This window comes from Tubulanus polymorphus, chromosome 6 (assembly GCF_964204645.1).
Source record: "Tubulanus polymorphus chromosome 6, tnTubPoly1.2, whole genome shotgun sequence".
In the NCBI taxonomy this organism is placed as follows: Eukaryota; Metazoa; Nemertea; class Palaeonemertea; order Tubulaniformes; family Tubulanidae; genus Tubulanus; species Tubulanus polymorphus.
In genome coordinates this window covers 6668440-6919949 of record NC_134030.1, presented here as the reverse complement: position 1 = coordinate 6919949, position 251510 = coordinate 6668440, and the positions used below count along the sequence as shown (strand labels likewise).

The 251510-nt window shown below is 37.0% G+C and overlaps 21 protein-coding genes and 1 long non-coding RNA gene across 30 annotated transcripts; 13 read left to right on the top strand and 9 right to left on the bottom strand.

Moving 5' to 3' along the window:
- The first annotated feature begins 17646 nt into the window (after positions 1 to 17646).
- LOC141907031 (cytochrome c oxidase subunit NDUFA4-like) lies at positions 17647 to 19991 on the top strand. The gene is made up of 4 exons (XM_074796574.1): positions 17647 to 17781; positions 18419 to 18507; positions 18603 to 18660; positions 18805 to 19991. Exons 1-4 carry the CDS (start codon positions 17740 to 17742, stop codon positions 18868 to 18870), a joined length of 255 nt encoding a protein of 84 aa, XP_074652675.1. The 5' UTR covers positions 17647 to 17739; the 3' UTR covers positions 18871 to 19991.
- Positions 19992 to 24157: 4166 nt separating this feature from the next.
- LOC141907296 (uncharacterized) lies at positions 24158 to 26700 on the top strand. The gene is made up of 4 exons (XM_074796899.1): positions 24158 to 24163; positions 24898 to 25218; positions 25421 to 25643; positions 26456 to 26700. The coding sequence occupies exons 1-4, from the start codon at positions 24158 to 24160 to the stop codon at positions 26698 to 26700; spliced, it is 795 nt and encodes a 264-aa protein (XP_074653000.1).
- Positions 26701 to 27308: 608 nt separating this feature from the next.
- LOC141907067 (uncharacterized) lies at positions 27309 to 37559 on the bottom strand. The gene is made up of 2 exons (XM_074796636.1): positions 36584 to 37559; positions 27309 to 27910 (listed from the first exon to the last, which is right to left on the bottom strand). Exon 1 carries the CDS (start codon positions 37486 to 37488, stop codon positions 36589 to 36591), a length of 900 nt encoding a protein of 299 aa, XP_074652737.1. The 5' UTR covers positions 37489 to 37559; the 3' UTR covers positions 27309 to 27910; positions 36584 to 36588.
- Positions 37560 to 43268: 5709 nt separating this feature from the next.
- Positions 43269 to 58865, top strand: LOC141907295 (uncharacterized). The gene is made up of 43 exons (XM_074796898.1): positions 43269 to 43356; positions 43732 to 43840; positions 44013 to 44201; positions 44340 to 44375; positions 44866 to 45146; positions 45262 to 45523; positions 45653 to 45769; positions 45886 to 46002; positions 46296 to 46412; positions 46502 to 46615; positions 46706 to 46819; positions 46909 to 47022; positions 47093 to 47206; positions 47731 to 47847; positions 48001 to 48114; positions 48205 to 48321; positions 48484 to 48600; positions 48680 to 48793; positions 48883 to 49002; positions 49085 to 49198; positions 49288 to 49401; positions 50928 to 51044; positions 51181 to 51294; positions 51369 to 51482; positions 51566 to 51679; positions 51757 to 51873; positions 51985 to 52101; positions 52194 to 52307; positions 52415 to 52528; positions 52622 to 52768; positions 52856 to 53136; positions 53232 to 53493; positions 54209 to 55725; positions 55804 to 56065; positions 56148 to 56258; positions 56341 to 56621; positions 56711 to 56972; positions 57049 to 57237; positions 57336 to 57452; positions 57543 to 57668; positions 57806 to 57862; positions 58004 to 58266; positions 58419 to 58865. The coding sequence occupies exons 1-43, from the start codon at positions 43273 to 43275 to the stop codon at positions 58719 to 58721; spliced, it is 7794 nt and encodes a 2597-aa protein (XP_074652999.1). The 5' UTR covers positions 43269 to 43272; the 3' UTR covers positions 58722 to 58865.
- A 965-nt stretch (positions 58866 to 59830) lies between these two features.
- Positions 59831 to 66546, bottom strand: LOC141907907 (uncharacterized). Its single transcript, XM_074797665.1, has 4 exons — positions 66414 to 66546; positions 63476 to 63533; positions 62482 to 62640; positions 59831 to 60346 (listed from the first exon to the last, which is right to left on the bottom strand). Exons 1-4 carry the CDS (start codon positions 66492 to 66494, stop codon positions 60246 to 60248), a joined length of 399 nt encoding a protein of 132 aa, XP_074653766.1. The 5' UTR covers positions 66495 to 66546; the 3' UTR covers positions 59831 to 60245.
- A 10303-nt stretch (positions 66547 to 76849) lies between these two features.
- LOC141907902 (aspartate aminotransferase-like) lies at positions 76850 to 89620 on the top strand. Of its 2 annotated transcripts, none has more exons than XM_074797656.1 (13): positions 76850 to 76964; positions 78078 to 78399; positions 80703 to 80837; positions 82699 to 82826; positions 83557 to 83620; positions 85024 to 85063; positions 85564 to 85654; positions 86069 to 86134; positions 86501 to 86614; positions 87309 to 87391; positions 87573 to 87726; positions 88001 to 88177; positions 88262 to 89620. In XM_074797656.1, exons 2-13 carry the CDS (start codon positions 78105 to 78107, stop codon positions 88292 to 88294), a joined length of 1380 nt encoding a protein of 459 aa, XP_074653757.1. In that variant the 5' UTR covers positions 76850 to 76964; positions 78078 to 78104; the 3' UTR covers positions 88295 to 89620. The 2 variants fall into 2 exon arrangements, with proteins under 2 accessions (XP_074653757.1, XP_074653756.1); XM_074797655.1 differs by lacking the exon at positions 82699 to 82826 and adding an exon at positions 81635 to 81762.
- A 2254-nt stretch (positions 89621 to 91874) lies between these two features.
- On the top strand, positions 91875 to 95423 carry LOC141907903 (tubulin-specific chaperone cofactor E-like protein). The gene is made up of 6 exons (XM_074797657.1): positions 91875 to 92053; positions 92600 to 92748; positions 92971 to 93152; positions 93481 to 93856; positions 94140 to 94291; positions 94592 to 95423. Exons 1-6 carry the CDS (start codon positions 91942 to 91944, stop codon positions 94911 to 94913), a joined length of 1293 nt encoding a protein of 430 aa, XP_074653758.1. The 5' UTR covers positions 91875 to 91941; the 3' UTR covers positions 94914 to 95423.
- Positions 95424 to 95690: 267 nt separating this feature from the next.
- Positions 95691 to 102500, bottom strand: LOC141907901 (coatomer subunit delta-like). Its single transcript, XM_074797654.1, has 12 exons — positions 102356 to 102500; positions 100862 to 100901; positions 100444 to 100667; positions 99805 to 99984; positions 99149 to 99363; positions 98874 to 98965; positions 98411 to 98480; positions 98167 to 98332; positions 97844 to 97991; positions 97329 to 97437; positions 97033 to 97237; positions 95691 to 96550 (listed from the first exon to the last, which is right to left on the bottom strand). The coding sequence occupies exons 1-12, from the start codon at positions 102356 to 102358 to the stop codon at positions 96461 to 96463; spliced, it is 1542 nt and encodes a 513-aa protein (XP_074653755.1). The 5' UTR covers positions 102359 to 102500; the 3' UTR covers positions 95691 to 96460.
- A 449-nt stretch (positions 102501 to 102949) lies between these two features.
- Positions 102950 to 113694, top strand: LOC141907904 (porphobilinogen deaminase-like). Of its 2 annotated transcripts, XM_074797659.1 has the most exons (11): positions 102950 to 103089; positions 103735 to 103807; positions 104754 to 104803; positions 104916 to 105049; positions 105396 to 105473; positions 107202 to 107277; positions 107369 to 107482; positions 108486 to 108644; positions 108737 to 108796; positions 112223 to 112324; positions 113008 to 113694. In XM_074797659.1, the coding sequence occupies exons 1-11, from the start codon at positions 103048 to 103050 to the stop codon at positions 113203 to 113205; spliced, it is 1086 nt and encodes a 361-aa protein (XP_074653760.1). In that variant the 5' UTR covers positions 102950 to 103047; the 3' UTR covers positions 113206 to 113694. The 2 variants fall into 2 exon arrangements, with proteins under 2 accessions (XP_074653760.1, XP_074653761.1); XM_074797660.1 differs by lacking the exons at positions 102950 to 103089; positions 103735 to 103807 and adding an exon at positions 103957 to 103999.
- On the bottom strand, positions 105577 to 107130 carry LOC141907906 (uncharacterized). 2 transcript variants are annotated; one of them, XM_074797663.1, is made up of 2 exons: positions 106991 to 107130; positions 105577 to 106632 (listed from the first exon to the last, which is right to left on the bottom strand). In XM_074797663.1, the coding sequence occupies exon 2, from the start codon at positions 106613 to 106615 to the stop codon at positions 105758 to 105760; it is 858 nt and encodes a 285-aa protein (XP_074653764.1). In that variant the 5' UTR covers positions 106616 to 106632; positions 106991 to 107130; the 3' UTR covers positions 105577 to 105757. The 2 variants fall into 2 exon arrangements, with proteins under 2 accessions (XP_074653764.1, XP_074653765.1); XM_074797664.1 differs by lacking the exon at positions 106991 to 107130 and adding an exon at positions 106866 to 106946.
- An 11909-nt stretch (positions 113695 to 125603) lies between the features above and the next one.
- LOC141907905 (muscle-specific protein 20-like) lies at positions 125604 to 131685 on the bottom strand. Of its 2 annotated transcripts, none has more exons than XM_074797662.1 (5): positions 131527 to 131685; positions 127446 to 127576; positions 127184 to 127280; positions 126949 to 127086; positions 125604 to 126853 (listed from the first exon to the last, which is right to left on the bottom strand). In XM_074797662.1, exons 1-5 carry the CDS (start codon positions 131551 to 131553, stop codon positions 126203 to 126205), a joined length of 1044 nt encoding a protein of 347 aa, XP_074653763.1. In that variant the 5' UTR covers positions 131554 to 131685; the 3' UTR covers positions 125604 to 126202. The 2 variants fall into 2 exon arrangements, with proteins under 2 accessions (XP_074653763.1, XP_074653762.1); XM_074797661.1 differs by lacking the exon at positions 131527 to 131685 and adding an exon at positions 129379 to 129527.
- An 8657-nt stretch (positions 131686 to 140342) lies between these two features.
- LOC141907293 (uncharacterized) lies at positions 140343 to 142273 on the top strand. Its single transcript, XM_074796895.1, has 2 exons — positions 140343 to 140535; positions 141555 to 142273. Exons 1-2 carry the CDS (start codon positions 140343 to 140345, stop codon positions 142271 to 142273), a joined length of 912 nt encoding a protein of 303 aa, XP_074652996.1.
- A 725-nt stretch (positions 142274 to 142998) lies between these two features.
- On the top strand, positions 142999 to 146757 carry LOC141907292 (uncharacterized). Its single transcript, XM_074796893.1, has 2 exons — positions 142999 to 143068; positions 144245 to 146757. Exons 1-2 carry the CDS (start codon positions 142999 to 143001, stop codon positions 146755 to 146757), a joined length of 2583 nt encoding a protein of 860 aa, XP_074652994.1.
- A 2921-nt stretch (positions 146758 to 149678) lies between these two features.
- Positions 149679 to 155389, bottom strand: LOC141907577 (protein lifeguard 1-like). 3 transcript variants are annotated; one of them, XM_074797261.1, is made up of 11 exons: positions 155212 to 155289; positions 154912 to 155019; positions 153532 to 153610; positions 153382 to 153435; positions 153212 to 153302; positions 153069 to 153106; positions 152779 to 152824; positions 152631 to 152672; positions 152249 to 152338; positions 152107 to 152154; positions 149679 to 152019 (listed from the first exon to the last, which is right to left on the bottom strand). In XM_074797261.1, exons 2-11 carry the CDS (start codon positions 154952 to 154954, stop codon positions 151864 to 151866), a joined length of 687 nt encoding a protein of 228 aa, XP_074653362.1. In that variant the 5' UTR covers positions 154955 to 155019; positions 155212 to 155289; the 3' UTR covers positions 149679 to 151863. The 3 variants fall into 3 exon arrangements, with proteins under 3 accessions (XP_074653362.1, XP_074653360.1, XP_074653363.1); XM_074797259.1 differs by lacking the exon at positions 154912 to 155019 and having other exon boundaries at positions 155212 to 155389; XM_074797262.1 differs by lacking the exons at positions 154912 to 155019; positions 155212 to 155289 and adding an exon at positions 153704 to 153926.
- A 1530-nt stretch (positions 155390 to 156919) lies between these two features.
- LOC141907291 (solute carrier family 49 member 4 homolog) lies at positions 156920 to 162113 on the top strand. The gene is made up of 11 exons (XM_074796892.1): positions 156920 to 157385; positions 159023 to 159113; positions 159777 to 159940; positions 160109 to 160175; positions 160284 to 160393; positions 160471 to 160600; positions 160791 to 160899; positions 161046 to 161113; positions 161226 to 161344; positions 161474 to 161656; positions 161906 to 162113. Exons 1-11 carry the CDS (start codon positions 156920 to 156922, stop codon positions 162055 to 162057), a joined length of 1659 nt encoding a protein of 552 aa, XP_074652993.1. The 3' UTR covers positions 162058 to 162113.
- A 275-nt stretch (positions 162114 to 162388) lies between these two features.
- On the bottom strand, positions 162389 to 196724 carry LOC141907014 (solute carrier organic anion transporter family member 4A1-like). 2 transcript variants are annotated; one of them, XM_074796552.1, is made up of 14 exons: positions 196599 to 196724; positions 196265 to 196312; positions 195113 to 195376; positions 194724 to 194999; positions 194134 to 194295; positions 193931 to 194033; positions 193707 to 193828; positions 193485 to 193591; positions 193244 to 193397; positions 192941 to 193136; positions 192680 to 192836; positions 192309 to 192505; positions 192148 to 192212; positions 162389 to 162751 (listed from the first exon to the last, which is right to left on the bottom strand). In XM_074796552.1, the coding sequence occupies exons 3-14, from the start codon at positions 195366 to 195368 to the stop codon at positions 162471 to 162473; spliced, it is 2076 nt and encodes a 691-aa protein (XP_074652653.1). In that variant the 5' UTR covers positions 195369 to 195376; positions 196265 to 196312; positions 196599 to 196724; the 3' UTR covers positions 162389 to 162470. The 2 variants fall into 2 exon arrangements, with proteins under 2 accessions (XP_074652653.1, XP_074652652.1); XM_074796551.1 differs by lacking the exon at positions 196265 to 196312.
- LOC141907016 (uncharacterized) lies at positions 163179 to 186830 on the top strand. Its single transcript, XR_012619454.1, has 6 exons — positions 163179 to 163455; positions 165410 to 165507; positions 170059 to 170160; positions 171990 to 172091; positions 184767 to 184866; positions 185775 to 186830. It is a non-coding gene; the product is annotated as an uncharacterized LOC141907016 (long non-coding RNA).
- Positions 196725 to 220380: 23656 nt separating the features above from the next.
- On the top strand, positions 220381 to 223409 carry LOC141907242 (transmembrane protein 192-like). Its single transcript, XM_074796827.1, has 6 exons — positions 220381 to 220514; positions 220930 to 221082; positions 221455 to 221695; positions 222162 to 222305; positions 222556 to 222664; positions 222851 to 223409. Exons 1-6 carry the CDS (start codon positions 220479 to 220481, stop codon positions 222975 to 222977), a joined length of 810 nt encoding a protein of 269 aa, XP_074652928.1. The 5' UTR covers positions 220381 to 220478; the 3' UTR covers positions 222978 to 223409.
- Positions 223410 to 223826: 417 nt separating this feature from the next.
- LOC141907340 (dynein axonemal assembly factor 8-like) lies at positions 223827 to 236505 on the bottom strand. The gene is made up of 26 exons (XM_074796951.1): positions 236415 to 236505; positions 236101 to 236254; positions 235507 to 235794; positions 234867 to 235110; positions 234181 to 234453; positions 233833 to 233913; positions 233601 to 233751; positions 233352 to 233492; positions 232942 to 233121; positions 232715 to 232850; positions 232477 to 232618; positions 232038 to 232291; positions 230491 to 231547; positions 229834 to 230040; positions 229638 to 229744; positions 229403 to 229535; positions 228858 to 229037; positions 228682 to 228764; positions 228381 to 228565; positions 227318 to 227570; positions 226727 to 226922; positions 226427 to 226521; positions 225896 to 226134; positions 225607 to 225697; positions 225377 to 225462; positions 223827 to 225100 (listed from the first exon to the last, which is right to left on the bottom strand). Exons 2-26 carry the CDS (start codon positions 236251 to 236253, stop codon positions 224938 to 224940), a joined length of 5118 nt encoding a protein of 1705 aa, XP_074653052.1. The 5' UTR covers position 236254; positions 236415 to 236505; the 3' UTR covers positions 223827 to 224937.
- Positions 236506 to 236607: 102 nt separating this feature from the next.
- Positions 236608 to 241031, top strand: LOC141906885 (ankyrin repeat and SAM domain-containing protein 3-like). 2 transcript variants are annotated; one of them, XM_074796344.1, is made up of 12 exons: positions 236608 to 236668; positions 237199 to 237502; positions 237589 to 237787; positions 237972 to 238093; positions 238378 to 238459; positions 238546 to 238672; positions 238797 to 238958; positions 239054 to 239143; positions 239224 to 239572; positions 239856 to 239997; positions 240074 to 240246; positions 240366 to 241031. In XM_074796344.1, exons 2-12 carry the CDS (start codon positions 237324 to 237326, stop codon positions 240625 to 240627), a joined length of 1887 nt encoding a protein of 628 aa, XP_074652445.1. In that variant the 5' UTR covers positions 236608 to 236668; positions 237199 to 237323; the 3' UTR covers positions 240628 to 241031. The 2 variants fall into 2 exon arrangements, with proteins under 2 accessions (XP_074652445.1, XP_074652444.1); XM_074796343.1 differs by having other exon boundaries at positions 239039 to 239143.
- A 1453-nt stretch (positions 241032 to 242484) lies between these two features.
- LOC141906966 (clavesin-1-like) lies at positions 242485 to 247680 on the top strand. The gene is made up of 8 exons (XM_074796470.1): positions 242485 to 242800; positions 244670 to 244841; positions 244997 to 245055; positions 245355 to 245548; positions 246011 to 246121; positions 246248 to 246353; positions 246444 to 246527; positions 246616 to 247680. Exons 1-8 carry the CDS (start codon positions 242647 to 242649, stop codon positions 246696 to 246698), a joined length of 963 nt encoding a protein of 320 aa, XP_074652571.1. The 5' UTR covers positions 242485 to 242646; the 3' UTR covers positions 246699 to 247680.
- A 355-nt stretch (positions 247681 to 248035) lies between these two features.
- Positions 248036 to 249283, bottom strand: LOC141907286 (histamine H2 receptor-like). Its single transcript, XM_074796889.1, has one exon. It carries the CDS (start codon positions 249281 to 249283, stop codon positions 248036 to 248038), a length of 1248 nt encoding a protein of 415 aa, XP_074652990.1.
- Between the last annotated feature and the right edge of the window lie 2227 nt (positions 249284 to 251510).

Genomic DNA, 251510 nt, shown 5'->3' with positions numbered 1-251510 from the left:
ACCAAGGAGGGTGGAGAATCGGTCTCGGAACTGGTTACCGATCCTCTATCTTCGATTAGAATGGGACAGGCAACCAGTCTATTAGATAGGCAACCAATCTAACCCCTCGCATGCCAGGGTAAGAAATCTAATATAACCCTCGCTTCCCAGGGTAGCAACATTTTAACCAAACCCTCGCATACCAGAGTCCAGTTTCACAAGAGAACTAAAGACCCGGGCTGGGTTTTTCAAAGCGGTGATACGCCCCGTCCCGATGATAGTTTTCACTGGGAATTAAATGCTTTTTAAAAATGAGAATTTATCCCTGTGATAATCACCGGGATAGTGAAATTTAACACTGGGACTAGCCTTATCACAGGGATAACTTAAGACCGCTTTGAAACGCAGGCCAGGGTCGCAGTTTCACAAACAAACGACTAGCGATCTGTAACGGCCCGGGTAGGATTTGGTCTATGACGCGAGGGTTTCAATTAGTTCAATAGACGCGAGCAGTTTCATACACGAGTAAAGAGCATTTCATTCCCTGCCGGGTCCAGTTTCACAAAACTCCTAAATTGATTCAGGATAGAGTTAAACTATGTTTAGTGAAACCGGGTCTAGAGGACCCGTTTAACATAGTCATAATGTGTCCGAACGTATAGTACATGTTGTTGGTTTGTGAAACTGGACATTCGGCTCATTTTCTTTAAAACTTTACTCGATTCAATTTCAGTTTACCTCAATGAATGAATATCTTTTGAGTAAATCATTTCTTATGGAAACTGAACCTAGGTTTGTCACCTAGGTAAGGTTTATCGTGTACGTGACGCAGAGTATGAAACTGCTGGCGCCTGTAATCACGACAACTGAAACAACAAGAAAATATATATTTATTTCACATAAAACAATACAACAGTTCATAAAAAATAAAGTCCCATGATAAAAGAAAACCTATCGATATTTCAACTTTTTGGTTTCAATGATTGTGGGACTTGCCACATCATACAAAATAAGTCCGTTTACAATATTATACAAGTTTATACATACATTCCCAGACCAATGAAATTAAATTAGGTCCTGGGTACAAACAATCACAAACTTAGGCTAAACAAAGATGATACCTTGTTTCTCCAGAGCGGCCGGGTCTTAGTAAAATCTGATAAAATTTGACAGTTCATTTCTATGGCGGCCGGGTCTGTTAATATGGTAAAATTGATAAAAACTAAAATTTAAAAAAAGTAATGTATAGGGTAGATAGGCGGCCGGCCGGGTCAACTTGTAAGCTCAGTAGAGCGGAAAAACAAGGTATCCATATTTTAGCCGTAAACATCTCATGCATAAAATATCTAATGCCCTTGATCTATCTCAGAAAGCCCATCATCTTCAATCAATTTCAATTTTCAGTAAAAATCAAAATAAGATTAAAACCCACTGCACAAGATCTAAAGACAACTTTTTGGAGTCTCTCTAGAGACCATTGTCGGGTGTGAAGAAATAACTAAAACAGGGGGAATAGGAAGAACAAGTTAATTGAATGAGTGAGGGTGTTAAGTGCTTAGGTTGAGAGGCTAATCTGTTATTTGGTGCATAGGTTGTTCTAGTTATTTCTTCATTTCTATCATCTCGTTAATTTGCATAACTGTACACCCGGGTAGGATTTAGTCTATGATGCGAGGGTTTCAATCAGTTTAGACGCTGCAGTTTTATACACCTAGCAAGGAGTATATTTCATCCCATGCAGGGTTCAGTTTCACAATAACTCCTAAATAGATATTGGAAAGAGGTTTACTACGTTTGTGAAACGGATCGTTTCACAAACATATGATCACTGCTTGGCTCATTTCTTCAAATTTCGAATGCAATTGTTGTGAAACTGGACTTTCGGCTCAGTATCTTAAGGACTTTACTCGATTCAATTTCAATTTACCTCAATGAATGAATATTTTTTGAGTAAATCATTTCTTATGAAACTGAACCTATACGGGATGTAGGTTTATCACCTACGTAGTGACGCAGAGTCTATGAAACTGCTGGCGTCTGTAATCACAACTGGAACAACAGAGAAAATATACATTTATTTCAAATAAAATGATACAACAGTTCATAAAAAATAAAGTCCCATGATAAGAGAAAACCTGTCGATATTTCAACTTTTTGGTTTCAATGATTGTGGGACTTGACACATAATACAAAATAAGTCCATTTACAATATTATACAAGTTTATACATACCCAGACCAATGGAACTGGGGTACAAACAATTACAAACTTATGCAGTAACATGGAGTGCATAAAATATATCTCATGCCCTTGATCCATCTCAGAAAGCCAATCATTAATCTTCAATATCAATTGTTGGTAAAAATTAAAATAAGATTTAAACCCACTTTATACAAATGTAAAAGAACTTAAAGACAACTTTTTGGAGTCTATCAGAGACCATCGTCAGGTGTGAAGAAATAACTAAAACAGGGGGAATACGAAGAACATGTTAATTGAAAAAGTAGAGCAAGGGGTGTTAAGTGCTTAGGTTGAGGGGTTTTGTTATTTTGTGCATAGGTTGTTCTAGTTATTTCTTCATTCACTTAAGTCTACTTTGATTAGGATTCTTGATAAATGAATTACGTGTTTAATCTTTTATTGCGTATACGTTACAGGTTTAAATCATCTATTCTTTACGCCGGAGTCAGTGTACAGGCAAAAATGAAGTTACAGCATTTTGAGACAAATCAGGGAAGGACTCCATTGTTTTTATGGATATGTCAATACAAATTCGCAGTCAATGAAACCATCACAAACAGAATAACAGGAGGTCCGTACCGGCTGGCATAATACAACAATATTCATTTAGCTTTAAACTTTAAAATTGTAAATCTCTGACATAAGTGGCAGCATATCAATCTCCAGGTAGATGGTATATTGGTCCGTGTCCTTGTCAAATGGCATATTGGTCCCGACTTCTTCCTAGAATAGAGAAAACTTGTGTCTGCAAATCTTTTTCATATAGTTTGATTGAATTTCAAGAAATACTTTAGAAACAAAAGTTTCTGTGTGGATTTTAAATTGATTTACGAAATAAAGAGACACGTGTATGTCTGCTATTCTGAAAATTACGTTCTCTCTTACTTTTTTGATTATTGTAGCATATCGTCCACAGTATTTTCAGAGTAGATTTTATTCGTGATGCAGCTGAAGCACTTCTTACAAAACTTTCTAGAGAATCACACATAAAAAGACCGTATACGATAACGGTAATATATAGCTAGTTTATCATCAAATTAGTGCACAGCGGAGTGATGAAAAACTCACCATTTCCAAACTTGTATCGGATTAGTTTAGTACCATTTTTACCATGCAGATGATTTCCATTTCTAGCAGGATTTCACTACCAAGAGCCATAATGTCATTAATGATTTCTGATGATTTTCTGAAAATATGAATTTATGATTGTATTTAGAATTTTAAAACAACCAAGAACCAGGTTGAATTGTGTAAAGTAAATTACTTTATTTCTTACGATAATATTAGCAGCTTCAGCAACGAGCTTCTTCGTGATTATTTGAAAGTGAACATTTGATATTATTCCAGCGCAATTTGCGATGGGTGCACCGCACTGCATTCTGGAAAGAGAAAATTATACCAGAAAATAATTAGTGAAATAAATAGAAAATGCAGCATGTTCAAGTTCTATTGACAGAAAACCCACCAGGTTTTTTTGAGTAGTTTTTCACAACGTGTTGAGTGTATGCAGATATTTGAGGAGTCTGATGGTAGCTATAGAATGTACTCTAAAATAGAATGTACGAAAAGCATTGATATCTATTTACTGACATTGACTGATCAAAAGCCAAAAACATTTTCCTGACTTGATTCAAGATATATCTATTGAAACCGGACAAAAATGATAAAATAAAATTTGTAACTGATAAATCACCACAAATTACTGCAATAAATTGATATAAAACTCACCACTTCTGACTTGTGTTTGATTCGTAAAGCGCAATATGTTTACTGTTCGTAGATTTGCAAGGTTCAGCTTCATTTTGGCCCCTAAAATACAAAATTTGCATAATTTTGACTTCCTAATTTCAACTTTGACCAGAATAGAAGTTCCATGGTGTTTAATTCTGGTGGAATAATTTCAAATTCTCCACTGCTCAGAAGTTATTCAATCTATGTATGGTACTGGATGGTCATAAACGGAAAACTTTTTTTCAGGAAATGACTTCATACATTTACAGTCAAACGGCAGCAAGTTTTATAGATACTGGAATCTGCAGAGATATTTACCGGTACTTGTTTTGAAGATCTAAACCAGTGTGCATCATTTACAAATGTTCAGTAATTCACAATATTTACTGTTCACAGATTCTGTTAAGGGTTCCGCTTATTTTGGCCTAAAATACAAATGTATAAATGCTATAAATTGTCAGTGAAGTTGTTATGAAATTAGAGCTGTTTCAAAATAAAACTCACAGCTTTCTTCGCTTTTGTGTTTGCAATATTATTAGGATGCATGAGAGGAAGATCTAGCAATATGTTGAAGATGAACTTTGAACCAGGTCTTTTGAACTGTAAATTCTGGTGCTGTGTGGATTTTATTCTGAAAAGAGAAAATTGATTAGTGAAATAAAGAAACATCACATGTATGTCTGCTATTCTGAAAATTACAATTTTTCTTACTTGTTTTGATTATTGTAGCATAATGTCCACGATATTTCCCAAGGTGATAGAGGATGCAGCAGCAGCCACACTTCTTACAAAGCTTTTGAGAGAATGACACATAAAAATGCCGCATAGAACAATATATTGCTAGATTATTAACAAATAAGCACACAGTGGAGTGATGAAAAACTCACCATTTCCAAACTTGTATCGGATTAGTTTTAGTGCCTTTTGACCATACATGCAGATTTCCATTTCGAGCAGAATTTCACTTCAGAGAGCCATAATTTCATTAAGTTAAGGGCACTGATGATTTCCTGAAAAAGCTAAGACATAAATAATTGAAGCATACAGTTGTAAAACAAGCAAGAAATAGGTTGAATTATGTAGAGAAAGTTTATTGCATATAATACCACAAATTACTGCAATAAATCGATAGAAAACTCACCTCTTCTCACTTGTGTGATTCGTAGAGCGCATGTTTGCTGTTTGCAGATTTGTTAAGGGTTCCAATTATTTTGGCCTAAAATACAAATGTATAAATGCTATAAATTGTCAGTGAAGTTGTTATGAAATAAGAGCTGTTTCAAAATAAAACTCACAGCTTTCTTCGCTTTTGTGTTTGCAATATAATTAGGATGCATGTGAGGAGGATCTAGCAATATGTTGAAGATGAACTTTGAACCAGGTCTTTTGAACTGTAAATTCTGGTGCTGTGTGGATCTTATTCTGTAAAGAGAAAATTGATTAGTGAAATAAAGAAACATCACATGTATGTCTGCTATTCTGAAAATTACAATTTTTCTTACTTGTTTTGATTATTGTAGCATAATGTCCACGATATTTCCCAAGGTGATAGAGGATGCAGCAGCAGCCACACTTCTTACAAAGCTTTTGAGAGAATGACACATAAAAATGCCGCATAGAACAATATATTGCTAGATTATTAACAAATAAGCACACAGTGGAGTGATGAAAAACTCACCATTTCCAAACTTGTATCGGATTAGTTTTAGTGCCTTTTGTCCATACATGCAGATTTCCATTTCGAGCAGAATTTCACTTCAGAGAGCCATAATTTCATTAAGTTAAGGGCACTGATGATTTCCTGAAAAAGCTAAGACACAAATAATTGAAGCATACAGTTGTAAAACAAGCAAGAACCAGGTTGAATTATGTAGAGAAAGTTTATTGCATATAATACCACAAATTACTGCAATAAATCGATAGAAAACTCACCTCTTCTGACTTGTGTGATTCGTAGAGCGCATGTTTGCTGTTTGCAGATTTGTTAAGGGTTCCGCTTATTTTGGCCTAAAATACAAATGTATAAATGCTATAAATTGTCAGTGAAGTTGTTATGAAATAAGAGCTGTTTCAAAATAAAACTCACAGCTTTCTTCGCTTTTGTGTTTGCAATATAATTAGGATGCATGTGAGGAGGATCTAGCAATATGTTGAAGATGAACTTTGAACCAGGTCTTTTGAACTGTAAATTCTGGTGCTGTGTGGATCTTATTCTGTAAAGAGAAAATTGATTAGTGAAATAAAGAAACATCACATGTATGTCTGCTATTCTGAAAATTACAATTTTTCCTACTTGTTTTGATTATTGTAGCATGATGTCCACGATATTTCCCAAGGTGATAGAGGATGCAGCAGCAGCCACACTTCTTACAAAGCTTTTGAGAGAATGACACACAAAAATGCCGCATAGAACAATATATTGCTAGAGTATTAACAAATACCGGTAAGCGCACAGTGGAGTGATGAAAAACTCACCATTTCCAAACTTGTATCGGATTAGTTTTAGTGCCTTTTGTCCATACATGCAGATTTCCATTTCGAGCAGAATTTCACTTCAGAGAGCCATAATTTCATTAAGTTAAGGGCACTGATGATTTCCTGAAAAAGCTAAGACACAAATAATTGAAGCATACAGTTGTAAAACAAGCAAGAACCAGGTTGAATTATGTAGAGAAAGTTTATTGCATATAATACCACAAATTACTGCAATAAATCGATAGAAAACTCACCTCTTCTGACTTGTGTGATTCGTAGAGCGCATGTTTGCTGTTTGCAGATTTGTTAAGGGTTCCGCTTATTTTGGCCTAAAATACAAATGTATAAATGCTATAAATTGTCAGTGAAGTTGTTATGAAATAAGAGCTGTTTCAAAATAAAACTCACAGCTTTCTTCGCTTTTGTGTTTGCAATATAATTAGGATGCATGTGAGGAGGATCTAGCAATATGTTGAAGATGAACTTTGAACCAGGTCTTTTGAACTGTAAATTCTGGTGCTGTGTGGATCTTATTCTGTAAAGAGAAAATTGATTAGTGAAATAAAGAAACATCACATGTATGTCTGCTATTCTGAAAATTACAATTTTTCCTACTTGTTTTGATTATTGTAGCATGATGTCCACGATATTTTCCAAGGTGATAGAGGATGCAGCAGCAGCCACACTTCTTACAAAGCTTTTGAGAGAATGACACACAAAAATGCCGCATAGAACAATATATTGCTAGAGTATTAACAAATACCGGTAAGCGCACAGTGGAGTGATGAAAAACTCACCATTTCCAAACTTGTATCGGATTAGTTTTAGTGCCTTTTGACCATACATGCAGATTTCCATTTCGAGCAGAATTTCACTTCAGAGAGCCATAATGTCATTAAGTTAAGGGCACTGATGATTTCCTGAAAAGCTAAGACATAAATAATTGAAGCATACAGTTGTAAAACAAGCAAGAAATAGGTTGAATTATGTAGAGAAAGTTTATTGCATATAATACCACAAATTACTGCAATAAATCGATAGAAAACTCACCTCTTCTGACTTGTGTGATTCGTAGAGCGCATGTTTGCTGTTTGCAGATTTGCAAAGGTTCAACTTCATTTTGGCCCCTAAAATCGAGAATAGAAAAAAGAATGGGACCATAGTTGTCATAAAATAAGAGCAGATTGAAACCATATACAAAAACTCACCATTTTCATCAATGTTTTTAAGCCATCAGTATTTGAATGTTGAGTCCAAAACCTCCATAGCTCTGTCCACTGGAAATATGTATGAAAAACATAACACGTTGATATTTTCAACTTCAATCGGGATTTAAATGATTGAAAACTTACCTCAAACTGCTGTGATATGAAAAAATAAACAGATAGAATTTTGTAGAATTCTGTAGAGAAATTCATTCATAGTTTTAAAACTTAACTTTTGGATAGTTGATTCTATTGCTTTTATTTCATTCTGAAAAAAGACACAATCAGTGACAACAGAGCAGCAAGTAACATCTCAAAGTTTTCAATCAATCAGAAATTGGTCCCTAGTGCCGATAACAGTAAACAACAACTATCAACAACTGTTATCACTTATGTTCCTTCGTCAAAATCAGATGTCTTTACAATTTCTCCAGATTGTTGTAGATATCAGACTGTTTAAACAGTTACAGATACATGTTACATTGTGTTCAGATACAGAGTACAGATCACTATATTACTTCATCCTGTGATTGAACAGTGATTTGTTCTCTCATCTTCACAATTCCCATCTGTCTAACTAAAACATCGTAACACTTCAACTCACCTAACCTCCTGTCCCGACCCTCCTAGACCCCATCCCTCCCCCCTCCCAGACCCCTTCCCTCCCGCCCTCCCAGACCCCTTCCCTCCCGCCCTCCCAGACCCCTTACCTCCCGCCCTCCCAGACCCCATCCCTCCCGCCCTCCCTGACCCCTTCCCTCCCGCCCTCCCAGACCCCTTACCTCCCGCCCTCCTGACCCCATCCCTCCCACCCTCCCTCAATGCCCACCCAACAACCCTCCCTCAATGCCCACCCACCAAGCCCTCCCTCAATGCCCACCCACCTAGCCTCCCATCAAGTCTCCTCAACTCTTTCGTCTCTTCCTATGACTTTACTATCTCCAAAAAAACCTCCAAAATGATTTGCCATTTTTCACGAACATATCAATTTCATAAACAACTCAAAATCCTTAATCGATTGCATCATTCACAAGACTCAAATGATCAAAAACCATGTTCACAAACCAATCGAAAATCACAAGGCCTCATTTTCATAGGTGATTCCTTTATCAAATGAGGAATTGTTTTCAAATTATTCCTTTCTATTTTTTCTTAGCCATCCAACTAGTTATTATATGACTATATACTGACTATATTATGTCGGGAGTTGTTCAAATCAATTTAAGTTTCACAGCATGTTGCTGTTAATAGGTTTCATTTATCAATTCAGTTGTAGAGGTGTTTATCTCTACATTATCAAACCAAACCTAAGATACTAAATTAACATTGCTGCAAGGGAAGGAGGTATGGAGGGTTCACCAGAAGCAGCCAAACCTCTACACTAACGATGTTGTAAGGAAGGCAAACACAAACCAAGGACAAGAATGATGGCTGATTTGGATGAATCAAACACTAACAAGGCTATTTATGTTGCTTCACGAATTCAACATGGCATCAGTCTCATTATGAAACCATTGTGGAACAATGACAGTTGATAGTCAGATTAGACATTTCTATACTCTCCACTAGAGGCTTTTTGAGCAAGTTGTTCTATGGAATCCTTTTCATAAGATTTATCGATCAATCTGTTTCATTGTCTTTTTAAGATAAACTTGAACCCAGCGGAACGAATAAATGTACAACCATATTTCATCAGTTGCCATTTTTCTTTGTTTTTCTTTTCCAACTCTTTTTTGCGAATGTTTCAGCACACAGAATTATCCTTTTTTGAGTCGAGGTAGGAATAGACCCCTGCCCGCTCGCTAAGCCAGCAGGACACTAAACCTTCGAATTGCTCTCGGACCCCACTCTTTATATTATTCTCTGTGTTTTGGAGTCGAGGTAGGAATAGACCCCTGCCCGCCATCTAGGCCAGCAGGACACTAAACCTTCGAATTGCTCTCAGACTCCACTCTTTATATCAGCATTTTATGCTGTTTCACATTCGCTTCATATTTTTCTTTTCATATGGCTTTTTCTTTTTCGGCCTTTCTCATTTTATTAGTTGTCTTCTCACTGGCACTCACCAGTTCCAACTGGGATCAAGTTTGTATCTATTTTAGAGACAACTTAGTGACAGTAAAATATGTTAGTTAATTTAGAGAATCCCTTACAGCTGCCAATTAAACAGTAGCAGCCACAACGCTGATATACAATGTTGTATACGTTAACAACGTCATTAGTTCCACCTAAATCATTTCATTTTCAAATAAATTCGTGAAGACAAAAGAAATAACTAGTGTTCTTATAAACATTAATAGCTTTAGACATTTCATTCATGGCCCTGGTTTGGTGACCAGAGTCAAAGTTTGGTCCATTGCCCTGGTTTGGTGACCTAAGAGTCAAAGTTGGTTCACGGCCATGGTTTGGTGACCTAAGAGTGAAAGTTAGGTTCACGGCCCTGGTTTGGTGACCTAAGAGTCAAAGTTTGGTTCAGTCCTCATTTTGTGACCAAAGAGTCAGTTTGGTTCACGGCCCTGGTTTGGTGACCTATATAAAGATTCAAAGTTTGGTTCAGTCTTCATTTGGTGACCAGAGTCAAATCTTTTAGTCCACAGCCCTGGTTTATTGACCAAAGAGTCAGTTTGGTCCATATTCCTGGTTTGGCAACCTAAGAGCCAAAGTTCGGTTCACGGCCCTGGTTTGGTGACCTACTTGAGTCAAAGTTTGGTCCATGGCCCTGGTTTGGTGACCAGAGTCAAAGTTTGGTTCACGGCCCTGGTTTGGTGACCTACTTGAGTCAAAGTTTGGTCCATGGCCCTGGTTTAGTGACCAGAGTCAAAGTTTGGTTCATGGCCCTGGTTTGGTGACCAAATAGTCAAAGTTTGGTTTGGTGACCTCGGAGGGTAAATTTAGCACACAGCCTTGGTTCGATAACATGAGAATAAATTTTATAAGAAAGATGCTAAGTTGGTTTTGAATTTTGATACATTACATGCAGAGCCGTTGTTAGCCATTAAAATGGTCACTGCTGAAACAAACACACGAAATTGAGCACTGCATGTTTTGAAAACCGACCATAATTGGACTGATATATGATCACAAAGCTAAAGATTATACCCTAGATGGGTTCACAATCTGTGTAATAATCAATGAAGTCAAAAATAAGGAACTAATTAGAGTCTGGAATGATCCATCAATCTAAAGTCTAAGAGCTATGAATATAAACTGACAAATTGAAGCATAGATAAAATTTAAAATATAAACTGATATGATCATGAAAAATGGCAAAATGATTTAGCTGTCATAAAGAGAAATATACCTAACCTATGATAATACACTAAATCCATGTTCGAAATGATAACGAAAAAATAACATAAAGTCTGAAAATGTTTCCTTGGCGTGTGAAGTTTATTCTACGTTTCGACTATATTCTAAGTGATCTTCATGAATGAGAAATATAGCTGCAAGGCAGCAATACAATATAACGGGTTTTCTGCATTAATGATTCTGCTATCTTAAACAACTTGGAAGCAATAAAATCAGTAATGAATTAGTTTGTCCAAATCACAGTTTGTGGCATTTGAAACGATTTTAAGTGTCGTTCGATCTTAGTGGTCGTTGTTTTCTTTTGCTACGTCGCTTTTGCTACAATATCTCTTAAGTGAACGACTTATGTTATATATCTTACCTATCGGTATCTCTTGTTACCGATAACCTATTTGTAAACGATTTGCCTAGCTCCTAGAATCCGGGATATAAAAAGTATACTTAACTTAACTCAGTAGTTTGCCTTTATCTGGTATAATATGATATATGTTTATTCCATTATCCGATATATAATTTCTTCCATGGTGTGGCTACAATCCTATAGTCGACCCGTCTGATCCAGATCCAATCCCTCGGCTAATCTCCCGTACGATCCCGATCTGATCTCTCGGTTCTCCTCTCTCTACTACTCTACTAGTTCCCGTTCTCCTCTCTTACTTGGTCTCGTTCTCCCCGAATCTACTGAACTAACCCTTTTTATCCCCAGAATATCACCCCAAGTCTCAATCCCTTTCCATTAGTTAATTACTAAATAAACTCCCAAACATTCTATATACAATAGTATAACTAAAATACTCTATAAATCTCTACAAGTAGAGAGATCGCCACTCAAGACCATGGTTTCAACCAATGTTTATATAATAATAAGCCTAATGGATACTATGAATTGGAACAATGAAGCCTAAAGATGCCAGTGTGAAAGGTCTTGAATGTCGATCTACACTAAATGTTATAAACACAGCAGATGTTCTGCCCTAAAGTTACATGAAAAATATTTTACAAACAGCATTACTATTTAGCCAAAATAGCTAAATCGTAACACATTCAATTGGTGCTGCCAATTCACGCAGCTATGAACTGTACAAATTTGAATGGCTTCGATTCGAGGCCATAATTCCTTATTGAATTTATTTGTTCAAATCACAGTCAAGCCCCGCCCTCAAATCATAATTCATCATAATAGTTCAGCAGGGAATCTACGATGTCTCAACAGTGCTTTTATAATGCTAATTCTATAATATTCAAAATACAGATGGAGTATTTGTAGATCTAAGCGATCGCAAGGATAATCTATGGTGGCTGATTCAGGCAATACTGAAAATGTTTTCTGTATGGCTAGAGGAACGATGAAAAAGAATTTTTTCATTGGCATATTTTCTACACAAAACACTTTTTGCATGCTAAAATACAAAACATTTTGGTTTTCTCACACGAGAAAACAAAAAGGAAGAATATAAATGTTAGGTTTTCTTTTTTTTCAGATAGATATATCTGTGCCGCGTACTGCTCAAGGCAAATAAAGAGAATCTGAAAATCGATAAAAGTGAAGAATTAAATCAGATTGGTTTTCTTGCGCAAGAATTCAAAACTTTTTGTTTTCTCGCGCGAGAATGACAAAACTTTGTTCTCTTTTTTTCAGATTGTGATATCTGAAAATTGATAAAAGTGAGAAATTAAACGAGAAAAGTAAATCATTGGTTTTGTCGCGCGAGAATTCAAAACTTTTTGTTTTCTCGCGCGAGAATTCAAATCTTTTGGTTTTCTATTTTTCAGATAGTGATACCTGTGCCGCGTACTGCTGAAGGCAAATTAAGAGAATCTGAAAATCTAAAAATCAATGAAAAATAGAAATGAAATGAGAAAACAAAACAGTTGGTTTTCTCACACGAGAATTCAAAAAATTTTTGTTTTCTCGCGCCAGAATTCCAAAACTTTTGGTTTTCTATATTTCAAATAGTGATATCCCGTGCCGCGTACTGCTGAAGGCAAATTAAGAGAAAATCAATAAAATTAAGAAATGAAACAAGAAAACAAACAGTTTGGTTTTCTCACGCGAGAATTCCGAACTTTTGGTTTTCTATTTTTCAGATGATGATATCCTGCGCCGTGTTCTGCTGAAAGCAAATTAAGAAAATCTGAAAATTGATAAAAGAGAGAAGTTAAACCAGAAAACAAAACAGTTTTGTTTTCTCACACGAGAATACAAAACTTTTTGTTTTGTCACAAGAGAACTCAAATCTTGCGGTATTCCATTTTCAGACAGTGATATCTGTGCCGCGTACTGCTGAAGGTAAATTAAGAGAATCTGAAAATCTAAAAATCAATGAAAAATAGAAATGAAATGAGAAAACAAAACAGTTGGTTTTCTCACACGAGAATTCAAAACATTTTGTTTTCTCACGCCAGAATTCCAAAACTTTTGGTTTTCTATATTTCAAATAGTGATATCCTGTGCCGCGTACTGCTGAAGGCAAATTAAGAGAAAATCAATAAAATTAAGAAATGAAACAAGAAAACAAACAGTTTGGTTTTCTCACGCGAGAATTCCGAACTTTTGGTTTTCTATTTTTCAGATGATGATATCCTGCGCCGTGTTCTGCTGAAAGCAAATTAAGAAAATCTGAAAATTGATAAAAGAGAAGTTAAACCAGAAAACAAAACAGTTTTGTTTTCTCACACGAGAATTCAAAACCTTTTGTTTACTCGCGCGAGAATTCAAAACTTTCGGTTTTCATTTTTTCAGAAAGTGATATCTGTGCCGCGGACTGCTGAAGGCAAATTAAGAGAAAATCAATAAAAGTAAGAAATGAAAAAAGAAAACAAAGAGTTTGGTTTTCTCGCGTGAGAATTCAAAACTTTTGGTTTTCTATTTTTCAGATAGTGATATTTGTGCCGCGTACAGCTAGGCAAATTAAGGGAATCTGAAAATCAATGAAAGTGAGAAACGAAATGAAAACAAAGCAGTTTGAAAAAAAATTTGCCAATGTAAAAACATGTTTCATCTAGCCTCTACCCGTGCAGAAAAATTGTATTTGACGCGATAAAACAGGCTAATGTTAAAATTATAAGCCTTACAGAAAATTTTTTAGTATGGCCCACGTTAGCCATCATAATGATCTGATGATTTTATCGGAATCATATTTTCCAAAAGGAACATTTCACACGTAGGTCTCATGGGTTCGAAAGCCCACACGTAAACTTGGAATCAATAAATCTTCATTGGATTGCATTGTTATCAAAATGAATATTAATTACTCTCTAACCATGTGCATGGTATATGGAGGAAAAAATAGTATTTACAATTAATTATAACATAGGCCTACGCCAATTGCCTTAAAATGGATGGAGTTAATGAAAAAATTAACACGTTTCCTACTAGTAAATCGCTAAGATTTTAAATAATTCTCAAGGATTCTCAAAAACCTCAAACACAGCAATAATCTTAGATACGTAACTAAAAATGCGCTTTATCAAAGTGAACTACTTATTGTGAAAACTCAGGTAAAACTACATCTGGTTCAATTCAGTCAAAGATTTACAAGTACAATCAGTTCAGATCGAAGCCACCTTAAATTCTGTCTAGATAGAATAAGTCACAGCTTGAAATAAACTGATGTCAATAGAATATAGGCCTAATCCTATTCAGAAATGTAAGTTGTTGAATGTATGATAGAACAATAGTCACTCTGTGTCTTTGTCAATCCTAGTCATCATTTGTTCCACCTATAAATCGTACAGTTTATTTCAGAAAATATGTCCCCTCTTTTTGAAAACACTAGGATAACTAATTATTAATCACTTTTCTAATATGTTCAATGCTCTTTTTAAAAATAAAGAGTATGTTTGTCTTCAAATCTGCAGCCAAAGAGGAAGCAGCAATGAACATCAGGGGCGCACATGGTATATAGGGTCACTATTTAACGCTTTCATGTCATGTTATGACAACTCGGCAGCCATGTTTCAATTGCAATTATTTACATAAAAAATAATAGTTGTTTATAAATTGAATTGCTCATTAAGCTACATTACAATCGCAACAAGGGAGCAGTTTCTAAAATCATTCGAGTAAATTACTCATTCGTGGCCAACTTGAATAACGTCCCTAAGAATTGAAAAGTGCCCATTCAAAAATCTGGAGCAATTACCTCTTAACAATTAAGAGAAGTGAAAGTGAAATTATGCCCGCTCATCGGGGATCGAACCCGGGTCTCATAGACGGCAAACGCGCTATGAACCAGTAAATCTAATAGAAATAGTCCACGTGGCCAGTGGTTATACAGCTTGTCATTGCTCAATGACTGTAACATGACGTGTTCAAGTCTTAGGCGACAATTCCTAACAGTATAGGTGTTTTATACTAATTAATTCAATTGGTTATTAGAATATAATGAAAAATGGGACACATTTTCTGAAATATCCTGAAGTTCAAGACTAAAAATAACTACACAACGACTAAACCTGTACCTGACCCTAAACTACCATCCACCTAAATCCTTCATCCCACCCTCCAAAGTCCTACCACCGCCCATCCTCCTCGACCCACCACATCCCTCCCAGACAACTTCCGTCCACCCTTCCACTCAGCTTCCCTCCCACACAGCTTCCCTCCCACCCTTCCACTCAGCTTCCCTCCCACCCTCCCACACCCCTTCCCTCCCACCCTCCCTCACCCCTTCCCTCCCCCCTCCCTCTACCCCTGCCTCCCCCCAACCCTACCCACCCTCCCCGAACCCAAGGGTTAGATGAGTTGAAGTGTTACGATGTTTTAGTTAGACGGATGGGAATTGTGAAGATGAGAGAACAAATCACTGTTCAATCACAGGATTAAGTAATGCAGTGATCTGTACTTAGTATCTGCACACAATGTTACATGTATCTATAACTGATCAATCAGTTTGATATCTACAGCAGTATAATCCAGAGAAATTGTAAAGACATCTGATTGCGACAATGGAACATAATTGATAACAGTTGCATTATTGGCATCAGGAACCAGTTTCATATTGATTAGAAATAACGTTGATCACAATTTAGAAAACATGTAAACCCGCTTTATTCTTTTATGTATCCTTACCAAATATTTACACCAATATAAAGAAATTTGGATAGATTGAATATTAGTATAAATGCAAACGCTCAGATTTCATTTCAAAACATGGTTCATAACAAATACTATAAAACTGGTCCCGTAAGTTCAAATCAACAACTGATGAATAAGAAATAAATGTAACTTATCTTGAATTTCCATTTAGTAATTCCTTATGTCCTGTGCATAATCAAAGATAGCCTTATTGTAAAACAGTGATTCTTGATGCTTGCTGTCTTGTGCAGAATCCAAGGCAGTCATATTCCAATGCAGTGATTCTTGTTGTCCTGTGCTAAGTCCAAGAAAGTCTTAGGCCTATTGTAAAGCACTGATCTTTGTTGTCCTGTGCAAAATCCAAGAAAGTCTTATTGTAAAGCACTGATTCCTTGTTGTCCTGTACTGAATCCAAGTTCCCATTGTAGTGATATCTATGATAGACAAATCTAAAATTGTTTTCATTTCATAGATAACTGCAGAATTATCAAATTCAGAATTCAAACTTACAAATTAAATTTTACGCTCCAATATAGTTCATTTATCCAGGGGCTTTCTATCTACGGTTTCGGTTTTGCCATCAGAGTCCAACGCAAACATGAAAATAAAGTAATGAAGATACATGAAGTATAAATAATATCTGTTTCTGAAACCGATGAAGAAAACATTTAAAAGATTAAATAAACTTACACTGTTTTCATTGTCAAGTCAATTCTTTATAGGGCCTAAATGGTTTTACACATCTACAAATGAAAAATAAATACAGAATAAAAACAGAAAGAATTCACACAGAAACAAAAAAAAAAAAGGAAAATTCATTGACACAGTGGAGTTGGAAGTGCAGGGACTGTGGTGGTGAAAGCATCAGCAATTATTTATTGAATGACAGTTTTTTTTCTTTGAATACCATGTTAAGGACCAGTCAAAAGTCAGCATTCGGCATTAAAACATTGCTTTCACGTCACATTTTGAAGAATCAATTCAGAACAAATTACAACACAAAAAGACCATGGCCATGGTATCTGGGTCTAGAAATAGGCATCAGACTCAGATGACCGTATGTAATCTCAATCTAGGTTTTCAGCCTGGCTTTTCTAAATTCCTGGGGATCCACCCAATCCATCATCGCCCCTTTTTAGTTTCTTTTTCCATTTTTTTTTTCAACTCGTCTTGCTTCACTGACCGTCTTCCACAGTCACCTGTCACCGACGAAATGTGCACCTCTGGGATGCGCATCTCTGATTAAAAATGGTAGGCCTACTCGCAGCGCAATAGCTGAGATAAAATTTTTCTCACCATTCATTTGAACAAAATGACAATGTAAAATACTTACCGACTATTGAAATTCTGATATTTGGGGTCTTTAAAATGTTTGGAATGTACATACAAAAGGACTTGTCACACGTGGTATGAGGGTAATTTGGTGGTTTTCGCGTGTATTTTGTATGTTGAGAGCACGCCATTGATTTTGATATTACGTAATTGCCGCGAATGTCAAAATGTACAATGTCGGTATCGAATTTCGGTATCGAGGTCTCGAATCCTGATTGATAGCGAGTTACGACGAACCCGGTCCGAATTGTGCCGGATCGAAACCTAACCGTCTAGTGGCGCCATCTCTACTACTCCAAGGTTACCGACACCACCACCATTCGTGTCTTTTCGGTGTGCTGCGTCTAAATTAATTCCATCCAGCAGGTTATAACTGACCATCCTCACGATGCAAGGACTTTCTTGGGCCAGTTTGAAGAAACATCCATCGGTAAGATTTTAACCCGAATCGATTGAATTGAACTGTTTTGGATATTTTAGTACTACGTGCGCAATTGAACGGCTCATCCGCGATAGTCTTTGTCGATTGCGTTGGCGAAAAGAACTAGTTTGTAATGAAAGCCACTTGGCCAGCTGGGGACAAGCATATCTGAAATTTCACATGCCCCTCAATAATCTACTTGCATCCGTTATATCGATATTTTTTGAGACATAAAAATTGCACAAGCCTGGTGGGTAAAAGTGCAGATCCGCACCTCTCGTGATTGACGCAATCTACTAGTACTGAATGACAGAATCCAGGCTAAAATCTTTCTACTCTCTCTAGTGAAGATATCTTAAAATTAACCAATGGCAATGTACTGAATTGCTGATGACGTTTTGACCCTGAAACAATTATATTTAATGTAATTGATTGAACCGTTTACAAGGAGAGGTGCGGATCTGCACTTTTACCGCCTGGTGACAAGTGATAATAATGATAGCTTATTTGCTCTAATAAAAATGTCCCGGGCACTCGGACAAGTACTTAGATCGGACCGTGTGTCTTACCTTACTAAGCTTACCTTAAAAGGTTTTTTTGAAGATATGATTCATTGTATTGAAATAGCAGATCTCTTTATGCGCAGTTGATGCCTCTTTTTGTGTGTGTTGGTGTCGGAATGGCCGGAGCTGGCATGTACCTAGCTCGACTTGCAATCAGGAATCCTGATGTCAGGTGATGAAAATATAAAACTGCGGATCAAATATGATGAATGTATTTTGATTATTCTTACTGGATGTGTTAAATATGTAATGTGATCTTTATTTCAGCTGGGACAAGAAGAAAAATCCAAATCCTAACGAGCAATATGCAGGCAAACAGTACAAGGTAGGGTAATTCTTCTTGAGCCTTGATACCCCCTGACTGACAAATTGATTGATCCCTTAGAGTTAGATGTAATGTAACTCTAAAGCTTCAATTGCTTATGTTGTGAATGAACTTGATTTTGATCTATTTCTTGTTCTATTGCAGTTTTATTCACCCGTCAGAGATTATTCGAAAGAGAAATACCCGGACGAACGACCAAAACTTGAATAGAAAAATGTGCTCACACTATCATCAGCAGCTCATGTACAATGACAAAATTTCAAAAAGGAAAAAACTTCCATATTTATGAAAAAATAGTTTTTGGAACACCTTATTTTATAAACAAAAAAAAACTTAATTTGCATGGTCTGCAAAACTTATTGATAACAGTGCTGGGTTCGATGATATTCAAGTATTTATAGTTTAAAAGTAGTCTGTAAAATTTGATTGATCCGACAATAGTTGTGGTAATAATTGTTCTTTGAATGCAAAATGTTTGCGAATTAGATGTAGATAATGATATTTGCGTTCCCCCTTCCCATTGCACTAACTAATCGATCAGAAATTTCTGGCTTTTGTCTTTCTTCATGTTTTTGCATCATTAACCACACAAGAAGTTTGGATACTTAAAGCCTTATAGTTACGTTGAAAATGCCATTCCATTGTTTATTTTGATTGTTGTTAGGCTTAGTTTTTCTCGTATACTGTATGTGACTAAAATCAACTTCTCATTGTTTCCCTATCACATGCTATCAGTCGAAGTACTGTATATATTTCAATGATGGTATTCATCATTATGCCAGTACCTATATTTAAAAACTATTTAATATTCAGGGTAATATACTGTCAGTGGTGCGTTTTTTTGTGTATTTCAAATTGCTCAGTAACGGCCAGGGTTTGGTCCCAATAGGAAACGGATGCATTATGCTGGCACAGAACTACGCTCCACATATCTCCATATTCAGATCTGTCTTTTTTTTCTCGTAAAACTTCTCTAAAGGGTAAACCAACGTTTATGTACATTTAAAAACTCTAAACCTGAATCTTATTGAACCTCACATCTTTGTCGATTTCAAATCAGTTTGGATGAATTCTATTGGCTTTGAATTCTGTTAATCTATTATGGGAATAATGCTGCTTACAGCGCTCACCAAAGTCTCCTTTTGCTGATTGTATGGTGTTTAAAAGTTTAAAATGTTAAAGAATAATACGGTGTGTGAATCATAATAATATAACATTCTATGCAATAGTCCACTGTGTAGAATGGGATACATGTAAATTTTTTTGCATCGTTCATGCGAATGAACTTGCATGTATAGATTGATTTCAATAAAAACATGTGTTATACACATATTGAATTCCAGAAGCTTGTTGTTAGTGAATTGTGGATACTAAAGCGGTGAACATGACTGAAGAGGGAGGCCTTTGTCAAGAATTTGGTTCCAGTCCACAGAAATTGTAGCTCTTGAGGAAAAATGCTATGCAACAGATTTGAGACCATATCCATGGAAGCAAGTCTATTAATTCAGTAATACCAAAAATTATACTTAGTGCTATTTTTTTCGGAGAAAATTTGTCGGAGCTTTATTTGTACCTACTCTTCACAAAAATGTCAATAAGTGCTAATCCTTGATAAGTCGATCTGCCACGGCATTCGGTTAGTATAAGGGTCAGGGTTAGTGTGGATACAGAGACAGTGTTGACCAAAACATCAAAATCCAAGCATGTCTTAGTGCGTGCATGAGGGAGGCGTAAGTGAAATTTATTTGTCTAGTGAAAACCGAGGAAAGTGCTATGGTCCGAGAGAATTTTAATTTTTATTCATGTGGGATGCGAGGAGTCTGCCTTCGTTCGTTGAGCGGAGTTCTATCAAAAGTAGCTTGAAAATCGGTTTCAAAACCAGATTCCCCTTAAACAAAGCTTTAACGTCCATTAAACTTTCATTCAAAACTAACTACCAGCGTATTTTGAGTGATTAATGAAAAAAATGAGAATATGTATTCCTCACATGCCACAGTAGAATGGCGGGTCTGTATTTAATTTCAACCGTTCAGTGCTGCCCCTATGAAAAAACGTTAGCGGAATTTCTGTGAACTAAAATAGTACTATAATTCACCACCGGAATATCACTTTTTCCATACGTACTCAGTATACGGACCGATGTGACGCCCAATTCTAATTGACAATGTGACTGTGAACCCGTCCTAGATTTTAAATAATATTTCCATATTTTAGAGTTTGTAGGTACTTTCTTTGCTTTAAGTAACAATTAGAATGTCCAGATGAATAGTTCATTAAATCTTTTGAAAGAATTCATCAAAATTGACCCTCTTCCACCTGACTTATGCCCAGGCTGTGCGAGCCCCCGGCGTAGCAGTCTCCCCAGGTAAAATACAAATACCCGATACCTGAAATTTTCTCTTTTAAAACTGATTCATTCATTCATAGAAAAATTATCAGTTGGGTAGTTTTAGTGCTGTTTTAAGAGTCTGAGAATTTTCTCGTAATCCGACCCGCCAAATCGGTATGTTTGTCTAATGCCTGTCAAAGACGTTGGCAAGCGAGTATTATGTTAGTTCACGTTTTTCCCGCTATCGCTATACAAAGTGGCAGCACTAGACAGTCGATTTGGCTATTTGCACTGTTGCGGGCAAATTGTTTCAATCGCCCTATTGCTTTACTAAAGACGTAAAAGCCAATTATTGATAGAAATGATTCCAATTTCTTTTATCTGATTTTTATTTTCATCAAGAAAATTAATTCACGTGTAGCCAGCCACATGAAGGTTCGTGATGGTTTGGCAAATCACGATGAACAGTTACACAATGGCTATCATGGGCACAAAGTGCCACCACTTTTTCCGTACTAAAAACTCTTCCTTACAAACCATGATATGGACGCTTGTATCTGCGGGTCGATCTAGGATTACCTGGATCGGTTGAATATGAAAGCGTTAATTTTGGTTGGAAAATTCTGGCATTGAAGCTGCAATTTCCTAAGTTTTTGTGGGGATGGCCGGTCTTTTTAGTACCGGTAAGTTTTTTCGGGAACGGATCCAGACGGAAGCACTCGTCACGAGCCATGTTGAAGATAATCGGAAACACCTGCGAATACCGTAAGAAGAAGCATGCTAAATGCCCAGGACTGGCCCTATACTCATATTCTTTACAATGTTACTCCATTGACTTATAGCAATTGCATAAAAATGCAATGAATTTCCAAAATATTCCAGACCCCTTTTTTGGCTTGGTGGATACTTGCCCTAGGAGGCCTATTCCCTTTCTTCGCGCTCCTGGTAAAGTATGCCCCATATCCGCCCCTGTTTTGTAGATGCCACATAAACCTGGTGATTAAGTGGATGTGTAGTCTACTGGTGTCGCCACTGCTGCTAATCTCACCGCCTCTGATGCGAGTGTGCGCGACAACACAGTTATTAGAAACTAAAAGTGACGACTGCCACAGGGCATTTACTAATGGTCATTAATCATGCGTCAAGGTGGGGGAATTTTGATGACGGTATTATTTTCATGGATTATTCTACTAATAGGTATGTTATAGAAAATTTGCTAAATGTTAAATCACTTAATTTGATCAAAATTGTTAAACTCAATTAGAAATAATGAGACTAACCGTAATCAACTTCAAACATGAATTTTTTGAAGGAATTTATTGGATGTAGGCCTATTTCTAAATAATAAAAGTTGCTTAGAATTATCAAACTTAGTCCTATACGGCATTATGATGAGCTTCGCGTCATTAACGCGTTTAAGTTCTGCATCACTCTCCTATCGGTTTTGAAGGCTCAGATAGGATTTGAGGGGTGCAAGGTTTGAAAGTGGAATTTCGATCTCTGGTACGCCAAATAGCTAAATCTAGATCTCAATATTCGAATAGTATGATATCTAAATGCAAAATTATTGCCTACAGATCAATTCGTAAACTAGAATAGTAGTAAAATAGTGGTGGAAATGTCTGTATAATGAGTCACGACATTTTGGTGGATGTTTCATACGTTCTCTAATAGTGGGTCCTTTAGGGGAGGTCTTGCCCCGGTTTTACGAGACTAACTAATGAATATCTGTATGAAATGATGATGCGTAAGTTTGATGAATAGACTGTCATCATATTGTTATTAACTCAAAATCAACACGCAAACTTTAATTAAGACGCTGCTGCACGACACGGAAAACTGTCATTTCCAGCATATGTGTTATAACCACACAGTCCCACAATGAAGTTCCGATCCACAGATTCTAAATGTAATCATCGAATATTCAAATTTCTGCATCCGGTGTTTTGAAAACTACACCGCGCCACCTTGCATGCGGTAGTTGGGAGCTTTCAACTACACGGCAGTGGAGGAATTCCTTAAGAAATATCCTATCCTAAATTCAGGAATTAAAGACGAATTTATTGACGACAACTGTAAACATCGGACGACGGACGGATAAACGTAGTTAGTTGTATCCATCAGCTGTGACGTGGATCGTCTGGAAACGTTTCGATAAATCCTTCAAGATTATTTTTCATACCTCAATTTTGGAAATATTCACTTGAATATATCAGCGCGGATAATTCAGGAAGTTTTGGTTAATTTTGAATTTTGGTATGAATGCGTGGATTCGTGATCCGTCGCAAATTTCACATTTGAAGTATAGCTAAATATGTCCGAACTGTGGCGTTTGTTTAAATTGACAGTTTTTTCGTCACGTAGAATGATTTACGAAGGCGATTTATATTGGTTTTCTGAGTGGCTTTACTGATTGGAGTAAACCGTTGATCGATAGGCCTGCGCGTTGTTGTTCGTTGGAAGCTTGTGTTTAAACAGAAATAAACGCACGATCAGCGTATAAATTTCCCGTTTCGGAATATTCAAAAGCTAACCGTGTGGTTGTACTCTAATAATGTCGTTGCCCGCCCAATGACTCCGCGATCGTCTCGGATCGTAAGGAAACCCCTAAGCATTCTCGTGAAGGAAAATTACGACCTCCATTCGTCACCCGTTTCCGCCCGGGACTCAAAACCGCGAAGTAAATTTGCACTACTCAAGGTTGCCTTCTGATGTCTTACAGCAATCACTACGGTACTCGAATCGACCATCTGTAGACTGACAGACAGCAAGCACTGCAGAAACTCTGAATAACAATAGACGCGCAGCAATTAAATAGCAATGTAGAATGAAAACTCGGCGAGATGTCTTTTGAAATGTTAAATTTCATTTTGAAGCCGACGTTTATGCGCACAGCTTCTGCGAAATTTCTAAAGATATCGAACTTCAAATTTGAGTACCCTGAGAATTTCTACGCGTGTGGCAAACATTGGTCACGGTTTTTTTAAAATATCAATCCCGTGTCACATTGTTGCAAATGTATGTGTGAAATGAATTTCACATAACTGAAAACTATAATTTTCATAGGGTTCTAAAAATCCACGGAACGATTATATGAAATAAAACGTGAATAGTCTTTAGGAAAGAGAAAAATTACCGAACAACGCAGGGCAAAAGTGCCGTAACAAAATGGCGGTTAGCTAGGTTGAAATGGTTTACTGTTTTCATATTTATAAATCTATCATTTCGATAGATTCAGTTAATGAAATTAGATTCTCATTCTATTGGAAAGGCGAGTGAATTGAGTGGTTCGGGTCCTACGGAAAACAGTTGACTAAGTAAAGATTGAAGTGTCATCGGTTTATACATATTCAAAAATGGAGTTGCTTGGATAGAAACGGTGCCATAAAACGTCGCTTGCGTTTTATTTAATTAAGCAGCGTCCGGGTAAACAGTATTCGAAAGAAAATGCTCCAAGCTATAAGCTCTCCGTTGAACTGAGGGTTGCCTTAGTACTCCAAAGAGTTTAAAACCATTGTAAACAATAAGGCATGTCATTTTAATCAAATCGGTGCGCAATAAAATTTCCATTTGCCGCTCGATGTAAAAGGCTTGTGATTGTCGTGTTAATATTGCCGTAATTGCGAGAGTCTAACGTTAATATAAATCAATCATTTTACGATATAGAAACAACCGACCTACTAAATTAACGCCAACGATATGAACTACGTTTTCTCAGGGAATCATGAACGGTGAATCAATATCTAGGAAAATAATTTATAAGGTTAAAGATCCTCGGTGGTAAGAAGTATACCTATACCTCAACGGCGGTCTAACGTTGATTGGAAACATTTCTGTTGTATTTGTGTTTTTAAATTAGGGCTGATCTTATCTAAATTTAACATATCTATTCATGTATGTGACTTCAGTTAGTTCTCAATTCAGGTGGAAGGGTAGCCATAACGCCTTGTAAAAGAAAGGTCGGTCCGACTGCGCTCCAAATATCGTCAACCGCCTATTTTTCTGTCGAATACTTATTGATATGCAAAGGTTCAACTTATACGATACCGGAAGCGTCGGAGCTGGTCGCATGGCAGTATACTACTCGGGCTCCGGATAGCGAAGCCGTTGGATTTTTCGCCACAATATGGAGACCTTTTGAGACGAACCGATACAGATTAATAACGAAACAATTCTTGAATGTAACCAGAGATGGAAAGCAGTCACACGCACTGGCAACTCCTGTGAAGGTATCTATCAAAGGATTATAACTGAAACAACTGCCAGACGAGACCGAACGTCCGGCTATTATTTCAAAGAATAGATGATTGGAAGAATACGTCAACGAATTTACAAAGCGATTTCTACTATGATGCTTTAATTAGGTGTCCTCATCTTGGTTGGTCTCTTATCTAAGTACCCTTCTTGTTAATGTGGTCATATTCATTGTAGGTGGAAAAGGGCGATTTAATCGGGATGCACACCGCACCGGGCGTTTCCGCGCGGCTCAGATATAGTCAACAGTCACGGAGCATTAGTAATGACGTTATTATGAGCAGACATATCCAAGATGACAAACTTCCTGTCGATTTCGTTCTGACGTCACCAACAGGACCGACTTACAACGTCCTCACGTCGATATTGCTCGGTTTAAGAGCCATAGTCCGACCATTAGGTAATATAAGATAATTCATTTTTACTCAAGAGATTTCGAGTCCTGCGTGAAATTGTTAGTTCCGTCGTGAAACGGCTTTGGTTTTATTAAGCTAAGCTCGGTTTGCACGCACCAGAAATGATCGTTTCTTGTTCGGCCATCGATTTGCCTTCATTATCATTGATTAAGCAACATCAACTATGACGCAATACATTCGTGTAAATGTCTGGTCTATTTTTGCGCAATATCTTTTACCGATCAACACGCTTTCACACTAAAAATAATAACCTTTAAGGAACTGTCGTTTCAATAGACGGCAGAGTGGAAAATCTTGCTCTCTGTATTTACTTTAAAGGACTACATCAACATATCAGCCGTTATATATATCCTCATCAATACCCGTTGATCTGTGTTACACCAGTCAATAAGATAATACCAAATACCGAAACAGTTGCTCGTAGTAAACAATTATGAGAAGTAAATGATGAATATACCTGTCATCGATAAATTATATGAAAAGTATTCCAATCATGATACAGAAATTGGATTCTTTCCGGTAAACGTCCAAAAAGGTGTACATATTGTGATCAGTGTAAGATAGATAAACACCGCTCATTGTCTCAGCTTGTTGGTTTTCAGGTATATTTTCAGATATATTAGGTCACTAAAATACTAATAGATAATATACAAACTGAGTAACCATTAATGTCGCCACCACAACATCGTTTTTGACAATCTTGACATAACTGTTGCATTTTATGGCCAATCATTTTTGTCTTACTCTGTACTCAACGTTTACTAGGTGATGAAATTGTATTCTTAATTTTTCGTAGATACCGTAATATGCGAAAGGTTGTTCAATGCAGAAGAAAACTTTCATCTGAAACCGTCGGTTCCGGTACACGAAGAAATCGTGACGTCATCACTGCAGTGCGCGTTGTTGTGCATGGATAATGGAGCATGTGAAAGTTTCCACACATGGAGTGATGGCTCTGGTAGTTTGAACTGCGAACTGAATGGCTTTTTACCGATCGAAGTCAACAAAGTCGTTACTGCCGGTTACTTACTGTTTTCCTAGTTTCCTAGTTTTTTTTCATGCCGCCTGTTCAAATCCTCATTATTGTGCATAAATCAATTAAGATGACGGAAATCATTTGGTTTTTTCTGCAGTTAAGAAACTATCTATATCTAGATTATTCAGTTTAACGTATAATCCTGCAAGAGACTATTCAAGATCACGAAGCCATGAAAATAAGTAATTTAAGCATTGTTGCAGCAACTTTATGAATAAGTTATATCATTAAAAGGTAATGATCAGCTGAGTTTATCGATATTTTTACTGTGTTTCTATCTTAATCAAGTCCAGAGATATGAAAGAAATAAGAAAATCAAACGGGGAAAAATAGGGACACAAAATTTAACAACGCGGACACAGCGGGTACTCAAAAACATGACGCCTGGAAACTGTAGAAAGGCTTATTAAGACAATTAAGTTGATGATTTAAAACGAGGGGGTGAAATGATGATGACGCAGTTGATATTTCCCGAATGCTGCTATTTCTACTTATCTTCCGTTGCTTTAACTGCTATCAACTATCGTGGGAAAATGTCTTCTTGTCGTTACTTGATTGAAATAGAGGATACAGCTTTGAGAATCTCGTAGTTTCATTGAAATGATTTACCAGAATCAGTTTTACTATATTACATTGATATTTTACATTACATTATTGTATGTATATCATAACATGTAAGCTTATACGGCAATAATCAATTGTAATAAATCGTAATAATTTAATACATGCCAATCGTATATCGTATAGAAGTATTGTAGATATGTTTCACTATATCGTTATTGTACTTCCCAGTTGGGAAACGGAAAGCGGCTCACAAAACATATGATTGCTTTCATTGCACCTTACTGTCAATTTCAAGCATTTCAAAGCATTCAAGTGCAAAACTTCCATTCGTAGAATCGTAGTTTGTGTAGATAAACGTTGAAATATTCCTTCATTCACTCAGTGAAAGTATCGGTGGCGCAATTTTCGTAGAAGAGTCAATGTTTACACACGCAAAGAAGAAAAATACCAAATCGGAAGTGGACAGTGTTTATGGATCTTCGATTCATTGTTACGTGTTGTGCGTTCACGTGTGAAATTCACTCGGTTAAGTTGACACTGCTGACAGGTGATGGGTTGACCGAGATGGTTTCTGCTTCACTGGTCGACTTCGGTCCGAGATGTTTCACAAGTTATCGAGCAACGCCGCGTTTCTCACATACGACATGCAACCTGCAATCAAACAGAAAATTGGATGAGTAATTCTTCCCGACCGATTTCGTTGTCGGTTCCGACTGATGGTGACGTCGCACTATAGATTGTCATTGTTTAATTCATTCACCCAGTAACCGCGCCTAATTTTTTGTCATCTTCGGTTAAGAACATATCAAATCAAACAGACTTCGAATAATATGATTCCGAAGAACTACTATGGATACTATAAATCTAATCATAGTGAGGGACTTGAAGTACAAACTTGAAAGTACTTGAAAAAGAAATATAATTTGGGTTCACGCAGAAGAAAGACCGGCAAAGCCTAATATCTTCGATAAACTATTTAACTATCATTTGACGACTGAGTCTGATTCTCGAATGCCTTAAAGATTCGAATGATTTCAAGTCTGTCTGCGAAATAGAATGTCGGGCATATTCAATTATGGACATGTTTGTCCTGTAGCTATTTAAACTCGTACCGTGAACTTCCGTATCTGGCAACGTCGATTTTATTTGCCTATCAAACGATACTATTGGTAATCACCACGCGGAGGTTATGAATGAATTTATGATTATGTCTTGGTTTTTAAACAGACCTTATAAGAAAATAAACCGAAACAAAACTCACTAAAATTTGAAGTATGGAGTTTTTCGAAAAATTCTTTCTCGCGGAAGAAAAAATAGGGAATGTAGGTTCTAGAGAAATATTTGTATATTGAGGAAACGACCCTTCACCGCATGCGAACCGTACGAATATCGTATGTAATGGGGTACCCGCACTGCTACTGTGGCAATCGAGGATTCCACGTACGGCAGGCGAGGATCCGCCAGGTTCGCTAGTACGTAATTAAACGCATTCATATACAGGAACGTTAGAATGCGTATATAAATTGAATGATAGATTTGAAAACCGTCCGAGTAAAGAACGAGACAACAGAGCGATATTTTGTCATATCTGTTATGTCGGAAGAAGGAAATCGCGAGCGTCGTCTGGGCGGAAGTCCAAATCTGATTCAATTTGTGCGCTAGTAACTCTGGCTCTTTTATCAAGCAATGTAGCATGGAACTGGGAAGCTTTATCTTTTCATTAACGTTTATGCCGAGAATCTGCGAAGCGATCATGTGCCAATACTTTCCAGTTGGGGGAATTGTAATTTTTTCCATTGAAACTATTTCAAACATTTCGCATGATAAGTGAGCCGCCTCAATTGTACTTTTGTTTGATGGAATATATATTTTGTTTCAATGAATACTAAGGTGTTGTTCCATTTCAGCGATCGGTCAAATTTAAATTTGCGAGCAAACGTGCCATGATGAGATGGAAAAATGACGAAGTAAGTTATATAACATCGAGATTAAAACGCATATTTTTCATTTTGATTGAAATTAGTAAATATCCTAAAAAAAATTGATCGCTCCGTCAAATAGATAGCAGCGATTATTCTCTTACTTGATTTTCCTTGCGTGGAAAAGTAAAATATTGCGTGTGAAAGTGAAATAGAAAACTGGCACCGGAACACCGAGACACGGGTACCAATTAGGTTTGTTCTGACGCATTGATTTTCAGTAGCGGTACACCTGGGAACATCGAGACACTAGTCTACATATGTTTGAAGTTCATTTGAAATTATTATCAAACACTATGGATATACGTGATCAGATAAAACTACTGCGTCGAAGCTACGACGCAGGAGTTGATCTTATGGACCCAGAACTTCCCATCGAGATTGTTCTTTTCCAAGATGCTTGCATCGAGCGGATCGAACGCATTATCGGGCACCTCTTTCCAGTTACCTTTCTCTTTTAGTCGGTCTTCTAGATCCACCCCTGGTAAACGATCGGAAAAATAACTGAAGGGGATAATTTTTAATGCGAACGCGATTTGAGTTTGAAATATCGAGCGCGCTTTGTGTTCGAACGAATCGGGCGTCGCTGTGCGATAGGCTACGCACGGCAAGAAAATTAATTTATTTTCACGCTCAAGAGAGTCCCGGCTATTATACGCCTTTACGGCGGATCTTATTTTAGCGAACAATGAATGATTAGAAACGGTATGTATACGGCTTCGCATTCTCTTGGGCATTCTGTTGTTTCTTTAATAATAAAGGACGAATTTCACCGTTTCACTCTACGCCGATGTAGTCGTGAATGCGATGATAATAAACTAAAATTGATATGTTTCCCGGGTGGATTCGTCCTAATCAGAAGATAGTTTGTAGTTATTTCTATTCTTTCTGATACACCGTATTCACCACGACGCGCAGTGTTTACTAATCACGTACTTAATTGCATATTGGATACGTTCCGCGCACTTTTTGAGGCGGCGCTGCCCCCGTACCTCAAAGGTGACGACAACTAGTCTCGGCGCCAATTAGGCCGTAATAACACGTATCCAAAGCCGGGTTTGTTCTCACTTGTTCAATAAACCGAAAGATCGATTTGTCATCGGCGTTCCTTTCAAAAGTGAGAAGGAATACATGATCTACAGTCTGTAATTGGCAAACGCGGTTTTTTATTTTACTTGTTAATAATGTATATTATAATTTTGCGTCGGAAAACGAGATGTTATTTTTGCAGAATAACGGCATCATAATATATAATATATACATCGTGTAAACACAAATGATTGAGCTCGGATAAAGTCCCCGACTTCCATTGAAATGCCTGACGTCATTAGGATATCGAAATCATACACGGGAAGTTCATTGATACACCAAAACATTTCAAAGAGCTGTATATATGCCGTTATTTGGTGCATTTTGTTTTTGTAATAATGATTGAGTAGTCGGTAAGTAATCGGCTACTGGATCGAATATACTTGAATTTTGATGAAAGATTTTCAAGTATAATTGTCTCCGAAATAGTATCAAAGAAAGAGTTCAAATTGTTAATTGGGATTTTTGGAAGTATTTAAATATAGCCACAACAAGACATAAATTGATCTTCAACCCAATCGATGAAAATGGGATGGAGCAATCACGAAATCGATCGGTTTAAAGACGAATTTTGTTACAGTTTTTGTCTTGTTGTGGCTGTTTGAAACATTGCACTCTCTACCGAAGATATATTTGGCAGGTTCAAAGCTACAAAAACACAAAGCTATATTCTTATTCCATTCGAATTCACGCACATATTATTTTCGTATCTTCTCTTCCTTTTCAAATATGGCCATGGATACTTTCTCAACTACGATAGGCCAGCCTGCCTCCGAGGCATTGGCTCTTTGTTTTTTCTAGAAGCGGCCCGTGAGTCGATTATATGCTACAAGAAATCGTTTATAGATCGACGTGTTACGTTTGATTAGAGGCTATCTCGACGAGACTTGAATTACCGCCGCATCTCGAGGTGAAACCGAGGTGGCGGAAAACTTCTGTAGTACTCACGTGACTCACATCCGACAATACCCGATTCGCCAAATCGACCACGGTCGAAACATCAACATTAGTAAATCACGAATTGAACTATAGATGATGACCGTCAGATTTTACAAACTGCAATATTCGACGCTTAGGATCGAGTTCTAGGGACAGTTAATAGAATATACGTCGTTTGACTCGGACAAACTGGGGCCGGCAATATTGGTTAGCTGGTTTGGAAGTCAGATAAATTATTTCGTTATTGTCCGAATTATTAGTCAAAAGTCCGATTTGGGCGTGTTCGAGTAAAACGAGGTTTACTGAAATTCGTTATATTATTTCACAGAAAATTAGGCATACGTGTTGCAAGCATGACGTACGTTTTTCATCAATTTGGTTGGAGACCATAAATAGAGAATTTCCTTTGGACGCTGATGGGAAGCGCGTAAAACTACTACCTGCAGGAATATGTAGTCGGCGTAAAGTAAAGAACATATATTAAAACACGAATAAAAAGCGTTTCATCGACGGACATTACACATTATAAAGCGGGTAGTGTTGGAGTTGTATATTTGGTTTGGTGGTTATTAACGTCCCATGTACGTGGCGAAAGTTATTGGCAACGTCACGATCAAAAATCGTTGGCGTTCTACAAACATTATCAACCGCCATCTTGCTTGAATTCCACACAAAATGAAATACGAACAGATTCATCGCTGGATTCGGAAACGAATGGCAAATTGATTTTGATCATAGTCCGGATTCAGAATGTCCGAGAAAGTTATTGAAACTACCCGACCAAAATAATGTGCGGCTCGACAGATACTTGCCAATGGATATTCTTAGCCAATGACAAACTTCCACTGTCGATAAAAAATGGCATATCTGACCATTGCAGTATATTTTGTGACAGGTCAATTTGTGAATGCATCAAGCAGAACAGCTTCATCTTGTGTACTCGAACTCTCTTCGGTTTCGATATGAACGTGCGGGAATGATGCTGAGATCCGTATCGTTAGTATTTCCACGAAGGTATACAAGATACTCTCAGTTCACTCTTAGTCTGATTATGATGTTTTCGAACAAGATTTGAAAAAGAAGAATTTGACTAATTAGTTAAGTGCGTGTATGGATATAAGATGACAAGTGGACAATACAAAGCAATTCATTATTGTCAGTTTGTAGACATATTGATATGGAGAGAAATAATTAAAGTTTTTACTTTATTTGACCCATTATTCCACAAAATAACCGAAGAAAAAGTATGGTGGAAGTGGGGTGATGGATAACTCCAGAAATGCTCTACTTGCAGGCTAATCTGTATCATACAGTAGACTTCGCTTAAGTTGGATCTTTTGAGACCATTAAACGTGTCCGATGTTAGTGATATCCGAGTTGGTTATTATGTATTTCATATCAGTTTCACAAAAATTAAATTTAGAAAACATCCGAGTGAGTTGAACGGCTATCCGAGTTGACTAGAGCGGAGTCTACTGTAGTCATAGTGCCCTATTTCTTCATAGTAATCGATGTCTACCTGGAAACATTAACTGGTATTTCGATGTAATTATGGAACTCTAGGGTCTGATGTGGCGTAACCTCTTAAAACCCGAGCTCATACTTTGCGTCTATTACGGTGCATTATATCAGCGAAGCGTGAGATCTGATGAAATTAACGTCGAATCTTCGTGAAAAAATCGAATCAATCTCAGCAATGTTTGAATCAATTGCGGTGTATGTTCCGTTAGCGACGGTCAATGAAGTAGAAATTGTTTCACATTATGACCAATCGGTTACTATCGGATTGTACTTAGTGCACGATTATTTTCGTCTGCTGTACGGACGACGTGCTCGCAATTCCGATGTAGCCGACCGTTTTCCGTGCGTCGACGATAATATCCGAATTGGCGTCGGTTGTTTTACGTAGAAAGCAGGACAGAAATATTCGGTATATCGAGGACTGAAATATATTTACTGCCGCACCGATGAATACATCAATCAGATGAATATCACTCTTCTTGCTGCCTACAGTACTAGTTTTTGTTTTACTTTGAATTTGAATCATAATTGGTATCACTGCTGTTCATTTTAGAATATCGAAATGCAATTGCTAATAAAGGAAATGATATAGCGATTTTTTCCAATTCAGTTATTCGATTCTTGACTGTTTTGCCATGTTTTGGAAACAAAACTTGCTCCCTATATCTTAATTCGATATTCACTTCCTTATCACTGTTGGTGACGGTTAAAGAAAAGGTACTTTTAAAATAAGTGACACGAGTTTTTAAAAAAACGTTTGGTGCATAATTGGTTTCATTATTCACACGTAAGCCAATTCCTGAGCCTTGCTCTGCAGATAAATCTGACTAGGCGAATTCCATCGGCAAATTTACTCAGCGAATCGATTTTTGCCGAATTCTGCGTAGTGGTGCCAAGGGACGCAATGCGAATATTCTCTAGTCGGCGAATCGATTCACACGAATCAAACATGCTAAATATTGCGCCCGGCGTGTCACCTTCATCGAATAAATTCGGCGAAAAATGCACACTGAATCGTGTGATCGGCAATTCTATTCCGAATTCGCCTAATTGTGTCAACCTTGGTTACATCATAGGCGAATTCTAGGGCGAATGCTGGTATGCCGAAGAATTTGCCTTGTCTGCCACGAGCTTAATTTACGCTCTCGACTAACTTTTTTTTGCAAAGAAAGCAACTGACTTTAAGATACCGGGTTCCATTTTAGTAGCAATCCTACATAGTACTTGATTGAATTAAAAAATGAATTTACTTTCGTATTTGAAATTTGCGAATGGCGAAGTGCGTCGATATGACGTAACTATATTGACTAAAACAGTTTTTTTGTCACCATGTTTCGTTAGAATGTCATTTCCCGACAACAACTTCGTTATCAGTGGTTTCATTTCAAAAATGCAAAAAAAACCGTCGAATTGTATCGTGCGCGTAAATTACTGTAGGCGTATGTTATCTCGTTATATGCATGGTGAAGTGTGCGGGGCTTCAATTGACGTAGTAGAAACTATTACGGATATCACCCTTAAGGAGTTCAGCAAACTGAAAGTGAATACCCTCGTATTTAACGAAACAGCCGCTGTGTTTATTGTAATAATTTCACGAACGCGACGTTCTAGACGAACTACAAATCTTTCGGGAGGTCCGCCGAATATGAAATTAAGATATTTTTTTCTCGCCACTTCACGATCGAGTCATCATCACACGCGCGCGCGACTGTTAATACACGAGGACATACTTCGAATCTAGATTGTGAAAACTTTTTAAGTGAATTACCAGAGAAAACAATTTCAACCGAGTAAGGAGGCAAATATATTCCATAATCAGATCATATATTGCGTTTCGTATGTGTCGTGTACGTTCGAATTTCCTTGCGACGTCACGGATTATATCAAGCTATGAGAACCGACAAGAACTATTATTGAATCACTACTTTTCATTTTCCTTTTCGGTAGAATGTATCTTCACCTGAAGAACTGTACTATACTAAATACTACTAAACTTTACTTTCCCAAAAAGGATTACAACATAGCATTAAATTTTCTTCAAGTTGAAATAGTCAAATTATGTTGGGGGGACCTTATACATGAAACACTGAAGTCAGGCTTATTAAAGACCGGTTTGAAATTGGACACCAACCCGGTGCATGTCATATAATCAATGCAAGTTCATTCGTCTCGGTATTGTCCGGATCTAATTTACGTGATAATATTATATACGCGATAAGAAATCATCACTAACACTGATTGCAATAGCTATAAGCAATTTCAACCGAGTGAAGAATCGAATTAACTTACGATTCAGATTTCTGTGCACAATATTCTAATCATTATCTTGATTGCGACGCTTGTTGATGGCTAATTTAAACCAGTCTAATTGATAGTTTCGCAATTCGGAATTAATACCGAATTTGATGCGAACTCGATGGAAAGCGATCAGATTCTAAGATAATCAGAACCGATCAAGATACGTATATTACACGCCTACACTATCTGATCATTACCTTCGTTTTGTGTAAAATGTGTCTATTATCTAGTTGCACATGATTGATAATGGGTAACTATGCCTATTTTTTTCTCATTCCAAATCTGATTAACACGCTGCCTGTCAAAATGTTTCAAACAAACTTTGATATCATTCTGATTCGAATGATATCCCTCATTATAGAATTCCTCTGATGGAAAGCTGCTGCTCTTTTTACTACTTTTAGTTATTTCCAGGTCCAAGTCTGGTTAGAAAACTTGACATAAATGTGTCACGAACCGAACAAAATCTATAATCGTAATAATCTGGAAAAAAATGAAAGCGGTGATACGTAGCAGGATGAGGAATGGGGGAAATTTATCACGTTGAACCCACACAAACTCACACGATTACTGATGGATGTGATTTATCTTAATACACACGAAAAGAATCGTAAATGGCAAATTCAAAGTGGAAAGCATACATTTTCTACTGACCATATTGATGACTTTTTCCAACGGCAGAAAGGTACGTCGAGGTCAAACTTGGGGATTACGCTATACTTATACGTGTGAAAGATGGTGAAAATTTTGAAACGCGCCACTATCAATCAAAAATCCTTATGAATCTATAAAGTTTTAACAAACCATAAATTTCACCAACGAAATAGTAAACTATAACCTCTTCAAACGCGTTCTTGCACTTATACGTGTTTGACCCTTGTAACGATTTTCTTTTTCCTTTCTATTGTGATGGATATGTACTTGATCCAAATAAGTTGAAGATATAAATGAAATGATTGATACGTACTTATCCTTTCTGTGAGGATTTCACCAAATCAAAGGATGGCATTTAGGACGTATGGGTATTTTGCGTGTTAATTAATCATCTATACGTACTACGTCATTAGAAACCGTTAACAGTACTTGGCAGACTTCAACTGACGGTTCGTCCAATATTTCAAGTTGTTGAAAAAGTGCGCCTCGTATCCACGAGTGTTTGTCGTAAATTGCCATCCCATTTGAAAATGTTTACTTGCATACGTAAAATGTTTCCTTACTGCAGACAACTATGTTTGTGAAAATGCTTCATGAAGATGCACTGGCGTGCAGTGCCAACATTTCCATCGTCATAACAAAATCGAAGACTTGTTTTCTTATCCCTTTTTCCCAAAAAATTGTAAAAACTCCTTCGATATAGATACAGAATTATACTATCAAATATTAACTAAACTCCATTCCTTCTTCAAAAACTAGAGTATACAATATTGCCTATGGTTATTAGTTAATAGCTTTCGATTGTTTTCGATTGTCTCAATATATACATAATTTCCTAACTTACCTCCTTTATTTGCCTCCCCAAGGTTTAAAACCGCGTGTCTGCGGTTTTTGTACGAGCGGTGAATCGTCGCTCAGTCGCCGGTGTTCAGAGTTAGGCGGCAGTTCTAACGAGTTTCGCTTTCCTCCCCACGGTTTAAAGCCGCGTTTTATCTCATCGAGTTCCGCATGAAATTCATCTCGTTTTCCGCCCCACGGTTTGAATCCGCGCTTCTCTGCCGATGTACCGTCACCCGACGTTCTCTTTCCGCCCCACGGTTTGAATCCGCGTTTTCCGCCCCACGGTTTAAAACCCCGCTTTACGTCATCAGCCGTCCAGTGTCTCTTACCACCCCATGGTTTAAAGCCTCGTTTATCTGCGTCATCAATTACAGACCGTTTACCGCCCCATGGTTTGAAACCCCGTTTGGATTGGTCTGAATTTACTGCGTTAAGGTTTCGTTTGCCACCCCACGGTTTAAAACCTCGTTTTTCGTTTTTCGCCTCGTCTGCTATGCTTCTTATCGCGCGCATTTGCAACGAAACGGGAATTTCCCAGTCTATATTTCTTTTACCTCCCCAAGGTTTGAACCCTCGTCTTTCCACCTCAGCGTTTACGAATCTTTTACCGCCCCATGGTTTAAAACCCCTCCTAACGATAGCCGCTTTATCGTCGAGTAACTCGTCCATTTCGGCATCTTCGTCATCTCGGTCGTTTTTCGCACTCCATACTCGTTCCAAAAGTTCGTTGAAATGTTTGTCGTCTGTCGCCGGTTCCGGAGCGCGTTTTCCTCCCCACGGCTTGAAGCCTCTTTTTTCGGCGGCGTTCATCACCTCTGCGTTGGTCGCTGCCGACGAAATACCGTCGATGTAAGCAACATTTACACAAGTTACTAGCGCTACTATAACAAAACCGCGTCGTGGAAACATAATCACCGTTCACGGTCGCAGATGAAATGGAAAGAAAGCCGTCGGTTACCGAGTCGTTTGGGAAAACTCACAACCAGATGATAAAACGTTTTGCTCATTCGATCGTGCTCTTTCTTATTATCCGTATTCCGTACGCATTGATTGGAGAGCCGCTACCCGGTGACGACCAATCAGCGAGCGACGCGCGCTACGAATTCTTCCACTGCAACTATCTAGCTGATTGAATCATTCTTAAAAAACATCTACCGACGAATTTCCCACAGGGATGAATCGCAAAGCTATAAGGTGCTATTTCAGAAACTGACATGGCAATTGAACGACAGACATTTACATCGATTGCGCAGAATGAAATGATCAAAGACCGTTTTCCAAAAAAATTAAATATCTTCAACCATTTATATAACACGTTGTTGCGACTAAAGGCCACATCTATCAAGAGATATATAGATAGCTTCATAACCGGTGTACAATATCATAATGCGGTTAAAAAACATAAATTCTACTCGGAAGGAATCTTCATTTTACGTAGCATCAGTGAACGTATATCAGAAAGAAACAATAGTCTTCATTCGTTCATAGAGTGTGCGAAAAAAAAAACAAATGTCTTCAGCGTTTTCCTGTGTAATATAAATGCTATATTAAAACGACTGGAAAGAAAGATGCACCCGATGCGCTGTAACGTCGGGTCTTCAGACTACTTCAATCGGACATGCATGCATATTAAGAGATTATTAAGAATAATTAATAAACCTCGTTGAACCTGTGTGTATGCGGATATAGCTTCATAGATTCTGCGTTAAGCTATAAGGCCTTTTTAGTAAAGAATCTAGAATACGTGATGCCAGCCATAGTTTGATAAAGTAGTATTTCCGATAACCATTAAGGCAGAGAATAGTGGCGTAACTTTTGCGATTAAACTTGTATTTTTTTGTCGAAGTGAATAGTATTGAGAAGCTTATGATCTTCGCCTTCACAATAACCTATAAAATTCATTCCGAAGAAAAGGTATCATTTACAAGTAAGTTTGACTGCGGGTTTCTACTTGTTAATTCTAGATACCAATGTCAGTCTCCCAGTGAGGTATCATTAAATTTCTCTCTCATTATCATTAAATTTCTGACTGTTTCATCATTTTAACGCCCCGTTGCCCCGATGGGGGCGACGGAAATATGCGGCGCTTTAAATCTCACTAAGTTGATGGGACAAATATTTAACTGATTCACGTTAACGCGCGTTTTAAAGAGATTTCTCCGTAACGCGAAACGGTTCGTTTGTTGAACACCTGAAATCGAACATATTCCGCTTGTTCGGTTGTGTTTAGTTTATACACATTTAGATCGATCCGAGTGGAATGTGATGAATGAAATCCGCACGATGTTGTACGCCTACGAAATCAACATCCTAAAATCATTTTGGTTTCCTGTATTTTTTCAGGAAAATGGGGAACCTACGACCTCCCGTGGCCATCGAGGATTCCACTCATGGCGAGCGAGGATCCACCAGGTTCGCTAGTAGTTATTCAGTGGTCCGCGTTCAATCTCCTTTTGCTTTTCAATTTCAAAGCTGATTGAACATTTCCTAATTAAATCAATTATTAATGAAAACTATACCGATATATGAGTAGAAAAATTAATTCATCGTATACATTGTGTGGGCCCTGTGATAATTTATGGATCAACCCTAGCCTAAAGATTCAATTCAAAGTTCAATGAAAATGAACTAATTTTGATGGCGCGGACTGAGAGCTCGTCGCGCTATCTGAGGGGATACCCGGCATTGCGGTTAATCATTGACATATGAGCATTTACAAGAACATTCATCTTATTCTAACAAGCTGTGACACTACGATAATGATCGATATATATATATATATATATATATATATATATATATATATATATATATATATATATATATATATATATATATATATATATATATATATATATATATATATATATATATATATATATATATATATATATATATATATATATATATATATATATATATATATATATATATACGATTAGAACAATTTACAGGAAACTTTCATCGTTTCAACTGAAATTAGTCTTTTTTGTTTTCTTACATCATAGCTGCGAAAATCAACTTCGATTCCTAATTTCGGCCTCACCTATGCGAACCGGTATGCATTTTAAATATCGCATTGGATAACACTACTGTTGGTGATCGTTGGTAGTTGCTCGTGGGATGTCTGTATACGCATATACAACTGAAATGATGTACATACATTTGAAATATAGAATTGATTATCAATACGAATTAAACAGCGTATAGTTTTTTTAATTTCTAACTAATTGTCACCACCTGTCAAGTATGACGATTTCGTATAAGTATTATGTCGACATCTGTTTCATCTTGGTCAAGACCCCCATACTGATATACACAGGGATATAGTTTTATGGGCGGCGGTATTGGCTAACAAGAAGGATTATCGTTTTCTATATTGACAAATGGATTTAATCTAAGAAGAAAGTGATGCTTAATTTAACAAAATTTAAAATTATGAAAAGAATATCTCTAATTTCAAGCGGTATGATAAATTATGTACTTTTTGTGGTATTGCTACATTTTCATACCGCAAACGCCGGTCGGCTGTCAGGTAAATGTTTTTTTGGTAATATGTAATATTTCTCTGGGAAATCCAATATTAAGACGCAAATTTAAAAACCAATCTATAGCTTATTGTTAGGTCAAATATCGTCAGGGAGAAGGTCCTATATATATCCAATAAATCAATAATAGTAATATTCTATTTACGAAATAATTTGCAATAGGATATAATATTTAGTAGATAAAAGATATTGTAAAATAAGACGCTTCACAACACTGGTGAAATTAAAAGATAACTTATGTTCTTTATATTAAAGGCCAAGTCGCCCAATAAATCGTGATGAATTATAGAATTCACGAATAATTTCAGTTCTAATAATTTTCATGAAAACAAAATCTACGCAAAAGGTGCAACTGTGAAATATTCTGAATTTCAGCGTGTAAGATCGATGTAGCATTTCTCGTGGATTCATCGAGCAGCGTCAACGAACATGAATATTCCTACAGCAAACAGTTTGTCCTAACGTTCCTCGATAGTGTGACGATTGGGGCAAACGGCGTTCAAATGGGTCTCCTGAGATTTAGCAGTAAGCGCAACACACAAGTTATCTTTGACTTCTCTGAGCGAGAAAAGGGCCCCATGGAAGATAAACTATACGGCATGAAAAGGGCGTGGGGCCAAACATTCATCGGATACGCTATGAAGATGACTAGGGAGGTAGGTTGTCAACAAAAATCGATAAACAACAACAACATTTTTTTTAAAGTTACTCGAATTCTTTGTGAACGTTTTTCGGGAAAGAGTTTTGGAAATCAGCTTTTGGAACTAGTTAGAGTTTAATCCCTTCGTTGGCTCACGGCCATTGATTTTATCACTTTACCGATAACTGATTTGCAGCCAGTGCCACTATTTATTCCACGCTTGCACTATTTTTTATAATAATGATTTCACGCTTTTGCTTCTCTCGCGTGTATATAAACCTGTACATATCTAGACGATTGAGCATAAAACTCAACTTGTGGCTTGCAACCGATCGTTCCATTTTGTCTCCTATAGGACTCGGACACAATTCATAGAAGGTGCAAAAATTATGTTGTTAAGATGTGATGATTATGAAATATGAATAAAAACGAGACGGATATTACTTTATAGGTTAACTTGATTATTTGCAGTACGAGCTTTCGCTTCTAATTTATGGTAGCTTCATCATGCTGAGTAACTTTAATGAATAGCTGAGTAGCTTCACTAATCTACCTGTAATAAATTACTATCCGTCTCGTTGTTAACACAGCTCCTCTACGAATAATATCTTCTTTAAATAACCTTAATTTTCATCGACATCTTTTGTAGAAAATATTCAACAAGGCGCGACCAGGTGTCCAGAAAGTAACCATCGTCATTACGGACGGTGTACCGTCAAACAATGGCAACATGCAGAGTGAAGGTGCAACATATCGAAAAAACAATAATAAAGTGCTGTTCGTCGTGGTTAAAGCTAGGACTGACAAATTCAAAACGGCAGCCTATAATCCGTCCTGGGTTATCAAAGCTGCTGCCTATGATGAATTACAGTTGGTCATCAGAAAGGTGATGAAAATGGCTTGTGGTAGGTATTGGATGTCGCCCTTGCAGTTTTAGGCCTCTGCGATGTTTGGTCAGCATCGTAACAGAAACACACGGTCGTAAATGAATCGTTGTAATGATCTAAATGATTTAGGGGACACACGTAGGCCTAAATGTTATGCATGTTCGAATGCAAATATTTAGTTTTTCAATACATAGTTTATTTTTCGATATTGAAATATATGTCGTTGGCTGATATTCAATTTGTATTCGATCTAAAAGAAAACTTGTTGACCATCAGCTGCCAGTGTTCTTTGGGCCGGCAAAATCTCCACCCGATTACTAATAATCTTTCAGAAAAACCTTGCGAGAACAAACCTTGCAAAAATGGCGGTGTCTGTAAGGTAGTCGGATTGAAGTATAAATGTACTTGCCCAAAAGGATACATTGGAACCAACTGCGAGAAAGTCAAAGGTCAGTACATAAGTATGTTAAGCACCTCACCTCAGTCGTTTAAGTCCGTATAATTTGCGAGTGTATTAAGAATGTTTCAACAATTTCATTATAGACAGAACTTGTATTTGCACCGGATGGGGAGATCCGCACTATAGGACAAATGACGGAGCGCGTATAGATTTCATGGGGAAATGCACGTACGTTCTCAGCGAAACGACAAAACAGAAACCTAAAGATTACTGCTACTTCCAGGTATTATCAAAGAGTACGGATCTTCCAAACTGGTACAGTGGCTTAACGTGGACAAAGTACATCGACGTAACGCTTACTGGCGTACCCAAGGTTCGCATGTTTAACGGGAAACATTTAGAGGTAAATATGAGGATAAGTATGCCTACGTTATGGCATTGATATTATGCCGTGTATGCTGTCCAGAATTTCACCATACGTAAACATTGTGCGGTCATTGATTACTTTCAGATCGGAGGACAGAACATTTACATCGGCGACAACGCTATTTCTGAGTATTCAAACCTAGCATCTAGTCCTTTTAGAAAACGCGGTATTACTTTCAAAGTTGAACTCGGACAGATTGTGATGGAAGATACGGTCTGTAAGCTGAAAGTACAATTCGGTAATTATGTCGTCAAGATCACGTCCGTAGGATACCAAAATGCGTTAAAAGGTACGTTTTCATACGGTTCTAATTGAGAGAAATATAAATCAAAGTCGGTTCTTTATTAGACCCAATTGGTCCACGTTCTAATTAACGTAGGTTTATGTGGAAATTGTAATGGCATTGGCAATGACGACTACACTACCTGCGACGGTAAAAATCTGTATAATGACAAAGACCGAGATCGAAAAGTTGGCGATAGTTGTAGAATAAAAGGAATCAAGGGTGAAGATGGAAAAAGGTTGGTCTCAGCGAACAAACATATACATATAGCAGTTACCTGCAGGCGTATTGATCGGTGCAGTCAACATTCTTCGAAATAAATATGTCTTTGTTGTCGTCGGCGTATGCACCGCTTCCTTGTGCATGATATTATAACATGTAGCTGCGTATATATTCAAATTTCAGCTGTGTCACGGCTAACATACCGGATTGTGCACCGGCTAGGAAAAAGGTGATTCGCGCTGAATGTGATGGCATTTCGAACTTATCGAATGACGTCGCTAAGTGCATGAAATCCTTGACTCCCTCCGGTACAGAAGGCATTATAAGCGCTTGTGTTTTAGACGCATGTGCGGCTAGTTCTAGCGCTCAGGTATGAAACTCAATTCCATGTTTTTGATAATACGACTTCGTGTGTGTACGTCTCATTTGTATAAAGAGAATCTCGCACTGACATAACGAGAAAGATGAAGTCCGAAAAGTTTCATTTGAGCAAGATTTATTGATTCGACGTTTCGACTTAAATGTGAGTCATCTTCAGGAATGAGCTTAGGTTATAGTCGAAAAGTCGGATCAATAGATGAATAATGACATTTTTCGGATTTCTTTCTCTTTATATTAGTGTGGGATTCTGAATATATAGTCACAGCACGGACATTTCACCAATGGTTGTCTCGTACAAGCCCTTTCCCTCCTACTCATCTCTTAGATTTACGCCGATTGGAACGTGCCTATGTTCCCATTACAGGTTTCATACGTATTGTGTCGAACGGCCGAAGAACTGATGTCCTTATGTACGGATATCGGAATCATCAAATCGACGAAAAAAGACTGGAAAACGGGCACAAAATGCGATGGTGAGTTTTTAAAAAGCCGTCGCAGTTAGCCATTATTGTTATATCCATTATCTGCCGTTAGTGATGCGATGGTTTCAAAAGCTCTCCAATTTAATTGTTTCTTAACAGAAATATCGCGATCTCTCGCGAAGCAAACAAGAAAACTTGACTCAATTTTCTTTCGTTCGTTTAGAAAATAAGCACAAGTGCTCTGGCAAGAACCAACATTACGTCGTATCGGTGAATGAAAAATGCAAGCGAACGTGCCGACATCCAACTGGTGATCCTGCTTGTAAAGCTGGAGAATTCACTACTGGCTGTGACTGCATTGATGATTACGTTTGGACAAAGGACAACACGTGTTCTCCAGTCGCACAGTGCCGTAAATAAATTTTGATCTTGATCAAGAGAACTTCCAACGCAAACAGCTTTTTTTACCTTCTTTAAAGCCCATTGACTTTCTCTCTGTTGAAAGCACTGCTGTAAATTTTGATGAGTAATTTTCGTTTCTGTGTTTCAGCTACGCAGCCGCCGCCAACGATGGGAGAATTAAAAGGTACGTTTTGAATACCGTCATTTAAGCGTCTCGTGGAAACCTCCTGTGGTAACGAGGATTCCACTCATTGCAGGCGAGGATCCACTAGGTTCGCTAGTGGTTCTCGGTCTCCGCATTCAATTTCTTCTACATTTCGGTTAAAAGAACTGAATGAACTTTTCTTGAAAACTATATTAATACCTGAGTAAAAAAAAAATTAATTTTATGTATTTTCGGCGGGTTCTGTAATAATGTGTGGATTGCGGAGCCCAAGGTTCAGTTCAAAGTTCACTGAAAACGAAATGATTTTGACAACGACGTGAGTGAATGCACGTCACGCCATCTGGTGGGATAGGTGGTATCGCGGTTCCTCGTTATTCTGGACATTATCAAGCGACGACTTTATCTTCATATGTCTATATGAACCGTATATTTTTATGTAACCACTAGAATATGCAAATACGACGGGCCTAAATTTTAATCATTTTCTTTTTCATCTACACAATCGAAGCTTGTGAGATCGACGTCGCATTCCTGGTGGACAGCTCTCTCAGTATGAGACTATCCGAGTACAACGAATTCAAGAACTTTGTGAAAATGTTTGTCGATGTTGTCGATGTCGGAGACAAAGCAGCGCAAATTGGTGTCATACGGTTCAGTTCGCGCTACAAAACGAAGATTTTCGTACCATTCTCCGATCACGATAAAGAAACAATAAAGCATAAAGTTGATGCTATGTCGTTTGCAGGCGGGTCAACTTTTACTGGTTACGCGTTGACAATGGCAAGAACGGTACGTTTATAGCACGATCCCAAGTTTGCATCTATAACTATCTCACTATGTCTCTATACCTCGCATAATTTATGGTTTTGCTAATGCATCGTATTATTGTTTTGCCAATCAACAGAAATTATTTCCGACCGGTAGAAAGGATGCTTCACAGGTAACGATTGTTCTGACGGACGGGTTCCCTTCTAATAATAGAAGTATGCAAGAAGAAGCGGTAAAATTCCGTCAGGCGAACAACAAAATTTTATTCATATTTGTTGGAGACTTGTCCCAAGACAACTACATGAAAATGGCTGCCTTTGAAAAGGATTGGGTGGTAAACGTCAAGGATTTCTCGGAACTGAAGAAAGTACTCACTGAAATTATGAAGAAAGCCTGCGGTAATCCCTTATTTGTAATAATTCATGTAACACGAACTAGTTGCCTCATATGTGTAATTTGTGAAATCACCAGCTGAACAGAAAACTTTGGTAAGCGGAATAAAATATGGGACGTTTTCCATTTTTCAGAAAAGAAACCTTGCGATTACAAACCATGTAAGCACGAGAGCCAATGTAAAAATGCTGGAAAGACTAATTATACATGTATTTGTACAGATGGATATAGAGGAAAGAATTGTTCATTAGGTGCGTGTTTGGCTGCCCGTGCAAAAAACATCTAGAATATAGACGGTCTTAAAATGTTCATATTCGAAAAATGTCATTTTAAGATTGGTTAATTTTTGCGTATATTTTTCCGATAGATCCGTTACCGTGTTATAGTGAACCGTGTAAAAATGATGGCCGGTGTAAGAACAAGGGTGATAAAGAATATTCTTGCGAATGTAAAAAAGGGTTCATAGGAAAAGATTGCGAGAACAGTAAGTCCAACCCGTAGAGTTCAGTGCCACGAATCAAACTTTCATATAGGCCTAAGACTTTTGGTAGAGCTTATTTCATTGCGTGGCTAATTCAAATAAATGAAAATACATTTTCCGAAGTCCAGTTCTTGGATTTTGCACCAGGATCATTAACGTGTTTAGTTGAGGAGAAAGAGTAACAACGAAGAACTTAAAACGAAATACTTTTCTCTTTTGCCATCGCCCGCAGTATTTTCGGATTATGTATTTCATGTTCTCATACGTTTCACGTTAACTGTGTTTACACGTTTTAGAGGAGATGCCATGCGACAAGAAACCGTGTAAAAATGAGGCTTTATGTACGAACAAAGGCGAAACTTCATACACCTGCAAATGTAAACCTGGCTTCAAAGGGAAAAACTGCGAAAAAAGTGAGGTTGACAACCTGGAACGTTGTTGGATACGATTAAATCTTCAAATATAGTTTACTGATGTTCGAATATCAAAATTCAATTTTCAGAGGAAAAGCCTTGTGATAAAAAGCCGTGCAAAAATGACGCTAAATGCATAAATAAAGGCAAAAAATATGTTTGTGAATGTGAAAAAGGCTTTAAAGGCAAAGACTGCGGTGAAAGTAAGCTCCCGTAAAATTATTGAACAATATTAGTGAGCCTTACTCATTCACACGTTTTGAACTTATTTGGAGCAACTCTATGTATTGTAGAAGTAACCCCATGTGACAGCAATCCATGTAAGAACGGCGCCAGGTGTAAAGACAAAGGTAAAGAGTATACTTGCACATGTAAAGATGGATTCAAGGGCAAAAACTGCGGAGAAGGTAATAGACGTAAATCGTCTTAAATCTCACTTACATGTTAAAGTTACATATACGTGCAAAATTACGTGCATTCACATTTATTATTCCAGAGGAAACTCCGTGTGATAAAAAGCCGTGTAAAAACGGTGCGAAATGCACGGATAAAGGCAAAACCTACGCGTGTGAATGTAAAAGAGGTTTCATTGGCAGAAACTGTGAAGATAGTTAGTATTGTTTGTTAAGATACACATGAACTCAAGTGATCGCAATACTCACCTACGTTACTCATTTCAGAGGTGACGCCTTGCGATAAGAAACCATGTAAAAATGGCGGTGAATGTACGAACAAGGGAGATAAACATGTATGCAAATGTAAAAATGGTTTCAAGGGAAAGAACTGTGAAAAAGGTAACGTTTCATTTTTATTAATATGATTTTCTTTTCGCAATTTCACTAGGCTATCTATCATGATCGACTTATTTATGTCTTTGCCTATCTTTTATTGGCTAAGCTTGTTCTATCATGTGAAATGTTCATCAGTTGTTATCTGACGAGAGTTTAATACTGGTAGTCCCTAGAGTCTAACATAGATGTTCACATGGGTAATGAGTTAGAGGACAACATCCGGTAATTTACAAACAACAGGATCAGTGTAATATATACGTGATGCACTTGTTGCCGATAAGTAAATTTGCAAATGCGTTAGATATTTTTGATGGCGGATTATCGAACGAAAATGAACTATTATTATCATAAGATTTGTTCAGAAAATTGTGTTGTGGTGGATGGTGGATATGGAATGTGGTGGAAAATCGGAAGCTCAAGCCATTAATTAATTCGGAACCAAACTTTTACTAGGCGGTAGCCGGGAGTTGTGGATAAAACAGAGGGCGGATGACCCGGGGATGACTGTAACTATTCTCTCCTTTCAGATGTGACTCCGTGCGATGCCAAACCGTGTAAGAATTCTGTCAACTGTACGGATATCAGTAAAACTGATTATAAGTGCACCTGTAAAGACGGTTACAAGGGAAAAAATTGTGACAAAGGTAACCCACGCGCTTTTGTCTTTATTAGTTCTTTGTTTTCCCAATTGATTAGTCTGTACGGTGATGCCAGAAAAAGGAATGATTCAATAGAATAATTTCCCCCATTTTAATCTTTTATAATCGAAGAATTCACATCTTGTTTCGATGTTTTAGAGACGACTCCGTGCGACGATAAACCTTGTAAGAATGGTGGCACCTGTACCGACAAAGGAAAAAACTATACATGCGCATGCAAAAAAGGTTTTAAGGGAAAAGACTGCGGTGAAGGTAAACTGCAAGGACCTGCAATAGTCGAATGTAGCAAACATTCTTCTCTCTGATTATTGATATTCTAATGGTCTTGCATATTTCTTGCAGATGTTACTCCCTGTGATGCGAAACCTTGTAAGAATGACGCCACTTGTAAAGATATCAGCAAAACTGATTATAATTGTACTTGTAAAGCTGGTTACAAGGGAAAAAATTGCGATAAAGGTAAATCGCTTTGAAATATGTTTATCGGCAATATATCATGTGCTTGGAACCGTTCACTTCCATGCAATCGTTATCTTTTGAATAAAAGGTACATGAATATATCTTTTCAATACACAAACCCTGACGATTTTGATAAACGTCCGTTTTTTCATCTATTTGCAGAAGAAAAACCTTGTGATGAGAAACCCTGTAAAAATGGCGCAAAATGCGTTAACAAGGGAAAATCTTCGTACGTCTGTAAATGTAAACCTGAATACAAAGGAAAAAACTGCGATCAAGGTATGATCAATTGTAAAGAAATAATAACGATTTATGTAGGAGTCGGGGAAAAATGTTACTATTCGAATCTGGTTTTCAGATGTAACTCCTTGTGACAAAAAGCCGTGTAAAAACAACGCTAAATGTACGGATAAAGGCAAAAAGTACACTTGTGAATGTAAAAAGGGGTTTAAAGGCAAAGATTGCGGTGAAGGTATAATGATTTCGTTCGATGCATTAATCAATTGATTGAATAAATAAGCTTCTTGTTTCACTCATTCTAACCGATTTTCAATATGCTAGTGGTAACGCCCTGTGACAGTAGTCCATGTAAAAACGGAGCTAGGTGTAAAGTCGAAGGCAAAGACAAAAAGTATACTTGCATATGCAAAGATGGATACAAGGGTAAAAACTGTGAAGAAGGTAATTGCTGCACCATTTCGTTGTCTGTTGATACTCAATTAAATGGCACGTGTACAAATAAAATCTAATTTCGATATTCAAGACGTGACCCCATGCGATAAAGAGCCTTGTGAAAATGATGCAAAATGTATAAATCGGGGAAAAAATTACACGTGTGAATGTCAACAAGGTTACGTTGGCAAAAACTGCGAAGATAGTAAGTATTCGTTGATGTTACGTTGTTTGGTTAGTTGAAATCATAACCGAAGTCCCAAACTTAATGATGTTCCCTCGTTGATTTTTCAGAGGAGATGCCTTGCGATAAGAAACCATGCAAGAATGGTGGAGAATGTTCAAACAAGGGTGATAAACATTTCTGCAAGTGTAAAAAGGGTTACAAAGGGGACAACTGTGAACAGGGTAAATATTAGAAATATCTCACGTTGTCTTATTAACAAGACTGGTGGATTAGCCCGTAAATATGCGAGAACCGCATAAACCAAAAGTTACTACGAATACCAGCGTTTTCCCGAAACTTCGCCTTATTCCTAGGTAGATGAATATATTTATCGTGGAATTAATAGCGGTGAAGGTACTCGTAATAAAATGCGGACGATATTTTCCCAATGCGGGCAATATCGTGTCCACAACGTCAAATATATAAACCAAGAAATAGAAATAGTTCAGCACGAGTATGACGCACGTTGTTTGTAGTCCATTGCGGACACTTTTGCCTTTGCAAGAATTGGTTAATTTGTGCCTGTGAACGATTGATTTCCGTACTAAGTGTAACATGTGAACGTTGCAAATGAGAACGACCGTGCCGGGGACCGTCAATAACAGGAAACTACCAAACACCGTGTTGTAAATGAAACTATAGTGGAAGTTGGCAAGTAGTAGGTAAAATTTGACTGGGAGCCCTCTACAGTCGGAGCGTAAACTAAAAACGTTATCCCAGAAAGTTGGAATATTGAAAATAAACGGCAAAACGAAACAGAGAATGGATAAGAATCTGGCATTTTTGGCCGTGCACAGTCGTCGAGCGGCAAGAGGTAATATAATGGCGATATAACGGTCTACGGATAACGCGAACAGTAACCAAGCGCTGCTGTTTAGAAACGACTGATAGAAAGCGTCGATTGACAACATGTAACGCAGTAAAAACTCGTGGAAAACTGAGTCCAAGTTGAATCTGTGGAAATACCTCACATAGATCGCCAGATACCACAGATCGCGACCGAAAGCACACGTTATGCAGCTGAACAGATCAGAGAGCGCCAGACATTTCATATAAATGACGCTACTACTGGCTTGCGATTTGGTGATGTGCAAAGTGACGAATGTGAGAAAATTTGCCGGTATTCCGACCGAAGAGATAAGGAAATTCGCGAACACGACGCCGGCCACGTAGCTGTAGGCAGGTGTGACGCGTTTACAAATCGCGCAACTACTGTTTAAGAAATGCATTCGCAGCATTTTCGGTTCAGTTAATGCGCGCATTAACGGCGAGCGCAAAAATTTTACACAATCGCAATTCTGGTTAAAAGATCCGGTTAGAAAATCAACGCCTATTTTTGATAACGCCACATCAAGCAACCACGTGAAACAAACCCATTAGATCGGATATAATCTTATTATTTTTATATCACCAAAATTGGTTTTTGTTTTTCGTGTAGGAATATTGTCAAAGCCGATTTAACCATGCGAACAAATCAATAAGATATCGTATATATTTGAAACATTCAGCTGCATGAACTATTTGACATATTTTCAAAATATGAAATGCCTCACATTTTCAGCGAACCGATTGTACACAGGTTTTGATCGTTTTTCTCCGCCCCTTTTGCCTAACGATTTCTTCTTTTATTATCATCATTTTCATTGTCATTATTATTTCTTTACTAAGAAGTACGATACAATAACTATTGTCATCGCTGTTCTTATAGAAGTGACTCCATGCGATGCCAAACCGTGTAAGAATTTTGTCATCTGTAAAGTCGTCAATAAAACTGATTATAATTGTACTTGTAAAGACGGTTACAAGGGCAAACATTGTGATAAAGGTAATTGATGAAATGAAAATTACTCAATGAAAATTACTCAATGAAAATTACTCAATGAAAATTACTCAACTAATTCAATACATTCAGTGTATCTGAGCAAGTTTTGAAGCAGCAATATATTTTTTTCCATTCGCAGAGGAAACACCGTGTGATGATAAACCTTGTAAGAATGGTGGCAATTGTACTGACAAAGGAAATACCTACACATGTAAATGCAAAAAGGGTTTTAAAGGAAAGAATTGCGATAAAGGTAATTGATGAAATGAAAATTAATCAATACCATCAGTGGATTTGAAGCAGCAATATGTTTTTTTCCATTCGCAGAGGAAACACCGTGTGATGATAAACCTTGTAAGAATGGGGGCAAATGTACTGACAAAGGAAATGCCTACACATGTAAATGCAAAAAGGATTTTAAAGGAAAGAATTGCGATAAAGGTAATTGATGAAATGAAAATTACTCAATACCGTCAGTGGATCTGAGCAAGTTTTGAAGCAGCAATATATTTCTCCATTCGCAGAGGAAACACCGTGTGATGATGAACCTTGTAAGAATGGTGGAAATTGTACTGACAAAGGAAATTCCTACACATGTAAATGCAAAAAGGGTTTCAAAGGAAAGAATTGCGGTGAAGGTAAAGTCAATTCGAATTGTTAATTTTGTAGGTGAGTAAAATCTATCCTCCCTAGCCATAATATACATTACTTGCAGATGTAACTCCCTGTGATGCAAAACCTTGTAAGAATGACGCCACTTGTGAAGATATCGGCAAAACTAGTTTTAAATGCACTTGTAAAACTGGTTACAAGGGTAAAAACTGCGATGAAGGTAAACGTTTATACATCTTGTTTCTAAACTCGTCACGTGATACGTCCGCAGACCCAAAATTAGTTCAAAATCTATATGAAATTTTCCATTTTGCCAATATTCGATGTTTAGAGGAAAAACCTTGTGATGAGAAACCCTGTAAGAATGGTGCAACATGCGTTAACAAGGACAAATCCTCCTACAGCTGTACTTGTAAATCTGGATACAAAGGAAAGAAATGCGACGAGGGTGAGTTCGGCAGGTTTTGAGTTGAAGTATAGAGTTTTACACAGAAATGATAGCATTAACTTTCGTGCATTGAATACATACGTATTTTGTAGAGGAAAAGCCTTGTGATAAAAAGCCGTGCAAGAATGACGCTAAATGCATAAATAAAGGCAAAAATTACACTTGTGAATGTAAAGGAAAATATAAAGGCAAAGATTGTGATGAAGGTACACATTTTTTCATACAGGCTGAAGGGAAATTTGTTGATTGTTTAAGAGGGTTGATTTTTCAGTGTGTAGATGTAACTCCAATGATTATTTTATACTCATTACAGAGGAAAAACCTTGCGACGGAAAACCTTGTAAGAATGGCGGTACCTGTACTGACAAGGGAAAATCTTATACATGCCAATGCAAAGTCGGCTTTACAGGAAAGGACTGCGGTAAAGGTGAATATTCAATCCGATTTGTACCAAACCATGTAAGAATATGTCAAATCAGTTTTACCAACAAATATGATAAATCGTTGATTCTCAAATCAGAATCAACGAAAACGACGAGGACGACAACGCCACCAACTAAAACACCAGGAAAAGAGATAACTTCAACTACAAAAACGACGCCGTCATCCAATAATCCAGCTCCAACTCCGAATAGATCAACTACACCGAAAACTTCTGGAGGATCAGGTATGAAAGTTTACCGATGGTAGGTTCTGTAAGAGGTATCACAACGTTTCGTACGGAAATATGTGTGTATAATTCTATATCTTACAGAATGTCAGCTGGATGTAGCGTTTCTATTGGACAGCTCAAAAAGTCTGCCTAAGAAAGATTTCGATTTGGCAAAAACGTTCGTGAAATCATACGTAAAACGTGTTAAAATCGCCAAGGATAAAACGCGTGTTGCTCTGATCAGATTTAGCAGTAGAAGCAGTATCAAACAGTTCGTCGGTTTCGACGATCTAGATAAAAAATCTATCGAAAAGAAGATCGATGAGATGAAATATGCCCCAGGACAGACGTTTACTGGAACCGCCATGCAACTTGCAAGAAAGGTAGGGTAAATAGATCTGAAATATACGAGATGAATAAAGTGAATGAAAAATTATTGGGATATAGTGAAATATTCGTGATAATACTATTTCACCAGAAAACCTTCAAGAAAGCCAGAAATGACTCAAATCGTGTAACGATTATAATAACCGATGGTGTTCCGAGCAACAACGGCAAAATGCAAAGCGAGGGGGAAAAGTTCCGCAAAAATGGTAACCGAGTGTTGTTCATTGTTGTGTCAGGCGGCGTTAATACTTCAAAAATGAAATCGGCTGCATTTAAGCCCGAATGGGTTGTAACACTTAAGTCGTACAGTAAATTGATGGAAACATTACCAGCACTCCTATCTATGACTTGCTGTAAGTATATCATTTTTGAAATTTCATCAACACGGTGATTGATGTATGCGAATCCCCTAGGGATTACTATCATTACTAGAAAAATTGGATCAATCGAAACCAAAATTGCTATCCTTTCACCTTTATTTGCCAAAAGGTCAGAATTCTGAGGTCTGTAGATTCTTTCTGGGATTGGTATACATTGAAAAGGGAGCTTTAATATCTAAAACGGGCCCAGTCGATTATTACGCAATCGGCAGCTTTCTTGTAGTAATCAGTCCTCATTCTTCGGATGGGAAGGGGATTTTTAAGGGAGGGGATTTTTTGGACTACATAGTTTTTGTTCTACCAGGTGGAGTAAAATATTGCATTATACACAATATTTTTTGTATTTGTATTTGTATTGGCACCCGTGCGTATTCTATATTCACAATCAATTACAATATTGTAGCTAATGACATTTTCACTATGTCATCGGTTTTTGTTTACTATGAAAGATAAGGTGAAAAACATTCTATTTCCATATATGTACATAATAAATGTATATTGGTACCTTTGCACTTCTTACATCTTACAAGTACAGATAATTGCAACATTGAACTAACGACATGTTCTATGATTGTGGTGATTGTGTATTTATTCACCAGGGAGTGTTTTATATTGAAATTGGCAGATTGTCAAGCATTTGACCAAGTGGACGTAGTGTCCCTAGTGGACCCCTAATTATATGTTGCAGTGTCATCAACAACGATTAAATCTGGAAATACAGCAACGACGCCGATTAAATCTGGAAATACAACAAAAACGCCGATTAAATCTGGAAACACAACAACAACGCCGATTAGATCTGGAAATACAACAACAACACCGATTAAATCTGGAAATACAACAACAACGCCGGTTAAATCTGGAAATACAACAACAACGCCGATTAAATCTGAAAATACAACAACAACGCCGATTAAATCTGGAAATACAACAACAACGCCGATTAAATCTGGAAACACAACAACAACGCCGATTAGATCTGGAAATACAACAACAACACCGATTAAATCTGGAAATACAACAACAACGCCTGTTAAATCTGGAAATACAACAACAACGCCGATTAAATCTGGAAATACAACAACAACGCCGATTAAATCTGGAAACACAACAACAACGCCGATTAAATCTGGAAATACAACAACAACACCGATTAAATCTGGAAATACAACAACAACGCCTGTTAAATCTGGAAATACAACAACAACGCCTGTTAAATCTGGAAATACAACAACAACACCTGTTAAATCTGGAAATACAACAACAACGCCGATTAAATCTGGAAATACAACAACAACGCCGATTAAATCTGGAAACACAACAACAACGCCGATAAGATCTGGAAATACAACAACAACGCCGATTAAATCTGGAAACACAACAACAACGCCGATTAGATCTGGAAATACAACAACAACGCCGATTAAATCTGGAAATACAACAACAACGCCATTTAAATCTGGAAATAAAACAACAACGCCAATTAAATCTGGAAATACAACAACAACGCCAATTAAATCTGGAAATACAACAACAACGCCGGCTAAATCCGGAAATGAAACAACAACGCCGATTAAATCCGGAAATACAACAACAACGCCGATTAAATCTGGAAATACAACAACAACGCCGATTAAATCTGGAAATACAACAACAATGCCGATTAAATCTGGAAATACAACAACAATGCCGATTAAATCTGGAAATACAACAACAACACCGGTTAAATCTGATAACACACCAACGCCGATTAAATCTGGAAATACAACAACCACGCCGATTAAATCTGGAAATACAACAACGACACCGATTAAATCTGGAAATACAACAACAACGCCGGTTAAATTTGATAACACAACAGAGGTTGTACAGAGCAAAACAACTACGCCTAGTAGTACCAAAACGACGCCTCCGTCTCAACCCGACTGTCGAGTTGATATAGGATTCCTCATTGATACTTCAAATAGAGTGAAAAAGTCTTCGTTCGTAGATGTCAAGAATTTCGTGAAAGCGTTCGTCAATTCAGTTCGACTCGGTAGTAATCATACTCAGATCGGCGTTATCAGATTCAGCGACATGGGCTCGACGAAAGTATTTGTAAACTTGAGTGAGCATGATAAGGAGATGGTCGAACGTAAAATCGATAGTATGGAATTTGTCAAAGGAATGGCTTTCATCGGTCACGCTATGAAAATTGCAAGAACGGTATGACAAGTTAACTTCCTCATTTAACCTATTAAGTATGTTTGTAATTACTGATATTATTTTGTATTCGTTCTTCAGCAACTTTTCACCAATACAAGAAAAGGTATCGAGCGTATGACTGTCATTATAACCGATGGCTTGCCGACTAACAATGCCAACATGCAAAAAGAAGCCGAGATCTTCAGGAAAAATAGTAACAAGATTATCTTCTTCCAAATCGGTGGCGCTAAAGACAATTCCATACTGCAACAAGCGGCATTCAATTTTGATCTTGTTGTTCGTCTGAAGCATTATAGCGATCTAAGACAGGCCCTACCTGCTCTGCATAATTTGACGTGTCGTGAGTAGAAAATGAAACGGCTTGATATCTAGATGAAAATGTATTCAAGTAGCTTTTTTATTTTTTTTGTCGTTAACTCTAGTCGCAGGACCAGTGACGCGACATCCTACAACTACAACAATTAGTACCAGTGAAGCCACCAATACATGTCCGTTTAGCCAGTCCAAAACAACCACTGAAAGTCCATCGACCGGTAATAATCCAACGTGCTTGAATCGAATTGTATGTGTTATTAGTACCGTTATAAAACGATCAATCCTTCTTTTTGTAAGCAGGGTGTGTCGCAGATGTGGTATTTTTGCTCGACAGTTCGTCAGATCTCAGAAAAAGTGATTTCACCGATGGCAAAAGATTCATTAATAGATTCATCAGCTCTGTTGAACTAGGAAAGACACGGGTACGGGTCGCCGTGATAAGGTTCAGTGATAAGGCGACTACTAAGCAGTTTGTCAGTTTCACCGATGTCGATAGGCCTTCCGTAATAAAGAAAATAGACAAAATCCCATTCGTAACGGGCAAGACTTCCATCGGCAACGGCATGGAATTTGCGAGATTAGTAAGTTCTGTTCATTTTTCTTTCTCTAAGACCAGAAATGATATTCCCTCTTCGAAAATACTTGACTCTAGGAAATTCCGAATTTCCAGAAAACATTCAACGAGTCTCGCAAAAATGATCCACGATTTACGATCATAATTACCGATGGACAGCCTCATGATAATGAACATCTACAGCGGGAAGGTGCTAAATATCGTCAAAGCGGCGATAAAGTCATATTCATACGCGTTGGACGTGGGGAGATCAACGACAAACTGCGAGCTGCGGCGTTTCAACGAACCTGGGTCGTACCGATTGTATCCTACGACAAACTTCTTCTGATATCGCATGGTCTGCGCAATGTTATTTGTCGTAAGTGAACAAATTTTAGATGATACTAATTGAAACGTCATTTTTCCATACGTTAGACTCAATGAAATATTTTCAGCACAAAACAAGTCCACGATAAAAACGCCCACGGAGACGACAACTCCTTCGTATCCAGGACAGGAAAAAACAATAACAACAACAGAACCCCCAAAATCGACTTCTCCCACAACTTCTCCACCAGCAACATCTACAACTACTCTGAATACCCCGTCTCCATCACCACATCAAAGTACAGTTACAACCACAGGTTAGTTTCAGGTTATCAATCTAGAATCTAGAACAGGCGCATTCTTCCCTTTGTTCGTGCACCTTTATCCTACATTGAATGTGTGATTCGCTTTTAAGGACCAAAAGACCCTTGTTCTACCAATCCTTGTAAAAATGGCGGTAGCTGTAACCCAATTGGACAGTCGTATATTTGTGATTGCATTAACAGTTATCGAGGGAGACGATGTGAAATAGGTGATTAGAAATAGATAAGTAAAATAAATTGTATGAGTGTCCTTCAGATTTCTTGAACTGACGTTAGCAATAATTTTTTTATTATTTAAGGGCCAGAAGACCCATGTTCTAGTCATCCGTGTAAAAATGGTGGAAGGTGCACTCCAATCGGTCACTCTTTCATTTGTGATTGCCGCAGTGGCTTCTGCGGAAGACAATGTGAAAACAGCGTGACGGGTAAAACTTACTTTGCTTCATTGTATCCTATTCAATACTTCGTTATTTCGTTAACTCATTTTGCTCTTGGAAATTACGGAGTAATCAAAATCAAATACTACTCTTAGATTGCACCATGAAAATCTTGATTATTACAGCCACGTCGAGACGCACATCGGTGACACCTACGCTACCACCTAAGGGCCCAAAACCACGTACGTTTATTGTAATCACTTCTTTCGATCAAAAGGTTTAATCGGGTTTAAAAGGTTTTAGCCTGGTAGAAGTTCTGTGATGAAGTTTTACTGGTATTACTGAGTTAAGTCGTCATTAAATTTCTGATCTTATTCTTTAAGCTACCTGCATTTCGGATGTCGTGTTCATTATAAATGGCGCTACTTGTTCGAGCAGTGACGAATATACGGTGGCCAAAATATTCGTCGCGGCGTATGTAGAGCTGGTGAACTTGCAGAAGATTCGTGTTGCTGTTATGGGTGCCAACAACACCTATGTAAACTTGGGTGACCGGTCGAAGGCAGCAATCACGCAACGTTTGGCGGCTGCGTCGTTCGCGCGAGGTTCTGTTGAGTTCGGTCAAACTTTACGCAAAGCAAGAAAGGTTTGCAGGAGAAATTCATTTTATCTTAAATCTATTTTTATAATGTGGAAAGCGTAGAATTTATGATAAATGATACATCTTTTGAGTTAGAAGCCTTAGGACTCATTGTATTGTTCGATAATTTTATCTCATAAACAATCTTTTATTTTCAGGACATATTCGAAAAACACTCGAACCGGTCTAAGAATCAGTTTACCGTCATTATAGCCGGTGGACGGCTGCAAAATTCGGCCCTTCTTCAAAGCGAAGCTCATCGCTTCAGAAAACTCAACAACAAAATCATCATCGTCCGTATAGGTGGTAGAGTTGAGGACTTCCTGAAAGCAGTGGCGTATCGACCGAGTTTGGCTTTGGCTCTTACCAACAGTTACTCACTCCTTGACCGGATGGTGGCGTTCGTGGAGAAGATCACGTCACAGAAAACATACAACTCGTTGACCATTTTCGAAGTTTAGTTAATATTATTAACTGAATAAACTTTTTGGGCCGGGCCATTTGCTGCATATGTTTCTTAATCATTCGGTGTTCAGTGGTAAATGTACACGTAATCCTTTCTCTTAATAAAACGCGTTAGATAATCGGTGTTCTTGCGCAGGCTATGAAACTCTATGAAAGTTGACTTCAATCATAAAAGTTTTCCGTCGACTATTTGTGATGCAAGTTAATGCACATAAATTGATGTTAATTCCTGCAGATGTAACGCGTTTCGGGCGATCGGGAGTAATAAAAGAGGAATTAATCCACTTATTATCCTCTATCAGTCAAGTTTACCGATGTCGTGACTAGAATAATCATAATCCTTATAACATCCGTAAAAGTATACTTTAGACATCATACGAGAAGTCACTGTTAAACTTTTTAATGCCTCTCCTCCGCATAAGGAAAAAAGAATCATCATTTTTTTACATGCATGCTGAGGGGTATTTTCACTGCTTAATGGCTTTGGGATTTCATTTCATTTTTCCTTATACGCGCGATTTTAGGGCGCACACAGTGAATTATCTAGACATAGAAAAGAAAACAAACAATAATTGATCATTCTTGGCAGTTTCTACGACATTTTCCATCTGATAAATTGTTTAATGTCGCTCACAGCAATCGTCTGGCGTACGAACTTGAATAGCTAATCGGCTGACAGGGGTTTGTTTAGGAGACTAACGTGAATGGACAATCTATCTATCAATTATTCCGCAATACAAATGTCAATACTTCAGACACCAAGGCACAATGACGTAAAAAGGTTGGCTGTTCCCAGATCCTGCGTCGTTAAATACAACACTCGGTAATTCTATCAAATGTATATTTAAGGCAAACTAAAATAATGCGACGGCGTTGTCCGCGGTTCATCACACTATTTACTTCGCCGAAAAATACGGCTGTGTGATGTATGGAATGAAGTGGCTGAAAATAAGCTGGAAAAACCTTTCCAGCCTTCTAGAGACCAAGTCATCATACCGCTATCTCCGCGTCATTCGTGCAAAACAAAGCTATAACTGACATTGTTGATTTTATTTTGACGATAGTTCAATATATGTAAAACTGATAATTCATTACATGTACAAGCAAACAAATATAATTGATTGGTGTAAATATATCAAGATAAAAAACGATACTCAAAGAATCACGAAATGAAAATTGATCGGCAAATTTATATGGATAAACAATAGTTTTAGAAGATAGCGGTAAACAATTTCAGCATTTTTCAATCGCTTTTACTAGAGTTTCTAAGGTGAATACTTTTTCTTAATCAGATCTTGATGACTATGGTATATCAAATCATTCCCTAGCTACTTATCGAAACATAATAATCTAGCAGCTTTTATCCCGTAGCTCAAGCAAATTGATAATTACCAACATTAATAGGACAGTTCAACTTGTTATTTCAAAAAATACTTTCACGATTCACGATCGATGTTCGTATGCATACTATTTGAATAAATAGTTCAAAAATGATTATAAGGTTATATACGTTTTAACCACTAGCACAACAACATTCCGTTTTCGTCGTAGCATCTTCTCATAGGAATACTAAACATCGACTGATCCAAACAAACACAGCCGAGTGGCTCGTTGAATATCGCTGAAAATGTGAATAAAAGTTCATTAATTTACTTTCATTTGTTTGATAATAGATTTTTGATGAAAATTGTATAAATACAAACATGAGTCTCATATAAAACATTCGTCTACAAATTATCTCAAAAGAACGAAAAACTAAGAAACAATTCTACGTTTACTAAGAATGATAACATAGAAACCATCACCAGAGTATTTTGTAGAGAATTTTTGTAGAGCGCACTCTGATGCTTGTCGACGAGACTTGAGAGCTTATTCGTAAGTGTCACTTAAGAAATGAACGAACGCTTTCTTTGACCTTGGTCACTTTGATCAATAAGCGTTGCATCGAATATATTTAAATAACATGGTAAAAAGGCTGTTTAAGTGATGAACAAACTAACACGCTGACATTTAGCTTTTTCACCGATAAAGAAACTGCGTTACTAGTTGAATCGCAGCGTCCAATGTGACATTTTTTCCATGTTTTATTGGTACAACTATTCACATCTATGGTGGCTGATAAGGGCCATAGCGTAAAATTCCTGGTGTGTAAATGAGGGCGCCAGAACGCCAAAACGAAAAAAAACGTCCAATTTTCTCTGAAAGTTCGTTTTGGCGCGCCAAAACAAAGAAAATTCCATTTTGGCGCCCCCGCCAAAACAACGAAAAACGTCGAAATTTCTCTAAAAGTTCGTTTTGGCGCGCCAAAACGGAGAATATTCCGTTTTGGCGCCCCCGCCAAAACAACGAAAAACGTCCAATTTTCTCTAAAAGTTCGTTTTGGCGCGCCAAAACAACGAATATTCCGTTTTGGCGCCCCCACCAAAACGAACTTTCATTTTGGCGCCCCCGCCAAAACAACGAAAAACGTCGAAATTTCTCTAAAAGTTCGTTTTGGCGCGCCAAAACCAAAGAAAATTTCTTTTTGGCGCGGTTATTTCCGTTTTGGCGCCCCCGCCAAAACAAGCATTCAACCACAGTAAAATTGTTTTTCAATTTGGCGCGTTGATCTTGTGTGTAATTTGCATAAATTTGCATATATGAAAATATTTAACGTATATATAGAATTATTTTACGTGGTTTAAAGTTCGTTTTGGCAGGGGCGCCAAAACGGAAAATTCGATGTTTTGGCGCGCCAAAACGAACTTTCAGAGAAAATCGGACGTTTTTCGTTGTTTTGGCGGGGGCGCCAAAACGGAAAATTCGTTGTTTTGGCGCGCCAAAACGAACTTTCAGAGAAAATTGGACGTTTTTCGTTGTTTTGGCGGGGGCGCCAAAACGAAAGTTCGTTTTGGCGGGGGCGCCAAAACGGAATATTCGTTGTTTTGGCGCGCCAAAACGAACTTTTAGAGAAAATTGGACGTTTTTTTTCGTTTTGGCGTTCTGGCGTTCTGGCGCCCTCATTTACATACCAGGAATTTTACGCTATGGCCCTTATAAGCCACCATACACATCTGATGCCTAGTTTTAGCGAGAACCTTTTGATATTTCTTCTTATGAACGTCGCTTGAAGGAAAGGTTGTGCTCGATGTAATAAACAGTGGGGCCCTAATGAGATAATGGTGTAAGCACTGACAGACAATCCACTATAAACTTAATTATTTAGAAAACCGAATATGGCTAATGGCTACTTTAGCTCTCATCGTGGTAGCAGATCGGATTTCTGGGGTTAGCCGCTTGCCGGTTCAGACTGGTTGAAAGATTATGATAATGAACCGGAACAAAAATTTGCTTCTTGTACTTCGATTAAAACAAAAGATTCTGTAAGTTTGAGCGGCGATCATACAACATTTCTGCTACTTCGGTCTCCAATTTCAAATGTCCCCTGTTTTGTTCCCGGCAGGTGATGGTAGGTTTGTGAGGTAACTAAACTAAACTCAAATCAAATCAAAAATTAATCAATCACTCAAAAAAACAAGTGGGGAAATACTTAAAGATAAAATCAATTCAGTTTCTATAGAAACGAATGATACTGACCATCATGATTCATTTCATATATGTTCGTTGATTATCAAGAGTTTAGTTTTTTGTGATACATTTTTACTGCATTTTTGGGCGACATCCACTTCATGCATCACAAGGATACCCGTTTCTAGAATATATGGGTTCACTTTACCTAAATCGCATTAGCTACCGCACTTGGCGGTGGGTACTTACAGTATCTGCGTCCCCTCTTGGCAACATGTCTGTACGGAACAAGCTGCGCCGATTCGCAAGGGTTTCTGCCGTATTCAACGATACATTTCGCTAATGGTTCATTGGTCCAGTACTGCGAGTAACACCGACAACCGCTGTCATCCTCGTAGATAAACGAACCTGAACACAAATGAAACACCAATTATGAACTTCATTTCTATACAGTAGATAAGCCAATTAATAAATCAGAACAAGTCATGTTGTTACGTCTTTTGGACGGAAACTTAACGTAGATGAACTGAACTTTAAAAGATGTTCGCTTCCGCGGCTGTTAAATCTCTTGTCACTTACAACATTGACATTGATATCACGCACTAAACCATTGAACCAGTTTTTTGCAAATATTTCTGTGGACAATAAAATGATCTTATCTACCTAGATCTTTCTAAATTACAAATGTTCAGAGAAAGATAATTCTTGTGATATCATCATAGACATATAGACATGTCTAATTGTTTTATCATCAGACTACAAAACAATTAGATAACCTTAAGGCTACACAAACTAAGCTGTTTATAACTCATCAGGATCTTCATACATGTTTATAATCTTGGAAATATCACTAATGTCCCCAAGCCGCCCACGTTAAGACCATATTAGTCATCATTTGTGATTCAAGAAATTCCCTTTCGAAGGAACTAACAATAAAAAGTTTTTTCTTTCTATCTTCGTAGAAAATGAAAGCATCTGATGCTATCGTTTCTGGTGAATCGCGACTAAAATTTCTCTTCACAAAAAGTAGTATCCGTATACGCCATTCAACGGATTTTCTGATTAATGATTTAGAATCTTTCATTTTGTTAATCGACGTTGCTAGTGATATCATGACTACAAACCGATAGAATTACCTAAAGAACGAAGCTGCATAGTTTCGGAAATTTCGTAATAAGCGATGAATGAACAATCGTCCGTTCTAACGAAGATCCTGACGAAGGCAAGATGAAAGTATACTTACCTCCGGGTAGTGGCCATGTTTTATAATCTGAGTAGCTTGAAATCGGAAATGCATCCACCTGAGGAAAGGCAAATCATTATTCATAAAATTCATGTCTGTCATAGATTTTTTCATGAAGTTTGCTAACTTATTAATATTTTCGAGAATGCTGTGTGGTTTAAAGGAACCCAGTGAACTAGCTTGACACTGGAACGATCAGATAAGCACAATCATAGCTCCGCGTGCGCGCGCAAACAAGGCTTTATGAGATATCAAATGTTAAGTTTACACTCGAGATGAGATTATGAATTGTATAGTGGTTTTTTTTACAAAGACTCGCAACGCACCGCGCCCCACGTGTCAACGTTACTCGACACCGTACAACATCAAAAGCGCAATTCAAAAATTGAATCGAAAAACCTACGACGTATATTAAAACTATCTAACACTCAATGATCATCTGAACTGGCCAAGACCAGGGAACCGTACAAAGAGGGAGAGGAAGATATAGAAAAAAATTGGAATGGACTGGCGTGAATTGGAACACCTTGATACGGATGTCTGAAGACAGAGAGAAATTTCAAGATGTCAGCCCCAACGGCCAACAAGACGGGATAGGTGAAGAATAATTCAATACGCATCTCTAACTAAAATCTTATTGAACCATTTTGGCCGATATTTATTAAACTTAAAGCGGGCAGACTAGTATTCTTATTTTATCGGCGCGGTAATCCGAGATGATTACATGGTATTTTAGTTCTCACCGATGATATCGATAATCATTTCCGTCTATTCCAGATGCGTTAACGAATAAGCATTAATGAAAACCTCGCTGGTCAGCTAAACTACAAATGGATTCTATAAAAGCGAAGTTAGAAATTGAAGTCGCACGAGCTCCCAATGATTGCTTCACTGGCCGTGCGTGGTTATCATTTTGACTCCTGTTAAGATCAACGTCGGGTTTGGAATATGTTATCATATGATGATGGCTCCGGAATCTAATTTACTTATTGGCAAAATAAGAATAACTATTAATCTTATTGATAGGATAAATTGTTAACCTTTAATCTAGAGCCCCAACTGGGTCTCACCCTTCTGAGAATCTATAGACGTCAGTCGAACAGTCTAATTAAAGTTATTTATTGGTTCCTTATTAAGGCATATGATGGGATATTACTGTGTATCTTTCTCTTCGGGAGCTTGACGTAATAGAAACCGTCAGGAGATTAAACACATTTACGTAAGCGCATGTCCTGTCATGGTCGTTTTAATTGACAAAGTCAATCAAAGTCTGTGTTCAAAGACATGAGTCCATAATGATTCCCGAATAAACCAAAAAGCAAGTCTAATTCATATACAATCTGCATCGAATGCGAACAGATTTGAATTTAAAAACCGACTTCACGATAAATGCATAAGCATAAAATATTCATAATTCTATAAGACAGATTTGAGTGGATTTTCTTCTCGGTCGATAAAACTGGACCGTATAGATTTTCATTGCTGCCGAGATGTGAATATGGTGTAGTTTTTCCTCCTTGAAGTAGCATAGGCAACAGCTAATATTTCGCTTAGAGCATCACCGATCGTTAATTAAGTGTGGGTCTAGGATTGTTGTAATGACATAACAGACGTTTAACGTATCTAAGTGTGGTATTTCACCGATGATTTCAGAATGCTGACATAACCAGGTGTTTGTATCCGTGATGAATATAAACTACCACGCAATGCTTGGCGGCGATTAATTTCGCAAATGACGTTTGGCCTTTCGGGGATTCACGCTTCAAAAATACGATAAGAAAATATTGTGTAAAAGGAATGCGCGGCCTTATTTCGCTTGCTTCCACCATTTCAGAATGCGAAAAAAATGAAAATAAAATCTCTAACGCATGACTAAACTATTCACTGAGGGACATAACAAGAAAACTAAATTTAAAGTTTTTTGACACCTTGAAAAATAACACATATATTGCTTTATATTGTCGACTATAAATAACATAAAATAAATTCTCTAGGATAACCATCAATCAAGTTATTTGGATTTGAGTATATCGACAATTGAATTGACCGGCTACCAGTCTAGCCCCGATATATTGATGACATAGTGCACATCCTCTCAAATATTATTATTGAAATTTATCCAAAATGAAATATGAGTTATGAAATGTCTAACTACAAAACAATCGCCAAAAGTCATAGTTTATATTTGTTATTTTGAAACGCCTATATTGATGACGTAGTGCACATCGACTCTCACAGAACCCCCAATAATGCCTACTAGGTATCAGTGTATATAAACATTATTTTAAAGGCTTTTGCGGCGTCAAAGAATAATAACTTGCTTCTTACGAGATTGGTGAGTATAGCTGAAATAACGCCTCTCCCTTTTCACATTTAATTCGAATATTTTACGTTTACCGGTGATATAAATAGAATTGACGCGTAAAGTCGTGAGTGGGAGATAATGAGTTTTTGTTGATTAGAAAACAATTCGCCACACGTCGAATCGTGGCAGCGGAACCCCCTTAATTAGAACTTTAATTGATTTTTTTTGGCGGCGGCAAATTGACGCACGTTGAAAATTTAATCAACCTCCGTCTGAAATTCCATACGAAGACAACGCCCCCGCTAAGCCGAAAATTTTGCGACTAAGAGCCTGAGTATTTCTCATCCTAGTCCACCCGATCTATAAAAGCTAATCAACAACGACCCAAAGAGCAGAGGATTTTAGATGTTGTTGTGGAACTATCGAAGTATATATATGATTATTGTAGAGTATTTATTTGCGTCCTAAAACAATGCAACAGCCGTTATATAGATATACCGGTATTTATCGAGTTTCTTTAAAAGATGAATCCAGTACAACCAAGAGCATGCGATAAAATATACGTTCACCAAAAATAATCTTCGGAATTTCAAAAGTATCGCTTATTGTCGGTTAAACAAAACTTTCACTTACCAGCGAAACTGCGAATATGAAATTAAATATCACTAACAACGGAGCCATAAAAATAATTCCAGCTGCGTGAATCGTTTGCATCGTTTAAGTTTCTTACAGTCATCAGTCGAAGAATGACAACATTTCCTGCTGAGAGAGACTGCGACACCCGAATGCGGAAACACGAGACAGTTCGTATAACTACCAATCAGCGACGACATCAGACTCAGCTGCACAGTTTCCGTGACATCAAATGCGAAGGAAATAATAACAACACAATACGATGACTAAACGGCTACTAGTTTTATTAATCGGGTAAACATGAATAAATGAAAAACAATTTTTCCGAAGAACCTTTCATTGGTAACTGCACTCGGAAAATTCCGACTGAAGTCAATCTATAGCTCCGCGATCACACGAGCTTTTTTGGCCTGTGCCAAATTTGGACCGGAACAACTATTCACATGGGTGCCAAATGGGCCCGTGTCTGTTTGGCACGAGCAAAAACGTCGGACCAGAAATTTTAGCACAAATTTTAGGGTCAAATTATTGCGTTTGAATTGAAACTGGTTCCGAAAATGACTCACTTCGCTTTGTTTAAGCATTGTTTAGTATCGAAAAGTGGTTTCCGTGTGAACGCGCTTTCGTATTAGACACGGGCCAAATTTGAACTGGGCTTGATTCGCGCCAAATTGGCCCGGGCCAAATCGTCTCCGCGTGATCGCGGCTATTGGTGCGTTGCTCAGATGTAGCTTGGCCCACCATAAATCTTACGGATTGATTGCCAAATGACACGCGGACAATCAGTCACACATGGACGTATAAACTTATGTCCATGGTCACACCCATCACCTATCCCAAACAGAACCAGTATAACCACCGTAACATCTCAACCTTCGCAACACGCACGCGCACATAAACAACGGCCTTGGATAATATGAGGAATATGCACAATTACAATGAGAAATCATAAGCGATGATGGAGCATGCATTATTATTGATACAGTAAAGTATATAATTCTAATCACTATATTTAAGGCCCTTGAATATCAGAACTGCATTGCTTAAAGACGCCCCGTTCCCTTGTCCAGCCACGTCCAAAATTGTCTGGTTCGATTGCTTCGTCTACAAGGCGCCTTTTCTGAATTAGCTCCCTCATCATTTACAAATTCCCAATCTTCATCGTCATCAGGAAATTGTCCTTAAATATACATTATTCATTGAGGCACAACGACACTGAGGTCACGTGAGTGACAACAGACGCGTCAACGATTGACCGGTCTTTACGATGCCTTGGTCGCTACGGTGTCGTCGCAGCGCGTCTTGTATCAGCGAATGGATTCCTTTTTGTGTTTCGAGGACGATTTGTCCTGAAGAAAAATAGAAGAAAAAATCAACCCCGGTACAAATAGCCGCAATCACACAATACTTCGACCCGGGCTGAAATTGGGTCTGTTCTGACGTTTTTGGTAAACAGTTCTGTTGTTCAATTCCGGGCAAAAATGCTCGATCGCGGCTTATTTAAGTCTGAGCTACGGATTGCTCGTAGGTCTGAGTGAGCACAATTATGTATAGTTAAGTCGGTAGACTGTACCCTAGTAGTACTGTCATCCCTAACTACAAGTACAAATACTGAGAGACGACTTATCTTCTGAGGTAATGAACTCGGACTCAGGGATCTAATTCTAATAGCATGTCTCCAAGGCATAATTACCTTTATCTATAACATCTTGAAGCAGGTCAAGGGCAGTCGTTTGGACGTCTGCGTTTTCTGGGAATCGTTCCATAGCGGCAAGAACAGTAACCAGCATCTGATTGTGATATTTCTCGAGAACTGGACCTATTTCAAGACATTACGCTATTACAAATCATTTCATCCAGTTGTGAGAGCAAAGAGCAGTGACATTTTAAGAATGTTCAATGTCACTTACGGTATCGAGTGGTATATTTAAGTGATAGCAGTCCTACGACTTGTATTCGCACATCCTTGCAGTGCATCTTCAAAGTTTCTAAGATAGCACCGGCGATGTCTCTCATCAACCATCCACTGACAGATATTCGCTCTGGAATTGAAATGTTAGAGCTGGCAATGTTCGATTTTTTCCGAAGCCGGGCGTGCACACACGTACGAAGATATGCAACTAATTGATGTTTTCTGTTGCGCGAAACAAGAGAAAAACAATCAATGTCCTTTTTGTTTCTAATACTGCACAATGCGAAAAAAAACGGTCTTTCAGTTGGAAACATGTTTTTCCATTGCTTTTTCAAAATTGAGCTAGTAGTTTATTCAAAATTTCTATATTCTCATAGTCATCTTCAGGAATACTGAAATAATAGAATTAACTACTAGCTCAAGGAGACATTTTCGGATTTAATATTGTAATATTATCTTTTCATTTTGATTGTGGGATTCTCAATACATTATAGTCGCAACAAGGATATCAATGGTTACTATCAACAAATCGATCTGCAAAACGTACCGACTTTACCGAGAATTTGCTCAAACGCACCGCAGCAAACAATTTGAAGGTTTACATTGTGCTTGAAATTACTCATCACGTGAAGAACGAGTGGAAGAGCTCGCATTGACAAAAACATTGCCTCTGTAACAAGATAACACTTTATGCTGATAACGATAGCTCTTCGACGTCAATTTATGGTTTTTAATCAAAATGAAGAATACCGTCTGGTTTCGTCGGTTCTAGATCAACCAAGATATTGAAAACACTCTGATGAATATCCTCCGAATCGGGAAACCTCGCAACTGCGTCGCTAATCACTTTTAGACCATCTACGGTGTCAAACAATTCACGGCTACCACCTTGTAAAGAATATCATAACTTAATCAACTCAAAGCTGACGGATACATGACATATATTATAACGGGTACATATATATCAAACATAACAAGAATGTCTGATACGAATGAATTAGAGAAAAACGAATAATGATTTTCACATTGCCTGAATTACATTTGATATGTTTATCGCGATTCTATTTGAAATTCGTGCGTACTTGTAATTACATTCTCCAGTCCTTGGCAGACTATTTTGGTTATGTCTTCTGATTGCGAGTAGTCGAGATATTTCTGTTTCAAGTGTCCAATTATACGCAGCTTTGTATCCGAAGCCAGCTCTGAAAAGGTAAATCGTAATATGTAATAGGAATACTTTGCTAATTGTTCACATTCTATGGATTCTAATCTACTGACCTTCCATGTAAAGTAGTTCACCTAATATCCGACAAGAGAACACGATGATCTCGTTGTCTGAACTATTTCCAAATTTATCCAATATAGTGCAGTGGCCAGAATTTTGCACCAATATCCAACAAGTTGCGTCTGAAATACATTTGTATTTTCCATAACATTTATTTTCAAAGTAGATTCTATTTTCATTTCTAAATGATATTGTGTCAAGGAAAACCTTTGTTGAGGAATGAATATGTTTTCTATGGTGGCTGATAAGGGCCATATACAATAATTTTCACACGACCTCGATTATAGAAAAATACAAAACGAAACTAATAGAGCAAAAACGAACTTTTCGTTTTTGCTAGGGTGCAAAAACGAATATTATGGAGCCAAAACGAAAAATCATAGAGCAAAAACGAATATTTTCGTTTTTGCTCTATAATATTTCGTTTTTGCGGCCTAGCAAAAACGAAATTTTCGTTTTTGCTCTATTGGTTTCGTTTTGCATTTTTCTATGATCGAGGTCGTGTAAAAAGTAATGCATTTGGCCCTTATCAGCCACCATAGTTTTCGGTTCGGTTTACTTCTTGAAATTACCACGATTGTCAGCTCAACATTTACAAAACCAATCCACATGAATCATATGTCAACCAATAGACTCACCTACTTCGATCAAACTGTTGAGAGCTTTCAAACAAATGGATGCCAATTCTCTATCGTTGTCATGTTTTCTAATCGTATTCAGTAATGCGATTATACCTCCTGAGTTGACGATCTGAACCTTATGAGCGTTTGCTGTGGAAATAGGGCAATTTATGTGCGGTTCGATTAATTTCCGGTTTTTCTCGTTGTTTCTAATACCCATATTTTTCTCGGTTCTTTGGACCGTAACATTTCGCAATAGGTCTTTGAAAACGATCATGAGTTTATGAGATGAAGCGAGCCATAGGTGACAATGGCTCTGCTTCAAACTCAAACTCCGAAATCATTTTGTTAGTTCCCAGTGCATTTTCATATATTGTAAGGGCCAATAGCAGAACTTAGTGAAAACAACTTTTTGAATTTCGACCACCCGTTCCTCAGTAATGAGGTCATCTTCAAGGTCATATCGCTGAAATACAGGGTTTTCAGTACCTATTTCTGTCGCTAGGTAGCGCACTGGGCCCATTTTTACACTGCATAACCCGACCCCCCATATTATCATTGTATCCGCCAAGTTTCATCAAGATCGACCGACTATTAACTAAGCTAAGTAGCTGAAAGCCAGACCGCACACACACAGACCGGTATTAGAAGGGTCTCACGGAAGTCCGAGAATCAATAAATATATACTCACATTTTGTAATCATACTGTTGAGCACTTGGCATCCGATTAGTTGGATGTTATCAAGATCGTCAAGAGTCAATAGCGCGCTTATCGTCGCACGACCGGCGCCGTTTTGAATTAGAATTCGCCTTGATTCATCTATGATAAACGAAGATGGCGCATATATTACGGAAATACATGAGTCTAATCGGTTGGGTTCTATGAATTAGATATAGTTAGCTTTTCGTTTTGTATCCCTTTGAAAACAAATGTATATGAAACTGGTCTCAGTTCCGCATCCGGTATTGAAAACGTATAGGAATAATCAGAATCTTGTTTGTCAGTGAAACTTGGACAAGCGTCAATAAGTGCGCGAGAAAAAAAGATAGATATGCAGCTATGTCTGAAGAATTGATAGGCAACTACCTTCCCGGGCGAATACTGAAAATATTTGACACCCGTAGAACTGAATGTCTGGTTCTTCGGGGAATGTATCCATAGCTCCTATAATTGTGAGGACACCATTATTTGCAATCATCATTCTGCGGACTGCACCTGTAAGTAACAAGTCCTCGGTAAGACTACATATGAAATGTTTGTCATTATCGCGCATCTCAGCTGACAATTCTATAAACTCGCTATCCTACTAAATAACCTGGTGATAAACAAAACGCCAGGTGAACAATTTGTATCCTTTTTGCTACATCTTACATATATACTATGATAATGTTAACATGTTTCGCTAACCCATGTTGCCTTCATCGGAAAAGGATGAAGTTCGCTTTGGCGTTTCGTTTATTATTGACATTCAAGACTGTTTCGTAGCCGGAATAGCCTGGTGAAAAAATCAAACTTTAGTCAATTCGTTTGGACTTTAATGTAAAATGTATCTGAAAACAATACTTCGAAAATACTTAAGTTCGTGTACGTTACGATTTTTAAAATACTTAACTTGTCCCGACAAACGAGTAAAAATAGCAAGACATTTGGATTGAATAGATTCAAAGTCAACCATTAACCTTGTATATCTACCTGTTTGCTGAATGATATTGCAAATAGTTTTACAGCCATACTGGTTGATGTAAACGTTATGTTGGTGATTCTTCATTGCCGTAATTATAGACGTCCCAGATCTCTTAGCCAAATCTTCCGCCAATTCTGCGAATCATTTAAAAAGAAATAAAATTAGATAAAATGATGTCGCGACTTGATAAAATGCGTAGCACTAACCGAGAAGATCACAAAGACCGACTGAACTACGTAACGTACTCTGTCGTCATTCGAGTCAGAATATATCTTAATACAGAAGAACGTGTAAAAAATGAGCGAATTTCCCCTTAATCGTATAACATTCAAGATAAGGCTAAAAATGATACCTTGTTTCTCCTTTCTGCTGAACTTAAAAGATGACCCGACCGGCCGCCTATATGCCCTGTATATTACTTTTCTTTAAATCATGATCAGGTAAACCATAACTATGTTGGCTGATTCGGGCCATTACATAAAATACCTGGCATGCAAATAAGGGCGCCAGAACGCCAGAACGCCAGAACGCCAGAACGCCAAAACGAAATAAAACCTTGGCCCTTATCAGCCACCATACATAACAGACCCAGCAGCTCTAGAAATGAACTGAATACAAATTGTATAACGATTTACAAAATGACAGCCGGTTAGGAGAAACAAGGTATCATTTTTAGCCGAACATTGATCAAATACAAATAATGCGGCACCTACGTATATTCGTTGAAAATAGAAAGACCACTGTAAGACAACAAACGAGCTCAACGCCTTCGCATATATAGGCTACGGAATCGACGACTGTCCGACAAAGGGATGATTTAATTGAATCGGCCTTGGAATGCGTGAAACCTATTTCTATCATTCAGATTGTTCTTAATTCGTACCTTTTTCCGACAGAGACATGAATATGGCCGTGCCTTGAAGCTGTATCGTTTCATTGCCCGGAAAGCGTTTCATCGCCTCGAGTACCGTATCCAACCCGCCGGAATTCGCCAGCTGCTGGCGACCAGAACCTAAATGAATTCATCTTTTTTAGAAATTCGATAAACCCTTCTTCTTGAGAAGGACTTACTTAAGATGTGTAATATCGACGTATACAAAATGTACAAAATGCGACGATTCATACCTTTACTATAGAGCCGCGATCACACGAGCGTTATCTGCCCGGCCCAAAAACGTCGGACCATGTCCGGACCAAAATTCAGCACTGGTTATTATTGCGTACTTATTAAAACTGCATGGTTCCGGAAGTGACTCACTTCCCTTTGCGTAAGCATCGTTTAGTATCAAGTGAACGTGTTAACGCGCTCTCTAATTAGGCAGGGGCCAAATTTGACTCGGCTCGGAACTGTGCCCATTTGGCTCGGGCAAAAATCGTCTCCGTGTGATCGCGGCTTATACTTACCATGTTTGCATACTTGAGCCAACATGCTACACCCATTCTCTTGAACGGATTTACATCTGGTCGACGTACGCAAGGTTTTTACAACCGCAAATACAGAACCAGCGACTATGATCTCCTTTGAACCGCGGCGATCTATAAGGAATACGTACACTATAATGCTGGCTAATTATGATGATTATCATGCATATCTTTAGCGGTTGAGAGACAGATTTTAAATCGACGAGAACGATTTCCATCTGGGATGAGAATTACCTTCATTTGCTAGATAACCGAGCGCTTGTATGGCGTACTGAGCCACCCTCGCGTCGTTAGAATTCGTAAGTAAAGTTTTGACTAATGCGTGAATAGCGCCATCTTTGATGAGTTCAGCTCGCGCTCCGTCTTTGAAAAAGGTTAAAACGTGAAATCAAACATGCATAAAATCGGACTTTTATATGGATGGGTCGTTTTGCTTTTGTTACAAGTATTGCAGCAGCTTTATCAATCAACATTTCCTGAAATTGCTTTCTTTTATGTTCGACAAATTGTACTTACGTACCAAGTCTAGCGCAATTTGACAATATCGAAGTTAAATAAACAGAGGCTCCATCTCTCGTTTTAGTTGTTTGTAGATACCACAAAATATCTTTGTGGTAGGCATCACTCACTACTCGCATAGCAGCTCCTCCTAAAATTGCGGGAGAACGATAGACATCTATTTATTTTAAGCGATTACGTTATTAAAATCTTTGTCTCGGGGGTATATACAGCGGGATGCCTATTTTGGTTAATCAATCTCTAACAACAAAATGCTTACATAACACGAAAATCCGTTTCATATGGTGGTTGACTCGGGCCATATCAAAAGAGATATGACACTCGATTTGCACCAATTTCTTATTAACATTTTCAATTTTCGATTTAACGCCACGTTAAAGCCAGTTTTTAACTGGCGTCAAAACGAAAAGGGGAAATTTTTTTGTGGAACTTGAATGTCATATATCTTTTAATGGTGGCCCGAATCATCTACCATAGTTTCAACCTCGTGTTAAAAAACATTTCGTTTTTTTCTCATTTTGGCCCGCAACAATATTTCGTATGTCACGCGTTATTATGAGAGAAGATTTGTCGTAACTATACGGCGAATTCGTACCGTCATTGGTCATCGTCGAAATGATTTGTGATAGTTGCGTCACGATGAAATTTTCAGATATAAACGCGTTGATAAGGTCGAACAATACCCCGATTCCTCCAATCTTCGCAAAATACCTACAACCATCGGCTGTGAAACAACAATATTAAAGGATATATCATAATTGAATTTGTTCACACTAAATCGTTAGAAATTAATGTAACTAAACAGTACAGAATTGCATTTAGAAGTATGTTGTTGTGGTCGTACTCCGATATGACCAAAATTGTTAAATCGCCATACCGAAGATTTTTTACAATCGAAGTCTATACTAAGTGCTCAAATCAAAATGAGGATAAAGAGGTGCTTGCGTAATACGTATAGTCAAATATTGATAATAACAAAATAAGCAAAATTTAAAATAAACGGAGGCCGTGCTCTTTTCAGAATTTTCAATCTCGCATTTCTGTCGTGATCATTATATTTTACCCCGGAACTTTTTTTGTGATTTCTTTTTTGGAACTGCGTGCTTTTGGTTACGCCGTACTCTAGCAACGAATTTCAGGAATTTCGTTTTAGTTAGAATTCACGGGCGGGTTACGCATTATAAATCTTACGATCACCGTGCCGTCAAGAATGAATTGAATAAAAGAATATCTATCTATATTGTCTCAACCTGACGTTTCCACGACTCGTTGAAGCGTTATAGATATTTGCTGTATGAGATGTGGCTTGGTTGAGAAACTTTTGATCGATTCCAAAATGTAATCAATCATCTCCTTGTGCAATAAAAGAATTGTGACGTCGTCTACAATAGGAAAATAGAATCTTGTTAATATGAAACTCAGTTCTTTTAGTATTTTTGTTTAAAAAAACTGCAAGGTGTTGACATAATATTGATAAGCTTTGTCAACTTTCCTATTAATCATATAGTGATAGCCTACACTGTAAAAAATAAATCCGGTCATAAACGTGAAAATTACGGAATCAACGTTGACAATCATTTTTATCCGTTTCAAAATCAAAATTTCAGTTTTAAAGCGATTTATTCCTCATAATGACGGAAATAGGGCGTTTAATCACCTATTTGGAGTAACAAAAAAACGGAATTAGTCCGCTACTTTTTTTTACAGTGTAAATACAACACCAACCTAAATTGGTAAGAGTGTTGAGCGCCTTGCAACCGTCGAGATGTAGAGCGCAATCGGTCGGGTGACTCCGTAATTTCTTCATCAATGTCGTGAGTGAACCAGTCTTATCCGAAGTGTTGTTTAGATTAACTGTGATTGAATTTGATAAAAAAATATCTATATTATATTCCGTACAGTTCGATTGTTTGAGAATATGACGGAGGGTTGAAAAATCTTTAGTAAAAAACTTTTCATTTTGGATGATCATCTTCTACGGATTTTATCATAGTGCGGTTACGATGAACTATTTCAACGTATTACTGTGGCATTCAATATATGAGAGATTTAGATCGATTTGACACACTATCAAAATGTTACATCGAAGTTAACCTTCACAGGAATGAACAGACATCTTTAAGTACTTACAAAATCTAACCATGACCGGAGTTGCTAAAACAGATCTGTCGAATTGGTCTGAATATTTCCGTTCGATATTTGGTCTGTTTCCGCATTTATCTTTTTGCTTGGTGCCGAAACAGCCTCGAAAGAATCGAGTGAAATATTCCGTTTTCCGCTGGCCTTTCTTTTCCATATTCGCGTGGCGCTCAATACCGTAATTTGCGGAGTTCGAAGATGAACAGAGTTGAATATTGTAGTCGTCGAAAACCTAATGCAATTAGATAAATGCACCCAAATATTCCAATTTTCGAAAACCCAACCTAACTAGCACTCATGTGAGAGTGGGTATGTAATTCTCTCACTACGGTCAAATGGATTTACGTTTTCGTCTTGCGTTCGTTTAAATACTAGTGGTAAATGTAACGCATCATGTGGGAGACATTGGCAAAACGATAAAAAACAACAACCTCGGTGGTATTAACGAGAGAAAAGAAAGGTCAATCACCATACGCGAGCGAGCGAGGTATTGGGTTAATTAACCTTTAGAAAGGACTCAAAAAGTCTTCCCAGGTATTCGTGCCAAATCAAAAATAATCGGACGTTTGGCGAACTTTGGAGCGAACGTGAATAAAAGCTATCAGTGCATTATTTATGGCCCCAATTTCTGCCGTAGAGTTGTACCCAAACGTCTGTACTAATACATATATATAGGATTAGGGATGTGGTTGAATTTCAAGATTAACTTTGACGCTTATCACGCATATTGATACGTATAGACACCGATTCATATCATGTCCTACAATAAACCGATTTATAGATCGATTAAACTGAAGTGTGTAGTGGCAAGATGACAAGAATGAGAACTCGACATAACCACTTGTGAATTGGAGATCTATTCGGCGGTTTCCACACTCTCTCGTTTGTGCTATCGGCGAGACAAAAATCAAATCATTTACAGCTGTTTAGTTCTCTCGACATCGTCATAACACGACTTAACTGATCCCGGTAAGGATAATTCGTAACACTGAATTAACTTCTATGGATAGGGTGGAGTCAGTACGTACGTACTGCAAATTCGAAATAAACGTTTTTTTAATCATGAAAAATTGTAATGATAGCATTTTATTCTCCCTAAAACGCGTCGGGGAGATAATATTCTTTTCCTTTTTTATGCGATCATGCATGTTGTATGCCGGACGGACGAAGCCAGGGCGACGTCGGCTCCAAAAACCACCGGGCTGACATCACACGGGAACGATTTGGCCCGGTTCAGGCCCGAGTCAAATTTGGCCCGTGCCTAATTAGAGAGCGCGTTCACACGTAAACCACTCATTCGATACTGAACAACGATTGAACAAAACGAAGTGATTCACTTCTGGAACCAGCAATCTACACGCAATGATTTGACTCGTGCTAGAATGTTGTTCGGGCCTGGTCCGACGTTTTTTGATTGGGCCAAATTTGGCCTGGGTCAAAAATAGGTACAAATGTCGATCAATTTGTTACCTGTGGCATTCAGATCATCAGTTCAGTTCATGATATTGATACATCATAAAATGAGGCTACTTAATTCACGGACATGTCTGTTTGCTATCTATAGTTCTGTTACCCGGGGCCTCCACGGGCATTTCATATCTTCAATAGGTGATCGAACGACCAAGTCTCCACAGACACAGGTCAAGTCCCCGCAATCCCGTATGGTATACGGGTATTGGAGATCACATGCCACATTTTTATGCGGGTTCTTTACAATATAATAACGTGCAATGAATCGAAAAAGAGGAAGTTGATGATGAAATAAATTACTATTACTATTACTAAGTTCTACTAAGCAAAGTTATCATCAGGTCCTAGCATAATTTCTCACAAATACATTCATGCAACCGTCAAATTCGAATACAAGTATAAACGTCATTACTAATTATTCGTGAGTGTCGCGTTAGTTGCGCGCGTAGAGCGATACAAATCAAGTCATCGCGTTGCTGTGCTATTCGTAGGCAAACTTTCCACTCGCACCAGATCTGTTGGCATTAGTGTAATCCCTGTAATTCTTTACTTACACAACATTGCAAAATACAGTAAAACAGGATTTATTTGAATCTATTCATGCTATTTCAGAAATAATAGCAGTTCGTTGTATTCGCTATGTCGTATTCTTATTCGTCTGCATATGATGCCGTAACTAACGGAATTGAAAATGGAAAACACGAGGTCGAAAAAAACGCCAGAATATCGGCAAAACAATCGCTTATATCGTCGCACCTGCAGAATTACAGTCCGGCATCGAACCTGGCGTTCAACCAACGAATTAAGAAAATGATGGCGTCAGGTGAAACGGTGTACCATTTCGGGTTTGGTCAGTCACCGTTTCCAGTTATCGAATGCGCGGTAAAAGCGCTGCAAGAATCGGCACACGAGAAAGACTATCTTCCCGTACAAGGTAAAGCTTTTTCCTATATATCATAACTATATACTGCACTTCTACAATCGTATACATTTCTGCAATGGATGTTGTTATATTTTTGTTCCTTTTTCCGTGAATGATTTCCCCGGTGACTTATAAACTCGACGCCGTTAATTACATAAAACGTCACTATGTATGTATGCACATCAGTATTCTACGCTAAGTAACATTTACCATGAGGAGGGGTCGTTCATTATGCATAGAATCTTATTTACGCTGATAAATGCATATGTTTTTCAATATCAATTTTCCCTGTCCAGATATTGGCTATTGGCTGCTGGCTGTGAAACATGTATTTAGGTAGAATGTCGTATCGGGTCTATATAATATTCGACTAACGCGAGAAGATACTTCGAATCATTCTTTTAGATGCCAACGCAGAATTTACGGAGCATTGCCCAACACAATGTATGGATATGAATGAGAAATCATTGTATCCGCATTTTATTCCTTATAGCACCAGCTTCTTCATTCTTCATTAAGGCCTTGGGGTCATCCACGTGTTGGCGTCATCATTGAATTAGTAACACAATACATATCAATATAATATTCATTATCAACATTTGTATATGTATATACGGTACGAAGAATTAGACGCATGGCAAATGTTACATATGAAAGTATCGTGCCGTGCCGTGGTATAAACTTTGAATTTTCCTTATGGCGTTTGAAACCTTTTTAGCATTTATCAAAAGGCAAACATTAATGTCATCTCGTGAAATGTGTCGTTTGATTTGTGTACTTGTTGCCATTGAAATGTTAAACTTAACTTTGACCCTATACAAAATTACACTTGATTCCTCGTGGTACATAGCATTATTTCAATTCTGATGATTTACAACATTAAAAAACCTGTTGTGACACAATGTCGCAGATATCATTTGATGGTGAAATATGTCAAACTGTTGTCAATCACATGATCCAATCAAGGCATCTTCCGCGCATCTTCCGAATGCAGTAGAAGGTTTAATGTCAGAAGCAAATACCAAGCAGAAAAAGAGAAGGTAAGAAAAAAGGATTCAATCTGATGGTGAAATAAGCCATGTTGTATAGGGTGACACCGGTGTCACACCGGGTCATGAATGCTGGTTATAAAAAATTATCATACTTTAATAACCCCTATTAAAATATAATACTTAACAATGCGAATTTTCGTAATATTCTGTTTAATCTACATCGGTATGAAGTTAGTTATATCTTTACAGCAACATAAATAAATCCTCACACCCGTGTGTTTTTTTTTTCAGTTCACCAGGTCGAGAGGTTCTGGAAAGTTGGAGCTGTTTACCCGAAAATAGTTATGTTTATAACGTCCAAAAAAACTAATCACTGTCACTAAAATATAGAACTATAACTGTAATTGATTGAGAATTTCTTGTAAAGAAGTCGTATACAGATCAGAACATATCATTTTATTAATCTATGGCGAATACTGTTCCATAAGACGAATGCTCAGTACACGTGACCTGAACAATGAAAGTCTTGTGAACTTGTCATATGGTACTCTGTATCAGGTGTCTGTCAAATGTCAGGTAAAAAGTATTTATTGGGAAAAACCCGTTTTCCGCCGGTCACCGAGAATGTGATGGCTTAAAATTAATTCCAGTTATACTGCTCTCTTCAATATGTTAATAATATCATATTTTTATAAAATTTATGTCTTCAAAATGTGTTTTCTTTTTGTATTTCCGAGGCCCCAGTGCACATAGGATATTGATTACTTTTCATTGATGAAAAATATGTGTCTTGGTTTCAGAGGGTTGAAATTATGCAAAATGCGATTATGATTTAGATCACATTCTAAAAAGGTGTACAGCCTGTTTGAGCTCGTGTCAGACACATTCAAAAAGGCCCTCTCGCTTCGTAGAACAACTACTTTGCCATTGATGCGTGTATGCTAGATTAATTACGATATTAGTTTAGGATAACAGCCAAACACGTGCTAATATTTGATTCTTACCTAAAACAATCAATAGTACATGTATAAAATGATACTTTTTATACTTTAACATTTGGTAAGAAGAAAGTTCATTCAACTTATCATATTACATGTACGTGTACGTATCGACATATTTCATCGGTTCGGCTTCGTCAGGCTCTTACGTAGGTGTTTCGAGAATGTAAAGTTCTTCCGCTAAAGCATATTTTCAAGATTCACGTTTTTAGAAATATCACTTGATAGTGTGATTTAGTTTGCTCATATAGAGAAATGTTTTTGCGCAGAACACTCTGGTGCTATATAATGATATTCATGGAAATATCATCAACTTCTATTTCAGGAATTCCTGAACTGAGACAGACGATTTGTGATTTTCACTCACGATTTGACGGCACCAGCCTCAAACAAGAAAATGTCATAGTAGGACCGGGATCCAAGGAGCTCATATATTTGCTGATGCTTGTTTTCAATGGAGGTATGCATTTGAATCTTCGAAATGAGAGACACCTTTGAAACAATTCTCGAAATGGTACAGAGAAGTCTATCTTGTGATCAGCGTCATTTTTACATCGCTTGTCGAAACTCTGGTTTCGCAGTGCATCATTTCAATAATTCAATTTGAACGCCGAACTTCAAACTCAGGTGCAGGTACGATTGATTAGTGTTAAAGCCGTTGCCGTCTGTGCAAATGTTAATTACTGCTTGGCGTCGACAAATTTTCCCCCAACACATACAAAATTGACATGCCGAACAAACTGTATGAGTTTGTCTCCGTCATAGCTCGATAGCGGTACTAAAAACATCGATATCCATCAGCAAAAAAGTATTACTGAATCTTGTATTCCACCTTTTTCCGAATTTTTGAAAATATGATAACGTGGAAAATAGAAATCCATTCGTTATCTATAAGATGTTGTTTTGGCTGCCGGCATCGTTGGATCCTAAACTTGGTGTCGGGGTGAACACGTGTTAATTGACTGCATGTATCTATCAGAACCAAAAAATTGTTATCAATGAATTTTCAAAACTCGGAGGGTCAGCTTCTCCTTACTATAAGTAACTGATACGTATAAATATAGATGATAATTTGCTAAAAAAACAATACATTTTAACCAGCTGCTATTCGTCTGATGCTTGAATACAATACTTAAACCGATAAGATGCAAATTAGGAAGAAACTGTCATTCATAATATGACATCATCACGCATAATAAACTAAATATTAAAAAGGTAATTATCATTTATGACAGAATTTATGAATTTATTTGACAGATATTCTGGTAGTTTCACCAACATGGACAACTTACCGGCCACAAAGCCACCTTTCTAGACATCGGTCATTCGTTATTAACACTTCCCTCGATGGCCAATGGAAAATCTCTTCCAGCGCCATCGAGAAGGTGAGATCGCCCTTGCACCATCGCCTGCATTTAATCACAAATCTTTTTGTATATATATTATCTAATTGATTCGCTTTCTTTTATCCGTCATGCTACTTACTAATAACGAAATCAATATTGGCGCTATAATTCATCTATTGATATAATCAGACCTTACTCGATTTTTTGAAATAATCAGAACTGACCATGAGCGGGAGTGGGAAGACTGTTGCACTTCAAATTCACGGGCATTAATTTCAAAATAAGCAAGAGGCATATCAAATTTAGCATATCAATTTCAACGGTATATTCCTACTAGTGATAACAGTTGATCAGATAATTGGCCTCGATGCATGTTTCCGCCAATATTTAGATCATAACAATTTACCTTTCCGATACAACATATTTTAGATAATGGAAGAAAAGCCACACTCAGACGTGGTGAACAGATAGTACGTTTAAAACCCATTATGTACAGAGTTTAAAAGAGTGAAATCGAATCTTAATTATCAAGAATTACAATCAAAATGCACGGCGTTTCGGACTCCATCTCTAGAGACTTTCGTCAAGTGTGGGCGTTGTAGATTACATCATCGCACCTGACGATGGTCTCTAGAGAGAGGATCTGAAACGTCGTGTATTTTGATTTAATTCTTGAAAAATAAATTTAGATTTTAATCTTTTATGTTATGTATATAGTGGGTTTTAAACCTAATATCATAGACAAGCCCCGACAGCTTTATACAACAATATGCACATGTATATTGCTTATATAGAAAATAGTGGCAATTCAAAACGAGAATTTTCGAGGTTGTTTGCCGCCTTTAAATCCAATGATTGCTATTTCGCAAGCTATATCTCTGCCCTTTACCTTTTTGCGGTATAGAATTTAGCTAATTCAGCTTATTTCAAACACCCACCCAAGTCGTACATCGTGATTTACTCTGTTGCTTACAGATATATTGCTGGCCTCCCCTAGTTGGTTAATCTACAACGCCCAGGTTCGTTACAATAGAAGACATTTAGTTACCATCCCCACTAGACAACAGGATGATTGGCGAGTAACACCGCTTGGGCTGCAGCAGGTAATTAAAATCGTAGCAAGAATGACGTAATTCAAGATGATTCTTTAATTAAAATAAGAATGAAATTTCATCAAGATTTTACGACATCTTTGACAAATTCCACCAGAAAATAACGCTTGCTCGACATGCCTTAAATCATAAGTTGTATCGCTTCGCGTTCCATTTGTTTCCTGTTTACTGAATGGTTCATTGCTGTGCGAAACTTTTCGAGACGTGTTTCTTCAACGCGTCATCCTTATTATATGTAAGTCAAATTAGGCAAGAAAAGTTCATTCATAATTCATTACAACGGATTATTCAATTCAGTTTCATTCGAAAACATCATCAATTATAGAAACGTGTAAATCAATACATGAACGAGGATTTGATTATGTACATGAATGATATTAACAAGTAATTTTGGTGAAATTTTGGACCAGCCTTGTTTCTGGAAGAAATTGACACTTTTATCAAGTCCACAATGGTTATCCTGTATAAAGGGTATACTTGAATGTGTTGGATGGCACTTATTAATTTGTAAATGTGCTAAAATCTGCGTCCGTAAGAAGAAATAGCCATATTTCTATTACTTGTATTACATGTATATAGTTGCCAACTGTGTTGCTCTCGACTTTCGTGTTAATGCTGCAATTTCAATATGTTCTACTTTGTTCCGTGCAAAATTCATGTCGATGGACATACTGTATATATTCTATTCGAATCGTTTTTTTTTTCAATTTTCATTTTTTAGGTGTTCGAGCAAAATGATTGTCATCCGAACAGACTTCTCATTCTCTGTAATCCCTGCAATCCATGTGAGTGAATATTTTGTACAAAAAATCACAGAAATTGTAAAATCTATATCATAGGGGTAGTCTATCAAATATATATTATAGGGGTAGTGATATCATTAGAGCGCGTGTAGAAGATGTCACTGAACATACCCCAATAGTCATATCGAATGAACCTTTGGCGTTTTGACCTATGCAATTGGCCCAGAAATTACGCCAATTATATCTGATTTGAAACTATATGACCGAAGTGTTTATGACAGCGATTCGTCCATATTTCTGTTATGATATTTACGGCCTACGACATTCGTCTGTTGACACAGCGCGAAGATCGTGACTTGAAGCCATGCGGCTGCTGTCGAATCGGTATGATGGATAAATACAGATAAATTAGTGAAAACGTCCGCGGGCGGCTATTTTTGAGAATGCTTTCACCTGTCGCTGATGCGAGGTATGCGTGAGTTACAACGAAATTGACCGATTGCTCATGCGTCACGAATCATTCTCTGCCACATCGGCGCAGTGTGCACGCGATAGAACAACTGAAATATTCATGATTATTTCATCACAACACAATCGACTCAATATAACGTAATTTATAATTACAACTACTGACTGGCCTGTTGGGGCGGATGGAAAATCTCGTAAAATCGTGCCGTAGCATTCACGAACGAGATTCTATTCAACCTACGTCACCGATATTCATAAAATTAACAACAACCTGACTCTCGAGTGACAGTTCTCGTTTATGAGACGTCACAACTATAGGTGTCTGTCAAAGAACTTGTTTTATTCAATGTTCGATGAGTTCTATAAATTAAGTTCGGCTTGAAACGCGGGCTATCATAAACGATATTGTCGTTAGTGCGGGGTACTCGGGGGAAAATGCCGGAAGCATCATGCGCAATTCCTCATTGACGAGATTGAAAAAGTGTCGTCATTTCGAGTTCAGATACGTGGAAAATTCTGAGGGGAATCCAGCAGTTTCTTCATTTTGTCGATGAATAAAACATAAATGACTGTCAGCGCAATGTGTTTATTTCCCTCGTGTCTATTCGATATAGTCCCGCGTGAAAGATGGTTCATTCGTTTAAACTCTTTCCACGTGCTCTCGTCTGATACATCGTTATACCGCACTAACAACTCTATATATGGGATATGAAATAGTATTCAAGTGAAAAAAAAGCTATAATCGTTTTGTCTTGTTTTAAGTCTTATTTGCTATCATGTGTACCCAATGAATCACACCAGGCACCACTGATTCGATACGATTCCGTCGGAAGATAGACCTCACACAAAATTTATTCATGCTATACCCATATTCACGGAATATACAATTGATATATTTGAGGACGCCCTACCTACTTGTGACTCGTTTGAAGCGATACTTTTTAATGTTTATGACTTCCAATGCTATCATTTTTCAGCTGGTACAGCATACTCCGCCGACGAGCTTCGAGAACTAGCGTAAGTGGCTACCTTGTTGCAGTGGTGAACAAGGCAGATTGCAATCATGTTTCTGCATATTAGTGTGTTGAATACCGAATGGAGAACGATAGTCATAAAACATTCAATTAACTCGTAAAACATCGGTTTCTGGTTTAGCTATGATGGGCAACGCGCTAGCCGACTTAGTTAATAATTTTCCCAAATGTTAGACTAAATTAAGAGTTCCTACGGATTCGCGTGCTATGTTGGTATATCGGTGTCATGTCACGAAATTCTTGTTAAAAGAAGAATACACTTGCGTCTGTTTCTGTTCGTGACTAATGTAAAAAGAATATGATAAGATATAATCATTTGCTAAACAGGCTATCATTTTCCCACGGTTAAAATACCTCACAAATTGAAATCTGAATCTGAAATTGAACTGAATCTGAATCGCAATCTGAAATTTCTTACGCATTTAAGTATTTATTCATTTTAAATGCAATTAATTTTGTAAAAATTAATCGTATTGTTTTTAGCGACTGTTTCCGCAAAAATAATATCTACGTCATAGCAGATGAGATTTATGGGTTTATGAACTACGATGGCACTCATGAATCTCTAGTGAAGGTAAGATACGGTGTATCAGACCTTGGGAGAATCATCCGAATATTCAATATCAAACATACTCGAGTATAGAATAGATAACTAAAAGAAACAGCCATACTTAAATTTTGCAAAATCAAATCCTTCATGTAAGTTTGTTTTCTGGAACAATTCAATTCGAGTACAAGTTTAAGCTGCATGTCGAATAATGATTAGGTGAACTTCCAAAGATAAAGTGTATAAAATAATAGATTAAAATGCTCTCATTGTCCATCCATGATACGGAATTTTAAGATTTAGGCTATCGCTGATGAAAAACATGGTTAAAGCTATCAATGTTTTCTATATGCAATGGTATTACGTGATTGCTTTCACAAAAGATGTGAAAAATTAATATTTCAAGAGAGATTTAAAAACAACTTGCCTCTTCATTTACAGTATTACCCTGAGGGCAGTATTCTTAGTTCATCATTGTCAAAATGGGCAGGCGCAGGAGGTTGGCGGGTAAGTTGGCACGGGTGCGGTCCTGGCCCTGACATATATGTGAATTTATGAATATACATTTACAGCCGATATGACTACAACTACCTTTGATATTTCATGAAACAAATCGGCTGCAAAGCAGGATAAATAAATTAGACAGTCTCTATTTACAAACTTATATATGTATTGTTGTAATATAACATTACGCTCGCCTCGCTGGTGCTTGTTTCCGTCCTTAATATACTGTCGACGTTCATTTTTGTTGTCGCTAAAACTGATTTGTCATTTATAACAATTTAGCATCGAAGAGAGGTGCTCCTGCATTTCCATGACTAATGGCGTATTCGATAAATGCGATAATAGGATAAATGTTTCTCCTCCATGTAGCTCGGCTATCACATTTTCCCCGATGAACTAAACGAGTTGAAAAATGCAGTGATCAGCGCTGGAACGCACACGTTTTCGTGTGCCCCCTCCCCGATGCAGTATGCCGCTCTGAAGGTACGTACAAAGTGGCTGCAGAATAATCAAAGAATAGATTATTCCGATGAATATTATTCCAATGTATATCGCAAAAAAGGCTTCAAGCAGCAGATCAATGGTTGAGAATGATCATGGAAGATAACCATTAACCACTTATCAATATTGTACCAATATTTACCGTGGCCTTTTCGCTATGCTATGACTCAATCAACTGGCTATAAATATATCTCTCAGCAGATTTGAAACTAAGTTATCATATGAGTCCCATGGTACATTTTCTCTTAAACTAGCTTCAGTTTATGTAATATGCAACTCGGACGAACTCGATAAGATATCGCACTTAATCTATTGATGACAGCAATATGAAATACGCGTTACCTCGAGGGATTTGAGATAAAGTTGCACTAATTTCACGATATTGACACCCGACTGGTGGGTAATTATTAGCTCTGTGTATTTCGAACATAGCGTCTATACAATGAAATTCACGATATGCCAAAACGAGTGCATAATAGATCAAAATAGTTCTCATCACTTGAAATTAGAGATCACATGCGTAATGACGAAAACGTTACTTCTTGATATCGCTGGATCGGTCTTTGATTTGTTGACAGATTACTCTGTGCATGGCGACGTATCAGTGATTCAAACATCTTCATCTTATGACGAATTTTAAAATTGACGGGTCTTCGATGTTTACATCGTTTTTTAGGTGATGAAAGATATTCCACAATGTGAGGAGTACATGAAACATACAACGAGAATTATGGCCGTCATTGCTGATTTTTGTTACAGGTAATAGTCGCGATATAGTCTGGGGCGGTGGATTTATCTTCATTTTGATCAGCGTTCAATATGGCGTGATTATTTTTCTATTCTTGGATAATTTCTGTATAAGCCGCAGAAAAAGTATAACCAATATCATTCACCATTATTCAATATCATTTCCAACCTCTTTTATGCCTATATTCCGCAGGGAACTAACATCCGTTGGTGTAAAAGTCGTGAAACCACGAGGTGGATTTTACATGTTACCTGATTTTGAGATTATCCGCCCGAACTTAACTCGACGTGGTATTTCTACCGGTAAAGAAATGTGCCAAGCAATACTTCGAGAATGCTCAGTTGCCGTAAGTTGTGGATTTTGCATCTTAATCTAATTAGACTTTATTTTTAAAGTTGAACAAAGCTGCCATCTATCCCGTGGTGACGGTAAGCTTAGTAAAAGTTTCCAACCTCGTGCCACAGGGACTAATCAAGTTTGATAATGGTAGTGGGTCCAATTACCAAAACCGTTATATCCCCAGATGCAGCCTATAGTCGTATAGTGCCCAGTACCCTGATTAGGACAATGTAACTGTATGGCACATCACAAAAACGGTTTATCTCTATCTGTTCGTATAGCTGATGGCTGGTGGTCCAGCATTCCTGCGGCCCAGCACTGAACTTACGGTTCGGTTATGTTTCGTGAACTTTGACGGGGCTCTAGCATTGAAAGCAAGTCGTGATATAGGATTGGATGTAAACCTAGATGATCAGTTTATTCAGACTTACTGCCAGGTTACCTATGACGGAATCAAGGTAATTTCACTTGATAGCAGTAATAGAAAATCACCAACTTCTTATTTTCGAATATTGATTGATTCTTTTTTTAATGCTTTACAGGCTCTAGTGAAATGGGTCGTCGAATGCAACTGACTGCCCGGTCTTCCCAGTGTTCAATCTGTCTCACATGCAATAACATCAAACGAAGCGTTCAAATAGTACATACGGCCAATATTTCTCTAAACTGAAACCCCTCCCGCCCCACAGCCATGCGAGGTTAACAGCGTTCAATTCTTTTACCCCCACCCCGTCCACATAAAAAACATAAAATCGTATTGCGCTATTTGAACGCTGTCAAAGACAATTGAAAAGTAACAGTCAAGAGATCACAATTCAATAATTCGTGATTTCCCCAACTGGCACAAATCACATTTAGAACCATGTAGACCGGGGAATAACCTCGACGTAGAGACCAGCAAAATATCATCGTAACATTTATTCTGTATGCAGTAGCAATTAATAATCAAAAGCTGTAACACATATACATTCCAAGACGCAGATCGTGCGAAATGATGTGACCGTGATCAAAATTTGATGTATATTGAGGTAGACTATTATAGTGTGGGTTACGCACATGGATAGAGGGGAAGTTTACTGGAATGATTAGTGGGTTAAAATAGTATTATCAGATTTTATTAAGTTTGTAAAATGGATGGGATATTTCCTTTTTTCATCATCAAAAGGTTTGGTCTTGTCAGTGTCTGTTTACGCTTGCGATTGCAATAAATCTGTTAGATGTCCAGACCTTTAGCGTTGTGTTGTTACTGCGTCGTTGCGTCTCATAACCAGATTAAAGTTCATTTTAGCAGGGACTATAAATAGAATCATTTTAGAGTCCACGCTAAAATGAATCGATTTAAGTAAACGTCATTCGAGTACGTGGCGCATATCCTCAATTGGTGTAATTAATGATAATATTGCATATTGATACACGTAAATGAGTATTGTTGATTATCGTGCATTTTCCATTTGAAATTCGGCGAGGTTTTGGTTAGGTGGTATTTTTGAATTTTGATTATGGACTTCATGATTCAGGGTCATCAGAATCGATAGTATTTACTTAAGAATATTTTAATAATTTATATCAAAGTGACATAAAGAAGAAAATATTTTTGTTTAACACTTACATTTTACTTAAGCGTAAATAAGTTGTAGATACATAGATCTCCATCTATTTGTTTGATTGTGATTTAGTTTGTTTGCCTGTTTGTTAAATGAACGAGGATTTCTTCTATTTTTTTCCAAATTTGTTTTCGTTCCCACGGCGTGCGTTGGCTAACATCAAATTCTGTACGATACAATGATTAAAGAACGGTTATTCAGGCATTATGTATATATTCATGTTATAGGTATGTTATAAAAACAATTGTACAGTCTAGTGGCAAAAACGAGTATAAATAATGTATAAATATTGTAATACTACTGTAATAAAGATGAAAATTGAAAAATTATGAACGGGTAAAAAAAACAATACGAACAAACGTTTTATCATGATATGAATTGATATCGATTCGAGCAGCGTCAGTCTTCATCAAGAGGATGTTGAGCATCCAAAACACCCGGTAAAAGGGTGATAAAAAGCCCAGTTGATCGTCGGCTCTTGAGGATTGACTTCCTGTGAACGTGCCAGTACATTTCCACGTATCATACTTTAAAATTTGGAACTCAATTGACCACACGGCGATCGAAATTACCTGCGGATCCGAGATGCGTCTGGTAAAACAACGCGAGATAGCTCCCAATTCGATTTCGTGAGCTTGAGCTTGCGGTTTCTGATTTCTCGGTATAGAATTGAAAGATTCGGAGAGTCCATTGTTTGATGTTCCTTCGATATAATGTAGATTAATATGAAAATTTCAACGATCACAATTACAACCATGATGATAAAAAACCTTCGTTTCTGCGACGGTCCATTCATCCACATGGACATTGTCAATTGGTTAGTTTTAGTATTCACTTGGAAAGCGCACTGAGTAGGCTACCGGCATCGGTTTCCTCAATTGACCACACGGCGATCGAATCCGATGGCTTTATTCAATGATTCCATCACCATAGAGATACGATTGTCAAGAATGCCCGTGGGAACCTCCAACACACGACAACGTACATAAAAACTACAAAGCAATGAAGAATTTATGTAAATTATCGTACCTGATCTCAAGGTCCAGCTGCACACTGAAAGATCGCTCCATCGGAACATCCCGCAAACATTCTTACTCATTTTAAAAGAGTTTGAGAATCAAATGATCCAGTCTGAACAAAATAAGACCAATCCTGAACCACCGACACGACGGAGATATTGCTTCCCTTACAGGAAATCGATTCTTCAGACATTTAAGCTGAATAAGTAGGCTGAATAATTTCATAGAACTTGTCAATTTTGACCTTACACGACCACATAGAGACATACCCGGGCATACATACCTGTTATTCCAGCGTCAACTATGCCTCCTCAGTACAGTGCCGGGTAGGCATGCCAGCGACTAATGGTTGCCGTTCCTGCAACTGCCATGGCTCCTGATATTGATTGTCAATAGCAACGCACGGCACACGAGAACCGTGATGATGCGCACCACGCGGAGAAAATTTAGAATTTATCTTGATGCAGGGATCGAAGAGGGACCGCTTTCTAGACATTAAACCTGGCCATACTGTAGACTATAAACTCTATGAAATACATTTATGAAAAATATCAAAAAGCGATGATATGAACTTAAGCATGTACACTACATTTCATATCCGAACTCCGGTCTTAAGAGAATCGCGTACGCTCACTTTACCGCTAAAAGCAATAGCGAATAGTTTGAATTCTGCAATCCATTCAAAGGTTAATCATTAAAGCCAATGTCATATAATTATTCAACAGTCGCGAAAAACTGATCCGATCTACTATTGTCCCCTATTGAAGGCTTTCCATTTAGGCTACCTGATCATTGCTCTCATTATCAACAATTCTTTAACCGTTAGTGCTGCCGCTAGATATATCGTAGACGGTTAATATGTGAACTAACTTATTATTCGCATGCCACAGTAGGAATATGGCGCGGTAAAGTTAGTTCATGTATTCACCGCTAATAACATTTCTAGCGGCAGCACTTAACGGTTACGGTCTGCCAGTCACTTTGCCGGTTATAGTGAAATTGTTTTATGAACCTAACTCAAAATTTCCTATATGTTCGATAAACAAAACCTCGACAACCAATCCCACAACTATACATATCTTTACTTCGATGTCGATTTCCGATTTCAAAATCAAACCCCCTGTTTCGTTCTGTACCGTACGGCTCAATCATAGATCGAGACGGAAAGATCTGACCACTGGCTGGACCCAATGCCTATTTGCTTACAATTTCCTGTTTAATAATGTGTGATATTTTCTTTCGTTTGCCGTGGATCATTTTTTGCAATGAATCAATCGTGTAAGAACTTATCACGGCGCCGGGTGCTGGCCAGGGGGCCGCGCGAGAAGCCTTTACTTAAGCCTCCCATTAGATCCCTGCGAATCCGTTTGTACGTCTAAATTCTTTTTAGCGCGCCATCATTTCATTTTAGACAATTCAGTACATATTCGTATATTTATGGATTCGAACCCAACGTGTGATGCCAGAATTCAAACATAATGACGTCACGAGTTCTGGGGAGCTTTGTTAAGCACTTCCGGGTTTATGTCAAACTCGTAAATAGAAAACTGACTCACTCCAAAACGCCACACTAGTATGTAAACACCAAAGAGAAGAAAGATGACTTCGACTTTGGTGAAGGAAATACATGATAAATATGCAGACGACGCTGCAGACCAATCTATCGATGTTTCGTGGAAGATTTTAGCTCCAAAGAAACCCGTTGCAGCAGGTAACAACATCTACTCCAGACAGAACTACCGTAACTGTGTGTCCACAGCAGTAGTGTCTGTCATAGTTAGTAACCTACTCGTTGGTGGTAAGCTTTTTATAATCGGATGGGCTTATACCAACCGATTATAAAATGGTATGTGGTTTGTGAAAATATCCGATCGTGAAACTAAACCAGTCAGGTTACTGACTATCAGTGAGTGAGAATATTTTGATAGTTCTAAGCTAAGTCTAGTACCTAGCCGCAGTTCCTGAGGGGAACCCGTAAAAATGACTGGTATTCAGACTATGCAAAGCTTTAAGTGCCTGGTTAGTGACCATCTTACTCAATTTTGTATTTCACAAGGGCTCATTAGGTATTCAGATGCCTTACACTTACATCCTCTCAAAAATATGTTCAACCTTTTATGATACCTTTAGATTTCCCTATTCAAAGCTGATGTCTTCCTAATAGACCTCTGGTTGGAATCCCTGTCGAGGGAGGGTGTTTCTTAACATCATATCGGAATACCATGTAATTACAATAAAACTTTCAATTCTTTCCTAGGTTCAGGAAATTTAAGATTGCCACCGCTTGTGTCTCTAGCGAGTCGTCGTATCAAATCAGCTGCAGAAAACCTTGAAGACTTGCGGAAATTTAGTCAATCAATCACTGAACTTGATCTCTCAAACAATGAGATCAGCAGCTGGGAAGAGGTACCGTTACAACAGAATAGGCTACACGAAAAATACTTATATTACACCACCGCAATAAAACTAGAAAACTAGCACGAATTAGCTAATTTAGTATCTAGCCATTATTTCCAAACAATGGGTTCGTAGGGGAATTCGAGATTGTCTGGTATTCAGACTTAGTCACAGGGTTCATTCTGTGAAAAAAACCAGAGCTCGACTGGTAAATCATTGATTTGTTTGCAGGTGATGAAAATCCTAGAATGTCTAACATCGCTTAAACATTTGAATTTGAGTTTCAACCCACTGAGCAGCGTTTTGAATGCAGATCACTGCAAGCACCCATATCCTCAACTTACTCATCTTGTTCTTAATGGTTGCCAAGCATCATGGGACACTTTGTTCATAGTTTTGGACACATTGCCGAAGTAAGTTGTCAAATTATAAAGCTATGTAGTGCTATATCAGAAAATAAATTATCATTACAATGTATCATTGATATACAATTACTGCACATCAAAGCTGAAATGTACAATTTGAAGCGTATACTCCTTTAGTACACCGACCAGTGCAAAGTCATCAGGAATCTACTATTTCCTAATTGGAAATTGCACCAGTTTTCATATCGATTTCCTGAAGCCAAGATGCATAAGTTTCGAATGGTACCCAATTTATCCATTGTGTCTCTGTTGAATGGAACTCAATTTCTAGAGGACTTTTTCATTTACTTTGTTGCCTGTCTATTTATTTTTCCAGGCTAAAAGAACTGCATTTGAGTTTGAACAGTTATGATTGCGTGAAATTGCCAATGACTCAAACAAATAATGATGCAAAGACATTCCGTACATATGATACTGTAGAAACCCTGCATATGAACAAAACTGACATCACCAAATGGTGTGAAATCGGCAAACTAGGCAATATGTTCCCAAAGCTTCAGAATTTAGTCGTAACCGAGAACAAACTGGAAGATTTTTCGATTGATGAGTTGGGAACGAATGCTGATACATTTCCTAATTTGAAAACACTTTCGGTCAGTAACACGCTAGTATCGAACTGGGAAGCCGTGCAGGAATTAGCATCATTCCCAAATCTAACGGAAATTAGACTGCAAGGAATTCCACTGCTTCAGGTATACTGGTAGTAAAATGGAACCTCGTTACAGCAAACTTCAGAGGACCACAAAATCTGTTCGTCATAACCGATAGTTTTGTTATATCCAATTTGAATTTATCAAAACGTAAAACATTTTTAGCTGGGGCGAAATTCTAGGTTTCTAATTATCCATAAATCATTATTACCGAGGTTGTCGTAACGAGGTTCCACGGTATATGTCTACTTGCTCTAGCAGTCTCACTGTATCTAACTGATTATATTGATAAATCGTACGTAGTGGACCCGGGTAATCATTTCAGGATTACAACGAAAAACAACGGCGCATGTTTGTCCTAGCTCGACTTCCAGCCATCACCCGACTAAACGGAAGTAGCGTTAAAGATTTAGAACGCGAAGATGCAGAACGGGCTTTTCTTAGACACTATATGAATAAAGCTGAAAAGCCAGCAAGGTAAAGATTTTGCAGAATGAATCGGGGGCCAGGGGGTTCACAAACCGGTATGCAACGCATGCTCCAAAATTGTCAGATATTTCCAAATCATTGCTTTTTGGTGTTTTCATTTACGCAACTCGTATCAACACGGAACAAACGCAGCCAAACCACTCCTCATGACGCTTTAATTCGATTTGCAAGATGCCACTTGTGACAGTAGGATTCATCGATAGATCAAAAAACAAAATGGCGGCTTTTTCGATCGCAGAGAATTCAGGTCTGAGATGACGTTTTAATTCCTCTTTATTTTCGAATCAGATTCGACGAATTAGAAATGAAACACGGCAAATTAAACGCTCTGGTTGAAGTGGATTTAAGTTCGCATAAACAGACGACTGTTCAAATCAAATTCGAAAACAAGGTGAAAGTGTTCAGGGTCGATTTGAACTGGACTCTGTCCGAATTTAAGGAACGATTAAAAGGATTCACGGACTTACCGCCGAGAAAATTCACCGTCAGTCATTTCAGCGGTGATGCACCTATATATTTACATATGGATCATGCTACTGGTCGTTCTCGTAGGTTGCATTCCTACAGAGTTGATGACGGGGATATATTTGTGCTGACGCGAAAGGCATAACTGTGATACATGCATTTTTTAATTTCGTCCATGACCCGTGTGTTGTTATTGCTGGTTCCACAGAGGATTTAATACAATAGAATCTTGTTACAATACATATAGGGGACTAATAAATCTTTGTTGTTGTAACTGATAATTTGTAACATCTATTTGTATGAGTTGCAGGGGAACCTCATTACAACGAACTTAACCATAATTGTACCAGAAAATCTGTTCATTATAACCCACAGTAAGAAATTAATTCAATCATCGGGATAGAATTCTACATTTGTTACATCCGATGAATCGTATCCAAGTTCGTTATAACGAAGTTCCACTGTTATTTTAAATAACGTAATTACTTGTTACTGTGATACATATTTTGTTAAATTCCGTCCATGACCATGTGATGTAATTACTGGTTCACCGGAGATTTTGATACACTCTGTCCGTTGTAACTGATAATTTGTAACATCATCTTTTTATCATGTGCATTTCCAATAAAAAATGAATCTTACATAGTGTCTGCCACATTCTTGAAGTTTTCTTATGAAATTGAACTAGGACCATTATGGCGATTGGCAGAACATACGTATAGTAGTCAGAAAAATCTCAGGATCCATCTTTCAGATTTTCTCAAGCTTTCTCCTTTTGAAAGTGTGTTGATATACCCATAATAATTCTTTCATTGAAACTTTCAGAAGTTTTAGGGATTCTCTTCTATATTTCTATCACTATATTGGATTTTGGTATTGACCCTATGCAACAAAGTTGACACTTTTTTTGATATATTATATGACAATTTTATTCGATCATTATATCTCCCATTGCGTAAAATATAAATAAACCTTTGCACAAAAATTGACACTTTCTGTTTAAACAGTGAAAACCCTGACACAATAAACTCATTGTTTCAAATGAATGGAGATTGAGGATGATACAAGAGCTTTAATACTCTGGGGGACCAGAAAATCTGTTCATTACAACAAACCCATAGATCACTTTATCCTGTATGAAATTAATTAAATTTTCTCATTTGGGTGAGATCCAACAGTCAAAAGTTAGTGAAAACAAAAGTTTAATGGTTTAGTATATACAAGTTGTTTGTCCAGATCAATTAGATGCCTATTGATACAAAAAATAAGGACAATAATGATTAGATTCAAAACATCATAGCTGGTACCAACCAAAACCTCAGAAATCACATAAACATTAAATCAAAGAATAACAGTCTCATAAAAATTAAACACTCGTGTACAAATGTCTAATCTTAACCGACAAGTGTGAAGCAGTCTCCAAGCTTTCAAACTAAAACTGACGTCTAACAAACTTCCCGTCGTGCGAGAGAATCCTGCTTTCTCAATAGATCGCTTTTTTTCAACATTTTACGCAACTGTAAATATCTTCAATAGCACAATTGGATTGAAAAATACTTGCAATTCCGTTAAATGCAGGAGATATAGTTCGAATATTTGGCTTAAACTAACCAACGTCGACGTATCGACATAATATGTAGACATACGCATGTATTATCAAGAGTTTGTAAAGTTCGAAGCAGCACAGCGAATTTAAACTATTTCGTACTTTTCCACGTAGAATAGAATTTCCTTCGAGAATTTGACGGGTGAGGAGTCATCGATTGTTTTAACATCCATTAGCTGTAAATAGAATACAAAGAAACATCATTTTAATTCTACTCCCATTTCTATATCACTTTATATATATCCCAATTACAGTAAACTCCTCCAAAATAGGTACTGTTTATCTCAGTAAACCTGTAATTCAGTGGTTTTTTAAGCAAATTTTTATCCTTTATCCCACTAAACATGGATTCCAATTCGGTAACTGCCTAATAAGGTAAAGAAAACATCCTGGTCCCAACTCGATCAATTTAGGTTGTAGCCAACCATGCAACTACAAACATTTCTAATTGCCTCAAAATTGAAAGAGTTTTGGGCATCTTGCTCAAATTAAAGAAGTTTCAAGCACTTTTAAAAACAATTTCTGTTTAGAAGGAGTTTTTAGGGAATCAAAGAGTCGTAGGGACCCTGTTATGGCTTAGTACAGATTCAAATGGGTAATGCGCAATGCAGACCAAGACAAGGTTTACCGCATCGACAATAGGACTACGATGGCTCACCTCTAATTCACAGAACGGTCGTTGAGATGAAAACGTTACATTCACTGGGAAGAAGTCGTCCGGGTGCCCGTTGATGCTGAATTCCATGCTACCGCTTTTATTCGAACTGTCGATAACGTCGAGGTGCCATTCGAGGATATTCTTACGACTGTCATGCGTGTATTCACCTTCGCATTCATTCACAACCGGAGCGCCGACTCCAGACCTGCGTCAAATACAAAACTAACAATCCAATTGACGCGATCGATTTTCTTAGATTTCGTATATATCTGAAGCGACACAGCGACTCTACTTACGGCACTGGTATACTAATAACAACATTGTTCAATTCGAGGTCTTCATTTTCCAATTCGTATTCGATATTTACATCACAAGTTGGCCCATTTTCCGATGGCCAACAATTAACTAAATTAGAAATGTAACGAATGGTCAGCAAAAAATATGACAGCAGAATTCTGACACCGAATGGCTGAAGCAGGGTTCATGCGACTAACAGGACCTGATAAAATTCGTGAATTTTACTTTTTCGTCCTACAGAACATTAACTCATGATTTGACCGAAATTGTTATTGTTTTCAACAAAAGAGCTTTCAAAGGTTTCTGTTGAGAGTACATGAAATGGTTCATGACTAGACATTTTCTTCCCAGCTCAGGGAGAGGGTGATAGCTCAAAAACCTTTTGTTTGTAGGCAAGCGAGGAAAATTGTAAACATTATTGCCATTGGCCAGAGCTCATGCTTTTCAAGGTCTAGAATCGACCACTTGGACTAACTGCCACGAACCCTAATAAATCACAATTTGATAATCTTACTCGACAAAGGTATGTTCGCTTCATCCTGTGTTTGGAATCGCCATTTTAAAACACCGACGTCTTGGTTTACGGGGAACGGCTTGGATGGATTTTTCAAAGCAATCGTCGATTGAGCTTGGAAAAGCTTTTTGTCAACATTGGGATGTGTCTGAAAATATGCACGCATGAAATTCTATAATGCTGACTAAAAAGCTACGCAAGTCAGAACTTAAGTTTAGAAATAGTCAAGTTTCGAAGTTTAGAACTAGCAAAACGTGAAGCAGACACACAAGGTTCTCATGCATTTAAAGCCTTTCATTATTTCGCGAATGTGAAAAACCTACCTGCAACTGGATTCCTCTCGTATCATTATTAATGACGCCGATTTTAATTCGCCCGAATGTATCATCGCTGATGCGCAACATGACTAGACCATGAACTTCCATATTCTGAAGGCCACCATCGCGGCCGGCTGTCAACGATATCTTCTCTTCCATTCTCAAATGTACACTGAATCGGCAAAATATTGACCGTTAATATTATATTGTGAAAAGTATTTTTTTCACAAAAACACCGACGAACACTCACCTTTCTTGATTGACAGCGGGAGTAGAAATCTTCTGTACTGCTGTTGGTTTCGCGTTAGTACTGGTAACCTCTACAAATTAATAATGATAAAGTCAAAATAATAATGCAGGTGTCCTAAGCAGAGTCGTCTAGTTCAAATGCGCTCTAAATTCGTACTATTACCCCCAGCCTATCACTCTATTCCAAGCATCGGTCATCACTGCTTGGGGAGAAGCAACATCCGAGCAACTACCAGGCGCACAGGAGTCATCTATCAGGCCAGTACCCATATACTGGTGGGTGGAGAGAGGTAATGAGGATTGCCCGAGGACACGACGGTCATATACAGGGTTCGAACTCACTACCTGGCATCCCAGAGTCAAGCCCTCTAACCAATCGCCCACACCACTCGCTCAAACAATGACCAACGAATATTAGATTTGATATCAACAGAGAACAGTAAGTTATCAACTCAGATACTAACGTTGTCCTTCAGATTTCAGTTGATCGACAAACATATCAACATCTTTGCTTTTGCTACCCAATTTCATAGCCCGGCTGGTTCCACTTGGTTTGCTAAAACAAATAGGTCGAAACATCATTCATACAGTTTTGTTCACATCATTACGCAAATAACAGGGTGCCTACTTTACGCCCATTTACCAATTCCTTGATTTTTGCATGTGATTACGCAAATTCCCTGATTAAATCTTAGGAATTTCTAAGTTTAAAATGTTCACTTAAAACTTTTACAATTACCTTGGTGCTGAAGTGTAAGATTGTTTCGGAATGTCTGGCATCGTGACTTCAACAATGCCTGAATCGACGCCAACGCGGCCACTCATCGAACTACTACCGAAGCCTCCGCCGTAACCGACTGCCGATTTACCGCCTCGTTTCTGTATTTCGCGGCGTTGTTGTTGCAGTTCCTTCGCGCGGCGTTTCATGTTCTCCTTCGCTTCACGTTCTTGCGTCTTAATGGAATGAATTATGAGAATCTCAAATTAAGATCTTCATGCGCGAGTAAGATGTACTATAACCGGGGATTGCCTGGTCAAACTAAGTGACGTAGGTCCAAATAGCTAAGACTGATTAGCCAAGCTAATTCCGGAGTATTAGGAGTGCTGCCCATAGGTCATCATCATCATGGCAAGTGGAGTCTAGTGTAGTGGACAATGGTGTCACCTATCGTTTACACAATGTACATCAATACCAGGTACGCTTCTCTACTTTCGACATTATCTGACTTTTGCTGGTTGTAACACAAGAAACAGTTAGACCATCTAGTAAGAATTATTTCAAATTAATACCTGTCATCAAAAGCCGACACCAGTACTGTTTGCCATTACTTAGCTCTATGGAACAACCTGTTAAAGGCATTCATTGTGCGACCACCTGAATCAAGCAGCTCTTACCTGTCGTACAGCCTGGAAAACCTTTTCCTCGTGGGAGTCCATTTCTGTGAATGTTCGAATCTGCGCCAAATTAACATTCTCGCGATAACCGAGAGCTACAATTTCGTCGAACGCGAAAATTAGAGAAAATGCGTTATTGATGATCTCATTTTCTTCCAAATTACGCGAATATTCAGGAATCTGTCATAAACAGAAAAATATCAAATGTTAATATATTTCTGGAATTCCTTTATTCGGGTTCTTACAGATCAGGAATAGAATATTCTGTGATATTTTACTGACCCCTGACCATCAAGTTCCCTGGTTAAATTTCAAACATATGCACTTGTCACAAGCAAAAACAACAAGACACTAAAAGTGAAATACCCTGACTTTTCTATGATTTTCAGAAAAGTCAGAACATTTGAGGTATTAGCGGTTGTTTTACTGGTGAAAAGTGGCACCTCTTTTCTATGATTTTCAGAAAAGTCAGAGCATTTGAGGTATTAGCAGTTGTTTTACTGGTGAAAAACTGGCGAAAAGTGGCACCCCTTTTCTATGATTGTCAAGAATTCCTTGATTTTCCTCGTAGGGAAAAATCAAACCGGAATTCTCTGACCTATAAAAACCCTGTTGATTAAATCTTTAAAATTTACTCACCACACGCGCAAATAGACGAAGAGTTTCTAGATCCTCGAGAATATTGCTAGCTTTCGTCGTGATCAAAAGCACGTAAAGTTTCTCTAACGGTTGATACACGTAGCGCACGCTTTCAGTTTCAACGAACGTATGCTGTTTACCAGTGTTCATTAATTTTGGAAATGCCGCCAACAAGCCTTCAATGCGCGAACGGGTCATCTCGACAAATTGTCGCGACACAATGGCTAAAATAAGAAAACATAACACATTAGTTTTAAAGTCCATTTCATGGCGTTCAAATAAAATGGCCACGAACAGTCCAAACGCCCAGTCTTTTAGACCAAGAAATAATTTAAACAAGCATTAGGTAAATCTGGTGGTTCAAGTAATCCACCAAAAAATCGTTGCATAGATGTTAGTTCTTTACAGCTTTGCTTACCTTTACCAGCCTTGTTGCAAACAGCCGCGGCCAAAAGCACCTAAAATCAATGAAAACAGTTGTTTTCAAATTCTAACTAAATAACAAATATACCACCTGTGTGTAAGATCCCTGCAGTTTTGCACTAACTTTGTGGCGCTTGTGTTATAAGGGTTAGACAGTAGGCTTTGAATGATAGCAAACCTTCGTTGTCTCAAGATCGAAAACGAAATTTGTTCTTGTGAAATCAAGAAATCAGTCCTTGACTTGAACCAAATGAACCAACAGACAACGGCGTCTATCTTTGATCAGTTCCAGTATATGATTGGCCTGTGCTCAAAGTGACTGACGCTCTCCTTCCAAGTGCCTAATAAGACTACTCGCATCTATCAAATTCATTACACTGATAGATTCAGATTTATTTGGGGTCACACCTGTTAACCTGTCTTATGGCCACGTAGCGTAGCTAGGTCTTCCATCCCACAGGAGGTATGGTATAGTTCCAATCCCATATTCATCCAGCACTTTACTAAGCTAGAAGATGGATTGTGGAATGATTGAGCCAAAGAGAGGTGACAGAAAATCTGTGGACAGGAATGGAAGTGAGATTTGAGAACACGGAAGTGTTTTTCCAACCCAAGCCCACAGGGGTTTGGCGATGGGCTTGGATTTTATTTCCGGGTTGTTGATAATCTCGCGAGAATGGCGCTAAATATGAATTGCGAATAAATTCAAAATATCACGGAAATACCTTGTGTTTATATTGTTTATTTATCCGCTATAAAGTTTCGATAAACAATTGGTCGTTAAGAATCATTATCAGACGGTCGTCACGCTACTATATAAAAGAACAAGGGATGAAACGCCTTCAGAGTTGTGCCAGCCAGAAAGTTGGGACAGTCACGTGACTTAACGCTTCTTATTTGACTGAACGCGAACCTGAAGCTATATAAGATGGAAACTATGATACGAAAAATATTTGAGAATAACTTACATTCAAATGCATTTTTTACTATGAATTATATATTTCGTCATAATTTATTCCTTATAAGTTATTTATTTCATATGAATCATAATCTGACAATTGATATCGGTCTGTGAATATGTTAACTTTTCGTGTTGAAGTTTTAAATGCGATGACGCCATCAGAATGTCACGTGACTGTCCCAACTTTCTGGCTGAAAATTTAAGTACAGCGGAGGCCTGGCGTTTCATCCCTTGTGATTTTATATAGTAAAGCATGACGACCGTCTGATAATGATTCTTAACGACCAATTGTTTATCAGAACTTTATAGCGGATAAATAAACAATATAAACACAAGGTATTTCCGTGATATTTTGAATTTATTCGCAGTTCATATTTAGCGCCATTCTCGCGAGATTATCAACAACCCGGAAATAAAATCCAAGCCCATCGCCAAACCCCTGTGCCCAAGCCACATATCGGCAGATTTTACACCGATTTTACCCAACAATCATCGAAATTGAAAATGCACATATCAGAAAAACCTTACCATGTTGTTAAAAAGCGTAGTTTTGATCTAGTCTTGGGTGAAAACGCCGCAAAATATTGAAATAATACACCTCTTTTAGACTTCACTTGAAATTTTTTGACATCCGTGATGGTGTAGGAGCCGAACAACACTTCGTCCTACGCGACGTGTTTACGGCCACGTCGTCGAATCGTATCGCTCCACCGAAAGCATTCAAAAGCTATTGAATCACTAGGAAATACAATCGTATCTCTAATGTTTGAATTACCAATTCACCGTTTATACAATATGTCATTATTTTCGTGAAAAACATGCCTAATTATTTCAGCGGCTTTTGCGCACTATTTTGTGAATAATGGCCCGTCTAGTGGCGCCACCATTAGTATCCACAATTCAATCATTGCCGGTTAGAAAAGGGTGAATGTTTACTTTTCAGCGCTGTATTGTAGGTTCGAAACCCACTGCCGAACATCTAGTTTTCAATGTAAATACTTTTCCTAATCCAGCAAATAGATTTTCTTTTCGCTTTTCCTCTTTGATCAGATGCCATTGTAAACCCAGAGTTGGCGTTGATGTTGTTGTTTTTTAAACGACCCCCAATATGAGGAGGGCGCTACTTCACTTGACCTACACAAGCTGATAAACCAACTTCAACATCTCAACTCATCAACTTGAAGAACTTCACACTTCATGGGCCAAAAACGGTACTAATAATGGCAACAGGTACAATACGAGTTGGATCGAGGAAGAGCCAGGTATGTGCATATGCGAGAGAGATTCGACATCACTTGAAAATTAAGCTTTTTTGACAATTACAGTAGTTAAGTTAGTAGGAGTCGAGAATCGTGCATCCCATCGCATAACTGAATCTGTTGATGAGATTCAGCAGTTCGTCCACTGACCACCGGCAGTACCAGTGTCCAGTGACAACCTTTCCCTGTTGCTGTTATAATCAAGCCTTTACCCAGGAAGTTAATGTCAAGATGTTATTGTGACGTTACGTGCATAGGGTGTGAACGCACCTCTCCACAACATCCTGAGACACTGCACTGTTTTTTGTCAAAGATAATTTATTGGATTGGGTATATAGAGTATTTCAGTGACTTTGTTAGGAAATATTCACCAACATTGGCTAGAGATGTCTTTAAAATGCTTAGTTCAAATTATCCAAATTTTCTTGCAGGGGAATCAGTGAATGTGATAGTATGCTCACAGGTGCTCACATTATAGGTTTGGGGGCGAATTGTAGCTTTCAGATCATCCAAAATCCCTCATATTGTGGGATATTGGATGATCTAAGCTACTATTCGTTCTCATGACAAACAAAACACTGGTGCATGTTTTCGCCCAAGAATTTGATGATATAAAAGATCTGTTAGTGTAGAGTATTTTCATTGCAGTTGGCCTTGATACAGTCAAATCATGTAGCCGAGCTGCTGAAGAAGGAATATCCAAACATGGAATTTGAAATAGGTGTGTATTCCGCTACCTTACCAAAGATTGGCTGAATATTTTGTCATCGAGTTAGAAATTCATAGCTAAAGTCAAGAGAATTGCTTAAAACTCAGAAAATATTTCAGGTACATACCTCTAGTATTCATTAACCCATCAGCACTCAGGAATTTCACTATGTAGTGTCAATTACTCGACCTCAGAAAATTCAAGGTAAAATCCTAGTTCATCACAACAGGGAGCGTCCAGATATTACGTACCTCAAAACCTCCCGTTTTTCCTAGCCCCCTTCCTCCCCCCTTGTACCACCATAGGTGCGCACCATGGTACCCATGACCCCCCCCCCCCCCAATTATATTGATGCAAAGAACACAAATCAAAACAAAATATAAAAAATATAAATACCTGATTCCAACCTGTGCGTGTAAGATCAATACCGGTACCTGGTATGGGGAGTTCCCAGTTGAAGTCTAGGACAAGTCACTAAAAGCCGATAAAACACCAGCGTCGGCTATTTTCATTTGAGTTTGGTAAAAAAAAGTACGTACCAAGATTGATTAATACCCCCTCCCTCAAAGTACGTACCTTTTTTGCTGACCTTTTTTTATGAGGTGGGCCACCAAAATCTTGTCATTTTGGCCCTGAAATTCATCCATACTTACTTGGATTGAAAGTGAGCGCTCAGATGTGTCATGTTCATACTCGAAATACTCGAGAAATTGAAATAGGAGGATGTTGATTTCTGTTCGGTTTTTCGAGGACTTAGGTGTCTAGTCAAAAAAAGTGCCAAGCGCATTTGGGCAGCTTGAGTGCTAATGGGTTAAATTAAATACGTCCACGTCCGTGGGTGAAGGGGATCAAAAGATGGTCACTCCCTAATGCTATGAAGTGTATTACTATGGTTAGAATTGGGCATGCATTACCAGTGGCCTGAACTTTTGATTAATTTGGTCTTTTCAAATTCCAGTGTCCATGACAACTGTAGGAGACAAAATTCTTGATGTAGCTTTATCGAAGGTATTTGACCGATCCAGTTAGAGAATTTCTATTTGTTTTTGGACTTTCTATTTTATTGTGGGTCTTAACAACAACGATTGTTGATTCTCTTTCGTATGATTCTGCTCGGCAGATAGGTGAGAAGAGCCTGTTTACGAAAGAATTAGAACGTGCCTTACAAGATGATAAGGTGGACATAGTCGTTCACTCGTTGAAAGATTTACCAACTGAACTTCCCCCAGGGATGACTGTAGCAGCTGTTCTTAAGTGAGTAAGATCTCATTCTCCATTCAGAAAGATTTGAATTATAACGTTCTGCGTACAGTAGACTCAATTTTACGTGTTGTCCAGTTAAGGCTGATATTAACTTTTGGCGTGTAGCCTGTCTGAAAGATCCAAGTCATTACAAGTTCGGAATCTATTTTTATCGAGAGATTTTCATGGGGAGATTTTACTTAATTAACCAATATTGATTATTCTTGCCATAGTAGGGAGTTAGCCACAATGAAGTAGTCTTTGTATAGTTAAGCTGTATGTTGATAAATGTAGCTGGTCAATAAGTTGGCTATAAAGTTTATCAAATAATAATGATCGATGTATTTTCTTGTTTCAGACGAGATAGTCCCTATGACGCCGTGGTTCTTCATACAAAGCATAAAGGAAAGAAACTTTCAGACTTACCAGATAACAGGTACAGATTAATTTCGAACACTTATAATGTATTTGTTAAAGCGATCAATATCACCACTGGAATGATGAGAAACAGTTACATACATATTAACCCCCCCCCCCTCCATTCAATCTGATTAGTTTCAGTTAATGATAATTATCACTTTTAAATCACCTATTTCTCAGTTCTCTGGCACTGTAAATAATGAAACAAGTCACTGATTAGGAAAAGCGAATGCTTCAGTAATAGTTTGATACAGTTTAGATCCAAGGCAGTTGAATAAAGTATAGCCCCTTAGTAGACGATCATTGTTGCAAGTTGTGGTAAAATGCCTCCAACTCGTTGCGATCTTCTTCCAACGCGAGTTTTTCCATCACTATGTCGTAGATCGCGACCGACAGCGTCGACTCTCTGTGCAGCTCCTGCGCCGATTTCACCAATATGTAAACATCGGCGACGGCGCCGACGATCGAGCCGGCGAAACCCAACACGGTCAGAACTCTTGACGAAGTCGTGAATACCTTAAACGCCGTTGAGCCAGCCTCGGCAGCCGTACCGCTGAACTGTGCCGTTCTAGCGAGAGCTGCGCTGCCTGCCGTACTGTGAGAAATCACTTTAGCCGCTGTGGCCGTCCCTTGTTTCTGCGCGTCTTCGTTTGAAAGCGGTTCCATCGTGACGCCTTCGACCTGTATGTCCTCTTCATTCTTCTCGTCGTCAGAGTTTCCATCAATTTTCTCCAGGCACTTGATGAGAGTTTGTATGTTCTCCGCGTCGCGTTTCAAAGCTTCGTTGATCTTGTTCTCGGTCGATTTAGAAATGATGCCTTTCGCGATCAAGCTACCGGCTGTCGTAAGACCGGATGCGACCCCTACGCCCAAAGCGATGCCCCCGACGACCGGAGCGGCAATTCCACCCGTTACAAACACCAGCGTAAAAGCGGCGATCGATAAAGGTAGTCCGACTGCAAGTCCGACGCTTGATCCCACTATTTGTGAAACGGCTGTATTTCTATCATGTTTACGGAATTCAGCGGCCAGTTTCAGCAGTTCTCTGCAAAGTTCTTTACGTTCGTTGACGAATGTATTTACAGCAATTTGTACGTCACCTTCGTCGGCGATTCTGTGCAACCTCTCCAGGTCAACCCAGTCGCACAATTCAGACATGATGGATTTCTGCGAATCTATAATTAGAAACACTTGAATAATCAATTGAACATTGAAAGTAATCAAAATAGAAACTTGAAATATGTTCTCTATGGTTTCCCAATATTGCTAGTTTCATTTTGTTGGTGAATAGTGATATCAACCAAAATAGTTCTAATTCTTTCTAATTCCCCGTGAAAGATTACGGTATACATTGCCCATCCTGCAAGATATATTGAATGTATTACTTGAAAATTAAAATCACTCGTACACTGGCTTAATTGACTCGAGCCTTGTGAATACGTTAAAAGATGAAGTATTCACCACTGGTTTGAGTAGTTAAAAAGAGAATATGTCATGGCATACTTTCATTGAATTGCGTAAAAATGAACTCACTCTTTATGTTGTGCTCTATTGTTATGTCCTTTCCGTGTATTTATTCCGCATTTTATTATCAACATACGTAGTATATATACACTGACATAGTGAACACCTGTTTATCTAAAGTATACAGGAGCCATATTGCTTTTTACTTCAGTATTAATCCACTAGATGTCAGCCTGATCAGGAGCTGTTTTTCAAATTGCTGTATGATATATACTTTCAGTGTTGTTGGGACCAGCTCATTGAGACGAATAGCCCAGCTTAAAAAAGCCTACCCAAAGCTCGACTTCCAAGATATTGTATCTTTTAATCATGGTTATTATATATGCACATTGAAAATTAAGTCAAATGAAAAGATATTTCTCGAAAAAGTTCCTTGACATTTTCAAGCGCGGAAATTTAAACACACGATTGAAGAAACTAGATGAAGGGAACATATATGATGCCATTGTCTTAGCAGAAGCTGGTCTTGTCAGAATGGGTTGGTCACATCGTATTTCCCATGTAAGTCTCAAATGAATCTTGTGTCAAACTATGAATTTGAATTTCATGAGAATCTTTCTACATCTTGATTAATGAATTTAGGGAGCCATAATTGACGCATCAATATTCCTGTGTGAGGCAGGCCTTTTATTTGGTACATTTCGAGTAGCAAAAATTGTAAAAAAAGAAGCTCTTAACATTGTATAGTAATACGAAAATGTGGACAGGTTATTGTCACTGGAGAAATAATGCTGTACTGCATGGGCCTCATTCGTACATGTGCCTTGAAATTTTGTGTGGTAGTCAATACAGAATAGCCACTGACCTGAAGAAAAAAGAACCTGGAAAACTGAAGTTCTAGAAAAAATCGGGAATTTGACAAATTTTACCAAAAAACCTGGAAAACTCAGGGAATTCGGATAATTGGCCTGTTTCTTTATCAGGATGTGATTCAATGAAAAACGAATGAATTGTAACATTTTAAACCTAGAAATTTCTCTGATTCACTCAGGGGGAATTTTGTAAATGGGCAGATAATGGGAACTAATCAATGCAATAAATATGCGCTAAATAGATGTGAAAACATAGGCAAACAAAATAAGTTTGAAGTTCTGGGCTAAAGAAACACCTGTGGTTTCCACAGGTCGTTTTTGCACTTGTTGGGATCAATTTGAGAAGGACCGTGGAGAGTTACTCAGGTTTGAAGTGAATGTCATATGATCCATCAAATACATAGACACAACCTACACAATATTTCAAGCCTAACCTACTGATAGGACATGGCATTTTACATTATTTCACTTGACAAGGGGCGTTTATTTTCATATACCTATACAATTGATATTTAATTTTCATTACTAATTTTCATTTTCATTACTTAAATTACAACTGTTGGAGACAGACTTTTGTTAGACAGACTCATTTTAGGCGTACCCCTAACAGGAATTTGTCACTGGATCTCACGAGACGAGGGTTCTTTTTTTTCGCATGTCCATGAAACTGATATTTTCATGACTAATTGTAGGTATTGGAGACAGACATTTGCATGTATGCAGTGAGCCAAGGTGCATTAGCCGTTGAATGTCGATCAGAAGATACTCGAATTATAGATTTATTGTCTGTTTTACACGATGAAGATACTCTACTGCGGTGTATTGCCGAAAGGTCGCTTCTTTCAACTCTGGTTAGTGTTTGTGCGATTGATAATTTCTAGTATCAGCCATTTAAGATGTCTTCGCAGTACAAGTGGGCAATGCTAATTCTGTTCCATTTTAGGAAGGTGGATGTTCTGTTCCTATTGCTGTACATACGACTGTTGACAAAGAAATCCACCAGGTACCTAAATGAATATTATCAAATATTGAATCGTTTTTGCGGCAGGTACTTACTGGTTTTGGAAAATTGGAATTCTTTCCAGGCCCTGGAAAAGCTATAGTAATCTTTTTTTTCTCTATGACTATGGAAAATCAGAAAATGGTCTCAAAATAAAATCTCCCTTCTATTTTGAATTGTCTTACTACATATTCGATAAAACTTTATGAAAACGCTTTGTCAATGGTATTGATAATTGGCACTTATTTACTTTGAATGGGCCCACGTACATTGCCTGTTCTAGGTTGGTGATGTGTAAATTAAGGGTATGGAAAATTTATTATCTGGGTTTGGAAAAGGTGTGGAAAATGAAAATTGGAAACCTGTAAGAACCCTGTTTTAGATAAAACCACTACATCAGCCTCTGCGCGCCTCAGATCTCGCGGAACCTAATGAGTTATCTCATAGCAAGCTAATTCTAGGGCATGCAATGTTCTTTGCAGGCCTGATAGGAGCATGAGAAAAATGTGGGTGGGCTCTAATTGATATAAGTAATTATTTAACCTTGATCAAATTGAATTGTGAAATCACGTGGTATAGGCATATTTTGTTATGAAAATCGATCACAAAATCTTTGCTCAAGACACGCTTTATGATTATGGTGAGTTTCACGAAGTGATTGACTTTTGTTTGTGGTCACAGGGGGGCGTTAGCGGAATAAAATGGTATTTCCATATTGATACCTACCGGTATGCATATTTTGTAACCACAATCAATTGAAAAATTCAAGCTCGTGACAAATTCTTTGAGTGTGTGGCAAGTTTCAAGCTCATCGATTACTGTATTTGTTCACCTGGTCACAGTGAATATTGAAATTGTCACATTGTCAAGCATTGAACCAAAGTGGGCATGGTTTTCTAGTTGGAACTACTATCTATCTATCTATCTATCTATCTATCTATCTAACTATATATATATATATATATATATATATATATATATATATATATATATATATATATATATATTTTATAATATATATATATATTTTTTTTTTTTAATAGTTCTAATATAGTACTAGTGTAATACAACTCAGCTATAAGATTGTTTTTGAATTTCTAAAAAAGAGTGGAACTAAATCTTTATATGGGAGCGGGGTAGGGTGCAAAAGGCTCTATTAATTTGGATTTCGGACTTCATCCAGTGTATGATACCTGGTTTGAGAATAAAACACAAGCACATTCAATGATATCGATTAAGCTGACTGTAACCCACACTCGCCAGATGGAATTGGCCACCGTGTGATAGGGTCTTCCAAACAGAAAAACAAAATTCCTTAACTCAGATACCGACAAGAAAATTGAAAACTCAAACAATTGAATAAAATATTAGAGTACATACAGTTTATTTAATCAGAAAAAGTTAATAGATGTAAGGACTTAAAATCTAATGTGATACTTATTATGAATTTATATATCAGATGAAATCAGTGTTAGAAATATACAACGCGATTTGACGAATCTCAATGTACCAAAGTTTTGTTGTATAAATAGTGATATATATGCATAAATATGTTATACAATACTGAAGTCCTAATTGGGCATTATTACGTAGTACACTGAATCACCGGGACAAGTATAACGTCACATAGCCAGACCACTGATACGTTATATATATATATATATATATATATATATATATATATATATATATATATATATATATATATATATATATATATATATATACAGTCAAAGTCGGCGTTATGATGCCATACTTTTAAGAAAATAGGATTCATTATAATGCCAAGTTTTCCATTGGTCCCATCAATGGCATTATAATGGACATCAACTGTATAAAACTGCCGTAACATAATAATGAGTATTAAAGTATTAATCATAGTTAATGAATAATAGAAATCTATGAATAATAACAATAGCAATAATTAATTAATCAATGAACGGTAATAATGATGATATTAATCTTTTTTAAATGGCTGGCTGCTGTTTATGGTAGTCTCTGGCAATTGACTCTTCACAACGTATTCCACTTAATGCTAAACGGACAGTCAGTTAGGCAGTTGATTAAACAAATTCATGCGCTAACTTGTGCAGCATTCCATATGATACTCAAAAAAACCAATTAAACTAGATATGCTGTCCTGTTTCAGTACGGTCGCAATCGATATGAGTAACCATTCTAATACGGAACTAGTACTGATACGGAACTAGTACTGCAACGTTCAATTCACTAGTGATCAGAGTTCAAGATATACTCGACCCAGTACCATAGTTCTGTGTTCAGATTTGATTCAGAGTTAACTCATTGAAAATGAACTACCAGACTTTTAACTCAAACTCTAACTGTGGAACCGGGTCCTGGGTGATAAGCGAAGCAGTCTGAAAATATTGTCCAAGTTGATATACAGCCATACTGAGAATTTCAATGAGTGTACTATTCATATCCATTACTGAATAACAATATCATTATTATTATGATCATTATTATTGTTATCATTGTAATATTAAATAACTCCGTAGTTCGATCAACTTTTACAATACAATCTTCAGACGACGCAAATACGAGATTTAACGCTAAAAAATCCCCTTAGACTTGTCCAGTTAATCAATCCAAACACCGGTTTCGTAAAAGGAATAACTCTTAGTTGTTCCTATTACTGAACTGGTGATTGGATTTACAAATGATACAAATTAATGAATGATTAAAGTCCATTTCAGTTCACGAGTAGTGGAACTTTGTCTAAATTCGAAGGCATTTTGTAAGGTCTTCAGTCAGTAACCTTCTAAACCCAGTAATATGTGCGCGGTTGCACCCCTGTACTCACGGGGACCCCCTACCTTGCAGGATTTCACAAGACCCACTACAAAAGATAGAAATAAAATTGTTACATGGGGCATCTCGGCAGTGAATGATGACTGTTAGTTAAGGATAGATTTATTGATTACACTTTTCAGAAAAATTCATTTCAAAATAACTCTCGAGACTTTACTAAAAAAATATAACAAAATGATTGAGTTATTCCAATTGACTTCTGATCCCCCAATTAAACCTTGAAGAAATGAGGATATTTTGAGAAATTGTCATATGACATGTGATGGATCACTTGGTGACTGCGGGCATTTCCTTAGGGTCCACTCCATAGTAGAGTTCACCAGAATTTTAGTGCGTACTGCAGTTACAGACCTGCCCTCAGACACTGTGTGATTCACAAACAATAAAACATTATACATGTGTACTAAATGGGTACAAAAATGTGAGATGAGTATTGAATCAGAGATAATATGACTCGAGAAATATAACTCCCATTTTCATGAATAATTGGTATGGGTTCTCCAAAAATATTTGAAAGATTAAAAGATGCTTTCATGAATAAGAAAAACACAGTAAAGTCAGGATTTTAAACAGTTTTTGGTTTCCTTTCCATTTTAGTTGGTCATGAAATGTGGGATATTTAGTTTAGACGGCTCTGAATGCGCAGTTCGAGAGACGTACGTTCAAATTGAAGATGAGGAGGAGGAACCATCGCCAAAGGTAATAAACATATGTGTATGCACATTCAACTTGATCATTTATATCCTGTCAATTGTAGACCAGTACGTAGTTACTTTGTACTGTGCCTGCTCAAAAAGGAACCAGATATGGCACATATGTTCGTCTAGAACCTCTCAACACTTCCACGGCCACATGTAAACTAAAGATCAAGTTGCTGTAGCTTGGTTTCAATTGCACCGAATCATTGACTAAGGTTGATTAATTACGCGATCATCTTATTGACTTAGGTTGATTAAATACGCGATCATCTCGTCGTAAGGACAGCGGTAGTAAACACCTGACCGCTGATTACCGATTCGTTTGTGGCAATGTCGAAGCACTCGGGTCTAATTGCCGTGTCTAAAGGTCGTGTGGCGCATACGCTAACTCGTCACTGATTGGCTATTACGATCTGATTGGGTCATAGAAAAAGAACTTGTTCTATTCTTACGAATAGGCCTATGACTGGCCCGTAAGCACTCTCATGACGAAAAGGTTCCCGATGAAAAAAATCGCAAACCATTGCGACGAGATGATCGGGTCAAAGTCGGCCTGAGCTTAGCTTAAGTTTTTGCTTTTTAATTCTGGGTTTTTTCCTCTTGACAATCACTACTCGTCTATGTTAAAGTCAGCGTTGACGATGCTGATTTTCTGATATTCCTTTTGTTTCTTTTTTTATGCAGAAATTGTGTCCGACTCGAGAATTTGCATCTGTCGTCGCTAAAAACATTCGCCAAAAATCGCTTCGCGCCGCCGATGAGCTCGGCAAGAAATGTGCCGAATTACTACGCGAAATCGGTGGACAAGCAATTCTGACAAAAGCAAAGAATCAAACTGCTGAAACCGTCGTGGGAATGCCAATCAAAAATGAGCAAAGTTAACCGCGTAATAGACTTTGGACAGACTGAAAATTTCGTAATGTTCAAAATTCTCTGGTTAGAAGACGTTTACTTACCGAGTTAAGTATTCGGAGATTTTATCTCAGGGAATTAGGAATTTCAACTGAGTCCTGTCACAAGGTTTTTCCCACATGATTGGTAACGAATTGGCCAGGGTCAGGGAGTAAATGATTCAACGATTGATTTTGGTTTTGCTTGCAGTTCATGAACTTTTTCAAAACAGGTTATTTATATTTACTCAATTATGCTTTGCTTCGCATAAGTACAATTTGTGTTAGGGTTTGCAAATCTGCTTTAATTTTGTAAATTCAAACATGCTATTTCGAAAGAGATTCCATCTATCCCATCAAAGTCCATGCGCTCTAGTTTAAAAGACTTGTGCCAATATATTTGTCAAAATTTTGAACTTTTTTTCTTTTTACTTACAATTTTTAAATGATCTAAAACCTGTGCATGTAATACATTTATATGATGGTAGTATTTAATAAATGTTCTTTTAGACATGAAAGATTTAAATATGTGTTTATGGTTTTATTGTAAAGATTTTGAATTAGTGTTATCAGAGAAAATCAGAATTCGAATACTTATCCTGTTATCTTGCATTATTAGGGCTTTTGACTTAATCCCGCGTATATTTCCTGATATTCCATATTTATTATGTTGAGTAAATGTATGGCGATGGATTTTCACGAATTGGTACGAATTAGAAAGTATATGGACTTTCTTCAATATTACTGGAAAATTATGGTTATTATATATGCACATAAGACGACTTATCGACTTATTACATCATTCGTTTGGTTCGTGAAATTTCACCTTTGAGGACTTGTTTGTTCGCCATATCGAAGAAGTATACCTACACTCGACTCTAACGGTACCCACTAATTGAGTTGGGTACCATGTTAGACTGAGAGAAAACTTGTTACTATTGTCGAATTATTGGCGCTTTGTCAATACTTTTTCATAACGACTATCGATAATTCGAAAGTAAATCCATTCGTTTTAATAATCAAAACTACTGATGGGTTTGTGCAAACATTTTCGTAAACGATTTTTTCAGTAATCAATAAAACAAATCGTAAACGTGCTCGCATTGGTGTGACCGGTGAATGGTAGAACAGAACACGATGGTATTTATTGTCGCATCCCGCTTTATCCATGATTTGTCATTCACTTTTCTAACTACCTATTTTTCATGGTATGTTGTTGGCTTTCAAATGATGAATTCCGTTCGCCTTAGAATCGCCCGTAAAATGGTTATTTCATTTTACAAGCAAAAACTATTTTAAGAAAAAGAAATTTAATGTTGTTCCAGAAATTTAGTTTGGACGTTTCTATGTTTTCCCCTTAAATTAACTCGCAGAAGGTGTTCTATGATGACCTTACCGAATCCAGTGTCAAGTATATCATAGAGCCTGCTCCCGACATCGCGGGGGATCATCTGAAACTTTCGGAAATGGACGCCCATTGACTACGATTCAACTTCGCACATAACAGTACCGATACCTTTATCATCTGTGTGATATTAAGACAGACGGTGGCACTTTTCTTCAAGTTACAAAAATCGAATGCATCGCTCTTTTTCACCTCCCCAACTAAAATTAAACGCCGATTTAAAGCCCAATTTTCGAGAATATTCATCAATCCTTCAACTCGTTACAAAATGGATATAAAAACGATGATTTATCTGGACTGCACAACTCTACTGATTCGATTAAGACCTATTTGAGGTATGCACGTCGAAAATTAAGCGAAATATCCAAAAAGATAGTGGACAAACAAAAATGAATAGACTTAAGACAAGTAAGTTAAAACGCCATTCATGTCGTATTGAGATTACCAAGGCTATGGGCCTATTTACAAACCCGGAACCTCTAGTTTCGATATATACGTCCTTTTTGCGATGAATCAATCCCTTCGTCGATATCGTCGATACCCTCTGGTTCCGTGAATCGACGGCTTCTTTCAGCCTATTGTCAATAAAGTTTCCACTATTGCGATTAGATTGGGTCACTCCACGAAATAAGTTTTTCCTAAACGTTGTTATCCGTAGTTATCGGATTCAGCCCCCATCTGCGTTCGATCAACGAATTATACAATTGCCTTTGTTGAAATATTAGATTGCTGATATTATTTCCTATCGGTCTATTGACTATTTTCGAAATCCTATCCAGACGACGTCTTGAAATATATTCAGCGCTGGGGTATTAGGTAAACATTTACATAAACGATTTTTCTGCAAACGAACAATTTACACATGCTATAAAACGCGTGCTCGCAGCTAGTGTTTTATGCCAGTTTAACCGCGCACACGTAGGATTCGACACTCGCAGAAGATAGTTATAAATTTGTGAGTAGCCAAGTCATTTTATTTCTTAGAGAATTAACCTAGCTCTCAATTTGATTTGGTGACGTGGTCGGAGATCAGGACCCAGTTGTCTCGCAATGACTCCAGAATGTTCATACAAATCTACACTGTTCCATATTTGCATTGCATAATTCAATTTCGTCCAGCCCGCTGTTAGTGAAAGTTTTCTTTTAACGCCTTAAAAACTGTTAAAATAATGTTATGATAACCACCGTGTGAGTAGATGTGCACTGCGCCATTGATATTGGCGTTTCAAAATAACAATTGAGTGAATATTGTTTAAAAGAAAAGGTTCGGCTCAAAGGCATGAAAATTCATTACAAAGAAAATTAAGTCCGGATATAGCAGTATAAAGGGGGCGGTGAGTTTTAATGGCTGTCTACAATCCATCAAAATTCAGTACTACCTACAGAAAGCTTTTGATCCGCCGCAGCTGGTCCTTAGTAGATCTCTGCACCACGCGTTGAAGTAATGTAAATCACTTTTAGAATATTGCACATTTTGCTGAGAAATTATTGTGCCCATTTTCAAGTGAGAACGTCCCCTACAAAATCCTTGGTACGGGCATGAAATTGACGATCTATTTATTGCGTGCCCGTTTGTATTGCTCTTATTTAGATTTAGATTTAATTCGTCGTATATTTCAAACATATTACCGGACGTAGATTTAACACCCTTACAATTCGAAACAAAGCATATATGCGAAGGCACGTACGGTAGAAGCGACCGTAAGAATTCCGCCAATATCAAAGGAAAAATGTTGCCAAAAACCTGTGGAAACCTATTAACTCTATCCAAAATTATGCCTAAAACCTGTAGATAAATTTATTCTTTTGATCCACAACAAAAATAAACCATATAATCCTTTTAACTTTTATTATCAAATTTTCAAGTTGGTATTCTTGTTCATAGCAGATTACGACCGCAGAACGCATGATGGGGAAAATTGCTTCACTTATTTTGGTGGTTCTGGCGGCAGTCTTTATTTGGGAAACCTGTGGTGAGTGCATATTTACTTTTTATTGATTCTAAACAAAAATGAAACATTGCTAAAATATTGTTAGAATCCCATTCTACTATTCACTTACTTAAATTGGAATAAGAAATTTTTGGGGATGTAAGGTAAGTAGACGTGTATGTTTGTTAGATAAGGATTAGTGCATACGATTATTAATTAATGGCCTGCTTTCATTTGACAGGATTTGAGACATGGCAATTATATTAACTAAGACAGATATCTCCTTAATAAAATTGTTCCTCCGCTTTACTTATTAAGCTTCTCTGGAGCTTGTTCAATATGATAACCATTTCAACCAATACATTGTGAAACGTCCGAATTTGACATATCAGATTCACTTATTTCTCAAAATCGGTTACTTTTCCATCATCAAAGTCTTCGATTTCTGCTGGTGATGTATTGAATCCGGTGATTTGGTAATTTCAAATCAATTTTTCTAAACAAATGTCAGCTGGTCATTTAAGAACAATCCGCAATTTTGGTTCCGCACCATTTTCATAGCCATTCGTAAACACGCTAGTTCTCAGCCATTTCGACATATCATCCTCGAGCAAACATCCAGGTCTACCAACTGATACGATTATACTAGTGAATCGATATCATTGAAACGTTATCGCTACGATATCTCTCGTCGTTTTTACCTATCGGTGTCTTTCTTTACGATGTCTTTGAGGCTCGATAATCTTTTGTAGACGGTCGAGCCCTAGCTCATAGGATCCGGGATATAAAAAAGTATAGGCCTACTGAACTTAACTCAACAGTTGCCTTAATCTCGTATGATATGTATATATGCTTATTCCATCATCCCGCATCATTAACTCAACCCGCCTGATCCAGATCCAATTCCTCGGCTATTCTCTACACGGTACGATCCCGATCTGATCTCTCCGTACTCCTGACACGCTTTCCCTGGACTTAGCTTCGCTCTTACTCCGTCTTGTTCTATCTCCCGTCTAGTTCTCCTTCTCGTTTCGTCTCCCCGAATCTAATGAACTAACCATTTATCCCCAGAATATCACCCCAAGTCTCCATCCCTTTCCATTAGTAAATTACTAAATAATCTCCCCAACATTCAATACAATAATAACTTAGATACTCTAAAAAGCTCTACAAGCAGAGAGATCGCCACTCAGGACCATGGTTTTACCAATGTTTATATAATAATAAACCCAATGGATACTAACCATGAATTGGAACAATAAAGCCTAAAGATGCCAGTTTGAAGGGTCTTGAATGTCGATTTACACTAAATGTTACAAAAACAGCAGATGTTCTGCCTAAAGTTATATCGAAATACTTAACATACATCATTACTATTTAGCCAAAATACGCACAGTAGGTAAATCGTAACACAACATCGTTTTAGCTTCTAAAAAAGTATTTCAATTGTGGTTTATGAATAGTTAATCTTAAAAGTTAGGCAACAAATTTTCTGAGACACCCTGTGTATACTTCTTTTTCTATTCGAGGACATTTTATCTTTGGCTGAATAAGCTGAATATAACGCAGAATTTCTCTCGTTTATTCGTATATCTCACGCGGATATCGCGTATCTTCTCGACTCATCAAAAAAATCATTAATATGTTTTTCAGCATTGAGACTATATCGTATAAATAAACGTGAAACTTCATACGCTCTGGCCCAGGATTATTGTGAACGTTATGATATAGAGATAATGAATGAAACAATATACGAATTATTAACAAACGGAGATTTATTAACACTTGAGTGAGTATAAAGACAGTTCGCAGTCAACACGAAAACCCAAAAACTGGGTTTGATCGGTCGAAGTCTGTTGGCTGCGTAGTTATCTTTCAATACACGGCAATACGATTGAAAAAAGTCCTCGATATTTGATTTGATTACAGTAAAGGCAAGGACAAGTATTGGATCGACGACTACAACAACGATCCCGATGAGACAAGCGGGGAGCATTACGCCCTCTGTTTCAAGCCAGACCCTAACTTTGATTTCAAAGGAGGTAAGTGAATTATATATATATATATATATATATATATATATATATATATATATATATATATATATATATATATATATATATATATATATATATATATATATATATATATATATATATATATATATATATATATATATATATATATATATATATATATATATATATATATATATATATATATATATATATATATATATATATATTGGCTGATTATGATGATAGCGATGCAATTTCTCTTTACAGAAGCATTCGCAGGGAGAAGCAGCATGAATGGAAGGGCAAACAGTTAAATCTACACGATTATGCGTTATGCGCGTTTAGAAAATAAAAAATGATACGTTTCATAGTACCATGTTGGAAAATCCATATTTCTTCCTATCGTCATAGGGCCTACAGTCGGTCGAATCTTGATACATCCGGGGGTATTTCTTCCACCTCCCTTGTACATAACCTTGGTAGATAGATAGAATTGTGAATTAAAGTTCCTTTGTTAGAAAATAATTGCACGACACGTTCGCCACTCGTTCGTTATTCCGGGCGCACGCCTTCACGAACACCGTATCATCGCTTCGATTATGATACGATCAATCGTTAAGTGCGCCGGGAATGAATGCGCGGATCATGAGAATTCACGCCAAGTGAAACAGCTAACCGGTGAGACACTTCATAATTCGTAAGATGAATTAACAAAATAGGACAGGACTCTCACAAATTACCAGGCGGTCTTACGAGTAATGATAGGATAGAAAAATGAGGTGATTTACCGATTGCAGTTTAAGGTATCGGGGCAACAAACATGATCAATAATATCGGTAGGCCTTTGTCGATGTGCTATCTTGTCTTCCATATTAACGATATTCTAGATCTCTAGAAATTCAAAATTGAAATGCTTTAGTAACTGTACAAATTGAATATTGAAATAAGGTAGTATATGAACTACAATCAAATAGAAAATGAAAATATAAATCATATTTTTTATGTCAGAAAAACGAAAGATAGCTCTCAGCAACTTACCTAGCAACCAATTATTCCGAAACGTTGCCACGCAAACCGTTATCAGCCACACAAACGTCGTGATTCCAAAATGTAAGTTTATTCAGGATTATTGCGAAACGTGATAAAGTTACCGTAGTTGCTTGCAATCATACAGCGGAAGAATTATGTGTTAGGCAGTAGGCTATTATATTTATACAATAGGCCTAATTTTTCCTAATGGCTTTCTAAAATGATAAATCTTTTTCACCCATATGCGCTGCACACACAGACAGAAAGAAAGAAAAGCGATTGTTTAGAAATTTTTCGGGACAAGATTATCACCTGATTATGATAATGATGATGCAAGTTGATCAGACTACCGCAGAAAAAGAACTCGGACTTCCAGCAGGGTTCCAGAAGGTGTTGGAAAAACTCAGCCGAGCCGTTCTCAGGTCACAACCGGCAAATATTCTGACATTTGCGGCTAAATATCTAGATGTAGAAGTAATAAAACGGAATGAAGCTCTTACAGGTAAACAGATAACACGATTGTTAAAGCGAGAATCAACCGATTTAGCGTGTCCCTTTCGTATTTTACTATGAGTTAGACCTACAGAGAGCTGGGTGGAACTTCCATTCTAGCGACGCGATCCGCGATTCCGATTGTCACGTGGCAACAAAAAATGGCACCAAACAACGCAAAGATATTATTTAGGCTCTTCTGAAGTAGTAGAGACTTGAAGCTAAAAGACTCGGCTTAAAGCTTTAAAGACTCGGACAAGTTGCTATAATCTTGGTTGAAAATAACCAGCGGAAAAGAACCACTGTTACAATGAACTTTTAATAGCACTACGTATATGTCAGTTAATTAAAGAAATTTTATGATGCCTTCTTAAAAAATGATTTCAAAACATAAGATCGCGTCTCATTTCCATTTGGGTTCGAATCCCAGCATGTCAGAAGAAAATCGCGTCGCTCCCAGTCGCAAGAGCGTGTAGGTAGGTTGCAACTGGGAGAGATGGTCACGTCGCGTCGAAGTAAGTAAAACATTTTGCGACTTGTTGCGGCTGACGTCGCTAGCAGTCGCAAGGGAGTCGATGGGTCGGGTGTGACGGCCGGAGACAATCGCAACGAGTCGCAAAGCCGACCTACGCCCACCTATGTCTGTATCGATCACTTTGAATTGCTACTATAAATAAGAAATACCAGCGGTTCCTCATCATTCATCATTCCAGCGCAAGGTATTGAGTCATTTTCCGATTTCCCGCTGACACCTAAGAGCCAAAAACAAGTATACGACGCCGATGAGCAGGCGAAAGGCGTGGACTTGGCACCGGACACCCAGCCGAGTGTTCACGAACATATAAGTGACACACTTGTTGCTGCAGCGTCATCAATTGAGACAGGTAGAAAACACTTTGTTTAACCTCCCGTACACCAAGACACCTTTCAGTCTAATTTATAGTCGATACTTTTACATTCATTGATAGACGAACCATCGATACAAGAAATCGAAATCAAAGAAACGGCTGTTGCAGCTCCGACGACAGAGGACGATACAGATCTCCTCATCATAAAGGGGGTTGTCGTTGATTCAAAGGTTGTCTCGTCGGTTCCAGAAATCAAAAGTGAAACAGACGCTACTAAAGAATTACCAGAATCCGACCAGCATATGCAAGATACCGAAGCAACAGCAACCGAAAGTGAAGCAAAACGAGTCGAGTCGGAAGTACCATGTGAAGTTCAACCCAGTGTACCTGGCATCGAGCAGGGAGCACCTGCTGATGAGAATGGTGCGTCCCCGGTTGAACTACAAACTCAAATGGCCAACGATGAATTACTTGCTAAAACAGACGACGAATCCCCAGAATCGACACCAATTGAGCAGGGTGCGCCATTAGAGGAGCCCACACCATCTGCACCAGTCGAGCAGGTTAGTGAGACAGCACCAGTAGAGGAGGCTACTGAGGCAGCACCAGTCGAAGAGGTCACTGATGCAGCACCAGTCGATGAAGCTGCTGAAGCAGCACCAGCCGAGGAGGCTACTGAGGCAGCATCAGGCGATGAGGTCACTGAGACTGCTCCTGTCGAGGAGGTCACTGAAGAAGCACTAGGCGAGAAGGTCACTAAGGCAGCACCAGTCGATGAAGCTACTAAAGCAGCACCAGTTGAGGAGGTTACTGAGGCAGCACCAGTTGAGGAGGTTACTGAGGCAGCACCAGTTGAGGAGGTTACTGAGGCAGCACCAGTTGAGGAGGTTACTGAGGCAGCATCAGTTGACGAGGTTACTGAGACGGCACCAGGCGAGGAGGTTACTGAGACTGCACCAGCAGAGGATGTTACTGAGACAGCACTAGGCGAGGAGGCTACTGAGGCGGCACCAGGCGAGGAGGTTACTGAAACAGCACCAGTCGATCAGGTTACTGAGACAGCACCAGTCGAGGAGGTTACTGAAACTGCACCCGTCGAGGAGGTTACTGAAGCAGCACCAGGCGAGGAGGTTACTGAAACAGCACCAGTCGAGGAGGTTACTGAGGCAGCACCAGTCGAGGAGGTTACTGAGACAGCACCAGTCGAGGAGGTTACTGAGACAGCACCAGTCGAGGAGGTTACTGAGACAGCACCAGCCGAGGAGGTTACTGAGACTGCACCAGTCGAGGAGGTTACTGAGGCAGCACCAGTGGAGGATGTTACTGAGACAGCACCAGCCGAGGAGGTTACTGAGACTGCACCAGTCGAGGAGGTTACTGAGGCAGCACCAGTGGAGGATGTTACTGAGGCAGCACCAGGCGAGGAGGTTACTGAAACAGCACCAGTGGAGGAGGTTACTGAGACAGCACCAGTCGAGGAGGTTACTGAGACTGCACCAGGCGAGGAGGTTACTGAGACAGCACCAGTCGAGGAGGTAACTGAGACTGCACCAGTCGAGGAGGCTGCTGACACAACACCAACCGAGGAGGTTACTGAGACAGCACCAGTCGAGGAGGTCACTGAGGCAGCACCAGCAGAGGATGTTACTGAGACAGCACCAGCCGGTGAGGTTACTGAGACAGCGCCAGTTGAGGAGGTTACTGAGGCAGCACCAGCAGAGGATGTTACTGAGACAGCACCAGCCGATGAGGTTACTGAGACAGCACCAGTCGAGGAGGTTACTGAAACTGCACCCGTCGAGGAGGTTACTGAGGCAGCACCAGGTGAGGAGGTCACTGAGACAGCACCTGTCGAGAAGGTTGCTGAGATTGCACCAGTCGATGAGGTTACTGAGACAGCACCTGTCGAGGAGGTCACTGAGGCAGCACCAGTCGAGGAGGTCACTGAGACGGCACCAGTCGAGGGGGTCACTAAGACAGCACCAGTCGAGGAAGTTACTGATGCAGCACCAGGTGAAGAGGTCACTAAAACTGCACTAGTCGAGGAGGTTGCTGGTACGGTACCGGTCGAGGAGGTTACAGAGGCAGTACCAGTCGAAGAGATCACTGAAACAGCACCAGTTGAGGAGGTTACTGAAGCAACATCAGTCGCGGAGGTCACTGAAACAGCACCAGGTGAAGAGGTTATTGAGGCAACACCTGTCAAAGAGGTAAACGCTGAGGCACAAGCTGAAGAGGAGGTCGAACCAGCCGAAGAAACTCCGCCAACTGAGAAGACTGCAACAACCGAGGAGACTGTAGCAGCTGAGGAGTCTGTACCAACCGAGGAGACTGCAACGACCGCGGAAACTCCGACAGTACCAGCTGAAGACATTACTGTAACACCAAACGAAGACACAACCGAAAAACTAGTTGAAAATGCATCAGTGGCAATGGTTGTATCGGCAACCACTGAAGAAATAGTTGAATCCTCAACTGACGCAGCGGAGAAAGCTGTCGAATCCACAGTACATGTTGAATGAATGAGGTTGAAAGACTAACCATACTGTACTCAAACTTAGCGTCCCGTTTATAATCTTGTCCCCTCACTTGTGCGTATACATCATGCGATATTTGATAAATTATTGTGTCTATATAAATAATAATGAGATCGTTTATGTTTTCGTGTAATCTTTAAAGATGTTCTTATTCTTAACTGTAATTTTATTGATTTCTACTACATAAATCAGCTCTTATTGGTGGTCGTCATTTCAAATCCAGTCTTGTTTTTTTTCAAGAGACCAAGGATAATGATCATGGCCAGTTTATCTAAGGTTGTTGAATTAACCAGTGGATAACTGACATAGTCACCATTTGATTTGATTTGAACACTTTATTTTTCAAATATAATTTACAGCATAGTGTACAAAGCATAATACAAAATACAGTAAATTAGACCTGGAGGGGCCTGTAGAAACTAAGGAATAGTTTGTATAAAACAGGTCCCTCAAAAGAGAAAAGAAAAAAAGAGAAATGCAATAAAGAAAATAATATGCTCACAGTCAACCCTTAACACACAAAATGCAATCAAAGTAAACTATGATAACAGCTTGATTAAGATATAATCATTTAATAAGCCAGTTATTTTCTGAAATATTCCAAAAACAATAATTTTAGTTCGAATAACTGTATGATAAAATCAAGCACAAAGTTGCTTTCTATAATTTCTTAGGAACAGTTTAGAATTTTCTATGTTTTTTAGATTTTCACTGATGTTATTCCAAAGTAAAGGGCCGGATACTTTTACTGAAAATTTTCTTCTTAGACTATTGAAAGAAAGTGTTTGTAAATCTTGACGTCGCCGAGTATTGTGACTGTGGATTTGAAAATTTTGGTTCCAATAATTTTCGAATGATTTCGGTAATTCGGAGTGGACAGATCTGTAGATAAAAGTACCTAGCTGAAGTTTATTAATATCTTTGAGCTTGAGGATATCAAAAGCTTTGAATAAAGGGTCAGTGTGCGCCAAATAATAGGAATTAGAAATTAGCCTGATAGCTCTTTTTTGCAATACAATTAATGGCTGAAGTTTATTTTCAAAATTTCGTCCCCAAACTAAGTTACAATACTGGAGGTAAGGATCAATAAGCGACAAATAAAGGGTACGAAGAGAACTCACTGGCAGCTTATGTCTTACTCTATTTATTATACCAATGCTTCGAGAAACTTTTTTTTCAACTGATTTTATTTGATCGTCCCAGGTTAAATTTCTGTCAATAAAAACTCCAAGAAAATTTGTGACATTGACTTGTTTGATCTCTATATTGTTAATTGATATTCTCAAGTTATGTTTCAATAGTTTACCGAACACCATAAATGACGTCTTCTTTACATTTAATGACAGCTTGTTTGTTTGAAACCAGGTATACAATTTTGATAATTCAATGTTTACTGTACGTACTAATCTGTCTAAATTAATGTCACTATAAAAGGCATTTGTGTCATCGGCAAACAATATAAGTTTTAACACATTAGAAAATTTAATACAGTCGTTTACATATAATAAAAAAAGCAAGGGACCTAAAATTGAGCCTTGGGGTACTCCAGTTTTAACGGTACATAACGAGGATTTATAATTTTGAATTTGAACAAATTGTTTTCTATTCTTCAAATAGTCTTCAAACCAGTTGTTAGAGATGCCTCTTATTCCAGGGTCAGCTTTATTACCAACCTATGAGCAAATGAACATCCCAACTGGCAGTCAACAAACAAAAACACCCCAACTGGCAGTCAATTACGGACAAAATTAGAGCAGCCGATTGAGTCTTTTAGCATTAGTGTATGAAAGATCTGCTAACGTCGAGCATAGCGGCAGCATCCATGTGTGTAGTGAGGCAATCATCGGAGTCGGTTCATAGAACTATTTGGACTTGATTTTTAAAGCATTATTTTGAAATTTTTCTACGTGTATTTTGATAATTCTAGTTTGCTTGGTAGATTAAAGACATTGCTTAAAAACGAAGCCCGACGAAAGCTTCACGAAGAAATGCAGGTTTTGGAAGTTGTTTATATCTCAGTCATTTCATTTTACAATTTCTTTTTACTATAAAATTATAAATTATATATTTGTAAAGAGCAGAATCCAAAATTCACAGCCTTCCTTTCGAGAGAGAAACATCGCAACACGATTTTTTGCAAAGAGAACGTTTTATTCAGTACATTAACAATAAAGCTTCTATTTTGAACGTTTTGCATAGAGATTCTGATGACTCCGCATTACGCACGTAGATAAGAGGTCATGCAAAATGAAGCATAAGACGTCAAAGTCAACTTATTTTCATTACGATTTGTTCAAATAGATATTTTTCTGTACTTCAGCACATAATAAAATGCCGTTTGATGTGAAAAAAAGTTTTTGATACATCCACTGTGCAAAGTAGATTCTTCTTACATCGGTTGTTAACACAGTAGATAACATGACTGATCGTAAGTTCTGCAGTTACAAAATATCTGATATTCTAAAACCTTTTAGATTGTTTTGAATTTACAATAAATTTCATATGACAACTAGTTTTCCCCTTTTTCACCTTCTGTGAATACATAGACAAAAAGAAATGAAATAGTTTATTTGTAGTAGTTTAAAATCAATATCATCGTCATTACCGTCAGAAACGTCACTATTTTGATAGTCGAAACGAAAAGAGAAATCATTGAAGATCGTTTATCGAAAGATCATATATCATTATAAGATCTGCGACGGTGGACGCGCGATGCACAGACGACGGATTTAATCAACAATATGTCGAGTGTTCCCGATGTTCATGCCGGATTGGTTGGCTCCCTGGTTCGTGCCCATTTGCAGACCGATTACACCTTGACCTTCTCGCGATGCACCGTCTACCTTGATGTCAGAAATGTGTCTCGTAGCTCCAATGCTCATGCCGGATTGGCTAGCGCCTTTGTTTGAACCAGCTTGGAGACCGATGACTCCTTGACCTTCAGCTGACATGCTATCGACCTTGATATCAGAAATATGCCTCGTAGCTCCAATGCTCATGCCGGATTGGCTAGCGCCTTTGTTAGAACCAGCTTGGAGACCGATGACTCCTTGACCTTCAGCTGACATGCTATCGACCTTGATATCAGAAATATGCCTTGTAGCCCCAAGACTCATGCCCGATTGGCTAGCACCTTTGTTTGAGCCAGCCTGAAGCCCAATGACGCCCTGGCCTTCTTTGGACATATCGTCCACCTTGATATCAGAGATGTGCCTGGTAGCACCCATACCCATACCCTTCTGCGAGGCGCACTTGTTTGTACCAGCTTGCAGACCAATGATACCTTGTCCGGCCTTCAGTTGTGCGTCAGAGAATTCGCGGAAGTTTTTCTCGGTTGGTTTCGGACCGATTGTCATTCCGTTGAAACCATGTCGTTGCGCCTATATTGAACAAAATGAATAAAACATATCTCTGATTATAGAAAATGATGTGGAAGCAAATTGAATTGGATAATGGAATTGTTACAACTACTCACTTCTGAGCCTAATTGAAGAATGGAATTTAACACTTGGGTCATGTTACGTCCTTCGTATAAATCGACTGTTTGGAAAAGGCCGGTTTTTGGTACTCCGTAAAACTCGATGGCTTTCAAGAAGTTATTGATATTTTCCATCTAGAAATACATAAATGATATACAGAGGAACAATGATGTGTCTTTTTTCATATCAGATTTACGATCTTTAAATGAACGAAGTCAGTTGAAAACTGACCTTTTTGAAAGGTGCATCGGATTCGTTGAGTTTGAATTTGAAGTTGGCTGCCTTGGCCGGAAGTTGCGGTGTCCCTTCGAAGATACGTTTTACCAGTCTACAAATAATCCAAGAAATACATAACTTATGGCATTCTGAATTAATTACACTTCCAATTCATTCAATGATTTCGTAACGTTATTTTATAAATTTATAGTTTGAAGATTTCAAAAAACTCCCAAAGATTCCATAGACAAACGTTTTAATTTTCTAATCGACTTACTTCACTAAAATCTGCCCATTTAACAGCTGATTTTTCATTTCGGTCATGCCGGGCTTGAGTTCAATACTGAGCAGATTTTGAACCCAGTCGATGACATCGCGCTCGTGGTTCGGGTCATATTTTGATGCCAACTGAAAAATACCATAATCCGCGAATCAAGAATAGTTTTATATACACAAGTAAGATATACACTTGCATAAATTACGTTACATTTACGAACTGACATTAGAATTGACACCGAAACGTGTCAAGTTAAATATGACACATGAATGTCGAAAGTATTGATACGTAGGTTGATAGTAAATTCAATTGGATTCTTTAGCGAATCGATCCATTTATCCCGAGTCGTCAGGAACACAAGTCACCGATGATTAAAATTCTTCCAATTTCGGACTAAATGATTTTGTAACTGACTATGCAAGGCTACACTTGTGGTCATCCAGCCAGCCAATGCTGAACTCCTAATAAAGCCTTTAGTACAAGATGTTGACATCACAGATGGTATGTAGCTAAAATGGTAGACCCTTACATCACACAAGGAGTATACATACTTATCAATATCATTCGCAATATTAGATTCTGAATACCATTAGATTTTGTTTTCGTGGTGTCTATTACACTAGTCGTGTTAGTTAATTATTAGTTTCAGAAGCGCTATACACAGCCACTAAAATACATTTTTATGAAATAATTAATGTATACAGTACATGCGTCACGTTTAAAAAGAAAATTCATATGGAGTCTCAACTTCAGATACAAAAAAATGCACACATTAAAAGAAAATATTAAGAACGCTATACATGGAAGAAAGTTAATAGAATAGCTCGAATTTGCCTCTCTGACTGCGCCATAAACTTCGGTTCTAACTGTTGTCGGTCTCAACACTATAGCACGGAGAAAACGTGTTTGCTGGTTCGTATTTCTAAAACATTGGGCTGAATAAAGGATGCATTCTACAAAGTATTTGCCCACCTTGAGCCTCGGATGAATCCACTATTTGCCGCACGCCTGTAAGAAGTATTTTTATATAGTTCAGTGAAAGTTTTACGATGCGACTAAGAAAATGGTTGGTATAGCCTGCTATAAAATAGCAGTTTTCTGCGCTACAACACCTGCCATATACCACGAACATATCTATTCGACGGTAACACCTGATAAAAACCTAGCCTGCCAGATATATTTAAATCTCAGTATTCTGAGGAGGTAAATCACTCGCGGAACCATCGAGAATTTCTTTTTTCGCATCTCCAATAGAAGTTGGGTGTTAACGATAATAGAATAACAATTCGGCAACCGTTTCGTATAAGCAGGGAGAATTTAACTGTATCTTCTAGTTTGGGGCGTAGCGGGGAGGTCACGTGCCCTCGGCGGAGAGTTCCGTTATTTTGGGTCGCCAAACTTTCCTTTGATATCAATACATATACAAGCTTTTATAAAGCTAGGAGACCCATCTCACTTGCTCTTTTGCCGTCGCGATTGGTTGGCTTTCCACCTACTGACTTTTAAGTAGAATATAGCCATCGAATATAAGAAAAAGTTCAACGATATAAAACTATATATGAATACATGTAGCGTTTTTTGGAGACCGAATAAGACATCCTCATACATATTGGATGAACGTCGCGAATCTTAAGTTCTACAAGAGAAAGACACTACGGAAGAGTTCGTTGTCGTCGATGTAAAAGGAAGCACCTGATAAAATACCGGTCTATACGTTTCCCACAGAGCACATAACATAAACACAAATATTGTTTCGAGGAAGAGGAAATATTTCGAGTTACTATATTTAGAGTTTGTTTATAAGGTGGTCACGTGTGATTAGCGCTAGCCTATGAGGAGGCGTGAAAGAGAAAATTCACCACAGGGTCCACACTGAAAACACTGAACGACAAGAAACTCACTGCATCACGACAAAACGACGGCCTTTACTTACGTAGAACATGCGATCCTTGAGTACTTGATGGATGTCCACCATTTTTTATCTTTGCTTAAATCCTGCAAGTTTACAAGCGTTTTAAAATGATATTATATGCATATACTACACTCACGCACTACATAACGAGATATGTTTTTCCATCATCTACGCGATGATCTCAACATCGCTGCAGAGTTCTCCCAGGTATAGATAGTCTGTGTATATATGTCTCCGAAAATAGAATAGAACTGTGGTTCTGCCGACACCTGATATCCTGCCTTAGAACTATTCCGCGCTTCCAAGTTTTATTTCACGTCGCTCGGCGCCGAATAATATTGTTCTCAATTTATTCCTTAATAAACTATTTGTAAAAAGTATTTCTATATCGCAGGCGTGCTCTCGTTATGTGTAGATCTTGCAATAGCCCCAACCCGATCTATGTGATAAAGAGGGGCACCTTCCTTCGCTTCTAGATCGTGAAAACGTTGTTCCTTTCTCGCTGATTATAAATATTTGTTTCGGAGTACATCACCGGGTTTTCGTCTGATGGTTATTCGCGCGCGTGTGTTCCCTTTGCGAATCTCCTTGCTAACGCTCCATTGCGTTACCATTAATAAGCATGCATACGCCTATCTTGAAATATAAAAATATACAACCACGCGAATAAAAAAACATTGATTCGGTTTCTTTACTTTATGCTTTTACATGACGTCATAAAAATTTCTCGCCTTTTTCAACATAATGATTTAAGTCCGATGGATTGAAGTTCTTTCCTTAAATGACAGGTGCCCTTCCATAAATGCATTTCTTACAGTAATGCTGAATAATTGGGCTAATCGATAGTCTCAGGTAATAGATCTATAGTATAAAGTTTAACTTTAACTGGCCGATGCTCAAGAAATTGAACCCAGATACATAATATATATATTACCAAAAATGCATAAAGATGTATTTTTTTGTATTTTTGATATTACGTAGTTCATCAATATAGCGCAGCAAAATTACTTCCTCGTAAAAGAATCTGTTTAAACCTTTTGATTCGATACTCAGGTACAAATTTTGATTTTTTCTTTAGAATTGTAATGTTGATACGATTGCGACCGAGCTGTATTTCATATCCTTTATCTTATCTCGAATTTTACATTTTTACAGCCTGTATCTATCCCCACAGTACAGCAGCAGACACTGCGCATTCCACGCTCAATCAGGCCTACGCAAATGTTTTAAGTTTCGTAAAGGTATGAACGCCATTTCCTATTAAATAGACAGCTAAAATTAGAGTCGATATTGCCGCAGGATTGCTGCATCGTCTACAAGAAAATATTGGGTGGAATTCCTCTGCTAAGACGTGAATGCTGCTGTTTTCCCCCAGACAGAAATGTTTTCCCGCCGTGTATACATTTTCTAAGTTTTGCTACACATTTTAACAAGTACACACATTTTCCGAACAACATGAGCGGAAGGTTCGTGTAAGGTGTTATAATGTAGACGACACGATGAATCAAATTTTTTATTTTCACCGCATTGCATGCGATTGTCGTTGCCCGATTCGAGTTACAGCTTACTTATTTTCAATGCAAGTGCATCAATTCTTAGATAAGCGCATTAAAAATTATATCTCCACATTTACTTCTGACTTATATCTTATATTTCATTTTCGTATTATGTTATTTAAGTTACGTTCCCGTACGTGTAAGAGATCGAAAGAAATTAGCATCATAATTTCACTCATTATCTAAAACTACAGTAGTCCCCGGTATACTTTTTTTCGATGAGATTTTTGCAGGCAGAAAATATCCAGTAACGTTATCCAGTAACATTACGTAATTTTGTATCTCCACGTTTGTCTACGACTAAAAGCATCATATGTTAACATCTATTTATCAATGCTATGTTAAAATTATCATATAAAAAGAAGCGGTTAGTAATAGAGTTATGCACAGAAATCATAGTTAGTAGCGAAACTACAGTTTGTAGACTATTTAGTCGTGAAGGATAAATTCCGAATAAACATAGATCTGAATTTTGAGTTAAAAAAGTAAATCCGATTGACAATTTTCAATCTACAGCCGGTATTTATCCTTCAAATGAAAATGCTAACTATTTATTCAATTATCAAAAATATAGATTAATAGTCGATATGTTTTCTAATATACGTAGACTTACAGCAGAATTAGCTGCGTGCGTCGACATTTTTCAAATGTTTAAATCCGAACAGCCGAGAAGGTAAAAGACACGTACGTATCCTTGCAGTGAGAACAAACTGAGACTGAAAACAACCTCGGACAAACTCTACTTCACCGCTCTATAGATAAATATAGCCACCTACACTAACAGCAAGGTGCCCTCGACATGATGCATTGCGCATCAGGAGATAGAGAGAGCCCCTATCTCGTTACTGACGGATCGTCATCTGATTGGCCAAATATCTTGTTTTAAAAGTTTTGTGTTGCATAACATTTTTTCTCAATATTTTTCTCCACAAGTTATTGGATTTGGTAAAATAGACATATCGCAGGCAATAAATTTGTATCTCTCAAAAATCCGAGAATAAATCGCTCGGGAAACTTCTATTCAGCGTCTCGTGATATTTCTTCCAAAACTCAATTGTGATTTTGAAATATTTGGCCAACGTGTCTTAGCCAGAAAAAAAATAGCGCAGTTGACAGCGGGTGTCTTTTGTACGTAGCTTGCGTTACCCAGGGGGAACCACCCTGAAACAAATAAGGATTTCGGGGCGCATGATCTCTCGGACGATTTATAGGTTTCTACGGCGTGAACTTTGGAAGGATGGAGGAGGTAAAGCTATGTTGATAATTTCAACTAAACCGACAGTTGCGTTCAGATTTCCAGACCAAACAGAGAAATTCCTGCGAGAGTAGAATTGTTACACACCTGGTGTATAAACATTCGTTACTTATAGATGTGATTAATAGACGCTTCAGTTGAAATAGTAATCGATGTTTTTACACAAGTCAAAGACGGCGGTTTGATAAAACGCGCTAATTTCTTGAATGGAGTGTAGTATCATCGGACGGACTAACCTAATCATCAGCTCTTCGTCTATTGACTAATAGTTAATTAGCTATAAGCTTAAAGCCTAATACACACGGCATCGAAAAAAGCGAGCAAAAGAAGCGACACAAGAGAATGCTATTCTGGTGAAACAGCGAAACAAGTTTCGCGAATCAAGGTTCCAGTTCTGCGAAACATGTTTCTCTGAAGTCTAGTGAGGCGCACTTTACCGTGTGTATTGGATTCGAAAAGTTAAATTGGCTAGCATGGATCCATGGATCCACATTTCATCGCAGAATAATTTGAATGAAAGTAACAAAATCATTGCAATTCTGGAGAATCCTGTGGAATCTAAATATATCACGCTGAAACCGCCTATTTATGTAGAGATATTCTCGGTTAGCACAATAATTGTTAAGCATAGTTGAATAGTTCATAAAGATGCAGATAATGTCTGGAATGTTTCCAGGAATTCTTAAGTACTTGATGTTACCTGTATTTTTACACCTGAAATAATGTTGCTGGTTTCTACCTCTTGTTAACGTATGTTATAACGATGAATTATGCATAGGTATGTTTAGCTTGATTTGAATATTTTCGTACGATCGGTCACAATATTACGCCGCATTTTAGAGAAACTTTGTTATGAATGATGTTTCTCTGCAGCATAAAATGTATGAATGGTCCACGACCTTCCCATGTTAGATAACAGCCAATAAATTTTGGTGTTATTAGAACTATTAAATTACTTTTGATTTTAAATCATCTTTTTTTCGCCAACAAAACTGTTCCCCCATGTCACTTATCAATTATTATATCTACTTCCGTTTTTTTTGTACAGCATACAAAGTTAAGCCTAAAATAAGTTCGAGAACGTCGGGTGCGTGTAGAATCTGTAGGTATAGTACTGGAAAACATATTAGCTGCTTAACACTTACGTGTATCGAAATCATCAAGTTATGCGGGTGTATTTATACATTGAGACGTAAGAACGTACACGGGTTTGACAAAATGCGTGATTCGATATTAAAAACATGAAATTAAGTTTGTTATGTACTCCAGGACAATGGGTTTGTCGTTTAAACATCAAAACCGTTGAAACTACAAAAAAAGCGTACAGAATTTTAACTAACCTTGCCGTGTAGTCCATTTACATGTGCCATGTCCTAATAGTATTTCAATGGCCGAATGACATTTTTCATGAAAAATAACGATACGTAGGTTATGCGGATAAGCTGACGTTTCAATATAGATAACCGAACGTATTTCAAGCATAGCAATAAATGTGCTATAGGTATGTTTTGACAAGGGTTTTGTTTTTTTATCTTTCATCTTCTCTTGGTTCTCGGTTGGGTAAGAGTTGCGGTTTGAGGCTAAGACGGGGGATGCAAGGTTTGCATATGTAGGAACATCGATATCATCAGAAGCTTCCAAGGATTATGTACGGAATACGTAAAAGCTCACTTTATGAGATGGCAATTGACTGCCAATAAACTGCTGTAAACTATTGCCAACTCGAAGTGATTTTCATTTGTTTCTACTATCTCCAGCGGATCCCGGCGGTAAAGTTATACCACTAGGATAATATCACTATACAATTTTCTCGTAGCTTTTGTTGTTTTTTTACGAGAGAAAATTCAAATTCAAGAGAATTCAAGCCAGTTAGTTTGATTAGGAATACATTTGCTATACCTGTCTTGTAGCGATATATTTATCTGCTGATTCATCCTTTTTTCCGTTAAATGAGAATTCTTTCATACCTTCCACATCACCTAAAGTTCGATATCTACCCAGACCCTTTTCCATGCAGGGAAATGTTGGGCGATTATTTTTACTGGCGGATATATACTCAATTCTAATCCCTGGAGGCTGTTCCGCGGTCGCTTAGCTAAACTTCACTTTGACAAGCTACGTACATGTACTATATCAATATCATAAGAGTAAATTATAAAGCGACGATTGCAAAATCGTAAAAGTTTTTTTAAATCTAACCAAAGACTTTACCCGATGAAGAATATCGAATGAGTTCCGAAGATATACAGGGTTTTGTTTTTCATTAGAATTGTCTGCTATTGTTTGCATCTCGGGGATGGAACATTCAAGACTTATACTGCTACTCGAGGAATTCATTCCCGCGTTGTTTCTAGAAAGATATAAAGTAGACCTGCCACGCAAAAATGTCGGGGGTTCTCGCCAGAAACGTTTGGCCTTGAGAGAGAAATACATTATTTGAAAAACTAAGCGATGGGTTGAGCAACTTCGAAGAACAAGACCAGAACGTTCTAAACGCCGGCGAAGTTTCTTTTTAACATTACTAAAAGTTTTGCGCCTAAGAATAAATAAAAGCGATGGTCGTTTTTTTGTTATCATCGTGTCTACGAAAACAAAATAAAAACTCGAGCATATCTAATCTAGAGCTGTATACGAGCGTCTGATTTCTATGGCGATCTATTTTTTGACGCGCTCCAAGTCGATCATGCAGGTGATTGAAACGATACTCGTGTAAATATGTAGTATAAATCTACTAAACTTTGAATGAATGAACTACTATACTACGTGCGTTGAAAAAATACTCACTCGTTTATGTAAAGCACTGTCCATGCCATAGTTCATAGTTCGGTTGGACATTTTTGATGAATAATGTAGATTGGATAATGATGATAAAAGGTGAATATGTGAATGTCGGGAATGAATCTGATGAAATGTTCACGGCTTTCTTCCTTCTGCAGCTGTGGTTTATGTTCGGCCGAGTGGAATTGAATAATGTTAATGATGATGATGGTTAGAAATATACAGATCTGCCCCTCCCGGTATCCCACCCTCGTACATAAACCACAATTAAATATCGCCAGACGTGATTGATCGAGGCCATTGGCGGGTAATTCGTTTTCCGAGCGTATTTATGAAATCGTAGAGAACTTATAACTACTCATATAACTACTATCATTATTTTTTTCATTATACTTCTCATCATTATGAACAAATTCAGCCGTCCCCAGAGCTATAAGTCACGTAAAGGCATAGAAAAATATCGGTGGTGTTCATTTGTTTTGGTTTGAATTGTGTTAAACTTAATCATTAATTATTTCTACACAATGACGAAGTTTAAGTGTAAATTCGTTCTCGGAATAGAATTGGCGATTCGATTAAGTACGGGTACGTATAGTGGAACTCATGCATATACGAAGTATCCCAGCTTTACCCTCTCTATCTCTCGTATAACATTCTAGCTCTTTTCTTGCCTAATATGCGCCAGGTAATCTTTCCTCCGCTTACGATGACTAGTCGGATAAATTTAGCCCTCAATTCCGAAGCCTCTCAGCGCGTCGATGGTAGGTAGGTGGTAGGTGGTAAAACCGAGAACTTCCACCTCATACCGATTTCCCCTGGTATGAAATGGATTCACCACTGTAGACAGTGTAGAAGAAAGAATCTATCAGAGTTGAACATCTGATATGATACACAATTGAATTACTACGAAACTCCTAAATCATTTCGTTTTACAAGTTTTCGAATGGATACAGACAGATACAGACAGTTTTTCTTAAGGAATATATGTAGCAACTTCCGATTAGGTTTATGTAATAGGGGACTATAAAACTAATCAGTAACCAATTAGTACTCAATCCCGCAAAATCCCACACAAATTTTTTTTGTTTGAAGTGAATCCCAAGACATTGACATTGGCATTTGCTCATTTGCTCTCGTAATAAACTCGTGAATAAATCAGCCATTCATCATATATGCAGCAATTGCATAATTCAGTCAGAAAAAGACATTTTATCGAATACAAACATTTATACGTTTAGTTCATTCTATGAATAAAATATCATTGAAGACAGAAATATCATAGAGCGAATCGAGGTTCCCCCGGTCCACGCAGACGTGTGTGACGTATGACACGGGATGAGATACGTCATGCAATTACAGTGTCAGACTGTAACTGCTACTATCAGATGAAAAACAGACACGAGATTGAAGATCAGACCAGGTAAGTAAATCTGTCACTGTTTTTATGTGTGTCTTCTTGGTAAAAGTGATATTTGTTAATCGCTTTTAATCGATTTAGTTCTTTCTGAACATTGAATATTCTTTTGACCGATTACTGTATTTTCAATTGCAATTTCACAACACCTTTCAGTGTAGATTGAACCTCGCTTTTACTTAAACCTAGCTTTATACTACATGTATAACTTTACGTATCTATTGTCATTGTACCGTATAGAACAACGTTTAGAAAGTTCATTTTACTTACTAGGATCATAATATGTGCGGAAACGTGAATACCCGTACCCGCGTCATATTCCGAGATGTCGACATTACGTTCGTGACAATTTGTAGAGACCGGAAATATTTTTGAAATCATATGAATTTCGCTTGCTCGGATTCATCCTACATCACTTCCTTATTTAGCCTGTTTATGCTATTATCGAAATGAAATCGCACATCGGAAGTTTTGATAATTTGAGTGGTTTATTATTATCTTTGTTGACGTCGATTTTGTAATACATTTAGACGCATATTGCGTTAATGTTTATCATGATACTTTAAGTGAAATTATACCTTTTCATAGGTCCTAGCTTTATGAGCCTTTATATAGGTGATATTAGATGATTTCTGCACAAAAACTCTTATAACATTGAAATTCACAACGCAATTCGGCTCATAATAGATAATAATATACTGAATGATGTTTCCGGGTGTAACTTTTATTAAACACGAAACTGAAAAAAACCATAAAGAATATAAATTCATAGTTTCTTCATATCGACAGCTTAAGCTTTCATTTCTTATTGTGTTGATTAACGATTATAAAATGTTCGATGAAGTTGCAAATTGTGGAACCTTCTCAATTAATTAGATCGTGTTTCACTGCAATGTTTTCATTTTGCCTCCACCTGTTAACACGATTCATTACAGTGACTGATCTCCGAATATGAATAACAGCAAGTCTCAGTTCAAAGTGTCAATCATATTGTTTAGCTAATCATTTACAATGTTCTCGAAAAGACGTCAACGGATTCACGTTTGGTCTTTGATTTTTTGTATAGACATTGCTTGAAGCCGTTGTTGATTTTGGAGAAGGGCGCGATACCTTTAATCGCGATGCTTCCATTCTGCATAAGAAAACTGAGCTCAGCGCTGGGCCTATTTAGAAATGTTTATTACATGAATGGTTTCACTTTATTGTCAAAGAACATAACACGATGTCATGATTCATTGACGACAGACGGGCAGTTGGGGTTCTCCATATTATGTCGGTTGAAATCTGTTGAAAAATAATCAAATGATAACTTACTACAACAAAACGGAAAATGGAATAAGTTACTACTTGAATAGACAAACGGTATTCAAGACGAGGTATTCAGTCACCGTACTAATCGAGCATCCCGATCTTTATTTCAAGATACGCATTAATTTTAGGACGTAGCCGTCGTCTCGCAAAATGCAGCGCAAAGGATCTATACCTGATGGACATTTTATGCATAATGTATAGTTACCAACTTCTTATTGTACTAATAGGGAAGGTTTGATAAATCGAACAGCTTCCGGTCAAATATAAGCTGGTTTAGAACGGAAAGTATAACGCGGAAAATTAAAAGACGAGATTCGAATCGACTGAGAAAATGATCTAAAATGCAAACGAAAGAATTTCGCCGACATCCAACCTCACGCTATTTATTTGTTGAGAATGTCGTCCGCGGCGTTTTGAAATATAATTAATCAAGTCTCCATTTGATCCGTCGGTTCTGATAAAGCAGATAAGCTCTTCAAAAAGGAAGATAACTTTTCGCACTAATTGAATAAAGAAAAATATCGCGCGTTCTGACAAAAATTAATCCATCCATAATAAATCCATTGAGATACGTGGTTCTTTCGAGCCTCACGAAGATATCGGGCTGATTGTTCACGCTGGTTAATTTCGGAACTCACACATTGAGATCGTGCGGTAAAGTCTCCTGTTTGAAATTATGAATATGTCCCGGTAATATCAGAATAGATGATTCGGTTCAGAGTTTAGGCTTCATTTTGATACCGAAATATTCTTGCGTAAACTGATCAAGTTGTAATCGAGAAATCAAATCGAACTAAATGCAGCATCAATTTTACGCACTGTCTTCCTGCAGGCAATTTTACCAGTGGTCGTTTAAATGTCAAATCCGCAGATTTCAAACAAACAATTTCCACGATGAATTTGACGTTAGATTTATATTCGAGGTGCACACTGGTCACGTGGGGGCTAATGACCCTTAATCGGATATAATGATTGGGACGGAAATAAAACCGAATCACGAACTAATAAGCTTCGTCAGAGCGAATTCGCACGGGAATGCCACGGCATGGCATTTGGTGTGTGCAGTTAGGACCGGAAATGATATCATTTCCGAAATTGTTCGATGTGGTACAAAAGTTTCTACAAATAACTGGTTTCATCCTTTACGAAGCTTATAAAATAAGCTTCTTCCGTCCACGTACGCAGATTTTAGTTTCAGGTGTATCAAACGTAGATTATCAATTGATTGATAGCGTGGAACACGTTGTGGCCTAAATGGGCGATTTGTTTCTGAAAGTGACAAATTGCCTGATTTACCGAAAGGATTTTTTTCACACAACACGTACACGCTTAACAGTTCGTAAGAGATGTGACATCCGGGATACAGGACACCGTGGACTGCCTAACGTACAATGTGAAATGGGTTAGATCATTGAAAATGAATCCATCGTAACTATTAAGTCAAACTTACCTCACAACAACAACTTTTTAATAAACAAACGTTGAAATCGCTACCACGCACTTTGTATAAATTTCATAATGTAGCTTTTAGTAACCTATAGATCAATTCAGGTAATGTCAGTCCGATTCCATTTGTTCTGCGTCAAGCGTTAGCTGATGACATTATTTTAAACTTATTTTTCTTCATCTCCCCTTCTCAATGTACAAAACCATCAGGAGTTAGTTTCCCGACATAGAGTTACAGTTCGGCCCTTCTCAAACAGTGCTGTTGAATGTACCTTCTAACCCCGCAACTTCAAGACCTTCCAATGTGACAATATGGTACGTAGGTGATCTTCGATGCAATTTAGGAACCCTACCTCATCAATATGGTGTAAAAGAACCTGTTAACCCAAGCGAAAAATAACACCAACTTCGAAAGTGGGTTCATAATTCGTCTTTTTACACGTAGATGCATATTTTGAATGAATCCGTAATTTCGTGTAATTTCCTGTAAAATGACTGATGAATGAATATTTATTGGAAGTCATTAATTATCTGACGATGGAAGGTAAATATCGTAGCTAATCAACAGCTATTCATTAAGGATGTGTAGTCGATCAATTTGACTTTCGCGACAAATTGTATTAGTGAGGGAAACTGTGCGTTTCCAATAGAAATCCAGCTTTGCTATGGACGGTTTAAATGTCAAACGATTCGCGTTCAGTCATTAGGACTGATTACTTTCCAATCCAGCATTTTGTGGAGCAGTTTTAGATGTAAAGAATAGAATAATAGGATTATATGAGGTGTTTGACGTGAGGATTATCCATGCGTTTAAAAGTTCGTTTCCTTGTTTTTTGCTGCATTGATCAGTTCCAACTTTACCACCAGTTGCGAGTATTGTCTCGTCGAAACCATCAAAGTGAGATCGTAGCTGATCGCATATATCTGTGATTTTCTCGTATGATATTTTCAGGTACCGCTTTTTGCAGTGTTTACGGCGGAAGTGACGTCGGCCAGAAGAAAGATAGTCGTAAGAATGACGACATTCACCACCATTCCAACGGAAACCATGACGCCCCCTAACGGTACAACCGCCGTAGGATCTCAGACGCAATGGATTCTCGAGTATTGGCCAGCTTTGATTGCCAACCTCTACTGGGACATAAATCAGTTGCCCGAATGGGTCCGGTGGATGAGATTCATCGGGACATTCATGATAATTTTGGTCGGGTTTTTCGGTAACACGATGACCCTGGTGATAATGATGGACAGCGCTATGAGAAAGCACACATACGCCTGGTACATCGCCACCTTAGCTGTTTGCGACAACGCCATGCTGTCGGTACGGTTTTGTTCTTGGTTGAACATGATTTTATTGGCTATGGGAAAGAAAGCGGTTATTGGTTTTTATAACGATGTCGGCTGTATCCTCGGTGAAGGTATGCAAATTCTGTATAAGTTAGGGCCTATATTACATTTCTTTCAGGAGCGTAGCCAGAACATTGTTGAGAGGGCTGCCACCTGTCCTGTATGATCAGGCAAGGTTGCTATGGATACTGCTGCCGAAAAAAGTAGGAGCCTATAACTGTTATTTTTTTAAAAGCTCCCAGAATTTCCCAAACATGACTCAGGAATATCATTACAATTTTCTAAATATATCTTAGTTGTTTCAGACCTAAGCTATGTGTGTGAAATATAAGAAACTAAAGAAGTTAGAGACAATTGTGATAACGATTTATAAATCTCTTATGGGAGTGATACAAACTACCAATGACTGTTTTGCTTGTAGGGATCTCGACATTTCCCCCTTATACAGAAGATGCAGATTCTTATTGTTTAAAAGTATTAGGTGAAGATATTAAAATCCAAACTTAGAAAAGAAGCATTCGCCACATTGATGAGTGATGCTAATAATATCTATAATTAGAATTGATATGAATTATGACAGTTATTTCCTCACTCACTGGTATATTTTTGACAGTGAATTGCACTATTGCAGTAATACGGATACAAAGCGAGAAAAAGTCTTCAAACGATGTGCTATTTCCTGTCTCCCTAGCTCTGTACAAATATACGGAGGGGATTAGTACCGAGAGAGAGAAAGGGAATTAGCTCTGTATTCATCAAATTCGCGTGTCGCCAATGCGAAATAAGTCCCGATATAATACAGGTGCCAGTTCCACCGTTCTGATTTAAACGTAGCTCACATCTGTTGAACTAGGACCCGATTCGCTTGTGAACGTTGGTATGACTACAAAAAGCCATAAATACGAAGCCTACGTCTTGAATATGTCGATGATGGGCGCTGGCAATCTAACCAGTTGAATATATGATTGAAGCGTTAAATTCTGAAGCCTAGACTTGGACGACAAAGTCAATATATCGGTATTCTTATGTTCAAAAAACAGGGTTAAGACAAATTCAGTAATTAATGATGGACTGTTTTGTTCACTCGCAGGTATTCCAGATGTGATGCAGATAACGGGTGCGTGGATGATGGCTACTATTGCGTTCGAGCGTTTTCTTATCGTCTGGTTCCCGTTTATTACGACCAGGCTCAGTCCAAAGGTCGCAAGATTGATTATCGTCGGGGTCTTCATATTTGCCATTCTGTCCACGCTATATTATATCATTTACATCCGTTTCGTGAGTGATGTAAACTTCTGCGCGGTCCCGCAGGAAATCGGATGGATTACCCAACTCTATCTCGGCTTTCCCATGGAGTATATACCAGCACTAGTCATCATAATAAGCAATGCTTTGGTAGTTTTCTCGCTTTTCCGCCACAGGCCGACCGACACCAGCAAAGTTTCGTCCAAAGCGCGTAACAAAATCACCGCCATGTTACTCTTGCTAACATGCTCGTTCTTGATTCTGACCCTTCCCGCCTGGATCTTCGAAGGTGTCGTCAAGCGATATTTCGGCTCGATCAGCGGCGAGTTACCGGCTCGTGAAATCATCGAGTTCTTCTATCAGATGAACTACGGCATAAATTTCTTCATCTACGTCATTTCCGGCAACGAGGTTCGTCTGGTTATGAAGCGCAGGGTGCTGTCGTGTATGAGATTCGTCGGTGTGTCGTTCACCAGAAACCCGGCTTCGTCGATGTATGAAGATTCCTTGAGCATTCAAACGAAAAGAACGATGGCCGACATAAGCAGCAGTAATCATATGTGAACAACGAACACCCATGGTTACTGAACGTTAAATCAAATTAGTTGCATTCACTACATTCCACTATAAGGATACAATCGCCACTTCACAATTAGTATAGAATATAGAAAGGAATAGACAGACGGATTCTCTGCTGGTTATAAACAGAATGCATGTTATAAGTTTTAGAAGAAAGTTAAGTTGCAGGTACAGTGTCATTATATGGAATCATTTGGCAAATGCATTGTCGCGATTAAGTTAAATGGAGAAATTGTCTTTGTAGCTCACGGTTACCACGACGAAATAAAATTAATGAAAATATTTCATTAAAAAAAGGAATTTTAACTGCGGTTCATGATGGTAATGATGATAGTCGTGTTTTCTACCGACTCGTCCACTTAGGTCGTTACCAGTTCCCGCTTGTCGATGTTCGGCGTTTGATTCCCGTTTTTTTTTTTTAGAATGGCCAGGAAACGCATCTAAAACGTTCAAATTTTCTGATTTTTCTGTGGTTCCAACTTATAAGCTACAAGCTATAATCGAGAATACGTAGGTTTCATACGCTCGAGGCGTGCTAAATTGTTATCGTTTTTCGCCTCGAATGAGCTAGAGAGCCGAGGAAATGTCGACCCCGGCCAATTAAAAACATCACAGGAGATCCGCAATAAAATGGAATTTTGCAAATTTTAGATGCTGAAAGGAAGAATGCTGCAAGGAAGAGCCTTGCTCGCATGAATGCACATGGTGACATGGCGCGCGTTCAACAGCAAGGAAAATCAATGCCGTTCTTGTCCGAGAGCAAATGGTGGTACTTCCCTGGTTCGTCCAATCATTTGTCAAATAGCGGAGATTGGTACAACAGGCTCTATTTTACGTTTTAGAAGAATCATAGGAATTAGGTTTGTCATCAGGTCGTCGGGTTGACAATAGATAGTGTATTTGTATTAAGGCCTTTTCTAATTACCTGGAATACGGGTTTTTTCATGAACAAATTTGGAGGGCGATGGAAAAAAAGCTTTTCTTATCATCGGCGGTTTGAAATGGGGGCAAGAAAATTAAGAAAATAAATTTTTTTTATAACCTCTCATGGACTGCAGAAAAAAAGTTAAAGAGGGAGTGAAAGTTGTGATTAACTTGATTCAAATGATGGGAAAAAATGAAAAAAGCAACACTTTTTTGCAAATCGCGAAATTGAACATAACTTTTACAAGTTACTAGATTGAAAATCAAGACATATAAAAAGAATTACTTCATTGATAAAATGTGATGAAAACACAAAGCAGGGCTAAAAAATTCTTTTTTAATTTGATGATCTTTGCAGAACTCTGGCAGGCGGATGCGCAGACCAAGTAATATATTTTTCCTACATACATACAATAATGATTTAAATGGAAAGATTGCGTGAAATTATTCTAAAGCTCATTTAGTAATTTTCGGTAGAAGAGATTACCGAACTAAAAGGTCTAAGAAGCTAAATCCTAATGACAAACAATCGTTGATTGAATTTCATATAGCCTTCGCCAGCAGCTGTAGATGCCATATAAGTGTTGATGAAATGGGTCAAAATGAAACAAAAGATGGGTGTGGTTTTAAAGTCTTAGTTACAGAGGGTCTTTTGATTTTGGTATGAGATGATATTTCGTTTCGTGGGTAGACAATATCCTCCCTTCAAAACCGCACGTCGTTCAAGGAAGATATTTCAAATCACCAGTTCAAAACCATTTATCTATTCAGTTAGAGAATGATTTTCCGAGATGCGTGAGAGATCTCTGGTGTTATGGACTCTGAATCAATAGGCTCGTAGAATTCGAAAATTTTAAGGATATTGAGTGCCTAGCGATACAAAATGGCATCGAAAAATTGGTTCAAATTATGTGGGAGTGTTCTAACATTGGTTTTAGTGGTAAAATCAGGTAATGTCGAAACTATTTACAGAAGAGATACATAACATCGGGTATGTAATTCAAACGCTGTTTTTTCACGTTTATGTTCTAGTCGTTGCGGATGGCGATATTCTGCCAGTAGGTGCTAAAGAACTTCGAATTGGCGACGAGGTAATCTACGTCAAAAATGTAACCTGGATAAAAAACGGCGAGGCTGAACTGGAACCAACTTGTACGGATTGTGTCCAGTCGGATTACTACTGTCATGTGTTTGGAGACTGCTGTGGACCGGTTCCTAATGCGAAGACTGACCAGAGCAAGAGGCTTCATTTTCAGGTGAAACACGCCTCATGCATACGCATCAATTTCCTAAAACCAGGTTATTACTGGATGATCAACACGTGCGCCAGTGATTTTGATGGTGACAATCGCATAAAACTTAAATGCGAAAATTCTACCGACCACGTGTTGCAGTCGTACGCTGTTTTTAAAGCAGGTTGGCTACCGTTTAAAAACATATTTTGCGCACGATGTCATAGTCTTCGTAACGACCAGGTAACTCTGATCAAACCGCTTATATTCTGTCCTGGTCTTCGCGAGGAATTGCATTCGTCGGTGAGAGAGGCGGTAGCTGCAGGAAACATTCCCACAAATTGCTCATTACTCTTCAAGAATCCTGATCCCAATGCGGTGAATGAACAGCAACCGATACTCCGTCAATGTGCCGAAGATTGGGACCATGAACTTGTTACAGAAATTCGCCCCAAAACATCTCCGGTAGCACTTTTTATAACCACGCAGGCCCGCCTCCCTGTGATAACGAACGTTTTATCTCCGATATGTAAGGCTTGTCAGCAAATCCTGAATCCGATTATAACGTTCAACGATTCCAGAGCACTCGCATACAAAAACTATTATTGCATCGAATGTTTTAATGCTGGTCTCAAGGTCGATGAGGATCAGTTGTTCTGTCTATTGGTAAAGAAGAACCCATATTCACGTTACAAATTAGGCCTGAAAATACTTCTCGACTTCAGTTTAACAGATGGTCTGCGTTATCAAACTCTAGACAATACATTTACACCAATCGTTTCTATCGATAGCGAATGCACAGCTGATGAAATATTCGATCATAATTTATACATGTGTACAAGCGAAGCGTGCCTGCTTGGCTATGAAAGGGATGGAAAATTGTGTCGTTTGAACACGGAGATCTATTTCATGGAAGTAAATATAGAAATTGAATTGAGGTTTTTATTTCCTACAGACCAGTATGAGACACCTATTACACTTCCAGGGGTGAATTTGTGTTCCGATCATCGGAAACATCGTCCACTTCAGCAAGTCGGTGACATTAAAAAGCTTGAAAATGATAAATATGAAATGATCGTCAAGTATCTATATTCTGAAAGGAAATTATACAGTATAAACGAAACATTAGGTTGGAAACTAATCAACGAAAGTCGAAATTATATCGGCTGCGTATTCGAAGGTTTCGAATACTTTTTCATCGAGGAAACGCTAACAACGTACGACATAAATCCGAGGACGGTCTGCGCCGCAGAACCGATCTACACGCATCTACCAGAAACGGCCGATATGAAATCCGTAGAACGGTTTTCTGTAGAAATGGAGGCAGAGACGGGTCGACTAGTTTTGCATAACATAACAGCGCGTTACGGTCGTGGTATTATTGTCGCAAGTCGAACCTGCCACACTCCACTTACCGATTGTATTAGAAAAAGGTATGGCAACTCAACAACAAAATGTGTCATCAGACCTGGAATCAATACTGAAAGTGACCTGAGCAGGCTGTTTTCACATATAGTTCCAATTAGCAGTTCACTTTCGATACTAAGTTTAGGTTTTACAATAATAGTATTCATACTATTTGCCGAGTTAAGAAATATACCGGGATTGTTATTGATGAATCTCTGTGTAGCTCTACTGATCGCCTTAGTACTTCAGTTGACAACTACTACTGTCAATCATTCTGACGTATGCATCTATGTATCCGCCCTGAAACACTATTTATGGTTAGTTGTTTTCGTTTCTATGAGCTCCATTGCTGTTAAAATGGGCCTAGCGTTCACTACATTTAAAAGAGATTTCAATGAGAAAACGGCGTTTTGCCTATATTTACTGTCAGTGTGGTTCATTCCTCTTTTGATCGTCGTTCCTCTGATAACGTGCGAATTCACCGGCTCGCTCGCTATCTACGGAAGATTAGGTATTTGTTGGATCAGCAACAAACAAGTTATGCTTTACGGATTCGTCTTGCCGATCTCTTTTTTGGTCCTAATTAATTACATCTTGTTCGCTGCGATTATTTGGGGTATCCGCATGTCGATGATGAAAGGGTCGAGTCTAAGTCACATGCACACTCAGTTTAGAATCATCGGCCGAGTATCGATAGTTTTGGGTCTTACGTGGATCGTTGGATTCGTCGCCATCGCTGTCGATCACCTGATCGTTTGGTTCATATTTGACGTCATCAATTCGATGCAAGGCGTTTTCATCGCCGTAGCATTCGCGTGTAACAAACGCGTTTTGAGTCTGTTCAAACAACGGTTTCAAAAACCACCGAATGAAATGTCGACGGTTAAAACCATGTCTCGAAAATGAATAGGCCTAGGGATCAAGTTAATTAAAATGAGCCAGAACCAGGGATTTTAACTTTATATCGGCACACTGGTTGTAGTATTTTTTCTAGAAAAGCGCTACATTTGTGAAAGAGTAACGACATTTTCTATACGATTATATCATTTCCTTTACAAGATGAACTATATATCATGTAAAATGAATTAATTGACGTAGAAGTAATCATATACTAGTTGCTGTAAGTTTTCCTTGTGTTTCCGATATCGGTGGTTAGTCCATGATATGTAAGTTTATTTTACAAAAACACTCTTAATACGTTTAATCGTTAAATCATCGTTATGTTGAACTTAAACTCGGCGTTGCAGCGCTACTCGAGAGACCGATTTAATAAATCTATCGATATCATATTTAATAAACGGATATATTTAATGTATTTCGATATCGTGTTGACAATAAAATTCGTATTAACCGTCATTACGTACCTCTCAATGATTGTATAGAAGTTGAAGTATCGAAACATGTGTTGCCTATGGGCGAACTTCGGTGCATTTCGGTGATCAGTTCTGACCAATATAGCTGCCATCACATGCAGACGAATTGGCCCGGGCCAAATTGGCACGGATCAGGCCCGAGTAAAATTTGGCCCGTGCTTAATTTGAGAGCGCGTTGGTCGGGTCAAATTTGGCAAATGCCAAAAGTGCCCGCGGCTATAGACATCGTCCTCAAAATAATCGTCCTGACCAGGGCAATTGGCGCCGATTTTGGCGATAACAGCACTGTTCGAAATAATCGGTTAAGAATTAACCGATTTACAAATCAACACCCCCCCCCGTCCAAACCCGACAGGTGTGCTGGATTTGTAAGGGTAAAATACCGAGATAATCATCCATATTTCAAGATAAATGGTTTTAAATGAAAATAGCGTTTTCGATTATGAAATCGTCAATGGTGATTGAGACATATTCACGCGTCACCTCAACGAGGTTTCAAATCGGATTAAGTAAAATCCAATTCGCAGATGGGGATCATTTTCGTGTATATAAAACAGGTGACATCACGACCCGTATGCCAGCGAAACTCCGTTCTCTCGAAGCGAATTTTGTCAACTAACGATAAGCCTAAAGTAAGTAAACCTATTTCGTATTTCTACTTTGCCGTCGGCGTTAGTTTTATTTCAAAATACGAGGGTGTTGGCTATATCTAGAGAACATATCCACACTATTATCTTGAAAAGTGAAGACTGGGAATGAAAACTTTGGAATAATCTGTGTGGGGATGTGGATATCAATTTTGGGTTTGGAAGCTGGAAATCATTCTTCATATAAAGGAGTCTCTGAAAAGTCGATAATAATTGCTTACAAGTTTCTTGAAAATTTGAACTGAGAACATTCTCAAACACAAAGGCTTTTGATTTCAGCCAAGAAAAGTTTCAAGATGAGGTTTTCTGTGACTATAGCGACTATAGCAGTAATTCTGATCGTCAGTATGGTCGAAACCGTGGTAAATACATCTAAAAATCGTGATCCAGTTCCACAAATCTGAGTTTTGATTCGAGAGTTACAACATCGAAAATGAACTGATTTTTTAACTCATATTAATTACGGAGGCGTCCTAGTGACATAATGAATTTTTTCATTTTTCGTTGATTGAAAAATCATAACATTGAATGAAAATTCGATTTTGCATTAAATGTTATGTTTTTTCAACCGGCGTTGATTTAATTCCGACTTCTTTTCACGGAATTAAATCATTTTTGTATTTAATTTTATGGAAAAAACATAAAATTAAATCAAAAATGATTTAATTCCGCGAAGAAAGTCATTAAAGTCATAAAACATAACATTTAACCAAAAAAAACGAATTTTTATCTAATTTAATGATTTTCCAATCAGCAAAAAAAAAATTCATTATGTCCCCAGGGCGCTTCCGTACATATTTCTAACGTCATCATTAATCACCCGCATGATGATTTTCAACAGCGTCCTGAAGAATTCGTAATTAGATAGAAATGTAACAACGCACTGTACATGTATTCTGCCGAATACGTCTGCCAGCAGACGAACAATCTTAATTCATTCATTACACACGGGGCCCCTCCGTTTCTGCCTGCATACCGTTGACAGTCATCGTTTCTAATTTATACGTTCTGGTGTATTAATAGTATTCGGATTGTCATTCTTACTGTACACAAAATGGCGTACCTGACCAGTGTGTCACATACGCTGAGAGATGCAACGTCAACCGTATTTGTGATAACGGTCAAGACGAATTCGACTGCGTGGGTAAGTTCGAAGTATTTGAATATTATCAGATTTTTTCGTAAAGCATTCAGAAGGCTTTGATACATAAAAATCATCATATAGAACTCTCATGAACACTACTAGCACTACTAGAAGGGAATGATAGGGGCAAGTCACGTTTGAATGGTTTCCAGAAATTGAAAACGACATAATTTCTCAATTAATCTTTAAAACAAATTTAAGGCACATCACGATTATTTTCGCTTTCAAGGGGTGTTTAGAAACATTATGTTCCTCATCATTACATTGTCCACGATCGTCCCTACGTAACTTGCCTGCTTATTCGCGAGTGATTTTGGAAGATAGTCTACATATCAGTAAAGAATTGTCATACGCTATTATTTTCGGTTCTTTTCAGTGAAGGTTGACTATTGCGAGCAACATGGCGGACAGGTGTGCCAGTCAAACAGTGAATGTAAACAGTCGTGTCCTTAGACCTCGGATTCTGCTAAAAAAAACGCCAACCAGATATGCCTGGTATCGCGTATATAAATTTGCTCGAATATTTTGGTGTCTAAATACAAAAGAATATCTTCAATGAGCTCATCAAATGTAAGTTTGTCTTCGAATGTTTTTAGACTGTCGGATCTTCTTCAAATACAAAACACAAACAAAATACGAAATATTATAATTTTACTAACTACATATATTTTTTCTCAAAGAGTTTCCATCCAATAAATATTCATACATTACGAATTACCCGGTCGTAACACAAAACTCGTGAAATAACTGAGAAATCCAAAATAATTCGATACGAGCCTACTACTGTGTATTCCAACACTTGAGACCAGACTCAACATTCAAGACTAGTCTAATCACAGTTTCGTTTAACTGCGCTGTTGCCTCGGAGGATAAGATACATTTTTTGTAATTATATTTTCAACCGCTTCACCTTTAACTATATAAATATAAATATTCTATTTCATAGACATGCAATATCTTAGTCATTCAACAGTTTCATGCATAACGAACACATATCATTATACAGTAAACCTAGCCTTACTCGGAAATCTGACAAACTCGGGAAAAAAACAAAATCATTTTCCCGACTTCTTCTTAACACATTTCCCCATCGGACCAATTTTTCCGGTCCCAGTTTCATCTGAGTTAGGCGAGATTCACTGTATAGCCTACCGGAAAGCCGTTTTCGAAGATAGAAATGCAACGAATAAATGCAAGGCAACAAACATCATTCGATAAAGTTCATTAAGATAAATATGAGTATCATAGAATTAATCTACATCAAACAAATTGAAGTACATAAATACATGTTAAGACCTGGAAAAGATGTTAACACAACGCGGATAGCTGCGAGTAGCGGTATTTAGGGCTGATTATATCGAGTTAAGTTTCACCATTCTAGAGGTACAGTTAACTTAGAATCATCAATCGTCAGATCTAGCAGTTTACTTCGAACAACCCAAAAACCAAAAAGCACAAAAACATGTATCAAAACAAGAATACAATAATACTCATAGTTCGTTAAGGTTGGTTTTTTGGTGGGATAGAAACATAACCGATTCAGAACTGACTCGGCTTACCAAAGGTAGAATGAGGAAAGTTTGTCGTCAGCCAAAGTGTACGGTACTTTCTTTTTCGCACATCTATGTTCTCTCGTTAATACATGTACTATAATTCACTGGAAAATTACGCACAAGTCAGATCAGAAAAACAGTTTTCAACTACAGCAACCGAGTCTATAAATCAGACGGGATTTTGCTACAGTAACCACTATTTTTAACATACACACAACACGTTCAGATCCGTCAGTAGAGATATCTAAGCGGATTCTAATACATATATAAACTATGATATATCGCTTGTTATATTTTGTATAACTTTAATCTAAAATTCATAATAATTAGACTTAACTAAGACTAGTGCAATAAGACTAGATATTTCAGCGATAGTAAGTACTATTAACATTCTTAGCGTATACAACAAAAATAAATCTGTATGACTCTGCAGTTTTACTGGACACATTTTAACAACGCTTAAGCCCAACGTACACAACATAGAGACACACGGAAACAGAAATATGTTTCCGAGCATGTCTTTGTGTCCCTTGCGTTTACAAGAAACATGGTTTCGGGAAACGATGTTTCCAAGATCAAGCATGTTTGATTCCATGTTTCCCTATGTTGTGTGCGTTGGACTTAATTGTGAATGATATTCGCATATATATCTTAATCCAAATTAACGCCTTTCGAAGACTCTTTGTTTGATATTAATCTTGCCTACAACCAGTTACCTCTCTGACGAGCATAATCGATAATCACTCAGTGTAATGGCAGCTTCAAGAAACAACAACTACAGCTACCTGGACATTTTAATGACAGAGATGTGGATATGTACGGTAGACTCCGCTTAAACCGGTACAGTTGGAACCTAGGTGTTTTCACCGAATAAAGCGGTTACCAGTTTGAAGAACCACGAAAATCGATGGATATGAATACGGATTTACTGAACTACTAAGCAGCAATCTAAATTGATGGTATTTGACACTCATCTCTTTTTATTTCTTATCATCATCAGACAAATCACCGAGGGTTAGCTTCTTCTATTGTACTACATGCGAGTTACAGGCCTAATATGAACCACCTATAGAGAGCTGTTGCGGTTTATTGGTTTAGGCGCTGAATGAATGGAAATGAAGTCAAAATTTTACCAGATAAGGCGGATTACCGAACAGAGCCATACCGGACTAGGCGAAATATAATATGTATTGAAAAACAGTAGCAAATGGAAATCTTATATCAATTTTGCCAAAATTGAACGGATAACCCAATAGACCGGTACCGGGTTAGACAGAGTCTACCGTAATAAGAGGCTAGTTTCCACCGGACAGTCCGATAATCGATAAAATGAACATGAACATGTTGACGATATCCAGATACAGATTTAATGCTGCGAAGATGTATTCCTCAGGCGATAAAGCGTACTTGTGTTTACCTCCGATCATCATTTGAGTGTCCATTACCAGATACTGAAAAAAAATCAGTACCAGTTTGTTTGTATGTATTTCGCTTATTGAATAATGAAAACGAATAGAATTGAATTTTTCCAAACTCACCATTGCAAAAATCAGAGCTCCCAAAGATGCATACGCGATTGAGGCATACTGAAAATAGATAGATGGCGTGTGAGTAACTGATTTCGAAACAACCGAACAAACATGCGAATGTAATTTGTAATAAGTATCATTTCGTACTAACCCGATTCCTTACGATCAGACAAATTATACCGAAAACAAGAAGGACAATCGTCAAAACGAATAAGGCACCGCTGCACATAGTAAAATCCCACTGCAAAACAATCATACCGGTAAGTAAAATAAATCTCACCAAAAATCCACCATGTACAGTAGAACTCGCTTAATTCGGATCAACTGGTACTGGAAAATTGTTTTCGAATTAAACGAAATCCGAATTATGCGCTCTCATTTGAATAGAAATAACCGAGAGGATACTGGAATTCTAGTCCGAAATGAGTGAAAATCCGAACAAAACTGATCCGAATTAAGCAAGTTTAAGTTTTTTCTGGTTTTATATCTAAAATTTTGATGATCCAGATGTAGGCCCACATTCATTTAATTACCTTTGTTTGGAAGGAGAATATTGTCAGACCTACAGCCACAACCTGAAATTATACAAGGAGGAACTACTTTTAGCAATCATAAAGTACGTATTTCAAAAATATCTTAGCAGAAGTGAATTGAAACCAGAATGATATTGTCTAAACTTACTGTTGTAATACCAGCGGCCATAAGAACGGCATCAGTTTTGTATCGACTGGAAATTCAGAATTGGAGATTGAAGAAATGTTGTATTACTAAGTATTCTCTGGATCTTGGTAAAAGACCGATTCTAATGTAAAGTTTGAAGGTAGGATGATGACATGGCTACTTTCTCACTCACACCAGTTTAACTGTTTTTGAGTTTTACAACAAGAGATTTTTTTTACATTTTTACAGCCATAACTTAGACACTAATATGAGGAGAGGTTTCATTAGATTCAGTGAAGCCAAATACTCACCATGAAACTGTTCCAAGTAGAATTCCTTCGCAAAGTGTCTAAAATTATTACAGAAAAGGTATCAAATTGGGATGCCTGACCCCATATACCCCAGTAGTACTAATTCAACACGTAAAACGCCTTCAAAATACCAAGTAACTTACAAAAATTCCGAGAAAAATTATGTTCATCGGAAACTTTCTACGGACATCTGCACAACACGCCAAAACTATCAAACAAATAATTGTGACACCACTGAAAATAAAACGATTCCCTTCAATGGAAACAAATAATTGAAAGTCTAGTCTCTTATCCGAATTCCGGTAATACTTACAAAGCAACCAGCCATACCCAATTGTTCTCAAAAGCCCATTGTTTTACTGGCTCACTGCAAATAAAGATAATATGTTGCATTAAAGAGAAAATGCAGTAACCTTTAGCATTGAATCAATGTTTTATGGCTATTTTGACAACAAAAACTTACATAAATATGAAACAACACATTATGGATATTGTCACTAGAAGTTGTATGGTAAGAATGCTGTACACTTTCCGAATAAAACCTGCAAATTCAAAAGCAAGATATATGGCTCAATACTAAGTGCTTGGCTGTTTGCCCAGGATAGTATTATTCTATTCGAGCATAAGATCCCTACCTAGTCCACCGGACATTTCTATGTCCCACAGGCATATTTCCCAATTGATTCCCAATTCAATTTATTCATAAGATACGGCAGATATTTAGGTATTCATAGTATAATTGTGTGTGATGTCATTTTGTTTTGGGTCACCGGAACTAAGTATCAGTGAGACTGCCTGCTGCCTGCCGGAAATGCGCTGAAATGCATGTGGAGCAGGTATCCAAGCGTCCACTCAGAGCTGTCATCATTGGCAACATGTTGATCCGATCACAGTGCAGTTCATATGAACAGCATATATAGTCCTGTAGTCCTATGTTATGTCAATGCATAGTATGTAGACCTATATGTATTGATATGGTCAAACCTAAACGAAAAGACCTTTTTTCGAGAAAACTCCTTTTTCAAACATTTTCCTGTTAAATTGTTATTCTATGAAATTCTATGGAAAATTAAGCTTCTAACAGAGGTTTTTATTTCAAAAATATTTCTTTTGTACTGCAGTATCTTCTTATTTATTTTTGTTATAGGGAGTACAAAGTCCTGGGCCCAGATTCATGATTAACCCTCAAGCCTAACCCTTTCATTCCCAGCATTGTTGAATTGATTGACAACATTATGTTTCGAGCCAGGAACTGCCATGGTGATTGAACTAGGAACAAATTCATATCGTTAATTTACATCAGTGGGATATAAAGGTTAAAAAAAATATTGTTCCACTTATTTGTAATAAATTTGTTCAAAAAGTGATGACTGATCATTTCAGCTTCCCCGGACACAAAATCAATGATGTGAGACGTATATCTACATTATTAATGATAAGAGTTGGCCAATAAACCACACATGCTGACGTAGTATTATCAGAGATTCCAATGAGCTATACTGATATTCTCAAATTTATTCTGCTTGTCATGTGGGAGTTTTCCATGAACAACAGTGGGAAGTAATGAATATCTTTTGTGGCATATATATTATTTGCCATAGGCCTATGCACTATTATTGATAGCAAGCATTTCTATTATTTTGTTATGTCAAACGAACTATCCCATGTAGGGCCTACAATTTGATTCTATACAGGGAGGTAGGCTACATCTTTTTACGCTTCTGTGGGCCCTCGTCAATACGCAGTGATTGTTGAAATGAGAAGGATTTCTACCACCCCCTCCCCCAAAACATTGTGTCTTTTTTAAGTTTAGTAAAAGTGACACATTTCTTTGCGTCTATACTTTTGATTTCGTTATCTGTTTGTGGAAAGATTTGTACATTCATTCATCCCCACTCTTGTCTCCTGACTCTTGTCAATCGAATATTGTGAATTGCATGCAGATGGTGGACTACAATGAAAATGTAAAAACAAAACGGGATTCTGTTTATTTGGGTTCTAGCTTCAACATATTTCTGGTTGGACATTCTTGCCATTCGCAGTTTTGTCAGGGAAACACCGACATGTCATAGATAGGCCTGGGAAGGGAAGGAATGAATAGTGAAAATCGGACTCTGACAAGATTAAGTATCAAAATAGTCACCTTGTCGAATGGTTTTGTCAGAAAATTCGAAGGTGTTGAAGTCATCATAACTTGACGCCTCATCAGCTATCGGCGAAGTATCAGCCATGGCTGTTTACTGCTAATCTTCCGCTCTATTTCCTGTAAAATAACAGTGGCGAAATGAATAGTTTCACTTCGGGGAGGAGATAAAATACACTTCCTGTTTCTCCACCGTAAGCTGTCGGTTTCGCGCGCTCGAGATTCATGAGTGCGCTACCGAACACTTTCCCGCCATGATAAAGAGGACCCAATCAGCGTTAGAACCACGCCCAAGCAAAACTCGCACGATTGGTTTAATGTTTTGTCGATTAAATTTAATTGGTTGGTGCAGTACGAGAGAAATAGGTTTGAATCATATGAGAAATAGGTTCGAATCCCATAAACTCGGATTATTCATTCACCGATTACAAAATGGCCTAGTTGCCAATGGCGTCTTATTCGGCATAATGAATCATAGTATCGGTAACTAGTATCTCGTTACCTTAATTGACAAACATACAAAATTTCTTCCCCGACAGAATTCTCGATAGTACAAGCGAGAGATGAGGGCCTTTCCCGTGGCACAGATGTCACAGACAGGTCGCATGCCATTATCGAAAAACGCTCATAAAGCCATTATCGTGAAGTGACGGTTACTAAAGGAAAAGATAATTGCTTGCATCGGTGGCTTCCGTTCCGCGTTGTCGACAAAATGTAACGATGGATGTCACAACAGCCAGACACCATGGCCCCTTTCTTATGAAATCAATTGAAATTGAAGCCCCCAACCAGGCCCCTGTGAATCTGATCGCCGACGATTTTTTAATATTCTTTCGCTGTGAAAGCCAAGGCAATTGGGCAAAGGTCATTTTTTGGTTTTCAAACTGTGTAAAATAAAATTTAATATGTTTTGGTGTGGTTAATCTGAACCAGTACAGTAGCCCCCCCCCCCCCCCTAAAATAAAACGAATATTCTATGTATGGTACATGCCTATCTCGAATGGGCCCATATTTTTTTCCTTCCGATACATATGAATCTGATAAGCGCAAGGTATTAGCTATAACCGAAATGAAATCTTGTTCGCCTGAAGCTCTGCTCTTCAATGAGACCTCGATGTTTTAAATTGCACTCAAATTAAAACTACTCTCAATCAGCCTACGAGCCGGCAGTGATTCCAACATCAAAGGCACGATGTCGATTCGATATGGCACCGTGACGTTTCATCAATAGCCAACATCCAATGATCGCGTGTGGTTTTAAATTGAACATCTCAATCGAGCCGTTGACGGAGCTGCACCGACAGCCCGCAGGAACGCATACGGTATTGCGCGGCGGCTAACGTCTGGATCGCTGTCGTTGTCGTTAAGGTTCGAGTGTTCGATAAGCAATCATAACCATCAATGATTTATTGCATACACGTCGTTATCGCGAATAAAATCATCTTATATTAAAAACCATTATCTTTGCGTTGAATCATTTTTCTTCGCGCCGTAAAATATTGGAATATTCTGTAATCAAAGTTGTGGAAGCTGTTTCGTAGCGGCGCGGAAGAGTTTAATAGGCGTTGAATCTGTATCCAGAAGCACGAAAAACATACGTATCTACAGGACTGGACTTGTGGAACCCTTCCAATTCGAGGAATATTCTCATTAATTCAGGAAATATTTAGGTCTACATAGTTAAAAAGGTACGATAAACCCGTCGAAAATGCCGGCCATCAACCACATGCGATTAACGAGAACTATGAGTCTCCGGGAACAACCCGTCGTTCGTACCTCGAGTATGTCGGCCATCGATAAAAAGGTGAACGACAGGACTAGGCGCTTGCAGAGGTACTATTCGGAGGGTGGTTCGGTGATGGACGTGCGAGAGGCATTTTATCGGACACCTCCGGCTACACCACCTTACACGACCATCGCCGAAGAGGAGACGAGTCCGTTTATCTGGGGCGAATTAGCCACTGATGTTTACCCGGTGAGGTGGTACATATTGTTCTTATTCTCGTCGCTGGCGTTGACCCAGTCGGCCGTTTGGAACACCTGGGGACCGATCGCTGAGTCGGCTGAAATTGTATTCGGAATACAGAAGAAAGAAATAGCCCTATTGTCGAATTGGACATGTATTACCATCGTTTTGTCTATGGTATTTTTCCTGTGGCTCATGGAACAAAAAGGTACTGATTATGTCGATAAATGACTGCAATTTGTATTTTTCTAATTAATCTTAACATTCTATTTTTGCTTAGTCTTAAAGATATTTAACACGACAGCACCAAAGAAAAACACAATCTTTTGTAGATAGAATCATTTTAATTCAACAGTCAATTATTTTTCATTTCTAAATTCAATTCAAAAATTGTTCCAGATACTTTTAAAAAAAACCTGCGACAGAAATTTATCTGCGAGCGTGTTTTTCTCGTTCTTGTGTCTCGGCATGACGTCAGTTATTACAGCGTGTTTTCGATCGGATTATTGCAGTGATTGGTAGCATCAGTCTTTATCTAATAGACGTCGTGGTGAGAGAACGGCCGGTCGAACGATATTTTCTAGCCTTATTTATATGCATTAGCTGTGAACACGATCTTGATTTATAATTGACGTTATTCATCGAATTTCTAACCTTTGCTCGACAAGCGGCTGGCTAATGAACGTTAGATTCTGGATACAGTCGACATGATTCATTCCGTATCCGCAGATTCCGACTACGCGGGCCTTGACAGGTCTGATAATAACATAGAGTAACTTTATAGATCGGTTCTTTAATTAATCATTAGATCTGTCGTCGAGCCTTGTGTTGCGCTGTTTGTAGTTCGTCACATTTAAAGAAACGATCCTGCTGTGTCGAGGACACGTATTTCACTTTACATGCCTTTCATTTCCTCGTCATCTCTCGCTTTTCGATTATTTCTAGTCAAAACTATTCAACTAATCACCGTTGTCATTCTTCGTGATATTTTTAGCGTGCTGTGACCTATTAACGTCGCAGTAGTCTTTCATCACTAGCCTCCGATTACCGAAGCAGCACAGTGCGAATAATCGAATCTATTTCGTTGATTTATCAATTAGTTGTAATAACTATCAAAAGCTATATAGATGATTGAAAAAAAAGAATATGTACTTAATATCCTCGTTAATCGAACGAAGATCGCAGATTCGGCGAACTTGCGCCCCTCCTCTCAACACAATGGATGCATAGGTGAAAGGTTGCAAAGTATTTATTAACTGAATGAACCCTTGCATCGATGAGACTACAACACCGACAAAAAGGTTCATGCTGATGATTTCAGTCCAAGAACCTTTGTATCAAGGCATTAAAGGTGGGCAGACCTTTTCAGGCAGACCTGGTTTCATGAACACACACTCTCAGGACTCGGTGTGATGCAGATACAAACCATTCTACTTCAGACGAACATGGACACCGCAATCGATCGGTGCGAACCAATCAATCATTATTCTCCCATTTATTGGAAATTCATGTAATTTCTAAATTCTTGTTCGACGTCTTCGGTCGTTCTAACAGCACGCAATTATTATCATTACACGACACGCATTCGATGCAAAAAGCTTTTAACGCATTAATTATTAGTAGATGAAGCAATATCCATCGTTTATGTAACGCAGTGCTGTGAGCTGAGACCGCAAAAGAATGAGACGAAAAGTCGAATTAATGGCTACGAAATGAATGGAAGACTGTCCATTCATTCAGTAACTCCAGTACCAAAACCCCCAAATAACGTGCATTCAATTTGAATGCGTAGATAGTCTAAAATTGAATTCTTGGTTTTTGTCTATTTCAAATATCATTTTATAGGATTGCGATGGTCTGTGGTAGTTACGGCTGGGTTATTAACCCTAGGAACCGGTATACGATGTATAACTCCTAAACCACCGCTTGTTTCGTGGTAAGTTTAATTTTTCTCCGCTGATTTTAATGACGTCATTCATGCTGGCTATTTCATCGTGACCGCTGTGACCGCTCTTTGTTATGTATAGATGCACTAAATTGGAGTAGAAAAATTGCTGTAGAATAAAAATCGAATGATTCTGGTAGATTTTCTATGGCATTCTTTTCTCGCGGAAGAATATATTATCCACAATTCGTAAGAATATAACATATAACTGTAAAAACACTAGCACAGAGTGTTTGCATATTTATCATATTCTCATATTTTATCTATATTGCTTATTATACTTTCACGTATTCATCCCTGAAAACCGCATATATCTTTGTACATTACTCTCGCAATGAACCCATTCCCAGGTTTCCAATGATTGCATTCGAGCTATATTTGATGTTGTTAAAAGCTTCCTCACTCACCAGTGATGGTTATTGAGGGTGAATAATTTCCGGTAGTCGACATACCCAGGCGGAATTCTATTGTTCCCTGTGATGTTGGTTATGTTCAGTCACTAGCTCCTACTCGAGTCTAAATTAGGCCCTAATTGGGAGACCGAACCTGTTAGGCTTTCAGTGCAATTGATTTCACAGATGATATTCTTTTTGTTTTAATTTGGATCCATTCATCGTAGAAACGAAATATATGGATATACTATATATTATGTAGGTTGATGCATATAGGGGCCATATTGAATGGGCTCGCTGGGCCCGTTAGTATGGCGGCGCCACCGGTCATATCGTCCACGTGGTTTCCGGCTACTGAACGCACGACTGCCACAGCTATAGGCAGCATCTTCATCTACATCGGTATCGCTATTCCATTCATTATAGGTAACATTCTGATAGCTTTCATTCATTTTTTCGGTTTGTACATATTTTCCTACATAAATCACATCGTTATTTTGTGTAAATTAATCATTTATCGTATTATCCATTCGCTCAATACATAATAATGACGGTTTGGAGTTTCTTCATTCTATGAAAATGTATACTTTTTAGGGCCGATAATGGTATCATCACCACCGTTGAACTCGAAACTAGTGAATTTCACCGCAATCAATTCGAGGTACAGAAATTTCAGAAATAAAACCCGACGTGCAAAATATTGTAATCAAGTCCATGTCAATAAATCACATATAATTCGAATTGAAACCGTTCAATATTGTTCACACAGTTTGCAGCATCATCCAAGCCAACTGAAAGAGCTCATTAAGTCGCTGAAAATGCAAGACGAAAACTACGTTCAGAATCAAGAAGATGGCATCATGAAACTGATGTATATTGGTACGTTCTTTGTTATCAGCCTCGTATAGGAAATCAGGTGTTTCATTCCCAATCTAATGCATGTCATGATTTTGCAGAGTTTGGGTGGACGACGTTGTTGTTTATAGTGATATGTATATATTTTCCGGAACACCCACCAAAACCGCCGAGTTTAACCGCTTCCACCGATAGAGTCGATTTTAAAAGGGGTATCATTGAAATATTCTCGTAAGTACGATCTCTTGCATATCGATTAGCAGTGAGCCCAGGTGATCCATCTTCCATATCTATGTATTTAAGGGTCTAATATTTTTTTTTAAACAACGTATCATCTCATTTCGAATTAAAAGCATAAACAACTACAAGACAGCTTTAGAGTAGCATCTGAAGTATGCGTGAAGAATTATTTTCGTTACAGAAATACGGGGTTTTGGTTGGCAGCAACGCCGTACGCTTTGTCGGGTGGTTTCTATATAGGATGGAGTGGAGTTTTAGAAGTTATTCTTAGTCCTCTTCACGTGTCGCAGGTTAGTAAATAGAAAGAAACACTTTCAATCTACTACTATGATCGTAGTAGTTTGAAAGTGTTTCTTTCTATTCTGTCTTTCACTTGTTTCCATTTTAATCAAATATAGAATATCCTCTAGATTGGTGTACGATTGTTTTGTCATAGGATGTAGCGGGATGGTTAGGTTTCTACTCAACTATCGGAGGCTGTATAGCAGGTCTACTCGTCGGCCGGTAAAACGAGATTATACGTGCACATTTACTAAATTTCAATATGAATAGACCTCGATAATCTTTAATTGATTATCATTTTAACTCATTTTGATAATATTCTATAATCTTTAAGGTTGGCGGATCTGTTCGCTGGGAGAATGAAAGAGTTCATTATAGCGCTGTTTACTGGTTCAGCAATTATGATGGCCTGGTTTACTTGTATTTGCATGGGGTGGACTAAACTGACGATACGTGAGTTCGCGATTTATCAAATCAGCACAGATTTTATTAACATAAAACCCTTCATAAGAATAACAAATATTTTGTAAGGTCTGTCTTAGTTTCAGAACTTAATCAATTGTATTAACTTGTATTTTTCAGCCACGCTATATATATCATGTATTTTGGGTATATCGTTTTTGAATGGCACTATACCGTTATTTTTCGAGATGACGTGTGAGACGTGTTATCCGATTGCTGAATTCGTCACCTGCGGTTGTTTGACTATGTCGGTCAGTCTTATGGCGTCTATACTATTGTTCCTGTTTTGGATACCCGGTATCGGTAAGTAACTCCCGCCAACGTTGATGAAAAATTGTATACTTTGTACTTAGCAGGAAAATCTTAAAAAATGATCATTTTCTGGGCATCTTGAATGATATCTTAACAAAATGACCGGCAATTATTTGCCACGGTATATGTGTAACTTTGTTAAGCCAGGTTTGTGAAAAGGTTATATTGACAAAATAGTGGGGGGTACCCTGCCCCTATGATCCACCGCTGTGAATCTTGCATTCGATTTTCTATTCGCAGGAACGGCCTGGGTAAACTGGTGTCTGTTGTGCTCGATAATTCTATGTATACCGCTGTTAATGCTGTTCAAAGCTCACTATAAACGACTCGTAATTGACCAGATCGGAGACGAGAGACGAGATAGCATCAAGAGTATGATGACCGAATCATGATCGACGACGTCGTTCGCAAATAATGGAATAGAGTAAAATCAAATCTCAATGAAATGATGTCGATAACGTTCAAATAGATAGTATTGACATGATCCATGTGTAAAATAATAGATTAAGAAATAATACTTTAAATATATATATATGATAGAGTAAAAATAGGTATGCATCAATCATTGAAGGCGTTTTGTCCTGTTTCTCTTTATAAGCCCCATTCTTTACCAATATCCTTGATACATGTTAAAACCCACCAGGAACCTGAATCAAAAGCGGCTTTTGAGTTTTATTGAGTATCAAAAAATATGTTCATAAGTGAAGTCACGATGTATGGAAATCAAAAGTTGTTTGGTGTGGAGATATAAATTTCCGGACAGAATATTTATTTCTAAAAAATACGCGTCTATATTACGTGTATACTATAAAGAAATAACGGTTGTCGTATCTGATATCGCGTCCGGGGACGGTGAGGTGGATGGCTCCGATACGGAATCCGGCTTGGGGGGTTTATAGAAAAACAAGGCCAATGCGTATAGAATCCCGCCTAAACTCGACAGTCCAACTCCCAGTCCAAAGACGCACAGCGACATCATTCGGTTGTCATACATCCAACATGAGCCGGTTTCACCGCATTTCTCCTGCCAAATCAGACACGACTGATCCATCACTACACCAAACAATAACGGCCCCGGAATCGAACCTAAAAAGTAATTGATAACGATGTAATGATAATATCTATTAATTATCAAAGTTATCAAATACTTGTATGACAATCGTACATCGATTTTACAGCAGGCGTCTCATAAACATCTATAGAAGGCATTTTCCATTGCGCTATTTATATATATATGTATATATATATATATATATATATATATATATATATATATATATATATACTTTCATATTTCCGAGATACGCGCTATTTTTCAATTTAAAACCTTTGTTGTGCGCCAGATTTTTATAGCGCGTCAGCCAAAAGAACGCGCACCAGATTTTGACTTAAATCATCTTAAGATAGATGGCAGATTCGTTTTAGGGTAGTTCGCGTAATCGAGTTTCATACCGAAAATATATACATCGCATCGTGCGGTGGTGCCTCTAGCGGCCGAATCTCGAACTTGGCGGCGCACTACTCTAGTAGGTCGTCATGCGCTATGAAAATAGTTCTAAAATTAAGCTGTCACTCACGCAGTTCTAAAAAGTTTTCAGCGTCTAAATTACCCTACAACGATCTACGTTTTCCAACAAAGCGGTGTGAAGAAAATGTAGCACCTAAGAACGAAGTCGGATAACTCGAATCAGAGCCGGTGAATTGAATTGAATTGATCACCAAACCGTTGATAATGGCGGCAGCTGTTCTCCCTGAATTTTGCTAAATTTCGTTGGTAGGCCTAATCGCAGGTAGGTTAGAAGTGTCTCTTCTTAATCATGTAATGTAAAAACGTCTTTCATCCGAACCGGTGGTCCGTGGTACCTTGAGAAAGCAATTATTCCCCAATTATTAGAAGAGAGTGAGAGAGTGGGTACCGGCTATCAAGTAAGCCGCAATGTTGCTTGCCGTATCGGATCCCATTATTGTAACCTAAAGTCTATTTGTTTTCGATTGGCAGTGATCTTTTTGGGATACCTATAGGCCTATCACTTAATTTTCTGGGTAGGCATAAGCATCGAAATACAGTCGAAGTCAAGTCTATCTTAAATAGGCCTAGCCCTAGGCCTAGTTCTAAAATCCTGTTTGTCGGCTGATCGTTCTTGTCTATTCATTAATCTGATTGGTGACTGATTGTACTCGACGAAAATGTCTACAATCCTGATTGACGACCAATTCTACTCGTCGACAATGTTTACAACCCTGATTGTGAAAATCAACTGATGGAGGTAGGTGACCCTCGATCCCAGCCACTTTATAGACCCTATAAGGTTAATCCACACACACACACACACACAGCCTTACACACAGAAATTGATTTACAGTCAGGATTGCAGACAGTGTCGACGAGAAGAATTGGTAAGAATCAGGATTGTAGACAATGTCGATGAGTAGAATCAGCCAAAATTTGTCGACCAATTCTACTCGTCAACACTGTCTGCAATCATTTGATTAACAGTCAATCAGGATTGTTGACATTGTCGATGAGTAGAATCAGACGACAGTCAGATTGTAGACACTGTCGACGGATAGGCTAGAATTGGTCGACAATCAGATTGTAGACATTGTCGACAGTAGAATTGGTCGACAGGTAGAATCGGTCGACAATTAGATTGTAGACATTGTCGAGGAGCAGAATCGTTCGAAAATCAGGAACCGAACCACTCACTTCATAAAAGAAAACCCACCATGACATAACTATATTGACCTAATCCGGAGTTGAACCGACACCATCTGCAGCCTAAAAACTGGCCCGATCATATTCAAGATGGGCGACTGGCAGCCATTGTTGTTTGCCGAAATCCGCACTTTTCAGTAGTTTTTAGACCACTTGGACTTGAGTTTATTGCGTTCACTTAAAGTTTTCGTTTGTGCTTAGGCCTATGCGGGTCAATAGTTGGACTCCAGCTATTTAAGAATTGGAAGAAGTTTCAATTGATCGTTTAGGAATTGAAATTCAACATGCATCTAGGCCTACCGTAGGTACATCTTCAGTCGAAAAAATTGGCGCGGTCAGAAACAAGATGGCCAACTGGTGGCCATTTTGTTCACTGAAATCAGCACTTTTTAAACATTTTTGATGTTTTCAAGGCAAATGTTGAAATCGATTCATCGTTTGTCTTAATCTTTCAGCGATAATTGTATCCCCCCAAGGCCCATCAGCATAAGGCAAATTGAGTCGAGTGGATGTGTGGTGGTGGTCATTTGCCCAAAAAGGTCAATTTTGCTCTGAATGCTGAGACAGCAGCTTCCTAGTGGTTTTGCATTTTTTATTAGAATCTGCACCGTAATGGATATTCTTTGAGAAGAGATCATATTAGAGCGCTTTTGCAATCAGTCAATTATCGTGCAATTGGCCACCATCTTAAGTGTCATCAGTCTTGAAAATGACCTCTGTTGAATTTCGATCACAATTTTGTTTCCACAATCAATTGTTAAATTGTAAGCTTGTGACATGTTCTAAGATTATGGTTTCAATTAAGCACAGTATCTGCTCTCATGGCTCTGGCAGTTTGATAAGTAACTATGAGGAAGTCTCATTTGATTTCCTTCTGTATGAACAATGTTGTGCACTTCGGCCTATATTGGTAGGCCTACATGTAGGCCTATATGATGATTGACCATCATGAAGCTCAATGCAATTTTGTAATTTCCATCGTTATCATTAAGGCGCCTATGCTAAATCAATTTTTTTTACATTTTCAGAATAAACAATGAGGAGATCAAAAAGATCGGAAGGGAAAAGGTCTTGTCACCTCTCCCAAAACACAATTTCGACGTGCAAGTTGTCAGCCATGAAATAGGTAAGTCGTTACTGAGTCCTAAAGTTTTTTTTTAGTTATACGCATTTTATACTAGTATAGAAATGACTCCTAGTATTTCCATAGGCCTAGTAGATTGGTAATGAGGCTTATTTTGTTATCACAATCAATTACAAAATCGTAGCTGCTGACATGTTCTATGATTGGTGAGTTTTGAGGTCATTGGTTTTTGAATATGGTCACCAGGGGGTGTTGAATATTGAAATTGTTAGATAGTTGAGCAATTGAAACCACTTTCTAAGTGGACATGGTGTCCCTGGACCCCTAGTTATAGTGTTTGAATATTAATTATCAAAAACCTTTAGTCAGTTTATTTGAGATGAGTATAGAAGCGACTCTTTCGAGATTAAGTCTTTTTTAGGCCAGCCATAGGCTGAGTCTATTACTAAACAAATGGAGCGAATTTAAATGACATGGTTTCCAGATGAAAGGCTCTTTGTGCAACTGAGCATATATTCATACAAATCATTCATTAGAGCATTATCCATTCTCCAACCCCTGTGAAGGAATTTTTATTTGCACTACAGAAAATATAATTGACAATTGTGCAAAGTCAAGGAAAAATAGCTTTTTCTCAAATCGGATGGATGACCTGGATATGCTAATTAGCCATGTGTTTCATCCCTTGTGATTTTATATAGTAAAGCGTGACGACCGTCTGATAATGATTCTTAACAACCAATTGTTTATCGAAACTTTATAGCGTATAAATAAACAATATAAACACAAGGTATTTCCGTGATATTTTGAATTTATTCGCAGTTCATATTTAGCGCCATTCCCGCGAGATTATCAACAACCCGGAAATAAAATTCAAGCCCATCGCCAAACCCCTGTGAGTGTATAAGTATTAATTATAAAAAACCAGTTTATTTGAAAGTCAGTTTATTTGAAATGAGATTAGAAAGAACTCCTACTATAGGTTAAGCTTTTTTGTAGTGTATAAATATTAGTTATCAAAAACCAACAGTCAGTCTATTTGAGATATGTATATAAACAACTCCTACTATAGATAAAGCCTTTTATGGTGTATAAGTATTCATTATCGAAAACCAAAATCAGTCTATTTGAGATGAGTATAGAAACGACTCCTACTATAGATTAAGCTTTTTTATAGTGTATAAATATTAGTTATCAAAACCAGCAGTCAGTTTATTTGAGATGAGTATAGAAACAACTCCTACTATAGATTAAGTCTTTTAATAGTGTATAAGTATTCATTATCGAAAACCAAAATCAGTCTATTTGAGATGAGTATAGAAACGACTCCTACTATAGATTAAGCTTTTTTATAGTGTATAAATATTAGTTATCAAAACCAGCAGTCAGTTTATTTGAGATATGTAAAGAAACAACTCCTACTATAGATTAAGCCTTTTTATAGTGTATAACTATTTGTCATCGAAAACCAAATCAGTGTATTTGAGATGAGTATAGAAACGACTCTTTCTATAGATTAAGCTTTTTTATAGTGTATAAATATTGATTATCGAAAACCAACAGTCAGTTTATTTGAGATTAGTATAGAAACGACTCCTACTATAGAGTAAGTCTTTTAATAGTGTATAAGTATTAATTATCAAAAACCAAAATCAGTCTATTTGAGATGAGTATAGAAACGACTCCTACTATAGAGTAAGTCTTTTAATAGTGTATAAGTATTAATTATCAAAAACCAAAATCACTCTATTTGAGATGAGTGTAGAAATGACTCCTACTATAGATTAAGCTTTTTTATAGTGAATAAATATTAGTTATCAAAACCAGCAGTCAGTTTACCGTACCGGTATTTGAGATATGTATAGAAACAACTCCTGCTATAGATTAAGCCTTTTTATAGTGTATAACTATTTGTCATCAAAAACCAAATCAGTGTATTTGACATGAGTAAAGGAACGATTCTTTCTATAGATTAAGCTTTTTTATAGTGTATAAATATTAATTATCGAAAACCAACAGTCAGTTTATTTGAGATGAGAATAGAAACAACTACTCCTATAGATTAAGCCTCTTTATTGTGTCTATCAAAAAACCATAAGTCAGTTTATTTGAGATTAGTATAGAAACGACTCCTACTATGGAGTAAGCTTTTTCATTGTGTCTATTAGTCATCAAAAACTAAAGTCAGTTTATTTGAGATGAGTATAGAAACAACTACAACTATAGATTAAGCCTCTTAATTGTGTCTATTAGTCATCAAAAACTAAAAGTCAGTTTATTTGAGATGAGTATAGAAGCGTCTCCTTCTATAGATTAAGCTTGATTATAGTGTTGAATATTAATAATAAAAAGCCATAGTCAGTTTTTTTGAGATGAGTATAGAAACAACTCCTACTATAGATTAGGTATTTTTATAGTATATAAGTATTCGTTATCGAAATCCAAAGTCAGTTTATTTTAGATGAGTATAGAAACAACTCCTACTATAGATTAAGTCTTTTGATAGTGTATAAGCATGAATTATCAAAAACCAAAATCAGTCTATTTGAGATGAGTATAGAAATGACTCCTACTGTAGATTAAGCTTTTTTATAGTGAATAGATATTAGTTTTCAAATCCAGCAGTCAGTTTATTTGAGATATGTATAGAAACAACAACTACTATAGATTAAGCCTTTTTATAGTGTTTAACTATTTGTCATCAAGAACCAAATCAGTGTATTTGACATGAGTATAGGAACGATTCTTTCTATAGATTAAACCTCTTTATTGTGTCTATTAGTCATCAAAAACTAAAGTCAGTTTATTTGAGATGAGTATAGAAACAACTCCTACTATAGATTAAGCCTTTTTATAGTGTATAAATATTTGTCATAAAAAACCAAATAAGTGTATTTGACATGAGTATAGAAACAACTCATACTATAGATTAAGCTTTTTATAGTGTATAACTATAGGCCTAAGTCATCAAAAACGAAAATCAGTCTATGCGAGATGATTATAGATACGACTCCTATTATAGATTAAGCTTTTTTATAGGGTATAAATATTAGTTATCAAAAACCAACAGTCAGTTTATTTGAGATGAGAATAGAAACAACTACTCCTATAGATTAAGCCTCTTTATTGTGTCTATTAGTCATCAAAAACCAAAAGTCAGTTTATTTGAGATTAGTATAGAAACGACTCCTACTATAGATTAACCCTTTTTATAGTGTATAACTATAGGCCTAAGTCATCAAAAACGAAAATCAGTCTATGTAAGATGAGTATAGAAATGACTCCTATTATAGATTAAGTTTTTTATAGTGTCAAAATATTAGTTATCTAAAACCAACAGTCAGTTTATTTGAGATGAGTATAGAAACGACTGCTTCCATAGATTAAGTCTTTTGTATAGTGTATGAATATCAATTATCAAAAACCAAAGACAGTTTATTTCAGATGAGTATGGAAACGAATCCTTTTATAGACTAAGTCTTTAAACTGTATAAATAAATATTAGTTATCAAAACCAAAATCGGTTTATTTGAGTTAGGTATTATAGAAACGACTCCTACTATAGAATAAGCTTTTTAAAAAAGTGTATAAATATTAGTTATCAAAAACCGAAATCAGTTTATTTGAGATGAGTATAGAAACGACTACTACTATCGATTAAGCCTTTTTATTGTGTATAAATATTAATCATCAAAAACCAAAGTCAGTTTATTTGAGTTGAGTATAGAAACGACTCCTACTATGGACTTAGTCTTTTTAATATTGTATAGATATTAATTATCCAAAGCCAAAGTCAATCTAGGCCTATATAAGATAAGTATAAGAATGTGTCCTACCATGGAATGGATTCAATTATAGTGTATAAGTTATAATCTTTAAAAAACAGTTTATTTGAGATTAGTATAAGAATGTGTCCAATCATAGAATTAATTAATTTCAGTATTGTGTATAAATATTTATCTTTAAAACCAAAGTCAGTCTATTTGAGATAATTGTAAAAACGACTCCTACTATAGATTAAGTCTTTTTCATGCTGTATAAGTATCAATCATCAAAAACCAAAGTCAATCCAGATCTATTTGGGATAAGTATAAGAATGTGTCCTAGCATGGAATGAATTCAATTATAGTGTACTATAAAAACTACTCCTTAGATTGAATCTCAGTAAAGTGTGCGAATATTAATTACCAAAAACCACAGTTCAATTGAGATGATTATAAAAAATGACCCTTAGAATAATATGATCCAGAGAATAGTGTTAAACATAAATCTTCAAGAACAAGAGTCATCTCAAAGGAGATGATTGCAGAAAAACAACCTCCGTCTAGAATAATTCACAATAAAGCGTGTCATGGTATCTTCAAATACCTAAGTCAGTCTGTTTGTGATGAGCACATAAAGGTGACACCTTGTATAGAATAAATGTAAATATAGTATTTCTATATAAATAGGTATCTTCAAGCAGCAAATTCAGTCTATTTTATATTTAGGATATTGATGCCCCAGTCTATGCAATTTTGTTAATTTCTTTGTTATCTTTGTAAATTCTTATCATTTAGGCCTGTGCCTAATCAGTAATTTGGTTATTTTCAGAGTGAACAACAAGGAGGAGATCGAAACGAATAGTTTGCGCAAAGGATTTGTCTTTATTTTCAAGATGTAAATTTGAAGTAAAAAGTGTCAGTAAAAAAATTGGTAAGTCATTACAGTATCCTTATTGAGCCCTCGGTTTTTTTTGACCAATTGGATATCGACCATTTTAGTACTACTTCCCATTTTTGACCAGAAGATTGTCACCGATTCACCAGCTATCATGAGCCTGGGCTAAGCAGGTGATTTTAAGTCATAAAACGGTCAAATACATGGCTTTTGTTTCTACATTTAAACCCTTCCGTATAACGATTCACAATATTTCTATATAAATTATGTATCTTAATGTAGAACGACTGGCAGTAAAGTATTCCTATAGAAATATTACTCTTCAAAAACCAAAGTTGGTATGAGTATACATTGTATATAAAAATGACCCCTACTATAAAATAATTCCAAGTGTAGTATTTCTACATGTATATTACTATTTAAAACCAAGTCAGTCCTTTTGAGATGATTATTAATCAACTGACCCCTACTTCACAGTATAGTGTGTCATGTTTTACTCTCCAGAAACCAAATTCAGACCATTTGAGATGAGTATATAAAATGACCTTTTTCATAGTGTATAAATATTAACTATAAAATACCAAACTCAGTCTAGTTGAGATATGTATAGAAACGACTCCTACTATAGATTTAGTCTTTTGATAGTGTATAAATATGGATCATCAAAAACCAAAGTCAATCTAGGCCTTTTTAATATAAGTATAAGAATGTGTCCTACCATGGAATGGATTCAATTATAGTGTATTAGTTATAATCTTAAAAAAAACAGTCTATTTGAGATTAGTATAAGAATGTGTCCAACCATAGAATTAATTAATTTCAGTATAGCGTATAAATATTTATCTTTAAAACCAAAGTCAGTCTATTTGAAATAAGTGTAAAAACGACTCCTACAATAGATTAAGTCTTTTTTCCTTCTGTATAAATATTAATCATAAAAACCAGTCTATTTGAGTTAAACTGTAGCTGTAGTGTATAAATATTGATCATCAAAAACCAAAGTCAATCTAGACCTATTTGAGATAAGTATAAGAAGATAAGTTGTATAAGAATGTGTCCTTCCATAGAATGAATTCAATTATAGTGTATAAGTTACAATCTTTAAAGAAAACAGTCTACCTGAGATGAATATAAATACTACTACTCCTGTAGATTGAATCTCAGTAAAGTGTGCGAATATTAATCACCAAAAACCAAAGTCAGTCTATTTGAGATAAGTATAAGGATGTGTTCTACCATAGAATTAATTTCAGAATAGTGTATAAATATTTATCTTCAAAATCAAAGTCAGTCTATTTCAGATGAGTATAAAAATGGCTCCTACGATAGATTGAATCTCAGTAAAGGTGTGCAAATATTAATTACCATAACCGGAGTCACTTTATTTGAGAAGAATATGCAATGACACATTGTGTAGAATGACTCGCAGAATAGTCATTCTCAATATATGTTATTTCCAATAACCACAGTCAGTTTTTTCGAGATGATTATATAAAAATGACCCTTAGAATAATATGATTCAGAGAATAGTGTTAAACATAAATCTTCGAGAACCAGTCATCTCAAAGGAGATGATTGTAGAAAAACAACCTCCGTCTAGAATAATTCACAATAAAGCGTGTCACGGTATCTTCAAATACCTAAGTCAGTCTGTTTGTGATGAGTACATAAAGGTGACACCTTTTATAGAATAAATGTAAATATAGTTTTTCTATATAAATAGGCATCTTCAAGCAGCAAATTCAGTCCATTTTATATTTAGGATATTGATGCCCCAGTCTATGCAATTTTGTTATTTTCTTTGTTATCTTTGTAAATTCTTATCATTTAGGCCTGTGCCTAATCAGTAATTTGGTTATTTTCAGAGTGAACAACAAGGAGGAGATCGAAACGAATAGTTTGCGCAAAGGATTTGTCTTTATTTTCAAGATGTAAATTTGAAGTAAAAGTTGTCAGTAAAGAAATTGGTAAGTCATTACAGTATCCTTATTGAGCCCTCGGTTTTTTTGACCAATTGGATATCGACCATTTTAGTACTACTTCCCATTTTTGACCAGAAGATTGTCACTGATTCACCAGCTATAATGAGCCTGGGCTAAGCAGGTGATTTTAAGTCATAAAACGGTCAAATACATGGCTTTTGTTTCTACATTTAAACCCTTCCGTATAACGATTCACAATATTTCTATAAAAATTATGTATCTTAATGTAGAACGACTGGCAGTAAAGTATTCCTATAGAAATATTACTCTTCAAAAACCAAAGTTGGTATGAGTATACATTGTATATAAAAATGACCCCTACTATAAAATAATTCCAAGTGTAGTATTTCAACATGAATATTACTATTTAAAACCAAGTCAGTCCTTTTGAGATGATCATTAATCAACTGACCCCTACTTCACAGTATAGTGTTTCATGTTTTACTCCCCAAAAACAAAATTCAGACCATTTGAGATGATTATATAAAAATGACATTTTCTCATAGGGCATAATTATTAACCATGAAACATCAAAACAGTCAAGTTGAGATACGTATAGAAACGACTCCTACTATAGAGTAAGCTTTTTCATTGTGTCTATTAGTCATCAAAAACTTAAGTCAGTTTATTTGAGATGAGTATAGAAACAACTACTCCTATAGATTAAGCCTCTTTATTGTGTCTATTAGTCATCAAAAACTAAAGTCAGTTTATTTGAGATTAGTATAGAAACGACTCCTACTATAGAGTAAGCTTTTTATTGTGTCTATAAGTCATCAAAACTAAAGTCAGTTTATTTGAGATGAGTATAGAAACAACTACAACTATAGATTAAGCCTCATTATTGTGTCTATTAGTCATCAAAAACCAAAAATCAGTCTATTTGAGATGAGTATAGAAACGACTCCTACTATAGATTAAGCTTTTTTATAGTGTATAAATATTAGTTATCAAAACCAGCAGTCAGTTTATTTGAGATATGTATAGAAACAACTCCTACTATAGATAAAGCGCTTTATAGTGTATAAGTATTAATTATAAAAAGCCATACTCAGTTTATTTGAGATGAGTATAGAAACAACTTCTACTATAGATTAAGTCTTTTAGTGTATAAGTATTAATTATCAAAAACCAAAATCAGTCTATTTGAGATGAGTATAGAAATGACTCCTACTATAGATTAAGCATTTTTATAGTGAATAAATATTAGTTATCAAAAACCAACAGCCATTTTATTTAAGATGAGTATAGAAACAACTCCTACTATAGATTAAGTCTTTTTATGGTGTATGAGTATTAATTATCAAAAACCAAAATAAGTCTATTCTAGATGAGTATAGAAACGACTCCTACTTTAGATTAAGCTTTTTTTTAGTGTATAAATATTAGTTATCATAACCAGTAGTCAGTTTATTTGAGATATGTATGGAAACAACTCCTACTATAGATAAAGCCTTTTTATAGTGTATAAGTATTAATTATAAAAAGCCATAGTCAGTTTAGTTAAGATGAGTATAGAAACGACTCCTACTATAGAGTAAGCTTTTTCATTGTGTCTATTAGTCATCAAAAACTTAAGTCAGTTTATTTGAGATGAGTATAGAAACGACTCCTACTATAGAGTAAGCTTTTTATTGTGTCTATTAGTCATCAAAAACTAAAGTCAGTTTATTTGAGATGAGTATAGAAACAACTACAACTATAGATTAAGCCTCATTATTGTGTCTATTAGTCATCAAAAACCAAAAATCAGTCTATTTTAGATGAGTATAGATACGACTCCTACTATAGATTAAGTCTTTTTATGGTGTATAAATGTTAGTTATCAAAACCAGCAGTCAGTTTATTTGAGATATGTATAGAAACAACTCCTACTATAGATAAAGCCTTTTATAGTGTATAAGTATTAATTATAAAAAGCCATACTCAGTTTATTTGAGATAAGTACAGAAACAACTCCTACTATAGATTAAGTCTTTTAGTGTATAAGTATTAATTATCAAAAACCAAAATCAGTCTATTTGAGATGAGTATAGAAATGACTCCTACTATAGATTAAGCATTTTTATAGTGTATAAATATTAGTTATCAAAACCAGCAGTCAGTTTATTTGAGATATGTATAGAAACAACTCCTACTATAGATAAAGCCTTTTATAGTGTATAAGTATTAATTATAAAAAGCCATACTCAGTTTATTTAAGATGAGTATAGAAACAACTCTTACTATAGAGTAAGCTTTTTCATTGTGTCTATTAGTCATCAAAAACTAAAGTCAGTTTATTTGAGATGAGTATAGAAATGACTCCTACTATAGATTAAGTCTTTTTATGGTGTATAAGTATTCATTATCAAAAACCAAAATCAGTCTATTTGAGATGAGTATAGAAACTACTCCTACTATAGATTAAGCTTTTTTATAGTGTATAAATATTAGTTATCAAAACCAGCAGTCAGTTTATTTGAGATATGTATAGAAACAACTCCTACTATAGATAAAGCCTTTTATAGTGTATAAGTATTAATTATAAAAAGCCATAGTCAGTTTATTTGAGATGAGTATAGAAACAACTCCTACTATAGATTAAGTCTTTTAGTGTATAAGTATTAATTATCAAAAACCAAAATCAGTCTATTTGAGATGAGTATAGAAATGACTCCTACTATAGATTAAGCATCTTTATAGTGAATAAATATTAGTTATCAAAAACCAACAGCCAGTTTATTTAAGATGAGTATAGAAACAACTCCTACTATAGATTAAGTCATTTTATGGTGTATAAGTATTAATTATCAAAAACCAAAATAAGTCTATTCTAGATGAGTATAGAAACGACTCCTACTTTAGATTAAGCTTTTTTTTAGTGTATAAATATTAGTTATCATAACCACTAGTCAGTTTATTTGAGATATGTATAGAAACAACTCCTACTATAGATAAAGCCTTTTTATAGTGTATAAGTATTAATTATAAAAAGCCATAGTCAGTTTATTTGAGATGAGTATAGAAACAACTCCGACTATAGATTAAGTCTTTTAATAGTGTATAAGTATTAATTATCAAAAACCAAAATCAGTCTATTTGAGATATGTATAGAAATGACTCCTACTATAGATTAAGCATTTTTATAGTGAATAAATGTTAGTTATCAAAACCAGCAGTCAGTTTATTTGAGATATGCATAGAAACAACTCCTACTATAGATTAAGCCTTTTTATAGTGTATAACTATTCGTCATCAAAAACCAATTCAGTGTATTTTACATGAGTATAGGAATGACTCTTTCTATAGATTTAGCTTTTTTAATAGTGTATAAACATAAATTTTTTCGAAAACCAACAGTCAGTTTATTTGATATAAACATAAATTTTTTCGAAAACCAACAGTCAGTTTATTTGAGATGAGTATAGTTATACTCCTTCTATAGATTAAGCTTGATTATAGTGTTGAATATTAATTATCAACAACCAACGGTCAGTATATTTAAGATGAGTATAGAAACAACTCCTACTATGGATTAAGTATTTTTATGGTTAAAGTATTAATTATGAAAAACCAAAATCAGTCTATTTGAGATGCGTATAGAAACAACTCCTAATATATATTAAGTCTATTAATAGTGTATAAGTATTAATTATCAAAAACCAAAATCAGTCTATTTGAGATGAGAATAGAAATGACTCCTACTATAGATTAAGCTTTTATATAATGTATAAATATTAGTTATCAAAACCAGCAGTCAGTTTATTTGAGATATGTATAGAAACAACTTCTACTATAGATAAAGCCTTTTTATAGTGTATAAGTATTAATTATAAAAAGCCATAGTCAGTCAATTTGAGATGAGTATAGAAACGACTCCTGCTATAGATTAAGCTTTTTTACAGTGTATAAATATTAGTTATCAAAACCAGCAGTCAGTTAATTTGAGATATGTATAGAAACAACTCCTACTATAGATAAAGCCTTTTTAATAGTGTATAAGTATTAATTATAAAAAGCCATAGTCAGTATATTTAAGATGAGTATAGAAACAACTCCTACTATGGATTAAGTATTTTTATGGTGTATAAGTATTAATTATCAAAAACCAAAATCAGTCTATTTGAGATGAGAATAGAAATGACTCCTACTATAGATTAAGCTTTTTTATAGTGTATAAATATTAGTTATCAAAACCAGCAGTCAGTTTATTTGAGATATGCATAGAAACAACTTCTACTATAGATTAAGCCTTTTTATAGTGTATAACTGTTTGTCATCAAAAACCAAATCCGTGTATTTTACATGAGTATAGGAATGACTCTTTCTATAGATTAAGCTTTTTTATAGTGTATAAATATTAATTTTCGAAAAACCAACAGTCAGTTTATTTGAGATGTAAGCTTTTTCATTGTGTCTATTAGTCATCAAAAACTAAAGTCAGTTTATTTGTGATGAGTATAGAAACAATTTCTTCTATAGATTAAGCCTTTTTATGGTGTATAAGTATTAATTATCAAAAACCTAAATCAGTCAATTTTAGATGAGTATAGAAACGACTCCTGCTATAGATTAAGCTTTTTTAAAGTGTATAAATATTAGTTATCAAAACCAGTAGTCAGTTTTTTTGAGATGAGTATAGAAACAACTCCTACTATAGATTAAGTCTTTTTATGGTGTATAAGTATTCATTATCAAAAACCAAAATCAGTCTATTTGAGATGAGTATAGAAACTACTCCTACTATAGATTAAGCTTTTTTATAGTGTATAAATATTAGTTATCAAAACCAGCAGTCAGTTTATTTGAGATATGTATAGAAACAACTCCTACTATAGATAAAGCCTTTTATAGTGTATAAGTATTAATTATAAAAAGCCATAGTCAGTTTATTTGAGATGAGTATAGAAACAACTCCTACTATAGATTAAGTCTTTTAGTGTATAAGTATTAATTATCAAAAACCAAAATCAGTCTATTTGAGATGAGTATAGAAATGACTCCTACTATAGATTAAGCATCTTTATAGTGAATAAATATTAAGTTATCAAAAACCAACAGCCAGTTTATTTAAGATGAGTATAGAAACAACTCCTACTATAGATTAAGTCATTTTATGGTGTATAAGTATTAATTATCAAAATCCAAAATAAGTCTATTCTAGATGAGTATAGAAACGACTCCTACTTTAGATTAAGCTTTTTTTTAGTGTATAAATATTAGTTATCATAACCACTAGTCAGTTTATTTGAGATATGTATAGAAACAACTCCTACTATAGATAAAGCCTTTTTATAGTGTATAAGTATTAATTATAAAAAGCCATAGTCAGTTTATTTGAGATGAGTATGGAAACAACTCCGACTATAGATTAAGTCTTTTAATAGTGTATAAGTATTAATTATCAAAAACCAAAATCAGTCTATTTGAGATATGTATAGAAATGACTCCTACTATAGATTAAGCATTTTTATAGTGAATAAATGTTAGTTATCAAAACCAGCAGTCAGTTTATTTGAGATATGCATAGAAACAACTCCTACTATAGATTAAGCCTTTTTATAGTGTATAACTATTCGTCATCAAAAACCAATTCAGTGTATTTTACATGAGTATAGGAATGACTCTTTCTATAGATTAAGCTTTTTTAATAGTGTATAAACATAAATTTTTTCGAAAACCAACAGTCAGTTTATTTGAGATGAGTATAGTTATACTCCTTCTATAGATTAAGCTTGATTATAGTGTTGAATATTAATTATCAACAACCAACGGTCAGTATATTTAAGATGAGTATAGAAACAACTCCTACTATGGATTAAGTATTTTTATGGTGTATAAGTATTAATTATGAAAAACCAAAATCAGTCTATTTGAGATGAGTATAGAAACAACTCCTAATATATATTAAGTCTATTAATAGTGTATAAGTATTAATTATCAAAAACCAAAATCAGTCTATTTGAGATGAGAATAGAAATGACTCCTACTATAGATTAAGCTTTTATATAATGTATAAATATTAGTTATCAAAACCAGCAGTCAGTTAATTTGAGATATGTATAGAAACAACTCCTACTATAGATAAAGCCTTTTTAATAGTGTATAAGTATTAATTATAAAAAGCCATAGTCAGTATATTTAAGATGAGTATAGAAACAACTCCTACTATGGATTAAGTATTTTTATGGTGTATAAGTATTAATTATCAAAAACCAAAATCAGTCTATTTGAGATGAGAATAGAAATGACTCCTACTATAGATTAAGCTTTTTTATAGTGTATAAATATTAGTTATCAAAACCAGCAGTCAGTTTATTTGAGATATGCATAGAAACAACTTCTACTATAGATTAAGCCTTTTTATAGTGTATAACAGTTTGTCATCAAAAACCAAATCCGTGTATTTTACATGAGTAAAGGAATGACTCTTTCTATAGATTAAGCTTTTTTTATAGTGTATAAATATTAATTTTCGAAAAACCAACAGTCAGTTTATTTGAGATGTAAGCTTTTTCATTGTGTCTATTAGTCATCATAAACTAAAGTCAGTTTATTTGTGATGAGTATAGAAACAATTTCTTCTATAGATTAAGCCTTTTTATGGTGTATAAGTATTAATTATCAAAAACCTAAATCAGTCAATTTGAGATGAGTATAGAAACGACTCCTGCTATAGATTAAGCTTTTTTAAAGTGTATAAATATTAGTTATCAAAACCAGTAGTCAGTGTATTTGAGATATGTATAGAAACAACTCCTACTATAGATTAAGCCTTTTTAAAGTGTATAAGTATTAATTATAAAAAGCCATAGTCAGTTTATTTGAGATGAGTATAGAAACAACTCCTACTATAGATTAAGTCTTTTAATAGTGTAAAAGTATTAATTATCAAAAACCAAAATCAGTCTATTTGAGATGAGAATAGAAATGACTCCCACTATAGATTAAGCTTTTTTATAGTGTATAGATATTAGTTATCAAAACCAGCAGTCAGTTTATTTGAGATATGTATAGAAACAACTTCTACTATAGATTAAGCCTTTTTATAGAGTATAACTGTTTGTCATCAAAAACCAAATCCGTGTATTTTACAAGAGTATAGGAATGACTCTTTCTATAGATTAAGCATTTTTGATAGTGTATAAATATTAATTTTCGAAAACCAACAGTTAGTTTATTTGAGATTTAAGCTTTTTCATTGTGTCTATTAGTCATCATAAACTTAAGTCAGTTTATTTGTGATGAGTATAGAAACAACTTCTTCTATAGATTAAGCTTGATTATAGTGATGAATATTAATTATCAAAAACCAACAGTCAGTTTATTTAAGATGAGTATAGAAACAACTCCTACTATAGATTAATTCTTTTTATGGGGTATAAGTATTAATTATCAAAAACCTAAATCAGTCAATTTGAGATGAGTATAGAAACGACTCTTACTATAGATTAAGCTTTTTTAAAGTGTATAAATATTAGTTATCAAAACCAGTAGTCAGTTTATTTGAGATATGTATAGAAACAACTCCTACTATAGATTAAGCCTTTTTATAGTGTATAAGTATTAATTATAAAAAGCCATAGTCAGATTATTTGAGATGAGTATAGAAACAACTCCTATTATAGATTAAGTCTTTTAATGTGTATAAGTATTAATTATCAAAAACCAAAATCAGTCTATTTGAGATGAGAATAGAAATGACTCCTACTATAGGTTAAGCCTTTTTATAGTGTATAAGTATTAGTCATCAAAACCAGCAGTCAGTTTATTTGAGATATGTATAGAAACAACTTGTACTATAGATTAAGCCTTTTTATAGTGTATAACTGTGTGTCATCAAAAACCAAATCCGTGTATTTTACAAGAGTAAAGGAATGACTCTTTCTATAGATTAAGCATTTTTGATAGTGTATAAATATTAATTTTTCGAAAACCAACAGTCAGTTTATTTGAGATGTAAGCTTTTTCATTGTGTCTATTAGTCATCATAAACTAAAGTCAGTTTATTTGTGATGAGTATAGAAACAATTTCTTCTATAGATTAAGCCTTTTTATGGTGTATAAGTATTAATTATCAAAAACCTAAATCAGTCAATTTGAGATGAGTATAGGAACGACTCTTACTATAGATTAAGCTTTTTTAAAGTGTATAAATATTAGTTATCAAAACCAGTAGTCAGTTTATTTGAGATATGTATAGAAACAACTCCTACTATAGATTAAGCCTTTTTAAAGTGTATAAGTATTAATTATAAAAAGCCATAGTCAGTTTATTTGAGATGAGTATAGAAACAACTCCTACTATAGATTAAGTCTTTTAATAGTGTATAAGTATTAATTATCAAAAACCAAAATCAGTCTATTTGAGATGAGAATAGAAATGACTCCCACTATAGATTAAGCTTTTTATAGTGTATAGATATTAGTTATCAAAACCAGCAGTCAGTTTATTTGAGATATGTATAGAAACAACTTCTACTATAGATTAAGCCTTTTTATAGTGTATAACTGTTTGTCATCAAAAACCAAATCCGTGTATTTTACATGAGTATAGGAATGACTCTTTCTATAGATTAAGCTTTTTTATAGTGTATAAATATTAATTTTCGAAAAACCAACAGTCAGTTTATTTGAGATGTAAGCTTTTTCATTGTGTCGATTAGTCACCATAAACTAAAGTCAGTTTATTTGTGATGAGTATAGAAACAACTTCTTCTATAGATTAAGCCTTTTTATGGTGTATAAGTATTAATTATCAAAAACCTAAATCAGTCAATTTGAGATGAGTATAGAAACGACTCTTACTATAGATTAAGCTTTTTTAAAGTGTATAAATATTAGTTATCAAAACCAGTAGTCAGTTTATTTGAGATATGTATAGAAACAACTCCTACTATAGATTAAGCCTTTTTATAGTGTATAGGTATTAATTATAAAAAGCCATAGTCAGTTTATTTGAGATGAGTATAGAAACAACTCCTACTATAGATTAAGCCTTTTTATAGTGTATAACTGTTTGTCATCAAAAACCAAATCCGTGTATTTTACAAGAGTAAAGGAATGACTCTTTCTATAGATTAAGCTTTTTTGATAGTGTATAAATATTAATTTTTCGAAAACCAACAGTCAGTTTATTTGAGATGTAAGCTTTTTCATTGTGTCTATTAGTCATCATAAACTAAAGTCAGTTTATTTGTGATGAGTATAGAAACAACTTCTTCTATAGATTAAGCCTTTTTATGGTGTATAAGTATTAATTATCAAAAACCTAAATCAGTCAATTTGAGATGAGTATAGAAACGACTCTTACTATAGATTAAGCTTTAAGTGTATAAATATTAGTTATCAAAACCAGTAGTCAGTTTATTTGAGATATGTATAGAAATAGTGTATAAGTATTAATTATCAAAAACCAAAATCAGTCTATTTGAGATGAGTATAGAAACGACTCCTACTATAGATTAAGCTTTTTTATAGTGTATAAATATTAGTTATCAAAACCAGCAGTCAGTTTATTTGAGATATGTATAGAAACAACTTCTACTATAGATTAAGCCCTTTTATAGTGTATAACTGTTTGTCATCAAAAACCAAATCCGTGTATTTTACATGAGTATAGAAACGACTCTTACTATAGATTAAGCTTTTTTAAAGTGTATAAATATTAGTTATCAAAACCAGTAGTCAGTTTATTTGAGATATGTATAGAAACAACTCCTACTATAGATTAAGCCTTTTTATAGTCTATAAGTATTAATTATAAAAGCCATAGTCAGTATATTTGAGATGAGTATAGAAACAACTCCTACTATAGATTAAGTCTTTTAATAGTGTATAAGTATTAATTATCAAAAACCAAAATCAGTCTATTTGAGATGAGAATAGAAATGACTCCTACTATAGATTAAGAATTTTTATAGTGAATAAATATTAGTTATCAAAACCAGCAGTCAGTTTATTTGAGATATGTATAGAAACAACTTCTTCAATAGATTAAGCCTTTTTATAGAGTATAACTATTTGTCATCAATAACCAAATCAGTGTATTTGACATGAGTATAGGAACGCTTCTTTCTATAGATTAAGCTTTTTTATAGCATATAAATATTAATTATTGAAAACCAAGTCAGTTTATTTGAGATGATAATAGAAACAACTACTCCTATAGATTAAGCCTCTTTATTGTGTCTATTAGACATCAAAAAACCAACAGTCAGTTTATTTGAGATAAGTATAGAAACGACTGCTTCCATAGATTAAGTCTTTTGTATAGTTAATGAATACTAATTATCAAAAACCAAAGACAGTTTATTTCAGATGAGTATGGAAACATTTCCTACTATAGATTAAGCTTGATTATAGTGTTGAATATGGATTATCAAAAACCAACAGTCAGTTTATTTAAGATGAGTATAGAAACAACTACTATTATAGATTAAGCCTCTTTATTGTGTCTATTAGTCATCAAAAACTAAAGTCAGTTTATTTCAGATGAGTATAGAAACAACTCCAACTATAGATTAAGCCTTATTATAGTGTATAACTATTTGTAATAAAAAACCAAATCAGCGTATTCGACATGAGTATAGAAACAACTCCTACTATAGATTAAGCTTTTTATAGTGTATAACTTTAGGCCTAAGTCATCAAAAATGAAAATCAGTCTATGTGAGATGAGTATAGAAACGACTCCTATTATAGATTGAGCTTTTTTATAGTGTATAAATATCAGTTATCAAAAACCAACGGTCAGTTTATTTGAGATGAGTATAGAAATGACTCCTACTATACATTAAGCAATTTTTATAGTGTATAAACGTTATTTATCAATAACCAGTCAGTTTATTTGAGATGATTATAGAAGTGACTACTTCTATAAGTCTTTTTAAAAGTGTATAAATATAAGTTATCAAAAACAAAAATCAGTTTATTTGAGATGAGTATAGAAATGACTACTACTATCGATTAAGCCTTTTTATTGTGTATAAATATTAATCATCAAAAACAAAAGTCAGTTTATTTGAGTTGAGTATAGAAACGACTCCTACTATGGATTAAGTCTTTTTTATAGTGTATAAATATTAATTATCTAAAGCCAAAGTCAATTTAGGCCTATATAAGATAAGTATAAGAATGTGTCCTACCATGGAATGGATTCAATTATAGTGTATAAGTTATAATCTTTAAAGAAACAGTCTATTTGAGATTAGTATAAGAATGTGTCCAATCATAGAATTAATTAATTTCAGTATTGTGTATAAATATTTATCTTTAGAACCAAAGTCAGTCTATTTGAGATAAATGTAAAAACGACTCCTATCGATTAAGTCTTTTTCATGCTGTATAAGTATCAATCATCAAAAACCGAAGTCAATCTAGACCTATTTGAGATATGTATGAGAATGTGTCCTAGCATAGAATGAATTCAATTATTGATTGAATCTCAGTAAAGTGTGTGAATATTGATTACCAAAAACCTCAGTTCAATTGAGATGATTATATAAAAAAATGACCCTTAGAATAATATGATCCAGAGAATAGTGTTAAACATAAATCTTCGAGAACCAGTCATCTCAAAGGAGATGATTGCAGAAAAACAACCTCCTTCTAGAATAATTCACAATAAAGCGTGCCATGGTATCTTCAAATACCTAAGTCAGTTTGTTTGTGATAAGTGTTAAAACGACTCCTAAGTCTTTTTCATACAGTATGAAAAATACTATACAGTATTACTGTATAAATATTAATCCAAAAACCAGTCTATTTGAGATAAACTGTAGCTGTAGTGTATAAATATTGATCATCAAAAACCAAAGTCAATCTAGACCTATTTGAGATAGTATAAGAAGATAAGTTGTATAAGAATGTGTCCTTCCATAGAATGAATTCAATTAGGCCTATAGTGTATAAGTTACAACCTTTAAAGAAAACAGTCTATTTGAGATGAATATAAAAACTACTCCTCCTGTAGATTGAATCTCAGTAAAGTGTGCGAATATTAATCACCAAAAACCAAAGTCAGTCTATTTGAGATAAGTATAAGGATGTGTCCTACCATAGAATTAATTTCAGAATAGTGTATAAATATTTATCTTCAAAATCAAAGTCAGTCTATTTCAGATGAGTATAAAAATGGCTCCTACGATAGATTGAATCTCAGTCAAGTGTGCAAAAATTAATTACCATAACCGGGGTCACTTTATTTGAGAAGAATATGCAATGACACATTGTGTGGAATGACTCGCAGAATAGTCATTCTCAATATATGTTATTTCCAAAAACCACAGTCAGTTTAATCGAGATGATTATATAAAAATGACCCTTAGAATAATATGATCCAGAGAATAGTGTTAAACATTAATCTTCGAGAACCAGAGTCATCTCAAAGGAGATGATTGCAGAAAAACAACCTCCGTCTAGAATAATTCACAATAAAGCGTGCCATGGTATCTTAAAATACCTAAGTCAGTCTGTTTGTGATGAGCACATAAAGGTGACACCTTGTATAGAATAAATGTAAATATAGTATTTCTGTATAAATAGGGATCTTCAAGCAGCAAATTCAGTCAACACATTTAGGACATTGATGCCCCAGTCTATGCAATTTTGTTATTTTCTTTGTAAATTCTTATCATTTAGGCCTGTGCCTAATCTGTAATTTGGTTATTTTTAAAGTGAACATCAAGGAGGAGATCGAAACGAATAGTTTGGACTAAGGATTTGCCTTTATTTTCGAGATGTAAATTTGAAGTAAAAAGTGTCAGTAAAGAAATTGGTAAGTCATTACAGTATCCTTATTGAGCCCTCATTTTATTTACCAATTGGATATTGACCATTTACGTACTACTTCCCATTTTTGACCAGAAGATTGTCACCGATTCACCAGCTATCATGAGCCTGGGCTAAGCAGGTGATTTTAAGTCACAAAATGGTAATATTCACTGGCTTTTGTTTCTACACATAAACCCTTCCGTATAATGATTCACAATATTTCTATATAAATTATGTACCTTAATGTAGAACGACTGGCAGTAAAGTATTCCTATAGAAATATTACTCTTCAAGAACCAAAGTTGGTATGAGTAAACATTGTATATAAAAATGACCCCTACTATAAAATAATTCCAAGTGTAGTATTTCTACATGAATATTACTATTTAAAACCAAGTCAGTCCTTTTGAGATGATTATTAATCAACTGACCCCTACTTCACGTAGTATATAAAACATATAAAAATGACCCTTACTATAGAACTGATCCCTACTTCACGGTTTAGTTTTTACGTGTATTACTTTCCATAAACCAAATTCATTCCATTTGAAATGAGTGTATAAAATGACCCTTACTATAGAATTATTCTCAATATATACAGTATTCCTATATAAGTTTAATTTCTTAAATTACAACCTCAGTCTATTTGAGTTGTACATTTGGGAGGAGTACATGAAAATGACCCGTACTATTGAATGATTCACATGGTGATCATCCTGATAATCCCTAAAATCAACATATTGTTGTTCATTCCTTCAATTATTGCCGATATCGAAACATTTGAATACGACTCCCAGATGTGTGCTGCTACATCAGAAAATTGTTTTTCTTTGGAAAAGTACAATGCGTATTAAAATTGAATGGGCTTCATTTTGTCATACTCATATTTGAAATTATCATATTTTTTTCTAGGGAAGAAGTGATGGAGCAAAACCGAAGAAACGCGTTTTATGGACCTTTTTGAAATTATATCGAGCAGAGGCTACTTTGTCCAACTTCTATTCTGTTTACACAACCTTTAGAATGTTGTCCATTATCATGCAGAATGTCATTTGTTTTGATACACTCGGACTGTTGATCATGTTGTGATTATGTCATATAGCTAATTTACTCACTTTAAGATTGTTCATTCATAATTCCTTTAATGTTTAGTTGTTTTGCGGTTAAACAATTTTACCATATTGTGTTAAATGTTTGGTGGTTTACAGTGGCAAAAGATTAGTTCAGTGTATGTTCATCTGGGGTGTTGCATATAAAATTGTCAGATTGCAATTGGAATCTTCTTGATTGGGCAGTGTCTGGACCCCTTGTTTTTCATACTATATACCTTTCATGAATGTATCTCTTTTGGATGAATACACTTACACAAAGACTTGAACCCATTTATTATTGCGGAAATTATGACTGTAATGTTTATTCTGCTATTTGCTCTGTAATTCTGAAGAAGTTAAGAGATAATGGTTAATAATATTTTATAGATTATCACAAGGGTTAAGTTGGACCACCTGTGTAATGTGTTTAAAATATATAATCAGAATTAATGTACTTTGTAATCTGGGGTCAGTTAATCAAAAGTTGGTTAGGGCAAACCAGTAGATAGTTGACACGGTAACAATTGAAAGTTCATTGTTACTACGGTATCTGTCTGCCATTTATCTTTATCGAACATTTGAGTTACTGACTCCACTCTGACTTATGTGTTTGGCAAAGTTAAATAAATATAACTAGCTTCTGTATGCATACTCTGAACGGTAAGATTTTAAGACAAATGGTAATCGAAGGATCTCATATGCTCGCGAAATATGAGGTCATAGGTTGGAATTTTCAATGAGTATCGAACAAAGCACCATCACCAAGTTGCACCAGTCACACGATCACATATTATGTTTGTAATTGAAAATATTTTTTCTAATTGTACTTGAAGACATGTACACTTAATTATATATAAATAAAAATAAACATGCTGTTTCCACCATAACTCGTGATATAAGTCTAATAGTTTTATCGATCAATAATTTTAAAATGAAGCATCAGGCAGTGTAGAAGGATTTCCTAAAGGATGTGTGCAGATCTATCCCAAAGTTTATCCACTCCCTACCAATACTCAACTTGATAGCAGCGTAAAGCATGAGCATGTATAGCAAGGATTGACTGACTTCTGGCAACATACTATGGACGTTACCGTACTTAAGGCCCCACTACCATGTGTTATTAAGGAGCTTATCCGAGACCCTCAATCTCCAGTATCCGACAAAGATTTCAAGCGAATGATGCAGGTGACATAAGCGAAACTACCAATATATGTTTGAGAAGATTCCATCAGGCTGACGTTGGTTGGAGAAAATATGTATGAACTATATGGGTCGTCCTATCCTACCCATCTTAAATACCGGTACTCATACCAAATACGCTGGGGTAGAGTCATTCTAAACTATAAGCCATTTAATATGCCTTAAATTGGCTGACGATATGTGTTAGCCACAATTTAAAGTAAAACACAAGGAGTATATCTATGCTAGGAGTCATTTAATACTCATTTCAACAGTGCGAAGATAGATACAGCAATCCCCATTATATTCTTAGTCAGTGTCGCGCATACTCTCGTGATATACCATATTTATCTGATATTGCGAGCTTGTGCTGGCCAGACATATTGCAAAGAGTCATACTCATACTACATATGAGTATGTACATTTCATTCTAGTAATCTCATTGGTCTTTCGTTGCCCGCCAAACACCATACTTTATCATTTTATCTATTATATTATATATAGTAATGTGTAGATAATAAAATCACTGTTTAAACCAAGCGGTCGGAGATTTACCAATTTCAGTCCTGGTCTGTGTGACTGGCACGAGGTGACTTTGGGTCACCACCCTGTGTCTGGTCAAGCACACTATACTGTAACCAAGCAACAGCCGACGCTCACCAAATCTTTGTGTAAATGTTTTTTAATCAGCTTGCGCGTAGTGACAAAACGCAGTCATTTTATACGGTCAATAAATATATCTATTATCGTATCGGCAAAATGCTACCCTAGACATACACGCGGCCAAGCTATGTACCCGTCCTGTGTTATATCATGATTGAGTTAAGTTGATTATTTTGCTATAAAATATGGTCCCATTTATTTGATTTGAAGATTTCACTTGATTTGGATGAATTTACTTTTTATGTTTCTTTTAAATCGAAGTAATTTATTGGAAAAACATTTGAGTCCATTTTCCTAAGATATTTTGTGAACCCCTGTACTGGACGGGAGAAACTGGATAACACATTGTCGGGTATTTCATGGATATTTTAACACCGGTCCTTCACCAACCAAAGCGCACAGACGACGTCAACCCGTGACAATGTTTCGCTGTTTGTCTCTTATAGTTTAGATATAGACACTTCAAATTGATATAGATACATTTCAAATAGACTGACGCGGGCTCGGGGAGATTTATATATAGTAGGTATACCCTGTGCGAAGATTCATTAAATCTACTCATCAATTGGCTCACCTTGGGCTAAAAAGGTGATACCTTGTTTTTCCGTTTGCTGAGCGTAAAGGTCGACCCCGCTAGTTTATACATCCATGGATGAACGTGGGTCAAGTTTGCCAATGATGAATATGGGAGAAATATATGTAGCAGATATACGACGAGTGATCCTGAGTCGTTTTATACGTTATATACTCAATCCAATTAGGTTTATGTTGGTTTTTGGGGAAAATATGTATAAGTAGGCCTGTTACATATACAACGTGTCATTCAATGTTAGGAGTCAGTGTAGTACGAGTTAAGTGTACTTATTTAGTGTACTCATACTAGATCACGAGTCATCCTATGTGATCAGTTATTTGATATACTCATCTTGAATAGGCTTTGAATAATAAGATACTCATTTCAAAATTGGCTGACGTTGGGGTAAAAATGTATGTATATACATATTAGTTATACAACGAGTCATTTGATTGTGAGAGTCATTTATTATATACTCATATCAAATTAACATACAGTCATACATCGATTTAACACCATCCTTGGGGATTGCCGATTTTGTCGGTAAATTGCATCTGCGGGAAATCAGACTTTAGTTCAGGTTGATCAAATACCTAATATACCTGCTCAGAACGATCCGTCGTTATTGTGATGGATTATGGCCGATTATTATTATCCAATTGTACTTTTTTTAGAATGAAATTTATATGTAAATCGGCCTTTCACAAACTTAAAACAAACATACATTTATGATACCCCTTGCTCCGTGAGGATAAAACACAGAACTAGGTTTGCCGTTACAGCCAATATGAATAAAAGCCACATCATAATCGATGTCAGATGGCAGACATCTCTTGAATGGATGATCGACCGGGCAAAATAGTTGCGCCACGAAAACCAAGAACTGTATGTCAACGCGATTGGATTCGAATCCTTAATTAGGAAAGGATTAGTACTATTAGCCTGTGTATAAACGAATGATCGAGGACCACAATTCTAACTGCCACGATTGAAATAAAACGTATGCGTCTAGGAAACTCAGACGGACTTAATCGCCACGAGGTTACTCAGTGGGCGGAGTTCAACAAGTGATAAGACACGTGTTAGATCACGTGATAGATAAACGACGCTGGCTCTCATAAAACATTTTCATTTCCTACCGTAAAGAAATTCCTTTATGAATCTATCGCTGATCGAGTTATACTTACTCTACCTAAGGACCCATTAATTATTATAATTAGAAGTTGTATATTGGCGAACAGTTAGGTCTCAAACTTGTTTTTCAGTTAACTTCGACGAGAGATTCCGGTTCTGAGGATAGATCTACCTATTTATACATTTTTGAGCATGAACAGATATGTTTCCGTGCGTCATTATATACTAGGAGCCATTGGTTTTTTTACCCAAATGGATTTTCTTTAATTTTTGGAGAAATTCTTGTGAAAAAGTGTTGCACTCAAATGGATAATTATGTTCTAGGAATCATTGTGTATACCGGTATTCACCTTGAGTGAACTGACATGATTTCTGTATATTATTCATGCTCATATATATATTTAAATATATATATATACATATACACTTGACTGTGGGTCAGTTCAGGAGTCCTATAATCATCAATGGATTTTCGCTTTTGAAGATATTCAATTTAAGCATAAATATTCTATATTTTTTTTTCAAATGGACAAACTTAGGTCTGTGAACAATTATAATTGAGCAGGAAGATCTGCATACCTGTTTTAGTTGTATTGTTTTACTAGAAGAACATTTGTTATAAGGAATATGTAGAGCAAAAGAAGCAATAATCATGCTATTCTGCAGTACACCCCATGTTGGCCACATTTTATGATTCATGTCTTATTTTAGGCTAGAAATGATACCTGTTTCCAAACATGACGGAACTTTTTTGCGATCATTTACCGTAAAGTACATGGGGGCGTGAGTTTTCGACTAACGCTTGAGTTCAACCTTGGTAGGCCGTATAGGCGTGAGATAAATATATAGTTAATCAACTTTCAATCTCAAAATTGCCCGACACAATCACACAACAACCGATATCAAAATCAAACCTTGGTAGGTTTGTAAGGGACACCAAATCCAACAAATCAAATGATATCTACCAATCAAATGAATAACAGGATGAATCCCCATTTTAAGATCAAAATATCATGAAGCTGAAAATATGAAATAGAACAGGTGGTTCATGTATTGGCTGCATCCCTTTTGATATCCACTACACGCCAGAAGATAAACAAGGGATTTGAATTTTGAAATCGGAAATGCAAGTACATAAAAGATGTCCATGTCTATGAAATCGAAGTGCAGAAATAATTATCATACTTTCTTTCGTATTCGTTTTCACGTGTATGCTGGTACATCTGCGTATTCCGAATGGATTGAAGTCTTCTTTTGAGTAGATCATGTAGAATGTTTTCGTTGAATATGTTACAACATCACTTATCGCACAAGCCAATATTATCTAGACGAATGCGCTACGTCTACGTGTGATTCAATCGGAAATGTCTACTATTACTTCGGTTAACTAACAAGACCGTGAATGTCAAGCATAAAGCCCTTGCTTCACTGATCACAGAGAAAGTCGGGCCCTCAATTTAAACCACCACGAAAATCTCGAAGTCTTCTTTAAAAACACATAAAACCGATAAATAAAACATATTTTGATTGTGAAAATAATTTTGTAATGTAGTAAAATGAAAAAATAATTTAATATTATCATTGTACTGAATTTTGGCTAATTTCTGTTAAATCTTGTCGGAAATGAATACTGATGCGATCTTCAAGTATAGCCCTCCGCGTCAGTGATAGTGATATCCTTGCGCCATTTTGAAATGGGTCATATTCGAGAATGCGTCATATATGTATATATATGTATACGACGCATAACTGGGCCTTAAATCAAAACCCCCTATGTCGGTTTTAAGATGCAGGCGCGTATCTCGGGTAATGTCAAAATATATATATATATATATATATATATATATATATATATATATATATATATATATATATATATATATATATATATATATATATATATATATATAATATTTATATATATAAATATATATATATATATATATATATATATATATATATATATATATATAATATATATATATATATATATATATATATATATATATATATATATATATATATATATATATATATATATATATATATATATATATATATATATATATATATATATATATATATATATATATATATATATATATATATATATATATATATATATATATTATATATATATATATATATATATATATATATATATTTATATATATATATATATATATATATATATAAGCAGGTTGTTGGATGTTGTATTCATCAAATTCATAAATTCAGAAACGCTCGGATTGTTCCAATAATATTGGGGGATATAATTGCTTCTCGTGTTGTTATAGTTCAGCATAGTAAAGCTAATCTCAGGTCGACGTACGACCCGATCATCTCGTCTTGGGATCAGCGGTAACACGCGACTGTGTAGATGATAACTCGAACTAAATCGACGATAAAAACATGATATTCATCTTCGATTTGGTTTTTGCGTGGGATCTGAGGCCTGATTAATGCATGGGCGTATATTGTGAAAATTCTGACAGACTTTTATTTAATACGCAATTTACCGTTTTCTGGCACGCGCACCAGGTTTGAAAAGAAGCGATCGTAATTCGGTTTTCGGATAGGATAACGAATCGTTTATAAATCTAATCTGATAAGTGAAAATGTGGCTGAGAGAAATCAGAATTACCTAGAAATCGTATGAATACCCACTGGATACCGAGAGCATATGATTTAGCGTTGTCCGGCACACACCTGTAAGAATCGATGATTTTTATCGTTAATCGCGCGTGGTCAACCGTTTGAAAATGAAAAATCGCTTTTTTGAATGAGTGTGAGAAAATCTCGTACCTTAGCGTTGCGCTGACGGCAGGTGGCGCTGGCAGTAGAATGAGAAATACGACGACTATAAGAAAGACGAGAAATACGGGAAGAATGTGTCCACAGTCGGTATCACACAACCCAACTCGAGCTGAAGACGTTCGATTCTGATATAACTCCTCGTTGCTGCTGACAGTATCTCCGACACATGTACAATTCGTGTATAACTGTCAAACAAAATATCTATTATATCGACACAATATCAGATGTATTTCACGTAAATTTCCGGACAGAATATTCTATAGAAAATCTCTCAAATTACGAATTTTCCATGTCTTATGAAATATATGGAACCTAGTGTTGTAATAATGGCTTACGTTGGCGTAAGTTGGGATTCTTACTTTAGTATCGGCGTTTACATTTACGGAGCTAACACAGCCAGCGTGACAGGCAGAAAAGTATTCGACACCGTCTGAGCCGCAGACCGGAGTTCTGCTGGCAGTACTACATCTACAGACCTCATTACAGGGAGCTGCAAGTGATACACCGTTTAATGATCTGAATATAGAGTTAGTGTCGAAGATGAGTTCATCGTCCAATTTTCGGGAACAAGTAAAATGAGAAATTTCTTATCGAATTCACGCTCCTTTTTGACATCATACCTCTTGTTATATCCTGAGTTGATGCCAGCCATTTTTGGAGCGTCGCATCGCGCAAATAATACTCCGTTAGCGGCTATTGCGAACACCAAACTCAATATGCTCAATTTCACCATGCCCCGAACTTTCAATTTCATCTTATTTACTATCAAACCACCGATAAATAGACCGCCAGCAGCCCCGGGGATTAAAACGCCACCTAGCGACAAATAATAGCAAATATAGAAACCAAGTGAATAACACGGCGATGTTTAGAGGCCTATACTGATCATTGGAAGCCATACGGCATCGATTTTTGCTAATAACCTGCTAAAAGGGCGGCGTGTGAAGATGTTTGGTAAAGCTGATTTTCTATGTATTTGGCAATGAATGTGCCGAATCCAGACACCAGAAGTCCCAGTGCAGACGAACCAAGTGTAATCAGCATAAATGACGGGTTCTTCAGCAGTATCCAAGTAACCTTAATGAACAATGATATAAGAGCTTTTATGAAAAAGTAGGGGAAATAGAAAATGATAAACTGCTATACTTCCGAGCTCGGTTATACCTTTGGAAGATCTTTTAAATTCGTACCAAAATCCGTTAATGCGAAAATTTCATCTGATCCATCTTGATGAACCTGAGATATTCTATTTTCACGATAAATCTTCGCTTCTAAAATTATATAAGATAGAAAAAAATATCAAATGAATTCAATTCAAAATTGAGCAAATTAGAAAATTGATGATGCACTTTCAATCGTTCTTTGATTGAAATAATTTTCCCTTACTTGGCGATTCACGACCAAAGCAGAAGAAAGTAATACCACTTAAAAACGCCATTACTGTACACAGTATAAATCCTAACCACCAAGCACCAACCCACCTTGGATCTTCGGGTGTCATATCTAAACTATAATATGCAGACAAAAAAATATACCGCACATAATATTATATATGAATTCATTGCATCAAGAATTGATGATGCGTTCACGTGTTTATTTTTTCTGGCGACCTTTTTGCGTCGATTTTGTCGAAATCTACGTAGAAGTCTAGAAATAAACCACCGACAATGAATCCTAAAGCCGGACCAATAGCGGTAAATGCTTCAAATATGCCTATAAACACACGAACAACACGCATGATTGATCAACAGTAGAGTAAAATGACAAAATATAAATGCGGTGATGTATGTAAGAAACCGGATTTCATGATTACCGTAATAAAGCGGCAGTGTGTTCGTGGAAACATTTTCGTCCAAGTAGATGACACCTGTAGTATAAAGCGTCGTTCCTCCGATACCCAAAAATATCTGCCCCAATATGAATACGTACATATAATTCTGGAGATTACTGTTGGAGATACAGATTGATTGACCCGCTGAAACACGACGTAAACGGGAAAAATACTATTATCACTTTAATGAAACATCATTGTTTAGTAAAATCAACGTTAATGTCTTAATTTCGCAATTACTTATTAGGCATGGACATAATAGGAATAGGATGATTGGGGAAAACCAACTCCACTGTGTTGAAATCGTTCATCGAAAAAAATTCTTAGTCATTTCTTGTTTGAAAAAAATCTCTCTAAACTATATTCTATATAATGTACGTAGTGTCTGTGTAATATTTTCTATGTAAATTATTCTATAGTTTAATCGCCTGAGGCTATTTTCGTAGTACTTGATATGAATATTTTTAGAATACTTGGAAATTAATGTGGGCAATTGTCATTTCAGGTGGTAATCGAGAGAATCAATTTTTATTACGTTCAAAACTAGTTCTACTGAACAAGTATCGCCTTACCGGGACATGTGTCCGCGACCCTCAGACCGGGTTGATATAGATCAGAAAAAACGTGAGGTAATACAGTGATAAGTGACCCGATACCCAGCATCCAGGCCGAGAAACCAACCCATCGAGGCATATTCCCTAATCTGCTGAAGTAAGCGACAAAGGCTACCACTAATCCTGACGTAATATCATAGGAACTTGCTATCAATCCTGTCTGGTAACTGGACAGTTCAAAACGTCGCTCTAAACTCGCCATATTTACACCGATCAGTCCAATACACGCAAATCCTTCAGGAAACAAAAAACATGACATTTTTAGAGTTATCATTATATGTTAAGATAACTGATTTGAGCTAGGTAGAGAAAAAAGAAGTTACACCGCAATTATTATGTTTGTTTACCTTGAATCGTTCCGTAAACGCACAACATGGCTAGAATCATTTTGCCGTTGTTCCACGATTGCATACACGCCGGTTTAAACGAAAATATGCCGCAAGACGTATCGACATCCGACTGAGATTTGTTGACGTCCGGGTGAGACGATAGTTCGGAGTTCTCCGTGTGTTGTATAGTGGCGAGGTCGATATTTGACGGTTCCCCGGCGGTGGTAGCCCCATCTGTCGCCGTATCGCTCGTAAATTCAAAACTCGCCGTCATCTTTTAACCTGATATCGAAATGATTACGATTTAGCAATGCAATGTTAATTCATGTACGTTAGAAATCAAGGTATTGTTTCATCTCAAATGCATATTATATCACGTATGATCATGTATAGGCACATTAAGACGATTCACATTTGATTTATTGCGATTGTTCTCATTTAGTACTGAATACATTACAATTCGAGACATTCAGTGTTACGTTTATCGTGTGTTGATTCTGAAACATGTTTATGTATTAACATTTCGTTATCGAATGTGGATTTATAGCCACGTAATTTTCGTATATGATGACAAATATTCAGTGAAATCTTGATAAACAAGATCATGTACATGTGTATATTGATGAAAACTACCAGATTTTGTGCTCGTTGCTTTTGAGGTAAACTGAGACCAGGGGCACATTGGCCATCCGTGCATCGATTTTATGACGAACAGTTATTAGATTTCCATGAAATAAACTGCAAGTTTATTGTACATATCGTTGTGATTTTGTGGTTTTGAACTGTGGTTGACCTTTGAGTGAGAATAAATTGAAACAAATTTGTCCCGAAAACGGGTTTCTTTCGAAAACGGGTTTTTTACTTTTTTTAAAATGCTTATAAAACGTTGAAATGTCAAATGATTCAAACATGAATTCACCGTTATAAGTGCGAAAGTTGACATCGAATTTGGGTTATGACTTGATTGTGTATTCAAATTTGGGTTCCGCGTTTCTAACGAATAGAGTAACTACAAATTTCGAGTGGTTGTTTTTCTGCGGTCATAGATTTAGATTATGGAAATGCGGATTTTAAGAATCTCGGTAAACACACTTGTAAAGACCATTCATATAACATATTAACGTAGCCAAAAGCGTTAGAAATATTTACAACTCGAAAGTGTATACAAACCGTAAAATTGTGGAGATCTAGTAGGGTCTAACTTCCATACTTTCAACACTTGAGAAAATGGAGAGATTGTAATATTGACCCGAATATTCTTAATTTCATAGATAAAAACTCTTGATATATATCAAAGGCCTGGTTTTCATTCAGAAACCACCAGGTACGTATGTGCTAATTGCCATTGGCATTTTGGCGAGTATCTCACGCCTGACCCGAGTTCGATTCCTATATTGCCGCAGCGACGTTTTGTGATCTTTTTTTTCACTAGTTTTGTCTACCGCTCGTTTTGTCCACTGCCGACTGGCCTAAAATAATAAATTCAAGATGATATTTTTCTTACCTGTGAAAAGGTTACACACAAATTCATGTAGTCGTTGTCGCGTGTATGTCGAGTCGATATTGTAGACCTAATGGAAAGTATAGTACGTCGATACTGGATTGATCTCCATTCAAAACAAGGCCTTTATAGTCATATCAACGACACATGACCAAATGGTTTGTTTGAACGGTAATCATACTACTACGTATTTTTTTCACTTGTTGACTCAGTGCGTAAAACAGTTCCAGTCCTCTCAGCTTTGCGGCACTTACTGCTCAGCCAGTTATATAACGGGCTCGAATGCTTGTTTCCGTGCGTTTTCTCTGGTGCAGCCGGTCATTTAATTCTTCTCGTTTAAACGTACAGTCAACCCCCCGATACATCGCCCACATCGGAACAGAATGATTTTGGCGGTATAGAGAGTATGGCGGTATATCGGGGGTGTTTTACTATGTATGTACATAGAGATGTACACCTGGCGGTAAGCGGGGGTGGCGGTAAATGGGAGGGCGGTACCGGTATATCTGGGGTTCACTGTATTCATTTTTTTTAAATATAAATTAATAAAAATCATTAATGATGTGACGACCAGACTGGACTACTCCGATTACGGGTTTCGGCAGATGCGTCTCTGGGGCTCGGCCACTACATGGAGCATTGATACATTGGACTGCTTATCTCTTCAAAAATCTATTTGCGATTTGGTGAAGTGTTCATTTAGTGAAACCAGATAGATCAATATTACGGGGCGTTGAAAGTATCTATACAACTATGAAAAATGATGATATCTTTGCCATCTCTCATTGGATTTTGATTCCATTCCAACATGTCAATTCTTCAAAACGACCACCAGAGATGAATCGCCAGTTTGTAGATGCGTACGTCGTGTGCCAGCCACGTTCTGCAGTCGCGCATCACAGGAGCAGTAACAATATCATCTTCAAAACCTGCAGTTGCCAGAAGTAGGGCCCAGTTGCACAGTCGTGACTTTAGTTGAAAAGTAGTCTTAGATCTTGAGACTGGTCTTAAGTTGTAAGATTTACAAAAGAACTAAGTTGGTCATGCCGTGACTATGCAACTGGCCCTAGGGGCGGATTTAGGGGGTGGTCTCGGGGTCCGGATCCCTGCCTTCCCATTGAGGTTGCCCTTTTCGCCAAGTCAAAATATTGTTAAACCTGCTAATTTAGGAACTCATCCTTTCAAAATTGGCCTTTTTAGAAAACAAAATCACGTTAATTCAACTAGCCCCTTTTAAAAGCATTGATCAGATCACGTGGCCTCGTGCCATTTCGAGGGCATTTCCAAATCCTTCGTCAACAGGACCAATAACCATCAATACCCTCGGATACAACGGGTTGACAACCATAGCATCGCAGACGATTTCTTTCGCTAGACGTAAGAACAATAAACTCACGTGGTCTATCTACACTACGAATAGCGATTAAAAAGAAAGGGACCTCTACTTGGGTGAAAAAATCACACAAAAGAAAGACGCAATCACTGAATCAAAAATACAATACATTAACATTGAAATCTCGAGTACAGGGATATTCATATATACATAACATTCGCCCATGAAGGGGTTAACAAACAGATAAGGCTAAAAAATTATACATGTACCTTGTTAATCTAGATTAATTAACGGACCGTTAATTAATCATAGATTAACAGCTATGAAATACCAATCTTTTTTTTTATCTAGTTGTCTAGGGAAATATTGCAGCACATAAAATTCGAAGTTGATAGTCGAAATTAGGTCTTGAGCACACAAGCTTATGGATGCTGTCCGGCACTCGGCCGTAACTGCACCTCTAGAAACACTTAACTACGATTCAATATGCCGCCATTTTGTATCGACGATCTAACTGAACCTAGACTGGTCGCCGGTCTCTACCTTTAGTTAGCTATTCAGACTGGTGGCGCAGAATTGGACAGGGGACCAGTCTAGACTAAACCTAGCAATAGCGTAGACGGGTCGCCGGTCTCTAGCAGCAATTCTGTGAATGCAGGCGTAGGCAACCAGTCTACACTGGAGCAAGAATAATTTTTAAAACTCTCGCGTACCAGGGTCTGGCTTCACAAAAAGGTTTTAACTCTTGAATTGAAGAAATTAATCAGGTACATGCAGTCGGTTGGATTTTCTTTTTTGTGTAGCCAGACCCGGGGCAAGAATCAATGAGACCCTCGCATGCCAGGGCCCAATTTCACAAGACAAGAGGATGATTTTGTGCTGAACACCAGGGGTTAATGTTTCACAAAAAGAATCAACGATCCCAAGATCAACTGAATTTGTCCTGGGTTCAGTCTCACAAAAAGATCATTCGGAAAGATAAAATTTCATTTTAACTCGGTTAGGAACGCATTTTTGTGAAACAACCCCGAGTAGAATTTGGTCTATGATACGAGGGTCTCGATCAGTTTAGAAGCTGCAGTTTCATACACCTAGCAAAAAGTTTTTCATCCTATGCAGGGCTCAGTTCCACAATAACTTAAAAATTGATTTTGGATAGAGGTTAACTATGCTAGTCAAACCGGGTCAACAGGATCCGTTTCACAAACATACGTAGTTATGATCAATTTATAACTTTTTTCTTCAAAGTTCGAATGCAATCATTATGAAAGTGGACCTGATCGGCTCAGTTTCTTTAAAACTTCAATGAATGAAAATCTTTCGATTAAATGAATTTTATGAAACGGAACCTATACGGGATGTAGGTTAAACACCCAGGTAATGTTTATCGTGTACGTGACGCCGAGTCTATGAAACTGCTGGCGTCTGTAATCACAACTGAACAACAGAGAAAATATATATTTATTTCAAATAAACTAATACAACAATTCATACGAAATAATATCCCATGATAAAAGAAAACTTGTCGATATTTCAACTTTTTGGTTTCAATGATCGTGGGACTTTACACGTACCCGGTACAAGTTTATACATAGATTACATAGATACACAGACCAATGAAACTGGACCCTGGGGTACAAACAATTACAAACTTATGCACAATGAAACTGGACCCTGGGGTACAAACAATTACAAACTTATGCAGTTGCAAAATATCTCAATTTCAATTTTCTTCAGTAAAAATTAAAATAAGATTAAAACCCACTATATACAAATTAAAAAAGACAACTTTTTAGAGTCTCCCTAGAGACCATTGTAGGGTGTGAAGAAATAACTAAAACAGGTGGAATAGGAAGAACAAGTTAATTGAAAAAGTAGAGCGAGGGGTGTTAAGTGCCTAGGTTGAGAGGTTTTGTTATTTTGTGCATAGGTTGTTCTAGTTATTTCTTCATTTACCGGAATAGTTTAATTTCAGATTCTCAAATTTGCATATAGCGGATTTAAACTCTCAAACATTGATGGAGTTAATCGCATTACATTATCGTGAAACTGTAACCCCGGGTAGGATTTGGTCTATGATGGGGTTTCAATCAGTTTAGAAGCTGCAGTGTGTAAAGAGTATTTCATCCCATGCAGGGTTCAGTTTCACAATAACTCATAAATTTGTTTTGGATAGAGTTAAACTATGTTTAGTGAAGCCGGTTCACAAACATATGATCAATGTTTGACTTTTTCTTCAAAGTTCGAATGCAATCGTTGTGAAACTGGACCTTCAGCTCAGTTTCTTAAAAACTTTACTCGATTCAATTTCAATTTACCTCAATGAATGAATATTTTTTGAGTAAAATTTTCTATTAAACTGAACCTATGGGATGTAGGTTTATCACCTACGTAATGATTATAGTGTACGTTACGCAGAGTCTACGAAACTGCTGGCGTCTGTAATCACATCTGAACAACAGAGAAAATATATATTTATTTCAAATAATACAGTTCAACAATTCATAGAAAATAAAGTCCCATGATAAAAGAAAACCTGTCGATATTTCAACTTTTTGGTTTCAATGATCGTGGGACTTGACACGTACCGGTACAAGTTTATACATAGATACACAGACCAATGAAACTGGACCCTGGGGTACAAACAATTACAAACTTATGCACAATGAAACTGGACCCTGGGGTACAAACAATTACAAACTTATGCAGTTACAAAATATCTCAATTTCAATTTTCTTCAGTAAAAATTAAAATAAGATTAAAACCCACTATATACAAATTAAAAAAGACAACTTTTTAGAGTCTCCCTAGAGACCATTGTAGGGTGTGAAGAAATAACTAAAACAGGTGGAATAGGAAGAACAAGTTAATTGAAAAAGTAGAGCGAGGGGTGTTAAGTGCCTAGGTTGAGAGGTTTTGTTATTTTGTGCATAGGTTGTTCTAGTTATTTCTTCATTTACTGGAAGAGTTTAATTTCAGATTCTTGATAAATTACGTGTTTACTCTCTCAAATTTGCATATAGCGGATTTAAACCATCATAAATTGATGGAGTTAATCGCATGATGGGGTTTCAATCAGTTTAAGCTGCTGTTTCATACCAGTATTTCATCCCATGCAGGGTTCAGTTTCACAATAACTCTTAAATTGATTTTGGATAGAGTTAGACTATGTTTAGTGAAGCCAGTTCACAAACATATGAGCAATGTTTGACTTTTTCTTTAAAGTTCGAATACAATTGTTGTGAAACTGGATTTTCGGCTCGATTCAATTTAAATTTACCTCAATGAATGAATATTCTTTGAGTAAATTTTTCTATGAAACTGAACCTATGGGATGTAGGTTTATCACCTACGTAATGTTTATAGTGTACGTGACGCAGAGTCTACGAAACTGCTGGCGTCTGTAATCACAACTGAACAACAGAGAAAATATATATTTATTTCAAATAATACAGTTCAACAATTCATAGAAAATAAAGTCCCATGATAAAAGAAAACCTGTCGATATTTCAACTTTTTGGTTTCAATGATCGTGGGACTATACACGTACCGGTACAAGTTTATACATAGATACACAGACCAATGAAACTGGACCCTGGGGTACAAACAATTACAAACTTATGCACAATGAAACTGGACCCTGGGGTACAAACAATTACAAACTTATGCAGTTACAAAATATCTCAATTTCAATTTTCTTCAGTAAAAATTAAAATAAGATTAAAACCCACTATATACAAATTAAAAAAGACAACTTTTTAGAGTCTCCCTAGAGACCATTGTAGGGTGTGAAGAAATAACTAAAACAGGTGGAATAGGAAGAACAAGTTAATTGAAAAAGTAGAGCGAGGAGTGTTAAGTGCCTAGGTTGAGAGGTTTTGTTATTTTGTGCATAGGTTGTTCTAGTTATTTCTTCATTTACTGGAAGAGTTTAATTTCAGATTCTTGATAAATTACGTGTTTACTCTCTCAAATTTGCATATAGCGGATTTAAACCATCATAAATTGATGGAGTTAATCGCATGATGGGGTTTCAATCAGTTTAAGCTGCTGTTTCATACCAGTATTTCATCCCATGCAGGGTTCAGTTTCACAATAACTCTTAAATTGATTTTGGATAGAGTTAGACTATGTTTAGTGGAGCCAGTTCACAAACATATGAGCAATGTTTGACTTTTTCTTTAAAGTTCGAATACAATTGTTGTGAAACTGGATTTTCGGCTCGATTCAATTTAAATTTACCTCAATGAATGAATATTCTTTGAGTAAATTTTTCTATGAAACTGAACCTATGGGATGTAGGTTTATCACCTACGTAATGTTTATAGTGTACGTGACGCAGAGTCTACGAAACTGCTGGCGTCTGTAATCACAACTGAACAACAGAGAAAATATATATTTATTTCAAATAAAACAGATCAACAATTCATAGAAAATAAAGTCCCATGATAAAAGAAAACCTGTCGATATTTCAACTTTTTGGTTTCAATGATTGTGGGACTTGACACATCATACAAAATAAGTCAATTTACAATATTATACAAGTTTATACATACATAACCAGACCAATGAAATTGGGTCCTGTACAAACAATTACAAACTTATGCAGTAACATGGAGTGCGTAAAATATCTCATGCCCTTGATCCATCTCAGAAAGCCAATCATTAATTTTCTGTTTCGATTTTCTTCAGTAAAAATCAAAAATAAGATTAAAACCACTATTATATACAAATTTAAAAGAAGACAAGTTTATGGAGTCTCTCTAGAGACCATTGTAGGGTGTGAAGAAATAACTAAAACAGGGGGAATAGGAAGAACAAGTTAATAGAGAAAGTGGAGTGAGGGGTGTTTAGTGCTTAGGTTGAGAGGTTATGTTATTTTGTGCATACGTAGGTTGTTCTAGTTATATCTTCATCTACTTTGTTTATTTTGATTCTGATTCTTGATAAATAAATTACATGTTTAATCTTTTAAATTTGCATATTGCAGGTTTAAATCATCTATTCTTTACGCCCGAGTCAGTGAACAGGCTATTCTATTAGCAAAAATGAAGTTACAGCATTGTGAGACGAATCAGGGAATGAGTCCATTGTATTTCATGGATGATTCGCAGATCATGAAACCATCACAGACAGAATAACGGTAGGTCCGTACCGGCCGGCACAATATAACAATATTCATTTGGCTTTAAACTTTAGAATTGCAGCTCTGACATCATTTGGCTTTAAACTTTAGAATTGCAGCTCTGACATAAGTGGCAGCATATCAATCTCCAGGTAGGATGGAATATTGGTCCGTGTCCCTGTCAAATGGAAACTTTAGAATTGCAGCTCTGACATAAGTGGCAGCATATCAATCTCCAGGTAGGATGGAATATTGGTCCGTGTCCCCGTCAAATGGCATATTGGTCTCCACTTCATCCTAGAATAGAGAGAAAACTTGCGTCTGCAAATATTACGTTGAAAATGTTTGATCGAATTAACAGTCACGTGGGAATTTCATGAAATACTTCAGAAACAAGAGTTTATAGTTACCGTATAGTCACAACAAATTCAACACCATTATTCAATTTTTGATCGACTTCTAAACTGTTCTATTGGACAAATTTCATGCTGCAAAAAAAATCATACTACATGTAAACTTTCACCACGATGGAAGTGATTTCTCATCTGGTGCTGTGTGGATTTTATTCGGTAAAGAGAAAATTGATTAGTGAAATAAAGACATCATGTGTGTGTCTGCTATTCTGAAAATTACCTTTTTTCTTTTTTTGGAGCATATTGTCCACAGTATTTCCGGGGTAGATATGATAGGGGATGGAGCAGCACTTCTTAAAAAGCTTTTGAGAGAATGAGACATAAAGGATACTTTATACAATACCAGTAACATATTGCTAGGTAAAAGAGCACAGTGGAGTGATGAAAAACTCACCATTTCCAAACTTGTAATGGATTAGTTTTGTACCATTTCTAGCAGGATTTCACTTCCAAGAGCCATAATGTCATTAGGTTAAGAGCACTGATGATTTCCTGAAAAAATTAATACACATATAATTGCACAGTAAAGTTTTATAACAAGCAAGAACCAGGTTGCATTGTGTAGAGAAAATTACTTAGTATCTTCTAAAGAGTAATAGCAAATTCAGCAACAAGTTTCTTCATTATTTGAAGGCGAATATTCAACATTTTTCCAACGCAATTTGTGATGAGTGCATTGCATTCTGGAAAGAGAAAAATTATGCCAGAAAATGGTTAATGAAATAAATGGAAACTGCCAACTTGTTTGTGTTCAATATTGAGAGTAAACCCAGCAGGTTTGTGATAAGCATTGATAACTATCTCCTAACATTGACTGATCAAAAATCCACCATTTTGCTGACTTGACAGCAGTAAGCATAGAGACCGGAATCTGCAGAGATATTTACCAGCACTCGTTTTGAAATGTGAGGATCTTAAGCAATGTCCTTCATTTAAAAATGTTCAGTGAATTCCCAATATTTTGTGTTCACAGTTTCTGTCGAGGGCTCCTAAAAATACAAATGTATAAATGCTATAACTTAATAGTTAAGTTGTTATGAAATAAGAGCAAATTAATACTCACAGCTCTCGTCTCTTGTTTGCAGAATTATTAGATTGCAAGTGAGGAGGATCTAGCAATATGTTCAAGGTGAACTTTTCACCAGGTCTCTTGAACTGTAAATTCTAGTGCTGTGTGGATTTCATTCTGTAAAGAGAAAACTGATTATTTGAAATAAAGAAACATCATGTGTGTATCTGCTATACCGAAAATTACTATTTTTTTTAGTGTTTTGATTATTGTACCAATTTCCAATAGATTTGATTGGGGATGCAGCAGCAGGATTTCTTACAAAACTTTCAAGAGAATGAAACATAATAATACTGCATAGAATAAAAAATCATCAAATTCATCATCAAATTGAAGCCCAGTGGAGTGATGAAAAACTCACCATTTTCTTGACTCGATTTGAATCATCATCACAATCATTTTAATTGAAAGATCTGTGGATATCCTCCTCGATGAGCAGAATGAAGATATATCTATTGAAACTGGATGAAAAATGATAAACATATTAAATTCTATAACTGATAAATCACCACAAATTACTGCAATAAATCGATAGAAAAATCACCACTTCAGACTTGTGTTTGATTCGTAGAGCGCAATGTTTTACTGTTGGCAGGTTTGTTACAGTTCAGCTTTATTTTGGCCCCTAAAATACAAATGTTGTATAGAAGCATACATAAGTTGTTAAAATAAGAGCAGTTTCAAAACATAATCAAAAACTCACCATTTTACTCAATGTTTTTATGATGGTATTTGAGGTTGACTATTGGGTGTCAAAACCTCCATAGCTCTGTCCACTGAAAATATATATGAAAAACATTAAAAGGTTGATAATTTCAACTTTGATCAGGAAGGAGGTAAATCATTGAAAACTCACCTCAAACTGCTGTGATCTTTGAGTAAAGTCTGTTGCATGCATTTCAAAGAAAAAGAAACAATAATCAATGACAAAAGAGCGGCAAATGACATCTCAAAGATCAGATGTACAGTATAGGATTTTTCTAGATTATGCTGCTGTAGATTTCGAGCTGATTGACAAGTTACAGATACATGTACATGGTGTGCAGATCACTGCATTACTTCATCCTGTGATTGGACAGTGATTTGTTCCCTCATCTTCACTATTCCCATCTGTCTCACTAAAACATCGTAACACTTCAACACATCTAACCTCCCGTCCCTCCCAGACCCCTTCCGTCCCGCCCTCCCAGATAAAAAATCCACCATTTTGCTGACTTGATTTGAAGATAAATCTTTTGGAACCGGATGATAAATGATAAATATAATTCATAACTGATAAATCACCACTAATTACTGCAATAAATTGATGATAAAAACTCACCACTCATGACTTGTGTTTGATAGAGCGCAATGTTTACTGTTTGAATAGCAAAAGTTCAGCTTCATTCTTTACTCTAAATTACAAAATTTGTATAATTTTGGCTTGATAATTTTAACTCTAACCAGGATAGAAAGAAGTGATTGAAAATTCACCTTAATTGATCAATGTAGATCCATGGTGTTTAATTCCAGTGGAATTATTTCAAATTCTCCACTGTTTCCATCTCAGTTATTCATTCTACGTGTTGAACTGGATTGTCATGAAATAAATTGACTAAATGTATGAAGTCATTTTCTGATAAAAACAGCAGTAAGCATAGAGACCGGAATCTGCAGAGATATTTACCGGCACTCGTTTTGAAATGTGAGGATCGTAAGCAAAGTCCTTCATTTAAAAATGTTCAGTGAATTACCAATATTTTGTGTTCAGTTTCTGTCGAGGGCTCCTAAAATACATATGTATAAATGCTATAACTTATCAGTTTAGTTGTTATGAAATAAGAGCAAATTAATACTCACAGCTTTCATCTCTGGTTTGCAGAATTATTAGATTGCAAGTGAGGAGGATCTAGCAATATGTTCAAGGTGAACTTTTCACAAGGTCTTATGAGCTGTAAATTCTAGTGCTGTGTGGATTTCATTCTGTAAAGAGAAAACTGATTATTTGAAATAAGGAAACATCACATGCGTCAGCTATTCCGAAAATTACAATTTTTCTTACATGTTTTGATGATTGTACCATTTCCGATAGATTTGATAGGGGATGCAGCAGCATTTCTTACAAAACTTTTGAGAGAATGACACATAAAAAACTATATAGAACAATTAATTATCAAATTCATCATCAAATTGAAGCCCATTAGGGTGATGAAAAACTCACCATTTTCCTGACTCGAATTGAATCATCATCGCAATCATTTTTGAAGGATCTGTGGATATCCTCCTCGATGAGCAGAATGAAGACATATCTATTGAAAATGGATGAAAAATGATAAACATATTAAATTCTATAACTGATAAATCACCACAAATTACTGCAATAAATCGATAGAAAAATCACCACTTCTGACTTGTGTTTGATTCGTAGAGCGCAATGTTTTACTGTTGGCAGGTTTGTTACAGTTCAGCTTTATTTTGGCCCCTAAAATACAAATGTTGTATAGAAGCATACATAAGTTGTTAAAATAAGAGCAGTTTCAAAACGTAATCAAAAACTCACCATTTTACTCAATGTTTTTTGATGGTATTTGAGGTTGACTATTGGGTGTCAAAACCTCCATAGCTCTGTCCACTGAAAATATATATGAAAAACATGAAAACCTTGATAATTTCAACTTTGATCAGGAGGTAAATCATTGAAAACTCACCCCAAACTGCTGTGATCTTTGAGTAAAGTCTGTTGCATGCATTTCAAAGAAAAAGAAACAATAATCAATGACAAAAGAGCGGCAAATAACATCTCAAAGATCAGATGTATAGTATAGGATTTTTCTAGATTATGCTGCTGTAGATTTCGGGCTGATTGAACAGTTACAGATTCATGTACATGGTGTGCAGATACAGAGTACAGATCACTGCATTACTTCATCCTGTGATTGGACAGTGATTTGTTCTCTCATCTTCACTATTCCCATCTGTCTAACTAAAACATCGTAACACTTCAACACATCTAACCTCCCGTCCCGACCCTCCCAGACCCAATCCCTCCCGCCCTCCCAGACCCCTTCCCTCCCGCCCTCCCAGACCCCATCCCTCCCGCCCTCCCTCACCCCTTCCCTCCCGCCCTCCCTCGCCCCTTCCCTCCCGCCCTCCCTCGCCCTTTCCCTCCCGCGCCCCTTCCCTCCCGCCCGCCCTCCCTCGCCCCTTCCCTCCCGCCCTCCCTCGCCCCTTCCCTCCCGCCCTCCCAGACCCCTTCCCTCCCGCCCTCCCACATCCCAACCCTCCCGCCCTCCAAGACCCCAACCCTCCCGCCCTCCCAGACCCCATCCCTCCCGCCCTCCCAGACCCCATCCCTCCCGCCCTCCCAGACCCCATCCCTCCCGCCCTCCCAGACCCCTTCCCTCCCGCCCTCCCTTGCCCCTTCCCTCCCGCCCTCCCAGATCCCTTCTCTCCCAGACCCCATCCCTCCCGCCCTCCCAGACCCCATCCCTCCCGCCCTCCCAGACCCCAACCCTCCCACCCCTCCCACCCTCCTAGACCCCATCCCTCCCACACCCTAACCCTCCCACCCTCCCAGACTCTCAAGTCTCCTCAACTCTCTGTCTCCTCCTCCTATATCACTCATCTGAACAATAGAAATGCTTCGCCATTTTTCACAATCATATAATTTTCATGAAAAAATTGAAATCCTTAAAGATCAAGTGTTGCCTATTCATCAAAATTCTTATGATCTCATTCAATAGATAACTTACCCATACCAGGAAAAATGTTATCTAGTCGATAAACACTGAACTTGTTGAATGAATATATGGGTTTGAAAAATGAATAACAGGTACGCGAATTTTCTGAGCACGCACTGACTATTTGCTATGCATGTGACGTCATACGGGCTATATAATGAATACAACAATATGCACTGTAAACATGATATCAGCGCACTAAGTTATATTGGTTTTTTCCTACTCGCTACCAACTGAATTCTCGATTAATATAAGCATTAAAAATCATTAGATTTTCATCATAACTGTAATCAGCTAAATATAATCAAGATATGACGCAATCTTTTACCTTTAATCGGGGCAGTAGCCAACAAGGTGTACACGACTACAAAGACTTGATTTTAACAGTATCAGTACCCACACCTCTAAGAGCTGGTGTATGTATTGTACACCAAACTCAGGTTAAGAAGCTAGAAGTTCGCGCTGGATTGAATTCAGCGTGTAGCCCCTATCATATCATCATCAACACCATCCACAAGGGTGTCAGATAAACTACGCGATGTGAAAATTCCTTCAAATTTACATTGTTCAATCACTTATAGTTCGGTAATCCATCATACATTACAGCTAAAATTTCTCAAGAATGATGATTGTGTAGTCATCTAATATCTATTGCTATTTTAGGCAACACTTGATCAGCTTTAATCAATTGCATCAATGATAAGACTAAGTCACGAACTAATCATTGTCTAGAAAATCACAAGGCCTTATTCTTATAGACACCTCCTTCATCAATAATGAATATGTTCAAATTATTCATTTCTATTATTTCTTAGCCGTCCAATTAGTAATTATATGACTATACACTGGTATTATGTTGGGAATTGTTCAAATCAAGTTTCACCAAAAAAACATATGTATTTTTGGTTTCACGGAATGTTGCTGTATAGATTTCATCAATCGAATGGAGTGGGTTTCAGTTGTAAGAGGTGATTATCTCTAAATTATCAAACCAAACCTAAGAAACTAAACTAACATTGTTGTAAGAGAGGGAGGTATGGAAGGTTCACCAGAACCAGGCCAAACCTCTACGCTCACGTTGTTGTGTGGAGGGCAAACACAAACCAAGGACAAGAATGATAGCCGATTCGGATAGATCAAAAACTAACAAGGCTATTCATGTTGCTTCACAAATTCAAAATGTCATAATTCTCATTATGAAACCAATGACAGTTGATAGTCAGATTAGACATTTTTATACTCTCTACTACTACTACTGCTAGAGGCTTTATATGAGCAAGTTGTTTTATGGAATCCTTTACATAAGATTTTAGACAATAAACAATCTGTTTCCTCATTTCAAGTTAGACTTGAACCCAGCAGAGCTAATAAAACTCCAGCCATATTTCATCATTTGCCATTTTTCTTTTTTTGCGAATGTTTCAACACACAGAATTTTTCTTTTTTTTGAGTCGAGGTAGGAATAGACCCCTGCCCGCTCGCTAAGCCAGCAGGACACTAAACCTTCGAATTGCTCTCGGACCCCACTCTTTATATTGTTCTCTGTGTTTTGGAGTTGAGGTAGGAATAGACCCCTGCCTGCCATCTAGGCCAGCAGGACAATAAACCTTCAAATTGCTCTCAGACTCCACTCATAATATCAGCATTTAATGCCGTTTTACATTCGCTTCATATTTTTCTTTTCACATGGCTTTTTCTTACTGGCTTTTCTCATTTTATCATTTGTCTTCCTCACTGGCACTCACTAGTTCCAACTGGGATCAAATCTATATGTCTTTTAAAGACAAGCAGCAATAAGTCAGTGAAAGTAAGATATGTTAGTTAATTTAGAGAATCCCCACAGCTGCCAATAAAACCAGTAGCAGCAGCAGCGCTGATATACAGTGTTGTATACATTAACAACGTCATTAGTTCCACCTTCTGTGAAGACAACAGAAATAAATTGTGTTCTTATAGCTTTCTTTCATGGCCCTGGTTTGGTGACCAAAGAATCAACGCTTGGTTCACTGCCCTGGTTTGGTGACCAAAGAGTCTAAATTTGGTTCACGGCCCTGGTTTGGTGACCAAAGAGTCTAAATTTGGTTCACGGCCCTGGTTTGGTGACCAAAGAGTCAAAGTTTGGTTCACAGTCCTGTTTTGGTGACCAAAGAGTCAAAGTTTGGTCCATGGTTCTGATTTGGTGACCAAAAAGTTGAAGTTTCCTAAATCATTTCATTCCCAAATAGATTCGCGAAGACAACAGAAATAAATTGTGTTCTTATAAACTTTAATAGCTTTCTTTTATGGCCCAGGTTTGGTGACCAAAGAATCAACGCTTGGTTCACTGCCCTGGTTTGGTGACCAAAGAGTCTAAATTTGGTTCACGGCCCTGGTTTGGTGACCAAAGAGTCAAAGTTTGGTTCACAGTCCTGTTTTGGTGACCAAAGAGTCAAAGTTTGGTCCATGGTTCTGATTTGGTGACCAAAAAGTCTAAGTTTGGTTCACGCTGAATGGGTTCAAAAAAATGCACTAATTAGTCGTGAATGATGCATTGATCAAATTCTAAGCTATGAATATAAACTGACAAATTGAAGCACTGATAAAATCTAAACATTTAAAAATGCGGAGGATGAAATAACTTTCATAAACTGATATGATTGTGAAAAAATGGCAAAATAATCTTACTGTCACATAGAGAAGTATTGCTAACCACTGAAAAAACACTAAATCCATGTTCTGGATAATAACGTCTGAAAATGTTTCCTCGGGCTTGTGTAGTTTATTCTATGTTTGGACTATAGCCTATAGCGATAACGGGTTTTCTGCATTAATGATTCACTATCTTGAACAACTTGGAAGCAATAAAATCAGTAATGAATTGATTTGTCCAAATCATAGACTGTAAAATTCGATTGGTGCTGCCGATTCAAATTTGATGTATAACAGTGAATTTTATGAACCGTACAAATTTGAATGGTTTCAATTCGAGGGATTTTTCTGGGAGCGATGAATCTTTAATGAATTGATTTGTCCAAATCGCGATCAAGCCCCCGCCCTCAAATCGGATCCTGTATTTTATTCATAATGGCAAGAATATGCATCGATTTATCAAAATCAGGTACAGTTCAGGAGGAAATCTACGATGTTTATGGCTCGACAGTTCTTTTTTGCCGTATTGAAGTTCATATCAAATATACCAATACAAGAATACAGTATATATACACTAGCAAAGCATTAATCTGACATTGTATGCTGTGTTGGCTCGACAGTGCTTTTATAACATTAATTTTATGACTTTCAAAATACAGATGGAGTATTTGTAGATCGAAGCAATCGCAAGGATAATCTATGGTGGCTGATTCAGGCAATACTAAAAATGTTTCTGTACGGCTAGAGGAACTATAAAAAATTTTTCACATTTTCTACACAAAATGCTTTGGTTTTCTCACGCGAGAATTCAAAAAATTTTGTTTTCTCGCGCAAGAATTCAAAACTTTTGGTTTTCTATTTTTTAGACAGTGATAAAGGTGAGCAACAACATGCCGTAAACAGACAGTGAGGAGATATGACTAACTGTAAAAACTTGACAGACAAATACATTTTCTATACAAAACAAAAAGTTGCTATAATCAAACCAGAAAACAAAATAGTTTTGTATTCTCGTGCGAGAAATCAAAACTTTTTGTTTTCTACTTTCCAGATAGTGCCGATATAAATATCTGTGCCGGTAAATTAAGAGAATCTGAAAATCGATAAAAAAGAGAAATGAAATGAGAAAACAAAACAGTTAGGATTGTTCGCACGAGAATTCAAAATTATTTGTTTTCTCGCACAAGTATTCAAAACTGTCAGTTTTCTTTTGTTTCAGATAGTGATATCTGTGCTGCACACTGCTGAAGGTAAATCAAGAGAATCTGGAAATCAATGAAAAAGAGAAATGAAATGAGAAAACAAAACAGTTTGGATTTCCCGCGCTAGAATTCTAAATTATTTGATAATACTTTGGTTTTCTTGCGCAAGAATTCAAAACCTTTGGTATTCTATTTTTCAGATAGTGATAAACAACATGCCATAAACAAAGACAATGAGGACATAGGACTCTTACTGTACAAACTTGACAGACAAATACGTTTCTACACAAAACAAAAATTTGCTATAATCAAACCAGAAAACAAAATAGTTTTGTATTCTCGTGCGAGAAAACAAAACTTTTTGTTTTCTATTTTTCAAGATAGTGGCGATATAAATATCTGTGCTGCGTACCCCTGAAGGCAAATTAAGAGAATCTAAAATTCAATAAAAAAGACAAATGAAATGAGAAACACAAAACAGTTAGGATTCCTCGCGCGAGAATTCAAAATTATTTGTTTTCTCGCGCGAGAATTCATTTCTTTTGGTATTCTATTTTTCAGATAGTGATACCTGTGCTGCGTACTGCTGAAGGCAAATTAAGAGAATCTAAAAATCAATAAAAAAAGACAAATGAAATGAGAAAAACAAAGCAGTTAGGATTCCTCGCGCGAGAATTCAAAATTATTTGTTTTCTCGCGCGAGAATTCATTTTTTTTGGTTTTCTATTTTTCAGATAGTGACATCTGTGTTGTGTACCGCTGAAGGCAAATCAAGAGAATCTGGAAATCAATAAAAAAGAGAAATGAAATGAGAAAACAAAACAGTTTGGATTTCTCGCGCGAGAATTCAAAACGTTTTGTTTTCTTGCGCAAGAATTCAAAACTTTTGGTATTCTATTTTTCAGATAGTGATGAACAACATGCCATAAACAAAGACAATGAGGACATAGGACTTACTGTACAAACTTGACAGAAAAATACAACACAACAATAATAATTAAACCAGAAAACAAAATAGTTTTGTTTTCTCGTGCGAGAATTCAAAACTTTTTTCAGATATTAAACGTTTAGCCAGAGATTTTGTTGATTGCGACGAACCAGATGGATTATGCATAGTTTTGAAAAAATTAAATATGTCGCAGCGATTCCTTTATAAAATTGTCGGCGCTATATTTTGTTTAGACGTGATTGATCTTCAACCGGAACGTAAATATTTCAGTCGAACAACGTATATCGACGTGTGAAAAAGTCAAATAGCGTCTATGAAAAAAACAATCAAACCGCGAATATGTAAAATCGAATAATATTCAAACCGTAATTTTAACTAATGTTATTTTGTCAAAACCGTAAAGTATTTTCCTATTAAATAAGTTCGAACCATGTTTCTCAAAATTGAAAATTGTTAGAACCTCGTTTAATGAAAATAAAGAATTTAGTAAACTACAAATTGCGTAAATCGAAAAATATTCAAACCTCGAATATGTAAAATCGAAAAATATTCAAACCGTAATTTCAACTAATGTTATTTTGTCAAAAACGCTTATCTTTAAAGTTTCATCCAAAAGCATTCTATATAATTCCCCAGGGTCTGAAATATATTTTGCCGTCGTCTTATTTTCATTCTGGCCGAGTTTACCCCACATCGAATTCAAACATAATTTCACGACTGTTCCCATCCCCTTGGCTTTTTAAATTTTATCTTCTTCGAGTTGGATACCCTCTTTTTCTAAATAATCCGAAATAAATTTATCCTTCTCTTCGCACGACATTTCTTTAGTTGGCCAGCCACTGGCTTCGGTTTTAACTTTGACGAATTTGCTTGTATAATCCTCGAATAAACCCATTTCGTTAGTCTCCCAATCCCAAATCCCATATATGTCCAATATTCTATAACCAAGTTTCACGGCTTTTTGTACCTCTCAAGTTACCCAGGTCCCGGTTATCGAACGTTCATCAGTCGAATGATTGCACCTATCGCACTGATTGCTTTCATTAGGGCAGTTCGACACAACGGGAAAGTTTATTTCCCAAACGATCTATACGGGAGCATGGGTAGATATAGACCCCTAGGTGGCAAAACTGTACACTTTATCGAATTGTAATAATTGTCAATATCGCCTAAATTTTCAGTCACAATGCGTGGATGACCGATCGGGTAACTACAGCGACTGTTGACGTATGGATACAACGAACATAGGCCTATGTCGATGTATCTGATCTTCTCTTCACCCTCAGCTTTGTGATAAATTTTTATAGCGTTTGTGCGACCTCCGAAAAATGCATCTCGTGGTTGCACCGAATCGAGAATATCAGATTTCTTGACAAAATCTGCAAACCGAGTTACGATATTCGTGCTCCCAAAACTCCACCAAATTGTATCCCAAAGCCCTAATTTTTGAATTTTTTATAATGTAGCCCGATATAATTCGCCAAATTTACAATCAGGTCGTACCGGAGATATCAAGTCCGGATTTTTGAAACATTTCGGGCATCCGTGATATAGGCATCCGTGAAATTCATACACGATGTTGGATTTGGCGTGATAACCGTCTACTTTAAAGCAGTCAATTGATACCTCGCTGATAACAATTAAAATATCCACATCCGAACGACAGTATTCGACCAACTCGCACTGCATGTCAAAGATGAAATATACCGACTGACGATCGCTATTACACTTTATTAAATCAGACCTCTCGCTCAAACTTAGGCCGTCTGGATTGTAATATTCTATAACTGGAATAGGTCCGACATAATCAATATTCTCGCGAGTACAGAATTTATACGGAAAATACCCTTTTTCAATTCCGGAATACCTAATGTTTCCGGTAATTTAGCGAGTTTCATTGGTAGAAAATTCAGTGTGTCCAAAAACTTCATGTCCACAATTTCAATGGTCATAGTCATTATTTTCCCGCCGTTTGGTACAATATCCGGTAATATACCTTGTGAAACCAAGTATTGCAGAATAAAGTAACCGTTAAAGGATTGAAAATTATGCGCAAAAACAATCGCGCCCCTATTCTCTTCCGTAAAAAACCACTCGCAGAATTCAGAGTCCGTTTTAAACACGTGTTCGTGTTTACCGCAATAATCGTTTACCGATTCAGGGGTACGTTTCGACCATTTACACATTTAACATATTCTATGTGCTATACCCAGTACTACAACGTGGTTCGATTCCACAGTCGTCGTTTCGAAATCGAATGCAATGAATAATTAGTGTATGAGGGTTACACTGTTCCTCAGAAACCACGTGATCACGAACTGCAGATATTCAGAAACTGAATATCTGCAGCTGAAGCTGAAGGCAAAAGAGAATCTAAAAATCAATAAAAGTGAAAAACGAAACGAAAAAACAAAACAGTTTGGTTTTCTTGCCCGAGAATTCAAAACTTTTTGTTTTGTCACAAGAGAACTCAAAAAGTTTGGTTTTCTCACGCGAGAAAACAAAAATGGGCCAATGTAAAAATTTTTTATCTGGCCTCTACCTGTCCAGAAAAATTGTTCAAACCAAAATGTTTGGTCTTTTACGCAAGAAAACAACAACAAAAAAACAGGCTTTAAATGTGAAATTTTTTATCATTCCTCTAGCCATACAGAAACATTTTTAATACGGCCCTAATCAGCCACCATACTTATCTGATGATTTATCGGAATCATATTTCACACGTAAGTCTCATGGGTTCGAAAGCCCGCATGTAAACTTGGAAGTAATAAATCTTTCTTGGATTGCATTGTTGTCAACGACTATGAATATGAATTACACTCCAATCATTAGCAGGATATATGCAGGAAAAAACTGTATTCAAAATCATTACAACACACACAATGCCCTTAAAATAGAGTTAATAAAAATAATTTACGCATTTCCTGCGTAAGTAAAGTAAATCACTACGATCTAAAATAATTCCCAAGGATTCTCAAAAAACCTAAAATAGGGAAATAATCTTAGATCCGTAAGTAAGATGTATAAATACGCTTTATCAAAGTAGCGGGAAGGGGCTAACTGTGAAAACTCAGGTAAAACTTTATCTGGTTCAATTCAGTGAAAGATTTCATGATACTACTAGTTCACAGCCCTTCTAATTCTGTCTAAAATGAATAAGTCACAGCTTGAAATAAACTGAATGTGAATAGAATATAATCCTATTCAGAAATGAAAGTTGTTGAAAGTATGATAGAACAATAGTCACTCTGTGTCTTTGTCAAAATCCGTGTCATCATTGTTCCCCCCCCCCCCCCCGATAAATCGTACAGTTGTTCCACCTATAAATTGTACAGTTTATTTCAGAAAATGTGTCCCCTCTTTGTGAAAACACTAGGGTAACTAACTACCAAGGATATTTATCCATCTTCAAAAAGTGATATATGTGCCGCATACCCGCTGAAGGCAAATGAAGAGTATCTGAAAATCGATGAAAGTGATTACAATACAAATCACTTTTCCAATACGTTCCATGCTCTTCTTTCAAAATAAAGAGTAAGTTTGTCTTCGAATCTGCAGCCAAAGAGGAAGCTGCAATGAATAACAGGGGTGCACATGGAATATGGGGTCACTTCTTACACGCTTTTGTGGCATGAAATGACAACTCAAGTCGCCATTGAGTGCTGCAGGTGCGAAACACCTACAAAAAGGTTTCAATAGTAATTATTTACGTAAATAATCCTTGTTTAATTGAATTGCTCATTAAACTATATTTCAATCGTAACGAGGGAGCAGTTTCTAAAATCATTCGAGTAAGTTACTCATTCGTGGCCAACTTGAATAATGTCCCTAAGAATTGAAAAGGGTCCATTAAAAAATATGGGGAAATTATCTCTTTAACAATTAAGAGAAGTGACAGTGAAATTACGCGCTCATCGGGGATCAAACCCGGGCCTCATAGACAGAAAACGCGCTATAAACCAGTAAAACTAATAGAACTAGTCCGTTTAACCAGCGTGTCGCATGCATAACGACTGTAACATGATGTGTTCAAAGTCATGCCTATAACAGTAAATACGTTTTATACTAATTCTATTGTTTATTAGAATACAATAAAAAATGGGACACATTTTCTGAAATATCCTGAAGTTCAAGACCAAAAATATTTGCCACGACTAAACCTGTACCTGACCCTACACTACCACTCCCACCCAAACCCTTCACCACCACCCACCTTAACTCTCCACCCCTCCCTCCAAAGTCCTTCCTCCACCCACCTAAACCCTCCACCCCTCCCTCCAAAGTCCTACTACCGCCCATCCTCCCCAGCCCACCACATCCCCTCCCACCCTACCTCACCCCGTCCCTCCCAGACCCCATCCCTCCTGCCCTCCCAGACCCCATCCCTCCCAGACCCCATCCCTCCCACCCTCCAAGGCCCATCCCTCCCACCCTCCCTCACCCTATCCCTCCCGCCCTCCCATACCCCATCCCTCCCGCCCTCCCATACCCCATCCCTCCCACCCTCCCATACCCCATCCCTCCCACCCTCCCTCACGCCCTACCTCCCCCCAACCCTACCCACCCTCCCCGAACCCCAGGGTTAGATGAGTTGAAGTGTTACAATGTTTTAGTTAGACAGATGGGAATAGTGAAGATGAGAGAACAAATCATTGTTCAATCACAGGATGAACTAATACAGTGATCCGCTGTCTCTGTATCTGAAGACTATTTACACGTATCTGTAACAGTTTAATCAGCCCGAAATCTACAGCAGTTTAATCTAGAGAAATCGTGAACACATCTGATTGTGTCGAAGTAACATGATTGATAACAGTTGTGTTATTGACATCAGGGACCAGTTTCATTTTGATAAGAAATAACATTTAAGAGTTAATCACAATTAAGAAAACCTGTAAACCCGCTATTCTTTTATGTATCGCTAAAATAACAATCCCAACCATGAACTAATCCTTACCAAATATACACCGATAAAAAGATATTTTAATGGATTGAATATGCAAATATGCAAAAGCTCCGATTTCACTTCAAAACATGGTTTACAACTTACACGATAAAACTGGTCCCATAATCAAATCAACAACTGATAAATAAGAAATAAATGTAACTTATCTTGAATTTCCAGTTGTTGATTCCTGATGTCCTGTGCAGAATCCAAGACGGACTAATTGTAAAGCACTGATTCCTTATCCTGTGCTGAATCCATGAGTCTTATTGTTAAGCACTGATTCCTTGATATCCTGTGCTGAATCCAAGAAAGTCTTATAGTAAAGCACTGATTCCTTGATATCCTGTGCTTAATCCAAGAAAGTCTCATTGTAATGCACTGATTCCTTGATATCCTGTGCTGAATCCAAGAAAGTCTCATTTTAAAGCACTGATTCCTTGTTGTCCTGTGTGTGCGCAATCCAAGAAAGTCTCATTGTAAAGCACTGATTCCTTGTTGTACCTCCTGCACTGAATCCAAGTTCCCATTGTAGCGATACCTATGATAGACAAATCTAAGATTGTTTTCTTCCCTTACAGCCGAACTGCAGAATCATCAAATTCAGAATTCAAACTTACAAATCAAATTGTTTGCTCCAATCTGTAGTTTCGGTTTTGCCACCAGAGTTCAACATGAAATATAATGAAAATAGAAAGTAATTAAGATACATGAACAGTATAAATATTACCTGTTTCTGAATCCGATGAAGAAAGCATTTAAAAGATGAAATAAACTTACACTGTTTTCACTGGTTCTGATGTCAATTCTTTATGAAATAGTTTTACGCATCTACAAATGAAAACAGAAAGTAGGCCTATTAAAATTGAAACAGTATAAAAACCGAAGGAATTCATAGGCTACAGAAACCAAAAGGCAAAACTAAGTCAAATTTTGAAGAATCATTTCAGAACAAATTACAACACATGATGACACCCATGGTCTAGAAATCAGGCCCGTGCTGAGGGGGGTTCAGGGTGGAATGAACCCCTAAAATTTTCAAAATGCCCTTCAAAAAGTCAGTGTAAAAAAATTCAGGTCAAGATTTTTTTGAAATTCTGATACAATTTTCAATTTTCAGTTTTTGGAAAGTAAATCCATTCTCAAATGATTCATTCAGGTACAAGATCTGTCCTTTTTCAATAGGAAAGTGCCAGTTTTAAAATTGAGAATTTTTTCCATCTTCACCAATGCGATTTGAACCCACTACGTTAAAGCTATTCCCCTAACCCCTTGACCTAACGACTCATTAAGTCGTTACTAGCCGACCAAAATCTGTTGGGCCAATCACAGCACTTGTAAAAAATGCCATTAGACTTGCGTGGGATTTCCCACTAAATGGACCAATCAGGTAGTATTTTGCAAGTTGATGTGCGCAATAGTACCAGTAACAAAATTGCAATCATGAGGCCAGGAGGCTGGTGGAAGCGAGTTCAGGGGGCGATACCGAGGAGAGGATGGGGGAAGGAGGAGAGAGGAAGCTTGACTGACCGCGGGCACGGGTGCAATGAGATTGAGCGAGACCATGTGCAGCTGGATGCGCCTCTCTGGAATATGGTTTGCCAAAATAACTGTCTGAGATGAAATATTTTTCGCCATTTTAACCAAAGTTATATTTACTTACCAAATATTGAAATACTGGATAAAAACAGAATACTGGTAAATTCATTATAGACAAGGCAATACTTATTCACTCAAGAAATATCATTAAGAACATAGGCCCTCAACACACAGTGACAGTCACAGAGCAAGACCAACAAGCACAATGTCAATGGCCATGATCTAGAAATATCGACTCTTGAAGTTTCGGACCCCATATTCTAAATTCCTGGATCCGCCCTATGGTCAGCCAATCCTTGGCCTTTTTAGTTTTTCAACAGAACTTCGACTTTGTCGTCTTTGTCTTTGCAATGCTTGAGTGATTTTCACCATGTGCTATATGATTACCCGCAATATCTAAGATGAAATATTTTTCGTCATTTTAACTAACGTTATGAGTACTTACCGAATATTGAAATACTGATTTCTGGGGTCTAAAAGTCTATGTTTGAAACATAGAACTTATGGTTTGAAATTTGCTTTTCGTGTTTTGTTTTGAGCACGCCGCCATTTTGATATTTCGCGCATGTCAAAATGTTCAAATGTCGGCCCACACTTCGAATCTAAAATTATACGATCAAATTTATTATTATGAAACTACAACGTATCGGCTGTTGACTAACAGCCATCATCAGGTGGAATGGTTTCATAATAATAAATTTGATCGTATGATTTTAAATTCGAAGTGTGGATTTCATCATTTAAATAAAGTGAAAATTGAATTGAATTTCACCGTTCCTCGTTTTAGCGCGAAACTTCATGACGTCATTAGCAAAAAACTGGGGAATCCCTGTCACGGGAATTAGCAAATTAAGTTTTTTTTAATAGATAGATGAAGAATACTCGTTACAACCGATGAGCAATGGTCAGTTTAGGACCGGATAACCGAAGACAAGGGGTAAGTAATATTTGTCAGAGAGAGTTATGGCGTGTAATTCTCTGCATTTGTTTCAAATGATTCACGATGTCGATGATATCAGAAAGAACGAACAATTCAATTTAAAATAAATTTATTGACGTAGTACGACGTACTCGTAGTTACTACAGAGCTGAGCTTTCCTCAGCTCTGCTCTGACCATACCAAAACATGCTGAAAACACTAAACAGTTGCTTGTCACGAAAGGTGGGGATCCAAAATCAAAGATTCAGTCCAGTAGCTAGACCAAAAGGCTATATATACAGGATGATATGGGATTAGGATACTGACACTAAAATACTGACTAGGTCAAATCTTTTAAATTTACATATCGTGACAAGCCCCTGAGATGCTGACAGGATATAATGAGTTAATCATAGTTTATGATTTATTTCAGGGACAGGGTGGATATTTCTTTGATGGAGACACGTCGGTTAATAGTTCATCCGAGGAGGCGTATTCAGAACATACATTACTGAGTACAGAAATAGAACCAAATTCACGAACTATTAATACAGTTTGGGCGATTGTAGTACAGTTATTGATTGTAGTAAGTTCGCATAAAACATAGCCATTGAATATCTTAATAACCCTTTCTGTGCCGACTAATTAATACCCTAAAGAAAGTGCTTGAGATAATTTGGAATTTTTTTAAAGATTCCACCCCAGTGTGTTGAATTACGGGCATACGGCTATAATGTGTCTTCACTGCTCTATGTGTATGTTAGTTACTAATATTTAACTGTGTTTGAAGGTGTCACCATTTTTCATTTGAGATTATAAACAAATACATCAACGCACCAATGTGTGGTGCACTAGCATAAGTCCATGAGCGATTTAAACACCGCACTGCAGTGTAGACGTACTGAAAGGGTTAAAACCATGAGCTAAAAATTCAAGTTCTAATGTTTTTCTTTCACAGGTGATATTCGAGGTTCTCGCATTCGTAATACCGACCATTTGTCCCGACGTTGATGCCAAAAAATGCTGTATCCATGGTTATACATTGTTGATCTATCTGCACGCGTGTGTCTGGTTATTGACATTTATTATTGATAGATATTTGAGATATCAACATTATTTCTCGCGGCGGAACGGATATTTGGAGTTTTATCGGCGTACGAGACATATTCGTAGAATTCCTTTCTTTATTCTCTCGGGAGGTGAGTGTTCTATCGAAATCGGCAGCCTAGACCAACCACCCCTTCATCGTTCGTAACATGTCCTACTTAATGCTATCTTTTGGAAAAATCTGTGAAGGCTTAGATTTGTGCTTACTTTTCACAGAAATGTCAGAATGTGCTGAATTTTTTTGCTTACAAGCTATCAGAAATATTCTTATCACAGCTTTCGTAATTGTGATACTAAATGTTAATCAATTAATCAAAAACCAAGCACACAACCCTTCTGGACAAGTAACATGCCGATGTGCATGAATGACAAAGTGATTTGTTCATAGGTTATTATTATCATTTGACAAATCATGAGCAGTCATTTCCAGTGACCATCATGGGCACAATTCACTAAAAAGGTCCTTAATTTTGCTAAAGCAACTGCTTCTAACCATTAATGCCCTTTTAATTTTCGGCCCAAAGCGAACTGATTTTCTGTTGCATCGATGCATTTCAGGTAACGCCCTTCTCACCGTCGTGATAATCGTTTTGCAAGAGCACGAAAACATAACATCGACGAAGTTCAATCGTAATAACTACATTCAAGTGATCGTGTCGTTAGAAACATTAGCCACGCTACCGTTTCTGCTCGTTTATCTCTGTAAGATATGATTCAATTAGTTTCTTAAGTTTTAGAAAGTTTAGGCGAACTTCAATTGTTCTTTAATATACAGCTTCTATTAATACGCTTTCTGGTACTAGTTTCTGGTCATTCTACCTGATGGCGGCTGTTAGTTATCAGCCAAAAATTTGTTGTTTCATTTTAATAAATTGTATCGTATGAAATACGTTCGAATTGTGGGGCTTCTTCATTCGATTGCAATACATGTTGAAGAATGTTGTTGTTTCAGTGCGAACCGTCAAATTCAATCAACACAATGCATTACCCGATGCCTGTCAGGATGAAATGATGACTAGTTTTCTGATATCGCAGGCTCAATCGACGGAAATCGGTTTCAAGTAAGTGAAGATTTATAATCTTTCCAAACTTTTCTTCCTCAACTAAATGGTATGAAACATTGCCTTGGAAAATCTTGAAAGAAATGTTTTATTTAACCTTTAACATTTCGAGAGCTAACTTGAGACTCGACATCACGGAAATTGAATATGACACGATAATTGGAATTCTTTTATTGTATCGAACAGGGATGAAAATTATTTGGACGAAGTTTTAGAAAAGCAGGCGGATATGATTCGTTACCTGCGTCAACACAACGCCGATTTGGGTCGCAAAATATTAGAACTGAACGCGCAATTGAACATCCACAGATAATGACTGATGTGGTGTGGAAGGACTTCATGTAGCCACTGAATGGGTTCACTGTCGTCAACACTGTTTCCATTCGAATTAACCAAGAAGATTCTTTTTCATTAGGATATAATGTATAAGTTGAACAGAATGGAAAAGTTGAAGAAAAGGAAAAGTCAGTGCATGCGAACCATTGAGTATTTGCTGTGGGTTTAATATTGCATTGGAATAATGAGGGCAAACTGCTTCAAATAAGTTTTTTTCCTGTTAATCATTAATGCCAACCTAGATCTATTTCTTGCCTTAACCCAGTAATCAGATTCTAAGAATCATAACTTGTGTCGAACATTGTAAAATAGATCTCTGTTTTGTAATTAAACTGTTAATATTCTGTTGATACCATATTTAAAATCAAGATTTATAATTTTTTTATCATCAATTGTATAAAGATAATACGACTACGAACGTTTCGTAATAAAAGTATTTTTTGAAAATTACTCTACAGAGTTGAAGCATCGTCTTTGCGGATTATTTACATGATTGTTGTTGAACAGGAAGTAAAGATCAATACTGCTGGTACTAGAAGGGGAACAGGATGTTTAATATCCAGTCCGTATGTACTTATTAACTTTCATAATTTTCATTACATATGACAACAGTTTATAGTAGTCGGTTGAATTATGTACAAGTCTTGTATAAGTCTCTCAAATCCTCCTGGATCTCCTGGTACTTGCAATATGACAGTTCATAGTAGTCGATGAAATCTGAAATACGTCATTAATGTTGCGTCTTAATAGAAAATATTGAGAAGTCTATGGATTTTGGTGGTCACTGATGCCACCACGTACCCCGGACCAAGTCAAGGGTCTCTCGTCCACTGATATAACTAGCCATTCATCTGATTAAAAAATCAAAAGTCAAGACCAAATGCGAATTATTTCCAAGCTACGAAAGAATTCCGAGCCATAATTTAAAATTCAACATTCTCAAATTTATTGGCAATAATAAATAATCTACTATGAAACGTACATAGGCAAAAATATATAAACATTTGTTAAACAACAATGAGTCATTGACTGTCAACTCGCATAGAGCAGTGAGTTAAAATGGTTCATCTTTAAACCGTATAATGTAAACTCGTAATAATCAATTATATAATCAAATCAAGAGTATTTCTTTAGTTCAGCTATTACCTGGTAGCTCAGCCATTCTATGAATACGTCAAAATGAGATGATCTTACATTGGACGGAATATTTGAAGTAGTAGAATGACGATGTGAATATAGAATTATGTAAAATTCCATGTAAAAAAATCAGTTTAATTCACTATCATTTTCTACAATTTTTCAACTTTACGGTTCAATTAAAAAATCACTTCCAAAGTTTTACATACATGCAAAAAGTTGAATAAGAAGTTTCTCTCATATAACTTTTTTGATTCAGTATTTTATCTACAAAAGTTTATATCTTAGTAAATGGTGTCAATATCAAGAAACACCAATTTTTCAAATATGTTAAGTGTAGAACACAGGTAGATGTACATGCAGTACCGTGCTTAAAAAGTAAGCGTACAATATATGCATAAAAATAATCATTTTTGGACGGATTTTTTAAAACTTAACTCTGTGATCAGGAGCTACTACTGACACTGCTTCAGAGCTCAACAGAACTGTATCAGTTATTGTAACAATAAGCAAAATGGAGCTTTACTGCTGTTGTATCAGCAACACAGAGCTACACCGCTGCTGCATTGGCAAAACATGAGCTTTCACTCTTAGCTAGTTCTACCACTTCATCAACGCATGTACAATTCGATTAACTGGCACGAAGAGATAAATCATCATTTAAAAACACCGGCAGAAAAATAACAATAACCGTTTCAAAACAAACGTTTCGTGCAAAATGGAACAACAAACAAATTACACTCAAAAGTGAATTTCATGTAGATCAGATGTAGATATAGATTTTCAACAACCGTACGTATTTAACCGGTATCGCTAGTGCTAGCTGATCGTATCTCAACTTGACCCTCGGTTGGTAAATTGTTGAAGAAGTACAGTATCATATTATTGGATTGTTTTTGATCTCGGGGACGGAGTAGCTCGGCGCCGTAGCGTTTGTTCAGTGATTCACCGCGTATGATCACACTGAAACATAAGTAAAAATACGTTTTGAAAAGTTAATGAAATTTTCCAATGTCCGCATTGGATCAAAGTATCTCTAGCTCGATAATAAAACTGAACCAAATTGCTGTTCAAAGAAAATGCAAATGGATGTGTGTGGATAATTTGGTAGGACATGAACAAACAACTTGAACTACTAAGATGCCTTCTGTGGCCTTAAAGCAGGAGAACAGGCGCTAGTTATCGATTACATTTCATTAGATTCTAGTGAGCAAAGCTGAAGAAATATTTCTTAAATACCTCATTGTAAGCGTCTGAAATCCCCTGACGGCATTATCACGCTGTAATACGAGAACTAAACTAGGACCAGACGTTAACATCGGTACCTGAAAAAACAGCGCAAATGAAATTTTTAAATACAAGATACCATTACATACAAACCTATAGCAGTTTTTATCGAAGAAAATACATTATTGAGATGGACCTAGGCTTTTACCCATACAGAAATTGAGAATTAAGTAGTTACTTACTTGATGGAAATTTCCGGCTTCGACGATATGACAGAGGTCTTCTGATTGTTGTTGCGTCAAATTGACCATTTTGCTTCCAACTAGTTCAAACCTTGAACGAGTGAAAGGAACGTTTTGTTAAAGCACAAGTTGAATCTCAGAACCCAGAAATCAGATCTCAAGTCGGAAAAGTTTTCAAGGACTAAAATCATCTGACTCGAGCGGTGCCTACTGTTACTAACCACACACTACGAGGACATTTTTAGATGAATTGAGTTTCCCTTAATTGTTCTCTAGAGCTAGTACATACCCGTGCGAGAGTAAGCCATCGATGATTTCAACGTATGAATGTTTCGTCGTTTGGCCGCTGCCGTTAATGATGCGTGGAGGTAACACGATGCACGTAGTCTGCGTAAGGGACGATACGTGTAATAATCCCGGGGAAGACATCGCCGAACTGATCAATCCATCCTCCGGCGATTTCATTTCTAATCGACGACGTCGATATTGGTCGATCGATATATCGGGATCAATAGCCGGGCACGGAATCTGAAACAATACATAGATGATGAAAAAACCATGGTTTGTAGTAATTGTAGCGAAAGTATGCACTTTTCTGCACAAATTAAGACCTTATCAAGTTTCCAAAAGGTTGCACTAGTGGCACTTAGTTGACTTAACAAGCCATGCAAAGAGTTATGTAGAGGAACACATTTGAAATAGCGAACTAGTAACATCTAATATATCAAAAGAGAACATAAATATTCTCCCACACACACCCCCCAAATAAAATTGCTTTTGATCGCAGGACCATCATGATTTTAAACTACAAATTATCTACCTCATCAGCGTGAAGGTTTAATGTTGATTGACAGCATACGCCTTCGGGGAAAAATGTCTTAATTCCTTCAACCGCCTTTGTATATGTAACGGAACCTGAAATTAGAAACTATCCTTGAAAGAGGGAGGCATATGAATACGTTTGAGTCGAGAAGAAACACATTTACAATATCCGTGTAAGATGATATTTCAGCAATAAATCAACCAAGTATGTAAAGTTCTTGAATAGAAATTTATATATATATTTGAGCAAGTTTCGGCTAAAGACTATCATAGCCATAGAAAAAGATTTTGTCCTTACCGTGTAAACCGTTATAAATACTAGTCGTTCCAAACACACCCCTCCAGTAGAATTGACTGAGACGACGAGCTCCCTGCGGATCAGTCGGCCCGAGCAAATCGACCAATCGTTTGACGGCATTCTCACGTTTCAACACCATTACCATGCTCGGCGCAGCGGTCAAATGTTCAACGTGTTTCTTTAATTCAACATCATCCTGAAAGAGTAGAATACACAATTCGTTGTACAGCTCATAAAAGACTTCTCCGGAAATAAGAATTTCGCAGTTGTGGAAATAAAGGGTGGCCACTTTTAGTTGACTTGCTTTTACCCTAACTATTGCACGTTAAAATGCACATAGTTTTCCCTGATCTGCTCAGAATCCAATCAAATAACACAGTCAAATTCGTAACACAGAGATTGGTAACTGTTTGATTTGAAACTCGATCTTGCAATCTCAACAAATTTCCCTAAATTTTTTGCTGTTTTTACAGATTTTCTCTGAGTATTCCCCGACTTTACCCTGATTTCCAGACAAGTGACCACCATGAATAAAATCGACATTTTCGAAATTTCTGATCTGTGAAAGTAAAGTTCAAAATAAAAATTCACCTCCTCTGCTTCTTTCGGAATAGCGTACGCGGCCTGAGATCTCGTAAAGACGAGCATGTTCATCGCGACGATTTCGAAACCTTCCGAATCGACGCGCCGTAGGATTTTAGTCAGGTGTTTCATCGCGTCTGGTTTTACGACGAGCATCGTACACAGCGGCTGCGCGCCGGCTAACATCGCCTGGAATATGTGCTCGTCCTCGATAGCAGTTTGACTATTCGATTTCATCGCTTGTGAACCACGAGTTTTCTTTCTGTTAATGATGCAATAATGAAGAGAAAGACAATTTTTAATAGGTATTGACTAATTGAACTTACCCCGCTATATACCGGTACCCCTCGCATCTATATTCTCATGCTGACTGCCATTTATTGCCTTTTACCCCTTCAATCATGTTTCAATTATTTCTTGAGTCCATCTTTGCAGGGTTTCAATTGTACAAAATTCACTACGTTTAGTGTAAATATTCCGTCTTACCCTTGTTTGCTTTGAATGAAGACTCTTACAACATCTTTCGGATGTCAGGCAATCGAAATAACAGCTAGGGTGTTTACCGGGGTAATTCTAATGAAACACTCAGGTGATAGGTATTGACATGAATGTATATGTACAAAACCCTTTGAGAACCATCTTCGCTTGACAGGGGTCCGGTATCACTCTCGAACTCGCTTCCACCAGCCCCCTGGCCTCACGAAGCACGATTTCATTACTGGCGCTGTTGCGCATGACGTCATATATCGATTTGCGAAATACTTCCTTGTTCGGTAAAACGTTCGCTGATTGGTTAATTTAACGGGAAAACCAACAGAAGTCTACTGACGGTTTGTTACGAGCGCTGTGATTGGTAGGACCGGATTCTGGTCGGCTAGTAACGACTCCAACGACTCGTGAGGTCAAGGGGTTCGGCGAACAGCTTTAGCGTAGTGGGTTCGAACCTTGACGGGTGAAGATGTTTGAGAACGAACTCATAGGACATTAACATACATCCAAAACCTTAAAGGGGTTGAATATATATATATTACAGATATCGTAAGCACCAAATCATAATCATTCTTAGTCTTACTTTGTCAAATGTTTTTTATCAGATTCCGATGCCGTGAATCGAGAAGGCGGGAGGTAAGGTAACAACGGTCTACTGGACGGATCGCTCCACAGTTCTCGTTCATGGAAAAACATTGTCGCGTAACGATACGCCAGTTCAGGTGTAGCTGACATCATCTTATCGAGCGGTAAATTTGAATCGGTGACCTAGTGGGAGAAAACAACCAAACAACATGTCTACATTCTTGAAATTCTGTTGTTATACCATTCAATAACAAGATGAGTGAAAGATTGATAGCTATTAAGATGAAGTCGTAACTCACTTGATAAATAGACTTCGGAACAATGATATTTTCTACTCGTTGAAATGCATTTTCTCCTCGAACGACTAAAATCATTGCTGGCTCTACAAATAGAATATTCATTCATGAACCGCTTAAGCGATAAAACTACAATTAAATGCTTTTTAGATAAATTGGCTAAAGCGAATTAATTATACCTGATGTCAATGTATGAATGCTGCTCTTCCAGTTCTTGTCGCCGACTTCGTACGGCGTCAGTTCGCGAGCTTGGTTCGGCGTTAAACCCGACAACCATTTCATACCGAGCAGTTCGAAGCCTTCTCGTACGTACGACGGTGGAGACTTGTTCGCGTACGGCAACAGATTCAACAGTTTAGCTACAGAAACACAATGAAAATCGGTCTGAGACACAGAAAAAATTGCTTTAGATAAAATGTCGTAGTTTATCGGAATACTAAGCGGCATATGCCTGCTTTATGGCTAAGACATAGGACAATTCAAATCCTACATTTTCAGCAATATTTGTTTAACCAAGATCAAGACTAGCAAAGGTTGTCGGGTGACAAGACAGATAAAAAGACAGATAGATAAAAGGCTATAGTAATTCACAAGTAACAAAATACTACCGGTATACACAAAGCAAATCTATACTATGATACACAATGGAAAAGGATGCCACAATAAAACATGTTTGAAAGCAGATTATTAATGCCGTTTGCTATGGATCTTACAGAACACGTACCAACAAATATACCCATAGATTTCATCATTTGGTGTCCGGTTAAAGCTATCACAACAATCTCTTCTAATTCCGGATTTGTGTACATTTTCGGCGCTATGTAACTCGGACTCGGCTGAATTTCATTATCAGGCATCTAAAAATCATAAACACCGTTAATTTTAGAAGTGATGCAATAGGCCTATTTTGAAGGAACTGACAAACAAATAAACAATCAAGATTTTAATGCACTGCATACCTTGCTGAAATCCCCTCCTAGATTATTGAGTAATGTTTCTGTAAATCCAACAGAATGAAACAGCAGTCTCGATGTAAGCTTAACATCAATAGAATGCTGAATCGGACCTGTAAATATATACAGCAAATACATAACCTGAACGTGAACGACATCTGCATATGATGAGAACTTTTTATCGTTAGATTTGTAACCTTACCTAACAGTCCAAGAATGGACATCTGCACCATAAATGCTTCGATAAGGCTGGCAGATGTATGCACAGCATTCTCCTTCCTCAGCAGTAACAGCGTACAAGGTTGGTGAATTTCGGGGATCGAATTATCAGAAAAATCGAACATTTTATCATCGGTGGGAGAAAGCGATGACGTAGGGTTGAACATTACCGTCTGTTGACCGATAAGACCTACAAAATAGTGATAACATTTACCGAATATGGTAAAGTCGGATTCTAGCAATAAGATTTAAGCAACTTCAGGGCCCAGTTAACATAGTCATGACTTAGACTTAAGACCAATTCAAGACCATCTTAGTCCTGTAACCAATCTAACTTAAGACCAATCTTAAAATCTAAGACCGTTTTTGGACTTAAGTCTCAACTGAGGAACCAGGCCCTCGGGTCTTAACTAAGGCTTCAGGGGTCAGTTGCTCTTAAGGTGGTTAGAGTTAACAAGTAGATAGTTGATAGAGTGATAATTACAATTTCATTATAACCATGGTATTTTTGTGAGGATTAACTCGAACCAACTTTCGAGCCCCACCGTAAAACTGTGCCTTTGATCCACACTGACATACGAATTGATAACAAGCGAATCTTAAGCCTTCTTAATCATTGAACTGATGACAAAATGATTACCTAAACTGGTCGCTTTTTTCGTGGTGAGTTTCATACGTTTAATACCACGCACTGAATAACCGCGTCGCTGACACACGGTTAGAATCAATCCGAAACATCTGATCGGTAGAAGAGGCGACAGTACGAGTACGATATCGCTGAGCGTCGTAGCTGTTAATAAAACCGCCGGCTTAGTCGGTGATATTAACAATTCATCTTGTTCCGTTTCCGACGACGATCCTTTCTTATTCTTGCCGCTCGATTTCGGACTGCCCGAGCGTTTCCGTGCGGTGGCGGCGGGCAGTTTACCGACGTCTATGACGCCGTTCGACGGCACGCGTCCGCTGAACCAGCTGACGAGCTCGACGAATATCCGCGTCGCCGTACGCGGACAGAAAATCAACACTTTATCTCGCGTTTCACCGCCGTACAACGCGCACACCGAATTCGGGTCGGTTTTCCGCGCGAGCACCGGATCGGCCGGTCCGATCGTATCGAGCCAGATCGTACGCGCCGACGTACCGCGAATTACGATCGCTAATACCGGTCCGATGTTGTTCAACGTTTCTAATCGCGATTGTCGGCCAAGTTGCGACGGAACGCTGCCGGAGTTCGCCGTGATGTAAGCCGTCGACGGATAGACGAGGCGTACGCCGGCGACGTCTAAACCGTCCTGTAAAACGCGATTGAAAATACCCATCATGGCCGTCGGTTCGACGTAGATATTTTTATAAATCAGCGACATCGTGTTCTGCATGTCGTGGTCGAGTTTCGTCTCGTCGACGTCCAAATCTGGGTAGAGTTCGTCCGTTTCGATCGTCTGCCAGAAGAACGCGACCGGCGCGGCGAAGATTCGGCGCGCGGCGTCGACGTTAGAAACAATCTGCATGAACGTCGACAGCGGATTCGTCGTGATATTCGGCAGCGGCGGTCGATAAACGTACGAATGGTCGCCGTCTTGATTCGTAACGTCCAACGATACGAGATTCGCGAGCCATGGACAGACTGTGTGTAGAGTATTCATAGCGAGGTATTTAATCAACTGCTGCTGGAACGGAGTCGACCCTTCCTCTCTCGTCTACAATATATACAACGAACCAATCACTATCTATAGATTCAGTGAGTAATCATCTGTTCAGAACGTGATGTTTATCACAACTACTGATTGAATAAGATTACTCTTAAACGCCTTGAGTACTGAACCGAAAACATCTACCGGGTACATCTGCATGCCCAATAACCTCTCCACTGCCCAATCAGATACCCAAAGCAACAGCCTACATATGTTTACCTGGAAATCTGCATTAACCTAGTGCTTTGCCAGATGATCAATTTATAGCACAGCTATCATATCTTCACACATAATAGTCTGGCGCTCAAAGTATCAAGAACAAGTTTTTAGGACTCAGTTCCATCCAATATAAACATGATCAGCTACTTTGGGCAACCTTTCATTTCCCTCATTGACTTTGAGATTTTACAGTTATTGTGATTGGGTTTACATAACAGGCAAGTCCTGTTTTTTCAACACTCAAAGGATGTGTTTATGCTAAAATAATGAATATTACCTTTCTCCTAGATTTGGATGGTGGTTTCATAGCGGCGTTTGCAGTTACCGCGACGACCAGTTTCAATTGTTCGTCCGCCCACATCTGCTGCAGTCCAATCACGTGGAACGGCGCAGTACAACTCGTATCAGCAGCAGCAGCAGCAGCATGTGTAGATCGAGGTTTCGGTTCTTCTTGTAAGAACGTGAAATCATTCGGAACAAGCGACAACAACCACGTCAATAACGTAGTATAACTAGCCGAAAGACCTTGACCTGTGAAAATATACCAGAATATCATGCATAATAGACATCTGTGTGAATTTAATCCTCTTGCTGGATGTGGAAATTAGGTTCCTGAAGCATAACAATATAGCTAAGCTCTATTTGATTATTAAGCACTATTCATCAGTAATACAAGCAAGGAAGCAGCTTACTGATATATGAAGTTGAATACATACCAGAATCGACGCTTTTATTCACATGTCCGCGATGAGTCACGATCTCTCCGTTACTCGACAATAAAACAGTTATCAGACAACATTCTTTATCCTCGCGTAGATTCGACGGTAAGTTGTCAAGCTCCGGTTCGTACGAAGCTTCCTAAAATAGAAACAGATTTACCCGGACTGATGCGTAGAGATTTAAGATGAATGACATTCAGGTACAGAGGTTCTAAGTTTGGAGGGTGTACTATACCTCGTGATACATGGTCGGAGTAGCCTCAGCCATCGGTTGTCTACCATTTATTGACGTGATGGGTTTTAAAGCTTCGAGACGTTTTCCGAGGCGAATGCGAGATTTCTGTTCGTGGTCTTTTTGTTCTTTCAACCGCCTGTACCGAATACATTAGATTACAATACTTCATTCTCAGGTACTAGAATCCAACCAGAACATTATTCGAAACAACATGGAATATACCGCACCTGGCTTTCTCGAACTTCTTACGTTTCTCTTCAGCTGCCAGTGCCAACTTCCGATCAGCAACATCAGGTTTGGTTATCTCTGACGTGGCCGTATTCTGTGCCGCTGGGGCGGATTGTTCAACGGCAACTTTGGTTTCAGTCCTCTGCGGTTCTTGTTTTCTATTCTTTGGTTGTTGGAATCTTCAACATAAGATTTAATCAATCACATTTAAACAAGTCCCGTATCTATTCACAGTTTGCATGTAGGATATATGTTAACAAACATTTTTCCACCAGGAAAATGAGGAAAAACATACGTCGACTTTACATCATGAAATACTGAATTATGGATAACATTAGTTTGTATACGGTCCAGAATTTCAAGGTAAAATTGACGATTGCCCTCTCTATAATTAACGATGTATACTTACGTCGGTGGAGAAGGTTTTGATGGAAGAACATCGGGAAGAACTCCTTTTGAAGCCAACGTTTGCTTAATTCGACGCCTTTGTTCGTGCCAAAGTTCATGGTCATTGCGGTCATCGTCGTCGTCATCATCAGACGACTCGGCTCTGTGAAAATTTAAAACCGTTCAATATTTCCAACGGATGCAAAAAGTAAATACCAGGTAACCAGGTGATATTTTGAGCTGAGCGGAATTGATATTGTATTTTACATACTTGTTAGTTTGTTCGATTCCTAGGACGCGTTGCACCGCTTCTATTTTACGCTGTTGTTCTTCTTTGATTAAATCGAAATTTCGTAAATCGATGAAAATCGTGTCGCTCGTTTTAATGTTCGACGCCGATAACGAACTGTGTGGCATCAACGCTGCAAAACCATAGAACATTTATTCGTACATCCTATTATATGATATGATAAGCGCGAAACGATTTGATGTTGAAAACTTACAAGTATGAGCAATTTTAGCATAATTAGCCAAGTCATTCGTATTCGTCCCTGATGAACTCGTTTTTGGTTTTTGTCCTTCGGCTGAAAAAGTATCAAGAAGTTAGTTGCAACAGGCGACAATGGTCCTTGGAATCTAGAACCATGCGTTAGTTAGCAATTGCATTATGGATACGTTGTATCTAGGGCCAATAGCAGAATTTTGTCAAGACAACTTTTTGAATTTTCATCAAGATCGACCCACTATTAAAGAAAGCTAAATCGCTGAAAGACAGGCAGAAAGGACGGACGCCTGAGAAGCAATATGCTAATTTAGGGAACTGGACGCCCAAAAGTAGCCCTGACAATTACCAGTAACTTTGCTACTATTACGAGCTGTTTTTTCCTCTTTTGTTTGCGGTTTTCTCTTTGATATGGCTCCCGTACGAGGATCGATATCGTTGATCTCTTCGCCGAGGTGACTCGCCGACAAACTCGCCAGTCGTTCGATGATCGATCGTTGTTCTCCGGCTCCGTCGTCTGCTCCGGCTGTCACCGCCGATGACGAATTCAACATATCTCCGATGTCGTATATCGATTCCGTTACGGTCGTGCCGCTCGAATCAACACTTTCTAAAACTTCATCTTAAATAAATAATTATAATGATACTAAATAAACCGAGCCTATTTCATCGTGACCAATGTTCTCCGGCGCATGGGCTGAGTTGTAAAATGTTGTAAGATTTTGAATAGGAAAGCGCTCGTTTGAAATCATCAAAATTGGGAATAGTCAGAGGTTATCTAAACTCAGTTTCTAATTAGGCTTATAGGGTAGAAAACAAATCCCAACTGTACTGATTCAAGCATAGTTTACTGTACAAATTTCTAATTGCCTATTTCTCAAAATTAAAGGTGTTTTATAGGAGTTTCAGGAATTTTGCTAAATTAAAGGAGTTTCAATCACCTTAAAGAGCATTTTCCGATAAGAAGGAATTTTTTAGGAATCAAGGAGTTTAAGGCACACCGTGTAAACTGATAACTAGAACACCATCACTTACCGATGTCAAACTGTGATATATTATTGAAAGAAAGTGTCGGGGCGTTTGAAGGTAGATACATCGATACCAGTTGTTTCGAATCTTCGGCGGAATAACTCGTTTTTAGTTTATTCGGTTTTCTTTGATCGGATGAAACGCGACAATGATCACCGACGTCTGGAATTATTCCTTCGTCGCTGTCCTGTCGGTTTATTTCACACTTCGTTTCCGAAGTCGAGTCATTGTTAGCGACCCAATTGTTAACCTGTAAAATGGACGAGCGGTGTGTTGATGAGTGGTTCGACTCCGCGATCCCTGACCATGGGTTCAAACCCTTTTCAAATCACTAAGCCTCTATTTAATGACTTATGAAATAGACATTTTTTATCCTTTCACCAGTAAGCAGTACGTTGGATAAGGCATGGAGCTTTTGCATTCACTATCAGTGCTGAGTCACAAGTGGGCTCGAGTCCAGATGGCTGCTTACAGTTTACAAGCAACACTTCAAAGACAGTCTTGTCATGGGGCTAAATGAATAATCCCATAGGGTTAGTCTTAGGAAACCACGATCTGAAGGTCGTTAAGCAAACAAAGCGTCATCCAAGTCATCGGTTTCCCCTTACGCGTATTTAGGTTTTGGGATTGAAAAATATTAACTTACCTTCGGTTGAGGTGGTTGTAAATCGTGCCAGTTTGTTCCAACGCTAACCGTAGTATTCGCTTTCACTTTCCTCACTCCGATATCGGCATTCGTTCCGGCAGAAACTGACGTTTTTTTCTGATGATCAGCTATAAACGACGCGATATCGTCGTCATTAACGATTTCGTTACTTTCATCTAGATCTTTATCGATGTCTTGGACGAGGGTTTTATGATCGATATTAACGCTGGCGCACGCAACCTGGCGTTGGAATATTTGAACTTCTGCCTCGTCATCTTCAGAACTTATCTTATCAACCAAATGCAATAAATATATACAAGGTCACTTTTAAAGAACATTCAATGCATTCCAGGTTCTTTCTCTAGTTCAACATTTTGGTGTATTTAGATAAGTTTAACCTATCTCTTATCCTTATGCTTATCCTAATCCTGAGTGGGTTGGGGTGGATTAGTGTACTGATAAGATTGAGGGTTTGGTTAGGTATTAGGATAGGCATAAAGAGAAAGTTCAGGATTAGAGTCCTTTGCAAGGGTTCTAGGATGAGAAAATCAAGTTCAGGTGCACAAAAACGTCTGTAAAACAAAATATACTTACATCAGAGCCGTCATCATCAAAACTGATATCGGGCAAATTTTTGGTGACCTCAGAGAAAATGGTATCGAGTTTTGGCTTCAACAACGACCTGCCGGAAAGGGATGAGTGAAGCGAACTCAAATTCAGATCACTATCTTCACTATCCGAAGCCATCCTAAAATAAACGAAAACATGCCCGATCACATAAGTGTAAATAGTCAATAAACTAAAATTAATTTGAATTTACAAATACAGACGATTCTGGCACGTTCATGTGAGTTTATTCAGCAATATACCTTTAAAGGCTCCACTATCATAAACGAACATCATCTTACCTTACTTTGATTCTAAAATGCCGGTGGTCTCTTGCCCCGTTTCATCAAAAAAAAAGGTTTACAACGCCTGTCAGAAATAGAAAAATATTTTGAGATGTCACTACGAAAACACGGACCCGGATATCAGGATAAAAACACGGATCGGGATTATTCGAAGGTATTGAAAACACGGATATGGACTTTAAGCAAACAGGTGGCGTTGAACTTTATATGTCAACAAATATTTGTAAAAAATGAAGATCACTCAAAAAAAGGTTGCTACATTGCTTTTATGGGTTAGAAAATACATGAGTTTTTGCGTAGAAGTCAGTGAATGTATTTTTGACAGTTATCATGTTTTTTAGGAGGGATGAATACACTCAATTTTGAATAAATGTGTTGACTTTCTGAACTTGTCATCACAAACAAACAAAATTCAAACCACTTCACCAGTTCACCAAGTCCTGGCCGTGTGGCTGTCTCCACAGTGATCTACATTGCTCTACGATCCTATTAGTGCACCCACTCACCCAGACATTCTTCCAGAGGTTCTTGGTGACCAGTTTGTTACCTCGCCCACAGGGGCAAGACGGCAGATGCAAAAAGTTTTTGACCCCAGTACCAGTAGGCCTATACAAGGCTTAGAAAAAGATATAGGCCTAGTACCTAGATCTTACTAGGTTACTTGAGTCAAAAACTTTTCATTGTGTCGGGCCTCTGTCACGGCACCTCTTATCCATTCTCTGATAGATTCACGATCGTTGTTTGATTATTAATGAAATATTTTTTCCTATTCCATTTCCAGTTAGGCCTGACTGAATAAGCCAGATGATCGGGCTTCATGGCCTACCAGTGAAACCCTGGGTTCGGGAAGACAGCTCAAGAATATTCCAGTGGTAGTCGCAATATTGTGAGCCTCTTGTGACGGAAATGGCTTCATCATTTGAATTCGATGATTCGTCAGGATATTCATCCGAATCGGAAATGTTCGATTCATCGCTGTCAATGTGGACTGGTTTATCAGCCGAAGAATCGTATGCTGCCCAGTTAGACGTCTACACAGCTGCCAGTATCGGTCAATATGACTGTGTTTATAATGCTTTACAAAAGTAAGTTCATTTTAGATAACTGATTTATATTGATTCTAATAACCTCTAATTCCAGAACTTCAACTTATCATTATCCTTCTTTTCAGTGATGAAATGTCCGTGCATAGGAGGAATTCAGGTGGTTGGACTCCGTTGATGTATGCGAGTTACATCGGACATGAAAACATCGTTACGCTTTTATTACGAGCGAACGTTGATGTTAACATCCGCAATAACAAAGGTCAAACGGCGCTGATTCTGGCAGCTAGCTGTGGAAATGATACTGTGTGTTATTTCTTATTGAAGGTACTGTAATTAAACGTATTAATACTGAAAATACCAAGGCCCAGTCTTAAGGACTGGTATTGACTTTTTAACCCAGGGGCTAACTTGATTATAAGTAAATTAAGTTAGCCCCCACACGTTTAACTTAACGCTAGTCTTGACTTGTCTGTTTTGTTAATGTATGTCTTTTTCTTGGCGTTTTCAGGCTGATGCCGAATTGGAAGCCAAAGATAATTCAGGTTGGACAGCTTTATTTCATGCCACATCGGCCGGCCATCAAAACATGGTAACATTTCTCATTGAAAACAAAGCAGATATGAACAGCAGGTAAAAAACCAAAATTTATAGACAATTTGTGATTTCTTGCATTGGTATTTTTATCCCTAGTAGTTGTGTACCAAACATCTCTCACTGGAGAGCAAAAAACCTCCAACCCACAATACCTGGTACTCACAAGTTGTCTCCCTTTTTCCTGGGTGTGTAGAGATGCAACAGGGATGCGTCTTGCCTGGGGACACTACCATACTGTACAGGGTTGAAACCTTGGCATGAGTATTAGCATCACTGAAATATTCAGGTCAACCCGTATTATGCAGTATCTATCCTTTCAGGGAACCTAATAAAGGAATGACACCTTTTATGGAGGCTGCTTCAGAAGGTCATGAGATCATTGTGCAATACTTTCTTCAGAATGTAAGCAAATTGAATCTACCTTGACTTCACAAAACTCACTGAACGATCCCACAAAATTCTCTTCAATTTCTTGTTTATATTATTAGGGTGTAGATGTAAATTTGAAGAATAACTCTGATAGTAATGCACGCACATTAGCTCTGATGAAGGGTTATACGAAGGTGGCTTCCTTAATCGATTATCATGTGGCATCTCAAAAACGACTAAAACCAGGTAGTTGAATACCTTGCTGAATAGCTCTTAATTTCTTGGATTGGTGAAAATTTTCTTCAGAGTTAGAAACTTTGAGAACACCTTACCTTTCATGAATTTCAAGAATTTGTGATATGTATTTCAGGTGATGTAAGCTCATCTGACTTCAACCAAAATGTTGCCAATAACCGGCCAGTAAAAATCTCCTTGAAAGGTCCTAGTATTCTTGATGGCCCACACGCGTTCGCTAAACTGATTCAAAAACAAAAGTCAAACAGCGAAACAGTAGAGGAAGCTCTCAAATCAGGTGAGTATAATCTGAAGGAGAAGATTGTTGTATCCAAGGTTTGTGGTTGGGAATCTGCTATTGTATATATGTGATTGCAGGTGTTTCAAATACAGGACAGTCACCAAATCTCCGTGAACTCACATCACCAATCCATTCAGATGATCATAAACAAGATACTTCAAGCTCATCAGGTTCAAGCAGAGGTAAGAAATATTTCTATCAGTACATTGTGTAAATTTCTTCAAAATTCATATGAATTTGTTGAATTATTTCTGAATGGCAGGATCATTAGATGTGGATGTTGAAGAGGAAGATGATGCATTTTCAAGAACGGGCGCGCTGACAATCAAAAGCGGTTCAGCTGACAGTAAAAATCTAGCAGACGCACTGAAACGAACAACAGCGAACAGTAGTCAGTTGATCGATTCAACCGTACAAACAGTAGCTAACATCGCAAACAATAGCTATCCCGTTCATTCATTACAACAAAACACGTATCAGATGAAAGACTTGAAGACGCTGTTGCAACAGCTCGGGTTAACGAAATATTTGACGGTTTTCGAAGAACAGGACGTAGATTTACAAGTGTTTCTTTCATTGACGGACAACGACTTGAAAGAAATCGGTATCAAGTACGTACTATGTAGAGAATCAAATACTCGCCATCTCACTAAAAAACTACAAAACTTGGTATCCCTGAGTTGAATCTGATCTGGCATTCCAGAGTCAAACAATCAAATCAGACCCACCCCCACTGCTCTAACCTCTCTTCGGCAATTTTTTGTACTCCTATGTTATGATACAAAACATTATGACTTTATAATTAAAACATTCAAGTATAAGTCAATTAAGTAAAGACAGGTAAATTAACACAACTTGCACATAACTCAGTGGTGTTTTTAAATGATTTTGTAGATTGTTTGGTCCCCGGCGGAAGATGACTAATGCTATAGCTCGCTGGCACAGTAATGCGTGTCCGGCGTGCAACTCACTGGAACATTCTTATGCTGATAAACTTGAGGCTGAAATGCAAGAAATGGCCATTCAGCTACAAAGGGTAAGACAAACCTGTTCGTCTTTTTAAAAAACTCTCATTATTTTCATGAATTGGATTGTTAACTGTTTTTTATTAGGGCTATGAACAAAATGAGAAATTGAAAGCACAGGTTTTACAAGAGAGAGAGCTTCGTTCAGTAGCAGAGGGTTGTCTAATGGAAACTAGAGCTTCTTGGCAAATAGTGCAGCGAATTGCTACAGAAACAAGACATCACTGTAGCGATATGACTGCTGCATTGCAACAAATTAGGTATGGATATCTTATTTAACTACTACGAATATACCTTATACAAACGCTCGGTTAATGACCAACCCGGTGAAGATGTTAGTATTTTATGTACTTTCCTCATGTAAACGTTCGTTTTTCAGCATTTATCAGAAAGAGATTTGGAAGCGGCATCGTCAAGGAGAACAGACGTCTAGACCAAACCGCGCTGAAACTGATCGCATTTATTCCTCCAGTTCGAACGCGGAACAAACCGACGTTAATAATCTCGAAGGACTAACACTTGAACAGTTACACAGCTCGTTAAGTTATTATTACGATGAGTTCAAAAGAGCAGTGACGTTATCGACTGTGAATATGGATAAACTACTCGGTCAAGATAGTTCAAATCAGTATCAATCGTAGACTCATTTATTATGCGTATTTTTATTCAGAACTAGACATTATCTGAAACCGTTTCTAAAAATCAACGAACTGATGACTCTAGTTGAATCTATCGAACTTCTAAATGTGGAGCCAGGTCCGTTATTTCTGGCGCAGATTCAGACGGTAGCACCAGAGGCACGTGCTATTGTTGTGAAATTGCGCAAAAAGCAGTAAACTAGAATCTAGAAACTAGCAGCCCTAGAATCATTAAAGACAGTTTGTTATATCAAATAAGAAGTTAATCTAATATCAGCTAAAACAGTGAAACTGTATGTCTCTGATGTTGCAGTTAGTTAAATGCAAATTTATTAGTTATCCTCTTTTGCTGAAAGTGATCAAAATTGATACTGCTGAATATTGTATGTTGTCTTCCATTGTATTGAATGCATATTCTTATGAAACATAATAAACTGTTTTAGTCTACTTTCGTGTGCTCATTCGCTATTTTCGAGGTTCATTTCGAAATTTGTATAGATTCGAAACAGAAGGGATTCTTAGAATTGCGAATGGGAGGAGTCATCAAAACTGAAGACATAGAAATAACATAATTGATATATGTATCACGCACTTGTTTGTCAAATGTATAGCCGCCTATGATACTGCTTGAAATTGAAACGAAAGTGACACGCGTGCAAAACAAGTCGAGGGAGAAATTTTTCTCAGGACCTCAGCTGGCCTTTTCCCAGAATACACAATGCCTTCTTAGAATTGACGTTGAATTACCAAGAACGTAAACGTACCGCACGATTGATTGTGCGGTTATGAATCGAAATCTACTAAAGGAACAGAAAGGTTGACATCGTAAGAATACAACGCATACAATTTTTCAAAAACTTTACTTATTCACATCACGAGTCGTTTAAGGTCACCTTGTGCTGTGACAACACCCGTATTTTGGACAACTATATCGCTTGTTGATTCCTCTACAAACTGAAACCAATATGAAATTCATAGCCTAGATCAAAATAATTATCGAAGTTACGAATCGAGGGTGGAATGATTTTATCTAATCAATTATTGATATTGAAGACACAATTCATAATTAAGTTGACTTTGCAACTCCAAGATGCGATACGTTGCTTTTTGCGTCTCCGTATACATATTTCTTTCAAATCCAATTTTTACATGTGCGTCATCTTGTGACAGACATTCACAGAAGCCCTTCAAAATTCGACGAAAGATTCTGAGTTATTCATATAACGTATATACTTAATTGCATACATCGTAAATCACTCGACAATAAACAAAGCAATTTTTCATAAATGCTGCAACTGTAGATTTTGCTCACGCGCTCATATTTCTAAATTGAATGAAAAATACAATGTTTAAACTGTGAAAGTTTAATTATAAAGGCGTGTGTACATAGATACAGTCATAGCATGTTTAAGAAAACACATGACAGAAAAAAAACTCTGCCAAGAAATATTTTCTTGTTTAAACGATGGACCATTTTGTACAATGAAATTATGCTTTCTCAGAAACGGCCAGGTTGGTACTTAAGTACAGCTTTCCGGAGAAAACATTCCTGTCCTTGGATCTTAGAAAAGGTTTTTTTTATGTACCGGTACCCTCGACATAATAAACATAAACTATAAAAGACTAGCGAATTTACAATCTTGGTCGGTATTGTAACTGACTTGGCACGCAAAGCAAACCCGAATAATCGACGAAGTTACGATTTAGCTGTTTTATGAATAGGTTTTTTCAGTCGTATCATATGCTAACTCTCACAAATCAAAAACTCGTGTCAATGAATGTCATAAAGTGAAAGACATTCTTTGAAGCTTGTTATTTAAACGGGTTCTGTTTAATCGTAATATCAGTTTGAAAAATACAGTTCACAGTTGAACAATTTCTTGCAACCGATTCGAAAAGCTGCCGTAAAATCAGAAAATACAGGTTTTGAAGTTGGCTGGTCATCTAGCTGCGATTCATTTATACATAAAGATAACCAAAACTTTACACCAAAATAGCAAAAAGAAATCTCTCGGTCTCCTGATGGCAACTTACTCGGAATATGACTACAGCCTAGATGAGGCTAGCGCTAAAAAAGCGATGGTCGAATTGAACGAAGATCCAGATGAAAAAGATGACGCCTTAGAATCGTTTCGGGAATGGGTCGAGGAACACCAGTACATTACAGCACCGACAGGTAACGTTAATCGACATTTTCTGACATTTGGCGGCATAAACCAATTTTGCGAGCATTGAAAGCTGAACGATATTATATACATATTAAGACTAGTCTCTATTAGTGTTTTATATTTTGTATTGATAATTTGGAGATTATTTTCTCGAAAACACCATTTACAGAATTTTAGTAAAGAAGAATGATTGAAAAAAGAAACATTTTGTAAAGGGTACACGAATGTCGTATCTTATCGTTTACATGTATTTTCTTGTTAACAATCAATTAGACTAGAAATTAGACTTTTATTGGATTTACAAAATAACTAAATAGAAACACCGCATACAATAGTGGCGATTGTAATCGAAGTTTTTATATTTGAGGTCTGTACGAAAACAATACGCTTAACAATTTTATAAACACGAACAAACCCGAAGAACTTATGTAGTATGTACGCAGATATGTATATTATCTGTTATCCGTCACAACAATGACTTTGAAAACATTCTTTTTCGAAGTTTTCGGAAATCCTAAAATAATCATTGATTGCACCTGCCACGCCAACACAACATCGAGTGCATTTGTAGCTCAGAAAGATTGTTCTTATAAGGCCTATAACCTCTTTATCTTCCCATTTATTGTCTTTCTGTGAGATGATATCTAAGAATAGAAAAGCATGATGAATACTGATATATGACCTTTCAGAACTTATGATCATTATATATACGTAGTTCTAAGGTGTATACGCGGGACTAATATACCTACGAGCATTTAAATATTGCCACTCCCTACCTTGGACTAAGGTAATTTGACGTCACCTTGGTTGAAACAGGAATGATACACTCTCTAGTGGTGTTTCGTGTTACCATGGACTCTAGAATGTTTCAGAATCCACGGCGTTACATAGGCGCTAATTGGATCGAAAGAGGAAGGTGGGAGGGGGATTTTAGAATCCTGATCCATTAGTCTTACAATTAGTAGACGTTCAAATGATTTCCCCAGGCGTCAGATTGTTAGCAGGGGTTAAACTAAGGCTACCAGGTCCATAAATTATCGGTCACATTGTCTTTGATATAAGGAAATATCATTTCCGTTCATCAAAGTTCAACATATAAAATACATTCCTATATACAAAAGAATAAATCCTACGTATTTAAAATTTGACGGTATGAATCTTCTATCTGAATGAAACAATATCTATAAATAGAATTTGCCATTATAGTCTGCTGAAAATAGTCTGTTCTAAAAATATTTTGTTAATGAATGTATTTGTATGGATTTGAATCTGTTATTTTGTACTTATTCCTGAATGGGTATCCGGGTTATGGAGTCCGTTTTCGAACCAAGAAAACACATTTTATTTAACTTCGAAAAAAATACACGTACTTGTACAAATAAATATACTTTACGCGTACTTATATGAAGAAAAAAAAAACGATTCAGGCAATATTTAAACAGTAATAATAATAATAATAATAATAATAATAATAATAATAATAATAATAATAATAATAATAATAATAATAATAATATATGTCTTATATAACGCTAAATCCAGCCAGGCTGCTCAGAGCGCTTTACATTTTTCGATATTATCGATTTCGATACCCCGGCCAATTTTATAATCTAACATGTATCAGTCATCTCTCCCTGGGGAGAAGTAACACCGAGCTGCTAACAAACGCTCAGGAGTCATCTATCAGGCCAGGTACCTATTTACTCCTGGGTGGAGAGAGGCAATGAGGGTAAGTATCTTGCCCGAGGACACTGTACGGGGTTCAAACCCACGACCTGGCTTCCCAGAGTCGAACGCTCTAACCGCTCGGCCACACCGCTCCAGTATGTTAGCAGCATGTTAATTTATATAATAAATGTGCCTTTTGTTTTCCTCAGATGATAACTTTCTCTTGCGTTTCCTTCGATGTTCCAAGTTTTCGATGCTGAGGGCGCAGAAATTATTGGAAGCTTACTGTACCGTGAGGACGAGCCCCAAACACGGGGTACCGAAATGGTTCCAACGCCAGGATATGGACGACCCAGTAATAATTGAATTGATAGACACGGCGTAAGTTCCAGAGAGGGATGCGGGGAAAAATGGCCATACGCCATTCCCGGTAGAAATTCAAAAATAATTTTCTTTCAGTTTGTCTTTTCGACAATGGAATACAAAGACTTGAACAATTAGCTATCGAAAGTTGTTGATTTATTTTGTCTATTCAGATTTTTCGTCCCATTACCAGAACGAGACAGTGAAGGTCGAAAAATCGTCGTCTGTACTGGTATGTGTGACGTCATTTATTTACGCTTAATACATCCGTTTCGTGTGGAACCTGATTTATGAATGTGTCGCGGATATTTCACAAGCTCGCGACGTGATAATGTTTTTACATTGAACATAAATTAACTCACGAATTACGTTGAAAAATTGTCTTACACATGTATATATCACGAGGGCTTAGGAAAAACAATATTTTTCTGTTTCAAAAATTACTTGACGACTTCTCAAATTATATCCAGAGAATGTGCCTGCTTCATAGAATATTTCAATCCATGAGTGTGTTCTTTTTTTAAATTCTAGGGAACTACGATCCACGCGTTGTTTCTATGGATGACGTAATGAGGGCGGCGTACATGTGTGTCGACATAATGTTAATGGATGAAAAAAACCAAGTAAACGGATTCATATATCTACTGGACTGCTCACACTGGACTCTCTCCCACGTGGCATACTGGACGCCAACCAATTTGAAAAAGTTTGTTCGCGCATGGCAGGTAATGATGATCCATACAATAAGTAGATATCGTTACTGATATGATAAAAACCCACTATGTACAGATTGAAAGATTTTAAAACTAAGAATTTGTTCAATTCAAAATTTCAAACTGACACGACGTTTCGAACTCTGACTAGAGATCATCGTCGGGTATCTGTTTAGTGAGAGTTGAAACGTCGTGTCATTTTAAACATTTTTGATAAATCAATTCTTGGTTTTAAAACGTTTGAATCTGTGTACATGATAGTGTGTTTTTATTATATCATCTATACTCCATGTTTGAGCGTGGTCATTCTACTAAGATAATCACTGTTGAATTAGCCACAACACCCACCGGAAGAGTAGCTGCTGGGTTACCCCCATAAAACCCATATTATATCCTTCGCGGGTTCATTGTTGTTGTTTTTTTTTGTTTGGCTTTACGTCCGTGCAGTATTGAGCGAATGTAATTTATCTACAGGATGTATATCCGATGATCTTCCAAGGCTCGAACTATTGGAAACTACCAACGATAATGGATCGATTGTTCGACGTTATTCGATATTTCATGTCAGAAAGTAATAGAAAAATGGTGAGAAAAATCAATCAAATCGAATTATGTTGTTCTGTATATTCAGAAAACGATGATTTAATGGAAATAAATGTATCAGATCGATAAAACCCAGTTTTTTTAATGTGGTTGTTTTCGATTGAACAGGTTGTCAGCCACGGTCATGATTTTGATCGACTTCACAAAGTTCTCCCGAAATCAGCTCTGCCCGAAGAATACGGAGGAACTGCTGGCACGATGAAGGAACTCTGTCGTACGTACTGCCACTGTTATTTCGTTTCTATCTGATCCTATACGTTGCACTCGGTTTTTGCTGATTCTTTATTCTTCGATGAACTAACAGAAAAATGGAAAGAAGAAATGTACCGAAACGTGAAGGAGTTCACGAAATTGGAGTGTATCAGCTTCAACGAGGCAGCGAAACCACGTGAGTAACGATCGAGTATATCTACTGTGTAAAATCTAAGCTTTCTTCTGGGTTTTATTTCTGAGATTTAAATCTCCTTTTTTGATAGCTGCGGAATTCTGGAATGCGTCATCAGAGGATGTCGATGATAACATCGAAGTACCAGTAGCGCCACAGGTTGCGAAACGATAAACAAAAATAAAAAAAATAACTTTTCGGAGGGTCCGCGCAATGTTAAAATGGTTAAACGGATATTTAAACAATAATGCCTGTGAAACTGAAAATTCTATGTTTAAAGATAATACCATGGCACACCTATTCCGTAAATCGCTGTTCAAAGCTTGAGATCGTATCTCAATTAGTTTAAGCGCATACAAATGTCAATTCGTCCCCTCCATATATCTGCGTGGTAATATCTTATATCAAATCAAGATCCTCATTTTTTTGTTGTTTTTACTGATAAATCATCGTATGTTTCTTAGTGAAGCAGCCATCGATCAGATTCACGGTGTAGGAACATTATAATATTTGCTAAAAAACTACGACAACATCATGTCATGATGCGGAAGGAAGTTTCGTTCATTGGTACACCACGCAACTCCATGACTACGCGCGGGTAAGTGACATGCACTGATCGCATTTTTTTGACAGAGGACTCTCTTTAGTTCTATCGATGTTTTGCCTCAAATGATTAATTTCTTCCAATGCGTTTTCAGCATTTATCACGCTCAGACCACATATCTGTTAAATAATGATAAAATGATAAGTAGCACTTGAATTGGAAATTCGCCTCGTTCTCTAGCATTACAACTCAAGAATGTAATCAATCACGTGTATTTTAAGCCTTTTTAAATATCGAATTATGTATTTCAAACGAGTTTAGTTATCTCTAAGTGTTTTGAATATCATAGCTAAACTAATAATGATAATAGAATGATCATAATTTGCTTCACTTAATGCTTTCCCATCTACAACCCAAAGGCGTCTAATCATGATTTAATTAATATAAACGTGTTTTCCAGCTGATCTGTGATATTGACCCCAATTTTGTACGAAGAGGTTGTATGTAGTAGTTAACCTTATTGAAATGTTATCTTTTTAAATATTTTCTTATATGTGTAATATAAGTTATGTATACTGACATATTGCATAATTTGAATAAAGAATATTTACTTGAACGATGCCGTGTTGTATCGGTTGTTCAAATTCATCTTTTTTCGCGAGGGGATTGTCGTTATTTCACCGCTCTACAGGTTGTCAGGCCACCTAAGAGATCCGGGCAGTGCCATGGCTGATACATATCTCTTCGCAACAAGAAATCTTACTTAAACGATTATAAACAAATATCTATTCAATACATAAGAAGTACAACATGGCACTAAGGCACAATTAAAATACATCAGTTTGATCAGTGCGTTGGGAGAGACGGGGACATTAGGGCTCAGCCCCTATAGCGAGAACAGAATACGATTTTAGTTTGCTACAGGTGGTTACGCAGCGTTTGTTTATAGGCTCAGACTATTACGAGTTTATTTTTTCGGGCTTGACGATAGGATTTCTGATCCGCTTATTATTCCGTCGCTGATAACGGGCGAATGATCACTATTGCCATTTCTATCCCGGGGAGTTTCTTGGAATATTTTCCTGTCTGCGGTGACGACGACACATTCGGAGGGATTAACCGATTCAATGTGACCGGAAGCTTCAATACCGCGACCAATATTCCCAATACGATTCATGTGCGCTGACGACGAAGCGTACGGAAAGGAATCGTCGTCGGGTGTCAAAGTTTTGCACAATCCGATCTTTTGCAACTGTTTGATGAAGGCAGCGCGGAAGTCCTTGCGGAAAATACCGTAAATCAAAGGATTCGTAGCGCTGGCCGTGTATTGAATCAGAGCGCTGACCGTGTTCAAATGCGGAGGTACCGCGTTCAGGTTCGTGCGAAAAATCGACTTGAAAAGCTTCGTCAAACAGAACGGCGTCATACATATGAAAAACACGACGACCACGACGATCAAACTGGTGATCGTTTTCGAAGCAGTTAACGAACGTTTCATTTGTTTAGTGCGGACGTCGAAAACTTGCGACTTCAGCTTTTTCGTCACCGCTATGATCTTATAGTAGGTGAACACCATGATGGCCCCGGGTGCCATAAAACATAACAGGTTGGCGACGATAACGTAGACGATGATCCCGTTAGACTTTACGAACCAGTCTATGGCGCAAACGATTTCCCAATAGTCGAAATGAACCCAATCGGCGATAACCGGAGCGATGGCGAATAGAACGCCCTGAAACCACGTGTACACGATTAGCCCTATCACGTAGGATTTCTTCATCAGTACGGGATATCGTAGTGAATGAACAATAGCGACGTACCTATCAATACTAATGAACGCCAAAGTCAACATGGAGACGATAATGAAAACGTAATTAAGGCTGCACTGAAGTTGACAAATTGCGAACGTCAGCATCCATTTGTCTTGTATTAACGCCACAAACGACGGTAACATGACGAGCGCCGAATTAGACAAATCTGTCACGGCGAGATTGATCAAAAACATATTGGCGATTTGCGCTGAAAGTTTCGGCGTTCTGAAGGTGACGATAATGACGAATATATTTCCGAACATGCTAAACATCATAATAACGAATAGAAAAACGCCGTAGATCGCTATATCGTAAACTGTTCGTTTGTTAGATTGTGTATCGATAGAATTGGGTGGCGATAAAGTTTCATTAGCTAGCAGCAACTTGGTCGACGAGTTTTCCATTTTGCGATGCACGAACCTGCAAATAGTTGCAAAATGAATACATTAATATTTCAGAGTACGTAGTTCGATGATTAAGAATTGTATAATGTGCCAATTTTTACGCAATTCTAATCGAAGTAAATACAGTAAACCTTGAATAAGTTGGATCATTTGGGACCAGCAACGAAATCCGAGTAAGAATATGGGCAAGTCGGATTTTTCACTTTTTTAGTGAAAAATCCGATATGGCCATTGAAAAACATCACTGAATGGAATAAGAATAAAACATGAAAATGAATGAAACTCACATGTTTATTTATTTACTATTTCAACATAATATCCTGGTTATGATGAAGCCTATTTTAACATTTGAACGAATAGTGTAATTTTATACATGATTAATATATGATCCGACTTTGAGACAACAATTTGTATAGATTTTATATTTTGGGATCACACTTTACACTACGACATAGGCGAGTTTCCGCCTATAGTAAAATCCGACTTTGGGACGGACACATTTACTTGAAAATAAGAAGAAAAAAAGAGACCTCTGAATTTATACGACTTGTCCGTTTATCCGACTTTTGCAGATTCGACTTATGCGAGGTTTACTGTAATTCCCATGTCCAAAAAGAGATTATAAAAGAATGAAATAGGCGTGGAGGTATAACCCACACCCCACCCACGAACGATTCCCCAGTAGTCGAATGAACCTAATTGTGAACGAACTCGTATTTCTAACGTTTCTGGTTACTCCTGCCCACCTTAATGTCACCGTCGATCCATATGAGGCAAATCTATCCCTGCCAGAGCCGATACAATATATCTGACTTATAGTTTCAGTTTCATAGAAAATCGATTTCATTTATTTATCAATAAATATCCACGTTATAAATCCGATTTATACCAGAGTTAACCAAAATATCTATCACGTGATTTTTAGTTCCGAGGTCATACAATGAAAACTGGTGATGATGGATGAAAGTTCAATGCTGGTGATGATGGATGATAGAAATGGACGAAAAACAAGCGTACGAAAATAGCGTCATTGATTCCTTTAACTGATAAATACACTGATTTCTGACGGTCTTCAAATCCCTTGCGGGTGATTATTGACATAGACTCGCTGAGAAATGCGTGTGCGAGTGAAATATGCAAATACCATTAGCCTTTTCATCCATTATTTGTAAATAAATGCGAATTAGCGCAACGAATTTTGAACAAAAGGAATCAACACGCGTTGTTTCCTGACGCTAGTTATGTTAACCGTATTTGCGTTATTCGGCCGACTCGAAAATACAATCGACTTCTCATAACGCTTAGAACAACAAAACTTTCAATCAGGATTAGAGTGATTCATTCGACTACTCCCCTTCAATCAAGTATAGCTAAACAGCAATGCGAAGTGGAATGTTCGGCTCGAAAAGGAGATACAATCGATTTCACCGTGGATTCTAAAAGTTCATGGTAGAATAGCCACGATGAAACGTGGAGTCTAGACGATATAATAAAAAACCGACTTTTCACAGATTAAAAGTATAAAAAGAAATAGTTTATTGAATCAAAAAATATATATCAAAAGACACGACGTTTCGAACTCTCCCGAGATCATCGTCAGGTGTGAGGGATAACTTATTAAGAACATACAGGGTTGGGGGATTTCTGAGTGAGAATTAGCGGTTACGGCAAGGCATGAAGTATATATATATATATATACATTCAAAGAAGAGAATTATGCGAAGAAAAACCAGTTCGGAACGTCGTGTGTCTTTAAATATATTTTTTGATTCAATAAATCATCGGTTTTTAATACTGTTGATCTGTAAATGCTTAAAACAACAAAACCTTTCAATCCAATAGCTAAGCAGGGCATCCCTTACATAGATCTATCAGTCATGAAACGAATCATCTTGAACTTAGAAATACTTTTTGAAAGGTAATATCGATTTCGCTGCATCGGTTCTAGGCCGGAGCATGGACGTATAATCTAGTTAATACGTCCATGGCCGTAAGCAACCATTCACTCACCAGTCGCTTTGACGCTAACTAGAAACGTGCGTTGATGTGCGCTCTGAGATTATTAGTGACAAAAGGTCGAATTTACCCCGCGGATTAGCCACATCGGCCATTCATTCTCATATCTCATCTTCGTCAAATTAGAGGATGGTCCTAAGTTAGTACTTCTAACGGGAATCCTGTTGAAGTTGTAACCATGGACACTAAAACACTTCCGAGGTAGTAGAGC

Excerpts from the sequence above, each read along its gene's own strand:
- LOC141907031 (XM_074796574.1), top strand. The coding sequence starts at position 17,740 with ATGCAAGGACTTTCTTGGGCCAGTTTGAAGAAACATCCATCG. Across the intron at positions 18,508-18,602 it reads ATCAGGAATCCTGATGTCAG|CTGGGACAAGAAGAAAAATC; the intron begins GTGATGAAAATA and ends TCTTTATTTCAG. Across the intron at positions 18,661-18,804 it reads ATGCAGGCAAACAGTACAAG|TTTTATTCACCCGTCAGAGA; the intron begins GTAGGGTAATTC and ends GTTCTATTGCAG.
- LOC141907296 (XM_074796899.1), top strand. Across the intron at positions 25,219-25,420 it reads CACTGGCAACTCCTGTGAAG|GTGGAAAAGGGCGATTTAAT; the intron begins GTATCTATCAAA and ends TATTCATTGTAG. Across the intron at positions 25,644-26,455 it reads AGCCATAGTCCGACCATTAG|ATACCGTAATATGCGAAAGG; the intron begins GTAATATAAGAT and ends AATTTTTCGTAG.
- LOC141907067 (XM_074796636.1), bottom strand. The coding sequence starts at position 37,488 with ATGTTTCCACGACGCGGTTTTGTTATAGTAGCGCTAGTAACTTGTGTA.
- LOC141907295 (XM_074796898.1), top strand. The coding sequence starts at position 43,273 with ATGAAATCCTTGACTCCCTCCGGTACAGAAGGCATTATAAGCGCTTGT. Across the intron at positions 57,669-57,805 it reads ATGTGAAAACAGCGTGACGG|CCACGTCGAGACGCACATCG; the intron begins GTAAAACTTACT and ends TGATTATTACAG. Across the intron at positions 58,267-58,418 it reads CTTTACGCAAAGCAAGAAAG|GACATATTCGAAAAACACTC; the intron begins GTTTGCAGGAGA and ends TTTTATTTTCAG.
- LOC141907907 (XM_074797665.1), bottom strand. The coding sequence starts at position 66,494 with ATGCAAACGATTCACGCAGCTGGAATTATTTTTATGGCTCCGTTGTTA. Across the intron at positions 63,534-66,413 it reads TCATATTCGCAGTTTCGCTG|GTGGATGCATTTCCGATTTC; the intron begins GTAAGTGAAAGT and ends GCCTTTCCTCAG. Across the intron at positions 60,347-62,481 it reads CAAGAGGGGACGCAGATACT|CGATATTCAACGAGCCACTC; the intron begins GTAAGTACCCAC and ends TCACATTTTCAG.
- LOC141907902 (XM_074797656.1), top strand. The coding sequence starts at position 78,105 with ATGTCGTATTCTTATTCGTCTGCATATGATGCCGTAACTAACGGAATT. Across the intron at positions 80,838-82,698 it reads GATGCTTGTTTTCAATGGAG|ATATATTGCTGGCCTCCCCT; the intron begins GTATGCATTTGA and ends TGTTGCTTACAG. Across the intron at positions 85,655-86,068 it reads CTCATGAATCTCTAGTGAAG|TATTACCCTGAGGGCAGTAT; the intron begins GTAAGATACGGT and ends CTTCATTTACAG.
- LOC141907903 (XM_074797657.1), top strand. The coding sequence starts at position 91,942 with ATGACTTCGACTTTGGTGAAGGAAATACATGATAAATATGCAGACGAC. Across the intron at positions 92,749-92,970 it reads AGATCAGCAGCTGGGAAGAG|GTGATGAAAATCCTAGAATG; the intron begins GTACCGTTACAA and ends ATTTGTTTGCAG. Across the intron at positions 93,857-94,139 it reads AAGGAATTCCACTGCTTCAG|GATTACAACGAAAAACAACG; the intron begins GTATACTGGTAG and ends TAATCATTTCAG.
- LOC141907901 (XM_074797654.1), bottom strand. Across the intron at positions 98,481-98,873 it reads ACTGAAATCTGAAGGACAAC|AGGTTACCAGTACTAACGCG; the intron begins GTTAGTATCTGA and ends ATTAATTTGTAG. Across the intron at positions 97,438-97,843 it reads AGCGAACATACCTTTGTCGA|TTAATTGTTGGCCATCGGAA; the intron begins GTAAGATTATCA and ends TTTCTAATTTAG.
- LOC141907904 (XM_074797659.1), top strand. The coding sequence starts at position 103,048 with ATGGCAACAGGTACAATACGAGTTGGATCGAGGAAGAGCCAG. Across the intron at positions 103,090-103,734 it reads TTGGATCGAGGAAGAGCCAG|TTGGCCTTGATACAGTCAAA; the intron begins GTATGTGCATAT and ends TTTTCATTGCAG. Across the intron at positions 105,050-105,395 it reads ACTGTAGCAGCTGTTCTTAA|ACGAGATAGTCCCTATGACG; the intron begins GTGAGTAAGATC and ends TTCTTGTTTCAG.
- LOC141907906 (XM_074797663.1), bottom strand. The coding sequence starts at position 106,615 with ATGTCTGAATTGTGCGACTGGGTTGACCTGGAGAGGTTGCACAGAATC.
- LOC141907905 (XM_074797661.1), bottom strand. The coding sequence starts at position 129,420 with ATGGTGGACATCCATCAAGTACTCAAGGATCGCATGTTCTAC. Across the intron at positions 127,577-129,378 it reads TCAAGGATCGCATGTTCTAC|TTGGCATCAAAATATGACCC; the intron begins GTAAGTAAAGGC and ends GGTATTTTTCAG. Across the intron at positions 126,854-126,948 it reads TTCTTCAATTAGGCTCAGAA|GCGCAACGACATGGTTTCAA; the intron begins GTGAGTAGTTGT and ends TGTTCAATATAG.
- LOC141907293 (XM_074796895.1), top strand. The coding sequence starts at position 140,343 with ATGACCCTGGTGATAATGATGGACAGCGCTATGAGAAAGCACACATAC. Across the intron at positions 140,536-141,554 it reads CGGCTGTATCCTCGGTGAAG|GTATTCCAGATGTGATGCAG; the intron begins GTATGCAAATTC and ends GTTCACTCGCAG.
- LOC141907292 (XM_074796893.1), top strand. The coding sequence starts at position 142,999 with ATGGCGCGCGTTCAACAGCAAGGAAAATCAATGCCGTTCTTGTCCGAG. Across the intron at positions 143,069-144,244 it reads CAAATGGTGGTACTTCCCTG|TCGTTGCGGATGGCGATATT; the intron begins GTTCGTCCAATC and ends TTTATGTTCTAG.
- LOC141907577 (XM_074797259.1), bottom strand. The coding sequence starts at position 155,299 with ATGGCTGATACTTCGCCGATAGCTGATGAGGCGTCAAGTTATGATGAC. Across the intron at positions 153,107-153,211 it reads TAATTTTTCTCGGAATTTTT|ACACTTTGCGAAGGAATTCT; the intron begins GTAAGTTACTTG and ends TAATAATTTTAG. Across the intron at positions 152,339-152,630 it reads TATTCTCCTTCCAAACAAAG|TGGGATTTTACTATGTGCAG; the intron begins GTAATTAAATGA and ends ATTGTTTTGCAG.
- LOC141907291 (XM_074796892.1), top strand. The coding sequence starts at position 156,920 with ATGCCGGCCATCAACCACATGCGATTAACGAGAACTATGAGTCTCCGG. Across the intron at positions 159,114-159,776 it reads AAACCACCGCTTGTTTCGTG|GTTGATGCATATAGGGGCCA; the intron begins GTAAGTTTAATT and ends TATATTATGTAG. Across the intron at positions 161,345-161,473 it reads GTGGACTAAACTGACGATAC|CCACGCTATATATATCATGT; the intron begins GTGAGTTCGCGA and ends TGTATTTTTCAG.
- LOC141907014 (XM_074796552.1), bottom strand. The coding sequence starts at position 195,368 with ATGACGGCGAGTTTTGAATTTACGAGCGATACGGCGACAGATGGGGCT. Across the intron at positions 193,137-193,243 it reads ACACGCCGCCCTTTTAGCAG|GTGGCGTTTTAATCCCCGGG; the intron begins GTTATTAGCAAA and ends ATTTGTCGCTAG. Across the intron at positions 192,213-192,308 it reads GCCGTCAGCGCAACGCTAAG|GTGTGTGCCGGACAACGCTA; the intron begins GTACGAGATTTT and ends CGATTCTTACAG.
- LOC141907242 (XM_074796827.1), top strand. The coding sequence starts at position 220,479 with ATGGTCAGTTTAGGACCGGATAACCGAAGACAAGGG. Across the intron at positions 221,083-221,454 it reads TAGTACAGTTATTGATTGTA|GTGATATTCGAGGTTCTCGC; the intron begins GTAAGTTCGCAT and ends TTTCTTTCACAG. Across the intron at positions 221,696-222,161 it reads TTTCTTTATTCTCTCGGGAG|GTAACGCCCTTCTCACCGTC; the intron begins GTGAGTGTTCTA and ends GATGCATTTCAG.
- LOC141907340 (XM_074796951.1), bottom strand. The coding sequence starts at position 236,253 with ATGGCTTCGGATAGTGAAGATAGTGATCTGAATTTGAGTTCGCTTCAC. Across the intron at positions 235,795-236,100 it reads TTGATGATGACGGCTCTGAT|ATAAGTTCTGAAGATGACGA; the intron begins GTAAGTATATTT and ends TTGGTTGATAAG. Across the intron at positions 229,038-229,402 it reads ATCTATGGGTATATTTGTTG|CTAAACTGTTGAATCTGTTG; the intron begins GTACGTGTTCTG and ends GTGTTTCTGTAG.
- LOC141906885 (XM_074796343.1), top strand. The coding sequence starts at position 237,324 with ATGGCTTCATCATTTGAATTCGATGATTCGTCAGGATATTCATCCGAA. Across the intron at positions 238,673-238,796 it reads TCAAAAACGACTAAAACCAG|GTGATGTAAGCTCATCTGAC; the intron begins GTAGTTGAATAC and ends TATGTATTTCAG. Across the intron at positions 239,573-239,855 it reads TTGAAAGAAATCGGTATCAA|ATTGTTTGGTCCCCGGCGGA; the intron begins GTACGTACTATG and ends ATGATTTTGTAG.
- LOC141906966 (XM_074796470.1), top strand. The coding sequence starts at position 242,647 with ATGGCAACTTACTCGGAATATGACTACAGCCTAGATGAGGCTAGCGCT. Across the intron at positions 245,056-245,354 it reads AAAAATCGTCGTCTGTACTG|GGAACTACGATCCACGCGTT; the intron begins GTATGTGTGACG and ends TTTAAATTCTAG. Across the intron at positions 246,354-246,443 it reads CACGATGAAGGAACTCTGTC|AAAAATGGAAAGAAGAAATG; the intron begins GTACGTACTGCC and ends ATGAACTAACAG.
- LOC141907286 (XM_074796889.1), bottom strand. The coding sequence starts at position 249,283 with ATGGAAAACTCGTCGACCAAGTTGCTGCTAGCTAATGAAACTTTATCG.